The sequence below is a fragment of the Bombina bombina genome, chromosome 1 (genome assembly GCF_027579735.1).
Source record: "Bombina bombina isolate aBomBom1 chromosome 1, aBomBom1.pri, whole genome shotgun sequence".
NCBI lineage: Eukaryota > Metazoa > Chordata > Amphibia > Anura > Bombinatoridae > Bombina > Bombina bombina.
In genome coordinates, this window is record NC_069499.1 from 658,990,393 (window position 1) to 659,278,750 (window position 288,358).

The window sequence follows — 288,358 nt, forward strand, 5'->3', positions numbered from 1 at the left end:
TAAAACCCCAGACCCTGTTCCTGAAATGGAACTGCTATAATTACCCCTGAAAACTCCAGGTCTGAAACACACTTCAGAAAAGCCTGAGCCTTCACTGGATTTGCTGGGATGCATGAGAGAAAAAATCTTCTCACAGGAGGATTTACTCTGAATCCTATTTGGTAACCTTGAGAAACAATACTCTGAACCCATTGAATTTGGACAAAATCTGCTCAAATGTTTTGGAAGAATTTTAATTTGCCCCCCACCAGCTGAGCTGGAATGAGGGCCGCACCTTCATGCATACTTGGGGGCTGGCTTTGGTTTTTTAAATGGTCTGGATTTATTCCAACTTGAAGAAGGTTTCCAATTAAAACCAGATTCTTTAGGGGAAGGATAAGGTTTCTGTTCCTTATTTTGTCGAAAGGAACGAAAACAGTTAGAAGCTTTAGATTTACCCTTAGGTCTTTTATCCTGAGGCAAAAAAACTCCCTTCCCCCCAGTGACAGTTGAAATAATCGAATCCAACTGAGAACCAAATAACTTATTACCTTGGAAAGAAAGAGATAGTAATCTAGACTTAGATACCATGTCAGCATTCCAATATTTGAGCCACAAATCCCTTCTAGCTAAAATAGCTAAATACATAGATTTAACATCAATTTTGATGATATCAAAAATGGCATCACAGATAAAATGATTAGCATGTTGAAGCAAGCGAACAATGCTAGTCAAATCAGGATCCATTTCCTGTTGCGCTAGACTTTCCAACCAAAAAGTTGGTGCAGCTGCAACATCAGCCATAGAAATGGCATGCCTGAAAAGATAGCCAGAATATAAATAAGCTTTCCTTAGATAAGATTCAAGTTTCCTATCTAAAGGGTATTTAAAAGAAGTACTATCTTCCATAGGAATAGTAGTACGTTTAGCAAGAGTAGAAATAGCCCCATCAACTTTGGGGATCTTTTCCCAAAACTCTAATCTAACTGCTGGCAAAGGATACAATTTTTTAAACCTTGAAGAAGGAATAAAAGAAGTACCAGGCCTATTCCAATCATATCAGAAATAGCATCAGGAACTGGAAAAACCTCTGGAGTAACCACAGGAGGTTTATAAACAGAATTTAAATGTTTACTAGTTTTAATATCAAGAGGACTAGTTTTCCTTAATATCCAATGTAATCAACACCTCTTTTAACAAGGAACAAATATACTCCATTTTAAATAAATAAGTAGATTTGTCAGTGTCAATATCTGAGGAAGGATCTTCTAAATCAGATAGATCCTCATCAGAGGAGGATAATTCAGTATGTTGTCGGTCATTTGAAATTTCATCAACTTTATGAGAAGTTTTAAAAGACCATTTACGTTTATTAGAAGGCGGAATGGCAGACAAAGAATTCTGAATCGCATCACCAATAAAATATTTTATATTCACAGGTATATCATGTACATTAGATGTTGAAAGAACAACAAGCACTGTACTATTACTGATGGACACATTCTCTGCACTTAAAAGCTTATCATAACAACTATTACATACCACAGCTGGAGATATAATCTCCACAAATTTACAACAAATGCACTTAGCTTTGGTAGAACTGATATCAGGCAGCAGGGTTCCAACAGTGATTTCTGAGACAGGATCAGATTGAGACATCTTGCACATTTCAGAGAAAAAACAAAATATAAAGCAAAATTATCAATTTCCTTATATGGCAGTTTCAGGAATGGGAAAAAAATGCAAACAGAATAGCCCTCTGACATATAAAAAAAGGCAAAAGGCATATAGGAATGGGGCTTTTAAATAATGAAATTATTTGGCGCCAAGAATGACGCACAACGCAACTGAATTTTTTTTGCCGCTAACAACATCCGGAAATGACACACTCGCGTCATTGAAGACGCAACCTTGTGCAAAGAACTCGGTATCAACTAAGATGCCTGAAATTACAAATTTTTGTCATCGGACGTACCTTCGCACCAGAAACATTCTCGCGCCAAGAATGACACAATAAACTTTATTTCTCGCGCCAAGAATGACACAGTAAGCTTTAGCATTTTGAAAAAAAACTAAACCCCAGGTAAGAAAAACATTTCCTAAATATGTTTTTTCCCAAATATGAAACTGATAGTCTGCAAAAGGAAATATACATAAACCTGACTCATGGCAAATATAAGTACAATACATATATTTAGAACTTTATATTAATGCATAAAGTGCCAAACCATAGCTGAGAGTGTCTTAAGTAATGAAAACATACTTACCTAAAGACACCCATCCACATATAGCAGATAGCCAAACCAGTACTGAAACGGTCATCAGTAGAGGTAATGGAATATGAGAGTATATCGTCGATCTGAATAAGGGAAGTAGGAGATGAACCTCTATGACCGATAACAGAGAACCTATGAAATAGATCTCCCGTGAGGAAAACCATTGCATTCAATAGGTGATACTCCCTTCACATCCCTCTGACATTCACTGTACTCTGAGAGGAATCGGGCTTCAAAATGCTGAGAAGCGCATATCAACGTAGAAATCTTAGCACAAACTTACTTCCCCATCTCCATAGGAGGCAAAGTTTGTAAAACTGAATTGTGGGTGTGGTGAGGGGTGTATTTATAGGCATTTTGAGGTTTGGGAAACTTTTCCCCTCCTGGTAGGATTGTATATTCCCATACATCACTAGCTCATGGACTCTTGCCAATTACATGAAAGAAATTCTGGTGTAGTCTGTCCCTTTAAAGGGACACTGAACCCAACTTTTTTTCTTTCATGATTCAGATAGATCATATAATTTTAAGCAACTTTCTAATTTGCGTTTATTATCATTTTTTCTTCGTTCTCTTGCTATCTTTATTTGAAAAAGAAGGCATCTCAGTTTAGTAGCTAGCAATTTTTTTGGTTCAGTACCATGGACAGCACTTGTTTATTGATGCTGTCCAATCAGCAAGGACAACCCAGGTTGTTCACCAACAATGGAGCATCCAAACTTACATTCTTGCATTTCAAATAAACACACTAAGAGAATGAAGAAAGTTTGGTAATAGGAGTAAATTAGAAAGTTGCTTAAAATTGCATGCTCTATTTGAATCACAAAAGAAAAATTTTGGGTTCAGTGTCCCTTTAACCCCTTAATGACCAGAGCACTTTTCCATTTTCTGTCCGTTTGGGACCAAGGCTATTTTTACATTTCTGCGGTGTTTGTGTTTAGCTGAAATTTTCCTCTTACTCATTTACTGTACCCACACATATTATATACCGTTTTTCTCGCCATTAAATGGACTTTCTAAAAATACCATTATTTTCATCATATCTTATCATTTACTATAAAAAAAATTATAAAATATGAGGAAAATTGGAAAAAAACACACTTTTTCTAACTTTGAACCCCAAAATCTGTTACATATCTACAACCACCAAAAAACACCCATGCTAAATTGTTTCTAAATTTTGTCCTGAGTTTAGAAATACCCAATGTTTACATGTTCTTTGCTTTTTTTGTAACTTATAGGGCCATAAATACAAATAGCACTTTGCTATTTTCAAACCATTTTTTTTCAAAATTAACGCTAGTTACATTAGAACACTAATATCTTTCAGGAATCCCTGAATATCCATTGACATGTATATATTTTTTTTTAGAAGACATCCCAAATTATTGATCTAGGCCCATTTTGGTATATTTCATGCCACCATTTCACCGCCAAATGCGATCAAATACAAAAAATTGTTCACTTTTTCACAAATTTTTTCACAAACTTTCAGTTTCTCACTGAAATTATTTACATACTGCTTGTGCAATTATGGCATAAATGGTTGTAAATTCTTCTCTGGGATCCCCTTTGTTCAGAAATAGCAGACATATATGGCTTTGGCATTGCTTTTTGGTAATTAGAAGGCCGCTAAATGCCACTGCGCACCACACGTGTATTATGCCCAGCAGTGAAGGGGTTAATTAGGGAGCATGTAAGGAGCTTTTTGGGGTAATTTTAGCTTTAGTGTAGTGTAGTAGACAACCCCAAGTATTGATCTAGGCCCATTTTGGTATATTTCATGCCACCATTTCACCGCCAAATGCGATCAAATTAAAAAAAACGTAAAATTTTTCACAATTTTAGGTTTCTCACTGAAATAATTTACAAACAGCTTGTGCAATTATGGCACAAATGGTTGTAAATGCTTCTCTGGGATCCCCTTTGTTCAGAAATAGCAGACATATATGACTTTGGAGTTGCTTTTTGGTAATTAGAATGCTGCTAAATGGCGCTGCGCATCACACGTGTATTATGGCTAGCAGTGAAGGGGTTAATTAGGTAGCTTGTAGGGAGCTTGCAGGGTTAATTTTAGCTTTAGTGTAAAGATCAGCCTCCCACCTGAAACATCAGACCCCCTGATCCCTCCCAAACATCTCTCTTCCCTCCCCTACCCCACAAATGTCCCCGCCATCTTAAGTACTGGCAGAAACTCTGCCAGTACTAAAATAAAAGGTATATTTGGGCTTTTTTGTGAATTTTTTGTTAGCATATTTACATATGCTTCTGTGTAGGGATCCCCCTTAGCCCCCAACCTCACTGATCCCCCACTAAACAGCTCTCTAACCCTCCCCCTCTGACTTAATGTGCGCCATCTTGGGTACTGGCAGCTGTCTGCCAGTACCCAGTTTAGAGAAAAAAAATGCTTTTTTTAAAATAAAATATGTCCCTTTTCTGTAGTGTAGCTTTCCCCCCCCCCCCCAAGACCAACCCCCCACCCCTTCCAGATCCCTTAGATGGTAAAAGTAAAAGTTTATTTCATTTTTTTTTTACTTTTACTTTTTTACTTTTCTGTAGTGTAGCGGTTCCCACCCGCTCCCGCCCCGTGCACGCGCCCGCCCCCCACCCCCCCGTGCACGCGCGCGCGCCCGTGCGCGCCCCCGACGGTCCCGATCCCGATCCCGCCCCCCGTGACGTCACGCGCAACACCGATGGCCGCCCACCCGCCTCCCAATTCGGCTCCCACCCACCAACGATACCGGCCATCGATGTCCGGTGCAGAGAGGGCCACAGAGTGGCTCTCTCTGCATCGGATGGCCATGTATGGTTATTGCAGGATGCCTCCATATCGAGGCATCACTGCAATAACCGGAAAGCAGCTGGAAGCGAGCAGGATCGCTTCCAGCTGCTTTCCACACCGACGACGTGCAGGGTACGTCCTCAGGCGTTAACTGCCTTTTTTTTGAGGACGTACCCTGCACGTCCTCGGTCATTAAGGGGTTAAGTAATAAACTCTCTAAAGTTGTAAGCTTGGGTTTTTCAGACAAATATAAGATAAGGAAGCAAGTGTGTGTACACAAAATGATAACATAATGAGATATGATATTACCTGAAGCTCAACCCATTGTAATAGGTTGTGGTTTACAAGCACAAAACCAGCTACTTCATGTACACAAATAAATCTGAAAATGCAATTTGTCATGCATTTTATATTCTGCATCTAGTATAACAATTGAAAATACATTAATATAAAAACTATTTTACAGTGTGCTGTCTATTTAATAAGGTTTATCTTTTTATGGATAGTACTTCCTTTTAGGCTTTATGTTCAGTTTACTCAAAAAATATTATAGGGAAAGCCAATTTATTTCAAGTATATCTATTTGTCTATTAACAATAGCATAATTTGGGGGGGGGGGGGTGAGGGGTTGGTCCATTTCAATCAATAAGAATTGTCATGAGGACCTAATATAACCCATTTATCATACAATTTTCAAATATATGTGTGCCACTTTCACTGGCATAATTATAGTCTTGAAATCCACTTGCATTCTAGGCAATCAGAAAACAACTTTCTATTGGGTATTTGTGGATGGGGGGTCTAGGGAGTTGGACTTTATTCTAAAAACCTCTCTGGGCTTGTGAGATTCTTTAAGAAATATCACTAGTACTAATAAGCCCCTGTCCTTATTCTATAAAGGCTGTTTTAACCTTGGTAACAGAGTATCTCACAAAGGGGTGTTACCTGCTTTAAAGTATGTAAAGATACATTCAATCTGGAATCACAAAAACTGGCAATTTAAAATTTCTATAAAATCAGTAAATTAATTAATGAAATACAAATATGCAGCAAAACATTGCATTGCTTAATGGCATTAAAAACCATTGTGGAATTATAGTGAAAAAAATGTATTTATTAAAAATAAATCAAATTCATGCTAAAATTGTGCATGAAATAAATGAAGGTGCACAGAAGAAATATTATAAAACTACACTTCACATTAAAATAACAATATGAAATTTGTATTTATAATACAACATTCAAAGTGTATCTATTATGTCCTGCACAGCTACCAGACTAATTTCCTTGCCAGTAGTCTTCTTATCCCAACGTCAGGCGGAAAGGCAGCATGAAGGACAATACCAGAATGCTGTAAGTGACTGCAAGTAAAGAAGAAATAACATGAACAAATTCAGAATCTAAACATAAGAGTCAAGGTCAGGTAGAGGGTCAAATTAAGTCAGGCAGCAGACATGCAGAATCAGCAGGCAAGAGAATGGTCAGAGATTCAGGCAAAAGTCAAAATTCTAAGTAAACAGACATGAAAACCAGATATCGCTTGTGCACAAATTATAGTGTTGAACTCACAATCTAGTCCTTATGGTGTTACACCTAAAATAATAATCCATACTTCATAACATCATCATTCCTAGTCTCCACTTATCTGGAGACTAAGCTGGGATTTCCTCAAGGGAATGTTCAAATAGCTCGGGTTTGGTGACCTTATGATCAAGAGAATCTTTAGCAGCCTTTCCTAGTCAGAGTAATAGTCAGCTTCTGAAAAAAAGAACGGGGCCTGGAAAGGCTGTCCCCTTTTGCCAATTTACTTTGTTCAAACTTTAGAGACTTTAGCATCCCATGATAAAAATAACCAATCTATTCATGGTGTTTCAATAGGCCTACATACTGTAGTTATAAATTAACACTGTATGTGGATGATGTCCTTGTCTCCCGAACATCACCAATTACATCACTGCCAGCCTTGCTAGAAAAGTTAAATAGATTTAGTAGCCTCTCCAACTTCCATATTAATCTGCATATGCCCCACATTGTAGAAGGAGCCTGCAATGAACTGTCCCTATTATCAGTCATTTACTAAGATCTCACAAGATTAAGAAGTAACTGTGCTGCATATGCCAGATGCACACTGCCTTGCAAATCCTGGGGTATGCATCCTGATTGGCTGCTTAAAGGCCCATCAAGTCTACGCATATTACATGTTACTTTTTCCTTAGGATAGCCTTATGCATGTCCCAGGCATTTTTAAATTCCTTTACAGTCTTACGCCTAGATTTAGAGTTTTGTCGGTAAAGACCCGTGGTGCTAACGCTCCTTTTTTTTCCAGCGCACCCTTAAGACAACACTGGTATTACGAGTTGTCTGAATAGCTGCGTTAGCCTCAGAACAGGGAGCGTTGAGCATAATTTAGCTCCACTTCAACCCTCAATACCAGCGCTTCTTACAATAGCGGTAAGCTGGAAAAATGTGCTTGTGCACGATATCCCCATAGGAAACAATGGGGCTGAGCTGGCTGAAAAAAAAACTAACACCTGCAAAAAAGCAGCGTTCAGCTCATAACACAGTCCCATTGTTTCATATGGGGAAACACTTTCTAAGTCTACACCTAACACCCTAAGATAAACCCTGAGTCTAAACACCCCTAATCTTACACTTATTAACCCCTAATCTGCCGCCCCTGCTATCGCTGACACCTACATTTTATTATTAACCCCTAATCTGCCGCTCCGGACACCGCCGCCACCTAAATTATCTCTATGAACCCCTAATCTGCTGCCCCTAACATCGCCGACACCTATATTATATTTATTACCCCCTAATCTGCCCCCCCCAACGTCGCCGCCACCTACCAACACTTATTAACCCCTAATCTGCCGAACGGACCTCGCCACCACTATAATAAATGTATTAACCCCTAAACCGCCGCACTCCCGCCTCGCAAACACTATAATAAATTGTATTAACCCCTAATCTGCCCTCCCTAACATCGCCGCCACCTACCAACAATTATTAACCCCTAATCTCCCGCCCCCAACGTCGCCGCTACTATATTAAAGTTATTAACCCCTAAACCTAAGTCTAACCCTAACACCCCCCTAACTTAAATATAATTTAAATTAATTTAAATACATTTACTATAATTAAATAAATTATTCCTATTTAAAACTAAATACTTACCTATAAAATAAACCCTAATCTATCTACAATATAACTAATAGTTACATTGTAACTATTTTAGGATTTATATTTATTTTACAGGCAACTTTGTATTTATTTTAACTAGGTACAATAGCTATTAAATAGTTAATAACCTAGTTAAAATAATTACAAAATTACCTGTAAAATAAATCCTAACCTTAGTTACAAATACACCTAACACTACACTATCAAATTAATTAAATAAATTACCTACAATTAGCTAAACTAAAATACAATTAAATAAACTAATCTATAATACAAAAAAAAAAAAACACTAAATTACAGAAATTAAAAAAACTATTACATAAAGTTTAAACGAATTACACCTAATCTAAGCCCCCTAATAAAATAAAAAAGCCCCCTAAAATAATAAAATGACCTACCCTATTATAAATTACAAAGTAATCAGCTCTTTTACCAGCCCTTAAAAGGGCTTTTTGCGAGGCATTGCCTCAAAGTAATCAGCTCTTTTACCTGTAAAAAAATACAACCCCCCCAACATTAAAACCCACCCCCCACATACCCCTACTCTATCCCACCCAAACCCCCCTTAAATAAACCTAACACTAACCCCCTGAAGATCTCCCTACCTTGAGTCGTCTTCACCCAGCCGAGATGAATTCTTCATCCAAGTGGAGCAAGAAGAGGTCCTCCATCCGGTAGAAGTCTTCATCCAAGCGGGGCAAGAAGAGGTCCTCCATCTGGTAGAAGTCTTCATCCAAGCGGGGCAGAAGAGGTCTTCCATTCAATTGAAGTGTTCATCCAAGCGGCATCTTCTATCTTCATCCATCCGGAGCGGAGTGGCAGCATCCTGAAGAGCTCTGACGCGGAACATTCATCCTGGCTGACGACTGAATGACGAATTATGGTTCCTTGAAATTACGTCATCCAAGATGGCGTCCTTCGAATTCTGATTGGCTGATAGGATTCTATCAGCCAATCGGAATTAAGGTAGGAAAATTCTAATTGGCTGATTCAATCAGCCAATCAGATTGAAGTTCAATCTGATTGGCTGATCCAATCAGCCAATCAGATTAATCTTGCATTCTATTGGCTGATCGGAACAGCCAATAGAATGCGAGGAGCGGCAGATTAGGGGTTAAAAAAAATATTATATTGTTTGCGATGTGGGGGGGCCTCGGTTTAGGGGTTCATAGGTAGTTTATGGGTGTTAGTGGACTTTATAGCACAGTAGTTAAGAGCTTTATGTTCCCGCGTTAGCCCATAAAACTCTTAACTACAGACTTTTTTTTGCGGTTGGAGTCCTGTCTGTAGAGACTGTACCACTCACTTCTTCCAAGACTCGTTATACCAGCGTTAGGCAAATCCCATAGAAAAGATAGGATATGCAATTGACGTAAGGGGATCTGCGGTAGCCTGGAATCGCGGAAAGAAAGTGAGCGGTAGACGATTTCCTGCCTGACTCTAAATACCAGTGGGCATTAAAATGCAGCGTTAGGACCCCTTAACACTGCTTTTTAACCCTAACGCAGAACTCTAAATCTAGGCGTTTGTGTTTACCACCTCATTATGGATGTTTAAGGGATATTTTACAGTCAGCTTTTCACAGCTATGCTGCAGCATTTTCAAGTGATTTAACATAGAAAGTAATACAGTTTACTGGAATAGTAAATCTCACAGTATAAAAAGCCTCCGTTTGCAGCACATATTTCTCTGTCAGGTAAATAAGTTTATTGTGAACTTTGAATAAACTTTACCTGCATACAGCTTGCAAGTTAAAGAGACAGCAAACACACCAGCAATCACCTTGATATTTTTATATAAAATGTTTAGTTATGCATAATGAAACAACTTTGCAATATATTTCTATTATTTATTTTGTCTCCTTGTCATGTGATTTAGCTCTAAAATTAAGCAATTTCTCATTCTCAGAACTTGAAATGCACCCTAAATGCTAAAGATTACAAGTGGAGCACTATCGTTAGCACTAGGAGGATCATGAGGATCATTGCCCTGATATTACATTATCCTGATTGTTTTATGCAACAACCTTTTCCATGCTTCAAGAGCTGTAGTTAACAGTTTTCTGCAATAAAAAAGTTTCACAAAACACTTAAAAAAACATTACAAAGTACAGTTACACTAATATTAACACTGTCAAATAAAATTTCTTTTAAAAAAAAATATTGCACACAAAAGTTATAAAGATAGGAGATCTCGGGTGTTAGAAAAAAAAGCAGACGCAGGGATTTTACATAGAGATACATACAGATGCATTGCTAAATATGTATTTGTATGTAAACATATATATATTTATATATGAAGTTGATATCCACAGCACTCAAAGTACAAAAACATACATGATTAAGGGGTATTAACCCCGAAACGTTTCTTTTATTTCATGTCCTTGATAAAGATTTTTTGTACTTTGAGTGCTGTGGACATCAACTTCATTGTGGACAGCTTTGGGGGGAATTGGCAGTTCACCAGTCTTCACAAGCACTCATCTTTCAATAGTGCTGTTCCATCTCATTGTTTATTATATATTATATTATGTGTACATATATATTAATGTATTTATATATTTATATATGTATTGACAGACATATATACATACGTCAAAAACATAAATATATATGTACACATATAGATAGACATATAAAAGAGCATTAGAATCCTTTGCCATTAAGTAGCTGAAAACATGATAAAACATAATTATGCAATATTCATATTTAATAAAGATTTTAACTATATATATATATATATATATATATATATATATATATATATATATATATATATATATATATATATATGGGGAATGCATGCACAAGCAGAAACACAATTTAGCTTATGTGCGGTATTCGGATTAACTCAGTATTCAAGTTATTTTGTAATTTGTAATACCTGTGCAACCCTAAATGTGCAAAACCCTAAATGTGCGCTGTGTTTTCACGGTTGTGAAAAACAGGTTTGCTGCGTGCCTTTGAATCTAGTCCTTTGTTATTTTTTGTAATGTTAGCACTTTGCTATTTCCAAACCATTTTTTTTTCAAAATTAGCTATAGTTACATTGTAACACTGATATCTGTCAGGAATCCCTGAATTACCCTTTACATGTATATATCTTTTTTTAGTAGACAACCCAAAGTATTGATCTAAGCCCATTTTGGTATATTTCATGCCACCCTTTAATCGCCAAATGAGATGAAATATAAAAAAATCGTTAACTTTTTCACAAACTTTAGGTTTCTCACAGAAAATATTTACAAACAGCTTGTGCAATTATGGATGTAATAATGGTTGTAAATGCATCTCTGGGATCCCCTTTGTTAAGAAATAGCAGACATATATGGCTTTGGCATTGCTTTTTGGTAATTAGAAGGCCGCTAAATGCAGCTGCTCACCATCCCTGTATTATGCCCAGCAGTGAAGGGGTTAATTAAGTAGCTTGTAGGGTTAATTTTAGCTTTGGTGTAGAGACCAACTTCCCACCTGACACATCCCACCCACTGATCCCTCCTTGACCCCTCTTAAACAGTTCTCTTCCCTCCCCCACCTTACAATTGCCATCACCATCTTAAGTACTGGCAGAAAGTCTGCCAGTACTAAAATAAAAGGCTTTTTAAAAATTTTTTATATATATATATATATATATATATATATATATATATATATATATATATATATATATATTTATATATATATACTGTATTTATATATATTGCAGTGTTGGATCCCCCCTTAGCCCCCAACCTCCCTGATCCCCCAAACAGCTCTCTAACCCGCCTCCTTCTACCTATTTGCCGCCATCTTGGGTACTGGCAGTTTTATTTTATTTTTATTTAAAAAGCCCATTTTCATAGTGTAGCAGCCCCCCCTCAATACCCTACCCCTCCCCCTCCCAGATCCCTTTACCAACATGTATTCCCCCCTCTCCCTCCTTCCCTTACACTTTGCCGTAGTGTAGCGGTCCCAGTCTCACAGCTTACGCCCATCGCTCACGCTCCCTGCCCCAATATCCGGCCTAACTGTAACTTCCTCCAGAGATCGGCCACCCACCCGCCTCCCTGCTATCCCTCCCACGCCACCAACGATCGCCACCATCGTTTGCCGATGCAGAGAGGGCCATAGAGTGGCTCTCTTTGCATTGGTGGATAAAACAAGGGTATTGCAGGATGCCTCAAAATAGAGGCATCACTGCAATACCCTGAAAGCAGCTGGAAGCGATCACAATTGCTTCAAGCGCTTGAGACCCCTGAGGACGTGCCAGGCACATCCTTGGTCATTAACAACTGTTTTTTGTAGGACGTGCTTGGCACGTCCTTGGTCTTAAGAGGTTAATTTCACTTGTAATCTAGCCCTAAATCTGCTATAGATCTGTCCCTAAATGGCTTTGTCAGATAACAAATGTATTTTATACAAACTTTATGACACTGAGTAGCCTTATTGTTTGTGAACTAAAGACCATATAGTCTCCTCAAATTAAAGCAAATGGTGGGGGGTGTTTGTCTATTGAAAACTATATATTATACCATAAATTATATATAAAAATGTATATATATATATATATATATATATATATATATAAACATCAAAGAAAGGAAATCCAGTGAACCATCTTGAAAACAAACTTCTTCTTTATTAGACATCAGGTACAAAAAATCCACACTTCATCATAAAATAGAAATAGCTTGTGCCACCAGATTAAGCCGTAGCCGGTCTTATGCGTTTCGGCTTAGAAATGCCTTAATCATAGACCATACTGCTACATCCGGCGTTAACCCTTAAATAACCAAAGGAAAATTAATCACAAGGGTCAATAGCTGTTTCTGGGAATACAAGCTAATTGGGACATTTCAAATTGTAAACATCAAGTGAATGTTACTTGTTTAATTCTACACAGTAAATGAACATAGACCTTTAGCTGGAGTGGTCTCTCGCTAGAAACTTTATAATGGCAATGAGAGTTATACTAGAGAGAGCATCATTGAAAAATAAATAAATAGATGCCAAACATCAAGCAATTCAATTCAGGAATATCAAAGCCTTAACACTTTAACACAATAGTCCCTAGTATAACTTGGCTATTCAAAACTAAATATGTGTCACGGGGATAATATTAAACTTGTAGCACTGATAATTCCAGTAATTTGATTAGTTCTGTACTAATCTGTATAATACCCTATTATCATATTGGATGATCTTATGTTAGATTCCTTAGTATTATAAAACTAATGTTATTTTAACCCCCTGCTGACTAGATTTGATCCATGTTAAAGTGTCCTCTTTAAATAGGTATCCTTGCTATACAGTGTACCAATAACCCTATCATAAAACTAGGACCCTAATAATTGGATACACTTAGGACTGTTAATAGTGCGTTGTGTCACTTTCAATTAGAATTGCCAATGATTAATTATATCTCCTGTGGCATTGAATCCCTGCGGACGTCTGGTCCGCAGGGTGAAGATCCAAAATGCCTCCCTATGCAATAATCTGGCAGTTCTGTCTCCCCCACGTGGAGTATTTCTTATAAGTTCAATAACTTGCCACCTAAATGTTTTGACCACTTTATTATGTATTGTTATGAAGTGATGAACCAGATCAGAGACATCTATATCCTTTTCAATGTTATTCAGGTGTTCTCTGATCCGGAACCTCACCTCACGGGTCGTGCAACCCACGTACTGTTTGTTGCACTCTGTACACTCTACTACATATATAACATATGTGGTTCTACAGTTTGTGCAGTTAGAGAGAAGAAACACCCTTTGTGTGACCCTAGACTGAAAGCGATTAGTCACACTTGTATGACTGCAAGCAATACAAGCCGTGAAGTGGCACTTAAAGTGCCCTTTTACTGACAGCCAACTGCTCCCACTCGTGTTTGGTTTCTTAAGCATGCTCGGGGCTAAGATGTTGCCTATGGTTCGTCCTCTTTTTGGGACAAAATTACAGCCTTCTTCTACAAAGCATTTGAGACCTACATCACCCATTAACACTGAAAAATGCTTTTCTATGATACCACATATTTCTCTGAATTGTGGACTGAAGGTAGTAATGAAGGTGGGTCTATTTAAATCAAAAGTTCCACTTTGGTTTATACCCTTCTTCTGGAGCATACTGGATCGCTCCATTCTATTAACCTCCACATACGCCCTCTTTATTATTTTCGGGTGATAGCCTATATATATATATACTTGGACATTGCAATGATTTGTATGGTTATATCTGCTTCTTTGGCATATGTCTTATGATGCATTTATATTTATGTATTTTTGTTTGTCTTTATGTATTAGACCTAAGCATATTAGCAATTATATGTAGTGGCTCACGCAAAGAGCCAATGTTCCAATATCAAACTGCATTAACATACTCCCCGTAGACTTCAATAGAGGGAGAAAAGCGGAATTTATCACTAAACCTCCACACAACCACATAACAAAGTTCCCGGTACACTATTAAACTCTAAACTGCTACACCACAACATTGCTAATCCCTGATATACTATTAACTCCTAAATCACCACGCACCCATCACAAACTACCTGCTACACTATTAACCCTAAGCCACCACACACCCACATTACAAAGTATTCCTCTGCACTATTTACTCTTAAACTGCCACAACCCCCATTGCAAAGTACCCATTAACCTATAATGCCCATATCCAACTAAGCTCCCTTACATCCGTAACCTAACACCCCCAACATACAATTAAAAATAAGAAACAAAACTAACATTACAGAAAATAAAAAACCTAACATTACAGAATTTTTTTTTACCAAAAATAAAACCCCCAGTTATGCCTATTCTAAAACTAAGGACCCATAAAATAAGAAACCCTATTCTAACACTAAAATAAGCTATAGTTATAGCAATAAGTTATTTTGCTGCCCAAAAACAAAAAAACAAAAAAAAACCTATTCTTAAAAAAAAAAAAAAAGCCTAACACTAAACCCCAAAGATGGTACTCACCAAACTTGAAACCGGCCCTAAGCCTTTAAAAACAAACAGTTTTGGCTAGATTACGAGTTTTTGGCGGTAAAGCTTGCGGGGCTAACGAGCAGTTTCAGCTCACCGGTTAACTACAAACAACGCTGGTATTACAGGTGTTTTTAAACCCGGCGTTAGCCGTCAAAAATTGAGCGGAGAGCAAAATTTAGCTCCACATCTCACCTCAATACCAGCGCTGCTTACGGTAGCGGTGAGCTGGTAAAACGTGCTTGTGCACAATTTTCAAATAGGAATCAATGGGGCAGATTCGGCTGAAAAAACTAACACCTGCAAAAAATCAGCGTTCAGCTCCTAACGCAGCCCCATTGATTCCTATGGGGAAATAAAAGTTATGTCTACACCTAACATCCTAACATGAACCTCGAGTCTAAACACCCCTAATCTTACACTTATTAACCCCTAATCTGCCGTCCCTGACATCACCGATACCTGCTTTATATTATTAACCCCTAATCTGCCACTCCGGACACCGCCACCACCTACATTATACTTATGAACCCCTAATCTGATGCCCCCAACATCGCCGAACCCTACATTATATTTATTAACCCCTAATCTGCTGCCCGAAATGTTGCTGCAACCTAACTACATTTATTAACCCCTAATCTGCTGCCCACAACGTTGCCACCACTATGATAAATATATTAACCCCTTAACCTAAGCCTAACCCTAACACCCCCCCTAACTTAAATATAATTTAAATAAATATAAATAAAATTACTATTATTAACTAAATAATTCCTATTTAAAACTAAATACTTACCTATAAAATAAACCCTAAGATAGCTACAATATAACTAGTAGTTACATTGTAGCTATCTCAGGGTTTATTTTTATTTTACAGGCAACTTTGTATTTATTTTAATTAGGTAGAATAGTTATTAAATAGTTAGTAACTATTTAATAACTACCTAGCTAAAATAAGTACAAATTTACCTGTAAAATAAACCTAACCTAAGTTACAATTACACCTAACACTACACTATCATTAAATAAATTAACTACAATTAATTACAATTAAATTAAATAAAAAACACTAAATTACAGAAAATAATAAAATAATTAATTTTTTTTTCAAACTAATTACACCTAATCTAATCCCCCTAATAAAATAAAAAAGCCCCCCAAAATAATAAAAAATCCCTACCCTATACTAAATTACAAATATCCCTTAAAATGGCTTTTTGCGGGGCATTGCCCCAAAGTAATCAGCTCTTTTACCTATAAAAAAAAATACAATACCCCCCCAACATAAAAACCCACCACCCACACACCCAACCCTACTCTAAAACCCACCCAATCCCCCCTTAATAAAACCTAATCAGCCAATAGAATGTGAGTTCAATCCTATTGATCAGCCAATAGGATTTTTTCTACCTTAATTCCGATTGGCTGATTCTATCAGTCAATTGGAATTGAAGGGATGCCATCTTCGATGACATCACTTAAAGGTACTGTCATTTAGTGTTAGTCGTCGGAAAAAAGAGGATGCTTTGCGTTGGATGTATTGAAGATGGACCCGCTCCGCTCGGGTAAAAGAGCTGATTACTTTGGGGCAATGCCCTGCAAAAAGCCCTTTTAAGGGCTATTTGTAATTTAGTGTAGGGTAGGGCTTTTTTATTTTGGAGGGCTTTTTTATTTTATTAGGGGGATTAGATTAGGTGTAATTAGTTTAAAAAATTGTAATTATTTTATTATTTTCTGCAATTTAGTGTTTGTTTTTTTGTACTTTAGTTTATTTAATTTAATTGTAATTAATTGTAGTTAATTTAGTTAATTTATTTAATTATAGTGTAGTGTTAGGTGTAATTGTGACTTAGGTTAGGTTTTATTTTACAGGTAATTTTGTACTTATTTTAGCTAGGTAGTTATTAAATAGTTAATAACTATTTAATAACTATTGTACCTAATTAAAATAAATACAAAGCTGCCTTTAAAATAAATATAAACCCTAAGCTAGATACAAATGTAAATATTAGTTATATTGTAGCTAGCTTAGGGTTTATTTTATAGGTAAGTATTTAGTTTTAAATAGGAATAATTTAGTTAATTGTAGTAATTTTATTTAGATTATTTAAAATTTTATGTAAGTTAGGGGGCTTAGACTTAGGGTTAGACTTAGGTTTAGGTGTTAATACATTTAATATAGTTGCGGAGATGTTAGGGAAAGCAGATTAGGGGTTAATAAAATTTAACTAATGTTCGTGAGGCAGGAGTGTGGCGGTTTAGGGGTTAATATATTTATTGAAGTGGCGGCGATGTCCGGTCGAAAGACTAGGGGTTAAAAATTTATTTAAGTGTTTGCGATGTGGGGGGGGGGGCTCGTTTTAGGGGTTAATAGGGAGTTTATGGGTGTTGGTGTACTTTTTAGCATTTTAGTTAAGAGTTTTATTTTACGGCGTTAGCCCATAAAACTCTTAACTACTGACTTTTAAATGCGGTAGGAGTCTTGACAGGAGAGGGTGTACCACTCACTTTTTCCAAGACTCGTAATACCGGCGTTAGGAGAATCCCATTGAAATTACACAATTGACGTAAGTGGATTTGCGGTATGCTTGAGTCGCAGAAAAAAATGAGCGGTACACCTGTACCTGCCAGACTCATAATACCAGCGGGCGTTAAAAAGCAGCGTTGGGACCTCTCAATGCTGCTTTTTAACCCTAACGCAAAACTCGTAATCTAGCCGACAGTGTTTTAAAGAGTCAGATTACAGACTGACTGCAAGTGCAAAGCAAAATAATTAACTTTAAGCTCAACAATGCAACAAAAGGATGATATTAACTTTAAAGGGACAGTCAACACTAAAATTGTTATTGTTTATAAAGTTAGATAATGCCTTTACTACCAGTTCCCCAGCTTTGCACAACCAATTAACTTAATATACTTTATAAAATTTAAACCTCTACATTTCTGCCTGTTTCTAAGCCACTATAGCCTTTTAATAACATGCTTTTTATTTTATTTTCACAACAGGATACTGCAAGTTAATGTGGGCCAAATAGATAACAATTGTGCTCTCTCCCGTGGGTTCTGCACAACACAGCTAAATGCAAATCAATATATAATAAATAAAAAGTCATGTGATAAAGGGGCTGTCAAAAGATGCTTAGATACAAGGTAATCATAGAGGTAAAAAGTATATTAATATAACCATGGTGGCTGTGCAAAAGCTGGAATGGGTAATAAAGGGATTATCTATCTTTTTAAACAATAACAGTTTTTGAGTTGACTGCCCCTTTAGGCCATAAGCGTTAAACTACTTGTCATTACTACCTACCTACCTAGCACTAAACTAAATAAAATGTATTAACTAAGTAAAGCACAGCAGCCCACTACTAGTCTCACTCTAGTCTTGCTTTTTAATTAATGTTATATATTATATTATGCAATTATGCAGATAAATCCTTAATATTTTTACCAAAAAAAAACAACAACAAAAACCATTGGAGAATAAATACACACAGACCGATTATTCTCTAAATCCATGGCAAGCAAATGCAACATCTCTCTCCATGAATCTCGGTAACCCTCAGTGGGGAGGCGCAGTGGAACACCAACTGTTAGCTCAACTTAAAAATCCCGGTGTCACTTCCCTCCTGTCCCCTGAGAATCCAGGTTGGCTAGAAAATGTCACAGGCTTCCACTGAGAGGCTGTGTGAAACTGTCAATCTATTTGCATGCTCTTCCTGGTTTCATTTTATTGGATAATAAAGCTCCTTGCATTCTAACAGCAGTCTGGTATGGAAACAAAAATGACTAATATTCAGATAAACATTTTAGTCTTTTAGTTGACAGCCATATTAGTGCCAGATTACAAGGGGTGCACTATCATTAGCGCAAGGAGTGTGAACTCAATCACGAGATCTACGCTCAAATCCATATTACAAGTGGCAGTGTGTGTAAATTACCATCACTTCCTTTGCAAAAACTCAGGGTAATTTTTCCTCATATTTTCTATAGGCGGCATTAAGCTGCAATGTGGCTAAAACGTTTTACCCAACTTGAAAGTTCACATAAAGTGTTTGGCCAGAGGAAAAAGTCACACTAATATACACTATTAACCCCTTAACGACCACATAACCCTCCACAAAGTACCCCAGCCGTAAGCCCACATCACAGAGTACTACGCTATACTATTTACCCCTAAGCTGCCACACACCCCACATAGCAAACTGCTCCGCTACACTATTAACCTCTAAAAGGGGCAACACCTCCACATTGCAAACTGCTTTACTACGCTATTAACCCCTAAACCACCACACACCCATATTGCAGTACAGTATATATATACACAGTATATACAAATAATAAGTAATATACTTTAATCTTTCACCACTATCTATTTTAAACTTACCATTGATACATTGTTGAAATTGCATCATTAATGCATCCCTCTTAAAAATGCAGGCACAGAATGTTGTCAATGTTTTTACCTTGTAATGACCGAAACTTTGGAGACATTTCAAAACATTACTTAGGTGGTGTTTTATTGGATAGTCTCCCTTGGTGAGTTTTTACAAGCTAGTAAAATATTGAAATTATCTTCTTTTCTTGTATGCTCAAATTAATGATGTGAGGTGAGAATCACACTGGCAGAAGTCTGCACTGCTGAGAAGCAAATTGTTCCCATCTATAATCATCAGATATATTTTTTTTTTTCCTTTCTTAAAAATAGTGGTTTTGCAAAGAAATAAAAGGTATAAAAATGAAAGGAAGTGAAAAGTCCAAAAATTACATTATTCTTATATTAAGAAGAGAAAGAACAAGTCAGTTTCTTCATTGTTGCAGCATTTTTGGTCAAATGATTCATTTCTTTATTGCATCATGTATATCTCTGCTGGTTTCTTTATCACAAAAATGAGGTTTCCAGTCCTCAGTGCGTTTTGTAAAGGATAGAAACACACTATACAGCTATAACCATTTTAGAGGTTTTACAGAAAATATATATTATAATTGCACAAAAGATTTGTTTTAAAATAGCATAGCATGAGGATGCATTATAAAATAAATGCTTAACTAAATGTTATGTAAATGGGTACTGTCAATTTGTTTTATAAAAATCCTATCAAAGGAATCAAGTTAAAGGGACACTGAACCCATATTTTTTCTTTCATGATTCAGATAGAGCATGCAATTTGAAGCAACTTTCTAATTTACTCCTATTATCAATTTTTCTTTGTTGTCTTGCTATCTTTATTTGAAAAAGAAGGCATCTATTTATTTTTTTTGGTTCAGTACTATGGACAGCACTTTTTTATTGGTGGATAAATTTATCCACCAATCAGCAAGGACAACCCAGGTTGTTCACCAAAAATGGGCCGCATCTAAACTTACATTCTTGCATTTCAAATAAAGATACCAAGAGATTAAAGAAAATGTGATAATAGGAGTAAATTAGAAAGATGCTTAAAATTTCATGCTCTATCTGAATCACGAAAGAAAAAAAAAATTGGTTCAGTGTCCCTTTAAGTTAGTTTCTGCATTGTAAAAAAATTAACATGTTTTTATTGCTAGGTCAAAATAGCTTTTATTGTCAATGTAGAATGTAAACACCATTGTTTTGCTGGGACAACCTCTATGAATAACAGCAGTACAAACTAAAGAGCAGGAGAAAAAAATAATTGTGTATTCATACATAAACAAATAGATAATACCACACCACTTAAATATACAACCACAAAAATAAATAACAAATTAATAAAGTCAAAAAGTTTATAATTAATGCCTTAATTAGAAAAAAAAAGGCTACCAAAAAAAGTATCCAAAAAAGTATCTATTGATAAAATCCAAAAGGGAATCGGATACATCTGGTGATATCACATAATAACTTATACATATTATAAATATTATTAACACATCAGCTATAGGATGTATACATAAAATATAAATCGATGCATGCATTTTACTAGGTGCTTTTAGTTTTTGTATAATATCATTAATATCTATCACATTTATGTAATTTTCACCACTTTGAATGTATAACGCACCAGATGTTAACAGAGAATTAGAAATAATGAGTAGATTTATAATGGAATATTATGAGTTGATATCATAGCTACACCCCACTAATGGAATTGTTAAACAAATGAAAAATGTAAATAGTGAGATATGCTAAAGAACATTGAAGCAACTAAATAAAATCTGAGGGTATAGATGTTCAGCATACAATCATGCATAATAAATATCACACCTAAACACGTACACCTAGATTTAGAGTTTTGGTTTAGCCGTCACAAGCAGCGTTAAGGGGTCCTAACGCTGCTTTTGGCCGCCCGCTGGTATTTAGAGTCAGGCTCACTTCCCTACTGCGATTCCAGGCTACCGCAGATCCCCTTACGCCAATTGCGTATCCTATCTTTTCAATGGGATATGCCTAACGCTGGTATTTGGAGTCTTGGGAGAAGTGAGCGGTAGACAAGACTCCTAATGCCAAAAAAAGTCAGTAGTTAAGAGCTTTATGGGCTAACGCCGGTACCGACAAGACTCCTAACGCCAAAAAAAGTCAGTAGTTAAGAGCTTTATGGGCTAACGCCGGAATATAAAGCTCTTAACTACTGTGCTCTAAAGTACACTAACACCCATAAACTACCTATGTACCCCTAAACAGAGGCCCCCCCCACATCGCCGCCACTCTAATAAAAGTTTTTAACCCCTAATCTGCCGACCGGACACCGCCGCCACCTACATTATCCCTATGAACCCCTAATCTGCTGCCCTTAACATCGCCGACCCCTATATTATATTTATTAACCCCTAATCTGCCCCCCCCAATGTTGCCGCTACCTAACTACATTTATTAACCCCTAATCTGCCGACCGGACCTCGCCGCCACTATAATAAATGTATTAACCCCTAAACCGCTGCACTCCCGCCTCGCAAACACTATAATAAATAGTATTAACCCTTAATCTGCCCTCCTTAACATCGCCGCCACCTACCTACAATTATTAACCCCTAATCTCCTGCCCGCACCGTCGCCGCTACTATAATAAAGTTATTAACCCCTAAACCTAACTCTAACCCTAACACCCCCCTAACATAAATATAATTTAAATTAAATGAAATAATATTTCTAAAATTAACTAAATTAATCCTATTTAAAACTAAATACTTACCTATCAAATAAACCCTAATATAGCTACAATATAACTAATAATTACATTGTAGATATTTTAGGATTTATATATTATATTGTATTTATTTTAACTAGATACAATAGCTATTAAATAGGTAATAACTATTTAATAGCTACCTAGTTAAAATAAATCCTAACCTAAGTTACAAATACACCTAACACTACACTATCATTAAATTAATTAAATAAATTACATACAATTAGCTAAAATAAAATACAATTAAATAAACTATACTATAATACAAAAAAACACTAAATTACAAAAAATAAAAAAGAATTACAAGCAGTTTAAACTAATTACACCTAAACTAAGCCCCCTAATAAAATAAAAAAGCCCCCCAAAATAAAAAATTCCCTACCCTATTCTACAATACAAAAGTAATCAGCTCTTTTTACCAGCCCTTAAAAGGGCTTTTTGCGGGGCCTTGCCCCAAAGTAATCAGCTCTATTACCTGAAAAGAAAAATACAATACCCCCCCAACATTACAACCCACCACCCACATACCCCTACTCTAACCCTCCCAAACCCCCTTAAATAAACCTATCGCTAACCCCCTGAAGATCATCCTACCTTGAGTCGTCTTCACCCAGCCGAGCCGAATTCTTCATCCAAGGTGTTCAGCCAATCGGATTGAACTTGAATCTGATTGGCTGATTCAATCAGCCAATCAGATTTTTCTTCCTTAATTCCGATTGGCTGATAGAATCCTATCAGCCAATCGGAATTCGGTGAACGCCATCTTGGATGACGTCATTTAAAGGAACCTCATTCGTCGGGAAGTCGTCGTGCCAGAAGGATGCTTCGCGGCGGAGGAGCGAAGAAAGAAGATTGAAGATGCCGATTTGCTTGAAGACGTCGCCGATGGAAGAAGACTCTCTGCCGCTTGCTTCAAGACATCGCCCGGATGGAAGAAGACTTCACTGCCGCTTGCTGGAACACATCGCCTGGATCGGATGAGGAGTTCGGCCCGGCTGGGTGAATACAAGGTAGGGAGATCTTCAGGGGGGTAGTGTTAGGCTTATTTAAGGGGGGTTTGGGTTAGATTAGGGGTATGTGGGTGGTGGGTTGTAATGTTGGGGGGTGGTATTGTGTTTTTTTTTGCAGGCAAAAGAGCAGTTTTCTTTGGGGCATGCCCCCACAAAAGGCCCTTTTAAGGGCTGGTAAGGTAAAAGAGCTTTGAACTTTTTTTAATTTAGAATAGGGTAGGGAATTTTTTTATTTTGGGGGGCTTTATTATTTTATTAGGGGGCTTAGAATAGGTGTAATTAGCTTAAAAATCTTGTAATTTTTTTTTATTTTTTGTAATTTAGTTTAGTTTATTTAATTGTATTTTTAGATAGATATTTGTAGTTTCTTTAATTTATTGATAGTGTAGGTGTATTTGTAACTTAGGTTAGGATTTATTTTACAGGTAATTGGGTAATTATTTTAACTAGGTAGCTATTAAATAGTTAATAACTATTTAATAGCTATTATACCTAGTTAAAATAATTAACAATTTACCTGTAAAATAAATATAAACCCTAACATAGCTATAATGTAATTATTAATTATATTGTAGCTATCTTAGGGTTTATTTTATAGGTAAGTATTTTGATTTAAATAGGAATATTTTAATTAATAATATTAATATTAGATTTATTTTAATAAGAGTTTAGTTAGGATGTTAGAGTTAAATAGGGTTATTATACTTAATATATATATAATATAATAACGATATTAACTATATTAACCCTAATATAATTAGGGTTAATATAGTTAATATATATAATATAATAACTATATTAACTATATTAACCCTAATATAATTAGGGTTAATATAGTTAATATAGCTGGCGGCAGTGTAGGGGGATTAGATTAGGGGTTAATACATTTATTATAGGTGGCCGCGGTGTAGGGGGATGTAGATTGTAGGCAAAAGAGCAGTTTACTTTGTGACAAAGCCCCGCCAAAAGCCCTTTTAAGGGCTGGCAAAAGAGCTGTTACTTTGGGCCATGCCCCGCAAAAAGCCCTTTTAAGGGCTGGCAAAAGAGCTGTTACTTTGGGGCAATGCCACGCAAAAAGCCCTTTTCAGGGCTATTTGTAGGGTTAGACTTAGGTTTAGTGGTAGGAATAGTTTAGTATTTTAGGGGTTAAATAATTTAATATAGATGGCGGCGGGGTAGGGGGATTAGATTAGGGGTTAATAATTTTAAAATAGATAGCGGCGGGGTAGGGGCTCACTTTAGGGGGTAGGTAAGGTAGATGGCGGCGGTGTTAGGGGCTCACTTTAGGGGGTTATAGATTTAGTATAGCTGGCGGCGGTTTAGGGGTTAATAATTTTATTAGGTTGCGGCGGGCTCCGGGAGCGGCGGTTTAGGGGTTAATACATATTTTATTGTTAGGCTAGTGAGAGGGGATAGCGGATAGAGGGTTAGACGTGTCGGGCTATGTTAGGGGGGCGTGTTAGACGTGTCGGGCTATGTTAGGGAGGCGTGTTAGACGTGTCGGGCTATGTTAGTGAGGCGTGTTAGACAGTGCAGGTAATTTAGACTTTAGTCACGTTTTGTAGGCGCCGGCAGTTTCTAACGTGCCGCAAGTCACTGGAGACGCCAGAAATTTGTACTTGCGCAGATTTCTGGACATCGCTGGTTTATCAGACTTACGGCACGTTAGCATCTGATGGCGACATATATGGGATAGCTCGAGTTGCGAGCTGAAACTGCGGGCGACGCAGGTTCCCTCGCTTGCGCCGCAAACTACGATCTATATCGGATCAACCCCCTTATGCCTTCTTTTTCAAATAAAGATAGCAAGACAACGAATAAAAATTGATAATAGAAGAAAAATTAAAAAGTTGCTTAGATTTGCATGCTTTATCTGAAACACAAAAGAAAAAAATTGGGTTCAGTGTCCCAGTGCGTACAGGTCAATGGTAAAACAAAATTAGCAGAGAATGTTAAGCGTGGACAACATCTCTTTTGTGCACCCTATACTTTCAATGAATAGTGAGACCACTCGAAACATCAGTCATATTACAATTGAGTTGCATGTTGTGCTGGAGCAAAAAAACACTAAAAAAGAGAGACTTGAGACCTTAAATAAAGTGTTAGAGCTAGAATAATAAGAAAAATAAGTATAACAAAACACATGTTAAACATATTAAAATAAAATATAAAAAAATATATATATTATACACTCCTTTATACACGTATTAAATGGACAAGAAACTCACATTTTTTCTTTTATTTTTCAGAAAGATTTTTTTTTTAAAAGTTTCACATTTACTTTTTTTTATTCTTTGTTGAAGAGATATTTGGATAAGTAGTAGAAATGGGCAGGGGAAAAAAAAATCCTCTTGAGTGATAACTTTTGTACCCCAGCAGCTACTACAGGAGCCAGAAGAACACCAGTAGCTGCTGACAGTCTGTTTCTGATTGTTTGGGTCTCGACCTTCGGCCAGTGTTACACAAACATTATGTGTGACTGATCTACCTAAAAAAGTAGCAGTATCACTAGCATTGCTATGCTGCTACTGTGACAAAACCACCTAAAGTGTGTCTGTCCATAGCCTCCTTCAGTTCCTCCACAGATCTGAGCCTTTGAGCCCTGGCAGCTCTGTCTGCAATAAATTAATACATTAAACATTTTCTCTTCCCTTCCTCTTCCTGACAATGCTGGTTGGCTTGAAAACGTCACAGACTTCCACTGATAGGCTGAGAGAAACTGTCACTCTATTCTGCTGCTCCTTCATGGTTTGCATCCATTGGATAATGCCTGCTTGCATCATAAAAAAAAAGCATCCACTAACCGAAAATGAAAATTTAAAACGAAAATAAAGCATTTTTCTTTCCTTTTTTTTCTTAGTTTTTGGCCGTTTCATTTTTCGTTAAAGCAAAAAATAAAAATAAAATGGCATATTTTCATTGATTCTTTCAAAAATGAATGCACATTTCTAATAGGTAGCGAACACATATCTTGAAACAGGAAATAGGGCTCTTATCTAGTACTCTTCCTAATCTATAACATTGCTGTAAAACTGCTGCCATATAGTGCACACTACTGAACTTAACTTCCTGCTTTTCAACAACAGATAGTTAGAAAACAAAGAACATTTAATAATAGAAGTACATTGTAAAGTTGTATGTTCTATCTGAAGCATGAAAGAAAAAAATTGGGTTTTATGTCTTTTTAAATGTAAAATATAAGTTTATTATTGAAATACATTTCTAAAAGGAGTTTTAAAGGGATAGGAAAATCAAAATTAAACTTGCATGGTTCAGATAGAGCATGGAATTTTAACACACTTTTAAATGAACTTTTATTTTCAAATGTGTTTTGTTATTTTTATATCCCTTATTGGAAAAAAATATATGCACATATCCTACACTAGTGGGAGCTAGTTGCTGATTGGTGCCTGCACACATTTGTCTCTTGTGATTGGCTAACTAGCTATGTTCAGCTAGCTTCCAGTAGTGTAATTCTGTTCCTTCAGCAAAGGATAACAAGATAATGAAGCAAATATGCTAATTGAAGTAAATTGAAAAGTTGTTTAAAATTGTATGTTCTATCCAAATCATGAAAGACAACTTTGGAGTTTCCTGTCCCTTTAACGTGACATGGTGTTTGACAAGGTGTTGGACTGGGAAGGGCTTAAAGGTGTATAAATGTATGTGCGTATGTTTGTATGTGTGTACGTATATATGTGTATGTATGTATGTATACATATATACAGTATGTGCACACATGCATACATACAGGAAGTGCAGAATTATTAGGCAAATTAGTATTTTGACCACATCATCCTCTTTATGCATGTTGTCTTACTCCAAGCTGTATAGGCTCGAAAGCCTACTACCAATTAAGCATATTAGGTGATGTGCATCTCTGTAATGAGAAGGAGTGTGGTCTAATGACATCAACACCCTATATCAGGTGTGCATAATTATTAGGCAACTTCCTTTCCTTTGGCAAAATGGGTCAAAAGAAGGACTTGACAGGCTCAGAAAAGTCAAAAATAGTGAGATATCTTGCAGAGGGATGCAGCACTCTTAAAATTGCAAAGCTTCTGAAGCGTGATCATCGAACAATCAAGCGTTTCATTCAAAATAGTCAACAGGGTCGCAAGAAGCGTGTGGAAAAACCAAGGCGCAAAATAACTGCCCATGAACTGAGAAAAGTCAAGCGTGCAGCTGCCAAGATGCCACTTGCCACCAGTTTGGCCATATTTCAGAGCTGCAACATCACTGGAGTGCCCAAAAGCACAAGGTGTGCAATACTCAGAGACATGGCCAAGGTAAGAAAGGCTGAAAGAAGACCACCACTGAACAAGACACACAAGCTGAAACGTCAAGACTGGGCCAAGAAATATCTCAAGACTGATTTTTCTAAGGTTTTATGGACTGATGAAATGAGAGTGAGTCTTGATGGGCCAGATGGATGGGCCCGTGGCTGGATTGGTAAATGGCAGAGAGCTCCAGTCCTACTCAGACGCCAGCAAGGTGGAGGTGGAGTACTAGTTTGGGCTGGTATCATCAAAGATGAGCTTGTGGGGCCTTTTCGGGTTGAGGATGGAGTCAAGCTCAACTCCCAGTCCTACTGCCAGTTTCTGGAAGACACCTTCTTCAAGCAGTGGTACAGGAAGAAGTCTGCATCCTTCAAGAAAAACATGATTTTCATGCAGGACAATGCTCCATCACACGCATCCAAGTGCTCCACAGCGTGGCTGGCAAGAAAGGGTATAAAAGAAGAAAATCTAATGACATGGCCTCCTTGTTCACCTGATCTGAACCCCATTGAGAACCTGTGGTCCATCATCAAATGTGAGATTTACAAGGAGGGAAAACAGTACACCTCTCTGAACAGTGTCTGGGAGGCTGTGGTTGCTGCTGCACGCAATGTTGATGGTGAACAGATCAAAACACTGACAAAATCCATGGATGGCAGGCTTTTGAGTGTCCTTGCAAAGAAAGGTGGCTATATTGGTCACTGATTTGTTTTTGTTTTGTTTTTGAATGTCAGAAATGTATATTTGTGAATGTTGAGATGTTATATTGGTTTCACTGGTAAAAATAAATAATTGAAATGGGTATATATTTGTTTTTTGTTAAGTTGCCTAATAATTATGCACAGTAATAGTCACCTGCACACACAGATATCCCCCTAAAATAGCTATAACTAAAAACAAACTAAAAACTACTTCCAAAACTATTCAGCTTTGATATTAATGAGTTTTTTGGGTTCATTGAGAACATGGTTGTTGTTCAATAATAAAATTAATCCTCAAAAATACAACTTGCCTAATAATTCTGCACTCCCTGTACATACACATACATACCCATATGTACACATATATTCATGCAAAAATATACACAAATATATACACCTTTGAGCCCTTCCCAATCAAAAACCTTGTCATGTACTATATAACTAAAAAAAAATTAATATGTGTATATTTTAACAAATATTTTTTATTGAGATTTAATACAAAGCAAACAGAGTAGTATAAAACTTATTGCGCTAGATTACAAGTGGAGAGCTAAATTATTGCAATAATTATAACTAGCCATTACAAGTGGCTGGTTACTGCTACTGCAAGCTGGCGGTAGCAATTAGCGCTTATAAAATTAACCATGTTAATTTTATAAATCTGCCCCAAATGCCCCCAAAATACTGTCTAGTGTTCCCTGTAAATATATATGCATATGAGTATATACATATATATTTATGTGTTAATATGTGTATATATACATTTTAACACATAAATAAATATGTATATCAGCATATGCATATATATATATATATGTATATATATGTATATATATATATATATATATTTGATTGTTGCCATCGCTGCACGACTTATCCCCTCTGTCTCTGACGGCATCAGAACAAGGCTACCATAGGAGCCTAAGGAATTCCACTCTTTGCATTGAGGCTAACTTGTAATACCAGTGCACATTATCGTGCGCTGCCATTACAAAGTGGAGTGCTATTATCGTTTTCATGAAAGCTATATATAGCACTCCACTTGTAATGTAGCCCATTGTTTTTACAATGAATATCTAGATAAAATTGACAACAAAAAGAAAAGATAAAAGCAAAATAAATACAAAGAATCTCAGTTTTCAATGTTGTATAAGAAAATCTAAGAAAGAACCAGTACTTAATCAGTATGCCATCGATATTGTAGACCTTCTGTGATGCTCATTAGGTCACTTTCGGACCTCTTACACTCAAATAACAATCAAAATAGCAGAAGGTGCTATTAAATAAAGGAGACCACTTATGGATCTCAATGGTAAACCACAGTTTTGTAATATTATTCTAAATTATAAATTAATATCATGTAGACTTTACAGATAGAGATCAGTCTTACGTGAATAGGGAGGTTGACTTCTCTGATAAAGAACACTAAACCTATAAACCTATTACACACCTTATAAACTTCTGCTGTGTGGGCTAAACAATTAAACAAATATCAAAATGTGATATCACATTGGTGCTATTCTTTAGAAGAAAATAAATATATGCTGCATATTTATGGGGTGCCTAGATTAATATATCTGACCAGTATGGAAATTTTGTATACAAAAACCTAAACAGGTAACCTTTTATAACAAGTGCAATGAAAACTCAAAAAAGTTAACTATTTTACTCTTTAAAAAGGAGGTAAGAAACACAAGATAAATGTGGTGATTTATATGTCTAAATTAGAAAAGGAAAAACTTTTATTTTGTCTTGAAACAGTAATTACTCATGGAATAAATAAACTAATATAATTGTAATATTACAAACTACAATGGTACTCCTTGACAGAGAATATGTAAATAAATCAGATATAGCTATAGGGTAGTAGATAAAGGAGTCATTTGAGGAAGCACTTCTTTACACAAACAGTAATTGATTTATGGAATAAACTTCCTCAAGAGGTAGTAGCGACAAACACTGTGGGGGACTTTAAAAATGCCTGGGACAAGCATAAGGCGATCCTACGAACTAGATAAGTTTATACTGTTAGGTAATATCGGGCAGACTTCCTATGGCTCTGCCGTCAATATCTATGTTTCTATGTTGCTTTATATCTTAATAGGTTAGGGCAAACATAATCTATGCACTGTTCCTAGTAAGTGAGTCATGGAGGTCCATTTATCAAGCTCCAGAAACAGCAGTTATGGCCGCGAGTCTGCAGGGGGCGGTGTTGCACCAGCAGCTCTTGTGAGCTGCTGGTGCAATGCTGAATATGGAGAGCGTATTGCTCTCCGCATTCAGTGAGGTCTTGCAGACCTGATCCGCACTGTCGGATAAGGTCCGCAAGACCTTCGATACATAGGCTCCATGGTCTGCCCTTGAAAAAAAGCAAACATATAACACTAGCAAGAGGTCTTATAGGGGATTGTCAGAAAAAGGAGCAAACATTGTCTGTAATAAATGTGAAAGGTATGTTTCTAAAGCATAGAATGGTGACAGTTAAGAGAGCTATTGTATAAACACAGTTTAACAAATAATAAAACTATGCTCTAGTAGGAGAAGGCTAAACATAAATAAACATCCAGGGTTGCAAAAAGAAATGTCTATTTATGGTCAGTCTCAATGGATATAGCCCTTCCCACACCACACTGAGTAAAATAATTTTAAATGTTTACCTGTTCCTATGATACAGTAATACAACCTATGTGAGGCAGAGTTTTTAGACCAGGAATTTTCTCATGCATTATTGAATTCAGAGGATCTGAAAGATCTGTTCCCAGAGATGCCGGTTCAGGCTCAGAGCTGGAAATGAAGGTCAAAACTAGATCTGTCCTATCCTGTCTTGCTTTTGCTCCAGACCTCAGATCACGACCAGGTATGTCTGCATCTGACACCAAATGGTCAAAATGATTCAGGCAACTCCCCAGGGAGCCAGCTGCACTACTCAGGTAAGCTGCCGAGATCAGATCCCACTCTATAATCCAGATGCTGTCAGCAGCTAAAAAGGTAGTTGCAGGGCCGGTGCACGGATTTTTGCCTACACAGCTGAAGGTGTATTTTGATGCCCCCAATCCCCCACCACGACACCATAACCCCCCCCACCCGACAATGCCACATACCCCCATACCAAGTATATATATAGTATCTTTCATGAGTCAGAAAGTTCTTCCATGGGGGAAATGGTTTTCCTTCTGCAGTTCTGCTCAAATTAAATATCCTAAAACTATTTTGTGTATGAATATTTAAACAAGGCAGCCAGTAAGGGCTCTAACACCCCAACCCACCCACCCCTAGAATGTAATAGTCTTTAGAGAGATGCTTATCAAAGCACACAGATATGAAGCTTAATGCTGTGTGAGTTATCTGCTGTCTAAACTCTGCCTGTCAAGATGATATATGCAGAGTTCAACAGACGGAGCTAACACAAACAGCATAAAGCTTGCACCTATAGGGTTATACAAACTCTCAAATAAAGAAAGTTTGTAGGAGCACCAAAAAAGCGAGTTAAAAAACAAAACTTTAATGTGTACAAAAGGGTTAATTAACCCCCAGGGTAAGAGTGAAAAAAATAATATATAACAATTGAAAAATCAGAGAACAAAAAAGTCTGACCGGTTTCGGCGTCTGCCTTAACCCCTTAACGACCAAGGGCGTACGCCACACGTCCTCAAAAAAAATACACTTAATGACCGAGGACGTGTGGCGTACGTCCTTGGTCTGGAAAGCAGCTGGAAGCGATCCTGCTCGCTTCCAGCTGCTTTCCGGTTATTGCAGTGATGCCTCGATATGGAGGCATCCTGCAATAACCCCCCTTGGCCATCCGATGCAGAGAGAGCCACTCTGTGGCCCTCTCTGCACCGGACATCGATGGCCGGTATCGTTGGTGGGTGGGAGCTTACGTGGGAGGCGGGTGGGCGGCCATCGATGTTGTGTATGGGGTGGAGGGGGGCGGGATCGGGGGCGGGACCCACGGGGGCGCACACGGGGGCGCGCGCGTGCATGGGGGTTGGAGGGCGGGCACGTGCACGGGGCGGGAGCGGGTGGGAACCGCTACACTACAGAAAAACAAAGTAAAAAGTAAACAAAAAAAATAAAGTTTAAACATTAAAAATATATTCTAAGGGATTTGGAAGGGGTGGGGGGTTGGTCTTGGTGGGGGGGAAAGCTACACTACAGAAAATGGCTTTTTTTTTTAATAAAATGGCAAATTTTTTGCAAAACTGGGTACTGGCAGACAGCTGCCAGTACCCAAGATGGCGCCCATTAAGGCAGAGGGGAAGGGTTAGAGAGCTGTTAGGTGGGGGATCAGTGAGGTTGGGGTCTAAGGGGGATCATACACATCAGCATATGTAAATATGCTTTTTTTTTTTTTTTTAAATGGCCAAATACCTTTTATTTTAGTACTGGCAGAGTTTCTGCCAGTACTTAAGATGGCGGGGACAATTGTGGGGTGGGGGAGGGAAGAGAGCTGTTTGTGAGGGATCAGGGGGTCTGATGTTTCAGGTGGGAGGCTGAGCTCTAAACTAAAGATAAAATTAACCCTGCAAGCTCCCTACAAGCTACATAATTAACCCCTTCACTGCTAGCCATAATACTCGTGTGATGCGCAGCGGCATTTAGAGGCCTTCTAATTACCAAAAAGCAATGCCAAAGCCATATATGTCTGCTATTTCTGAACAAAGGGGATCCCAGAGAAGCATTTACAACCATTTGTGCCATAATTGCACAAGCTGTTTGTAAATAATTTCAGTGAGAAACCTAAAATTGAGAAAAATTTAACTTTTTTTTTAATTTGATCGCATTTGGCGGTGAAATGGTGGCATAAAATATACCAAAATTGGCCTATATCAATACTTGGGGTTGTCTACTACACTACACTAAAGCTAAAACTATCCCAAAAAGCTCCCTACATGCTCCCTAATTAACCCCTTCACTGCTGGGCATAATACACGTGTGGTGCGCAGTGGCATTTAGCGGCCTTCTAATTACCAAAAAGCAACGCCAAAGTCATATATGTCTGCTATTTCTGAACAAAGGGGATCCCAGATAAGAATTTACAACAATTTATGCCATAATTGCACAAGCTGTTTGTAAATAATTTAAGTTAGAAACCAAAAGTTTGTGAAAAAATTTGTGAAAAGTGAGCGATTTTTTGTATTTGATTGCATTTGGCGGTGAAATGGTGGCATGAAATATACCAAAATGGGCCTAGATCAATACTTTGGGTTGTCTACTAAAAAAAAATATATACATGTCAATGGATATTCAGAGATTCCTGAAAGATATAAGTGTTCTAATGTAACTAGAGCTAATTTTGAAAAGAAATGGTTTGGAAATAGCAAAGTGCTACTTGTATTTATGGCCCTATAGTTTACAAAAAAAGCAAAGAACATGTAAACATTGGGTATTTCTAAATTCAGGACAAAATTTAGAAACTATTTAGCATGGGTGTTTTTTTGTGGTTGTAGATGTGTAACAGATTTTGGGGGTCAAAGTTAGAAAAAGTGTGTTTTTTTCCATTTTTTCCTCATATTTTATAATTTTTTTTATAGTAAATTATAAGATATGATGAAAATAATGGTATCTTTAGAAAGTCCATTTAATGGCGAGAAAAACGGTATATAATATGTGTGGGTACAGTAAATGAGTAAGAGGAAAATTACAGCTAAACACAAACACCTCAAAAATGTAAAAATAGCCTTGGTCCCAAACGGACAGAAAATGGAAAAGTGCTGTGGTCATTAAGGGGTTAATCCTAGCCTGCTTAAAAACTGTTAGTAAGATTCCAGTTTAAAAACACACCTCTGTGATTCAATTGGTGGAGAAGCTCACACCTTCTCCCCATTCAACCAATGCTAATTTTCCTTAATATGACCAAGACACCTGTGCGCCCTACGATATACGCTAATGACAGTTCAAGCGGTGAAAGCTCAACCAATAAAGTATGTATTCCGAATATTTCACCTAATTGTCTTCTATGCTGTGTGTAATGTACCGTGTTGAGAGTTTCTTATGCATGACCTAAATCTCGGCCCATCGTTATCTATGAACATTTGCAGAAACAACTGAGCACTTATTTAATATATATATATATTAACAACCTTTGTTGTGTAAGTGCATCCGATCAAAGCTAATTTCATCTGGCTATTATTCTGATTGTTCTGAATATTAGGCCGAAGCTAATTGAGCCAACGCTGCTTGCGTGTACATGTATTTCAGCTGCTTTAGTCACCGCCGTCAGTGCTGTCAGAATGTTTGTTTACTATCATGACGTATTGGGCCTCTCCCCCTACCTCCACCCAATGGGCGTGTTTTCCTCTCTGAGTCTTACTACCAGATTTCGCTCTGTTGTGATATGAAAGGGGGGGTGTGTTTAACCACTTCTTCTGGCGGCTAATGTTTACACGCGCAGCTTGTACTCAACTCCCATTGGTCAGTGCTGACTGTCTGCCTACAAAATACGATGTTGCTTACATCCTGAGTAGTCCGCTCCCTCTCTATTATAACATCTACTTTATACTTTATATAAAAAAATTATTTTCAAACCCCTATTTACGCTGGGAAATCTATGGGAGAGAGGGAGTTTGGTTAAAATAAAAGTGGCATTCCATCTAAATCTCACTCATTTTAGTCAAAAGGTTTGTCCTAGTGTATATTATTAATTCTTGATACTAATTTATACTTGTTGTAGTTTTTCAAATGTACGTTAATTACTGTAGTGGGGTGCCCAGTTTGGTCGCTCCCTAAGGTTTTCCTATTTATTGTCTATTTAACTTTTGTATCAAGCCTAGTAAAGATCAACTTGTAAAAAAAGAAAGGGGGGATATTCTTTATTATCTTTTTATGTCCTTCTATAATAAAGTGTGGTATATAGCCATAAAGTGTGGAATAATAGCCAGATGAAATTAGCTTTGATCGGATGCACTTACACAACAAAGGTTGTTAATATATATATATATTAAATCAGTGCTCAGTTGTTTCTGCAAATGTTCATAGATAACGATGGGCCGAGATTTAGGTCATGCATAAGAAACTCTCAACACGGTACATTACACACAGCATTCGGAATACATACTTTATTGGTTGAGCTTTTACCGCTTGAACTGTCATTAGCGTATATCGTAGGGAGCACAGGTGTCTTGGTCATATTAAGGAAAATTAGCATTGGTTGAATGGGGAGGAGGTGTGAGCTCCTCCACCAATTGAATCACAGAGGTGTGTTTTTAAACTGGAATCTTACTAACAGTTTTTAAGCAGGCTAGGATTAAGGCAGATGCCGAAACCGGTCAGCCTTTTTTGTTCTCTGATTTTTCAATTGTTATATATTATTTTTTTCACTCTTACCCTGGGGGTTAATTAACCCTTTTGTACACAAAAAAAGTTTTGTTTTTTAACTCGCTTTTTTGGTGCTCCTACAAACTTTCTTTATTTGATATTTGCTAGCAGTGGCCACAGTGAGCACATTAAAGGGAGTTTTATTATTATAAAAACATACCCTAAACTGCGGATTGTATGGTACCACTCTGCTTGGACTACTATATTTTCAAGGGATATTTGCCAATCACCAGCAAGGGACTCAAGACATGAGGTGGCAGAGACAGCCTCTCTACTGCTAACAGCACCACAGGAAGTGGAAGAAAACAGCACACAGTGACAAGAAAGTGGTGAGTCACTTGTAATATAGATAATACTATATTGGTGATATTGGAAGTGAACTTTGCCTTCAATTTTGAAATAGTCAGGGGTGTTAGGGGACAACCCACTGACAGTACTGAACAGAAACTACAACTATTACAACATCCAAGCTGTTTGTGGTAAAGAGACTTACTTTCAAATAAAAATAAAATATATTAGGCATACATCCACAAGCTGTTCCCCTTTTACTTTGATTATACAAACTCTCATTCACATTGAAGTTGAACTAAGGTGATGTGACCAGATCAGTAAGGAGCAAACTTTTAGGAATCCTGTCTAGGGGAGGCTATCGGCTGCTACAGAAGGGTGACTGGGGGAGGGGGGGAGACAAATTACCTGCAGCTTCTTCTTGTTGTTGTTATAGTGATTAAGCTCAGTTGCCCACAACATGTTTTTCCACTCCCCTTTAGAGCCAGCTAAATTTATACCCTTACACAGGACAGGATTGAAGTAAATAGTTAACTAAACCACCATGCTGTGTTCTGAAACTACTGATATGCTTTATATACCATGCGTGCTCAGAGTCAACATTGTATATAAACCATATCTGTAGTTTCTGAACGCAGCATGGTGGTATAGTTAACTACTTACCTAAAATCAATCCTGTCCTGTGTAAGGGTGTAAATTTAGCCGGCTCTAAAGAGGATTGGGAAAACAGCCGAACTTAAGTCACTGTAACAAGAAGCAACAGACTAACTAACAAAACGAACAGTAATAAAATAAAATGTGGAGCAAATTAAGAGTTGAACATCCATCCTCTGGCTCCTACCTACCTTATGCTTCTTCCAGCCAAGACTCTGTCACAGATTGCTCATTGCCGCACTGTCTGACACATATCACGTGCAACCCTGTGCAGCGCAGCTACTAGTTCTTATGGCATCTGCGCTCTGCCTGCCCCCAGAGACCCGGCCCTTCTACCTCTTCAATTCAGAAGTACCGGTCTGGGCGTTACTCACATTTTGTGGCTCATTTTTAATCCATAATATCCCACTCAGACTTAATACACAGACAGCCTTAGTGTAAGCCCCACACCCCCACATGCACATAGCCAGATTGGAATGTGTAGGCACCGTGCAACTTAACCTATGTGAGCAGTACAGGCTGCTGCTGTATGTGAGCACCAGGCAGATCCACCTCCTGATTTCCCATTATAAGCTCCACCCTTCTGGGGTTGCCCTAAGGAAGCAAGCTCCAACCTTCTGGGGTTGCCCTAAGGAAGCTGCCTGTACTGCCTTACACAAGCCCCGGCACCGGGTAGTTGGCGACCAAGCATTCTCAAGTTCATTTTTAGCAAACTTGGCTTAGTGCACATTTGGGTTAATGTGAGTGAAAGCAAGATCAGGCTTTTGTAGTTCGCTCTATATGGAGAGAGAGAGTTAGCAGAGTCAAGCTATCTGACTTCCAAATGTTAGCAAGCCTGAGGCATTCACTTGAGTTACAACTTTTTCCTTTTAACTTGTAATATGAGCACAATAATAGGAATGATTCTAATTTACACCTAGATTAAAAGTTTTGTGCTAAACAGGGAGAAAAACTAACGTCAAAAAAGTTGAGTTATTTCACTCTCCATAGCGTTGCCATTACAAGTTACTGAAAAGCCTCCTTGTGCGTGCGATATGGTGGCATTAAGCTCCATACTGCACAAAAAACAAGGGCTGATTTAACATGCTTGTGCACCCTTTTCCCCATAGACATCAATGGGGAGAGAGTGTTAGAAAAAAACACCTGAATTGCGGAAGGAAAAATCTCCGTAATGAAACCCCATTGATGTCATGTTATTTTTATTTCACAGGTAAGTTTTTATTTATTTAAATATAGTTATATTGTAATTTTAATTTAAAGTTAGTGGGGTGTTAGGTTTAGGGGTTAATTGTTTAATTTAGTGTTTTGCGATGTGGAGGGGCGGTGGTTTATGAGTTAATAGGGTTTTTTAGTGTCAGCGATGTGGGAGGCCGGAGGTTTAGGGGTTTAATAGGTTTATTTAGTCGCAGTGATGTGGGAGGCTTGAGGTTTAGGGGTTAATAACTTTATTATAGTGTTGGCGATATCGGGGAGCGGCGGTTTAGGGGTTAATAGGTTTAATATAGTGTTTGTGATGCGAGAGAGTGGCAGTTTATGGGTTAATAGGTAGTTTATGGGTGTTAATGTACTTTTTAACAGTTTAGTTATGAGTTTTGTGAAACATTTTTGTTTTGCAAAATCCATAACTACTGGTCTCAGATGGCGGTATGGATCGTGTCAGTATAGGCCGTAACGCAAGCATTTTAGCCGGACTACACAACCTGTAATACCAGCGCTATGAAAATCCCACCAAACGTCATTTGTTTGAGTGCGGAATGGATGTTGTGTTACAGGCTAAAATGCTTGTGGTATAGCTACACGACTCGTAATATGCATTCCTGGCCATTACGCTGGAATGGCCATTTTTTCAGCTTTAAAAGCAGTACTGCAACACTTGTAATCTTTTGCATTAGTTAGAAAAACAATAATATGTATTCATGTTTTAAAAAACATTACTGAAGTCTTTATGGTTATATTATTCATTTACAATTCCTCTATGAGTCAAGAAGTATGTTTGCTTTACCTCTATTTTTAGCCAAATCCTGATCCCATTAAAAGAAGTATTTTAACAATCTTTTTTTGCTGCTGTTGTCTTGTTCCAATAGCGCTAGTTACTACTTTAACTTTATTTAAATGTAAGCTGATCTCCACCTGCTCCCCTGAAAATGCTCTCCATAGGAATTAGTTGGTGGTTGAGTTTTTATTTAAAGAAAATTCTGAACGACCCTGAGAGCAAACATTGGACAAAATAATATAAATATTTCCTTTTTTGTCTGTCTTCCGTGTTATTTTTTTTCTGTGCACATACCTAATGAGTGTTAAGGTGGAGAAAGATATAGGAATGGAGTGAAAAGAGAGTTTGAGTGTGATGTAAGATGAAATGGGGGATGAAAGGGTAATTGAGAAGGAGAGTGAAATGTGTATAGAGAATGAGAGGGATATGAAAATGTGAGAAAAAAATAGATGAGTGACTGAGTGAAGAAAAGGGATTAAGAAAGAAAGTAAGACAGTGCAATAGATTTGTAAATTACATGATGAAGAGAAGAGAGTATACAGTAAGTAGGAAGAGTAAAAGAGAGAGTTCTTTTAGAAAATATTGGAGATAGAATGAAAAATAAAAATGGTGTGTGAAAAATAGGAATATGAAAAGTTAGACAATGCCACCAAAATGTACAAATATGCACACACATAACAAATGCATACACACAAATATGACCACACACACACACACACACACACATATATATATATATATATATATATACATATATATATATATATATATATATATATATATATATATATATATATATACAGCCAAAATATGATATTCTGGAAGTATGATAGATGTTGTTTTGGTTTACCTTTGCTTGCACATTGCTTGAGGGAGTGTATTAGTGGTTTGCTGGATTACGGTCTCTGACCAATCAGGCAATTGTAGGTGTGGCTGAATCTCATTGTGATCGGAGCTGACAAGCTTAAATAGCTTAAATATCTTATTATGCTGTTATGGATATGCGCTTCTCTTTGACATAACTGCATGTATTCTGACACCTATGGGTTGATTTGCTTTATTTACTTATTTTTAAGACTTTGATTGCACGCATTGGGTATTTGTTGATATTTGGATGGTTAACTCCCATGGGGGGTGTGTGGTCTCGTAATTTGGAATGTTCCACATGTGGGCTCCTACTTTGCCAGGGATGGTCTCATGGACTGCTAATTAGGGACATATATGTTGCTTTTTGTACACTTTGTTTATAGACACATGATATACACATGATATACACTTTATACACTATTTAGATATTTTACACTTTTGTTGTTTGTTTAAGATCACATTTTTGCCAATTGGTACAGTCCTAATATGTTTGCACACGGCCTCCATTCATTGGTGGCCTCTTTGAGGGGAGGGCTTAACAGGCCTTTATTAGTTTGTTTGTTTGCAGTTTCTGTTGGTCAGAGGAAGGGACACTATCTGTCCCGAAACGTCACTAATAAATTTCATTTGAACTGTTATCTGAAGACCAGTGAGTGCTTGTTTCAATTTTGCTGATATATATATATATATATATATATATATATATATATATATACATATCTATATATAGACTTTCAACAAACCCAGAACTCTCACCAAAACTTTTATTTAAATTATAAGAATGATGCTTCAAGGCAATGACTGCTCTTTAATCAGACCAACCTAAACACAATGGACTAGATTTAACAAATGTTGGGCGGACAAGGACAGACATCTCCAAACATGTCTGCTCCGCATTGTGGCTAGCTGGTAGCAACACGCTGACCACTTTTTATCATTGCACAAGAAGCTGCTTGTCTGTAAATCACCCTGGTTGGACAAGTCAGACAAGCTGATAGTTGGTGTATAGGTTAAGACGCAGCGGTCCAAAGTCTTGTCAAAATATAAACCTTTGAACCTGTGTAAAACCAATCAAAAACATGTTTCAAAACAAATTTGCATAATGACTCTAAAGTCAGTAGCAGGTTGTCACTTAATCAGCACCAAGATTTTAAAACCACCGCCATGATTGTATAGAGTATGGATTAAATGGACCCACTCTCTTTTTTTTTTTTTTTTTTTTTTTTTTATAATTTGTTTATTGAGATAGCCAACAGTGTTATTAGTTATACAATATTATAATAGTCAAGACGCCACACAGGGCCTCATCTTAAATGAATACAAATAAAATTACAAAGAAAAAAAATCAAAAATACAAAGCAGCGAACCTGTACAGAAACATATTTTTTTTCTACTTTCACTTAATCTTGAACCTTGTAACATAAATGTTGCTATACCTGCATTTAACACTGATGACATAATTTTTTCATTGTGGCAAAAAAGAAAAAGAAAAAGAGAAGAAGGGGGAGAGAAAAAAAAAAAAAAAAAAGGAGAAGACCCCTCACACTTCCCCATGTCAACCGAAAAAGCTTTGTCCTCATTGGTATAATTACATAAACAAACTGTTATGCGTCTCTGTAGCTCCTTATCCAATCTACAGGAAAGTCACCTAATAATACTAAGTCACTAAAGCTGTCTGAACTTAGAAATGGTGTTAAAATAGCTTTTTGAATACTTTCCGAGAGTATCTTAATTATTGGTAGCCATTTCCATAGAAACTTCCTAATTTCATTTTCACCTGCTGCTTTCAAATGAAATGATTAAAAAATTATTTGCATCTGGATTTCTTTGATAAATAATGCGAAACCTGGTATTCTTCTAGCTTTCCAGTTAGCAAGTATTAAATGTCTAACAAGTATTATGATTACATTTAAGGTTTTTTTTTGCTGGGAAGTTTCACAGGTAGTATGTTCAAAAAAAAAGATAGTGTTTACATTAAAATGGACCCACTCTCATTTACAGGACCGTTAGCAGTCAATCACTCCATACTCGAGTGTCACAGACATCAATAGCTGCAAAACGACAACAATTATTACCCTTGAAACAGTGTATATATACATGTATACATGTAGGTATAATGATAACCAATGACAGTTGTATTCAGAGCATATGACATTAAAATAATATTAGACAATGAGCTAGTTTTCATAGAGGTGGTAAAGTTTGGAAACCGGTGGCAACATAAAAATTCTCTTTAGATTTTAATGGAGATAAATGTTTTTACCACCAATTTTCAAACTTTACCATTTCAATGGAAACTAGCCCAATGTTTTACAGTGATATAGTATTGAATAAAGGAGTGGTGTATACACAAGAGCTTAGTTTCCATTGCTGTTGTAAACTGTGTAAACTAGTGGTAAACTGTCTCCATTAAAGGCATTGTTTCCATTGAGGTGGTAAAGTTTAGAAACTGGTGATAACATAAAAATCCTCTATAGACTTTAATCGAGATAAATGTTTTTACTACCAGTTTCCAAATTTTACCACTTCAATGGAAACTAGGCCAAAGTTTATGAAGATGTTTTATGCTACTAGTTTACACAGTTTTGTTATGAATATTATCCTTATTATTATTATTATTATTATTATTATTATTATTATTATTATTTCAGTAGTGTACCTGCAAAGTGTATTATGTGTTTAGACACAATAAATATTATGGAACCTCTATATCATTCTGATAATGTAACTAATATTTATATAATAGCGGTTACCAACTTTGCAGGGGCAATGTGTGCAATTTAATAACACTCTGAATTATATCATTTGCAAAGGATAATATATATATAAAACCTGAATCATTTTAGTTCTGATTTGTCTATTAATTAAACTGAGACCAGATCAATAAACAAACTTATTTTATTAAAAGAATTATTAGAAATAATAAGCAATATTTGAATAAAACAAATCAATAAGCAAACATCATTACAATGATTTAATGATTATCAGGTTAAAACTAATGAAAACAATCACTAAATTATTTTATTTGCAGTAACTTGCATGTATAATAGAGAAACAGAAACTTTTGTTATATAAAATCTCAGCATAGCTGGCAAGAATCAGGTAAACTAATAATCCTGGCAAACCATAAGAAAATTATATTATTACCAGATTCCTGATTAACCCAGTGTTATTGTCGACAGATAAGACCGGGTTAACAGGAATTACCTAACACAAATATTTGTGACTATAAAAGGCAAACCAGAATTGATTAACTCACCTGATTCAATAATAAAACTTTGAATATAAATGTAAAGAGCATAAATCATATTAACAAAACTGTTTCATATAGGTTTGTTTCATACTTATCAACATTGTGGGATCCTTCACTGGGGTTCAGTGTTAAAAGACCCTCTAAGGTTACCCCTGGACCCTCTCTTGCCATTATCCTGACTTGTCTATCTGGTCAGCTTAGCCTCCCATCTCCTCTGGATAGGGTGTGGTTATCATGCATGCTCAGTGTGGCCTCTTGTGCTGTCTGCTTGTGTTCCCCTCTCCTTTTGTGGGTGTGTATTTTATGGAAAGCTCTTAACTCCACCCCCACTGATAAGGTTAGGTTTCAAATAAATGATTGGCTAATACTAATTACAGATTAATTAACATTTTTGTTAATAAGCTAAGATTTAGCAGTAAGAATATTTTTCCCTTGGAAGATGGCACTCGTCACTAAGCTATAATAGACAAATATGTATTTTGTAAATATATTCTGAAAAACAAGTCAGTATCTCTATTTGACCATTAACCAAGGTTGAACCCCACTAATGTTTATAGAAAAAGAGACTTACTGGAACCATGTATGAAAAACATGTGGATATTTATATCAATAATATAATGATAGAAATCATGCAGCTATGTCAGAGACCTTGAATATCATAGTAAGTAAACATGAATTATTTTGATAAAGTACAAAAATGTTGCAGTAAGCAATTATATACTGACAAGCAACACTAGCTAATAGCTACATATTAATAATGAAAAATAATATATATGTGTATGTGTACCTAAATCTATAAGTAAATACACATGATACATTTTACCCCTATATTATATAGCACAGACATATGTGATTAATATGCAATATAAAAATGTTGAATTTTACCAGACAACTGTTCTGACATAATCCCCCTCTCGAGATGACCTGTCACGAGTGAATAAGACAAGGTAATCTCGATAAATGTCTTGTTATCAGGTACACAGTGATTTAGTACCTGAATAGGGTAAAATTCAACTTATTAAATATTTTAACATTTATTGGTGTAGAAAAATATCAAAAGTCAGTCAAGACTTGTGTATACAGTCTATATCCCTTTAAGTGGATGCAATGCTGCATCACCAAGAAAAAAAATAAAGTGTAAAGTTTGCAATTTCTTTCTTAAGGCATCAACGTAAACCAAGTTATTGTATAGTGTGTGGTTGCTGTCAGGTTTAAACCACCAGATTGTTTCAGAACAACTTTATTTCTGTGTATGTAGCCCAGGAGAATGTGTGGAGCAACTGTATAACAAGTTATTGTGCTGGTTTTTGGTTGATTAAACATCATGTTTGTGTCTGTATTAGGCTTCCATTGCGTGGATCAGGTATTTGATAGACATCATGGATCCATGAGGAACACTTGGCACTGAATGAGGATGGCCCAGAACATGGTGATCCCTTAAATGGATTAAGCATCTGTCAGTTTAAGCTTGACTACTATAACATAAGAACTAGCACATTAAGTATATTTCTATAAAATGATGTCACATCACATCTCTACTTGCTATGAGATGTGAGACCTGAAAAAAAAAATATTAAACATGCAACATTTTGTTATTACATCATAGTAATGCTTCACTTGGATGTAGTTTTCACATATTAAGTATAATTTTGTCATATCTGTCACTCTTTTTCCAGCAAGAATAAGTTGATACCTGGAATAAAAATAAACAAATCATCCTTGATTAATAAGCAGATTTGTATCAAGTCATAGTCCTTTAGAATATTTTGTAAAATAGTAAACTAATCATTGATTATGATATCATATCCATTTGCAGTTACATAGATACATGAGTATATTAACTATACCACTTGTTTATTGTCATATTAGTTTGTAATACAGTTCCAAACGGGTGATTAGTATCAATAATCACCCCTCTAGTTATTTCTGAGCAGTGTAACTATTAAAGTATAATACTCAGAATATATGGTAAAAAACATGTAATCCATTGGTTTAATTGAGCAAGTAATATAAGCTAGTTTTAGTTTAAGACTTACCAACAGCTTCATATTTACCTTCAGTTTGATTGTCTATTTACTTTGGCCTAGTAAACAAAACATCCTAGAGTCATGTTTGACCCTGGACTAATTTAAGTTCCTAAAGATCAGGAGGATTTGTGTTATCGGCTATGCCTTAACTTTATTAGCTTCTTTTAACAGGTTTACCCTATTCTAGGGACCCTTTTCAGTTTTGCACTTTTAGACTTTTAAACCATATACACCCTATTAACCTTAGGCAGAGTATTCCTTCTAAAGAGGACTCTACAACCCTGAGGAAGCTTTAGGTACGGCATTTCAAGCCTACAATGTACCTTTCTCACCCTATTTATACCTAGGTGGGTTTTTACTGGTAAAGTACCTTTGTGCTTTTAGAGAAGCTTACCTCCTCATATACTCTTCATGGAACACCTCTGACCAAAGCCTAGTTTATCTGTCTTAAACTTACTTTCTTGCTCTGAGTATAATACAACTCTTATAAGATTCCCTTCACCTAATGGTATATTATAGGGAATTTAGTTATTTTCCAGTAGGAGTATGCTTAGCAAGATGCCTAGTTATTTAGCTATTAAGCTAGGCCTAAAGATGTATTTGGGTTTTAGGTTAATAAACTTTTTATGTGAAGGAAAAAAAATACTACTTCCCCCTCTAGGTTTGTCACCCAACTAAATTATAGAAAACCAGGTACTACCTGACGTCATCAGTTCCAGACAGGACATTTGACCTCACTGCACAACCGAGGAATGTAGATCTCTTCTAGCAGCCTGCAACTTAACGTTACCCTTAATTCAGGATAAGAAGGCTTATAAGTCTCATGAGAACACCTTTGTTCTGTTAAACAAATAGGGAAAATGTTATTTTCTGTAGTAGCAACACAGTTCCCTGCAAAAACGGTATTATTAAGAAATAAAGAATCATCCAGTCTTGTCCCTGTAAAAGAAATCAGTTTTGTTAGATCAAAACTATAATCAGATAAGTTAGCAAGTTATGTAAATTCAGTAAAATCAGATAAAATCTTACATCCTTTGTTTGCAGTCCCCTATTGCCTTAATAGGGGTGTTTATTGTAGACACTTATTATAGACCACGGCTTAGCTGTTAAGCAGCAATAAAACTTATTGCAGTTATAGTTCTAGACTGGTTAGTAACCATATAGTTATATATTTGTTAAAGTGTCACTTAAATCAATTCATTAAATAATATCTCATTTATTTATTGAACTCTGGGGGGTTATTTTAATAACAAAGAGTTCTGTAATATCAGTGAGATTCAGTTTGACAGCAGACTGCCACTGAAATAAAATGATCAGTTTTAAGTTAGATTCTGTGACAGAATATAATATAAATACTTATTTTTTTAGTTAGCAATTTATATTTATCATTCTTTATAACATAGAACACCAGTACTGCCGCTTTAAATGTAAAGTACAAATCTTTCTCTCTGCGACAAAGCCAAACACAAGAGAGAACTTTTTTTTATAAAAAAAGAAAACCAAAACATTCACAATGTTATCATTCTTCTGAAGGATAGTAATGCAAGCTCAAAGTTTCATTTGTACTTAAAGGAGAAACACTGTTTACTGCTTAAAAATATAAAATGTACACTTAAACCTGATAAATACTAATTATTTCAACAACAACAACAGACATGGAAACTAGGTGAAAGAGTTTCTATTTACTCTTAAACAGAAGAGACATAGGCTTAGTTTTCATGGTGGTTATAACGTTTGGAAACTGGTGGTATCACTTTACAGAGATAAATATTTTTACCACCAGTTTCCAAACTTTACCACTTCAATTGATGCAAGCCCATAGACAGTGACAAAATGTTAGACACTTGAATATATACACATAACATAATATTGCCTAGTTTTCATTGAGGTGGTAAAGTTTGGAAACTGGTGGTTACATAAAAATGCCTAGTTTCCATTTAGGTGGTAAAGTTTGGAAACAGGTGGTAACCAGTGTTCCCTCTAAGGCCTGTTTTGTGTGCGGCCTAGCTTTGAAATAGTTCAGTAGGTAACCACACCCTGCAACTAGCAAACACTGCACAATGCAGACTGCATGGTATGGTTCTCTTATTATCTGGTTAACTGCTGGGCCACACACAAAACTGGCCTTAGAGGGAACACTGGTGGTAACATAAAAGAATCTCCATAGGTTTTAATAAAAATAAACGTTTCTATCACCAGTTTCCACAATTTACCAACTCAATGGAAACTAGGCCAAAATCTCCTTAGACTTTAATGGAGATTAATGTTTTTATCATAAGTTTCCAAACTTGACCACCTCAATGGAAATGAGCTTTAAGTTACCAAACAATCATCCTTTAGGTAGGGAAGAGTGCCATAAGATATGTCAGTCAGGAGTACTTCAAGGGAATGCTGAATGAATATTGATGAGGCTTATAGAATGGAATTGAACACTTATGGCCAGATTACAAGTGGTGAACAAAAAATGTTTCCGCTTACTCGCTAACTGCTAGATTTGGAGTTTTGTCGGTAACGACCCGAAAAACTAACGCCGGCTTTTTTCTGGCCGCACCATAAAAATAACTCTGGTATTGAGAGTCCACATAAAGGCTGCGTTAGGCTCCAAAAAAGGAGTGTAGAGCATTTTTAACGCAGCTTCAACTCTCGATACCAGAGTTGCTTACGGACGCGTCCAGCCTCAAAAACGTGCTTGTGCACGATTCCCCCATAGGAAACAATGGGGCTGTTTGAGCTGAAAAAAAACCAAACACCTGCAAAAAAGCCGCGTTCAGCTCCTAACGCAGCCCCATTGTTTGATATGCGGTAACCCTTCCTACATCTGCACTTAACACTCTAACATGTACCCCGAGTCTAAACACCCCTAACCTTACACTTATTAACCCCTAATCTGCTGCCCCCGCTATCGCTGACCCCTGCATATTATTATTAACCCCTAATCTGCCACTCCGTAAACCGCCGCTACTTACATTATCCCTATGTACCCCTAATCTGCTGCCCTAACTTCGCCGACCCCTATATTATATTTATTAACTCCTAATCTGCCCCCCACAGCGTCGCCTCCACCTGCCTACACTTATTAACCCCTAATCTGCCGACCGGACCTGAGCGCTACTATAATAAAGTTATTAACCCCTAATCCGCCTCACTAACCCTATCATAAATAGTATTAACCCCTAATCTGCCCTCCCTAACATCGCCGACACCTAACTTCAATTATTAACCCCTAATCTGCCGACCGAATCTCGCCACTATTCTAATAAATGTATTAACCCCTAAAGCTAAGTCTAACCCTAATACTAACACCCCCCTAAGTTAAATATAATTTAAATCTAACGAAATTAATTAACTCTTATTAAATAAATTATTCCTATGTAAAGCTAAATACTTACCTGTAAAATAAATCCTAATATAGCTACAATATAAATTATAATTATATTATAGCTATTTTAGGATTAATATTTATTTTACAAACATCAGAAAAATATTACAACAATTTTAAACTAATTTCACCTACTCTAAGCCCCCTAATAAAATAACAAAGCCCCCCAAAATAAAAAAATGCCCTACCCTATTCTAAATTACTAAAGTTCAAAGCTCTTTTACCTTACCAGCCCTGAACAGAGCCCTTTGCGGGGCATGCCCCAAGAAGTTCAGCTCTTTTGCCTGTTAAAAAAAACATACAATACCCCCCCCCCAACATTACAACCCACCACCCACATACCCCTAATCTAACCCAAACCCCCCTTAAATAAACCTAACACTAAGCCCCTGAAGATCTTCCTACCTTATCTTCACCATACCAGGTTCACCGATCCGTCCTGAAGAGCTCCTCCGATGTCCTGATCCAAGCCCAAGCGGGGGGCTGAAGAGGTCCATGATCCGGCTGAAGTCTTCATCCAAGCGGGTCAGAAGAGGTCTTCCATCCGATTGAAGTCTTCATCCAAGTGGCATCCATCCGGAGCGAAGCGGCAGCATCCTGAAGACCTCCACCGCGGAACATCCATCCTGGCCAACGACTAAACGACGAATGACGGTTCCTTTAAATGACGTCATCCAAGATGGCGTCCCTCGAATTCCGATTGGCTGATAGGATTCTATCAGCCAATCGGAATTAAGGTAGGAATATTCTGATTGGCTGATGGAATCAGCCAATCAGAATCAAGTTCAATCCGATTGGCTGATCCAATCAGCCAATCAGATTTAGCCTGCATTCTATTGGCTGATCGGAACAGTCAATCGAATGCGAGCTCAATCTGATTGGCTGATCGGATCAGCCAATCGGATTGAACTTGATTCTGATTGGCTGATTCCATCAGCCAATCAGAATATTCCTACCTTAATTCCGATTGGCTGATAGAATCCTATCAGCCAATAGGAATTCGAGGGACGCCATCTTGGATGACGTCATTTAAAAGAACCGTCATTCGTCGTTCAGTCGTCGGCCAGGATGGATGTTCCGCGGTGGAGGTCTTCAGGATGCTGCCGCTTCGCTCCAGATGGATGCCGCTTGGATGAAGACTTCAATCGGATGGAAGACCTCTTCTGCCCCACTTGGATGAAGACTTCAGCCGGATCATGGACCTCTTCAGCCCCCCGCTTGGGCTTGGATCAGGACATCGGAGGAGCTCTTCAGGACGGATCGGTGAACCTGGTATGGTGAAGACAAGGTAGGAAGATCTTCAGGGGCTTAGTGTTAGGTTTATTTAAGGCGGGTTTGGGTTAGATTAGGGGTATGTGGGTGGTGGGTTGTAATGTTGGGGGGGGGTATTGTATGTTTTTTTTTACATGCAAAAGAGCTGTATTTCTTGGGGCATGCCCCGCAAAGGGCCCTGTTCAGGGCTGGTAAGGTAAAAGAGCTTTGAACTTTAGTAATTTAGAATAGGGTAGGGCATTTTTTTATTTTGGGGGGCTTTGTTATTTTATTAGGGGGCTTAGAGTAGGTGTAATTAGTTTAAAATTGTTGTAATATTTTTCTTATGTTTGTAAATATTTTTTTATTTTTTGTACTTTAGCTAGTTTATTTAATTGTATTTATTTGTAGCAATTGTATTTAATTAATTTATTGATAGTGTAGTGTTAGGTTAATTGTAGGTAATTGTAGGTAGTTTATTTAATTAATTTATTGATAGTCTAGTGTTAGGTTTATTTGTAACTTAGGTTAGGATTTCTTTTACAGGTAAATTTGTAATTATTTTAACTATTTTAGCTATTAAATAGTTCTTAACTATTTAATAACTATTGTACCTGGTTAAAATAAATACAAAGTTACCTGTAAAATAAATATAAATCCTAAAATAGCTATAATATAATTATAATTTATATTGTAGCTATATTAGGATTTATTTTACAGGTAAGTATTTAGCTTTAAATAGGAATAATTTATTTAATAAGAGTTAATTAATTTTGTTAGATTTAAATTATATTTAACTTAGGGGGGTGTTAGTATTAGGGTTAGAATTAGGTTTAGGGGTTAATACATTTATTAGAATAGCGGCGAGATTCGGTCGGCAGATTAGGGGTTAATAATTGAAGTTAGGTGTCGGCGATGTTAGGGAGGGCAGATTAGGGGTTAATACTATTTATGATAGGGTTAGTGAGGCGGATTAGGGGTTAATAACTTTATTATAGTAGCGCTCAGGTCCGGTCGGCAGATTAGGGGTTAATAAGTGTAGGCAGGTGGAGGCGACGTTGAGGGGGGCAGATTAGGGGTTAATAAATATAATATAGGGGTCGGCGGTGTTAGGGGCAGCAGATTAGGGGTACATAAGGATAACGTAGGTGGCGGCGCATTGCGGTCGGCAGATTAGGGGATAATAAGTGTAGGCAGGTGGAGGCGACGTTGAGGGGGGCAGATTAGGGGTTAATAAATATAATACAGGGGTCGGTGGTGTTAGGGGCAGCAGATTAGGGGTACATAAGGATAACGTAGGTGGCGGTCGGCAGATTAGGGGTTAAATTTTTTTTTCGAGTGTCGGTGATGTGGGGAGACCTCGGTTTAGGGGTACATAGGTAGTTTATGGGTGTTAGTGTACTTTAGAGCACAGTAGTTAAGAGCTTTATAAACCGGCGTTAGCCCAGAAAGCTCTTAACTACTGACTTTTTTCCTGCGGCTGGAGTTTTGTCGTTAGATGTCTAACGCTCACTTCAGAAATGACTCTAAATACCGGAGTTATAAAAATCCCATTGAAAAGATAGGATACGCAATTTCCGTAAGGGGATCTGCGGTATGGAAAAGTTGCAGCTGAAAAGTGAGCGTTAGATCCTATTTTGAGTGACTCCAAATACCGGCGGTAGCCTAAAACCAGCGTTAGGAGCCTCTAACGCTGGTTTTCACGGCTACCGCCAAACTCCAAATCTAGGCCTAACTGCGCTCAAAGTAAAAAATTAGAATGGCTGCATTAGCACTGTTATTACAAGATGAAAGTAGGATAGTGCAAGAGCAAAAGACACAAGCGCACTAAGTACGGTTGCCACCTCTGCCATGTTTTCCTGGACACATATTAGTTACACATGCTGCAGGGTGTGCAGAGGGAAACATGAATTGCACTCCTGGACAACACACTAATAGTGATCCTAGACAGCACTATTCATGTTCCCCTCTGCATACCCTGCAGCATGTGTAACTCATAAGTGTCCAGGAAAACATGGCCGAGGTGGTAACCCTAGCACTAAGACTCAGGACTTTGAATATCTCTACCACGCTTACTCCTTCTATCCATAGACATCTAAGGGGTGCTTTAAAAAAACAACTATTAGTAATCACTTGCTAACTAGCCTGCACACTGTACTAGATCAACTGATCTAAAGCCGAAGGTACATTAGGAATTCTACATATCTAAAATAAATAGTTATATCTAGATACACATACATATATTTATTTATTTATTTATTTATATATATATATATATATATATATATATATATATATATTTATATTTATATATATATTTAAAAATAAAAAGAACCACATAGTACTATAAAGTATTTCTATAAAAACACATTGAAACATATAAACATAAAAATTATATTGCATGTCACAAGGCATATAAGTGGGAAGGTCTCAAAAGTGTATTTATATGTGTATATGTGTATATATGTGTTTATATGTATATATATGTACAGTATGTATGCGTGTAAGTGTTTACATACATATTTACACCTATAAACATATAACTACACATGTATACACACATATACAAATATATAGACATGTATACATACAAACACACAAATTTAGACATTGGAGCCCTTTCCAAATAACTTTCCATATACCATATCCAATTTTACTAATTTAAAACCTTTTTAATCATCATGAAAATATTTTTTATAAAAGTGTATATATGACTGTAATACTTTATTTTGATATGTTTTTGATGTGTTTTGTAAAAAAATATTTAAACCTTTATACTTTACCTCAGGTCTCAAGTTTCATTAAATGTTCTAGCTCAGTTTCGACCTTTGCTAGAGCGCAAATGATAACTTTTCATTTGTAACACTAGTGCTATTTAGCATGGTCATTATCTCCATTGAAACTCTAGGTTGCGCTAGAGCAATGTAGGCCTCAATAATCCCTTGCTGGAAAATGTGATTTACCATGGACTTATAATATCAAGTTGTGGCTAATGTTTCAAATCAGGAGAGACATGCATCCTAAGCTCTTGGCTCCAAGTAATCCTTCAGTAGGTCATAGAGAGCAAAGATGCATGGCTGGGTTAGCCTATTTTTACTATTTTTTTTTTATTTTGATTGAATTCTGAAATAGAACAGTATATGTTTGCCCCTTGCCGTTATGGGACTATCATTTGCCTCCATCCATCTCTCACCTTTATTCAATGAAATTACCCTTCTCATAACATGGCTAATCCCTTGCTGTCACTCCACATGCCTGGTCCCCACTCACTTTTGATCTCAGTACCAAAGCCCCAATGTGGGTCTTCATTATTCTTTCTCCCAGTGGAGGCTCATCCATGTAAGCAGCATGGGCTGTGTCCCACCATTTTAAATGTTCCCCAAAAATAAAAAAATGTTTGCCACTCTCTTACTTGTTATCATAATCTTTATGCTTTTGATTCACAAATAAATTGTTAATATTTTTAGGTAAATAAATACTTAATTTTCTCTCCATTTGTCTCCTATTATTAATATGAGGAGCATCAGCAGAACCAGATGAGCAAACGCATGTGCAAGGTAAGCATGCTAGGTCTCGCAAACAAAGTGAGCATACACAGGTGTCAGGTACGTTTTCTTGGTTTCTGGAACAAGTTAACCTTATGCAGGTATGTATGCTTAGCTTTCAGGAAATAGGAAAGCAAGGTAGATAAGGCATTAACTCAGCCTATATATATATATATAACATAGGACCACACTCACTAGATTAAACAATTAACACATTCTTTTATTAAGGTGGTGTTTCAGGGATAGGCTCCCCTTCCTGAAAGTCTGATTATGGGGAGCTGATCCCCAAAATGTCATCTTAATAAAAGCATGTGTTAGTTGTTTAACACATTCACTAACGGGAATATCAGAGAAAAACTTGCCCGGATTTTTAGCATTTTGCTATCACTGCATTTAAACAGAAATAGAGTCTTGTTTTTTTCTATTTACTTGTCTAAACTAAAAAAATAAATAAAAGTAGACAACACAAGGTATTGATCTAGGCCCATTTCGGTATATTTCATGCCATCATTTCACCGCCAAATGTGATCATGTTAAAATAATTGTAATTGGTAATTAGAAGACTGCTAACTGGAGCTGCACACCACACTTCTAATATTCCCGGCAGTGAATAGGGTAATTAGGTAGTTTGTAATGTTAATTTTAGCTTTAGTGTAGCGATTAACCTCCCATTTGACACCTCCCTCCGCCTGATCCCTACCTGATCCCTCCAAAACAGCCCCCTTCCCTCCCTCACCCCCACTGGTCACCCCCATCTCAGGTATTAGCAATCTGCCAATTTGAAAATTGAAGGCTTTTTAAATATCTATCTATATATATATATATATATATATATATATATATATATATATATATATATATATATATATTTTGCATTGTAGAATCCCTCCATCCTCCCTGATCCCTCCCAACAGCTCTATAACCCTCCCCCCTCTAACAATGTCTGCCAGTATCTTAAAAATAGCTAAATATGCGTGGGGGGGTATTATAATTTTTTTGGTAGTGTAGTGTCCCCTTCCCTCCCTCTACCTTTATATTTTATTTTCTGCAGTATAGGGACCCCCACTCCCTCCCCCCATCACTGCTGGGCCTTCCACACGCCTCCTGGATTCCCTTCTACACCTCCTGCCTGCACTAGCAGATGATTGTTACAGATGGTGACACACACATCCTTTGTAATTATTTGGCATCTGCCTTCAAATGGAAGCGGAGTACCGATCGTGCCTTGGTTACATATGTGGTGAGTTTTACTGTTGGGGGGTTGTTTATATATTTTTTTTTTACAGGTAAAAAAGCTGATTTCTTTAGGGCAATGCCCCACAAAAGGCCCTTTTAAGGGCCATTGGCAGTTTAGTGTAGGCTAGTTTGTTTGTTTTTTGGGGGGGGGGCTTTTTTTATTTTGATAGGGCTATTAGATTAAGTGTAATTAGTTTAAATATTTGATAATTTCTTTTTTATTTTGTGAAATTTAGTGTTTATTATATTTTGTAATTTAGATAAATGTTTTTTTTTTTTTAAATTTAATTTATTTTTAGTGTAATGGTAGGTTTTAGTGTAAGACAGGTTAGGTTTTATTTTACAGGTAAGTTTGTATTTATTTTATCTAGATAGTTAGTAAATAGTTAATAACTATTTACTAACTAGTCTACCTAGTTAAAATAAATACAAACTTACCTGTGAAATAAAAATAAAACCTAAGCCAGATACAATGTAACTATTCTTTATATTGTAGCTATCTTAGGTTTTATTTTACAGGTAAGTATTTATTTAGTTTTAAATTGGAATAATTTAGGTATTAATTGTAATTTTTATTTGGAATTATTTTAATTATGTTAAAGTTAGTGGGTGTTAGGGTTATGGTTACGTTAGGGGTAGACTTAGGGTTAGGTTTAGGGGTTAATAACTTTAGTATAGTGGCAGTGACATTGGGGGCAGCAGATTAGGGTTTAATAAGTATAGTTAGCTGGCGGTGATTTTGGGGGTAGCAGATTAGGGGTTAATAACAGTAATGTAGGTTGCGGCGATGTTAGGGACAGCAGATTAGGGGTTAATAAGTGTATGTAGGCGGCGATGACATTGGGGGCAGCAGATTAGGGGTTTATAACATTTAACTAGTGTTTGTGATGCAGGAGTACGGCGGTTTAGGGGTTAATATGTTTATTATAGTGGCGGCGATGTCCGGAGCTGCAGATTAGGGTTTAAAAATGTTATTTTAGTGTTTGCGATACGGGAGGGCCTCGGTTTAGTGGTTAATAGGTAGTTTATGGTTGTTAGTGTACTTTGTAACACTTTAGTTCTGAGTTTTATGGTACAGATTTGTAACGTAAAACTCATAACTACTGACTTTCAGGTGGCGGTACAGATCTTGTAGTTATAGGCTGTACCGCTCACTTTTTGGCAAACTCGTAATACCGGCTCTGTCAAAGTCCCATTGAAAAAGGACTTTTTAAAAAGTGCAATAGTTACGTTGCGTGACGGCCAAAAAAGTGTGCAGTACAGCTATACCTACAAGACTCGTAATAGCAGCGGTAGTGAAAAAGCAGCGCTATGAAGCTTTTTCACTCATAACGCAAAACTCGTAATCTAGCCGTTAATATTTTTTAATTTAGATAATTGTGGTTCATTAAAGGGGTGTTAGGTTAGGGGGCTTAGTAATTTAATTAGTTATTTGCGTTGTGTGGGTTTAGCGGATTAGGGGTAAATAGTTTTATTGGGTTTATTGCATTGTGGGTTAATGGTGGATTAGGGGTTAATAGTTTTATTAGGTTTATTGCATTGTGGGTTAATGTCAGATTAGGGGTTAATAGTTTTATTAGGTTTAGTGCGATGTGGGTTAATAGTGGATTAGGGGTTAATATATCTATTAGGTTTATTGTGATGTGGGTTATTTTACTGTTGGTGGTGTTTGTAATTTTTATAACAGGTAAAAGAGCTGATATCTTTGGGGCAATGCCTCGCAAAAGGCCCTTTTAAGGGTCATTGGCAGTTTAGTGTAGGCTAGGTTTTTTTTAATATTGGGTGTGTTTTTTATTTTGATAGGGCTATTAGATTAGGAATAATTTGTTTTTATTTTTGATATTTTTGTTTTTTATTTTGTGTAATTTAGTGTTTATTTTTTATGTAATTTAGATAATTGTATTTTATTAATTTAATTTATTTTATTTTATTGTAATGTTAATTTTTAGTGTAAGGCAGGTAAGGTTTTATTTTACAGGTAACTTTGTATTTATTTTAACTAGGTAGTTAGTAAATAGTTAATAACTATTTACTAACTAGTCTACCTAGTTTAAAAAAATACAAACTTACCTGTGAAATAAAAGCAAAACCTAAGCTAGCTACAATATAACTATTAGTTATATTGTAGCTAGCTTAGGCCTAGATTTGGAGTTTGGCGGTAGCCGTGAAAACCAGCATTAGAGGCTCCTAACGCTGGTTTTAGGCTACCTCCGGTATTTGGAGTCACTCAAAAAAGGGTCTAACGCTCACTTTTCAGCCGCGATTTTTCCATACCGCAGATCCCCTTACGTCATTTGCGTATCCTATCTTTTCAATGGAATCTTTCTAACTCTGGTATTTAGAGTCGTGGCTGAAGTGAGCGTTAGAAATCTAACGACAAAACTCCAGCCGCAGAAAAAGTCAGTAGTTAAGAGCTTTCTGGGCTAACGCCGGTTCATAAATCTCTTAACTACTGTACTCTAAAGTACACTAACACCCATAAACTACCTATGTACCCCTAAACCGAGGCCCCCCCCACATCGCCGCCACTCGATTTAATTTTTTTAACCCATAATCTGCCGACCGCCACCTACGTTATCCTTATGTACCCCTAATCTGCTGCCCTAACATCGCCGACCCCTATATTATATTTATTAACCCCTAATCTGCCCCCCTCAACGTCGCCTCCACCTGCCTACACTTATTAACCCCTAACCTGCCGAGCGGACCTGAGCGCTACTATAATAAAGTTATTAACCCCTAATCCGCCTCACTAACCCTATAATAAATAGTATTAACCCCTAATCTGCCCTCCCTAACATCGCCGACACCTAACTTCAATTATTAACCCCTAATCTGCCGACTGGAGCTCACCGCTATTCTAATAAATGTATTAACCCCTAAAGCTAAGTCTAACCCTAACACTAACACCCCCCTAAATTAAATATAATTTTAATCTAACGAAATTAATTAACTCTTATTAAATAAATTATTTCTATTTAAAGCTAAATACTTACCTGTAAAATAAACCCTAATATAGCTACAATATAAATTATATTTATATTATAGCTATTTTAGGATTAATATTTATTTTACAGGTAACTTTGTATTTATTTTAACCAGGTACAATAGCTATTAAATAGTTAAGAACTATTTAATAGCTAAAATAGTTAAAATAATTACAAATTTTCCTGTAAAATAAATCCTAACCTAAGTTACAATTAAACCTAACACTACACTATCAATAAATTAATTAAATACAATACCTACAAATAACTACAATGAAATAAACTAACTAAAGTACAAAAAATAAAAAAGAACTAAGTTACAAAAAATAAAAAAAATATTTACAAACATAAGAAAAATTTTACAACAATTTTAAACTAATTACACTTACTCTAAGCCCCCTAATAAAATAACAAAGCCCCCCCCAAAAAATGCCCTACCCTATTCTAGATTACTAAAGTTCAAAGCTCTTTTACCTTACCAGCCCTGAACAGGGCCCTTTGCGGGGCATGCCCCAAGAAGTTCAGCTCTTTTGCCTGTAAAAAAAATATATACAATACCCCCCCCCCAACATTACAACCCACCACCCACATACCCCTAATCTAACCCAAACCCCCCTTAAATAAACCTAACACTAAGCCCCTGAGGAACTCCCTACCTTGAGTCGTCTTCACCCAGCCGAGCCAAATTCTTCATCCAAGCTGAGCAAGAAGAGGTCCTCCATCCGGTAGAAGTCTTCATCCAAGCGGGGCAGAAGAGGTCTTCCATCCGATTGAAGTCTTCATCCAAGCGGGATCTTCTATCGTCATCCATCCGGAGCGGAGCAGCAGGATCCTGAAGACCTCCGACGCGGAACATCCATCCTGGCCGACGACTGAACGACGAATGACGGTTCCTTTAAATGACGTCATCCAAGATGGCGTCCCTCGAATTCCGATTGGCTGATAGGATTCTATCAGCCAATCGGAATTAAGGTAGGAATATTCTGATTGGCTGATGGAATCAGCCAATCAGAATCAAGTTCCATCCGATTGGCTGATCCAATCATATATATTCCACGTGTATATACTACATCTGTTTCTCTCTGACCCCCTCTCCCCCCCCTCTGTCTGTCTCTTTCCCCCTCTGTTTGTCTCTCTCCCCCCTCTGTCTGTCTCTCTCACTCCCCTCTGTCTGTCTCTCTCCCCTCTGTCTGTCTCTCTCCCCCTCTGTTTGTCTCTCTCCCCCCTCTGTCTCTCTCACTCCCCTCTGTCTGTCTCTCTCCCCTCTGTCTGTCTCTCTCCCCCTCTGTCTGTCTCTCTCCCTCCCCTCCCCTCTCCCTCTCTCTCTCTTTCTCCCTCCCCTCTCCCTCTCTCTCTCTGTCTCTCTCCCCTCTCTGTCTCTCTCCCCTTTCTGTCTCTCTCTCCCCTCTCTGTCTCTCTCTCCCCCTCTCTGCCTCTCTCTCCCCTTCTCTGTCTCTCTCTTTCTCTCCCCCTCTGTCTCTCTTTCTCCCCCTCTCTGTCTCTCTCTCTCCCCCTCTCTGTCTCTCTCTACCCCCTCTCTGTCTCCCTCTCTACCCCCTTTATGTCTCTCTCTACCCCCTCTCTGTCTCTCTCTACCCCCTCTTTGTCTCTCTACCCCTTTTCTGTCTCTCTACCCCCGCTCTATCTCTCTCTCCCCTCTGTCTCTCTCTCCCCTCTGTGTGTCTCTGTCCCTCTCTCTGTCTCTCTCTCTCTCTCTCTCTCTCTCTCTCTCTCTCTCTCTCTCTCTCTCTCTCTCTCTCTCTCTCTCTCTCTCTCTCTCTCTCTCTCTCTCTCTCTCTCTCTCTTCTCCCCCTCTCTGTTTCTCCCCCCCCCTCTCTCTCTTCTCCCCTTCTTTCTCTCTCTCTTCTCCCCTTCTTTCTCTCTCTCTTCTCCCCCTCTCTCTCTCTCTCTCTCTCTCTCTCTCTCTCTCTTCTCCCCTCTCTCTCTCTCTCTCTCTCTCTCTCTCTCTCTTTCTCTCCCTCTCTCTGTCTCTCGTCTCCCCATGTCTCTCTCTTCTTCCCCTCTCTGTCTCTCTCTCCCCACTCTCTCTCTCTTTCTCTTTTTCTTTCTCTCTCTCTCTTTCTCTCTCTCTTTGTTTCTCTCTCATACATTAATACAGCAAGGCTTTGAAAACCCTGACCAAAACTATGTATACAAATATTTATTTACTCCACATGATTAATCATTATGTTAAAGGGGCATTGTACACTAGATGTTCCTTTGCATAAATATTTTGAAGATTAAATAAATTTAAATAGCATTGTGCTGATTTTCAGACTCCTAACCAAGCCCAAATGTTTTAGATGTATTCTGATGTACACAGACTTCAGACTGCTTCTGTTCGTATAATGGGTCTTTTCATATGCAGGGGATGGCGGAGTTTTTTTGGTGGGGGAGCGCAAGTAGCTGGTCTTACCTAGGGCGCAAAATAGTCTAGCACCGGCCCTGTTAACAAGCTGGTGTATATGTGTAGTGACCAATCAAATATATAAAATTTCAGTGAGTTCGCTGGTGCATGGGTAAATTGGTCGGGGGATACAATTTAAAATCTGGTCTTGGTGTTGTACCTAGCAAACACATACTTGCTAGTAAACATATTCTCCTGTGGAGTTGTGTTCAAGAGAAATTGCTCTTTGATAAATAGCAGAATGTTTGGTTTTGATGGATACTTGTTGTGTACCTAACGCTTGTTTAGTGGTTCACACATTGATTAATAATGTTCAGAGAGAGAAAAAAAATGACACATAAAACACATTTAGTTTGATCCTCTAACAACAAAATATCACATTAATATTCTTCTTTCCAGATTTCCAACTTATAATGTGTCTGCTGTATATTGAAAAGTCCTATATAAATGTGCTGCAGAGTGATAAAGAAATAGTTGTAATCTAAATTCTAACAGCAACTAAAATAGTTTATTTAAATATATTTTAGTTTATATCCATGCAATGTGAATGCCTTTTAAAAAGTGGATACATTTATCTCACATTAATGTATGACATTTGAAAAGCTGTCTGGTGACTTTTACTGTTTAGTAATGCATATTTTCATATTCACTTTTCATGCTAATTTTGAAGCAGCACTTCAAGCTTCTGGAGTTGCATAGAGTGTTTCCGACAAAAAGAAATTGCATTAAAATATTGGAATGTGAACAAGATTTACATATCTAAATGTATTTTTTGCTTTTTGTGAAGTGAATATAAAAAAAATACAATATTGTGAAAGCCTCTTTTGATTCTTACTAAAGAATACATTGATAAAATACACATTTAAATATATCAAGTATACCGTATGTCTACACATTACTTCTCACTACTTACAGTATTACCAATGCCATTCTGATATGTATTGCATTAAATGTTTAGTTTTTTTGCAATTTTTGTGTTATTTAAATAGGATTGAGAAGTACATATTTTTCCAAAACATTTCCAGATTAAGGTACCTATGCTCTAAGGATCAAATCTCAAATCTTGCCTTGATAAGGAACCAATGGAGTAAGTGAAATCTACATGCAAAACAGTAAGGTAAGACATAAAAGTTCCTATTACAGTGCATATGTAGAACAGTGTGAAAACATTGTTTGCTAGATTGGGTGCATTGCCGTCCCTATCACACCAAGTAAATAAGTCAAATACACTTAATTTTGGTTGAACAGTCTGGCCACAGCTGTCTATTAAACAATGTGATTGTATAAGTACATAAAACATATAACGGATGTAAAAATATAACATTTTTAAAAATGTAAATATATTCAACCTAAGGAGTGGTGGTCCAACTACAACCCCTTCCTCCATGTCCATGCTACAACCTCCTGCATTGGTGTGCCAAGTCATGCCCAGAAAAATAACTATTTAACACTGCTCCATAGAACCCCATGTCCATAGGAACTAAACCCAGCTTTCACACCCCTGGGGGAAGCTGCAGTCAATACCCAATTAACTAGAAAGGATTACAAAAATGCAAAAGAAGAAGGACTAACATTCCCACCACAACCTGGACTGGCATTTAAGCAAAGTCTAAAACACCCTATTAATCATATATATATATATATATATGTGTCCCAAGTAGATTCAGCACTCACTACTGTACGGCAGCTTCTGGGGTGCACTTCAAATATTGATATACAGGCATAGAAAAAAGGCACTCTCCCCAATTAATTAGTAAAACTATTTTACTAATTAATTGCGGAGAGTGCCTTTTTTCTATGTGTGTGTATATATATATATACACACCATCTAACCAGGGCACCATATCAGACAAAAAAAAAATTAAGGGAAAAAAGGGCAAAATACCAAATCAGACTTTTCCAACCTTAGGAGCTCCTTTTGTGGTAAAATCCCTAGCCTGCAAATCAAAAACTTACAGGGCAAAAAATGCTTGGAGTAATATATTATAATTTACAAAATCTTTTCCCATATAAGGCCTAGTTTTCCTTTAGGAGGTAAAGTTTGGAAACTGGTGATAAAACATTTATCTCCATTAAAGTCTATGGAAAATTTTTATGTTACAACCAGTTTCCGAACTTTACCACCTCAATGTAAACTAGGCCTTAGAACTCTTACACCAAACCAGTGAATCTTAAACTTGTCACTCATTAAAACAAATGTACAGTAAGTTCCAGAGACATAAATGCAGTTCTACATGCCCAATAAACATAAGAATGGTTAAAAATGAAAAGGACATGAAAACCCAGAATTTTTCTTTCATGGTACAGATAGAACATGCAATTTTAAACAACTTTCACATTTACTTCTATGAACAAATTTACTTCATTGTATTGCTATCCTTTGTTGAAAAAGCAGGAAGATAAGTTAAAGAGTGTGTACGTGTCTGCACTGCAGCACTATATGGCAGCACTTTTGCAACAATGTTATACAGTACTAAAAGCACTAGATGATTGACAGCACTATTTCCTGTCATGACGTGCTCCAGACATGTGCATGCTACCTATCTAGATATCTCTTCAACAAAGAATAACATGATAACAATGCAAATGTGTTAATAGAATAAATAGAATACTTTTTTTAAATGGTATTCTCTATCTAAATCATGAAAGAAAACATTTGTGTTTCAGGTCCCTTTAAAACAAAACAATATTACGCTAACAAATTAGAATGAAGGTACTAACAAACATGACTAAAATTCTACCACCAAAACAGATGATGTGAATTAATATAGTAAGAAATAAACTCAAAAGAGTATTGCACCCAATGGTGCTATTCAGGCAGGCTGGAACTTTTGCAGTGGTCCAGCTCACTGATTACACCCAGCAGTCGTGTCAGATCTGGAACATATCAGATAGTAGTCTTTTTGTCTGTAAAAGAACCAACTACCATAGCCCAATACCGTTTGGACAGGGAAAGCAAGGTATAAGGTAAATGATTGCACTTACATAATTTGAAGCACCTCTAGGTGCAGTAAGAGCAGGCTGGGGTTTAACAGCCTCCCAGCTGACTGTACTCCACAGCTTACTGGACACCCAGGAAGACAATGAGGTGATATCCAAAGAAAAATGCAGAGTAATGTTTGGATAGACTCCACCAAACACAGCAACGCATTTCTCAGCCTCTACAAGGGCTGTTTCCTCAGGCCATACAAAAATTAAATGAAATACACTTGCTATATAAATTGATCAAAAAAACTGCTGGTTGTAGACTAATACTATGTATAACTTATGTTAATTTATTCTTGTGAGGTCATTGCTGGGAGGGTATGTTTGTTTTGGTAACCATGCCAATTAATTACCTACTGATGACACATACAGGTGTATCTGGTTAATGGTTTGTTTTATTGGAGTTTGGTGGTACTAGGTCATTGTGGCGCCTCTGTTTTTCTTCCTCCAGATTGCCAAGTACCAGGATTCAACCATCCTTTGACAGAGAGCCGTCTGTTTCATATTTTATGGACTTTATGTTTAAGTTTGTCTATATTGTCTGAGTTTGTATTGTTGAGTTAACAAGAGGCACCCCCTATGGGATTTTGTGTAAGCTTGGGCACACATCTTTTTTTCCTTTTTTTCTTAAAATTCTACCTTACTATCAGCTCTCAAACTATATGATATTGGTACAAGGCCTGGTCATCCCTCTTATCAAATAAGGAACCCACCATTTTTCGTTGAATATCCACAAGGTCAAACCTCATCCTTAGAAGAAAGAATTGCAAACAATGTCCCTTTACCCATGGGGACAATGTCCCTTTACCCATGGGGACTTGTTACAAAATCTGATATTCCTCAAAGAATGTCAAACAAAGGTGACTCTTAACAAAATGACCTTATACTGTTAAAGACATATTTCCAGCAATACCCTTTACAACTTCTCAAGCATAAAGAATGAAAAATTAAAATAACTTGTCCCTCACACAATGGCCTTTTTTAAGTGTATTCCAGGACACAAAACAATTTTGAACTATTCATAACAATCTAACACAAAAAAGTCAATGCTAACAACTGACATTAAATCAAAGGAGAGACACCTTTACATTCTGTGACAAAATAAAGTTTATCAACACATCAACCAGTTATAAAAGAAGTCCATTTCAGACTTATTTTATAAATTATCTATCCTCCCACTCAGTCCTTGCTTTTGCATATGATACCCTGGTACTTGATGCAGTCAATGCTCTCAACTCTATTCCTCAATACCCAGACTCCATAGAAAATCTATTTTTTGTTTTTTGCCTGAGGAACCTGTTCTTGAAACCACTTCCCCTGCAAAGAGAATAAGCATCTGCTATATATTAATTGGCATATGCTCTGCTCTACACAATACCTTCAGTACCTCATGCCAAAAACCTGGAGATGCCAAATGACTGAGGAGGATGACACACACTTGATAGTCAAAACTACTCTCAAAAGTCTGTTCAGAACAACACAGATATGTTTATTAAACAATCTTCCCAAACAAAGAATGCCAAAAAGTTAAATTATCAAACAAACCTGAATCAATAACTGTAGTATTAGTGAATAAGCCCAACTCTTAATTTAAGACAAACATCAAAGCAGAAATATTAAAATCCCTCAAAAAGGCCAACCACACTTTTAGACTGCTATTCAGTTCCTGTTCATCCTAATAAAATGGTGAGGCTGTTTTACTTCAGCTTTAACCAAAGGCAACTACCAAAATTAATGTACCTTCTAAAATAACCTGTACTTCTCTTATGCTATAGAAATTCAAACAGCAGAACATTACAAAACATAACCCAAATGCTCAGACAAACATCAGATCCTGCCTTATTTACTGAATTTATTTTATAGAAATAGTGAAGTACAGAGGAACAGAAGCACTCAAAAAATAGAAGCATGAAACTGAACCCTGAATTGGCAGACAAAAAATATCAATACTTTACATCAAAATGACACCTTAACATAAATGTGGCTTCTGCAGTATTACACTTTGCCATCCAAGGATACTAAACTGCCTATCTAACAAAAAACAAGTCATAATAAAAAGCAGCATACTTAATTACATTATGCTCCTTCATGGAGGGTAATTCTGCAGAAATCAATCCCTCCCCAGGACACTAAGGAGCTAGTCATCCACCCAGATAAGACACTGGTCAGAAGATGCCTTATTCACATGCTTCCCAGTACAATGCAAGGACTCAGATATGGAAACTCAACTCCATAAAAATGTTATATTTGAGTTTTATATATATATATATACACCAGTACACCATGGAAGGCCAAGGATACGATTAACCGTCTCTACCCCCAGCTGGACTGTGCTATTTGTGAGTCACATTCAGGATCCAGGATCAAGTGTGGGCACAGCATAATACAATCAATTAGCCACAGCAGGTTGGAAGGTCAGGTATGAAAGATACTGCAGCGGTCATGGACCTCTATGAAGCTATGTCCACGATATCACATGTGCAAGGGTTCCTTAGGCGAGGGTGATGCCCTCAGTAGGTATTACCCTGACAAACGGTGATTGAATAAACCGGACACGTACATACTTACCACTAACTGACCAATTACTACGGATGGATGGTTCCCTTGTTTGCAAATTTTGCTTTACATGCTTTCACTGCCCTGACTGAATTACTGAATGTGCTATAAGACACTGTCCTGTTGCTGCTTTATATGCATGAACTGTTATGGCTCATAATAACGCTTTGCTGCTGGTTGCACATGAATTGTTTCATTTTGCACTATTAGTGTATCAACCCTATGCATACCAATACAGGCATACACAGTGCCCTGGCTGAATTAATGAATGTGCTATGATACACTGCCCTGTTGCTGCTTTACATGCATGAACTGTTTGGCTCATACTAATGCTTTGCTGCTGGTTGCACATAAACTGTTTCATTTTGCACTACTAGTGTATTAACTCTATGCATAACAATACATGCATACACTACTGGAAATAATTATAAGTACAGTCTTACTGGGAGATATTACAACCATTGTTATAGATGGACGGTTTCTAATAGTCTTACCAAGAGACTCTCTTTTGCATTTTTCCCATATATTGGCTTCTGGACAGATTACTGACTACAACTGAAGTACAATGACATCGATAATGCTCAACCCATAATTATTAGAGAGCTCTTGCTTTTCTACATTTTAGTATCCAATGGCCATTGTTGTTTATATATCTCTCTGATTAGATATAGACACTATTTTGCGTATTGATCTTAACAATATATATGTATTACATTTACTGTTTAATAAATTGTTTATGCACTTTTTACAAGTACTACTGTATATCTATGGGAAAATAGCCTGTCACCTGGGATACGGCTTTCAGCACAAATAGTGCCTTTAGTCTTAGATTCTATTATCAACAGTAAAGGGTTGTGCTGGCTAATGCATACTTGATTATTATCTTGTTTTTTTTTTAACTCTCTTTTTTTCTTTATATAACTACAACTATGTTATGCCTCTTTGCATTTATATATATATATATATCTCACAAAACCTAAATCTGGGGCCAGATATTTTAAATTTTGATACATTTTGATAATATTTCTATATATTTATAAATAGATATGAAATTGATATTTATAAATATATCTATCTATCTTTCTATTTATCTATCTACCTATCTATCTAGCTATATATATATATATCAGTCTGTCTGTCTGTCAAACTAAAAAACAACACAATAACAATGTTTTAACTTGGCAAGAGTTTAGAAATCAATATTTGGTGGAATAAAACTGATTTTCAACCACAGCTTTAATGAGTCTTGATATGTTTACCACCAGTCTTTCACATTGCTGTGAGTGACTTTATGCTACTGCTGGGGCACAAATTCAAGCAGATTGGCTTTGTTTGATGGCTTGTGACCCATCTATCTTCTTCTTGATCACATTCCAGAGGTTTTCAATTATGTAAAGATCTAGCGATTGGGCTGGCTATTACAGCATCTTGATCTGGTTGTCCTCCATCCACACCTTGAATGACCTGGCTGTGTGGCATGAAACATAGTTCTGCTGGAAAAAAAAAACAATACTCAAGAGTAGGGGAACTTTTTCAGAGCAGTAGGAAGCATGTTTTCTTCCAGGATAACTTTGTACATGGCTTGATTTAGGCATCCTTCACAAAGATATATACGCCCAATCAAAGCCATGCTGAAGCACCCCCAGATCATCACAGATCTTCCACCAAATTTCACAGGGGGTTCCAGACACCGTGACTTGTAGGCCTCTCCAGGTCTCCATCTAACCATTAGAGGACCAGATGTTGGTCAAAACATAAAATTGTATGGAGAAGATGACTTTAAATAGTAACTGAGAAACTGAAACTTTTGCAGTGGTCTCTTTATTTTTCTACACACATTTATATATATATATATATATATATATATATATATATATATATATATATATATATATATATATATATATATATATACATACAGGGAGTTCAGAATTATTAGGCAAATTAGTATTTTGACCACATCATCCTCTTTATGCATGTTGTCTTACTCCAAGCTGTATAGGCTCGAAAGCCTACTACCAATTAAGCATATTAGGTGATGTGCATCTCTGTAATGAGAAGGGGTGTGGTCTAATGACATCAACACCCTATATCAGGTGTGCATAATTATTAGGCAACTTCCTTTCCTTTGGCAAAATGGGTCAAAAGAAGGACTTGACAGGCTCAGAAAAGTCAAAAATAGTGAGATATCTTGCAGAGGGATGCAGCACTCTTAAAATTGCAAAGCTTCTGAAGCGTGATCATCGAACAATCAAGCGTTTCATTCAAAATAGTCAACAGGGTCGCAAGAAGCGTGTGGAAAAACCAAGGCGCAAAATAACTGCCCATGAACTGAGAAAAGTCAAGCGTGCAGCTGCCAAGATGCCACTTGCCACCAGTTTGGCCATATTTCAGAGCTGCAACATCACTGGAGTGCCCAAAAGCACAAGGTGTGCAATACTCAGAGACATGGCCAAGGTAAGAAAGGCTGAAAGACGACCACCACTGAACAAGACACACAAGCTGAAACGTCAAGACTGGGCCAAGAAATATCTCAAGACTGATTTTTCTAAGGTTTTATGGACTGATGAAATGAGAGTGAGTCTTGATGGGCCAGATGGATGGGCCCGTGGCTGGATTGGTAAAGGGCAGAGAGCTCCAGTCCGACTCAGGCGCCAGCAAGGTGGAGGTGGAGTACTGGTTTGGGCTGGTATCATCAAAGATGAGCTTGTGGGGCCTTTTCGGGTTGAGGATGGAGTCAAGCTCAACTCCCAGTCCTACTGCCAGTTTCTGGAAGACACCTTCTTCAAGCAGTGGTACAGGAAGAAGTCTGCATCCTTCAAGAAAAACATGATTTTCATGCAGGACAATGCTCCATCACACGCATCCAAGTACTCCACAGTGTGGCTGGCAAGAAAGGGTATAAAAGAAGAAAATCTAATGACATGGCCTCCTTGTTCACCTGATCTGAACCCCATTGAGAACCTGTGGTCCATCATCAAATGTGAGATTTACAAGGAGGGAAAACAGTACACCTCTCTGAACAGTGTCTGGGAGGCTGTGGTTGCTGCTGCACGCAATGTTGATGGTGAACAGATCAAAACACTGACAGAATCCATGGATGGCAGGCTTTTGAGTGTCCTTGCAAAGAAAGGTGGCTATATTGGTTACTGATTTGTTTTTGTTTTGTTTTTGAATGTCAGAAATGTATATTTGTGAATGTTGAGATGTTATATTGGTTTCACTGGTAAAAATAAATAATTGAAATGGGTATATATTTGTTTTTTGTTAATTTGCCTAATAATTATGCACAGTAATAGTCACCTGCACACACAGATATCCCCCTAAAATAGCTATTACTAAAAACAAACTAAAAACTACTTCCAAAACTATTCAGCTTTGATATTAATGAGTTTTTTGGGTTCATTGAGAACATGGTTGTTGTTCAATAATAAAATTAATCCTCAAAAATGCAACTTGCCTAATAATTCTGCACTCCCTGTATATATAATTCTACATACATGCACATATACACAATCATACCAATCATACACACACTGGGACACATCAAGAAAGATTATTCCTATGCTTTCCATGTAGAAGTTAAAGGGAAAGAATGTAGCACAAGAAAAAACCCAACAAAAAATACTTTTTGATAGGGAGACTGATTTATAGCATGGACATATATTTCATAGAGAATAGTTTAGTGAAGTTAAAATAAATGAAAACAAAAAATAATCCTGTAGAAATGCAAACATGAAACAGAGAAGCAAAACAGTAAATGATTTTGTACATATTTTATAAGGAGATTCACTTATCTGAACCTTCCTGTGCAGTATTGCACCATACTGTAAAATATATATCTATACCAATATATATATATATGAATATATACAAATATATAGATATATAGATAGATAAATAGATAGGTAGATAGATAGAAACTTGCTATTAATAAACATCAGATTACGCACAAAATAGACTACTCACAGTTATCATGCTGTCAGTTTATAAAAAAATATCCAAATCAATAAATTTTCTGTTGCCATGATCAACATTCGCTGAAACTCGATTACTCCATAATTTCATCGGAATTGTGCAAAATCAATTGTATCTAGAGGTAGATTCAACCGATTTAAGATTTATAAAACTTTGAACTTACACAATTTATTTAGGGCCAGATTACAAGTGGAGCATTATTTAACAATCGTTCTTGAGCCTAAACTGTGCTAGAAGTAAGCTTTTGTGTGTGCGTCAGGTTGAGTTCGTATTACAAGTTGAAAGTAAATTGTTTTCATTCTCGCGCTAACCTGACAAGCATAAAAAGTTGAACTTACAATATCGCACGCGCAACCTGTTCCCCCATAGAAGTCAATGGAGCAAAAAAGTGGAAAAAACTCAACTGCATATTCCAATGTTCTTCACATTGATGAATATGTTATATTTATTCATAAATACATAATTCTTTACATGTATATATATATATATAGCTGATGGGATTTCTTTGCACAAATACATATTTATACATATGTACTTATGTGTTTATATGTGTGTGTGTGTATATATATATATATATATATTTAAATTTAAATATATATATATATATATATATATATATATATATATATATATATATATATATATATATATATATATACACAGGGAGTGCAGAATTATTAGGCGAGTTGTATTTTTGAGGATTAATTTTATTATTGAACAACAACCATGTTCTCAATGAACCCAAAAAACTCATTAATATCAAAGCTGAATAGTTTTGGAAGTAGTCTTTAGTTTGTTTTTAGTTATAGCTATTTTAGGGGGATATCTGTGTGTGCAGGTGACTATTACTGTGCATAATTATCAGGCAACTTAACAAAAAACAAATATATACCCATTTCAATTTATTTTTACCAGTGAAACCAATATAACATCTCAACATTCACAAATATACATTTCTGACATTCAAAAACAAAACAAAAACAAATCAGTGACCAATATAGCCACCTTTCTTTGCAAGGACACTCAAAAGCCTGCCATCCATGGATTCTGTCAGTGTTTTGATCTGTTCACCATCAACATTGCGTGCAGCAGCAACCACAGCCTCCCAGACACTGTTCAGAGAGGTGTACTGTTTTCCCTCCTTGTAAATCTCACATTTGATGATGGACCACAGGTTCTCAATGGGGTTCAGATCAGGTGAACAAGGAGGCCATGTCATTAGAATTTCTTCTTTTATACCCTTTCTTGCCAGCCACGCTTTGGAGTATTTGGATGCGTGTGATGGAGCATTGTCCTGCATGAAAATCATGTTTTTCTTGAAGGATGCAGACTTCTTCCTGTACCACTGCTTGAAGAAGGTGTCTTCCAGAAACTGGCAGTAGGACTGGGAGTTGAGCTTGACTCCATCCTCAACCCGAAAAGACCCCACAAGCTCATCTTTGATGATACCAGCCCAAAACAGTAGTCCACCTCCACCTTGCTGGCGTCTGAGTCGGACTGGAGCTCTCTGCCCTTTACCAATCCAGCCACGGGCCCATCCATTTGGCCCATCAAGACTCACTCTCATTTCATCAGTCCATAAAACCTTAGAAAAATCAGTCTTGAGATATTTCTTGGCCCAGTCTTGACGTTTCAGCTTGTGTGTCTTTTTCAGTGGTGGTCGTCATTCAGCCTTTCTTACCTTGGCCATGTCTCTGAGTATTGCACACCTTGTGCTTTTGGGCACTCCAGTGATGTTGCAGCTCTGAAATATGGCCAAACTGGTGGCAAGTGGCATCTTGGCAGCTGCACGCTTGACTTTTCTCAGTTCATGGGCAGTTATTTTGTGCCTTGGTTTTTCCACACGCTTCTCGCGACCCTGTTGACTATTTTGAATGAAACGCTTGATTGTTTGATTATCACGCTTCAGAAGCTTTGCAATTTTAAGAGTGCTGCATCCCTCTGCAAGATATCTCACTATTTTTGACTTTTCTGAGCCTGTCAAGTCCTCCTTTTGACCCATTTTGCCAAAGGAAAGGAAGTTGCCTAATAATTATGCACACCTGATATAGGGTGTTGATGTCATTAGACCACACCCCTTCTCATTACAGAGATGCACATCACCTAATATGCTTAATTGGCTTTCGAGCCTATACAGCTTGGAGTAAGACAACATGCATAAAGAGGATGATGTGATCAAAATACTCATTTGCCTAATAATTCTGCACTCCCTGTATATATATATATATATATATATATATATATATATATATATATATATATATATATATATATATATATATATATATATATATATATATATATATATATATATATATATATATATATATATATATATATATATATACATCTTTAGACATGTATATATATATATATATATGTATCTCAATGTTAAAGCACTTTGCCTGCCTTTTCTTTTTTCTAAGACCTGAAACTTCATATGTTTGAACTCTTATAACTTTTTTGTGCAATTATTTTTTTATTAGCTTGTGTTATTATGAGTGTAACTGTTCTTGTAAAAGTATTTTTGATGTGTTTTGTAACACTTTTTTTATTTTGTGAAATAGCTAACCAGAACTTTGAGGTTGCGCTAACCTGACCCGCATTAATTTCAATTGCCCTCAAGCTATCGCGTTTACTTTCAACTTCTAACACAAGCGAAATAAACCAATGCGTATAAACACATGCCATAAACACCCTTTTCGCTCCACACCTAATTTAGCACTTAATGTTTAATTTCCCTTTAACTTCAAAACTCATTCATGTATGAACTGTCATAAAAATATTTGCAGCAAAATGGCTCAAATAAATAATGTTTTATCATTTTATTTTTAATAATACACTTTTATAATTACAATCTTTAAATCAAGATAAATACAACATATAACTTTTTAAGATGTAGTAATTAACCATTAGATATATTAAAATTTATAGTATGGAAAAAACAATGCTGTAAAATGGAGCTGAAACATAGAAAAGCGTGGAGCTAGGTAAAAGTGGATATTAAATGCATCTTGTGATTCATATTGTATCTGGTTTTTGTGTTGAACAAATGGTAAATTGAAGAATTTGCGTCAGTGATGCTTTAAAATTATCAACAGACCGCTGATCCTCATGGCTTTGAAGACTAAAGTGTATTAAGCCTTTTTTTATTTGGGGATAAATTTAAAAGGGCTAGATTAAAAGTGAAGCACTAAATTATTGCGCTCCCGCAAATGGGCAAATTTGCCTGTTTGCGGGAGCACAACAATTAACCAGTCATTACAATCTCATGGTAGCAATTAGTGCTACAAAAACTAAGCAGAGATTAGTCTCTGGTAATTTTCTAAAAGTGCCTCAAATGCCCTAAATATAGAGTGCATTGTAGTTTTTAATAATAAAAAAAATTAGCATTCATTTTAATTAAAAACAACTGCACTAGGCAGTTTTTTGGGTCTAAAGTTGGTGGGAGTGGGGTGAAAAGGGCTTTTACATTGTTGTCTATGGGAATTCTGTGTTATCATAGACCGCAATGTAAATATATATGTATACACTTATTATTTATTTACACATATTAGCACATAAATATATATGTATATAATCATATATATATTTATAAATGCTGTCCTTCACTGCACTACTTACCCCCTTCACTGTAAGTAGCCTATGGAAGCACGCTTTTGTGAGTGCAATGCTTCCTAGCAATGCGAACACAAGCTCTCACTCGTATTACGATTTACTTGTAATACCAGCGCACATTATCGTGCACTGGTATTACATAGTGGATCGCTAATATTGTCCCTACTTAATGCATAACCTACCTCTCAAATGAGGTTTGGTATTTACATATCACCTTTGGATTAATTCTTTATTTAGTTAGCTACTCATAAGGCATGAACTGCTTTATTTACCCTTGTATGAATTCCAGTAGAACATTGATTTGTCTTAAAATAATATCTTTCTAACAACTGTGCACTTTGAACCTTCTCTTTCCACATGTCAATCATAGACATGTTAGTTGACTTCCAATGTGAGGCTATAAGTTGTTTGGCCATGTTTAACAAGATATGTCCAAGGTTTCTCTTAATAGCACAGTTTATTTCATCCAACATATTAAAAAGGCAAACCTGTGGGGTTAAAGAAATATTGTAAGATAGTATACGATTTATTTCTGCTATTATTAAACTCCAGTAGGTATTTGCTGCATGGCATGACCACTAAATATGGTCCATGTTGCCTATTTCTAACTTACATCTCCAGCACTTGTCATTAGCTGCTGGGAAAATATGTTTCATTCTATTTGGAGTCAAATACCAAAGGAATAATATTTTATAGTTGGTTTCCAGTGCACATGTCGCATGAGCGGAATGCGCTATGCTTTTAAAGATTTTTTTCCCATTCCTTTTGGGATTGACCTCCTACCAATTCCCTCTCCCACCCCTTCACATAGTTATGTAGCCTGGGGGAGGTGGCTGAGAGAATGAGATTATAAGCAATGGATATAATCCCTTTTTGTGGATAATTGGAGCTGCAAATTTGTTCAAAAGTTGTCAGTGGTCTTAATAAAATTGATCTCTCTCTATGTGAGTTTATAAAATGGTTAACTTGGTGGTATCGCATCCACTGCCTAAAAAAACATTACCCACATTTTCCAATTCTATTTTAGGTTTCAATTTGCCTAAATTGGTTAGTATTGATATGGAAATATATCCCTTTAGACTATGATCATTTCCTATTGGGTATTTCAATCCTTCTATAAATTCAGGGTTTGACAAAATTAAAATTAAAGAAGAATGAAAGCTAGAGATGCTCCTAAAATTACCACACATATATTTCCAATCTGCGATTGTCTCTGAGATCGTGGAAGTTGCATTATTCTGTATTTTAGATAATAAATTAGGTAGCTAGCACACACTCCCCAATTGAGGGATGCCTGACAAGCCATGCTCAAGTCGTATCTACTCCACTCAATGATTATTTGCAGAGAGATCCCTTTTTGATATAATGATAGGTTGGGCACTCTTTATGTGCATACATGGATAATCTATTAATAAGTGGTGGTCTATTTTTCCAAATTAAATCATGAATGTTTTTTTGAAGTGTGGGCGAACCTGATATACTATGGCCGTTATATTGACAACCTTATTTTTATACTGAGAGGGAACACCATTTTAGCCAATACATTAGTCGAACATCTCAATCATAATCATATGGGTTTAACTTTTACTGCAAACATTCAAGAATTTTCAATAGAATATTTGGATCTATTATTAAGTTGGGACAACAAAGGAAATATCAAAACAGCTACACGTATCTAGATTACTCCAGTAACCACTATATTGGGTGGAAAATAAATATTCCATTTAGCCAATTTAAAAGAATTCGTAGGAATTGTTCCAACCTGGACACTTTTGACATTCAAAGTAAGATTTTATATCAACGTTTTGTAGACAAAGGTTATCCAATAGATTTATTAAATCAATGCCTATATAGAGCACGCAATTTAGATAGAGATCTCTTTTTCAACAAAATCAAGAATGGTACCACTAATCATACAGAAAGAGTTAAAACTAAAATAGAAAGGGAACCACTTTTTATTACACAATATAACAACAATCATAGTCAAATTCGGAACATACTATATAAACATTGGAACATTATCCAAAAATATCCTTTTTTAAAAAACATTGTCAGTGAGAGACCAAAAGTCGTCTACAGACGGGCACTGACTTTAAGGAACAAATTAGCACCGAGTAAAAGAGTGAAACATTGTCAATCTTATCAAAAGAATCAGACAAAAACTCAAAAAAATCTTTCTCAAAACTCACGGATCATACAAATGTGGGAAAAGAGGTTGCAATATGTGCAAGTTCACAACCCCCCAAAAATCATTTAAATCTAATACCACCGGTTTAAGTTATAAAATTTTACATTGCCTCAATTGTGAGTCTAAATATACAGTCTACCTTTTAAACTGTATCTGTGGGGCCCAATATATAGGGCGCACTATCAGAAAATTACGCACCCGTTGGGGTGAACATCACCGAAATGGTAAAAATTGCAAAAAAACGAAAATAAAACGTAGTATCCCGAATCACTGTGAGATGCTCCATGACGGTAGATCAGATATTTTTAAAATTACTCCAATTGACCATGTACCTCCATCAACAGATTATGATCGTCTAATCAAACTTAGACAGCTCGAAACCTATTGGATACAGAAGCTTAAAACACTGTATCCACTAGGTTTAAATGCCAATGTAGATTTAGCAGCTTTCACATAATACATATTTTTATTAATTGACACATAGGAACTCAATGTACACTGCTTCCATTCATTTTTACACTAGTAGTATCTTTATCACATATTCACAGCTCGTTTTATTTAACCATTTATTATTTTGTTTTTAATACAGAACATTCATTTCATTTATATATTATTTTGTCCTGACATATACACACTGACTATTTTACACATTCATAACCACTCACATTTCTTTTTCTAGACATATTACACTATATTATTAGGTTCACTATTAGACATACCTTTTATTTGTATAATTCTGAAACATCCTAGTGATGTGTCTATTAGATCTAGGTATATCCTCACATTGTTATTTCACAATCAGTCATCCACTATTTAAATCACATTGCCAACACTGCAGATTCCTTACACCTTTGCTCACATAGTTCTTGTACATGTTATCCCAGACAGCCATTCGTGTATGATGTTTGCCCTGAACACACAAGGTCCTTAGTTCGAGTCCAGTCAAGTTTTAAATTTAGTTTTTGACAATCATCAAACATATTACATTATATTATATATACCAATTTGAGATACACTTATCTCACACATATCTATTCAAACATATACATTCCCTACCTAATCATTGCCTCTTGAAATAATCCCATGAAATCGATTATACCCCTTTTTTTCAGACATATTGTATTATGTCATTAGATTTATCATAAGATACACCTTTCACTATATCTTTTTAATTTTGAAACATCTCAGTGATCTGTATATTAGATATATGTTTATCTTCACATTGTTATTTTACAATTAGATATTCACTTATTTAATTACATTAACAACACCTCTGATTCTTTACATCATTTATTCACATAGCTTTTGTACTTGTTAGCCTAGATAGCCACATGGGTATGATATATGCCCTTCATATAGAAGGTGTCCAGTTGAGTTGAAAATTATTTTTATACAAGTACCAAACATATTATATTGTATATTACTTTGAGAAATATTTTTTTCATCATATACCCACCCGATTATATATATTTAATCTTCTATTCATTGCTTTTACAAATAATTTCAGAAGAATCATTACATTAGATTCTAGATATATATTCATTTCTCCATACACCCAATCAAGTACATATATTTCATAAAATTATAAAAGTATTCCAAAAGAATTGTTATGTTATATTCTACAGACTATTAACTCCAACTAGTGACCATACTATCTTTATAACCATATAACACTTTTTACAGGTTTTTTCTTGATGTGTAGACAGCCATTTTGGTACATTAATTGCCCCACATACACTAGGTCCCGAGTTCGAATCCAGCCACACTTATATTTTTTTAGAAATATTGTTTATTTTTTTACCGGTCATTTTTCAGATAGGGTTCAAGTTTATTTATATGCCTCTTACACATATATATTTATGTCCGAAATAAGCGCAAATTAATATCTTTGATGGATACTAGGCTTTGGAATAATAACGGATTACTAGCAGATACCGTAGTTATTGATAGTATTCAGAAAACTCTGGTGTCTATTCTAACCATATCCCATATATATATAATTTGTTACATGTTATGTTACATTTTTATGAATATGATGTATATATTTTTATCATATAATTTTTCTTTTATAACCAATGTGGTCACAGTGAATGTTTGATTTACATATTGTATTGAATTAGACATATATTCAATTAGACATGTATTTAATTAGACATTTGATTTTAATTTGCCAGATAGAGATGACCTCTATAATAATTTCCGGGTCATTTAGGGTTTAAATAAGATCCACTATTACACTTGATTATGCCTGATGAAACGGTCTTCTCTAGACTGAGAAACGTGTTGCAAATAAAACACTGTTTGTCTTTTAAACCACGACCCGGCTTTTTTGTGGTATCCTTGCCTTTTGAAAAGGACACTTACTCCTGAACCTGAGCACTGACACTGTCAGCTTCCCGAAGCGGATTTCTATTGTGAGAGCAGTTTTGGAGCAAATTTTCCGGTTTCCAGAGCACATATCCGGCTGTTGGTCTCTAAGATTACCAGTGCTGCACTCCTGTCATCCATCCTGATTCCAAAGGTTTCCCGGGTGAGACCTCCAGCGCACTGACTGCTGGTTATGAATGTCAGCCTGCCTGTCAGCACCTTATTGATTTAAGGTGCCACTTCTCTTGTGGGTAGCTTATTGCACACCTATCACTCCCATTTTGTGTGATCTGGGGACATTAGTGTTGGTAATTGCCTGTTGAGTCTTGTTGCCAGAATGTTGGCAAATATTTTCAAATCAATGTTCAGTAGAGAGATTGGTCAAAAGTTAGCAGGTATGTCATTTTTTTCCCAGGTTTGGGGAGCACGGTTATATAAGCTTGCAACATTGTGTCGGGAAAGAAGCTTCCATTATCAATTTGGTGAAATAATTTTAATAAGTGCGGTGTTAGGAGGTGATTATATAGTTTGTAGTAAGAGTGAGAAAAGCAATCTGGACCTGGAACTTTATGAGATTCCTTTATAAAATGTCAGTTGATGTAGGAGTTTTTCGTCCTGGGGGTGTAATTTATGTAGATAATCTAGGTGTGATATCTCCTTAGCTATATGGTGGTACTCCTCTCTTTGTCTTTTTATTTCTCATGGCTCTAATTTTGATCAGTACTCCCCTAATGTAGATATTATGTGATTCCCAGACTGTGAGTGGAGCAATATCATTTTGGGTATTATTAGTAAAGAATTCCTTTAATTCCAGTCTCCACATAAACTCCTTCAAAGGAGCTGTAGGCCAAGCAAGTGTGCATTTAACTATAGAATGGTCTGACCATGCCGTGTGTGATATACCTGTGTCTGTTGCATATGATAAAGTTAAGTGATCTAATAGAATGTGATCAATTCTGGAGTATGTTTTATTCGGACTGGAGAAGAAGGTGTAAACTCTCCTTTTAGGGTTGGATATACTCCAAGGGTCTTGTAAGGCAAATATTTTACTAAGGTTCCAAAGAGATTTAAGAGTGTTTTTTGCAACATGTATGTTTGGGTTAGAACAGTCAAGTTTAGGGTTAATAAGCGTGTTGAAGATCAGACATCCATTGGCAGTTTAGTTTAGGCAAGGGTTTTTTTATTTTTGGGGGGGGGGCTTTTTTATTTTGATAGGGCTATTAGATTAGTTGTAATTAGTTTAAATATTTGATCATTTCTTTTTTATTTTGTGTAATTTAGTGTTTTTTTATTTTTTGTAATTTAGTTAATTGTATTTAATTAATGTAATTTATTTAATTGTAGTGTAATGTTAGGTGTTAGTGTAACTCAGGTTAGGTTTTATTTTACAGGTTAATTTGTATTTATTTTAACTAGGTAGTTAGTAAATAGTTAATAGCTATTTACTAACTAGTTAAAATAAATACAAATTTAGCTGTGAAATAAAAATTAAACCTAAGATAGCTACAATGTAACTATTAGTTATATTGTAGCTAGCTTAGGGTTTATTTTACAGGTAAGTATTTAATTTTAAATTGGAATTATTTAGTTAATGATAGTAATTTTTATTTAGATTTATATTAATTATATTAAAGTTAGGGGTGTTAGGGTTAGATTTAGGGTTAGGGTTAGGTTTAGGGGTTAATTACTTTAGTATAGTGGCGGCGGTGACATTGGGGGCGGCAGATTAGATGTTAATAATATTTAACTAGTGTTTGTGATGCAGGAGGGTGGCGGTTTAGGGGTTAATATGTTTATTATAGTGACAGCGATGTCCGGAGCTGCAGATTAGGGGTTAATATTTTTATTATAGTGTTTGTGATGTGGGAGGGCCTCTGTTTATCGGTTAATAGGTAGTTTATGGGTGTTAGTGTACTTTGTAACACTTTAGTTATGAGTTTTATGCTACAGCTTTGTAGCGCAAAACCCATAACTACTGAGTTTAGATGGCGGTACAAATCTTGTCAGTATAGGCTGTACCGCTCACTTTTTGGCCTCCCAGGCAAAACTCGTAATACCGGCGATATGGAAGTTCCATTGGAAAATGACTTTTTGAAAGGTGCAGTAGTTACGTTGCGTTACGGCCAAAAAAGTGTGCGGTACAGCTATTCTGACAAGACTCGTAATAGCAGCGGTAGTGAAAAAGCAGCGTTATGAGGCTTTTTCACTCATAAGGCAAAACTCATAATCTAGCCGAAATGTAATTAATGTTACATTGAATTTTCCTTTTTTTTTTTTTTTTTTTTTTAATATAAGCATACCATTATTGTAGATTACCACAACAAAACAATCCATACACCTGAAAAGGATACTGCATGTCGTCCATTTCTTCAGCCTGTTTGGACCCTAGAATCCATAGAAGTTTCATGTTTAAGTCTTTTACGTTGGACCGTTTGCCACTCTCTGCGCTGAGGCAAAGGTGCTGAGTGGGGGTTGGTGGGTGTGCTGTACCCTTGCCATTGGTCTGTCTCCATGGCTGGAGGTGGTATTTCTATATTTCTAATTTACGGCGGCACTCTTCAATTTCTGATGTGGAGGCACAAGTGGCTCTTATAGTCTTCCAAATAACTACTAGCTGAAATAGATGACCCCATCTGTAGTTGATGTTCCTGACTTGTAGGTGTCTCATTAGAGGTGAGAGTTCTTTTCTCCTAACCAGCATTCTAGCTGATAAGTCCTCAAAGAATTTAAGGGTAATACCATCCTTTTGTATAGGGTGCTGTTCTCTAGCCGCTGTCATTAATTGTTCCTTTATTTGATAACTGTAATCTTTATGATCACATCTCTAGGGGGTGCTGCTTCTGTTGGCTTAGGCCTCAATGCCCTGTGAGCTCTATCCATGTCCACATGTGAGGTCTCGTCTGTGTTTCTAAGGATTGAGAATAAAGATTGCAGATATTCAGGCAGGTCTGTGGCCTCTATGGCTTCTGGGATACCACATATCATAATATTATGCCTTCTGGATCTGTTCTCAAGATCCTCTAATTTGTCTTCCAATTGTCGTATGGTTTGGTCCTGATGATCCATCTGCCCATTCATTCTAGCCATATCTGTAGAGTACACCTGTAAATTATCTTCCAGATTATCCACTCTATTCCCGATCTCTGCAATGTCCTTCTTGAGATCTGAAATCTCATCTTTTATACATTGTTTCACTTGTAAGATTAGTGATGAGAAGTCTTGTTTCGATGGGATAGATGATATTACTGACTTTGGACAGATATCATAAAAACTTTCCCCATCTGATTCTGAAGTTGTAGGAGACTGTTGCAATCTGAGAGATCTCGGTGTGGCTTCTTTAGGTGGCAGCAGACTGGTGGCTTTAAAATAGTTATCCACTGATGGTGTCACAGACCCCCCCACCTTTATTTAGTTTTCCTTTCTGTGTATTTTTGCTAGGCGACATTTTGTTGGCTCTATAATTAATTTTTTGTTGGTTTCCTTTTAACGTTAGTAAGAGTTGTTATTGACTATCCTCTTGGCCAGAATCTATTGCTCCACACTTCCTCTTCAGCAAATAAACTTTAAAAGTCTTGTGTGCTATATTACAAGATTTATTTATTTATTTACATTGAGGTTGTTTTCCTGTGTTGTTTAATCTGGTCTATATTGCAGAGTGCCTCCTGGTTCCTAAGGCCCGCGCTGCAGTTTTGATATGACCAGGCAAGCCTGCCACCTCTATATAGAGAGTCTCAGAGTTGAGGCTGCAAAATACCCCAGTATTTAATGGAGTGATTGTAGTAGGATCGCTGTATTAAAAATTGCCACTTCTTGAGGTAAATAGTATTGGCAGATCTTTCCTGTTTATCCATAGGCCCCCTGGTGATGCAGAATGCTGCTAATTTAATATTTATAAGGACCATATAAGAGTCAATATAGAGTCTGTCATTGTTATGTGACTGTGTGCTGCCTCACTCCCAAATAGCTGTAAATTTTACCATAGTGAGTGTTAGAGCCTGACCCCTAAGTTAACACACAATTATATAGACAAGTGGTCCGATATAGACTGGGGCCCCTCTACCTATATGGCTACTTCTTATAGTATGTACTGAGTTAAGCACTCATCTGATTGTTGTCAGTCCAGAAGATCACCCTTTTATAGAGCGGGTTTCATGGCAGCTTTTTTGTATAATAATATGTGCGCACACAAATCCAAGATGGTGCCCACAACTTTCTAATGTCTCGTAATATGCAGCCTGCTGTATAAAACCTTTGCAAGTATGTCTTGCTGTGTTAGGAGATCTTAACGCAATCAATGTGATAATCGTTTGTGTGGTCCAAGCGGTCCGTGATGTTGCCTACACAAGTGCTATGAAGTCTCTCTCCTACTTGTTGCAGTGTATGGGGCAGTCGATCCAGGCGCTTAACTGAATGCTTACATCCACTCAGCCTCCCGGCTTGCTATCAAGTCATCTCGTTGTCTGTGTATTTAATGCATTAAACTTTAACTCTGTTGGGGGTCTTAATATGCTTTCATCTGCACTTTTATGGGCTGAAGCATCGGAGCTCACCTATAGTGCGGCCATCTCCTTCAAGCACCGGCTCCGCCCTCCATATATATACTTAGAAAGTTAATCTGTAGCATGTCTGAGATGAGATGCGGGAACACCTTTGGAAGTGGGCAGAACAAACATCTATAGCGATCACACCACCCATCTGATGTGATATGCAAACTAATACAAGACACCTACTAGTATAAACAGAGGACTCACAGTAATTGTCATGGGTCACATTGTTATCAGTTTGCACTGTTAAATTGTATTGCTGATTTATGTATATCTCTAGTAACAGCAAAACTTGACTTAGCAAGTGAGACCCTGGAAGTGGCAGGCTGGTTTCTGTTACTGTTACATTTTAGCCCCTCCAAACTCCAGTCTGTCCCTCCTAGGGGTTTAATACAGTGATGAAGCTCTAGAGGGGTGCCATGTAATTTGCTGAGCAAAAATCTTAAAAGATCTCAAAAAGTAAAGTATATTAAACCACTGGAATAAAGCTTAACACATTATTGGAGTAAAAGCAATTGGTAAGTGCAGACATGATGCTGTGTACTGAGCTAAGTGTTTTAATGACATTTTTTCCAGTCGAGTCCTTGAGAGAGAAAAAACATCAGCTGACTAAGGGTCTGATATTAAAAACCTTGCCGCTCAAGTAAGAAATCCTAAGAAGTCTTGTCGGTACAGAGAGGCCCATCAAAAAAAATTGAAACACAAATTTTTACTCGAGAAATGTTTATGTTGCTGCTGTGTAGAAATCTTTCTGTGAAAAAGTGAATCCTACATTACAATACAATTCATGATAAAAGATAGACTATATATATATATATATATATATATATATATATACAGGTATATATATATACATATATATATATATATATATATATCTGATGGAATTTTAGTTAAATATATATATATATTTATATATATTTATAACTATATATTTAGATGATTATATAGAGGTATAAATATATGTAGAATCGGATATATAGATTAAACAAGTCAGATAAATTACTGTAGAATGTTTATATATAAATAAATAAATATTAAAAAGTGTAGCTTATATATCACTGCATAATTTAAAATTTAACTTTTTAAATTTAAAATAGTACTTTATTTATAAGTGTTAAAAACTTTCTGCAGTAATTTATCTGACTTAATTAATCTAAGTAATTGCTATAGTTGGATACACCACTCCAAGAATATATATATTGTGCAGGTTAAAATTATTGTAGCTTATTAGTGTACCCTCAACAGTTTTTTCCTTATATATACAGATACATATAGGAATATCTATTTAAAATTAACAATACATAGAACATATTCCCCTATGTGACGAACATTGGAATGTGAAATATTTACAGTAAATACACACTATAACACATTATAAAATATGAATATCGCATAAATATGATTTTGCATGTTTTCAGCTACTAGACTGCAAAGGGCTCCAATCCACACGCACACACACACACACACACACACACACACACACACACACACACACACACATATATGTATATATATATATATATATATATATATATATACATACATATGTATTTATGTGTTTATATCTGTATATTTCTGTAAGTCCATATAAACACATATAAATACAAAAATGCATATGTACACACATATAAATGTATTTATATATATGTAAATATATATATATCGTATATACATACATATCTATATTTAGACATATCTTTGAGCCCTTATTCCTTTTTAATGCAATAATATTTATCAGACAAAGTAGAACTGTAATTGTTAAATGTATTTATGATTTGTTTTGTGCAACTTTTTGTCTCGCAAAACAGTTAACAAGAGCTTTAATTTTGCGGTACTCATTCTAGAGTAAACTGCGTTTGTGCTCACACGCTCACATTTGTTTTCAACTCATGATACGAGAGATATTTAACTTGCACACGAAGGGCGTAAAAACCCAATATCGCTAACACGCAAACAGTGCTCCACACAAAATCTAGCCCAAAGTGAGCGATAATTTGCTCAGTCACAATGTCCATTGAAAGTAACAGGAGCGATGTCTGCCACACTAAGCCTTCTCTGTAAATTGATTTTACCATGGACTTGTATTATCAGTATGTGAGATTTACTAGTGGTACAGTAATAGTGCCATCTGTGATAGCATCAGCACACCACTTGCAATCTGGGCCTTTGCCTTTACAGGATGTGCTACAATGATGAAGAATATTTTGATCATAAATAATTAATTGGAATTACACTCAATAAACATGTTTGCACATTAAATGTAACTAAGTAAAATAATGTATATTTAAGATTATACTTTACATTTTTTCAAAATATGTTGATTTCTCACAATATTAAAAAAATCATATAACACACATATATAATATATATATCCTATTTTAAGCAATAATCAAAATTAAGGATTGTAATATCTAAATATGAATTATTTATATTTGTATTGTGTTATTGTTAAAATGCAGTTCTTCTATTAATGTAGGCAGTATGAATAGAAATATATAAAATATGTACAGCCCCTTTAACTGGTAATATAAATTCCAAATATATGCTAAATCCTATCTGTGTAATCAAGTTTGATTTTTTTTCCCCTCGAATTTCATATACTCATAGTTTTATGTTAATTTACTATCTATTATGAAATGTAGTTTTAAATTGCAGAATTACCTTGTGTCACATTCAATTTAAAACAACATCCTGTGTGGAACCTAAAGGGACACCAAACCCAAATCCAGGTTTTGAACCAAAAATGGGCCGGCTTCTATGCTTATATTCCTGCTTTTTCAAATAAAGATAGCAAGAGAATGAAGACAAATTTATAATAGAAGTAAATTAGAAAGTTGCTTAAAATTGAGTTCTCTATCTGAATCATGAAAGAAAAAAATTGTGGGTTTTGTGTCTCCTTAAACTTGTTCAGTACAGTGTGAACTTACTCCAGACAATGTAATAATTTCATTGAGAATTGTATTTTAGACCTACATGGAAATACTAATAAAACTACTAAAACGTAGAAGCATATTCTAATCATTAAATATAAAATAAAACCTTTTTCTTTAAATATTTCTAGTTAACATCTAAGACTATAACTCTTTCTAAAACATATTCTTGAGAATTGGATTGCACCCACAGTGTCATTAATGTAATAATGTATGTATATAAGTTCAATACAAATTTAATTAAAAAGTTTAAGATGGAAAAAAGCTGTATAAACAACAAAGTTTAAAAAAGAAACAAACTAAAATGGCTTTTTCAAGTAAAGGTTATTGAATTTGAAAAGTTAAAATAAAAACACTGAAAAGCCTCTGGATTGTTTTTATTCATATAGTCCTCATGCATAATATATCTGATTTTACTGTGCTTCTAGTTAACTTGAACATTTTGGTGTAAGTGGGTTATTTTAGGATTTCATGGCTTGTAATGCCATGCACTTTGCAGAGATTAAACACATAATTGCAACTATGCATGAATTTCATAATAAAATGTAAATTTGAACATTTATTTTGCACTAGCATTAACACACTTATACCATTTGGAGCTAGGTTCTTCGTCACACAGTACTTTGTCCAGCATACTGTGTTGACATAGTGCCTACCTCCAACACAGAGGGACATGCTGCTGTCCCCACTGTCAGCTTTGCGCCCGGGAGCAGAAGGCATCTGCCTTCACATAGAAAAGCAGTGCTGATAATGCTCCTTTACTGTATTCACAATCACAATCTGTAACAATCATCTTTGGTTCAGAGTGGGAGCTTCGGCAGGAATGAAGGAAGGCGGGTGGATAGGTCCATTGGAGGAGGGAGGGGCAGGGTTTACTATGCTACAGAAAGATCATTGTGAAGGGAGAAGGAGAAATGGGGCCCTATGCTATGGAGCAAACTTGGCTGGAGGGGGGAGGGGGAACCTACACTACAGAAAATGAAGAAATTATAGGGTGCTGCTACTTTATAGAAACAAATTAAGAAAAAAAAAAAAGGTACATTTGTTACTGGCAGACAGTCTGCAGCTAAATTTTTTATTTTTTTTTTAAATAATTTTTTATTGAAGTCATAAACAGATATAACATAAAATACGTCCCAAAATAATAGCAGATAAAGAGGTATACAGCACAATTACAGAGATATTGCCAAGTCATCTAATACAGGTTGAGCCTACCTACAATACAATTGTGAAATTAAAAAGTGGTACTCATAGGTAGCTATTATCAAAATAATGCGGCAATATGTGGCTAGAGAAATGAAGGAGAAATAAGGCCAGCTTAGGCCTGGGAAATGTGTAAAAGGAACATTATGAACCAGTTCATCCAGAACTTTAGAAAGGGATTTGGACTTTCTATAATGAGACTTCAGTGTTATCTTATATAAGAATAAGGAAGATGGTCCCCACCTTGTCATATAAAATATAAATTAGATATTAGTTTAAGTAGAGTTAAGGCAAGGGGGTGGTTGGCTTTATGATTCGTTGGGGGAAGGGAATGCAGCGGGCAAGAGCCGCTCTAAATATGGTGAGGGGGAAGGTGAAAGGTGTGGGGGGGCGGAGCCAGCTAGAATGTTAAACTAGATAGCGCCTTCAGGCCTCTGAGAATAGTTTATATCGATCTAAAGGTTATAAATCAACAGTTACTATAAAGACAGTATTTCACTTCATAAGATATAAACTGCACTGATCTGAGAGCTCCTGTTGGAAATTAGGTACATAACAGGATGGAAGATGTTTAACTTCTACCTATAGTATACTATTGGGCTTATGTAGGATTGGCATAACATAACTCCCTTAATTACTAACTATATAGAATACAATGAGATAATAATATAAATATCAAATATATACAACTTGGTATTAGATTGATATCAGTCTATAATATATGTCTGAGAGTTGGGCCTCTAAAACACATAATGTGGAAAATGTCTCTGACATATCAAACTGAGTGTTAAGTCATACATAAATATATATCTGCAATACAACTGTAACTAAGTATAGCATATCCCATCAATTCCAAAGCAAAGTCATGATACATAGCAGATTATTAAAATATCAAAGTCATGTAAAAAGAAAACAAACAATATGTGCACATATCAAAGAACTTGGCTAATAATACTCATTGGCAAAAAGCAGTAACCATAACTGTCAGGATAAAGTCTATATGATAATACTGAACATCTAGTGAGAATAACATCAGATTGAGAGGTAGCGTATCTATCTTAAGGCTAACACAGAGCAGCATGCATAATGTATACGTGAGTATGTTGAAGGAAATACATATAACCACACCAACACCAGGTAGTTCAAAGGTGTACAGACAGTTGCAGGATGAAGACAATAGCTATAAAGTAAAATTAACTGTTATCAACTGTCTTATAAAAGTGAATAATATCTTATCCAGTAAGATCACATCTTAGTACCCCAGTTACTAAAACTTTGTATAACGCAATGTCAGACTATAGTTAGGTGAGCTAGCTAAGCTGTGTAGATAAAAAAAATCGCATATTTGGTATATTAGGGACCATTTATGAGACAGTATTAAAACCATACAGTCCCTATGAAGTCATGCAACCGATGAGATGGTGAAGGGTAGTAGCGGTCACTGACTAAAAGGTCCACACAATGTCTCCACCACTGTGCTTGAAAATTTACAGACAACTGTGTTAGTGTCTCTGAGTTTGCAGTGGAGGGTGCAAATATAAAGCAAGCCACCCAGGTCAAAAGGGCTCCTTTAGACAGTTCAAATGGCATGCATGTTTATATATCTAAGAAATAGTATAATGGAGTAAACTGGGGACTAATTATTTATAACGGAACTAGTAGTCTTAGATACATACTAGTAATACCATAGGGAGTTTTCCTACATGTAGGGATAGTGTAGAGTCATAAATAAAACTAGGCATTATCTATGAATACGTGTTAATGGTAAGTGAGAACTAATGTCTAGATTCATTAAAATAACAATTAATGACTTAGGAAAATTATTATCATATTATCCCAAACTCTTGTAGGGACTACTTTCTGTTAAATCATAAAGATGCTGGGTACAAACATTATGCTCAAAACCAATAGATGTGAAAAACAGGAAAATGGCCGTTAGGAGTGTCAAATAGTTATTTCAAACTTATAGTTGTCATGCAAATTGACCCTCCTGTTAGAGATTGCCATACCCATAATAACAACAACTAGAATAAAGTAAGCCATCTCATAGTCTCTAATAAAGGAGCCATGTATTTGACCAGTTCCCAGTCATGCGAGTTACACAAACCACCTAGCAGGTATTGCTGTAATCACTAGGCTGGTTGGTGGAAGTCGATATTCAGCCTATTCCTACTTTCAAGAGCAAGCGTTGATTGCAGGGTCCCAGGAGTAAACGCAGTCCTCTACATTTTTCGGCGGCCCCGGCAGTTCATTATATTTAGCATCCGCAACATGCTTGGCTCAGAGTTAGGGCTGGATACCCTCCCGGGTATTTAGTAGCCATGCAGTGTGAAGCGGGAAAAAGTTTAGTAATAATACTTATCTCCTGATATCTTGTAGCTTGCTCCGGATGGCCGGCCGCACCCCCTGGCATGCTCACCAGCAATGGGGAAGGAGAGTATTCTGAACCGCGTGGCTTTACTGAGAGATTAATGGCGCATTTAGTTGCACTCTGTGGAATAGTGTGACTTGGTATGAGCCTCTGTCCCACAAAAGGATCCTCATCATCCGATCTCTTCACAATGTTAATCTCTTCCCATGTGTCCAAGGACCTAATACACTGTGCCAAATCGTCAAACTTATTTTGCATATCCACTTCAAACTCTATCAATAGGGTCTGCACTGCCGCACAGAAATCCTCCATTCCACCACCACCGTGATAGTTAGTGGGTAAGGGTTTTACTGAAGTTTTGCAGTATTAGGAGTTGCTTGTTAACCCGGTTTCCCTGGGGAGGGAAGGCAATAAAATGCAGTAGTCTGAGCCCGCGAGTAGAGAATCTCATGGTTGGTAGTTGTTTCTAGTGTTCTGGGTGCTGGTTCATGGCTTTACCAGAGAGAATGCACTCGTAGTATGGCATCAGTATAACAACTCTGACATCAAAGGTGTTTTGAGAGCAGTTATTTAGTAATTTACCCCAAATATTAGGATTTAGTGTAAGGAGCTCCCCATACATCCATCTAGCTGCTCTGGCATTTGGCTCCGCCCCCCCATCTGCAGTTAAAATTAACCTTACAAGTTACCTGATTACCCGCTTCAGTGCTAGGGATTTCAGAAATGTGGGGCACAGCTGCATTTTGCAGCCGTCTAATTGTGAAAAATAATAGCAAAGCAATGCATGTCTGCTGTTTCTAAACTAAGGGGACCTCAGAAAAGCTTTAACAACCATTTTTCTTATGACTGCGGTAGTTGTGTGTAAAATATTTCAGTGAAAACCCAAATATTGCAAAAAAGTTAACAACTGTTTTACATGAACTTATTTGGTAGTCAAATATACCTAGATAATGAAAGTGTAAGGCTGCTTAACTGGAATGCTTTAATGGTTAAGGCAACCTGCAGGGCTTGCTAGCTAGGACAGAGTTGCAACATTGTTGCTGTTTAAGGGAGGGGTTTTACCTACCTTATATACCCAGTCTCCATTTTCTTCACCCTTTTTCCTGCTGGATCTTCTGGCTTTCCCACCCTCCCAGCCCCAAATTGCTGTACCTGTGTTGTATTGTTTGTTTGTTTGTAAGGCTGCACAATAGTTAACAGTCAAGCTTAGGGTTGATGTAGTAGCTAGTGGCATAGGCATGTGCAATCGCGCTATCCTTGTTTAATTGTAAGTCCACAGATTTAGATGGCTCCTCCAGGTTGGTGAATTGTGGTACATCTAGCATTGCCTGGATCCATACTGGGGTGGAGTACAGACAGATCGTTAGATATATATATATATTTCTTTAACCTAGCAGGTGGTGTCAGGCCCCCCACTTTAATTTTTACCAGGGCCTAACGGAGCAGGGGTTGAGCTTATGGAAGGGGCATGTTGCAGCAGGTCGGAGACTGTTGTGCCTCTCCCTAGGGGCCTGCTGGCCCCATGCTCTATTTGGGCGTCTGGCTGTCTATTGAAAGGGGCAGATCCCTTGGCAAGGGTTCTGCAGTTGCCTCAAAACATATTTGGGGCCTCACATGCTGGCGCATGGATGTTTAAGCTAGCTCTTGCGCTTAAACATCTTGCGATGTTAGTTAACTTTTCATACAGAAAAGGTTTAGTCATGCTGATATTTAAGATATAATTAATAAATGCAACCTTTCAATTATAAAAATATCTTTATTTAAGTGTATGTATATGTTATGTAGCCACCAGTTTATGCACTAGTTTATGCACTAAGTAACGAGGCAATAGTAAGTCATATGTTGAAAATCTCCTAAGTTGAAGGGATATTTATCTTTATTGAAAGTTATGTGATAACATCTCTGCATTCATCATTAAGGTGATTTACATACCCCCTTTTAAAAGTGGCATTTGACACCTAACTCAGAGAACCATGTGGGATAAAAATATCATATGAGCTATATGAAATATTCAATATTCAAAGGTGGACAAATCCAAACCAAAATGCAATCTCAGGAGTGTGCACGTGTCCGCAGAACTATATGGCAGCAGTTTTGCAACAATGTTATGCATTAGCAAGAGCACTAGATGGCAGCACTATTTCCTGTTATGTAGTGCTCCAGACACGTGCACGCTACTTACCTAGGTATCTCTTCAACAAAGAATAACAAGAGAACAAAAAACAACATTGGAAAGTTGTTGTTTTTTAAATTGTATGCTCTATTTGAATCATGGAAGAATTTTTTTTGGTTTTATGTCCCTTTAAAGATGATTTTATTGTAACCACGTTTTGGATAAAAAATTATTTATTTTTATGGGGTTTTTTTGTTTTTTGTTTTTGTTTTTAGGGTATCATTGTTTGAATGAGCAGCTAGGCACTAATGATAGCTTGCTGAACATATCCACTAAATCTATGTAAAAATGCTTTTATGTTTAGGTACAAATCAGACATAGCTCCCATGCAGCATTACTGATCTAGCGTTTACCTAGGTATGCTTTTTCAACTGAGGATAATAATTGAATGAATAAAAAACATAAATAAGGGGGGTGGAGCTAACTATCAAATGAAGTGGAAGCAAAAGTGTGGAGCTCCAATGTTCTAGCCAATAATTGTATTTATTTTGCTAATGTCTGGTCTTATTAGAAGTTAAGAACTATCGTACATGACCCTGCAGACAAGTAGCTGACTATCGGTTAGTGGAGATACTACCCAGACCGCAAGTTAATAGTTACAGTGGCATTGCAGTGCTGGAGGGTTAACACGTTTTGCAACGGAAGTCTCGATTCACTGCTGATATATTGCCTCTTATGTGTCGGGGGCTCCGCATTCGAGGTAATCATCCAGCTGTGTCAATTCTATAGAGGATCAAGGGACATTGACTGCGGCACTACTGGAGAACCGAAGATAGCAGAAGATTTAAATTTCCTCAGCAAGGGGATTGAAAGATCGTCTGCATGAACTACAGGTCCAACCAAGGTTGCTAACCCAGAACCAGGCATCCGAGGGTCGGGACTTCACTCCGAGGCTTGGTTTCATTAAAAGTCCTTAGATGTGTCCCGGAGATCAGTAATCCTAGAAGCAGAGACAATTACGGGATCATCGCAAGATGCAGGCAGTAAACGGGGGTAAGAGTATCTAATACCCCGCAAGTTATAATACTGTCAGCATCTAAAATTGAAGTTTATGCCTCTACTGTATACACACCAGAAAAAATAAGACACTATAGTTGGAATTTGTTGCACAGGGTTCTTGGATCAACTTTGGCGCAAATCACCATTTATATCTTTGAAGTGTACCTTCGGGCCTAATAGTGTTTAATATTGGCTTGAAAAATCGCCATCTTGAAATTATAAGGACTATCCGTATAACGGCAGAGAGCTGGATTATAAGTGGGGGCTGTAATACATCGTACATTATCAGAAGTTTACACATAGTTTGGCCCTGTGAAAGAGCATAGGAGCTGAGAGCACAGTAATTCAAGGGTATTATAGAAACACCTGAGTGCTCGGAGTTAAAAAATAAATTTATTGTGGGCCTAAAGCTCTCTAAAATTGTTACATCTTAACAACCCCCATTTACAGTAAGAGTTGTGGGATACAACTTTACCATTCATATAGTTAAAACCTGCAGCTCAGATGCTAGATAAGCAGGATAATTATTTACAAATCCCGTGTGCTATAGAGCTTGTTGAGGAGGAGATAGGCATAATATTACCCCTTCACTTTTCCTGTTAGACATAGTGCTAATAGGTCATATTCCAATTACCTTTGCCCGTGATCATCCTGTGAGGGCAGTTTCCCTGGGGTAGAGTATTTTAGGTGGACATAATCTCCCAGAATCCTTGGTAATAGAAACACCTCAAATTTACAAGCTCTCGGATATGAGAACCAGTCCCACGTCAAAGTGATAACACACAAAGTAAAGATGTACTAGAAACAAAGGAAGGTTGATATAAAGGATATCAAGATTCCCCAAGTATGCACTTATAGCACTCACGCCTTAAACTAAGGAGCAGAATTCCCACCAGGATTTATTAAAATATAACTTTTAATAATACAATTAAAAAACCAAATTTGTTTGGTTAATACACATACAATTAAAATACACTCCAGTACCAAGATCTCTAGGTAGATAATCACAGGATCACGTAATATTATAATTAGGCCTCTATAAATTAACCATTACTTGTGATCTCATATATAACCTGTAGTTTCCGCTGGCTAGTGTTACCATAAAGTAAATATTAACAATCGAGAGCTAATAAATAGATTCTTATTCCGGGTGAAAAGTCAACCTAAATTGAGCTCAAGTGTGTTCTATCATGCTATTGAGTATAATGTTAGATTAAATTACAGACACACACAATTTTGTGGATGTCAGTTTATTCCATCTGTGTATATATAGTATACATGCGTGGTCTTAGTTAGGTCTCTAATACTCAATGAAAATAAGTTATTCAGAGTGAAAAACTTTAATCTATTTTATTTTCAGTTTGACAAAAAATTAAATAAGTTCAGTTGTAGTTTATTGTAATATTATTATCAACTTCAGAGCATGCCCCAAATGAATACTTCTGGATTAATTCCTTTGTGGTTATAAGAGTCTGTTATTGAAAATTATTGAATCACTGTGTACAGGTATTCTCTACAATCCAAACCAATGTAGTGAGTGACATTTGTGTGATCGATGTAGCTATCTGTTGTGTGATCACTAAGTAGTCCGAAAATTAGAACGTATTATGTTCTTGTTTGATCAACATTTAAACAGACAATTCCTACGATGAAGCTATATCTATTATAGCCCCGAGTGTGCTTATAGTAGGTTACACTAGGTTGGTAACAAAGTGACAATGTAGTAATGAATGTGTATGGTATAAATGTAACGTGCCACAGTTATTCACTAGTTAGATAAACATTCATACGATGAAGCTATATCTCATTATAGCCCCGAGTGTGCATGTAGTTGGTCACGCTGAGTTTATAACAAAGTAGCGATATAGTAATGAGTGGTATAAATGTAACTTGTGCTATGGTTATTCACCAGTTAAATAAACCTTCATTCGCCATTCCGTTTGGCACACAGTCATTCAGAAACTAAGTTATTAATAAAAGTCTGGCACAACCCAGACTGTATCTTAAGTTAATGCTCCTCAGCTAATAGGCACCACAATTTTTTAATTGTATTATTAAAAGTTATATTTTAATAAATCCTGGTGGGAATTCTGCTCCTTAGTTTAAGGCGTGAGTGCTATAAGTGCATACTTGGGGAATCTTGATATCCTTTATATCAACCTTCCTTTGTGTTCATAGTTATATTTATGCACAAGCACCATTTCCTCAAAGATACTGGCAAGTTGACCTATTAACATTATTCTTAACAAATACAGTATAAGAGGGAATAGCCTAAGTAGTGCCACTGTTCAATTGGTGTGTTATAAAGATGTACTAGACCCTATATAAGAGGGGACATAAAGGGGGAGCATCCCTTCTGCTGTCTTCAGAGGAACCTTACTACACAGTGTTGCATTTTTCCAGAAGAGATAAGATTTCATAGGAAGCTTACTGTTCATTTGGGCTTTATTTGCCATTGCAAACATACAGTTTTCTAAGAATAATCAGAAAGAGATATCCCCTTTAATAACATTGATTGTCTAAAATGGCTTATTCAAATAGGAAAAAACAAAGACAAATGGAAGGTCCTAAATGCACAGTAGCAGATCATTTCAATAGCAAGTTCCAGATGGATAGCAATGGTTCAGAAGAAGATTCAAGAGATTCTCAGTTTTCTTGCATAGGTCAAGCAGAACCTGAACCCCAGTCGGCCCATAAAACGGCTGGAGGAGAGTTATCTGTAATTGAATCCTTAAAAGAATTATCAGCAAAAATAGACACTCTTTACTCTTCTCTTAAGAGTGAAATACGGAACTCTGTGGCTGAGCTTAAAAGATATCTTAATGTTCTGGGTGAAAGGACAGATACTATTGAGAAAAAACAGGAAGATCTTGCAATAGATCATGCCAATTTACTATTGTACGCTAAGACATTGGCTGAAAACATTACTGATATGGAAACCAAACTGACGGACCTAGAAGATAGGTCTCTTAAAAACAATATTAGAATAAGAGGGATCTCAGAAGAAGTGTTGGCTGCAGACTTACCTTCCTATCTTCTGTGATTATTTAAAGCATTATTAGGATCTTTCCAGGACATTGAGCCCTTAATTGACAGAGCTCACAAGGCATTGAGACCCAGATCAGCTCCTGCAGATGCCCCACGAGATATAATAATTAGATTACATTATTACACATTCAAAGAACGCATTCTGAGAGCAGCGTTCAACTCTAAAGAGCTCCCAAAGGCTTACAAGGATATACAAATTTTTCCAGATCTTTCCTCGCATACGTTGTCTAAAAGAAGATCATATATGCCAGTTACTCAAAGTTTGAGGAAAAATTGAGTCAAATACAGATGGGGGTTCCCGGTTAAGTTGTTCTCCCAACATGAAGGAAAGGCATATACCTTATCCAGCTTAGAAGCTGGATTTAAACTTCTGGAATCATTAGGCCTACTTACAGCCTCTTCTACAAATACAACCTCATCCAACGAGATGACAGGTCTGAGAGTTGCAGCTCCTGAGTGGCGGCCTGTTCCTAAAAGAGATAAGGCTAATCCCGAAAGAAGAGGATCTCCAACAGTTACAGAAAGATAGTAATTCCACAGCGAATCTGTTGTTTGTCTGGGAAAAATACCAGACAACATTGAAGTATGGACATTTCTAGCGTTTGTCTGTGATTGTTCCCAAGAGAAGAGGTTCCTCCATGATGATACAAACTGTATTGGTATTTCGGCACAATTTGCCTTAATTTGTGACCCCTTGTCTTGGACAGTAAAACACAGTTAGTTAGAATGTTATTTGGCTTGTCAGGTTATAATTAGTTATAATCTTGTTTACTCTGTTTAACGTATTTCAGTTTATCTCCCCCCCCCCCCCCCAGGTTTCTGGAAATTGTATTCAATTACAGAGACTGCAAGAAGCTCCGAAGATAAGTGGTTCACATGGGGATATGTAAATAAATTTGTTAATTAGAAGGTAGAAGTGTAACGCTCCTGGTCTTTGTAGTCAGTCTGTAGATTAAAGACATTTATTACAAAAATCCCAAGAACCTACGCTAGGGGTTAATAGAATGGGTATTTATAATTTGGACAAATCAAGGTGCTCCCCTATGTAGTTTCCCCTTATTTACTTTACTTTATTATTATAACATTTTATCAGGCAACGATCTCTCTAAGGTCTAAAACATAGAGTATTATTTCCACGAACATTTAATCTCCACAGATATTCCTATTATTTTCATTATATAATATACTTGTTATCATTGATATACCAGTATAAATAAATTGACCCAATTAAAGTGCTGGGTATATTCCTATATTCCTAGGCGGCTCGTGCTCGCTGAACTCAATGGGGGGTAGTTATCAACGTGTCTAATTTACCTGCCTTCGCCGGTTCAATACGCCCGCCTAAGCTCGCCTACCATCGCCGCCGCGGACCTGCAAAAGTTCGCCTAAATTATCAATAAATCTGTCAAAAAGCCGCGCAACAAGTATGGGGCGATGAGCAGTGGACTGTGAGAGTTATCACTCATCCGATCTCGCTGCTCTTCGGCTTTTTCACAGCTTTATTGATACCCCTGTCACTAAGCACCCACACTAACTATACTGTTCAACACCCTATACCGGCGCCCCCGGAGCCTCCCGCAACTAAATAAAGTTACTAACCCCTAAACCGCCGCTCCTAGACCCCGCCGCAACTCTTATAAATGTATTAACCCCTAAACCGCCGCTCCCGGAGCCCACCGCCACCTACATTATACCTATTAACCCCTATCCTGCCCCCCCTATACCGCCGCCCTCTATAATAAAGTTATTAACCCCTATCCTGCTGATCCCGGACCCTGCCGCAACTAAATAAATAGTTTAACCCCTAAACCGCCGCTCCCGGACCACGCCGCAACCTATATTAAACTTATTAACCCCTATCCTGCCCCCCTACACCGCCGCCACTGTAATAAATTTATTAACCCCTAAACCTAAGTCTAACACTAAACCTAACACCCCCTAACTTAAATATTAATTAAATAAATCTAAATAATATTTCTATTATTAAATAAATGAATCCTATTTAAAAATAAATACTTACCTATAAAATAAACCCTAATATAGCTACAATATAACTAATAATTATATTGTAGCTATCTTAGGATTTATTTTTATTTTACAGGCAACTTTCAATTTATTTTAACTAGGTACAATAGCTATTAAATAGTTATTAACTATTTAATAGCTACCTAGCTAAAATAAAGAGAAATTTACCTGTAAAATAAAAACTAACCTAAGTTACAATTACACCTAACACTACACTATACTTTAATAAATTATTCCTATTTAAAACTAAATACTTACCTGTAAAATAAGCCCTAAGATAGCTACAATGTAATTAATAATTACATTGTAGCTATTTTAGGATTTATATTTATTTTACAGGTAACTTTGTATTTATTGTAGCTAGTTAGAATAGTTATTAAATAGTTATTAACTATTTAATAACTACCTAGCTAAAAGAAATACAGAATTACCTGTAAAATAAATCCTAACCTAAGTTACAATTAAACCTAACACTACACTATCATTAAATTAATTAAATTAATTACCTACAAATAACTACAATTAAATACAATTACATAAACTAACTAAAGTACAAAAAATAAAAAAGCTAAGTTACAAAAAATAAAAAAAATAAGTTACAAACATTTAAAAAATATTACAACAATTTTAAGCTAATTACACCTAATCTAAGCCCCCTAATAAAATAACAAAGCCCCCCAAAATAAAAAAATACCCTACCCTATTCTAAATTTTAAAAGTTCAAAGCTCTTTTACCTTACCAGCCCTTAAAAGGGCCTTTTGTGGGGGCATGCCCCAAAGAAAACTGCTCTTTTGCCTGTAAAAGAAAAATACAACCCCCCCAGCGTTAAAACCCACCACCCACATACCCCTAATCTAACCCAAACCCCCCTTAAATAAACCTAACACTACCCCCCTGAAGATCATCCTACCTTGAGTCATCGTCACTCAGCCGAGCCACCAATGGAACCGAAGAGAAGATCCGGAGCGGTAGAAGTGATCCTCCAAGCGGCGCTGAAGAAGTCTTCCATCCGATGAAGTGATCCTCCAAGAGGCGCTGAAGAAGTCTTCCATCCGATGAAGTGATCCTCCAAGCGGCGCTGAAGAAGTCTTCCATCCGGGCAATGTCATCTTCCAAGCGGGGTCTTCAATCTTTTTTCTTCAGGATCCATCTTCATCCCGCCGACGCAGAACATCCTTCTTCCCCGACGGACTAACGATGAATGAAGGCTCCTTTAAGGGACGTCATCCAAGATGGCGTCCCTTCAATTCCGATTGGCTGATAGGATTCTATCAGCCAATCAGAATTAAGGTAGGAAAAATCTGATTGGCTGATTGAATCAGCCAATCAGATTGAAGTTCAATCCGATTGGCTGATCCAATCAGCCAATCAGATTGAGCTCGCATTCTATTGGCTGTTCCGATCAGCCAATAGAATGTGAGCTCAATCTGATTGGCTGATTCAATCAGCCAATCAGATTTTTCCTACCTTAATTCCGATTGGCTGATAGAATCCTATCAGCCGATCGGAATTGAAGGGACGCCATCTTGGATGATGTCCCTTAAAGGAGCCTTCATTTGTCGTTAGTCCGTCGGGGAAGAAGGATGTTCCGCGTTGGCGGGATGAAGATGGATCCTGAAGAAAGAAGATTGAAGACCCCGCTTGGAAGATGACATCGCTCGGATGGAAGACTTCTTCAGCGCCGCTTGGAGGATCACTTCATCGGATGGAAGACTTCTTCAGTGCCGCTTGGAGGATCACTTCATCGGATGGAAGATTTCTTCAGCGCCACTTGGATGATCACTTCTGCCGCTCCGGATCTCCTCTTCGGTTCCATCGGTGGCTCGGCTGAGTGAAGACGACTCAAGGTAGGATGATCTTCAGGGGGGTAGTGTTAGGTTTATTTAAGGGGGGTTTGGGTTAGATTAGGGGTATGTGGGTGGTGGGTTTTAACATTGGGGGGGTTGTATTTTTCTTTTACAGGCAAAAGAGCTGTTTTCTTTGGGGCATGCCCCCCAAAAGGCCCTTTTAAGGGCTGGTAAGGTAAAAGAGCTTTGAACTTTTAAAATTTAGAATAGGGTAGGGCATTTTTTTATTTTGGGGGGCTTTGTTATTTTATTAGGGGGCTTAGATTAGGTGTGATTAGCTTAAAATTATTGTAATATTTTTTAAATGTTTGTAACTTATTTTTTTATTTTTTGTAACTTAGCTTTTTTATTTTTTGTACTTTAGTTAATTTATGTCATTGTATTTAATTGTAGTTATTTGTAGCTAATTTATTTAATTAATTTAATGATATTGTAGTGTTAGGTTTAATTGTAACTTAGGTTAGGATTTATTTTACAGGTCATTTTGTATTTCTTTTAGCTAGGTAGTTATTAAATAGTTAATAACTATTTAATAACTATTCTAACTAGCTAAAATAAATACAAAGTTACCTGTAAAATAAATATAAATCCTACAATAGCTACAATGTAATTTTTAATTACATTGTAGCTATCTTAGGGCTTATTTTACAAGTAAGTATTTAGTTTTAAATAGGAATAATTTATTAAAGTATAGTGTAGTGTTAGGTGTAATTGTAACTTAGGTTAGGATTTATTTTACAGGTAAATTTCTCTTTATTTTAGCTAGGTAGCTATTAAATAGTTAATAACTATTTAATAGCTAGTGTACCTAGTTAAAATAAATTGAAAGATGCCTGTAAAATAAAAATAAATCCTAAGATAGCTTCAATGTAATTATTATTTATATTGTAGCTATATTAGGGTTTATTTTATAGGTAAGTATTTAGTTTTAAATAGGATTAATTTATTTAAAAATAGAAATATTATTTAGATGTATTTAATTAATATTTAAGTTAGGGGGTGTTAGGGTTAGTGTTAGACTTAGGTTTAGGGGTTAATAATTTTATTACAGTGGCAGCGGTGTAGTGGGGGTCAGGATAGGGGTTAATAACTTTATTATAGGTGGCGACGGTGTAGGGGGGGCAGGATAGGGGTTAATAGGTATAATGTAGGTGGCGGCGGGGTCTGGGAGCGGCGGTTTAGGGGTTAATACATATATTATAGTTGCGGCGGGGTCTGGGAGCGGCGGTTTAGGGGTTAATACATATATTATAGTTGCGGCGGGGTCAGGGAGCGGCGGTTTAGGGGTTAACATGTTTATTATAGCTTGCGGTGGGCTCGGGGAGCAGCGGTTTAGGGGGTAATAAGTTTATTAGAGTGGCGGTGGGCTCCGGGAGCGGCGGTTTAGGGAGTAATAACTTTATTTAGTTGCGGCGGTGTAGGGGGGGCAGATTAGGGGTGTTTAGACTCGGGGTACATGTTAGGGTGTTAGGTGCAGACGTTTCCCATAGGAATCAATGGGATGTCGGGCAGCAGCGAACATGAACTTTCGCTATGGTCAGACTCCCATTGATTCCTATGGGATCCGCCACCTCCAGGGCGGCGAATTGAAAACCAGGTACGCTGGGCCGGAAAAGTGCTGAGCATACCTGCTAGTTTTTTGATAACTAGCAAAAGTATTCAGATTGTGCCGCACTTGTGTGCGGAACATCTGGAGTGACGTAAGAATCGATCTGTGTCAGACTGAGTCCGGCGGATCGAAGCTTACATCACAAAATTCTACTTTTGCCGGTCTCTAGCCTTTGATAACTAAGGCGAATCAGCCTCGCCACAAATACGCTGCGGAATTCCAGCGTATTTGAGGTTGACGGCTTGATAACTACCCCCCAATATATCATTTCCAAAAATTATTCTGAGGTTTCATTTGCTTCTTTATTTAACATAAATACATTAGGAATACTATCAGTGGAATTATTGAACTTAACTTAAGAGTATTGATTAATAAGTAAACCAATTTTCCACTTCCTTTTACAGGTGCTTTGTCAAATTATAATGTGTTATAGGGTTTTTGTTTTTTTCAGCTTTTTTTTTTCAGGGAAACAATATGTCAGATCTTAGATTTATGTCACACAATATGCAGGTTTTAAATTCTCCTGCCAAAAAAAGTCTTCTTGTCAATATTCTTCCTAAGAATAAGATAGATGTGACTTTGGTGCAGGAGACCCACTGGTCGGACAGAGGAGGTAAGCAATATTCCTTCAGAAGTTTCTCAGAACTCTTCGCTACAAATTATATCACAAAGTCTAGAGGGTAGCTATCCTGATTAAAGACATGGTGGTGTTTGAACAAATCTATATTGAGCTAGACCCACAGCCTCGCTTCATAATTTTAGTCTGTAAATTAAATAATGTCGTGATGACTTTGGTTAATGTGTATGCACCTAATAGAGGTCAGATAAAATTCCTCAATAAACTTCTAATGGCAGTGTCCACCGTCAAACAGGGAGAGTTAGTGATTGGTGGGAATTTTAACTTAGTGGGAAAATCTAGGAAAGATAGAGCAGTTTGCTCACAGTCACAGGCCTTTCAGAAACTTATGTCACAGCATCAATTAATACTCTTAATACTACAGAGAGGGAATATACATTTTATTCTAATCTTCATCGATTGTTTTCAAGACTAGACACCGTATTTTCCACCTCTAGACTTATGGATGGGATCACTGGGTTCAAAATTCAATCTATAGCATGGTCAGATCATGACTCGGTTGTGGTGACACTAGGGTCTCACCATATAGGAGCAGGCTATTCATGGAGGCTAGCTGGTTGGTTAGTAAGTTCACCTCAATTTAACGTAGTGGACAAAGAGGCTATAGCTGAATTTATGCAAGTGAATGATGATGGGCAGATGTCTCTTTAAACCATGTGGGCAGCCTTTAAGGCATTTATGAGAGGACATTACATAAAACAGGCAGCTATAGTTAAAAAGAAACAGGGAGGATCCCTAGCGCAATTGACTTGCAGATTACGAACTCTGCAGAGACAACTATCGATCAAATACTCAGCTCAGATGAACTGTAATATTCAGAAGGTTAAATCTCAAATTAGGGACCTTGAATTACAAAGAGTTCAGAGAACTTTGGAAAAATGTAGACAATTATAATACTATTGTAACAATAAAGCATTCAAAACTTTAGCAAATAAATTTTGCAATAGGGCAGCACAGAGGAGGATAGCTTCTATCAGGCTAGGATTGAAGATTATTACCTCCTCTAAAGGGATTAGTGAGGCATTTGGGCACTACTACAAATCCCTTTATTATTTAGAAGCCCAGACAGACATAGTAAGTTCTCTCTGCCAAGATGTTACACAATATCTTGGTACTTTACACATACCAACATTGTCTAAAGAACAAATTGAATCTCTCAAGGAACCGATTTCAAGTGATGAAGTACAGAAAGTCATTAAACAGCTTAAATTAGGTAAAGCTCCTGGCACCGATGGGTTTATAGGATGATATTATGAGTTTTCAAAAACTTTTAATTCCCACACTGACCAGATTATTTAATGAAATTATGACCAAAGGATGAAACAAAATTATACTCAAAAATCCTGGTAAATAGATTGGCAGGGGTCATACCCAACTTGATTAATCATGACCAAGTAGGTTTTATACCAGGCAAAGAAGGTCCAGAAAATGCTAGGAGGATTCATCATATTTTTGTTGAGGCTAAAAGAAGGAAGCTGCCCCTCCTTGCCCTGTCTTTAGATGCAAAAAAGGCATTCAACATGGTGAGGTGGGACTACCTTTGGCAGTCAATGAAAACATTCCAGCTGCCGGACCAATTTGTTAAAGCAGTGGGGGCTCTATATTCTAGCCCTTCAGTGAAAGGTCAGAGGGGTTGGCTTTGCCTCAGATAGCTTTAAGATTCTAAATGGGACATGACAGGGTTGCCTTTTGTCACCGCTGCTGTTTGCTTTAACAGTGGAACCATTATCGCAAGCAATTAGACTTGATTATAGAATTAAATGCTTCAATTTAGGAATACATCAGCATAAGGTAGCCCTTTTGCTGATGATATCACTTTGTTAATTACTTCCCCTGAAGTATTGCTCCCTGCAATGTAGGAGGTATTAGCACATTTTGGTAAACTAAGTTACTACAATTTAAATTTCACCAAAACTGAAGCTTTACATATAAATATTACAGATGCAGAAATTTTGTCTCTTAAAAATAAAATAGATTTTAAATAGTCGGGAGAATATATAAAACATTTAGGTATCTTTCTTAGTCCTGATACATCAGTAGTAATATCTAAGAATTTCACAGAGAAAATGTCTGAGTTCAAGGCGCTGCTAGAGTCGTGGGAGTTCTGTGGAAGTCTCATGGATGGGTAGGATAGCAGCTGTAAAAATAATAATTGTTCAGATGCATACCACAGCAGGTCATTAGATCTATTCTTAACAAATTACAAGGTCTAATGGCATCATATATATGGAAGGGAAAAAGACCTCGTATTGCAAGAAATATTTTATAAAGATCGTTCGAGAGACAAGGTTTAACTCTCCCGAATATTATTTTCTATGGAAAATGTAGTGAGAAATTTAAAGTACCCAAGAAATTTCAGTTTGAAGTCACTAGATTTTTCAGTTTACTAAATCATTGGAAGTTTACAGGGGAAATATTAAGAGATTTGACAAAATGGAAAGTATGTTGGTTAAAAGGACTCAGATCAGAAGGTAGTTTGTCATTTTCTTACTCTCGATTTACTGAGAGTGAAAACGCTCCCAAAACATATTCACAGATAGCATGGTAAAGGGATCTAAATATTGCGGTGGACACTGAAACTTGGAATAAAGAGATGAGGTTTATCAAAGGTGTGCTCCATTGTGATACACACTGGGAATTACACTATAAAATTGTCATGATAGGGCATCTAGTTCCAACATATTTGCATAAATTATACAACCAGGTGACTCCTCTTTGTTGGAGAGAGTGTGGCCAGTTGGGCACCTGGATGCATGTATGGTGGGACTGCCCGAAGTTGAGACCTTTTTGGAGACGATGCTTTAGTCTTCTAGGTAACATGAGCTACAATATCTTTCATTTGCTGATGGTGGATCTCCTGTGCCGGACTTTCCCAAAAATGCCCCTTGCAAGAAAGATATTTCTTATATATTTTTTGACATCGACCAAATTAGCCATAGCTAGGTTATGGAAGCAGGTAATTCCTCCCACTGTACAAATAGTTTTAGATATCTTAAATTACATGAGGAAGATGGAAGAATATGTTTTCAGACTTAAAGGACCAGTCAACACTGTAGATTTGCATAATCAACAAATGCAAGATAACAAGACAATGCAATAGCACATAGTCTGAACTTCAAATGAGTAGTAGATTTTTTTTCTGACAATTTTAAAAGTTATGTCTTTTTCCACTCCCCCTGTACCATGTGACAGCCATCAGCCAATCACAAATGCATAGACGTACCATGTGACAGTGATCAGCCATTCACAAATGCATACACACTTACTCTTGCACATGCTCAGTAGGAGTTGGTGACTCAAAAAGTTTAAATATAAAAAGACTGTGCACATTTTGGTAATGGAAGTAAATTAGAAAGTTGTTTAAAATGGCATGCTCTATCTGAATAATGAAAGTTTAATTTTGATTGAGTGTCCCTTTCAAAATAGGTCTGATTTATATCAGGAAATATGGACAATGTTTTTTTTCAGGTAAAGATTGGAGTTTTAGTACTCCAAATAGATTTCCTGCTCGGCTCCCTCTTTTTTTTTTCTCTTTTTTTTTCTCTTTTTTTTCTTCTCTCTCCCCCATATCAATCTATTCACTATTTCTTTAATAAACAAATTAGTATGTGAAATGACAAAGCAATTTGAGATTACAAAGAATGTATTTATATGTGATTAATAGTAGATTGAGGCGTAGGAAGCTTAGAGTATTGAGGATAAAGTTTTAAATCTCACTAGTACAGCTGTACATATAGTCTACTCATTTATCTACATAATATATCCTTCTATTAGGTAGCAAAGCATAATATAGAGGTTTTATTTGAACAATGACTTATTAATAAAAATTGTAAGGTACCATTATACTCAACATGATATTCTCTTATATAATATGTTAACAATTTGGATTTTAGTGATCATACTGAGAATCTTTTTATAAATGTAGTAGGATGTGAAATAACATGCTATGCTTGCTTCTGATTTCATTGTACTAATACATATTGTATATTTTATGATATCTACCTTAATATAAAAAACTTTTGTTAAAAAACCCCCATAAATAAATAAAAATTAAACGTAGATTTGGGGATTTCACATGTTCTGTATTACACTGGTATTTTTAGCTATATAAATTGCACTTTAATTAGCCATGTCATAATTTAGTTTTTTAAATAGAATTATTATTACACATGCCTTTAGTGCACATATATTATTGTAAGATTCTATATATAAACTAGGTTTTTTCAAATAAAAATTTTAAACCATATTTTGGGCAAGATTACAAGTTTTCTGCGTGCAATATGGTAATTTCGCAATCAATTTCCATTGTGCAGATATTGCAAGTTTTGAAAAAAAGCTGTAGTTAACAGTTTTCCACAATGTAAAAGTTTTTGAATAATTCCAAAATACATTACAAAGTACAGTTACACTCCTATTAATACTGTCTATTAAAAATTATTTCAAAATAATATTGCACACAAAAGTTATAAGGGCTCAAAGATATGAGATCTTGGGTGTTAGAAAAAAAAAGCAGACGCAGGGATTTTACATTGACATACATACACATACATAGAGAAACATGCATTTATATGTATAGACATATGTTTAACTATGGAGATAATGAAAATATTTTACATCACAATCTTATGCACATTAAACAATATCTCATAGGGATTTTCAAAGAGAATTTCACATAAAGATCATGAGATATTTAGAAATAAATATTTATTCACATACATATCCTATTATATAAAAGGCCAAGTGTGTTTGTCCGAAGCTGTCATGCACAGTAGAGACAGCACAGGACAAACACACCTGGCCTTTGAGATCCCTACCTGATCTGCGGCAGAGGTAGTCATGGCCGGGCGTGATCGGGGGTGTGGCCAGATGTGAAGGGGGCGTGGCAGGGCGTGAAGGGTCGTGAAGGGGGCGTAGCCTGGTGTGAAGGGGGCATGGCCGGGCGCGGTCACTCGCAAGATAAAGGGAAGAAAGATAGAGAGGGAGGAGAGATAAAAAGAGAGGGGAGAGAGAGAGGGGGGCGATAGAGGGGGGAGAGAGAGAGGAGGGTGGAGAGAGAGAGGGGGGGAGACAGAGAGGGGGGAGAGAGAGAGGGGGGGGAGAGAGAGAGAGGGGGGGGAGAGAGAGAGAGAGAGGGGGGGGGGGAGAGAGAGAGGGGGATAGAGAGAGAGAGGGGGAGAGAGAGAGCAAAAGAGAGGGGGAGAGAGAGATCACAAAAGAGAGGGGGAGAGAGAGAGAGCAAAACAGAGGGGGGAGAGAGCGCAAAAGAGAGGGGGAGAGAGCGCAAAAGAGAGGGGGAGAGAGCGCAAAAGAGGGGGGAGAGAGAGAGCGCAAAAAAGAGCAGGGAGAGAGGGAGCGCAAAAGAGGGGGGAGAGAGTGCAAAAGAGAGGGGAGAGAGTGCAAAAGAGAGGGGGGAGAGAGAGCAGAAAAGAAAGGGGTGAGAGAGAGCACAAAAGAAAGGGGGGGAGAGAGAGAGCGCAAAAGAGAGGGGGAGAGAGAGAGTGCAAAAGAGAGGGGGAGAGAGAGCCCAAAAGAGAGGGGGGAGAGAGAGAGCGCAAATGAGAGGGGGAGAGAGAGAGCGAAAAAGAGAGGGGGGAGAGAGAGCAGAAGAGAGGGAGAGAGACAGCAAAAGAGAGGGGGAGAGTGCACAAAAGATAGGGGGGAGAGCGCAAAAGAGAGGGGGGAGAGAGAGCGCAAAAGAGAGGGGGGGAGAGAGAGCTCAAAAAAGTGGGGGGAGAAAGGGAGCGCAAAAGAGGGGGGGAGAGAATGAGAGAGCAAACAGAGGGGGGGGAGTGCAAAAGAGAGGGGGAGAGAGAGCGCAAAAGAGAGGGGGAGAGCGCAAAAGAGAGGGGAGAGAGAGCACAAAAGAGAGGGGGAGTGAGAGAGCGCAAAAGAGAGGGGGGAGAGAGAGCGCAAAGAGAGGGGAGAGAGTGTAAAATAGAGGGGGAGAGAGCGCAAAAGAGAGGGGGAGAGAGAGAGTGGAAAAGAGAGGGGGAGAGAGAGAGCTCAAAAGAGAGGGGGAGAGAGCGCAAAAGAGAGGGGGAGAGAGAGAGAGCAAAAGAGAGGGGGGAGGGAGAGAGAGAGAGCAAAAGAAAGGGGGAGGGAGAGAGCGCAAGGGGTGGGACCGCTGTACTGCAAAAAATGGCCCGTGTGAACAGGCTTTAGGACTAGTCTCTCTATAAATAGATATATCTGTCCAAAAATCATCACATATATAAAGAAATATTTATTTACAAATAAATAGAACATTTTCCATTATGAAAACATTCTCGCAATATGAAATATTTGCTTTTTCATGTACACTTTTCGAGGTGAATATGGCATGGACTTTGCGCAACCGATTAGGGTTTTAGTGTTTCTTTTTTCTATTTGTCTTCTCCATTGACTTCAAAGGGGGATACGTGAATGTGCACGTGTTTTGGCTTTTAAGTTATTTTGCAACTTGTAATACCTACCCAAATGCAAAAAAAACATAACGCGACTGCTGTGCGACTTGTAATCTTGCCCTTTATGTTTTATTATATTTAGAGGTTGTATAAAATGGGATATTCAAGGCAAGTATGGATTTCTGAAATGTAGTTTTAACATAAACAATAGCCTTTAGGGATACAGCTAAATGTGGTAATTATGTTAACACTACAACATTCAAAATTGAGAACACAATTTAATTTAAATAATGTTTTAAAGGGACATGAAACCCCAAGTTTTTCTTTCATGATTCAGATAGAACTTAAACTTCCAATTTACTTCTATTATCAATTTGGCCTAATACTCTTGTTATCCTATTCTCTAATGGAAGCTAGCTGAACACATCTAGTGAACCAATCACAGGAGACAAATGTGTGCAGGCACCAATCACCAGCTAGCTGCTGGTAATGTAGGATATGAACATATTATTTACAAACAACAGATATCAAGAGAACAAAGTACATTTAAAAATCTAAGTGAATTTAAAAGTATCTTAAAATGACATTCTCTTCCTGAATCATGCAAGTTTAATGTTGACATTCCTGTCCCTTTAAATTAAATGAAATTTCACAATTGCAATGTGTGTTGGTACTTTTTAAAATGAAATATAACCTTTTTAAAATATATTTCCATTATAAAAAATTGCGTATAGAAAACGTTAATAATGTTTTTCAGTGGCATATGCACATATCCTTTTAGTACCCGTGCACCAGTATTCAAACACCTTTCCTATTCAGATAACTGGTTGTGGTGTGTATTGCTTATGAACATGTAATTTGTGTCATCCAAATCAATGCTAACTTTCTGAAATGGTGTTTTGTTTGAATTTTGGTACACAGAATATGTGCGTATACCACTGAAAACAAGATTTAACTTTTACTATGAGCATATTTTATAATAAAAATATGCTAAAAAAATATTATTGCTCCCATTGTAATTTAATCATGCACATTCATATTTTTGCAATTCTATAACTTTAATATCCATAACATTATTTATTTTGAAAAAACTCACTGTATTGATAAATAATGGTCACTGTATACATATTATACTAATATGTAATTATCATTGTGTATTTCCAGTTCTTATAATGATGTTAAATATATTGATCATGCTCAAAGTCTCTATATATTCTGTATCTTAGCAATAGTTTTTAAAAATGTCAAACATTTATTAAATATGATATTGATCGTTTACCTTCATGAACCTCCATGGGCTCTGCTGTCTTTTGTTTCATTCACAAACTCAAACAACAGTTTCACTCTCTCCCTATCCACTCCCCTCTCTCCCTATCCACTCCCCTTTCTCTCACTCCTCCTCTCTTCATAGCCACTCCTCTCTCTCTTTCCCTATCCACTGCCCTCCCTGTCTCCCTCTCTCCCCTTTCTCTCTATCCACACCCTCCCTTTCTCCCCTCCTCTCTACCTATACACTCCCCTCCCTCTCTCCCCCTATATCTACTCCCACTTTCTCCCTATCCACTCCAATCCCTATATCCTCTCCTCTCTCCCTATCCACCCCCACTCTCTTCTCCTCTCTCCCTAATCACTCCCCCCCTCTAAGCCCCCCATCCACTACCCTCACCATATCCTTCTCTTTAGCTTCCCTATCTTTAACTCTAACCTAACTCTACAGTCCCTAGCTTCCCTAACTACCCTAATAAACCTAACTAGTCCATAATTATCCTAGCACCAAACTAGCTTTACTACCTAGAACCTAACTAACCTTGAAAAATGGAATTAAAAAAAGGGATTGGAGAAAATTAGAAAATAAAAAAGGGAAAAATATGAAATAAAAAAGAACATGTAAGGGAAGTGTAGTTAAAGGGTAGATGGGGAGGGGGGAAATATGTGGTTAATAAAGGGAAGGGTAGTGTGGGCTAAGACAGATGGGACTGGCTAATGAAATGAAAAAAAGTGTGAATGTTATGTGTGATTGGTATAAAAACGTGTGTTTTTATATGTGTGAGCTGTGTTTGTGTTTGTTTGCAAACTAATGTGTGTATAATAACAAATGGATGGATGTGTATGTGTGTCCCTAATTATTATGTGGCCTATAATTAGAACAAAAAAATGAAATAAAACTTTCTCTAACTCTCTCTACAAGACAACAAAATCCAAATCTCACGCCAAATCTCTCTACAAACCAGCAAACTCCAACCAGTGCAAATAACTCCCATATATTTCTCTCTAGAGGTGATCAGAGGTATAGTGTATAGTTGGGTTACCATAGAAATAAACTTGTTATGGCATGATTTTCAATTAATCCAACGTCGGTTCGGTTGGAAGCATTAATGGAACGTTATCATATGTATACATGAAAAGAGTGACTGCATGCATTGCGCAACATCTTTCGTTGAAAATCTGGTACTAAAATGGAGCTTTTAGCTGTCGGACGCTTTGGTAGCTTATGGCTCCATTTATACCTGCTCTATTGAAAAGAGACCTTAGTTGTTCATTTTTATTCTGTACTGTGTATGGAAACCTTAGTAAAAAAATATATATATAAATATATATATATATATATATAAAACATAAACAAAAACAACAACATATGTAGTTTATAGATTTAACAAAATACTTACAAATCGAAATAATATCAACTGTCAGAAAAAAGAAAGAATATAGTTTTAATTAAAATGAATGTAACTAAATTTATTTTAATGCAGTGTTATTTTGCACTTTTTGATTTTCAGCCCTGATTTCAGAACCATGAGATAGATAAATGACATTCTTTAAATCAGCATTTTGAATCAGCATTTTAAATGTGGCTGATAGATATGTTCAAGTGCTCACAGTGTTTGCTAATTAAAGGCATAAGATACTTGTAATCAGCTCTTGAGAAGTGTCAAATTCAGTAAACTATAGTCAGCCTGCTGAGCCATTTAAGCCCCAGGCATCCCATTTTGAATGTATTTCATAATACTAACACAGTACAGTCTAAATGAATCTTCTCTAAAATGGCTATAATTATAATGAGACTTAACATAATAGTGGATGCAATCAAGCAGATACAAAGAACAAAAATTATCATAAAAAATTGTGTATGACCAAGTGAATCTAAAATAAGGACACAGATCTTTAAAGTTTTACTTATAAATCAATGGATATGTTCCATTTTTACCCTGGTTATACGTACTTATATTGTAGTAAGTCATTGTCCTATTATTAAAAAATAAATAAATATATATATATAATTTAATATAAGTGCAAATTAATGATTGGATATACTGTTGCTCTATTGTACATACTTTTATTTAGAATAAGAAAATTCCTTTTTCTTAAGATTGACTCTTAATAATCCCTTTGGAGATTTTTTTTATTTTAAGGAGGCCAGACATATTTGTTTATAATTGTTCTATGTATCTATTTGGACTTCATTGCTTTGTGCAGATCTACATGTACAAAGAATGACTGTATATTGGTTTTTTTTAATAACAATCCAACTTTCAAATGATACTCTCTTAACTGTATTTTTGTTTTTTGAATGTGATAAAATACAATGAATCTGAGGAAAAAATGTGATCCTTTTTCTGGAAAAAAGAAAAGTTTTCTAAAGTTCACAATTCTGAACATTATATTGCCTTTTATGTAGCTAAAGTGATAATTTCAGGGTTAATATAGACACACAATTACTAAAAGTGCAAAAGGATTTTCTCTATTTACTAAACACAAAGGTCCAGATTGAAAGGGACATGCTAATGACAGTGCAGGACACGATAAGCAGTATCACATTTAGTATAGCAGGCATTAATATAGCACCTATTACTTTGGATGGATATAATAACCACTCTAAATAGCACTGAAATTACAAGTTGAAAGTTATGGGTTGTACTCGAGAAAAGCCCAGATAGCACTAAAAGAATTTGTGTGGCTTTAGGACAGTGTAAAGATTTAAAAAAAAAAAAAAAAAAAAAGTTTTACAAAACACAGGTAAACATATATATATATATATATATATATATATATATATATATATATATATATACATGTTTATATATATATATATTATCCTCCTATGTTAGAAAGCACTCCTATTAACATAGCTACTCTTCAGCGCTGATTCATCTCCCCAGGGTGCATACCGAGTATTCCATATAATAATTCAAAAGTAAATAGGAGCACTCACTGGGTCATAGCAAATAAAATGTATTAACGTATATGTAATGTTTCGGGGTTGCCCCATCCTCAGACAATACAAGTTAAACACATAATTAACTTACTTTTATAACCCTCCACTCTGGGATACTCTCCTTGCCACTGCCGGCAGCATTCCGGAAGTGACGTCACGTCTCCACTACCGTCACGTGTTTCGGCAGGTGTGTGTTTGTTGCCATGGTTATGGGACACCACCGGTTAGCGTGCTTTACACGTCCTATTCAATATATTAAAAACAAAATATGCAAAAGCAGAGAATACATCGTTTATATCACAGGTGACCTGTTTGAACTTAATTTTATTTCTAACTTCGTTCTGCATGTAACCATATTACATATATACTTTAATCTTAATTTAACCTAAGGTTCCCTCCCTTCCAATACTTATTTTATATGTTCATAACAGGGTCTCAGGGTGTCCCGTAACCATGGCAACAAACACACGCCTGCCAAATCACGTGACGGTAGAGGCGAGGAGAGGATCCCATGGTGTAAGGTTATAAAAGTAAGGGAATTATTTGTTTAACTTGCATTGTTTGAGGACGGGGGCAACCCCAAAATGTTACATGTATGTTAATAAGTTTAATTTGCTAATACCCAGTGAGTGCTCCCATTTACTTTTAGATTTTATATATATATATGTCATCTTTATGTAGAGCATTAATCCTTTTTTTCAGATCCTCAGAGTTCTTTGCCATGAGGTGTCATGTTGAACTTCTTGTGACCAGTATGAGAGAGTGTGAGGGCAATAACACCAAATTTAACACACCTGCTCCCCATTCACACCTGAGACCTTGTAACACTAATGAATAACATGAGACCAGAGAGGGAACATGGCTAAATGGGCCCAATTTGGACATGTCCACTTAGTAATGTACTCACTTTTGTTGCCAACGGTTTAGACATTATTTGCTGTGGAAAAATGAGGCAGGCACTACTCAGGGAGTAAAATATAATGAAAAAGTTTATTCCAAAAAGCCACCATAACAAAAGATACAGGAGGCTAGAAAATAGATAGATACTTGGAAGCACAAAGGATCCCAAGAGGTTTAAGGATAAAAAAATATCCATCATTTGAATTTGAAGATGAAGCAGATCAAGATGATTGGAATACAGCGCTCACTGAGTGCTCATTTAAACTCATTAGTATACTTATCAGAGTAAAAGAGAAAAAAAGGATGAAACTTAAAGAAACAGTTAATACTATTAATGATGAAATCAAGCCATTGCAAGCTAATCCTAAATATTTAAATTATAAAAAGAAAATGGATGAAGCATTGAAAAAATGCGATCAGGATCAAGCTACAAGAAAAGGAAATAAATTTAACAGGGATAAAGAGGACTATGAACAGAATAAAGTGTATAATTGGATGGTTATTCGCCAGCAACAGCGATCAAACAATAAAAACAAGTTAAAAACAAGTTTGGAAATAAGAAACATCCACAAATGTCAAAAGACACTTCCAAAACATGACCAAAGTCAATTCTCAAGAAGAAAGATACTAAGAGGGTTGCATTTACTGCTTCAGAGGGAGAAACCTCTGATTCAGAAGCGAATACCACAGCTAGCTCATTCTCTTCTCTTTCACCTCTTCTTCTCCCTCTTCTTCTCCTCCCTCTTCTCCACCCTCCTGTGTTTTTTTTAAAGAAACCTACACAGGACGACATGGATCTGGTGGCATGTCCCAAGACCCGGAGTGTAAAAGAAAAAGGAAGAGAAACCAAAGAAGATGGAGAAAAAAGAGGGGGAAAATTGAACAAAAAGGGACAATACTAAATATTGTAGAGCCTGATTCCTCAAGCGAATTAAGCACCTTTAACATATCTCAATATGATTTATCAAAAGAAGAACATGCTGTATTGTCAAAGGGATAAGGTTTTGCCCCTACCAATATGTTCTCTAGCTTTAATACCCTACTAGACATTAATAAATTTATTCGTAAGTTAGCTCTGAAACATTTTTTTGCTTTGACTAATAGGGATTCAGCTATGGTGATAGAGAATGAGACAGATATTGTTGAGGACATCGGATCTGACAAGGCAAATATTCAATGTACAACACATCTGCCTTTTCAAGATGCTTGTGCCATTGTCACTCTCGATGCCCTCTATATTCCTGATGAGGATCAGGAAGAGGAGGTGTCCCTAGACATATTGAAACATCCAAAGAAATCAAGGTCCTCTTTTTATCCTGTGAATGTCAGGGGTCCAATGATAAATGCCTATCAAAAAGCAGTCCAGGAAGACATATTTAAGCTTGAACAGGACTTGGAGACTAAAAAATGCAGAAATGCTGCCGCCCTTTATCTGAATCTTGCTGAACGTACAGCACGTAAACGTCTACAGGACAATAGAGATATTGTTATTAGGGAGTCAGATAAGGGCGGCAGCATTGTAGTAATGGATAAGGTCTTTTACCTCCAGGAGGCACACAGACAGCTCTCGGATTGTACAGTCTATTGCAAACTCTCAAACAATCCCACCTTACCATTTAAAAGGGAATTGACAAGATTGATTGAGGATGGCATTACTCTTGGTGTTTTTTCTACTAAAGATCTTGAAACTCTCATCCCAGATCACCCTATAATTTCTATTTTTCATCATGTACCGAAAATCCACAAGGATGCCTCCTGTCCACCTGGTAGACCTATTGTGGCTTGTATTGGATCACTTTTGGAGCCACTTGGAGAATGGATGGATAGTATCCTTCAGCCTATAGCTACTAGGCAATTAAGTTATTTAAAGGACACTTCCCATCTCCTGGCCACATTGGATACTATCAGGTGGCAGGAGGACTTTTGTTGGATTACTGCAGACATAACATCCCTTTATACTAGCATTCCTCAGCATCTCGGTATTAGAGCAGTTGATTTCTTCTTGGAGAAAGACTGTTGGCTAGAACACTCTGTTAGACTATACATAGGTGATGTTTTAAGATTTTTGCTAACACATAATTTTTTCCTATTTGACGGAGAGTTCTATCTGCAAATACGGGGAACTGCTATGGGGGCGAAATTCGCCCCCGCTTTTGCCAATATTTTTGTTGCCTGGTGGGAGCTAATGTATGTTTACTCCCCCAACAACCCCTGGTATGAGCAGATAGAGCTCTTCGTCTGGTACATAGATGATTTGCTTTTAGTAGTGCGCAGTGATAAGGATCCTAAACTTCTACATGATATGTTACTTTACACTGTACTTTACACTGTACATTGCTGATGGTTCAATCATGACCAAAACTTACAGAAAGAGTACCACTGGGAATACCATCTTACATGCTGGTTCTCAACATCCAGAACACCTGATTAAAGCTATTCCAAAGGGACAATTCATCAGACTTCGTAGGAATACGAAGTCTGATGCTATCTTTGAGGAACAGTCACTAGAGCTTAAAGAAAGGCTTGTTAAGAGAGGATATGATTCATTACTTTTGGAAAAATGCAGACAATATGTAAAAACACAAAACTATAGATCAGGTGGGGCGAAGAAACCAAGAAAAAACATCAGAAGAGTCTGTTGTTTTCTCCACAGAATATACCTCACAATTCACTAGTATAGTACATATCCTTAAAAAACATCTCCATTTGCTAATGGCTGTCCTCAAACCTCTTGTCAATAAATGTAGATTTTTTTCTAGAAAGCCTAAAACTTTAGCTAGATCATTATCTCCTAGTACAGTAACATCCAAGGACCAGCAAGGTCGACAATGCTGGCTTTCAAAAAAAGGCAATTTTAAATGTTGGGGAAGGCAATGTACCATTTGCACTAACATAGTAATTGGTAATACCTTTAAATCTACTTTTGATGACAAAACATACAATATAGAATACTTTGCTAATTGCAGGACCACTTATGTGGTATATTTACTTACTTGTAATTTATGTAGAAGTCAGTATGTAGGTAAAACATCACGGGAAGCCAGAACCAGATATGGAGAACACACCAGGGATGTTAAAATTTATTTTGTTGATTCAGCAGTGGCAAACCATTTCAATTATCATCATTTTAGCCACATAGCTGACATGTCAATACAAATTATAGACAGAGCTGTACTTCCCCCTAGAGGTGGTAATAAGAACAAGATTCTGGAAAAAAAAAAACTTTATTGGATCTTAAAATTGCACACCAGTATACCTAATGGTATGAACAAGGAGTGCGACATAAATTTCTTTATTGATAATTAATACTTTGGCTCTTTTCTGTTTTATTTTATATATGCCTATCCTAAGCAAAGAATTGCATATGTCCTTGGTTTTCAATATGCATATATTAATAACCTTTATCACTATCATTATTAAATTATTTTTTTTAATAGTTTATATCCCTCTATGTGCTCTAGTAGTTATTGGTTGTCTATTCTCTCACAGGGTTCTATTGTCCAGAGTACAATTGCCTTAAATGTATAAGTATATCTTATGTTTTACATTTACATTTTTATTGTTGGTGGGGAAAGGGTTAACTTCTATGTGTATATAAGGTTGGTCAGGCCTCTATCAACTATGCCTATGATTAAGCGCCACTAGGGGGCGCAAAACGCGTCAGGCCTCTTGTCCCTCTGTCTGTTTGTTGGTCTGTACCTTGCTGGAACTTTTCTAGCCTCCTGTATTTTTTGTTATGGTGGCTTTTTGGAATAAACTTTTTCATTATATTTTACTCCCCGAGTAGTGCCTGCCTCATTTTTCCACAGTACTCACTTTTTGGGGTTGATCTCCCCCTGGTTACGGCACTCCGATATTGCTTGCACGTCATTGGATGTTGGACGCATTCACGCTTCCTTGTGGTTCCGGTTCCGGTCTAGGATTAGCACTGCCGCACGCTGTGGTTTTGCTCTCTGCATTAATGGCTGTCTGTTGAGTTATTTTGAGGGTACAGCAAATTTACACTGTTATACAGGCTGTACACTCACTACTTTACATTGTAGCAATGTGTGATTTCTTCAGTGTTGTCACATGAAAAGATATAATAAAATATTAACAAAAATGTGAGGGGTGTACTCACTTTTGTGGGATACTGTATATATATATATATATATATACATATATATATATATATATATATATATATATATATATTTATACATTTGTGTGTGTGTGTGTGCATGTATACATGTATATATATATATATATATCTGTATCTATGCGTATTTATGTGTTTATATGTATAAATATGTATATTCACACATACATACATAACATATAAGCACATATACAGTATATATAAATTCTGTCTGTAAGTATTCAGGGCTGTTGGTTTTACATTGTCTTATGATGTATACCCAGTCCAGTCTGAGAGTGTAGCCAATTTCTGTGTTTTGTATGTGCTTAGGAAAATTACAAAGACCTGTGTGACTCTGGTTGGTTCGCAGTTTGTTTGTTTGAACTCATGCATTGTGTGACTGCTGGTTAGGGTCCCTAAAAGGGAGAGACCTTGATGTGATCCAGAGCTTTAGATAAATAGATAGATAGATAGATATAGATATTGTAACAAAATACCATCAGATATATTTAAAAATATGTATTTATTAATAAATAGAACATATTCTGCTATGCGAAGAACATTGTTCTGTGAGATATTCATATTTTAATGTCGGGTTAACGCACTTGATAATGTTCGATCAAGTTTGCACTCAAGTAGGGTGTTTTTTTTTCACTTTATTTTCTCCTTAGACTATTATGGGAAAATACGTAAACGTGCAAGCGATATTCTAACTTTGTTTTTTTGTAAACAACGGGTTAGCGCGTGAGCAAAAACAATGTACTTACAACTTTTAAAATGCGCTACCGATGCACACAAAAGGCTTACTTCTAGTGGAGTTTGTTTGAGTTTTTATAAAGAAATTGATTATCTAATTTAATGTGAAACAGAAACCATTTTCACTTTTATACGATGCTCTTTAAATCGCACGTAAACATCATTTTAAATTATGCCTGGTATACACCAAGTAAGTTCAAAATCTTTGGTGAAGTTAGAGGACTGATGTAATGTAGCAGGGCATATAGTTTACTATGGACGTTATGTATTGCGAGGAACAGCCAACTCTACGATCATTACACAGGGCGCAAATACTGCTAGACTGGAGTGAATTAGTTAAAGATTTCTCATCGGCTACTGCAAAACTGTGATCATCAGGCCCTAAATTTTTTTACTTGTGTTTTTACATTGTATCATGCAATGGTATTATTATATATATGGCTTTAGTGTCCATTTGACTGCTAGTTAAATTCTATCATTTGCTTTTATCTCAATTTTAATAATAATTTAATTGCACAGATTAGTTTTTAAGAACTTTATTATTGTGTTCAATTTCCTTATGTTGGAGATGTTTCTCAGCTAGAACTTTTTGGTAAAAACTGAGTTTACTTCTATATAGGAACCATTTAACATTTGTTAGAAATTAGAAGATTTCAATTGCATTTTCGTTATTTTCATTGCTTTACTGAAAACTAAAACGATTGAAAATGAAAAAACAATTGAAAAAAAGAAAAATGCTTCCTTTTCTTTCAAAATTTTAGTTTTTCATTTTGATGTATGCTTTTTTTATGATGCATGCAGGCATTATCCAATAACTGTAAACCAGAAAGGAGCAGCAAAATAGTTTGACAGTTCCTCTCAGCCTGTCAGCGGAAGCCTGTGACTTTTCTAGTCAAACTGCATTCTAACGGGGAGGGAAGTGAAAGGTCAATTTTAAACTTATTGCAGACTGCTCAGAGGCTCAGATATGTGTTATTTTTCACTGTATTAGCAGCATAGCAATAATAGCTGCCTTTTACCGTGTGACTGTGTACACCAGTTATACTATTTTAAATGTTTTTTACTTATTGGACTTAAATATAGTATACTATAGTATAATACACTACGTATCTAATTTGTCTAAATTACAATACAAGTATAGTATACTACTAGTTGTTATTGCACCTTTAAGTAACTTTTTAGTTTTACCATAAATGTAGTGTATAAATAAAAGAATAAATTTAAGAATGACATAGAATGATAAAATTAAAGCTAATATAGAAACTGCACTGTAGCTCAAAACAAATATTTTAGTATGAACAAAAATTATAAGTGAAATTCATCAAAAACAAACACGGGCATGAACGAAAACAAATTAAAATGAAAACTTAAAATTTGATTTCTTTATTATATTTTTTATGTATTAGAACTGTTTTGTTATTTGTTATTTTTCATTGTATAAAATATTTTGTGCACAAACTTCCTAAAGTAAAATCTAAGGGGCTTACATCTACAGTTGAATGTTCCTTTAAGCCAGTGTATTGTAGAGATATCGCCTCCATTACATATGGCGACGCCAGATTTTACGTGATTTTGGTATTACATATACGGCGTAGCATACAAGTTACGTGCGTATATTTCACCCGTTGCTTGCAATTTTTACTCCCATAAGCTAACATGGGACCGCGTCGTAAATTGGTATACAATATCCAGCGCAAGGCCTTACGTGGCAAAAATGGAGAAATCTTAAGGTAGGAAAAATCCTATTGGCTGATGCAATCAGCATTCTATTGGCTGTTCCGGATGGAAGAGGATGCTCCGCGTCGGATGTCTTCAAGATGGACCCGCTCTGCTCTGGATGGAAGAAGATAGAAGATGCCACTTGGATGAAGACTTCTGCCGGTCTGGATGTCCTCTTCGGGCCGGATCGGATGAAGACTTCTGCCCCACTGGAAGTCTACTTGTGCCCGGCTGGGTGAAGATGGCTCAAGGTAGGGAGATCTTCAAGGGGGTAGTGCTAGGTTTTTTTAAGGGGGGATTGGGTGGGTTTTAGCATAGGGTTGGGTATGTGGGTGGTGGGTTTTAATGTTGGGGGGTTGTATATCTTTTTTTATAGGTAAAAGAGCTGATTACTTTGGGCAATGCCCCGCAAAAAGCCCATTTAAGGGCTATTTGTAATTTAGTATAGGGTAGGGAATTTTATTATTTTGGGGGGCTTTTTTATTTTATTAGGGGGCTTAGATTAGGTGTAATTAGTTTAAACTTCTTGTAATTTTTTTATTTTCTGTAATTTAGTGGGGGGGGGGTTTGTACTTTAGTTTATTTAATTGTATTTACTTTTAGGTAATTGTAGTTAATTAATTTAATTTATTTAATGATAGTGTAGTGTTAGGTGTAATTGTAACTTAGGTTAGGATTTATTTTACAGGTAAATGTGTATTTATTTTAACTAGGTAGCTATTAAATAGTTAATAACTATTTAATAACTATTGTACCTAGTTAAAATAAATACAAAGTTGCCTGTAAAATAAAACTAAATCCTAAAATAGCTATAATGTAATTATTAATTATATTGTAGCTATCTTAGGGTTTATTTTACAGGTAAGTATTTAGTTTTAAATAGGAATAATGTAGTTAATAATATTAATTTTATTTAGATTTATTTAAGTAATATTTAAGTTAGGGGAGTGTTAGACTTAGGTTTAGGGGTTAATAACTTTATTATAGTGGCGGCGACGTTGGGGGCGGCAGATTAGGGGTAAATACATTTAATAGGCTATGTGGGCTATGGCGGTTTAAGGGTTAATACTTGAATACGTTTATTGCGTTGTGGGCTAAGGCTGTTTAGGGGTTAATAATTTAGTTATTACTTGCGGTGTGGGTTTGATGGCGGTTTAGGGGTTAATAGTTTAAATAGGCAGATTGCATTGTGGGGGGTTGTCGGTCTAGGGGTTAATACATTTAATATTAGTAATGAGAGGGGGGTTGCGGATATAGGGGTTTTACGTGTCGGGCTTATTTTTGGGAGGCGTGTTAGACTTTTATGGGAGATTTGTTATTTTCTTTACTTTTCTTAGGCGCCGGCAGTTTCTAAAGTGCCGTAAGTCACTGGCGACTCCAGAAATTTGTAGTTACGCTCATTTCTGGACATAGCTAGTTTATCAGACTTATGGCACTTTAACTGGCGCACTTGTGCAAGGTGCAGATGTGCAAGATGAAATTATGGGCGGCGCAGGTTCCCACGCTTGCGCCAAAACCTGCGCCGTATATGTGATCGCGCCCATGAATTTTACTATGGAATAATCATTTAAATACCAAATGTTTCTAGAAAATCAACTTTATATTGTTTTTCTTATTTTTAATTATCTAATTATTATATATATTGCCAATTCCAATGATTTCTCTAACTATGCTGTCCTTTTGAAAATGATCTTGCTAGACAATTAACTTAATAGCATACAGTATCTATCTTTTTAGAGATTCATATCAAATCAGTAAATTGATTAATTTACTATTGTAATGCAGATTTATTCAACAGTGATATAAAGACAATACCATTGAAACAAATATAATAAGACAATTAAAAAAAAAATTGAATAATAGATAAGATCTAACTAATGATAGTATTAGTGAGTGGAAAGTATTTTAAGAACACCATAAAATGTGTTTTTTTTTTTTAAACTAATATGAAAAGTTTATAGCACAGTTATTTAGGAACATTTAATTAGAACTCAAATATCTGGCAGAATTTCAGTCTGTCTATCAAGGCTTTTAAATATATTTCAGTTAATGGATAGATAAAATTACTCATGACTTCCCTTATACACATGTCTAATTAAATGTGCTTTAGAGAAGTAAAAAAAATGAAATTTATACTTAACAGGGTTGCAATAACACAATGCTTTTTATTTAAATGTAATTTGGTTTTTGAATAATCTGATTTTCAGTTACAGTAATAAAACATTGCAATGACTGAGCAAATCTTAAAGAAAAAAGTGTTAAGTTTTAAATAAGTGAAACAGGGAATACAGTTCTTATCTGCAAACTAATTAAAGGAGCATTTTAATGTTAAATTGCATGTTCTTATAATTTAAAGCATATGATTTGTGTACTATAAACAAGATTACAAATAGAGAATAATTAAAAATGTGTGATGTCTTATTTGCGATTGGCCATACTCATGATTAGTAGTTAAATAAAGCTTTTTACATGCACCTGATACTTATGTAAGTCTAGTTTACAAGTGGACCACTACTGATAGTGCAGAGTGCATCTATAGCACGGCCCTGTGCTAAGAATATTGCACAATCTGGTATTACAAGTCAATAGTAAAACAGGACCGGGATAGCATGGCTCTTAAGTGAGCCAAAGGTAAGTATAAAGCTACAGGTGAACTTTTTCACCAGTAGTTTTGGAACATTTACATTAATTTTAAAAAAATAATAATGTAAATGTTCTAAGAATATTTAGTATATTAGTGATCTGATTCCTTCTGTTTTTATCACTAACTGGAAAAAATTACATCCCTATGCATATATGCTGTATATGTCTTTTTAAACTAACAGAACATGGACAAAGTGCCTCTGTTTTATAAAGAAGCATGAGTGGGTGATTCTGTATGTACACCCCCTATCAATTACATTTTAAATTCCAGAAATGTGAGTTTTTGGGGTGTGATTGGTTCAATGGTCTGTGGGATTGAGGTAGAGTGGGGTGATATTACAGGGGCATGTCTGATCTGGTCAGGGGTGTTGTCTTTGGATTCCTTGCTACTAGTTTTGCTAAATAAGGGCCCCACTTTTATAATAGCTGTCTCCCTTGTGCAGCAATTATCTATAAACACCCCTCCATGGTCCTGATCACTTAAATCTGGGTACATTTGTGCTGTGTTGAGTGATCTGACACTGCTTCTTATGCCATCTGTCATTTCTTCTTGGTGTAGTTTATATTCATATAAACCTTCATTTGATAATGTACAGAGCACTATTCTATGGAACAAATTATCATTAATCTCTCAGAGGGAAATATAGTGTGATCTCCGAGAAGGAGCTGCACAGTCTCTATTGGTTACGGACACACAGTTAAAATGCACATATACTGCCTCTTTAGTTCATGTAAAAGTGTCCTCTCAGAGGTGTAACCACAGTCCTTATTAGTGCTGACAGAATTTACCTCAGGCAAACTTCTGTGTATACACTGTAGTGCATCACTAGCTCAGATAGTTATCTTGTTTTTACACTCCAACTGATTTCCTCAGAGACTCACCTGACTAGAGCTAGCCCTGCCCCCACTCACAGACTGACATGAGCTAGCTCAGCCCCTCTGTTATCCCCACCACATCATGAGGCATAATATGACAAACACCACAGTATATGTCTTTGTGTCATTGAACAGGGTTAGTATCAGTGTGCAGGGTGTATGCATGCATGTAGTGTATATGTATGTGTGTCATTCAGCACGGTGTGTGTCAGCATTCAGGGTGTATTGCAGCCAACAAATATTAATTGGAAGTGAGTTTCCCTTAATATTCATCCCTTAATATTCATAACAAAAATAATGTCTAAAACTAAATTTTCCTACAAGAGTGATCTCTGTCCCTGTTGCATTAAGGTGTACTGTACCTTTAAGGAGGCCTAGAAGGTCAATAAGGCCTTAATTGTAGTAGTCTATATAAGCTCTCTGTTTGCAGCATGGTGTTACTTGTGTATTGAGTTTCTGACCTCCTAATCTAGCAGTTTATTATTTGATATATTGATTTGACTTTCCCCTGACTATGCTTTTAGATTAAACCCTGCACTTGTACTGACTTGGTATTTGTTTAATGAATTTGTACTGCTTTTCCCTGTGAGGCTTTGGCCCAGACTATATGATTCCAAATTCCCCTATTCCCTTATTAACCCCTTAATGACAACTGACGTACCAGGTACGTCATGCATTAACAAGCAGTTAATGACAATGGACGTACCTGGTACGTCAGTTGTCTAAGAGAGTGCTGGAAGCGATCGCAATCGCTTCCAGCAGCTCTCAGGGTATTGCAGTGATGCCTCCATATGGAGGCATCCTGCAATACCTTTTTAGAAGACTCCGATGCAGAGAGAGCCACTCTGTGGCCCTCTCTGCACCGGTAGCGATGGTGCCGGTTCGTTGGTGGGTGGGAGTGTAACAGGGAGGCAGGTGGGCGGCCCATCGCTACCCGGCATCCGGTTCCTAGAAGTGCAATGTGCACGCCGGGTGCCTGGAGCGTGCGGGGGGCGCGCGTGCATGTGCGCACGTGCGCGCGCGCATTAGCTGGCACTGACACTGACACCAATGAGGAGGGAAGACGGGGGGGGGAAAGATTTTTAAAAAAAATAATATAAAAGTATCTGGGAGGGGGAGGGGGATAGGGGTATTGTGGGGGGCTGCTACACTACAGAAAACATAAAAAAAAGCAAAAGAACAAAAAACACTTTTGTTTTTGGGGCAAATTGGGTACTGGCAGACAGCTGCCAGTACCAAAGATGGCCGCAATTAGATAGGGGAGAGAGTTAGAGAGCTGGGGGGGGGGTCATGGAGGTTGGGGCTAAGGCAGGAGTCCATCACAGCTAAAATATTTTATTTTTTTTATAAAAAAAAAAAAAAACTCCTTTCATTTAGTACTGGCAGACTTTCTGGACATTTGTGGGGTGGGGGAGGGAAGAGAGCTGTTTGGGAGGGATCAGGGGGTGGGATGTGTCAGGTGGGAGGCTGATCTCTACCCTAAAGCTAAAATTAACCCTGCAAGCTCCCTACAACCTACCTAATTAACCCCTTCACTGCTGGGCATAATTTACGTGTGGTGCGCAGCAGCATTTAGCGGCCTTCTAATTACCAAAAAGCAATGCCAAAGCCATATAAGTCTGCTATTTCTGAACAAAGGGGATCCCAAAGAAGCTTTTACAACAATTTGTTCCATAATAGCACAAGCTGTTTGTAAATAATTTCAGTGAGAAACCTAAAATTGTGAAAAATGTAAAGTTTTTTTTATTTGCTCGCATTTGGCGGTGAAATGGTGGCATAAAATATACCAAAATGTGCCTAGATCAATACTTTGGGTTGTCTTCTAACAAAAAATATATACTTGTCAAGGGATATTCAGGTATTCCTGACAGATATCAGGGTTCCAATGTAACTAGCGCTAATTTTGAAAAAAAGTGGTTTGGAAATAGCGAAATGCTACTTGTATTTATGGCCCTATAACTTGCAAAAAAAGCTAAGAACATGTAAACATTGGGTATTTCTAAACTCAGGACAAAATTTAGAAACTATTTAGCATGGGTGTTTTTTGGTGATTGTAGATGTGTAACAGATTTTGGGGGTCAAAGTTAGAAAAAGTGTGTTTTTTTCCATTTTTTCCTCATATTTTATTATTTTTTTTTTGTAGTAAATTATAAGACATGATGAAAATAATGGTATCTTTAGAAAGTCCATTTAATGGCGAGAAAAACGGTATATAATATGTGTGGGTACAGTAAATGAGTAAGAGGAAAATTACAGCTAAACACAAACACCGCAGAAATGTAAAAATAGCCATTGTCATTAAGGGTAAGAAAATTGAAAAATGGTCCGGTCATTAAGGGGTTAAGCATAGTGACTTTCAGTTAGTTTTTGTGTTTGACCATACTCCTTATACTATTGCTGATGTTACATGAATCTCCAGTGCTTATTTACTTTGGATGTCTCTGTTATTGAGAGATCTGCATTAAAGTCACAATAAAGTGCGATTTTGTCTTCATCTGGATATTAAGACTAAACATTTAAAAAGGTGTATTTATCTATTGATATTTATATTAATGCATTTGCAGTTATATTCTAGTACTTAATTGTTCTTTTACTTGAAGGTGCTGATGAAATTACTAGAGAGAGTTCAGCAACCAAGTTTAGTCTCATTGCTCTGTTAACCTTAGCTCATGCTTGGTTACTGTATTTTATTTGCAGTGTCCCAATAAGTACTTGTAGTGAGTTGGGCCTCTCAGCAGTTGATTCCAACTTGTTATATATTGGGACAACAGTATTCCCCCTGAAGCTGGAGAAGATGTGGGCCGGCCAGGAAAACAGTGTACTGTATGTTACATAATAAACAAGCTATAAAACAAAATCAGCAGAGATGGCCCATTCTATAAAGTCCTTTACTGTGCAAGCAGTTTCTCTTGCTAAATCTTTTCAACATATGCAAACTAAGCAGTCTTATTTTTTTCAGTATTGGTGTATACAAATTGGTGTAATTAACAGATATGTTAACACAAGCAGTATATATATATATATATATATATATATATATATATATATATATATATATATAAACTAATTGTGTAGTTCATTAACAAATCTAGACAGGCCCAGAGATTTGTTTTCCCACAGAAAACCTCTGAATTACATTGTTTCCAATGCAGCAAAGGATTGGAAACAATGTAATTCAGAGGTTTTCTGTGGGAAAACAAGCCTCTGGGCCTGTCTAGATTTGTTAATGAACTACACAATGAGTTATTTTTTCTATATTTTGTGCGTAGTGGAGGATTTTAAACTCGCCTTTTATCTCCCCCTAATTTAAAATGTTGTTTTATATATATATATATATATATATATATATATATATATATGTATATATAATTTCACATCGGATGTAGCGCTCATATTTTGTAAATTGGTAGTAAATGCGATGATATGAGCACAATTTAAGTTAACGCGTATCGGGATATCACAACTTCAGAGTTCTGATAAACTGTTTAGCGAAACAAAAAAGTGTCACAAAACATGAAAAATACATTGTAAAATACAGTTACTCTCATAATAACACTATCTAATAAAATTATTCAAAAACAATATTGCACAAAAAAGTTATAAGGGTTCAAGGAGATGAGGTCTCAGGTGCTAGAAAATAAGACTGGTAAAGGACTTTTAAGGGACACTGAACCCAAAAAATGTCTTTCGTGATTCAGATAGAGCAGACAATTTTAAGCAACTTTCTAATTTACTCCTATTATCAATTTTTCTTCGTTCTCTTGCTATCTTTATTTAAAAAAAGAAGGCATCTAAGCTTTTTTCTTGGTTCAGGACTCTGGACAGCACTTTTTTTATTGGTGGATGAATTTAGCCACCAATCAGCAAGGACAACCCAGGTTGTTCACCAAAATTGGGTCGGCATCTAAACTTACATTCTTGCATTTCAAATAAAGATACCAAGAGAATAAAGAAAAATTGATAATAGAAGTAAATTAGAAAGTTGCTTAAAATTTCATGCTCTATCCGAATCATGAAAGAAAATTTTTGGGTTCAGTGTCCCTTTAACATAGAGATGCAAACATATACATGTCTAAATATGTATATGTATGTATGTATGTGTATGTATATGTGTGTATTTGCAGACATGTATACACATAAACATAAAAATACATAAAAATACATATATATAGGGGGCGGAGCTGGAACGCCGTCTAAGATGGCTGTGTCTCTCTGAAGCTCCTGATAGTGGAGACTTATAATGCATCAATCCTACACTATTATCGCTCGTTTGGGCTCAGCAAGGGAGAAGAAGGCTCAGTGACAGTGCGACTCAACTGCTGCTCCTCTTAGTTATCCGATCACTTGCGACAGACTGCCGCGGGTACTGGGGCCTACACGATGTGAGAGCATGAGCAATGGTGGACACCTGAGTCTGTAAGACAGAACGGACGACTCACAGGAAGTCGGATCACTTTGGGTAAGCGTTAGTGCAGGCCACATGCTATCATAGCAATCCGGAATAAAGCAATCGGGTTCTCCACCAGTGCTTTGTACAGTATAACCCCAGTAAAATAAGGGTGACGCCACGCACATGTTACATAAATATAAGATGGAAAGAGGATCCATTACATCTATGCAGGACATTTTAACAAAATAATATAGCCAGAACCCTGAGTCTCACAAATCAGTTACCTCACTAATTTGATACAGTGTGGATGTTTGTTGAGAACTGTGCTGCATATCTCCCTTTAATTATAAATATAATATAACCATTGCTCCTGTAACTTTACTTTCACTACAACAAGAAAGAGAGCAAATATCCCATATCTTTAATCACTCGCACACCTTGCCACAGACATGTCTACTAGGAGAGTGTCAAAATTAGACAAACAGTTTAAAGCAAACACAGGAAACGTTAACTCCTTTTTTAAAACCATGGATAAACAGAAACCTGCTGAAGATATTGCTGAAGACAATGCGGACCACATGACAGAGGCCACACAAGACACAGCCGACCTGAACCCTGCACTTTCTGACAAAGACACAGTAGTAGATAAAGAAGGTCCTGCCACTCTTAAAGCAATGGAATTATTAATAAATCAGGTGAAATCCTGTATAAAAGAAGAGTGTGCAGACCTTAAGAAGGAGTTAAATGACCTGGGTGCAAGAGTAGAAACCCTAGAGGGAGAAAGAGAAGAGATAACATCTGAAATACTGCTGATGTCCAATAAGATGCGTTTTCAGCAAAAGCAAATAGTAGATTTGGAATAAAAATTAGGTGACATCGAGAATAGGACAAGACGTAGTAATTTACGTTTAAAAGGAATTAATGCAACCATCCTAGGGCCACATCTATGCAACTATCTGGAGGGGCTATTCAGGTCACTGCTAGGGGACAACTACCCCACTCTACTCCAATTCAACTGGAAAGAGCTTATCGCTCCCTGAAACCAAAACCTACAGATGACAATCCACCCAGAGATGTGGTGCTCTGCTTCACAAAGTTCCAAGAGAAGGAATTAATTTTACAGCACGCACGTCAACAACAATCTTTCCAATATCAGGGTGCTACGGTCAAATTCTTTGCTGATCTCTCGATAAGACCTTTACAGAAAAGGAGAGAATTCAGTGTTCTCACCCAACACCTCCGTAACTTAAATATACCCTATAGATGGGGGTTTCCTGTCCAAATTCAAGTTACTAAGAATGGAAGACGATTTGACTGTGCACAGCCGGAAGACATCATCACCTTTTGTGGCAAATTAGGCATCTCCCCTCCAAACATGGGACAAGGTGAAGCTTCCTCACCACCGAGTTCAAAGAGACTCACACCACAACCGTCAGGCAACAAAGCCTGGAGTGATATAGTTAAAAATCCTCCCAACAAAAGACACCAACATCAAGTACTGCAACAAACAAATCAGGCGAGGAAATCTGTAACCACCTCCCAGCCAGGATGAACCAAAAGCCTGTTTGACGGGCTATTACTTTTGTCCTCTTTCTCATATCCCCTCTAAGGGTATGCTCATTAGCAGGTTGCTTTCAGGATGCACAGTGGGCTATTATTTGACCTACCACATCAGACTCAATATTAAATTAAGGAGAACTACTCCATACAGACAACCATTAATGGTTTCAACATAAGATAGGAAGCAGGTGATTAGTGATGTCGCGAATAGTTCGCCGGCGAATAGTTGCCGGCAAACATAGCATGTTCGCGTTCGCCGCGGCGGGCGAACATATGCAATGTTCGATCCACCCCCTATTCGTCATCATTGAGTAAACTTTGACCCTGTATCTCACAGTCTGCAGACACATTACAGCCAATAAGCAGCAGACCCTCCCTCCCAGCTCCTGGACAGCAGCCATTTTAGATTCATTCGGAAGCTGCATTGTTAGTGAGAGGAGGGACAGTGTAGCTGCTGGTGATTTAATAGGGAAATTGATAGCTAGGCTAGTGTATTCAGTGTCCACTACAGTCCTGAAGGACTCATCTGATCTCTGTTGTAAGGACAGCACCCCAAAAAGCCCTTTTTAGGGGTAGAACATCATTTGTTTTTATTTGTTTTTCCTGTGTAATCTAATTGCAGTTGCCTGCCTGCCAAGCCACTTGCCCAGTGCCACCACTCATATTTGGTGTAACAGTAGTGTAAATTTAAAAAAACAAAACAAAACTGGGGGCATGTCTAGCCAGCAGCCATGATAAGTCGCACTTCATAGCAGCTCAGGAATCTCCACCAGAATATAACTAAATATCTTCTGAATCATATTGATTTTTCTCTCAAAGCGTGCTGTATTGGTTTTATAAAGCCTAGCGGATCAGAAGCATATAAATATCACTACGTCCCGGGGCAGTTTGGAGTGCTTTGGTAAAAAAAAAAAAAAAAAGACACCGGCCTACTATTAACTTTGCGACCCCCCCCCCGTAGCCAGGGGTAAAAGAGGCCAGCCTACTGCCGACTCACAATGGAGTTACCTATTTTTGCTTTACTAAGGGAACTGGAAAACAAAATAGATAGAAGGTTTAACGATCTCCTTGATATTGCTAGTGGCTCACATAAACAAGATGGCGCCAGGCTATTAGACAACAACAGCTTAGAAATCATGGTGCCGTCAGAGAAAATGAGTACCACACAGCAGCTTCTACTGGCTCAGAGGACGAGGTCTAACTGGGCTCTGGATAGCACTGTTGTTGGTAGCGATGCAAGTGACACCACGCAATACCTTATTTACACCTCGCCCTCCGACATCAAGGCTTCAAGGAAACATATACAGATGACTGGGATCTCGATAAGTGGCAAGAAAACTCTCCCGAATACATGTTTGCAGTGTTTTCAGCTGTTGACCTCCTACGTCCCCTGCTCTAAGTTTGATTACTTTCCTTTGGTCTCTGGCTGGGGAGATGCGGCCAGCTTCTCTTGATGAGACTCGGGACATGATCACCTTATTTCTAATGTATCCATTGATGGGGGCCCATTGGACAGGGAGACTCTTTCTATGCTGTGAGTTGAGAAGGTACCTTGCTCCACAGGTGTGGGAGATTTGCCCTGCCACCTACGGAGGGCTGAGTTCACATTGTGCCTTGCAGTCTGGACACCGAGTTGGAGTGGGTTGAACTGAAAAGCACCTTTATTAATAAGAGAGACCTCTCTCTAGATACACTCAGTTATATACTATATAATACGTGCTGGTGAGCTTACATTTTATTATCTAGAAAGTTTATATATCACACATGTCCAAGTAACTATGCACCTACTGCTCTAGTAATTAGTGGACTAATTATAATTAATTATAATGATTTGTTTTGGTTAACTTGTTCCAGGTTCTGACTTTTTGTATATGCTATTAAGGTTGGTTTCGCTTGTTACTCAGTCTCCATGTGGCTATATACTGCCTCTATACACTAATTTCAAAGCAAAGCACACATACTATTTTAACTGAAACAATAAATTACAACTCAATATACAAATAGTATATGGGGGCACTTGACTTCTCTAAGACTGACCTTGGATCTTTGTACCGTGGGACCTGGTTCAGTGAACATACAAATATTTTCATATATATTATAACCAGATACAAGCCATAATTGAGATAATTTTTATTTCCTCAGATTTAATATCACACCCTTTTGATAGTCTTGGGTAAACTCTACATGTCTCCACGTATCAAATTCAGCTGTGCATACTACTCATATATACTAAAAAGATTAAAAAATTGTTTTTTATATGTCCCCATTCCTGACAATATTAGTATATAATTTTCTTGGACTCAACTATACCCTAGCTTATTATTGGATAGGGATCTTCAACCCTGAAGTTAATCCACCAATTAAAGATAGAATAAACCCATAGTACCCCTCCTCTTTAAGTAACTTATAGATAGTCTTCCCTGCTTTATCATCTCCCTTCTTTGTTGATACACCCATATAGAGGTTTCCCTATACCGACATTTTTCTTTTTTTTTTCATTAAACTCCTTTATCAACATTGCATAAAACCTGGCAGCATCTAATTCACCCAAATAGGTGAACTTCCTAGCGGTATTTACCCGCTGCACTACCATCATAATGTCATAAGTCACTGGATATAACTCCCCTCTATTAAAAATCTACCCTTTTTCTCAATTTTCATAATCTGTAGATAGATATCACCCTATAAGACGTCCTTCTTTACAAGGGAGAAAAGTTTATGTTAAAGTTTATGTTTATAGAAAACGAGGTATTAAAGTTTGTCATGTATATTACCTTATGCTTTGATAATAGAGTTAATATAGCCAACATTATTAGCTAACTATTTTATGTAATGTTGTCAGAGTCACTAAGCAGATGAGTACCTGTGAAATATGTGAATTATCTTACCCCAATAAGGGTCTACTATGGCCTATTGGGTAAGTACTTTGATCTTACTCTCAAAAATATGTATTAGTTAGTGGCAATTCATATACATGATGTTATGTAACAAATGTTGTATGTTTATAGAAAATGAGGTATCATAGTTTGTCATGCATATTACCTTATGCTTTGATAATAGAGTTAATATAGCCAACATTATTAGCTAACTATTTTATTTACTGTTATTAGAGTCACTAAGCAGATGAGTACCTGTGAAATATGTGAATTATCTTACCCCAATGTGGGTCTACTATGGCCTATTGGGTAAGTACTATGATCTTACTCTCAAAAATATGTATTAGTTAGTGGCAATTCATATACATGATGTTATGTAACAAATGTTTTATCGGGCAATACCTCAATAAAAAACTTTGATTTAAAAAAACAACTTTTTTGACTGTGGAACATCAGTCTGCTAGTGTAATCTAATTGCAGTTGCCTGCCTGCCAGTGTGTGTGCGAGGCCCACTTGCCCAGTGCCACCACTCATATCTGGTGTAACAGTAGTGTAAATTTAAAAAAAAAAAAACTTTTTTGACTGTGAAACATCAGTCTGCTAGTGTAATCTAATTGCAGTTGCCTGCCTGCCAGCATGTGTGCCAGACCCACTTGCCCAGTGCCACCACTCATATCTGGTGTAACAGTAGTGTAAATTTAAAAAAAAAACTTTTTTGACTGTGAAACATCAGTCTGCTTGTGTAATCTAATTGCAGTTGCCTGCCTGCCAGCGTGTGTGCCAGGCCCACTTGCCCAGTGCCACCACTCATATCTGCTATAACAGTGGTGTAAATTTTAAAAAAAAAAACTTTTTTGACTGTGAAACATCAGTCTGCTAGTGTAATCTAATTGCAGTTGCCTGCCTGCCAGCGTGTGTGCCAGGCTCACAGCGTATACTGTGCCCACTTGCCCAGTGGCCCCACTCATATCTGGTGTAACAGTAGTGTAAATTTAAAAAAAAAAACTTTTTTGACTGTGAAGCAGTCTACTTGTTTAATCTAATTGCAGTTGCCTGCCAGCGTGTATGCCAAGGCTCACAGCATATACTGTGCCCACTTGCCCAGTGCCACCACTCATATCTGGTGTAACAGTATTGTAAATTTAAAAACAAAAAACTTTTTGGACTGTGAAACATCAGTCTGCTTTTTTGTGTCAGGCTCACAGCGTATACTGTGCCCACTTGCCCAGTGCCACCACTCATATCTTGTTTAATAGTAGTGTAAGTGTACATTTAAAAAAAAAAAAAACTTTTTGAACTGTGAAACATCAGTCTGCTTTTTTGTGTCAGGCTCACAGCTTATACTGTGCCCACTTGCCCAGTGCCACCACTCATATCTTGTTTAATAGTAGTGTAAGTGTACATTTAAAAACAAAAAAACTTTTTGGACTGTGAAACATCAGTCTGCTTTTTTGTGTCAGGCTCACAGCGTATACTGTGCCCACTTGTCCAGTGCCACCACTCATATCTTGTTTAATAGTAGTGTAAGTGTAAATTTAAAAACAAAAAAAAAACTTTTTGGACTGTGAAACATCAGTCTGCTTTTTTGTGTCAGGCTCACAACTTATACTGGGCCCACTTGCCCAGTGCCACCACTCATATCTTGTTTAATAGTAGTGTAAGTGTACATTTAAAAAAAAAAAAACTTTTTGGACTGTGAAACATCAGCCTGCTTTTTTGTGTCAGGATCACAGCGTATACTGTGCCCACTTGCCCAGTGCCACCACTCATATCTTGTTTAATAGTAGTGTAAGTGTACATTTAAAAAAAAAAAAAAGTTTTTGGACTGTGAAACATCAGTCTGCTTTTTTGTGTCAGACTCATAGCGTATACTATGCCCACTTGCCCAGTGCCACCACTCATATTTTGTTTAATAGTAGTGTAAGTGTACATTTAAAAAAATAAAAACTTTTTGGACTGTGAAACATCAGTCTGCTTTTATGTGTCAGGCTTACAGCGTATACTGTGCCCACTTGCCCAGTGGCACCACTCATATCTTGTTTAATAGTAGTGTAAGTGTTCATTTTAAAAAAAAATGACAGGCAGAGGCAGGCCACCCCGCAGGTGCCGTTGTGGTTGTGGTGCTGTGATTCCCTTTGGCCCTAGAATAATGCCCAGTGTTCAGAGGCCACGTCCCATGAACTCGAAAAGTTTTGAGGACATAGTTGACTTATTAACACAGGACACCTAATCTTCTATAGCTTCCGCTCCGAACCTTGAGGCACCATCCTCCTCCAGCATATCTTCGGGCAGCACCTCTCAAGTTACCACTCGCCCGCCTGCCGCCACCACCAACACTAGCACCACAGCCGCTTCACTTGATCTGTCAGAGGAGTTATTTACACATCAGTTGGAAGAAATGAGTGATGTGCAACCATTATTGCCAGAGGATGTAGATAACAGGGATATGTCTCAGTCAGGCAGCATTACACACATGGACATACGGTGTGATGATGATGATGTACCTGCTGCGGGAGTTTGGTCTGTCACTGTGAAGTGGGCGTAACCCTTACACTACCTGATTGATACAACATCATACCTGATGTTTTAAAGCACATTATACCAAACAATTTAGGAATGTTAGGTGATTTATGCCCTTTATGGATTAAAACCAGACTCTGCATCAACTATGTAATTTTCCGTGGGAGTTTTGCCATGGATCCCCCTCCGGCATGCCACAGTCCAGGTGTTAGTACCCATGAAACAACTTTCCCATCACTATTGTGGCCAGAAAGAGTCCCTTTGGGTTTTAAAATTCGCCTGCCCATTGAAGTCTATGGGTTCGCCCGGTTCGCCGGTTCGCAAACTTTTGCGGGAGTTCGCGTTCGCAGTTAACGAACCCAAATTTTTAGGTTCACGACATCACTACAGATGATGTTACATTGACAATTTCAGGCCTTGTGGACTCTTTAACTCATATATCACCACCCCTTAGAGTATCTGACATTTCACATATAAGAAGTGAGACTAACAAACATAAGGTCTAGTAGTCCTTTGTCCTGATATTTTATCTATATATGAAGGTACCTTGTCTAACAACTTATGTTTTACTTTTCAGGTTCATAGGATGTTTACTCTGCAGTTACTTAACTGGACATAAACCTTTATAGATAGTCTTTACAGTTTTTATATGTTTTTTGGTAACATGAGTCCATATTCGATTTGGACTTCCTCTTTCATTTTATTAGTTGTTGGTAAGATGATTTGTTTTGTTTTTTCTTTTTTAGACTTTATAACTTTATAATCTTATAAGTTATATATGATATATTTTGTTATATATGTTGCAACACAAGATATCAAAACATAACATGGGGTCACTTAAACATGTAATGTAGGTGTTCCCCACTTTTCTTCTTTGTTCTTCCTTCCAACCCCTAACTCGTTGTGATATATTGGCATTATACCATGTTATAAAACTGTTTAGATTCTGTTTATGGCTGCTACATAGCGTACATTGTTATATAAACAATTTGAATCCACCCTTCCTGATCCATTATAAACTCACAAAGCCTTATCATTCCACTACATGACCCTCTCATACTTCCCCTCTAATTACAGACATTAACAATTTTCTCTACAGTTACCTTATCTAACCCACCTTACTCAACCCACCTTCCACTTCACTCATCCCCTACTCACATCCTTTTAATTACAAGGTATTCTCTCTACGATCACCACCACATCATTTGTCTAGGCCATGACTACCTCTGACACTTTTACCAGTAGAAAGCAGACTAACTCTAACAACCTTAAAATTGCAACCCAGAACGTTAAAGGATTTTTATCACCACAGAAGCATTCCATAGCCCTACATGACTTCCACAAGAAACATCTCGATATAGTATTTGTCCAAGAGACAAATTTTAGGAAAAAACATGAACCCAAACTTCCCACTTTTTACTTTGACAAACATTTCACTAGCTCCAACACCACTAAGAAGAACGGGGTTAGTATACTTCTCAAAAAAGGACTACCTTTTGAACTATTACACCATAGCCAAGATGATGAGGGCAGATTTATTCTTCTAATAGGGCTCTGCTATGGCAAACCCATCACCTTATTAAATTTATATGCCCCAAACAGACCCAACCCATCATTTTTTAGGAAGGTGATGACTTTACTATTGGACAATGCAAAGGGCCCATCTTTATAGCGGATGATTTCAATTTTCCCTTGGATCCCCCCCCTTAGAGAGGAGAAATAATAAAACAAACCACACAACATCACAAACAAATCAACAATTGTTATTATACTCTCCTGCATACATTAAAAACAGCAGAAACTGAACATAAACAAAACCCAACTTTGAGCGAACTAATACAAAAAGTCACTCAAGCTAGAGAAGATCTTAACCAACATCTTATTAAAAATGCACATCGCCGTGCGCTTGCCCTAAATGCTAGATTTTTTTGGGGAAAAAAATAAGGCAGGGAAGCTAATGGCCAGATCGCTAAGAAGGAAAACATATAAAGCATTTATTAAAACAATCCAAAGCAAAGATAGTCAACAAACCCACATTAACTCTGAAATAGCCAATACATTCTCAGATTATTACAGTAAACTCTATAATTTAAATGCTAATAACCCATCGGCCGAGAAACTTACAAATATCGAAAACTACCTTTCGTAGATAAATCTCCCCTACATAGATGAAGCTAGTAAAAAGGACTTAAATTCCCCATTCACATTGCCTGAAGTACAAGAAGTAATTCTACAACTAACACCAGGGAAAGCACCAGGACCAGATGGTTTCACCACTAAATTTTACAAATTAATGGCACCTTACAACGATACACACCTCCTGTCACTATACAATTCCATGAATGATATAACCCCCTTTTCTAGTCAGATGCTAGGACACAACATTACTGTTATTCCCAAAGCGGGTAAAGATCCAGATTGTGTTGAAAATTATAGGCCAATATCACTTTTAAACATTGATTTAAAAATGTATGCCAAACTGTTAGTGATCAGGCTCAAGAGATACCTCCCATTCTTAGTCAAGGAAAATCAGGTGGGCTTCCTTCCTACCCGAGAGGCTAAAGACAACACCACTAGACTTCTTCAAATTATCCACCATACCTCGACAAACAACATGCCACTCACCCTGTTATCAACAGATGCTGAGAAAGCATTTGACAGGGTGGATTGGCAATTCATATGGTCTGTTCTTTTAAAATTTGGGATCCCCCAGCAGTTCATAAACAAGATATTAGCCATATATTCTCGCCCTAATGCAAAAGTAATAGTTAATAACACATTTTCAGACACCTTTCAAATCACAAATGGCACATGACAAGGCTGCCCCTATCACCCCTGTTATTTGCATTGTCAGTAGAGGTGCTCACAGCCAAAGTAAGATCAACCAAAGAAGTTGAAGGGATAAAGATAGGGACATGCGATACCAAATGCCTATTATTTGCAGATGACATCTTTTTCACCCTTGCCAACCCCAAGACATCACTCCCAGCACTTACAGATATTCTGACTGAATATAAATCACTTTCAAATTTCTCCATCAATATGGGTAAGTCAGTCATCATTACTCTGAGAAACTCCACTGATGACACACAATTTATTAAAACACAAACTCCATACATCTCGGCTAAACAGTTTACATATCTAGGACTAGTGATTAAACCCACCATCAAAGAGATTATTGAAACCAACTACTCAAATCTAAAACAAAAGATAGATATAGACCTCAACTCCTGGCACCGTGCCGGTCATCTGTCCTGGATGGGAAGGGTCAATGCTATACAAATGTCAATACTCCCTAAAATTCTGTATGTTATGCAGACACTAATATTAACCCCCATCAATAACCTATATTGTTAATTTGCAGAAAACATTAAATAGGTTCATCTGTTCCTTCTCCAAACCGAGAATCCAGAACCATACTACCTATATGTCTAGAGATCTAGGAGGCTTGGGAGTCCCGAATATTCTGAATTACTACATAGCAATACACTTGACACGTAAAATATGTTGGAACCAAACCAAAGACCCCAAAGTTTGGGTCACTCTAGATGAGCAAACACTCCAAAATGTCAAGATAAGAGATATCTGTTGGATACCACACAAACTTAGACCAAACCTTATCACACCCAATCCCCTCATTGAGGAGACCTTACTTATTTGGGATAAAACTATCACTTCAAACAATAGGATTTCCACTCCAAACTCCCCTCTTACGCCTATATTACACAACAGTATATTTTCTGATCTGAATCCAGGTAAACTATTTAACACTGCAGAGACGTCTGCACGTATTCCCATCTGCTCTTTAATAAGAGCAGGCCATATTAAAACTTTCCAGTAGATAAAAGATGAAATAGGCCCTCCATTACACACCTGGTTCTTATATTTTCAGGTCAGACACTTTCTTAACAACCACCCAGATAAGAATCAGTTTAACAGACCCCTAACTCCTTTTGAAACAATCGTTTAACTAGAGATGGTGAGGGAAAAAATGGGTTTGTTTTGTCAAGATTCAGGGGTTAAATCAAACTTATAATATTACTTGTAGTCCCTGAATTCCAGAACCTCAAGCAGTGATATACATCAGAATGTACAAAAATGGATACAAAAAGACTTGCAACCCAAAGAAAAAGACTGCAGGTTACTGGACTGGTATGAATACTTGAAGCCACTTGTGAATTAGGTCAGAGAGAAAAATAGGTCAATATATTGATCAAATCACACAAACATACCCATTTATACAAAATAACTTTATTGGAGAAAAAATAAAAGTCCAACTGGACTCATACTCATGCACACACACACATACAATTAAAACTAGGTGGAACTCAGATAAAAATAATTTTCTATAAAAGAGCACTCAGATAAATTGTAATTTGTTGCTGCCAAGGAGTATCACTAATATGTTAAATTTTACAAATAATTCATCCCTGGGAGTACACAAATAATTATAGACCGTAAGGAAATATGTCTCATAAATGTACTGGTCTTTTCCAAGAGCACCACCTCAGGGTGGGGAATAAGCAAAACACTATATAGTTTTTTTGTTGAGACAAATTATAAGCTACTGTCAAGGTGGTATTTGACCCCTGTCCGACTCCATAAGATTTATCCAGTTGTCTCGCCTAGATGTTGGAGGAAATGTGGAGGTCATGGTACATTAACCCATCTATGGTGGGATTGCCCATATATAAAACCATTCTGGAGTCAAATTGAAGAAAAAATAAATAGCATAATAAATGTAAATATAACTCTCTATTCCCAGATGATATTGCTTAATAATTTACCGCAGCTACATTGCCAATACAAGACGGGATTGTTCCAGATATTGATTAACAGTGCTAAGAGGCTTATCCCTCATTTGTGGAAATCATCTTAGATCCCTAATATAAATCAATTGTTGAAAGAAATAAAACATGTCATAGCACTAGAAGAAATGTACCATAATTACTACAACAAAACAAACCATTTCGATAACATCCTCTTTCTATGGAACCAATATGTATTTCCAATACCCTCCTCTCAAATAAATAATTAAATGTTGGTGATAGTCCTGAGCTATCGAGAATTTCCTTGATCCCTGTAACCTGCCCCTTCACCCCACTTCCCTCTATCTCTTTATCCACCCTGACATTCATATAAGTTGATCAGACGTTTAATATACATTTTTTTTGCATCGTTAGGTCATGACCAAAGATTACAATGTCTTTTTCTATGCATGTACCTTTCAATATTGTATATTTCCAATGTTTTATTATTGGCTTTGTACTAGTTTCAAACTAATAAAAAATATGGAATTTAAAAAAAAAATACACACATATATATATATATATATATATATTTATATATATATATATATAAGTAAATATATATATTGTACCAAAATATACAGGGAGTGCAGAATTATTAGGCAAATGAGTATTTTGACCACATCATCCTCTTTATGCATGTTGTCTTACTCCAAGCTATATAGGCTCGAAAGCCTACTACCAATTAAGCATATTAGGTGATGTGCATCTCTGTAATGAGAAGGGGTGTGGTCTAATGACATCAACACCCTATATCAGGTGTGCATAATTATTAGGCAACTTCCTTTCCTTTGGCAAAATGGGTCAAAAGAAGGACTTGACAGGCTCAGAAAAGTCAAAAATAGTGAGATATCTTGCAGAGGGATGCAGCACTCTTAAAATTGCAAAGCTTCTGAAGCTGATCATCGAACAATCAAGCGTTTCATTCAAAATAGTCAACAGGGTCGCAAGAAGCGTGTGGAAAAACCAAGGCGCAAAATAACTGCCCATGAAATGAGAAAAGTCAAGCGTGCAGCTGCCAAGATGCCACTTGCCACCAGTTTGGCCATATTTCAGAGCTGCAACATCACTGGAGTGCCCAAAAGCACAAGGTGTGCAATACTCAGAGACATGGCCAAGGTAAGAAAGGCTGAAAGACGACCACCACTGAACAAGACACACAAGCTGAAACGTCAAGACTGGGCCAAGAAATATCTCAAGACTGATTTTTCTAAGGTTTTATGGACTGATGAAATGAGAGTGAATCTTGATGGGCCAGATGGATGGGCCCGTGGCTGGATTGGTAAAGGGCAGAGAGCTCCAGTCCGACTCAGACGCCAGCAAGGTGGAGGTGGAGTACTGGTTTGGGCTGGTATCATCAAAGATGAGCTTGTGGGGCCTTTTCGGGTTGAGGATGGAGTCAAGCTCAACTCCCAGTCCTACTGCCAGTTTCTGGAAGACACCTTCTTCAAGCAGTGGTACAGGAAAGTCTGCATCCTTCAAGAAAAACATTAATTTCATGCAGGACAATTCTCCATCACACGCGTCCAAGTACTCCACAGCGTGGCTGGCAAGAAAGGGTATAAAAGAAGAAAATCTAATGACATGACCTCCTTGTTCACCTGATCTGAACCCCATTGACAACCTGTGGTCCATCATCAAATGTGAGATTTACAAGGAGGGAAAACAGTACACCTCTCTGAACAGTGTCTGGGAGGCTGTGGTTGCTGCTGCACGCAATGTTGATGGTGAACAGATCAAAACACTGACAGAATCCATGGATGGCAGGCTTTTAAGTGTCCTTGCAAAGAAAGGTGGCTATATTGGTCACTGATTTGTTTTTGTTTTGTTTTTGAATGTCAGAAATGTATATTTGTGAATGTTGAGATGTTATATTGGTTTCACTGGTAAAAATAAATAATTGAAATGGGTATATATTTGTTTTTTGTTAAGTTGCCTAATAATTATGCACAGTAATAGTCACCTGCACACACAGATATCCCCCTAAAATAGCTATAACTAAAAACAAACTAAAAACTACTTCCAAAACTATTCAGCTTTGATATTAATGAGTTTTTTGGGTTCATTGAGAACATGGTTGTTGTTCAATAGTAAAATTAATCCTCAAAAATACAACTTTCCTAATAATTCTGCACTCCCTGTAATTCGATATATGTAGAGATATGTATTTATGAATAAATAGAAAATATGCTGCTATGTGAAGAACATTGAAATGTGAAATATTAATATTTTCATGACAGGTTTGCCCGTGAGTAGGTATTAGGTTTTTTCCACTTTTTTGCTATATTGACTCCTATGGGGGTATACATTAACACGGTCATGATTGTAACTGGATTTTTGCATGAGTGAAAGCCCAATGCATGCAAAAAGCTTACTTCTAGCGGAGTTAGCTCGGTAGAGATAAATACAGCTCCACTCGTAATCTGGTCCATAGTTTGAGTTTATATAAAGAAATTGATTAATTTAATGCGAAACAGAAACCATTTTACTTTTATATTACGCACTTTAAATAATACATAAACATTATTTTAATTGATGCCTTGTATATGCCAAGTAAATAAAAAATATTTGGTGTTAAGTTAGAGGAATGATCTAATGTTGCAAGGCATATAGTTTACTATGGATGGTGTCCTGCGTATTAAATCTATTGCGAGGAACAGCCCACTCTACGATCATTACAAAGTGTGTGAATATTTTTAGACTGGCGTCAAGTAATTAAATATTTTTCATCGGCTACCATGAAACTGTGATTATCAGGCCCTAAAAAGCTTACCTCTAGTGTAGTTAGCAAGTGCGGGAGCATTACATACCACTCCACTCATAATGCTGCTTTAAGTTTGGAGAGAGACAACTGAAGGTTCATAATAGCTAAAAATTGTCCTCAAACTTCTTATAATGTAAACCATTTTTTCATGGCAGTAAATATCCCTATAAGTGCTTGGCGGATTATGAGTTGAGAGGGAAGAACGCAAGCTTTTTTTCACATTTCTTTAGGCAGTCACCTGCTTAGGGTCCATCTTGACCAAGGTCTCCCTAGCAGTCCCACACTCAGAGAGCACATTTAACTTACTCTCATCTTATAGCATAGCACATTAAGTAGCATAAGTCTCACCAGGGCACTCTCAAGGTGTAATGCCATGAAGCACTGTTATACAGCCGTACATTCTGTTGTCCAAAAAGAGATCAACACAGGCAGTTATCAGTAGAAATAATTTCACAATATTGAAGCCATTCCAACATAGTCTTCCTTGTACCCAGGTTAGTGCACTTGACTGTGATATATGCAAAACAGTTAGCTGAGGGACAAAGTACTTCAAACTAATCTCACTTTGAGTTTCTCCCTCCCATGTTAACTTTTTAATTTCAGTTGTTTCTCAAGGAAAGGAGGTGTTCTCGTGTGAATAGCTGGTGCAGCAATTGATATAGCTTGCACATTAGAGTCTTGTGGCGTATGAGAAAAAACATCAGATCCGGAAGTGGTTCATTTAGGTCTTTTGTACATACCTCCCCATCACTCTACTGTATTGTGGGACATCTATCTGGTAGGTATTTTACCATTGTCTGTGCTAATAGTAAGGATGGCACCTCACCACTAAATAAGGCATACTCTAATTTATTGAAGTGTAGTTGCAACAGATGCTTGTTTTAGAAGTACAGATGAATATATGGTCTAGATTAATTTAACCAATATTCAGTGCTATAGTATAGTCCATCAATAGTGGACATGACAAAAAGAGGAAATATTTATATGTATTTAATAGACATATATGTGATATCTTGAAAAGCAAAATGAGATCTGTAGGAAACAAAAAAACATAATTCACAATTGCAACATCTAGAAATGGTATTTAGAAATCATCGCCTAGATTACGAGTCTTACGTTAGCCTTAAAAAGCAGCATTGAGGGGTCCCAACGCTGCTTTTTAACTCCCGCTGGTATTACGAGTCAGGCAGGTACAGGTGTACCGCTCACTTTTTTCCCGCTATTTTAGCATACCGCAAATCCCCTTACATCAATTGCGTATCCTATCTTTTTAAAGGGATTACAATCGCTGGAAAGAGTGAGCGGTAGACCCTCTCCTGGCAAGACTCCTACCACATTTTAAAGTCAGTAGTTAAGAGTTTTATGGGCTAACGCCGGAACATAAAGCTCTTAACTAAAGTGCTAAAAAATACACTAACACCCATAAACTACCTATTAACCCCTAAACTGAGGCCCCCCCACATCGCAAACACTATAATAAAATTATTTAACTACTAATCTGCCGACCGGACATCGCCGCCACTGTAATAAATATATTAACCCCTAGACCGCCATACTCCCACCTCGCAAACACTAGTTTAAATTTTATTAACCCCTTATCTGCCGTCCCTAACATCTCTGACACCTACCTACATTTATTAACCCCTAATCTGCCGCCCACAACGTATCCGCTACTATATTAAATGTATTAACCCCTAAACCTAAATCTAACACTAACCCTAACACCCCCCTAACTTAAATATAATTTAAATAAATCTAAATAAATTTACTATTATTAAATAAATTATTCCTATTTAAAACTAAATACCTATAAAATAAACCCTAAGATAGCTACAATATAACTAATAGTTACATTTGTATCTATCTCAGGATGTAATTTTATTTTACAGGCAAGTTTGTATTTATTTACTATTTAATAAATACCTAGTTAAAATAAGTACAAATTTAGCTGTAAAATAAACCCTAACCTAAGTTACAATTACACCTAACACTAAACTATCATTAAATTAATTACCTAAGCTACCTACAATTAATTACAATTAAATAAAATAAACTAAATTACGAAAAAAAAACCCACTAAATTACAGAAGATAAAAAAGAAATTACAAATTTTTAAACTAATTAAACCTAATCTAATCCCTTAATAAAATAAAAAAGCCCCCCAAAATAAAAAAAATTCCCTACCCTATACTAAATTACAAATAACTATTAAAAGGGCTTTTTGCAGGGCATTGCCTAAAAGTTATTAGCTCTTTTACCTGTAAAAAAAAATACAATACCCCCCCAACATTAAAACCCACCACCCACACACCCAACCCTACTCTAAAACCCACCCAATCCCCCCTTAATAAAACCTAACACTACCCCCCTTGATGATCACCCTACCTTGAGCCGTCTTCATCCAGCCCGGACACAAGTGGACCTCCAGACGGGCAGAAGTCTTCATCCAATCCGGCCAGAAGAGGACATCCAGACCGGCAGAAATCTTCATCCAGACGGCATCTTCTATCTTCTTCCATCCGGAGCGGAGCGGGTCCATCTTGAAGACATCCGACGTGCAGCATCCTCTTCCATCCGACGGTGACTGAAGAATGAAGGTTCCTTTAAGTGACGTCATCCAAGATGGCGTCCCTTCAATTCCGATTGGCTGATAGAATCCTATTAGCCAATCGAAATTAAGGTAGGAAAAATCCTATTGGCTGATGCAATCAGCCAATAGGATTGAAGTTCAATTCTATTGGCTGATCCAATCAGCCAATAGGATTGAGCTCGAATTCTATTGGCTGATTGGAACAGCCAATAGAATGCAAGATCAATCCTATTGGCTGATTGCATCAGTCAATAGGATTTTTCCTACCTTAATTCCGATTGGCTGATAGGATTCTATCAGCCAATTGGAATTGAAGGGACGCCATCTTGGATGACGTCACTTAAAGGAACCTTCATTCTTCAGTCGCTGTCGGATGGAAGAGGATACTCCGCGTCGGATGTCTTCAAGATGGACCCGCTCCGCTCCGGATGGAAGAAGATAGAAGATGCCGCTTGGATGAAGACTTCTGCCCATCTGGTGGGCCACTTCTGCCCGGCTTTGATGAAGACTTCTGCCCGTCTGGAGGACCACTTTGCCCGGCTTCGTTGAGGACTTCAGCCCGGTTGGGTGAAGACGTCTCAAGGTAGGGTGATCTTCAAGGGGTTAGTGTTAGGTTTTATTAAGGGGGGGATTGGGTGGGTTTTAGAGTAGGGTTGGGTGTGTGGGTGGTGGATTGTAATGTTGGGGGGGTAGTGTATTTTTTTTACAGGTAAAAGAGCTGATTACTTTGGGGCAATGCCCCGCAAAAGGCCCTTTTAAGGGCTATTTGTAATTTAGTGTAGGGTAGGGAATTTTATTATTTTGGGGGGCTTTTTTATTTTATTAGGGGGATTTGATTAGGTGTAATTAGTTTTAAAACATTGTAATTCTGTTTTGATTTTCTATAATTTAGTGTTTGTTGTTTTGTACTTTAGTTTATTTAATTTAATTGTATTTAATTGTAGTTAATTGTAAGTAATTTATGTAATTAATTTAATGATAGTGTAGTGTTAGTTGTAATTGTAATTTAGGTTAGGATTTATTTTACAGGTAAATTTGTACTTATTTTAACTAGGAAGTTATTAAACAGTTAATAACTATTTAATAACTATTCTACCTAGTTAAAATAAATACAAAGTTGACTGTAAAATAAATATAAATCCTAAGCTAGCTACAATGTAACTATTAGTTATATTGTTGCTAGCTTATGGTTTATTTTATAGGTAAGTATTTAGTTTTAAATAGGAATAATTTATTTAATAGTAGTAAATTTATTTAGATGTATTTAAATTATATTTAAGTTAGGGGGTGTTAGGGTTAGGGTTAGACTTAGGTTTAGGGGTTAATAAATTTATTATAGTGGCGGGTACGTTAGTGGCAGCAGATTAGGGGTTAATAAATTTAATATAGTTGCAGTGACATTGGGGGAAGCAGATTAAGTGTTAATAAATATAATGTAGGGTTCGGCGATGTTGGGGGCAGCAGATTAGGGGTTCATAAGTATAATGTAGGTGGCAGCGGTGTCCAGAGCGGCAGATTAGGGGTTAATAATATAATGTAGGTGGTGACGATGTCTGGGACGGCAGATTAGGAGTTAATAAGTGTAAGATTAGGGGTGTTTAGACTCGGGGTTCATGTTAGGGTGTTAGGTGCAGACATAACTTTTATTTCCCCATAGGAATCAATGGGGCTGCGTTAGAAGCTGAATGCTGCTTTTTTACAGGTGTTAGTTTTTTTTCAGCCAGTTCAGCCCCATTGTTTCCTATGGGGAAATCGTGCACAAGCACGTTTAGCCATCTTACCGCTACCGTAAGCAGTGCTGGTATTACAGTGAGATGTGGAGCTAAATTTTGCTCAACGCTCACTTTTCTGAGGCTAACGCCGGCTTGAAGATAACCTGTAATACCAGTGTTGTCTTAAGTGAGCAGTGGGAAAAAAAGGCTCGTTAGCACCGCACAGCCTTATCGACAAAAACTCGTAATCTAGCCGCATGTTTCTAAAATATTTTATTTTATTTCATATTTGCATGTTGTTGATTGTAAGTTATATTAGTTATTATTTATTATTATTATACTTTATTTATGAAGCACCAACATATTCCACAGCGCCGTCCATGGATACAATTCATTTAAATAAAACAATGATATAAAACTTGTTAGAGACAGGACAACATTTACAAATACATACAGGAGGAATTGAGGGCCCTATTCCCGTGGAAAACTACAATATAGTATTAGTTTTAACATATTTAGGGCTAGATTACAAGTGGAGTGGTAACGTTAACTCAAGCGCGATATTGCATTATCCTGATTGCATTAACATATGCACATATTACAAGTTGAAAGTATATGTAATCACTAGAACAAAAAGTTGCACTAAAAACAAAACAAACATTAAAATTAAGTTTCATGTCCTACACTATCCACCCAAACACTATTAACCCCTAATCCACCATAACCCCACCGCAAACTACCCCACACTATTAACCACTAATCTACTATATCCCCCATTGTAAACTACCCTGTTAGACTATTAACCCCTGAATGACCATAACCCCCAACACTATTAACCCCCAAACCACCACAACCCCCCACAATAAACCCACTGCACTTTTAAGCCCTGAACTGCCTTTACCCCCACCACAATAACCCCTACACTAAATAACCCCCTAAAAGCTAACCCCAAGACCCATAACCTAAATCCCCCTACTAAATTTCTTCTTATAGCTGGTTGAGTGTTGATGTTACATCATTATATTCTAGAATCCCACATGATAAAGGTTTATTAGTTACTTTTTGGACTTGGAGGGTAATTTGTCAGAGTCTAAGAAACAATATATCTTAAGAGTCACTAAGTTTCTCGTACAACACAATTACTTCCTGTTTGACGGTACTTTTTAGATGTGTTATGGGTATGCGAGCATGTTTCCCCCATTGTAATAGACATAGGTTGGTGGGTAAAAACCAATATAAATTAAGTATACACTTATACAAGAGATATATTGATGATCTTCTCGTTGTATGGGGTTCCTTTGTACAACAGGCTTTATTATTTTTGACTTACTTAACTCAGGAGATTTTAGCCTGAAATTTACATTTAACTGGAAATGCCAGGCTATTACGTATTTGGATTTGACAATTTTAGGTTACCCTCTGACAGAGAATGTTGAGACTATATTATATCGTAAACCTATTACCTGTAATGCCTTATTACACGCATCTAGTAACCACCCACCATATGTTATGAAAGGGTATGCCAAAAGCCAATTTATACGGACTAAAATAAATTGTTAACTTGAGAGAGATTATGTGAGAGAGAGTAATGAGTAACGACTGTTAGATATGGGAAATTCTATCTTTGGTTAATAAGGCCCTCAGTGAGGTAAGGCCTATCCCTATAGAATTACTGCTTCTTAATAAGGGTGGGGCTCCCAAGCTATCAGCTAAAATTAACCACCAGACTGGCAAACCCATTACACAATACTTAAATCAATATACACAAATATGTAATGTCATCCGTAAGTAGCTGAGCAAAAGGATGAAGCAGAGCACCGGTGTTAAAATATCAAATTATTTATTTCCAAAAAACCTTTATTGAAATAAATCAATCGGAAACAGTAGTGGAAGGTTGGCACAAATGGGAGTCAGCTAGTCCAGCTGACATGTTCATTGGGACATTTGCATTGTTTGCTTGAACAGCAGCTGTGTTATTATTGTTTTTATTAGCACTATATATACAGAGGGGAGATTCTAAGTACCAATACTGTATGGCAATGAAGTCTTGAAGAATGTAGAAGGTGAAGGTTGCCAATTTATTTACCAGAAAAACCAAACAATAGACAACATGGTGTCACCTTCGATGTTGGCACGCAGTACAGGGAGTTCATGACTCGGACATACAGATGTGGTTGTACATGTTGTAATGCTTGTGATTTCATACCAATATCTCAAACCGTTTCCTCCCTGGTCATGGAGTATCTTTAAACACAAAGGGTTGCATTAATTGTACAACAAGGTTTGTTATTTCATACAAAAAAGAAAAGGAGTAGCGCTCAGTTGCAAAAATAAAAAGTCAAAATGTATTAACCCACATTAAAAACAGCAAGCACATGCTGTACAGGTCTCATAGGGAGAGAATGATGCGTTAGTGTAGAAATCTTACGCGTTTAAGCATATTCCCTTATTCATAGATCCTAATTGCACACTACCCCTGCTTGCATTAAAAAGTAAGCAAACAAAGCCTATTGGCTGTTACAAATTAAGGTGAAAAACGCACCTACTAACTCAGTCACCTATTAACATATTGATATCATTTGATTACACAGCTGTTATATAATTCACAAAGCAGATAATGATAGGAGATAATATGAAATATATATATATATATATATATATATATATATATAGTGACAGAAAGCAAGGCCTGGTTATAAATGGAAGATATTTAAGACCAAGCATTGTACATGCTATTTCTCCTTTCAGTTAAAACCCCAGGGAGAAAGAGTGTGTATTTGATTATGCAGTTGATAAACTGTGTTCTGGGTCCCTGGGGTTTGGGATAATTGGAGAGAGAGTGGGCCATTATCCCAGACAGCTGTGAAGCTTTCCAGCAGTTAATCACAGGTGTGGCTAATTAGAAGTTGTGAGGGTTTAAATAGCAGTCTCACTTAGGCCTTGAGAGAGAGTTACACAGCTACAGAAGCTGGTGTGTGTGTTTGTTACACTGTGTAAAAGACTTTTGTTCCTGTGAACTGTAAAAGGACATTATTTTTACAAAGCACTTGTGGAATGCTGTGAAGTGCAGGGACACATTTAAAAGTACTTAACTTTGCTGCAGAGGAAGGATTTCCCTCTTTTGAAAATGAACTGCCTGTTTGTTATTGCTGTGAAAAATAAAGCCTTTTAAACTACAGTGACTGTCCTGTGCTGCATTTGTGCCCTAGAAGACCGTGGTTAAAAGTGTTTCATGTTACACTTGGTGGAGAATACGGGCAACCACATTGTATGTCTGTGGGCATAATAATCTGCAAGCAACATGGAGGAAGTCATTAAAGCTTTGATCCATTCTAATGCTATACAGCAGGAGACTAACAGAAAAGCTGCTGAAAATAGTGCAGCACTGCAACAGTTGGTCTTGGCCCAGTCAGAGAGTGCTATACTGCTGGCTAAATCACAGAAGGAGAACACTGATTTGTTGAAACAACAAATGGCTGCTGTGCAAGCTGAGACATTCAGGAAGACCCGGGAGGAGCAGCAAAGTGCTACACAGACTCTGCAACGAGAGGTTCAAGCCATATCAGAAAGACTGAACTCTGAATATGTTGGTGGCAGCCAAGGTTCCAGAGTAATAAGGGCTAGTCATTATCTTCAAAAAATGACAGCAGCTGATGATGTTGAGGCATATCTTTTGGCATTTGAACGCACAGCAGAAAGAGAAAAATGGCAGACAGTTGAGTGGGCGAGTATACTTGCGCCATTTCTTAGTGGTGAACCTCAGAAGGCCTACTCTGATTTAGAGCCAGCACAAGCCAGTGACTATGAGAAATTGAAAGCAGAAATCCTTTACACGCCTGGGGGTGACTTCGGCAGTCCGTGCACAAAGATTCCATTCCTGGATGTTTTCATCTCATAATGCTGCAAGATCCCAGATGTTCGACCTTATACACCTTGCCAGGAAGTGGCTGCAACCAGAGGTTAATTCGGCTACCAAAATAGTGGAACTACTGGTGATGGACCGGTTTCAGCGTGGATTACCTGCTTCCCTGCGGCGGTGGGTTAATCAAGGTGATCCTCAAACAGCGGATCAGTTGATTGTATTGGTCGAAAGATTTATAGCTTCAGGAGAAGTTTTGCAACAATCTTCAATGGATCAGCCCCACAATCCCAAGTCCCAGAGCTCTACAAGAACTGGTAAGACTGTTCAGGGGATAAAGGGGATAAGAGAGCAGCAGGTGTATAGGCAAAACACCAGAGACATTTCCCCAGGAATTAAGGAAACATTTAAATATAACCAACCTGTAAGATGTTTTAAATGTAATGAGGTAGGGCATATTGCTAGAGACTGTGATAAAGATGAATTTATGGACTGTAATGTTGCACATTCACTATTGTCTAATAGCAACAGCTCTGTTAATAATGATTCCCATTGGTGTACTGTGACGGTTAATGGTAAAGTGTCTAGGGCTTTGCTTGATTCAGAAAGTATGGTCACACTAGTGGCTAAATCTTTAGTACCAGATGCAGTATTAGATTATGGGGAAAAAATGGGAATTATCTGTGTTCATGGAGATAAACGGGAATATCCTACAGCTGAGGTGGAGATTGAGACTCAGTGTGGTAAATTAAAATATTGTGTTGGTGTAGTACCAAATTTAGCCCATGAGGTGGTGATAGGGAGATATTTTTCAAAATTTCTGGAGTTATGGGAATCTCCAGAAATATGTCAAACTTCTGATATTTATGTATTTCCTTTCTCTGAAACTGATTTTGAAGGGGGTTCCATTGAAAAGGAGAAAAATAAGATTTATTGCCCTATGCCTGTATTAGTAGGTGATCAACCTTCTCAGAGTAATGAAGTACCAAGTACTAGCTCGGAAAATATTGATGATTTGAGAGATCTGGCTGGTGGCCCTGGTAAGTTTAAAAAAGCCCAATGGGAGGATCCAACATTGGTAGAGGCAAGAAATAATATCAGGGTTATAAATGATGTTAATTACAAAGTAAGTCAGCCAGGGAGAAGGAAACCTGAGCAAATATATCATATAAATCTGTTAAAACCTTGGAAAGATAGGGAAGTTTTAGTTACCTTAAAACCTACAGAACTCCCTGTCACTGAACCAGAGGTAAATATATCGGAAACCCTATCTGTACATCAGAAGCGAGAGGTCAAGGATTTTATTAGAATGAACAAAGAGGTATTTTCTGTGGTACCGGGAAAAACTAATTTATTAAGCATGACATAATAACAGAACCAGGGAAGAAGGTCTGCCTTAAACCCTATAGGGTCCCTGAGGCTCGTAGAAAGGCTATTAAACTGGAGGTAGAAAAAATGTTAAAGCTTGGGGTAATCGAGGAATCACAAAGTGAGTGGAACAGTCCAATCGTGCTTGTTCCAAAGCCGGATGGTTCATTAAGGTTCTGTAATGACTTTTGTAAGCTTAATTGTGTTTCCAAATTTGACACCTACCCAATGCCTAGAGTAGATGAGTTGATAGAAAGGCTAGGAAAAGCACGTTATCTCACTACAATTGATTTAGCGAAAGGGTATTGGCAGGTGCCTCTCACTAGTCAAGCAAAGGAAAAGACAGCTTTTTCAACCCCAGAGGGCTTATTTCAGTATACGGTGTTGCCATTTGGTTTACATGGGGCCCCGGCAACATTCCAGAGGATGATGGATAGAATTCTGAAACCCCATGTTCGTTATGCGGCAGCATATTTGGATGATGTTATAATTTATAGTACAGATTGGGAATCCCATCTTCCAAAAGTTCAAGCAGTACTTGATGCAATACGGTCCGCTGGGTTAACTGCCAATCCTGCAAAATGTACTGTTGGTTTACAGGAAGGTAAGTACTTGGGTTATACTATTGGTAGAGGATTAGTTAAACCTCAGACAACAAAAGTAGAGGCCATACAGAACTGGCCACAGCCTCTAAAAAAAAAACAAGTAAGAGCATTTATTGGGATAACTAGTTATTATAGAAGGTTTATCCCGAATTTCACTACAATTGCGGCACCCTTGACAGATCTCACAAAAGCAAGAGCCCCAATTATGATAAAATGGTCCCCAGAAGCAGAACAAGCTTTTAAGCATTTGAAAGATGCCCTTTGTGCCCATCCAGTTTTGGTAACCCCCAATTTCGCTAAAGATTTTATTGTACAGACAGATGCCTCTGGTGTTGGTTTAGGAGCAGTTCTCTCGCAGGAGTGTCAGGGAGAAGAGCATCCTGTCCTTTTCCTAAGCAGAAAACTTATTTCACAGGAAAAGAACTATTCTATAGTGGAGAAAGAATGCCTTGCCATTAAGTGGGCTTTAGAGACCCTTAGGTACTATCTGTTGGGAAGAAAATTTAAATTAATAACAGATCATGCTCCTCTCACATGGATGAGTCAGAATAAGGAAACAAATTCAAGGGTTACTAGGTGGTTTCTTAGCTTGCAACCCTTCAATTTTACTGTTGAGCACAGGGCTGGTCTTTTGCAGGGCAATGCTGATGGTTTGTCTCGGGTACATTCAATGATGTCCATGGTCGCTCAACCCACTGGGTGTGAGCTGGGGGGGAGGATATGTGACAGAAAGTAAGGCCTGGTTATAAATGGAAGATATTTAAGACCAAGCATTGTACATGCTATTTCTCCTTTCAGTTAAAACCCCAGGGAGAAAGAGTGTGTATTTGATTATGCAGTTGATAAACTGTGTTCTGGGTCCCTGGGGTTTGGGATAATTGGAGAGAGGGTGGGCCATTATCCCAGACAGCTGTTAAGCTGTCCAGCAGTTAATCACAGGTGTGGCTAATTAGAAGTTGTGAGGGTTTAAATAGCAGCCTCACTTAGGCCTTGAGAGAGAGTTACACAGCTACAGAAGCTGGTGTGTGTGTTTGTTACACTGTGTAAAAGACTTTTGTTCCTGTGAACTGTAAAAGGACATTATTTTTACAAAGCACTTGTGGAATGCTGTGAAGTGCTGAGACACATTTAAAAGTACTTAACTTTGCTGCAGAGGAAGGATTTCCCTCTTTTGAAAAGGAACTGCCTGTTTGTTATTGCTGTGAAAAATAAAGCCTTTAAACTACAGTGACTGTCCTGTGCTGCATTTGTGCCCTAGAAGACCGTGGTTAAAAGTGTTTCCTGTTACAATATATATATATATATATATATATATATATATATATACATAAAATGCAATATACGATATACAGTTTTATAAACTAACGGCAAGATTTAGAGTTTTGCGGCCAAAGGGGTGCATTAGCTACACGTGTTTTTTTTCCACCCGCACCTTTTAAATAATGCTGGTATTTAGAGTTCTCTGAAGGGCTGCGTTAAGCTCCAAAAAGGGAGCGTACAGGCATATTTACCGCCACTTCAACTCTCAATACCAGCGTTGCTTACGGTAGCGGCTAGTTTGAAAAACGTGCTTGTGCACGATATCCCCATAGGAAACAATGGGGCAGTTTGGGCTGAAAAAAAACCTAACACCTGCAAAATAGCAGCGTTCAGCACCTAAGGCAGCCCCATTGTTTGCTATGGGGAAACACTTTCTAAGTCTACACCTAACACTCTAACATGTACCCCGAGTCTAAACACCCCTAACCTTACACTTATTAACCCCTAATCTGCCGACCCGCTGTCGCTGACACCTGCATATTATTATTAACCCCTAATCTGCCGCTCCAGACACCGCCGCAACCGACATTATCCCTATAAACCCCTAATCTGCTGCCCACAACATCACCGACACCTATATTATATTTATTAACCCTTAATCTGCCCCCCCCCAACGTCGCCGCTACCTTACCTACACTTATTAACCCCTAATCTGCTGACCGTACCTTGCCGCCACTATAATAAATGTATTAAAACCCTAAACCGCCTCACTCCCACCTCACAAACCCTATAATAAATTTTATTAACCCCTAATCTGCCGACCGGACCTCGCCGCTACTCTAATAAATGTATTAACCCCTAAAGCTAAGTCTAAACCTAACACCCCCCTAAGTTAAATATAATTTTATTCTAACGAAATAAATTATTTCTTATTAAAAAATGAATCCTATTTAAAGCTAAATACTTACCTGTAAAATAAACCCTAATATAGCTACAATATAAATAATAATTACATTGTAGCTATTTTAGGATTTATATTTATTTTACAGGCAACTTTGTATTTATTTTAACCAGGTACAATAGCTATTAAATAGTTATTTACTATTTAATAGCTACCTAGTTAAAATAATTACAAAATTACCTGTAAAATAAATCCTAACCTAAGTTACAATTAAACCTAACACTAAACTATCAATAAATTAATTAACTAAACTACCTACAATTAAATCAACTAAACTAAATTACAAAAAAAAACCTAAATTACAAAAAATAACAAAAGATTACAAGAATTTTAAACTAATTACACCTACTCTAAGCCCCCTAAAAAAATAACAAAGCCCCCCAAAATAAAAAAATGCCCTACCCTATTCTAAAATAAATCAGCCAATCAGATTCAAGTTCAATCCGATTGGCTGATCCAATCAGCCAATCAGATTGAGCTCGCATTCTATTGGCTGTTCCGATCAGCCAATAGAATACAAGCTCAATCTGATTGGCTGATTGGATCAGCCAATCGGATTGAACTTGAATCTGATTGGCTGATTCAATCAGCCAATCAGATTTTTCCTACCTTAATTCCGATTGGCTGATAGAATCCTATCAGCCAATCGGAATTTGAGGGACGCCATCTTGGATGACGTCATTTAAAGGAACCTTCATTCGCTGTTAGGACGTCGTTAGAAGAGGATGGATCCGCACCGGCTGCTTCAAGATGGACCCGCTCCGGATGGAAGAAGATAGAAGATGCCGTCTGGATGAAGACTTCAGACCCTCTGGAGGACCTCTTCCGGCCGGACAGGATGAAGAGTTCGGACCCTCTGGAGGACCTCTTCTGGCCGGATAGGATGAAGACTTCGGACCCTCTTCTGGATGGATCGGATGGTACCCAGCTGGGTGAAGACAAGGTAGGAAGATCTTCAGGGGCTTAGTGTTAAGTTTTTTAAGGGGGGTTTGGGTGGGTTAGATTAGGGGTATGTGGGTGGTGGGTTGGGGGGGTATTGTATGTTTTTTTTACAGGCAAAAGAGCTGATTTCTTTGGGGCATGCCCCGCAAAAGCCCGTTTAAGGGCTGGTATGGTAATAGAGCTGTTAACTTTTTATTTTAGAATAGGGTAGGGCATTTTTTTATTTTGTAATTATTTTAACTAGGTAGCTATTAAATAGTAAATAACTATTTATTAGCTATTGTACCTGGTTAAAATAAATACAAAGTTGTCTGTAAAATAAATATAAATCCTAAAATAGCTACAATGTAATTATTATTTATATTGTAGCTATATTAGGGTTTATTTTACAGGTAAGTATTTAGCTTTAAATAGGATTAATTTTTTTAATAAGAAATAATTTATTTTGTTAGAATAAAATTATATTTAACTTAGGGGGGTGTTAAGGTTAGGGTTAGACTTAGCTTTAGGGGTCAATACATTTATTAGAGTAGTGGCGAGGTCCGGTCAGCAGATTAGGGGTTAATATTTGAAGTTAGGTTTCGCAGATGTTAGGGAGGGCAGATTAGGGGTTAATAAAATTTATTATAGGGTTTGCGAGGTGGGAGTGAGGCAGTTTAGGGGTTAATACATTTATTAGAGTAGAGTAGCAGCGAGGTCCGGTCGGCAGATTAGGGGTTAATAAGTGTAGGTAGGTAGTGGCGACGTTGGGGGGGGGCAGATTAGGGGTTAATAAATATTATGTAGGTGTCGGCGGTGTTAGGGGCAGCAGATTAGGGGTTTATAGAGATAATGTAGGTGGCGGCGGTGTCCGGTCGGCAGATTAGGGGTTAAAAAAAATTATTAGAGTGGCGGCGATGTGGGGGGACCTCGGTTTAGGGGTACATAGGTAGTTTATGGGTGTTAGTGTACTTTAGAGCACAGTAGTTAAGAGCTTTATAAACCAGCGTTAGCCCAGAAAGCTCTTAACTCCTGACTTTTTTCTGCGGCTGGAGTCTTGTCGGTAGAGGGTCTACTGCTCACTTCAGCCAAGACTCTAAATACCAACGTTAGGAAGATCCCATTGAAAAGATAGGATACGCAATTGGCGTAAGGGTATCTGTGGTATGGAAAAGTTGCGGCTGGAAAGTGAGCGTTAGACCCTTTCCTGACTGACTCTAAATACCAGCGAGCGGTAAAAAGCAGCGTTAGGACCCCTTAACGCTGGTTTTGACCGCTAACGCAGATCTCTAAATCTAGGCGTAAGAGTTTTAATAAACCTAAAGTTTTTATTTATCTATATTGTTGTATATATATATTTATTTAAATAGATAAACAACAATATCTAAATAGATATAAATAGATACACTTGAGATATATATTTATATTTAATTCATTCACAAAAATGTATTATATCAAATTCAGAATTAAAACCTTTTGGTATTTGTGTATCCAAAGTAAGGATCCAATATATACCTTGCTTTGACAAAATATTCATTTTGTCAAAACCTCTTCTAGGTAAATGGATTAACTCTGTAGCTGACCACTTAAAGGTCCTCACATCTTTCTTGTGAACAGCTATAAAGTGTCTTGCAGGGGGGCGGAGCCAGCTCTGATACTGAATGGTCGCATATCAGTGTAGCTCTGACTATGTCTTATAATTAAATCTAAATTCGACCGTTCAGCTTATTCTAATTTGAGCAGTTATCTTTTCTAACGATTCATGGGGCTGGAGTGAATAGTCCGGAACCTAAATGATGCTAACAAGCAAAGGCAATTCACATTGTTTTGCAGAATTCAGCATTGAGACTGCTGAAAAGCGGCCATTTTCCAACCCATGTGGCTATATGGAAGACCGACTGGGTTATAAGAACACATTATTGGATCTATTATCCACCAAACTTTTGGAGGTTGAACATGAAGTGATCTTAGCACTTACTGGGAGCGCTACCAGTCCTGAGCTCGCAACTCAGAGGAGGGAGATACAGCAGCGAGGATTAGCCCAAGATTCGCCCAGGAAATTGGAGGGAGCCGAGGCCAATGAACTCCCAGCTGCCCTGGTTGTTGAACTTGCCAATATTAGGCCTGTTGACTACTCAGAGTTTTTCACCCCTCTAGATGACACAGCTGTACGGATGGAAAACGGAGAGGAGCGGCCATATAGCAGGCATCCTAACGGCAACCAGCTATCGCAAATACCTTTCCGGTATAAACGGCCTCACCTATCAGGGGCGATTTTAGACCCGGGGTGGGTCATGATGGTGCGGGAGACTGTTACCTATGATATGCCTGTGGGTGAAGTCAGGAGATGTGATCCTGCGGCTGAGTGCAGCGCGACCGAGCAGGGTCTATTCGACACGTTTTGGCCTGTTGATGCGGCCACAGAGTCATGCCTGGTGTCATTTTTAGACGCAGATCTTCTCTCACACAGTATGGCACATGTTCGTTTTCTCTACCTACCTGGGCAAACATGGATGACCGAGAGTTGCCAATTCCCATACAGAAGAAATTTGCAGGTGTTGGGACCCTCTCTTCACGATGTCATTAAATATGGCAAGTCCGGAATTGGGTAACACAGTAACCACTGTCTGTGGGCAGTTTATAGCTAGACCTTACACTCCGGACTGGACTATGCTTTTTGATGAGACTTTTTGGACTGGCTGAAACCCTCTCCTCCTTTATTGACCCTGTAGGACTTAAAAAATTATATTCCATATGCTTACAATATAAAGTAGATTGTACTTGATTATTACTGTGTCTAGAGTAGCGTTTTTGCTATATTTTACGCCTTTCTCTATAATATGCTCTGTAATTTTTCTATTTGTTAGTTGCTTAGTTATAAAGAAGCTATACTCCTGCTGTTTCTCATACCTCAACCCATAATATGTTTAGTAACTGTATTAATTGAAGGTGGATTAGCTGCATGAACCATTGCTGGGCAGTTATTAGTTTTACAGAAAACAAGTTTAAAGCTTTCTAGATGTCACCACAGCCAATCCCATACTACCTAAGTTGCCTTACTTACAATAATGTGTTCTTCCTCACTGATATCTATATGTGTATTAAAGGTGGAAGTTTATTTGCTGCTTGATAGGTAAAGTAACTTGATGTTAATGCTATCTAGGTCTAAACACGTGATTCGCCCTGTTGTGTGACATAGGGCCCATGTCCACACGATAGGGGGGTCTGATATAGTATAGATGTCTTTTACATATTACACCGTAGTTCAAGCATGCAAGATGTAATCCAGCGTTTTTTAGGAAATATGATAGCTTGCTAGCTTGATCTACCTGCCTAAATAACGCTGCAGCACCCTTTCCTATATTATTTTTCTACATGATGTTCTATCAGTAAGGTTATAGTATAATGTTGTCTTTCAAGGTTACAGTTGAGACATGGGTCCCCTTTTCTATGATGATAGATCTAAATTACACAGGCTTTAGTTATTGTCTGTACTATTTTGATGTAATGTCTCTATCTGGCCTGATAGGTATTCCACCACTTGCTATGTCATATGTTATAGCCGTGTGTATGTATATTACCACATATCATAGTTTCAATAGCATCAATGAACCGGTGTTTCTTGCTCAGTGTATATTTGCAAATTTATCTTCACATTTATAAATTAGGCCTACTATGTATATATATATTTTCCCAAGAGCAAAACTGATAGCCCTTAATTGTTTATGCCTGAGCTCCCATCAGCTTAGTTAATTAGGTTAGTGGTTAATTTTCTTTCTTCTAGTATGTTTCTATACTACTAGGCTCCGCCCCCCCTTTTGGAGCTTATTTATTAAGCTAAGGGACACAGATCCCATCGATGACCCCCTAAAAATTACATAAGAGTCCTTCATTATAGTTATGGTTGATAAACTTTTCTATAATATATGTATATGTTTATAGTCTAGAGGACCCAAAAAGGGCCCTATATGTTGTAGATTCCATCGCACCTTTCCCTGATACCTTTTATATATTTACATCAATATAGCGGCCATTAATAACCCCTTCCCTATTTTATCTACTACTACCTCTATTATGATACATCTGAGTGACTAGGCCCATAGTGGTCCATATTTGTCCTAAGGGGATTGGGTAGCAGATAATATAAATAAAAATGAGGTCTCACTTTTATAATTCAATTTACGAGGCAGATTGTTAGTGCAAGCAATGTTACTGATATAAGTTTATTTTTTAAGAATCTCTGCTATGATCGTCTTAATAGGTGGAGACATGCTAATTATGAGCAATCACGATATTTGTTTTTGGGCTAAATAATTTCACAGTCTATATGTAGACTACTGTTTTAATATTATTTTATTTTTGTCCCTTATGGTCCTATATTCTATTGTAACATGTTTCCTGAGAATACTGAAAATTGAATTTTCAATGTATGACTTGTGTTTTGAAAACCTCAATAAAAATTGTTTAAAAAAAAAAAAAAGTGTCTTGCAAGTGCAGGACAAGGATTGTCATATTGTATATAGCCCAAGGGTTCTCTAATACGAGTTCTTATAGTTCTGGACGTCATGCCAGCATACTGTTTCTTGTGCTTTTAGCACTCAATGACATAAACTACACATGACGATGAACAGTTAACACACCCGTTGGTGCTGAACTGTTTCCCATTACTGTCTCACCACTTTTTTGGTAATCACAAGCTTTACACAGGCTTTTAACACATCTAAATGTACCATTAAATTTGAGCCAAGAGCTAGAGTGCTAGTTGTTTGGAAGCACACTGGGAGAAAACATGTTTCCTAAAGTCACATTCTTTGAGAAGACAAATTTGCATTCTTTTTCTACCCCTTCTTTAAGAACATCATCACCAAACATTAGCTATATGTACTTTTTTACAATATCACAAATCTTATAAAATTGCTTAGAATATTGCATTGTGAACAAGGGGCACTGTGATTTTAAGGTTTGTTAATTATATGGTTGAATGCACACAGTGTTTTATGCAAAATTTAGGTCTCACTACTAGACAAATAAGAAGGATTAATGAAGATTTGGATATATCCGTAGGAAAGAAACTTGCTCTGCACTGTCCAGACATTTTGTGCATCTACATAAGACAAATGTAAAAACTTTTATCTTGAAAGTTATTGAGGTGGGGGGGGGGGTAGCCTGGCTATTTCTAGATGTCATTTTTCAACTCTACTGTACCTTTAAAGTATAAAATACAAAATATATAATTGAACCACAGTTTACTACCATCTCTGTTTTCCCTTTGTATGTACCAACATTTGGTGATGATTATATCACATAGTTTCACTTTATCTCTGCATGCAAGTTAGAATATACACTTTATTAGGCACACCTGTTCAATTGATTGGTAACACAAATTGCTAATCAGCCAATCACATGGCAGCAACTCAATGCATTTAGGCATCTAGACGTGGTGAAGACGACTTGCTGAAGTTGAAACCGAGCATCAGAATGGGGAAGAAAGGGGATTTAAGTGACTTTGAACGTGGCATGGTTGTTGGTGCCAGACGGGCTGGTCTGAGTATTTCAAAAGCTGCTGATCTACTGGGATTTTCATGCACAACCATCTCTAGGGTTTATAGAGAATAGCCTGAAAAAGAGAAAATATCCAGTAAGTGGCAGTTGTGTGGATAAAAATGCCTTGTTGATGTCAGAGGTCAAAGAAGAATGGGCAGACTGGTTTGAGATGATAGAAAGTCAACAGTAACTCAAATAACTACTCGTTACAGCCAAGGTATGCAGAATACCATCTTTGAATGTACAAAACGTCAAACCTTGAAGCAGATGGGCTACAGCAGCAGAAGACTACATGGGGTGGCACTTCTGTCAGCTAAGAACAGGAAACTGAGACTACAATTCGCAAAGGCTCACCAAAATTGGACAATAGAAAATTGGAAAAACGTTGCCTGGTCTGATGAGTCTCAATTTCAGCTCTGACATTCAGAAGGTAGGGTCAGAATTTGTCGTAAACAACATAAAAGCATGGATCCATCCTGCCTTGTATCAATGGTAAGGCTGGTTGTGGTGTAATGGTGTGTGGGATATTTTCTGGCACACTTTGGGCTCCAATTGAACATTGTTTAAATGCCACGGCCTACCTGAGTATTGTTGCTGACCATGTCCATCCCTTTATGACTACAGTGTATCCACTTCTGATGGCTACTTCCAGCAGGATAATGCATTATGTCACAAAGCTCAAATAATCTTAAACAGGTTTATTGATCATGACAATGAGTTCACTGTACTCCAAAGGCCTCCACAGTCACCAGATCTCAATCCAATAGAGCACCTTTGGGATGTAATGGAATGGGAGATTTGCATCATGGATGTGCAGCTGACAAATCAGCAGCAACTGTGTGATGCTATCATGTCAATATAGACCAAAATGTCTGAGGAATGTTTCCAACACCTTGCTGAATCTATGCCATGAAGAAATAAGGCAGTTTTTAAGGAAAACGGGGGTCCAACCCTGTACTAGCAAGGTGTACCTAATATAGTGGCCGGTGAGTGTATATTAAGTAATGGACAGATATACTCTGCTAGCATTTTGTTGTGTTTATTGCTATGTATCATTTGGATGAGATTGTGACTACATTATTATAAACTTGTATATATATTTAAATTAATGAATTCGCTATATATATTTTGTAAGAAAAAAAGAGAGTCTTAGTAATCATATTTACTTTTTTATAACTGTTGTATTGCTACCAATATATCCCTCCTTGCCTATTTCCTTCTTAGTCTGAATATCTACTGAATAGTACTAATATGTATTTAGTGGGCAACAGTTAAAATGCTTTTAATTGTACAGTCAATCAGCCCCTTGTGGACCTTTTAAATGCTACATGACATTTGTGTTTTTTCATGATCTATAATTACAGCAATGTAATGCCAAAACATGTCAAATCGTGTTCTATTTCAAAGATGTAATTCATCTATGTGCATTTCAGTTCTGAATGTCCATTTAACTTATCTCAGTTTTCTGTTTTTGACAGCCATTATTGAGATTGCTCCACGTGCCATTGTGAGAAAATTTAAATCAGTTCCTTTAAGGGACTTCATCCAAGATGGCGTCCCTCGAATTCCGATTGGCTGATATGATTCTATCAGCCAATCGGAATTAAGGTAGGGAAATTCTGATTGGCTGATGGAATCAGCCAATCAGATTCAAGTTCAATCCGATTGGCTGATCCAATCAGCCATTCAGATTGAGCTCGCATTCTATTGGCTGTTCCGATCAGCCAATAGAATGCGAGCTCAATCTGATTGGCTGATTGGATCAGCCAATCGGATTGAACTTGAATCTGATTGGCTGATTCCATCAGCCAATCAAAATTTTCCTACCTTAATTCCGATCGGCTGATAGAATCATATCAGCCAATCGGAATTCGAGGGACGCCATCTTGGATGACGTCCCTTAAATGAACCGTCATTCGTCGGGAAGTCGTTGGCCAGGATGGATGTTCCGCGTAGGCGGGATAAAGATGGTTCCGGAAGAAAGAAGATTGAAGATGCCGCTTGATAGAAGACTTCAGCCCAATGATGGACCTCTTCAGCGCCCGCTTGGATCAAGACTTCAGCCCGATGATGGACCTCTTCAGCGCCCGCTTGGATCAAGACTTCAGCCCGATGATGGACCTCTTCAGCCCGATGATGGACCTCTTCAGCCCGATGATGGACTTCTTCAGCCCCCGCTTGGGCTTGGATGAAGACTTCGGAGGCTCCTCTGGACAGATCGGTGATACCCGGCGTGGTGAAGATAAGGTAGGGAGATCTTTAGGGGCTTAGTGTTAGATTTATTTAAGGGGGGTTTGGGTTAGATTAGGGGTATATGGGTGGTGGGTTGTAATGTTGGGGGGGGTATTGTATGGTTTTTTTTACAGGCAAAAGAGCTGAATTCTTTGGGGCATGCCCCGCAAAAGGCCCTTTTAAGGGCTGGTAAGGTAAAATAGCTTTTCTATTTGTATTTTGGAATAGGGTAGGGCATTTTTTTTATTTTGGGGGGCTTTGTTATTTTATTAGGGGGCTTAGAGTAGGTGTAATTAGCTTAAAATTGTTGTAATCTTTTTTTAATGTTTGTAAATTATTTTTTGTAACTTAGTTCTTTTTTATTTTTTGTACTTTAGTTAGTGTATTTAATTGTATTTTATGCAATTAATTTATTGATAGTGTAGTGATAGGTTTAATTGTAGATAATTGTAGGTATTTTATGTAATTAATTTATTGATAGTGTAGTGTTAGGTTTAATTGTAGATAATTGTAGGTATTTTATTTCATTAATTTATTTTTAGTGTAGAGTTAGGTTTAATTGTAACTTAGGTTAGGATTTATTTTACAGGTAATTTTGTAATTATTTTAACTAGGTAGCTATTAAATATTTAATAACTATTTAATAGCTATTGTACCTGGTTAAAATAAATACAAAGTTGCCTGTAAAATAAATATTAATCCTAAAATAGCTACAATATAATTATAATTTATATTGTAGCTATATTAGGGTTTATTTTACAGGTAAGTATTTAGCTTTAAATAGGAATAATTTATTTAATAAGAGTTAATTTATTTTGTTAGATAAAAATTATATTTAACTTAGGGGGGTGTTAGTGTTAGGGTTGGACTTAGCTTTAGGGGTTAATAAATTTAATAGAGTAGCGGTGAGGTCCGGTTGGCAGATTAGGGTTTATACTTGAAGTTAGGTGTCAGTGATGTTAGGGAGGGCAGATTAGGGGTTAATACTATTTATTATAGGGTTAGTGAGGCGGATTAGTGGTTAATAACTTTATTATAGTAGCGGTGAGGTCCGGTCGGCAGATTAGGGGTTAATAATTCTAGGTTTGTAGCAGCTATGTTGGGGGCGGCAGATTAGGGATTAATAAATATAATATAGGGGTCGGTGGTGTTAGGGGCAGCAGATTAGGGGTACATAGGGATAACATAGGTGGTGGCGGTGTACGGAGCGGCAGATTAGGGGTTAATAATAAAATGCAGAGGTCAGCGATAGCGGGGGCGGCAGATTAGGGGTTAATAAGTGTAAGGTTAGGGGTTTTTAGACTCGGGGTACATGTTAGGGTGTTAGGTGCAGACTTAGGATGTGTTTCCTCATAGGAAGCAATTAGGAGCTGCTGCTTTTTTGCTGGTGTTAGGTTTTTTTTCAGCTCAAACAGCCCCATTGTTTCCTATGGGGGAATTGTGCACGAGCACGTTTTTGAAGCTGGCCGCGTCCGTAAGCACCGCTGGTATTGAGAGTTGCAGTGGCGGTAAATTATGCTCTACGCTCCCTTTTTTGAGCCTAACTCAGCCCTTCTGTGAACTCTAAATACCAGCGGTATTTAAAAGGTGCGGGAGAAAAAAGCACGCGTAGCTAACGCACCCCTTTGGCCGCAGAACTTTAAATCTAAAAGTTAGTGTCTCTCGCTACCACACTCCTATTCCATACATATTATTTTTTAGAAAAAAAATAAAAATATTCTTTAACCATTCATCTCTATTATCCATCTCTATATCTTACTACTTTAACATATGATACAATTGTACTGACAGCACAATACAGATTTTCACTTAAACATCAGATTCTCATTTAACAAATACTAGTACAAACAGGTACAAATATGAGAATTATGAACTAAGCAATTCATCCAGACAAACATGTTTTGTTGAAGGACACAATTCTGAAAAAGTAGCTCAATTATTCCATAGTTGAAAAAGTCTCTTTTATAATAGAAGCTAATATTTTGATGACTAGCTATGTTGTATTAGTTATTATGTGTCATAAACTGAAAGAGTAAAAGCAGGTTTGCACAAACATGTTTCTTTTGTCAGCTACATTAAATACATAAAAAATCTATATTATGTGAAAAACATCTTGACATCTTGTCTTTTGAAAATTCTAACCTTTTTGATTGTTTCTAAAACAGATACACGCTGACAGTTTTTCTTGTGTTAAACCTATCAATATTGTTAGTGTACTTCAAAGAATGTACTACAGCATTTAGAGTATCTGGCTTTGCCATTGTATTGTATTCTAGCATTTACAATAAAAGCATTGTACACGGAGGACAAAAAGATGTGATATACAGACAGGAAGATTTACAGAAAGCCATGAATACAATGTTCTATATCTATAAATAGGCTTAAATAGATAGACGAGCTTCATATGAGACATAAAAACCACAGAGGACAGCTGTTTGACCCTTCTATATTCCTCTGCTTCCTGGGTTCAAAAGAAATTCAATAAAGTAAAACTGTGAAATATATTGTAAATTCCAAGTCCTTTTAAAGTGTGTGCTTTGTTTTAGTTAGCTGTAAATTATCTGGAGTATATCCAGACACTGAAAACTTTCAAACAAATTAAGTTCTGATATAAAGAGTAGACATAGAGAGACATAGAGAGACAATGATGATAATAATAATAATAATAATAATAATAATAATAATAATAATAGTATTAGCTGAAAATAGTGCTTTACTCCATTTTCATAATTCTAAACTAATTAGAATGACAACCTAACTTTAATTTAGATATGTTTTCTTTTAATTTGACATAATTTTCATTTTTTTTTAACTTATTTAAATACAAATAATGCTATTTTAAATGTGATATTCAAAATAAGTTTAGAATAAAAAAAATATGTTTAAATAAATATTGCCATAATTGGTACTATGTGGGTTGTAAAAAATAACATTGGTAATATAGTTACAAAATATTACAATTTTACTATCATAACCATTATGTCCCATTTCGGGATAGATTACGAGTGGGGTGCTAACATTTACACATGAGCAAAAAGGGGTTCTTTGCAGTTGATTGCGTGCATCGGGTTTTTAGCTCATATTACAAGTTGAAAGTAAACGTGATCACTTGAGCGCAAATGCAACTAATATGTTGGGTTAGCATGACCTCAGAGCTCTGGCTAATTGTTTCACTAAAAAAAAAAGCGTCACAAAACACATAACAAATACATTACAAAGTGACTATCGAGTGATTAAAAAAAACTTTTAATATGAGTGCAAAAATAGAAGTGCTATTGAGTGATCTTTATGCACAAAATTGCTAATATTTTTGCTCTGCACTTGTAATGTAACCCACTGTATTTATAGGAATTGTTATTTGAAACATTGCAAGATGTAGTTTACTTCCCTTTTCTCAAATCAGTTATCTCCTCTGTGTGCTTTTTATAGCTTGCTGTGGTGGGAAGGTTGTTGAGTTTTTAATCTGATCTTAATCAGATCACCAGCTAGGTGTGCAATTGTGACAGAAAATCTCTATTTAGATTGTTGGGAGAGTGATCAGTCAATGTAAGGGATTGGAAACGTTTTGCGATTACATACACAAATAATCAAACAATTAAAAAAAAAAATAGCTAGAATTAAGATTTTTGCACTAGTCGGGTTGCACTGGTATTACAAGTTGAAAAAAAAATGGTTTTGCTCTAGCGGTAACCCGACTGTTGCTAAAATCAGAACTTAAAATATCACATGTACATTCACGTATTCCCACATAGAAGTCAATGGAGAAAAAAGTGGAAAAAAACACCCCACTCTCACCCAAATACCATAACATATTCTCAATTGCGCTAACCCAACATGAAAATATAAATACATAAAATTACAATGTTCTTAATAAAACTGAAGTTCTATTTATTCATAATTAAATATTTCTACATACAGGGAGTGCAGAATTATTAGGCAAATGAGTATTTTGACCACATCATCCTCTTTATGCATGTTGTCTTACTCCAAGCTGTATAGGCTCGAAAGCCTACTACCAATTAAGCATATTAGGTGATGTGCATCTCTGTAATGAGAAGGGGTGTGGTCTAATGACATCAACACCCTATATCAGGTGTGCATAATTATTAGGCAACTTCCTTTACTTTGGCAAAATGGGTCAAAAGAAGGACTTGACAGGCTCAGAAAAGTCAAAAATAGTGAGATATCTTGCAGAGGGATGCAGCACTCTTAAAATTGCAAAGCTTCTGAAGCGTGATCATCGAACAATCAAGCGTTTCATTCAAAATAGTCAACAGGGTCGCAAGAAGCGCGTGGAAAAACCAAGGCGCAAAATAACTGCCCATGAACTGAGAAAAGTCAAGCGTGCAGCTGCCAAGATGCCACTTGCCACCAGTTTGGCCATATTTCAGAGCTGCAACATCACTGGAGTGCCCAAAAGCACAAGGTGTGCAATACTCAGAGACATAGCCAAGGTAAGAAAGGCTGAAAAATGACCACCACTGAACAAGACACACAAGCTGAAACGTCAAGACTGGGCCAAGAAATATCTCAAGACTGATTTTTCTAAGGTTTTATGGACTGATGAAATGAGAGTGAGTCTTGATGGGCCAGATGGATGGGCCCGTGGCTGGATTGGTAAAGGGCAGAGAGCTCCAGTCCGACTCAGACGCCAGCAAGGTGGAGGTGGAGTACTGGTTTGGGCTGGTATCATCAAAGATGAGCTTGTGGGGCCTTTTCGGGTTGAGGATGGAGTCAAGCTCAACTCTCAGTCCTACTGCCAGTTTCTGGAAGACACATTCTTCAAGCAGTGGTACAGGAAGAAGTCTGCATCCTTCAAGAAAAACATGATTTTCATGCAGGACAATGCTCCATCACACGCGTCCAAGTACTCCACAGCGTGGCTGGCAAGAAAGGGTATAAAAGAAGAAAATCTAATGACATGGCCTCCTTGTTCACCTGATCTGAACCCCATTGAGAACCTGTGGTCCATCATCAAATGTGAGATTTACAAGGAGGGAAAACAGTACACCTCTCTGAACAGTGTCTGGGAGGCTGTGGTTGCTGCTGCACGCAATGTTGATGGTGAACAGATCAAAACACTGACAGAATCCATGGATGGCAGGCTTTTGAGTGTCCTTGCAAAGAAAGGTGGCTATATTGGTCACTGGTTTGTTTTTGTTTTGTTTTTGAATGTCAGAAATGTATATTTGTGAATGTTAAGATGTTATATTGGATTTAATGGTAAAAATAAATAATTGAAATGGGTATATATTTGTTTTTTGTTAAGTTGCCTAATAATTATGCACAGTAATAGTCACCTGCACACACAGATATCCCCCTAAAATAGCTATAACTAAAAACAAACTAAAAACTACTTCCAAAACTATTCAGCTTTGATATTAATGAGTTTTTTGGGTTCATTGAGAACATGGTTGTTGTTCAATAATAAAATTAATCCTCAAAAATACAACTTGCCTAATAATTCTGCACTCCCTGTATATCTGATTTTTTTTAAACAAATATATATTTATATCTACTGTATATATATATAGATGATTATATAGCGCTGCGGAATCTGTTGGCTCTCTATAAATAACCGATAATAATAATTAGATATTGGTATAGATAAATATATATATACAGGAATAGCTATTTAAAATACTTAACATATTCTGCTATGTAAAGAAAATTGGAATGTGAAATATGTACAGTAAATACATAGTTCAAATTTTTATTAAATATTAATATTGCATAAAAATGCTTTAACATTTGTCAAAGTACAAAGTTAGAGCACCGTCAATGTCAACAAAAGTTTACATTCTTAACTGAGCTGAATTGGGTTTACTGTGCTAGATAGCAGCACTGAAAAAAAATAATATATAAAATATTTGAATTATTACAAAGAAACCCCCAAAATGATGCATTTGACAGTTTCCCACAGCTAGTGGACATTAGTTAATGTGTGCCATATAGATAACATTGTGCTCATGCCTGGGGAGTCATCACTAATTGCCTGAAATGCAAGTCTGTGAAAAGAGATAAGAAGGCAGTCTGCAGAGGCTTAGATACAAGGTAATCACAGAGGTAAAAAAATATATATTAATATAAGAGTGTTGGTTATGCAAAACTGGGGAATGGTAAATAAAGTGATTATATATGTTTTAAACAATAACATTTTTAGTGTTTACTGTCCCTTTAATCTAATACAGGCATACTAATGTATTAATGGATTTACTAAATGGGCTTCTAAGATGTTGCATTCATTTTATCTAATTTCTAGCAGTTTTTGTTTGTTATGAAAGATATAAGGGGGGATATTTATCAAGCCATCAACCTGAAATACGCTGGAATTCCGCAGCGTAATTGTGGCAAGCTTGATTTGACCTAGTTATCAAAGCCTACAGACCGGCAAAAATTGAAATCTGTGATGTAACATATGATCCTCCGGTCTCAATCCGACCTAGATCAATGCTTACGTCATTACAGATGTTCCGAATACACATTTGGTACTATTTGACACTTTTTTAAAGTTATCAAATAGTTAACTGGTACGCTCGCGGCTATTCTGGCCCAGCGTACCTGGTTTTCAATCCGCCACCCTGGAGGCCGCTGGATACCATAGGAATCAATGGGAGTTTAAAAGCAGCGAAAACTTATGTTCAATGCTGCCAGATATCCCATTGATTTCTATGGTAGAAAACCAGTTACGTTTACACCTAACACCCTGACATAAGCCTCGAGTCTAAACACCCCTAATCTGCCACCCCGACATCGCCGCCACCTACATAATATTATTAACCTCTATCCCGCCGCTACAGGACCCCACCACAACTAAATAAACGTATTAACCCCTAAACCCCTGGCCTCCCACATCACTACCACTTACTAAACCTATTAACCCCTAAACCACCAGCCCCCCACATTGGCATAAACTAAATTAAGCTATTAACCCCTTAACCTAACAACCTGCTAACTTTACATTAAAATTACAACATCCCTAGCTTATAATAAATTTAAACTTACCTGTAGAATTAAATTAAACTATATTAAACTATTAATTAACCTACCCTAACTATTATACTAAAATGAAATTAAACTATATTAAACTATTAATTAACCTACCCTAACGATTATACTAAAATTACATTAAACTACCAATTAAATTAACTATATTACATATTTAAAAACCTAACCCTACTCAAATTATTTAAATCTACAATTAAAAATTACTAAATTACAAAAAATAAACGCTAAGTTACAAAAATAAAAAACACTAAGTTACAAAAAATAAAAAACACTAAGTTACAAAAAAATAAAAAAACCACAGTATCAAAAATAAAAAAGAATTACACCTAATCTAATATCCCTATGAAATAAAAAAGCCCCCCCCCCCCAAATAAAAAAAAAACATAGCCTACAATAAACTACCAATGGCTCTTAAAAGGGTCTTTTGCGGGGCATTGCCCCAAAGAAATCAGCTCTTTTAACTGTAAACAAACACGCCCCCAACAGTAAAACCCACCACCCACACAACCAACCCCCCAAATAAAAACCCTATCTAAAAAACCTAAGCTCCCCATTGCCCTGAAAAAGGCATTTGTATGGGTATTGCCCTTAAAAGGGCAATTAGCTCTTTTACATGCCCAGATCCTACTCTAAAAATAAAACCCACCCAAAAAAAAACTTAAATAAATCTAACACTAACCCCCAACGATCCACTTACAGTTTTTGAAGTTCCGCTTGAAGGATCCATTCAGCCGGCAAGAAGTCTTCATCCGGGCGGCCTCTTTCATCTTCATCCAGACGGTGAAGTTTTCATCCATGCGGCCTCTTCTATCTTCATCCATCTGGCGAGAAGTGCGTCCATCCTGAAGACATCCGACGAGGAACTCCTCTTCAATACGGTCTGCGCTGTAAACTGGATCTTGAATGCAAGTGACGTCATCCAAGATGGGTCCCTTGCATTCTTATGGGCTGAAAGGTTCGAATCAGCCAATAGGATTTGAGCAGCTCTCATCCTATTGGCTGTAGGTTTTTTGGGTGGGTTTTATTTTTAGAGTAGGGTCTGGGCAGTAAAAGAGCTAAATGCCCTTTTAAGGGCAATGCCCATACAAATGTCCTTTTCAGGGCAATGGGGAGCATAGGTTATTTTAGCTAGTATTTTTATTTGGAGGGGTTGGTGGTGTGGGTGGTGGGTTTTACTGTTGGGGGGTGTTTGTATTTTTTTTTTTTTACAGGTAAAAGAGCTGATTTCTTTGGGGCAATGCCCCGCAAAAGGCCTTTTTAAGGGCCATTGGTAGTTTATTGTAGGCTAGGGTTTTTTAATTTGGGGGGGGGGTTATTTTGATAGGGCTATTAGATTAGATGTAATTCTTTTTTATTTTTGATACTTTGTTTTTTTATTTTTTGTAACTTAGTGTTTTTTATTTTTGGTAACAGCGTATTTTTTTTTGTAATTTAGTAAGTTTTAAATTATAGATTTAAATAATTTGAGTAGGGTTAGGTTTTTAAATATGTAATATACTTAATTTAATTGGTAGTTTGATGTAATTTTAGTATAATAGTTAGGGTAGGTTAATTAATAGTTTAAAGGGCCATTAAACCCAAAATCTTTCTTTCATTATTCAGATAGAGAATAGAAATTTAAACAACATTACAATTTACTTCCATAATTTATTTTGTTTCATTTTTTAAATATCCTTATTTGAAGAAAAAGCAATGCACATGGTGAGCCAATCACATGATGCTTCTATGTGCAGCAACCAATCAGCAGCTAGTGAGCATATCTAGATATGCTTTTCATCAAAGAATATCAAGAAAATAAAACAAATTAGATAATATAAGTAAATTAGAAAGATGTTTAAAATTGCATTCTCTTTCTAAATCATAAAAGAAAAAATGTGGGTGGCATGTCCCTTTAATATAGTTTAATTTAATTTTAGTATAATAGTTAGGGTATGTTAATTAATAGTTTAATATAGTTTAATTTATTTCTACAGGTAAGTTTAAATTTATTATAAGATAGGGATGTTGTAATTTTAATATAAAGTTAGTGGGTTGTTAGGTTAAGGGGTTAATAGCTTAATTTAGTTTATGACGATGTGGGGGGCTGGCAGTTTAGGGGTTAATAGGTTTAGCAAGTGGTAGTGATGTGGGAGGCCAGGGGTTTAGGGGTTAATACATTTATTTAGTTGCGGTGGGGTCCAGGAGCAGCGGAATAGACATTTTAGTATAGTGGCTGTTTTTAGTGACAGGGTATAAATAAAGTTGGTAAAAAGCTGAATAGCAGCAAGATCGATGACTGCTAGTTAACAACAGTCTGCAGCTCATCGCCCCGTATTTGGTGCGTGGCTTTTTGCCGGCTTTTTAAATAAATATGAAGATCGTATTCAGGAGCTCATGGCCTGCAAATCAGAGGGGGAGGAGCTCCCACCCAGAGTGGAGAGGGAAGGAGGGAGAGGCTCCCGTGTGGAGTAGCTTCCTCTACTGCTGCTGCACTGCAAGTCTCCTGGAAAGGAAAGGGCTTACTGAGGTATGGGGACTTGAGAGGAAGGGCTTCCTGAGCTAATCCAGGTAAGCTTCTGATTTTTTTTTTATTTAAAAGCAGCTAGATTGATTGGATTGAGACATTTGCAGTGCTCTAGGGATGATTGCCTGGTCTTCTCTTACGTATAGCAATGAGCAGGTTAATTTTAAGAGTAGGAGGAGTGAGACACACAACATGATTTCCCATTAGGGCACAGGCGACATAGTATCAGGATGACAAGCTGGTCATGGGCAGAGCTGTGCAACAGACTCCTACAGCCTCTTCCCTCAGTCAGCAGTTTGCTGTACAGTCAGAGAGGTCAGGTAATACACAGCCAGGCATTTATTTACACACTGCAGATGTTAAAGAAGTAACAGGACATGAGGGTTACAAACTAGGGAAAGGCAGAGAGCTTTTAAATCAAAGTGGGAACACTTTATCCTAAGCATTGCAGGACAGCCAACATAGTACAGCCTTGGTAGCTATTAAATGATCTACTATCATCTGCCGGCTGTGACCCTTCACTACTCAATTTGTTACTTTACTTTGCAGCTTGCATTGAGGTAAAACAAAGCTCATAAATCAGTTTTACTCCCCAGATCTTCAGTGAGTAGATATACACAAGTTTGTATTGAGCTTTTAACCACTTCCTTTCCAGAGCCACTATAATATAGGATTTTTACTTTTTTCTGTATAAGTAAAACTTCTTATCTGTTTTAAATATTTACATACTATAGTGCCATAAGAGTGTCAAGAGAGTGTTTTATTTAAAAGATTAATGATAGTCCTACATTTTACTAAAATGTTTGATTTATATAAAATTTCTCTGTCCTTCCCAACAATGTCCATGTCAATTTCCTGTGTGTGTCTCTGCAAAAAGTATGCATGTAGTGCTTGCTCTGCATGAGACTTGAAATGTTTGAAATTACCGTATGTGCATGGTCTAATATTTGTTCTTAGGCACCATTTGACATTTTGTTTTGTAAAGCCCCAAAAAAGTTTTTTAAAGAGAGTTTATTGTGTACTGTGCTGTAACAAGGGTGTTACAAACTCGGAATGTGTTTGTTAATCCTGTAAATGGTTAAGAAGCAAATTGGGGAGGGGGGAGTGAGCTTCTCTCCCTTAAAATGTCAGGGCTCATTTATGGTCCTAATCAAGCACTGACTTTCTTGAGCACAAGGAAAAGTAACCAGTAATCAAATTATACTTTTAATATATCTGGTCCAAAAGTAGCCTTTTATGTTTTCCTTCCTCTGGTATTCCCCTTATTCTACATATGTGCCTGGGGTGGTCCACGAGTGGCCACTATATATCTCTCACTACAGAACTTTATATTTTCAGGGGATTATATAGAATAACTAAAAGAGATAGGAAAGTCAAAATTAAACTTTTATGATTCAGATAGAGCATGTCATTTTAGGACACTTTTAATGTCACTTCTATTTTCAAATGTGCTTCATTCTCTTGGTATCCCTTGTTTAAAAAGAATACACACATATCCTACACTAGTGGGAACTAGCTGCTGATTGGTGTCTGCACACATTTGTCTCTCGTGATTTGCTGACTAGAGGTGTTCATCTAGTACAATAATGTTCTTCCAGCTACCTGAAGGCTCACCGGAAACAGAAGTTATGAAGCAGTGGTCTAAAGACTGCTGCTCCATAACTTGTCCGCCTGCTCTGAGGTGGCAGGCAGAAATCAACCTGATCGAAAACGATCAGGTTGATTGACACCCCCTGCAAGCGGCCATTGCAAATCTGCAGGGGGCAGCATTGCACCAGCAGTTCACAAGAACTGCTGGTGCAATGATACATTCTGACAGTGTATGCTGTCATCATTTATCGATGTGCAGCGGACATGATACGCTAAATCGTATCATGTCTGAACGCACATTAATACATTGACCCCTGTGTGTGTGTATCTGTGTGTGTGAGTATTTATCTATATACGTGTTAAAACAATATCAAGTTTGAGTACACTTGAATAAAGTGCAATACATTTTAGTCATGTGGTCAAGAATTATACAGGTCAAAGGGGTTAGGGGGCCCCATTAATGGTTTTGTCAGGGGCCACAACATTTCTAGTGGTGGCCCTGTTAGCGCAGCTCTCCAGCGGCCTAAAGGTAAGTATACAGCTACAGGTGAACTTTTTCATCTGTAGCTTTGGAACATTTATATTCATTTAACAAAAATGAATGTTAATGTTCTACAAAAATTCAGTATTAGTTCAATTTAAAACGAAACAAATACTTAGTGTGGCCAACACATTTTTAGGGAAACTAATTTCCCCGAATATTTATTCAGAAAGATTCGGATGAACCAATATTTTGGACACTGCACAAATCTACCAATTAATACAAATATAGGAGATAAATCTAGACCATTTTTTCACAAGTTCATTTACTATGGCATCATTAGCTATTTTCAGCCTGTTTTGTACATGTTCAAAACAATTTTTCCATTAGAAAATGTCTTTCTCTTCATACAAACAAGTCTAGGGGGTCTATTTATCAAGCTCTAATGCCCCGTGCTTCTGGCTAGCCGTCAGGCTCGCCAGAAACAAAAGTTATGAAGCAGTGGTCTAAAGACCGCTGCTCCATAACCTGTCTGTCTGCTCTGAAGTGGCGGACAGACATTACTGAAAATCAACCAGATCCAATATGATCGGATTGATTGACACCCCCTGCTGGGGGCAGTGTTGCACCAGCAGTTCACAAGAAGTTAATAAGTGAAAACGTGTTCATAAGTATCCTAATTTTGAATTATGATTGCATTGCATTATGGACTGTCCCATCATAAGTTTATAAATATTTTTCTGCCTTCCAAAAATAGAAATTATTTGCTTGTGATTGTGTTGACATTAACAAGTGTTTATTGGGAGCTGTTATTCCACTTATAATTATCAAGCAACAGATTGTGATGGACCACATAGTAATTTAAGGTTCACTAATGCCAACAATGATATGTTCTAATAAATGCATTTGATATATGAAAACCAAAAAAGACTATAGATTGTAATCTATCTTATAATAACTAAGGCTAAATTGTAGGCACTAACAACAAACATATTAAAATGGCTAGCAACTACTTTATTGACACTTGCTTTTCTGTTAATGATGAATGGCAAATTTCTCTTCAGTTTTTTCAACTCCTGCCATGATGCTTCCTCTCCCCGTGCTGTCCTCAGCTGTTTGCACTGCCTTGTGTGGAAAGAGCTAGTGCTAGATAGTGATGTCGCGAACAGTTTGCTGGGGAACAGTTCCCGGCGAACATAGCTTGTTCGCGTTCACAGCGGCGGGCGAACATATGTGTTCGATCCGCCCCCTATTTGTTATCATTGCCTAAACTTTGACCCTGTATCTCACAGTCAGCAGACACATTCCAGCCAATCAGCAGCAGACCCTCCCTCCCAGACCCTTACACCTCATGGACAGCAGCCATTTTAGATTCATTCGGAAGCTGCATTGCTGGTGAGAGGAGGGACAGTGTAGCTGCTGCTAATTTAATAGGGAAATCGATAGCTAGGCTAGTGTATTCAGTGTCCACTACAGTCCTGAAGGACTCATCTGATCTCTGCTGTAAGCATAGCACCCCAAAAAGCCCTTTTTAGGGCTACATCAGTCATTTTTTTTTTTCTTTGTAATCTAATAGCAGTTGCCTGCCTGTCACTGCCGGCCTGTGTGTCAGGCTCACAGCATATACTGTGCCTACTTGCTCAGTGCCACCACCAGTCATATCTGGTGTAACAGTAGTGTAAATTTTAAAAAAAACTTTTACATCAGTCTGCTAGTGTAATCTAATTTCAGTTGCCAGGCCAGCCTGCCACTGCCAGCCTGTGTGTCAAGCTCACAGCATATACTGTGCCTACTTGCTCAGTGCCACCACCAGTCATATCTGGTGTAACAGTAGTGTAAATTTAAAATAAAAAACTTTTACATCAGTTTGCTAGTGTAATCTAATAGCAGTTGCCTGCCTGCCACTGCCAGCCTGTGTGTCAGGCACACAGCATATACTGTGCCTACTTGCTCAGTGCCACCAATCATATCTGGTCAGTCTGCTAGTGTAATCTAATTTCAGTTGCCAGGCCAGCCTGTGTGTCAGGCTCACAGCATATACTGTGCCTACTTGCTCAGTGCCACCACCAGTCATATCTGGTGTAACAGTAGTGTAAATTAAAAAAAAAAAAACCTTTTACATCAGTTTGCTAGTGTAATCTAATAGCAGTTGCCTGCCTGCCACTGCCAGCCTGTGTGTCAGACTCACAGCATATACTGTGCCTACTTGCTCAGTGCCACCACTCATATCTGGTGTAACATTAGTGTAAATTAAAAAAAAAACAACTTTTATATCAGTCTGCTAGTGTAATCTAATTTCAGTTGCCAGGCCAGCCTGCCACTGCCAGCCTGTGTGTCAGGCTCACAGCATATACTGTGCCTACTTGCTCAGTGCCACCACTCATATCTGGTGTAACAGTAGTGTAAATTTAAAAAAAAAACAACTTTTATATCAGTCTGCTAGTGTAATCTAATTTCAGTTGCCAGGCCAGCCTGCCACTGCCAGCCTGTGTCTCAGACTCACAGCATATACTGTACCTCCTTTCTCAGTGCCGCCACCAGTCATATCTGGTGTAACAGTAGTGCAATTTAAAAAAAAACAAAAAACTTTTACATCAGTCTTCTAGTGTAATCTAATTGCAGTTGCCAGGCCAGCCTGCCACTGCCAGCGTGTGTGTCAGACTCACAGCGTATACTGTGCCCACTTGCCCAGTGCCACCACTCATATTATCTTGTTTAATAGTAGTGTAAGTGTACATTTAAAAATAAAAAAAAACTATTTTGACTGTGAAACATCAGTCTGCTTTTTTGTGTCAGGCTCACAGCGTATACTGTGCCCACTTGTCCAGTGCCACCACTCATATTATCTTGTTTTATAGTAGTGTAAGTGTACATTTTAAAAATAAAAAAACTATTTTGACTCTGAAACATCAGTCTGCTTTTTTGTGTCAGGCTCACAGCGTATACTGTGCCCACTTGCCCAGTGCCACCACTCATATTATCTTGTTTAATAGTAGTGTAAGTGTACATTTAAAAATAAAAAAACTATTTTGACTCTGAAACATCAGTCTGCTTTTTTGTGTCAGGCTCACAGCGTATAATGTGCCCACTTGTCCAGTGCCACTACTCACATTATCTTGTTTAATAGTAGTGTAAGTGTACATTTTAAAAATAAAAAACTATTTTGACTGTGAAACATAATTCTGCTTTTTTGTGTCAGGCTCACAGCGTATACTGTGCCCACTTGTCCAGTGCCACCACTCATATTATCTTGTTTAATAGTAGTGTAAGTGTACATTTTAAAAATAAAAACAATATTTTGACTGTGAAACATCAGTCTGCTTTTTTGTGTCAGGCTCACAGCGTATACTGTGCCCACTTGACCAGTGCCACCACTCATATTATCTTGTTTAATAGTAGTGTCAGTGTACATTAAAAAAAAAAAAAAAAAATTGACTGTGAAACAACAGTCTGTTTTTTGTGTCAGGCTCACAGCTTATACTGTGCCCACTCACAGTAGCTTGCACGCATAGTAGCACTAATCGAAAAAAAAATGACAGGCAGAGGCAGGCCAACCAGCAGGGGCCGTCATGGTCGTGGTTCTGTGATTCCCTTTGGCCATAGAATAATGCCCAGTGTTAGGCCACGTACCATGAACACGAAAAGTTCTGATGAAATAGTTGACTTTATAACACAGGGCACCCAATCTTCTACAGCTTCCGCTCTAACCTTGATGCACCATCCTCCTCCAGCTTAGCTTCGGGCACCTCTCAACTTACCACTCGCCCGCTTGCCACCACAACCGACACTAGCACCACAGCCGCCTCACTTGATCTGTCAGAGGAGTTATGTACACCTCAGTGTGAAGAAATGAGTGATGCGCAACCATCATTGACAGAGGATGTAGATAACTGTGATATGTCTCAGTCAGGCAGCATTACAGACATGGACGACGCACGGTGTGATAATGATGATGATGTTGTACCCGCCGTTGCTTCCGTTGTTGAGTTGTCAGATACAAGTGAAGGGGTTGATGATGACGATGCGTCCATGGATGTCACGTGGGCGCCCGGTAAAAGAGAAGAAGAACAGGGGGAAAGTTCATATGGGGAGACAGAGAGGAGCAGGAGGAGGAGAGAAGTTGGAAGCAGGGGGAGGTCATCGCAAGGAGCTAGTGGCACAGTCAGACAGCATGCATCGGCACCCGGGGTCAGCCAGTGTAACAATTCAAACATTCTTCCTTAGATTATTTCTTTAAACATGTCAAATATCACAGCGCTTCTCTATCAAGATTAAATGTGTTATCCCAAATGTCTCATAAAAACAATGACTGATGTTTATATGAATTAATTCAGGATGTTTTATTTAGTTAATAGTTAACACAGCATATGTGTCTGAGATATGCTGTAGCTAACGTCTAGCCGATTCATGTAATATAAGTTGAGCAATGGTAGATATAAACTTTCACTATTATTAAGCAAATAGATGTCAGATATATGCAATCAAATAATGTGTTTGAATTCAGAGTTTATATGGAGAAAGGTTCGCTTACCAAGCGTGGTCAAAGGATATGTAAAACGGATTATGAGAGGCCAGTGAGAGAGGTATTTGCCTTGCAGAGCTGTTCAAGCAGCAGAAGGAAGCCGGAGACAAGATCTGAAGCGTGGCGTGTGCGGAGGTGATCGGAGCGGCCGTCGGTGACGTCACCTACCTGTCAGTTGTTGCTCCGGAGCAGAGTTATGGAGTCTGAGTGAGAGATGTCCAGACGAAGTCCGGAGGTAAATGTTTCAGCTGGTGGTGCTGTCTAAATGAGTTGGAGAGAGAAGCTCAGGAATAGACTAGCAGTTAGTGAGAGAATACGTTCCTAAACAAGGAGCAGTAAGGCTAGTATTCGAAAAGGAGGCAACAAGGATTAACCCTATGGAGAGAGGAAGGTTGTTACAGAGGGCCCCCCAAAAATGAACCACTCCGAGGTTCAAGGACGAGGCCGATCCGGATTCCGACGATGAAATAGCGACACCAACCTTGGGGCAGACAGATTAACTGATGGCTCCCAAGAGTCTTCATCGGATGAGTAACCCTTCCAATGGATGAGGTATTGCAACCTACCAGAAACTTTCCTAGAGTCAAGTACTTTCTCCACTTCAAACTCACAGTCAGGGACAATAGGTACCTGTGGACTAGTTCTCAAAGATGTGTTCCTGAGTTCCTTATATGGTTTGAGTAAATTGACATGAAAGGTGGGATGTATCCTGTATTTATCAGGGAGGTCCAATGTCACTGCATTAGAATTTATAATCTTTTTAATTGGAAATGGACCAATGTAGAACCTATTCAATTTCTTAGTTGGTGTACTGAGACGAAGATTTTTGGTTGATAACCATACTAGGTCTCCGATCATATAATTAGGCGAAGGACCCCTTCTGAGGTCGTAGTATACCTTCTGTCTGTCTTGGGCAATCTTAATGTTATCAGCAAGAATAGAGAAGGTTTCAGAAATGCTGTTAGTGGTGTTGTTAACAACAGGGCATTGACTGTCATGTTGTGGATTAACGTGAAAGATTGGGTGAAACCCATAATTCGCAAAGAAAGGTGTGCTCTTGATCGTGTTATGATATGCGTTGTTGTGAGCGAATTCCGCCAGCGGTAGCAGTGATGACCAATTTTCTTGGTTTTGGGTCACAAAACATCTGAGATATTCTTCCAACCACTGGTTCGTCCTCTCCGTCTGGCCATTCGTCTGGGGATGGTAGGCAGTACTTAAGCGTTGTTCGATATTCAGTGCTTTACAGAGTTCTTTCCACATACGAGAGGTAAACTGAGTACCTCTATCCGTAGTTATGGATAAAGGTAACCCATGCAATTTGATGACGTGTTCTATCAATAAAGTTGCAGTTTCCAATGATGTTGGGAGTTTGTGAAAGGGTATAAAATGTGCAAGTTTCGTGAATAAATCAACAACCACCAGAATTGTGTTATAGTTACTTGATTTAGGTAGTTCTACGATAAAATCTGCAGCTATGTGAGTCCATGGTTTGTCAGGTATAGGTAGTGAAAGTAAATAACCCACTGGCTTGTTTTTTTCAATTTTACAGGTAGTACAGATCTCACAAGATTTTACATATTTTTGAATGTCAGAAACCATGTGTGGCCACCAATAGGACCTCTTTGTTAATTCTAGAGTCCTTCCTATACCTGGGTGACCTGCGAGGTAAGACTCGTGCATGGATTTGAGAATATTCATTCTCAATGAAGGAGGTACATACAGCTTATCGTTTTTATAGTATAATCCATCAACATTTTTTGTTAATAAGTGTTTGGGTAAAGTAATATCACTTTGTTGTTTATCCTGAAAAAATGAATCCTCATTGAAAGCTATACCAAGAGTCTCCTGGAAGCAGTGTTCTAGTAATATAGTCCCATAGGGAGTTTGTTGTTTAGGTTTTTCAGGTAGTCTCGAAAGGATGTCAGCTTTCGTGTTTTTGGAAGCGGGTCTATAGGTTATGGTATATGAAAACCTTGAAAAGAAAAGACTCCACCTCACTTGTCTGGATGTTAATGTTCGGTGAGTCTTAAGATATTGGAGGTTTCTATGGTCTGTATATATTTGAATAGGAATGTCAGTACCCTCTAGGAGGTGCCTCCAATGTTCTAAAGCTGATTTCATAGCGAGCAGTTCCTTCTCCCCTATGTGGTAGTTGAGTTCTGAGGATGTTAGAACTCTTGAGTAGAACGCAATTGGGTGAATGGGTTCTTGAGGTGAAGGCCTCTGTGAGAGTATGGCTCCAATGGCATAATGAGATGCATCAACTTCTAGAATATACTGAAGATTGGATTTGGGAAAAGACAATATTGGTGCAGTTGTAAAGCAAGTCTTTAAATATTGGAATACTTCATTTGTTGAATGTGTCCATAAGAATGGAGTATTGTTTTTGGTTAAGTCAGTTAAAGGTTTTGTTATGCCTGCAAAATTTCTTATGAATTTCCGGTAAAAATTGGAAAAACCAAGAAATTTCTGAACGTCCTTTTTAGTTTTTGGAGTAGGCCAATTTTGTATGGTAGAAACCTTGTCATTTTGCATTGAAATACCTTGTGGTGTGATATGATAACCCAAAAATGTGATATCCTGAGAGTGAAAAATACATTTCTCTAATTTCACATACAATTGATGTGCTTGTAGCCTGGAGAGTACAGTTCTGACTTGTCTAACATGTTCTTCAATGTTAGATCAATAAATCAGGATATCATCCAGATATATGACCATGGAGGTGTCAAGTAAATCCCTGAAAATGTCATTTATGTATCTTTGAAACATGGCAGGGGAATTACAAAGCCCAAAGGGCATAACGGTGTATTCGTATAACCCATATCGGGTTCTGAAGGCAGTGAGCCATTCATCACCTGGTCTAATTCTTATGAGGTTGTACGCCCCCCTTAGGTCAAGTTTTGTAAATACAGTTGCACCTCTCAACCTCTCGATTAATTCGGGAATTAAGGGAAGAGGGTAGCGATTTTTTATAGTTCTCTTATTTAATTCCCTGTAGTCCACAATTGGACGTAGAGAATGGTCTTTGTTTCTAACGAAAAAGATACCTGCTCCTGCCGGAGAGGTTGAAGGTCTTATGAATCCTTTTCGGAGATTCTCATTGATGTATGTTTTTAAATGTGACAATTCAGATTCTGATAGTGGGAATATGTGCCCATATGGTATGTCAGATCCAGGAATTAAATCAATTGGGCAATCATATGGCCGGTGGGGTGGTAGTGATTCAGCCTTTTTTTTACAAAATACTAATTCAAAATCTGTATACTGTTTCGGAATTTTAGTTTCAGTGATTGTAAGTAAGGGTATATGTGGTAAACAGGTGGTCTTACAGTAGCTAGAAGTAAATTGTATGTTATTAGATTCCCAAATTATTGTTGGTTGATGTAGTTTTAACCATTGCAACCCTAATACGAGTGAGAATATGGGCGAAGACAACACATCGAATGTAATATATTCATGATGGTTGTTTTGTGATATAACCTTAATAGGTACTGTTTGGTGTGTAATAGGCCCGGATTCTAGTTGTTTACCGTCAATGAGACGCACTAATACAGGCTTTTGCTTTTTAACAAGTGGAATTTTATTCAACAATACAAGTGCAGAATCTACATAACAAGAATATGCCCCAGAATCGATTACAGCTTCAGAGCACAGGCGGTGGTGGTCCCACTGTAAAGAGACGGGAATAAGACAGTTTGTTACCTGAGTGTTAGTTAATTTCAGGGTTAACTCAGTGTCTGTTTTCTTACCCTTTTTAACTCTTTTAAGTACTGGGCAATTAGAGACATCATGATCCTTTGAAGCACAATACAGGCATAAATGATTGAGTCTACGTCTGATCTTTTCATCTGAAGTTAAAGGTCCTTTGATGGTCCCTATATCCATGGGTTCCTCTGTACCCTTTGTATTCTGCAGTGATGCTCTTGAGTCATGATATCTGATGTTGGTGTCATGGGAAAACTTTTCCTGTTTCCTCTCTCTAAGTCTGTGATCTATCTTTATACTTAGCTGCATTAAAGCTTCTAAGTCATCTGGTAAATCTAATCTGGCAAATTCGTCTTTAATAGGTTCTGATAAACCCAATCTAAATTGACTCTTTAAGGAAACCTGGTTCCATCCGGAGTCTAATTGCCAGATTTTAAACTCTGAGATATAATCCTCGACAGCCCTTTTATTCTGTTTTAAACCTCTGAGTTTATGTTCAGCAGTACTCTGTCTGTGTGGATCTTCATAAAGGGAGGATAAAGAGCTAAGAAAATTATCCAAAGAATTAATTATTGGATTATTTTGTTCATAGAGTGAATCTGCCCAGACACGGGGTTCGCCTCTTAAATAAGATATCATTGTTAAAACCTTAATTTTATCATTAGTAAAGGTTTTAGGTTTTAAAGTGAAAAATAATGTGCAAGCATTGATAAATTGTCTGAATTGTTTCCTGTCTCCACTAAATTTGTCTGGTGGACTAACAGGTGGTTCTGGGGGGGAATCAGTGTGTTGGGGTGCTGGAGTTAGGCCTTCTTTGATGATATTTTTAAGAGTCTGATTTTCTACCTGTAGATCTCTAAGGCCCTGATTTAGCTGATCTACCTTTTGGCCTAAAGTAACCACATAGTTTGAGAGTTCCACAGGATCCATCAGACTTTATCTTGTTTTTTAAGGCTTGGTATTCTGCAACAATTCAAACATTCTTCCTTAGATTATTTCTTTAAACATGTCAAATATCACAGCGCTTCTCTATCAAGATTAAATGTGTTATCCCAAATGTCTCATAAAAACAATGACTGATGTTTATATGAATTAATTCAGGATGTTTTATTTAGTTAATAGTTAACACAGCATATGTGTCTGAGATATGCTGTAGCTAACGTCTAGCCGATTCATGTAATATAAGTTGAGCAATGGTAGATATAAACTTTCACTATTATTAAGCAAATAGATGTCAGATATATGCAATCAAATAATGTGTTTGAATTCAGAGTTTATATGGAGAAAGGTTCACTTACCAAGCGTGGTCAAAGGATATGTAAAACGGATTATGAGAGGCCAGTGAGAGAGGTATTTGCCTTGCAGAGCTGTTCAAGCAGCGGAAGGAAGCCGGAGACAAGATCTGAAGCGTGGCGTGTGCGGAGGTGATCGGAGCGGCCGTCGGTGAAGTCACCCGCCTGTCAGTTGTTGCTCCGGAGCAGAGTTATGGAGTCTGAGTGAGAGATGTCCAGACGAAGTCCGGAGGTAAATGTTTCAGCTGGTGGTGCTGCCTAAATGAGTTGGAGAGAGAAGCTCAGGAATAGACTAGCAGTTAGTGAGAGAATACGTTCCTAAACAAGGAGCAGTAAGGCTAGTAACCAGGAGAGATCCTTAATACCAAGCAAAGGTATTAGGAAAGGGCGTTCCTTATAAAGGATAAGTGATTCGAAAAGGAGGCAACAAGGATTAACCCTATGGAGAGAGGAAGGTTGTTACAGCCAGACAGCACGCCAATCAACGCATGCTGTTGCCACCACCAGAATGCCGTCATTGCAGAGCTCAGCAGTGTGGCATTTTTTTATGTGTCTGCCTCTGACAACAGCAATGCCATTTGCAACCTGTGCCAAAAGCAACTGAGTCGTGGGAAGTCCAACACCCACCTAGGTACAACTGCTTTGCGAAGGTCCATGATCTCACATCACAAACGCCTATGGGATGAACACATGAGGACAAGCAGCACACAAACTCAAAGCCGCCATCCTCCTCCTGGTCCAGCATCTTTAGCCACGTCAACCACTGCTGTGCTCCTTGCCCCCTCTCAACCATCCGCCAATCCGTCTCTCTTCCGGAGCAGTTCCTGCTCATCTGCCCACAGTCAGGTGTCTGTCAAGGACATCTTTGAGCGTAAGACCAAGTCACCCCCTTGCCCGGCGTCTGACAGCTGGCTTGTCTGAACTCTTAGCCCGCCAGCTTTTACCATACAAGCTGGTGGAGTCTGAGGCGTTAAAAAAATTTGTAGCTATTGGGACACCGCAGTGGAAGGTACCCGGCCGAAATTTCTTGACACAAAAGGCAATCTCCAACCTGTACTCGATTGTGCGAAAGGAAGTAATGGCATGTCTGGCACACAGTGTTGGGGCAAGGGTCCATCTGACCACTGATAGCTGGTCTGCAAAGCATGGTCAGGGCAGGTATATCACCTACACTGCGCATTGGGTAAACCTGCTGACGGCTGCCAAGAATTGAATGCATGGCTCTGCAGAGGAGTTGGTGACACCGCCACGACTTGCAGGCAGGCCTGCTGCCACCTCCTCTACTCCTCCTACTCCATCCTCTTCCATAACCTCCTCAGCTGAGTCCTCTTCTGCTGCTGTGTCTTGCTCCACATCAACGGCACCCCCCAGCTCCCCAGTTACTATTCCACATCCCGGATATGGCAGTGTCATGCCGTCTTGGGGTTGACTTGCCTGAAAGCAGAGAGTCACACCGCAGCAGCACTCCTGTCCGCCCTGAACACACAGGTGGATCAGTGGCTGAATCCGCACCAACTGGAGATCGGCAAAGTGGTTTCTGACAACTGAAGTAATTTGGTGGAGGCATTGAAATTGGGCAAGTTTACACATGTGCCGTGCATGGCACATGTGTGTAATCTGATTGTACAACGCTTTGTGCATAAGTACCCAGGCTTACAGGACATCCTGAAGCAGGCCAGGAAGGTGTGTGGCCATTTCAGGCGTTCCTACATGGCCATGGCGCACTTGTCAGATATCCAGCGGCGAAACAACCTGCCAGTGAGGCGCTTGATTTGCGACAGCCCGACACGTTGGAATTCAACACTCCTAATGTTCGACCGCCTGCTCCAACAAGAAAAAGCCGTTAATGAGTATTTGTATGACCGGGGTGCTAGGACAGCCTCTGGGGAGCTGGGAATTTTTTTTGCCACGTTACTGGACGCTCATGCGCAATGCCTGTAGGCTCATGCGTCCTTTTGAGGAGGTGACATGCGGACCTTTTTAACTCCTATGCATCGCCACAGCCCTTCGGGATCCAGGCTCAGAGAACGACTCAACCGATCCAGCCTCAGAGAACGACTCAACCGACAGTCAACCGAATACTGGATAACTTGCGTGCCTTATCCACCAACAACTAGGGTTCAAGCCGCAATGTTTTAGGGCACTTTCTAACTGTCAAACAAACATCAATTTTTCTGGCCGCTGCTACAGCAGCGGCTGCAACAATACCTAATTTTTCAGGCATGTGTACATGCCTAATTTTTCTGGCCTCTGGTGCTGCACTGTGGCTTCAAAACCCAAACAAAAAAAAGGCACATAACAGGGATTAAACTGCTAAGAATAGTACTACTTAACACACCACTCATATCTGGTAGCACAGTAGATTGCACGCGCAGTGCCCCAAATTTGAAGTAGGAGGACCGACCAAGCATCTTTTTCCATCTCCTGGTTCCTAAAATCCATGCCATATACACATCCCCTGATAGGAGACACCGCAGTGGAAGGTACACAGCCGAAATTTCTTTGCGCAAAAGGCAATCCCCAACCTTTACTCGATTGTGCAAAAGGAAGTAACCTTACCATGGGTCCCAGACCGCACGTCTTGTAATTCTCTCTCTGGGAAATTATCTATCTATCAAATTTATCTATTTATCTATCAAATCTATCTATCTATCTATTTATCTATCTATCTATCTATCGTATCTATCATCAAATGTATCTATTGCATCTATTGATCTATCTATCTAATCTACATATCTATCTATCTATCTATCTATCTCGTGGCCGGACCAACCAAGCATCTTTTTCCATCTCCCGGTTCCTAAAATCATCTCCAGGTTCCTAAAATCGATGCCATATACACGTCCCCTGATAGGGCACATAACAGGGATTAAACTGATAAGAATAGTACTAGTTTACACACCACTCCTATCTGGTGGCACAATAGATTGCACACGCAGTGCCCCAAATTGAAACTTGGAAGTAGGAGGACCGACCAAGCATCTCATCTCTCTGTGATTCCTGTTCTTGTAGGACAGTTAATGGGTCAGTCATGTTGCACAGCTCCTCAATGTGACAAATCTTCCTGGTTAGCTCGTCGTTCTCTTTTTTCCCAGCTTCTGGATCAGATCAGAGATTGTGAGTAAAACCTGCTCCTGCTGCCGGGTGATCTCACTCAGGACTCGCTTCTCTAGGTCTTCCAGCTGTTTCCTGATGTCCCTAATCAGGGCAGTGAGTCTCTCTGTTACACTAGCTGCTTTCTCTTGCACCCCTCTCCTCTGCTTCTGCAGACTCTGGACTCTTTTCTCAGTCTCCTCTCTCTTTGTGGTCAGTTTCTGCAGAACATTTCTCAGTTTCTTTTTCTTCTTCTCAGAAGCCTCATTCAGCAGCTCGACCTGGTGTCCCCTGTGCTCTCCGGCCAGGGAGCAGGACACACAGATACAGGCAGCATCCTCAGTGCAGTAATATAATAGGAGCATCTTGTGGGTGGAGCATTTTCTGTTACCCCTGGAAGTGATTGCATGCACAGTGACATCAGTGTGGACAAGGAACGGGACATGGCTAGCTTGGTATCCAACCTTGTGCAAATGGGGAGTTTGCAGTTGTGCAAATGGATTGTTTGTGGTTGTTTGCGGTGCGTTAAACTGGGAGTTTGGTCTCTCACTGTGAAGCGGGCATAACCCTTAGACTACCTGAATGATACAACATCATACCTGATGTTTTAAAGCACGTTATTCCAAAAAAATTTAGGAATTTTAGGTGATTTATGCCCTTTATGGCTTAAAACCAGACTCTGCATCAACTATATAATTTTCCATGGGAATTTTGCCATGGATCCCCCTCCGGCATGCCACAGTCCAGGTGTTAGTCCCCTTGAAACAACTTCTCCATCACTTTTGTGGCCAGAAAGAGTCTCTGTGGGTTTTAAAATTTGCCTGCCTATTGAAGTCAATGGCGGTTCGACCGGTTCGCCCGTTCGCAAACTTTTGCGGAAGTTTGTGTTCGCTGTTCGCGAACGCAAAATTTTAGGTTTGCAACATCACTAGTGCTAGATTTAAATATGCAATAGCACCAAACAGGGGGGCATAACATCACAGGCAGCGCCCATATAGGGGTAGATTACAAGTGAAGCGCTAATTTAACTTGTGCCAGTAAATGAACAAATTTGCCCATTTTTGGGTGCAGGTTAAATAACCAGCCATTACAAGTGGCTGGTTAATGCTACTGTGAGCTTGTGGTAGCACTTGATTAAGCAGAGGTCAGACTGGTTAATTAAATAAATGTCCCCCAATAGCCCACAAAATAAAGTGTACTGTTAAATTTGTTTAATAAAAAATATGGCAATCTTTATTTATTTTTTTAAATAATTGTATGAAGCAATTATAAGGAATTAACGTTGCATGGGGACTGTGTTTAACTGTAAATATATATGTAAATGCTTATATACATATATATTTATGTGTTAGAATTTGTATATACACACACATAAACACATACTATGCTGCCCAAAGCTGCATGATTTACCCTCTTCACTGCGCTATATTCTGTGCCATGTCTATCGGCATCAAAACGAGACTCCCATTGGCGCCTATGGAAGCGCGCTCTCATGAGAGCAAAGATTCCATGCAATGCAGAAGCGACCATTGAACTTAGCTTCAAATACACAAATATCGCGCTTGTGAAAGCACAATTTTGCGATCCACTCGTAATCTGGCCCATAATGTATTGCATTTCTTCTGAAAAGTGTTAGGTGTGTCTTTACCCAGAGTTGCTCCTTTCCATGTCTAGGTAACTGTCAAGTCTTGTACTGTTTACAAATTACTTACCTGCTATATCCTGACTAAATGTCTGAAAAATCCTACTTCCAAGTTGATTACCTGAGTCAATTTGACTATGAGCCAGTTGTAATTCTGTCTCCAAATGTCTGTCCTGTTTAAGATATTGGGCTACATTTATCAAGCTACAGATGCAGTTATGGATCTCCTTCACTATTGTTTCGTATCCTCTTCCACAGCTCTGAGCTAGCAGTTTAAAATCAACCTGCACTAGTCCAACTGGAGTGATTCACAGCCCCTGCTCTCATGTAACTGGCTGCCCATGCAATGATAAATGCGGGAATCTAATTGGGGACCTGTCTACCCCTACAATAGTAAATGTGTGTATTGTATTGTCCAGCTTGCACTTTGCTGATCTGGTCTGTCATGAATAAAAATCTGTGCAATTATGCTTCCAAGTTAATGATCTGGTTTGTCCTAAGAGCTGGTCCTCTCCTGCATCCAAGTTCCTAATCTAGCCCATTTGAGACTCTGAGACCTACCTTTTCTAGACTGCAAGATTGCCAAGCCTATTTCTGCTTCCAAGTTTAACATCTGGTCAATTCCAGTATGCCAAATTGCCCATTCCAGTTCTGCTTTTTTGGCCTGACTTTTCCTGGCTCTGATTCTGTTCCAGCCTTGGCAATAATTCTTGAACTTTCCAAGCAACAAAAAGGCAAAACTGTTTTAACAGTTTTGTGAAAGAAAGATGGAAACACTGCACTAAGATTCCATGCAATAAAGGAAAAACTTACTTTGTTGAATTGAAAAAATAAAAGAAGATCTGTTCTGTCTATAATCACCAGCTTGCTAGTGTGAGCTATTTATATGTACATCCTATTTGAATGTATTAATTTTCTTTATATAAAACATGAAGTCCACATTTATTTTGTTTTCTCTCCAATAATTTTTTACATTATTTGCTTGTGAATTTGATCCTTGCAGACTATGTGAACCTTAAAGCTTTAGAAAATGCTTGATGTCCTCAAAAGACAACTGGTGCTTAGCAGAAGTGAATTTTGTGAAGTGGATAGAGCTTTCTGCTTCATGACTGCAATGCCCAGTCTCCTGCTGAATCTTAGAAGTCCTAAAATACATTTTCTATAATTATCTAGTAGAGCAAAATCCTCTTCATAAGAGAAAGAAAAAAATCTGTAGCAAAGAATATAAGAAAATAAAAAAGGAACAATACTCTTTTTGTTTAAAGAGCCAAAGATCAAGACAATGACAATAATTCTGACAATCGTAAAGTGTCAAAAATTATACAATTAAAAAAAAAAAAAAAAACATTAAAGGGACAATAAAAACATTGATATTATAAAATGATTAGTTATGCATAGTAAAACAACTGCAATATAATTATATTATTTATTTTGCACCACTTTCATTTAATTTAGCTCTGATAATTGTGTATTTCCTAATTCTCAGAACTAAAAATGTCCACTGCAGACTTCTCAAAGCTAACCCTGCTACATATATTTTCACAATTGACTTCAGCAGATAACAACTTGGCTTGGCTTCTCCAAATAAGGCAAGTTGTAAGTGGAGTTTGACTACTGAAAAACATTTTGATCAAACAACAGAAATGTCTTAAAATTACAAGGGCCTAGATTATAAGCGGAGCACAAAATTGTGATTTTGAGTGTGAGAAATTAGCACTCCACTCGTAAAACCAGTACAAACAAATGTGTGCTGGTATTAGAGGTTAAGTGCAATGCAACATAACCTCGCCTTCACATTGCATGGAAGCTTTGCCCTCACGAGAGCATGTTTCCATAGGCTCCGATGGGAGCCTCGCTCTGATGCTGATAGACATGGCACAGAAACTAGCACAGCACAGGGGGTAAGTCACGCAGCATTGGACAGCAAATTTTAAATATAAATATATATGTATATAAGCATATACATATTTATAGAGAAAACACGGTCCCCATAGACCGCAATGTAAAGGCACTTTTCAGTGTCGTTTTATTTCTAAAACCTCACATCCGCTCACTTTGACTCCTTATAACTGCTTTGTGCAGCTATTTAATACAAATACAAGATGCTCATATTTTTAACCTCTGTTTAATGAAGTCTAGTGCAAAGTGCTAGCACTAGCTTGTGGTAGCATTAACCAGATACTCGTAATGACTGGTTATTTAACATGCGCCCATAAACGGATGCAGGTTAAATTAGTGCCCCACTTGTAATCTAGCCCAAGGTATTTAGTGTGATTAAATATGATTAAAGTGAAGGTAAACGTTGATGAATGAAAGCCTGGTTTTTAAAAATGCTATTAAAAACAGGGGCACATTCACTCATCAAGGTGAAAAGAAGAAAGGGAAGTTTTTAAACCAAACGGCTGCTTTCTAAACTTTAATAAATGAAAGTGCCCCTGTTTTTTACAGCATTTTTAAAAACCGGGCTTTCATTCATCAACGTTTACCTTCACTTTAACTACAGTATTACATTATTAGTTTACTGTAAGCTGTCTAGCATTTTTTTTTATTGTTTTATTTTAGGTTAAAATGTTTAAATTAAGGAAACAGGAACAAACATTTATACATACATACACATATTACAATTCAAAGTTTTGCTATTTTGCATCATGTGATCTGCAGAAAGTGGCCTCCAGTTGGCACATAAATCTCCCAAAATTATTACAAAATTTTACTCTAACTTTAACTTGATCTAATAATAGGAGTAGTGTTTGGGTAGTCTAACACACATTCACCTAGATTACGAGTTTTGTGCTAAAAAGGGTTAAAAATAACGGAAAAAAACTGCGTTATTGCACTCTCCATATCGCTGCCATTACGAGTTACTGAAAAACCTCCTTGTGCTGTGCGTTATGGTGCGTTAAGCTCCATACCACACAAAAGCCAAGGGCTGAGTTTACGTGCTCTTGCATGCTTTCCCCCCATAGACATCAATGGGGAGAAAGTGTTAGAAAAAAAACACCTGCGATTGTGGAATGGAGATCACTGTGACGCAACCCCATTGATGTCTATGGGGGAAAGAAAGTTATGTTTAAATATAACACTCTAACATAAACCACAAGTCTAAACACCCCTAATCCGCCGCCCCAACATCGGCGACAGTAAATAAAATTAGATTTTATGGGGGCAGTAAAAGAGCTGAATGCCCTTTTGGGTGGTGGGTTTTACTGTTGGGGGAGTCTGTATTTTTTTCTAGGTAAAAGAGCTGTTTAACTTAGGGCAATGTCCTACAAAAGGCCCTTTTAAGGGCTATTGGTAGTTATTGTAGGTTAGGGGGTGCTTTTATTTGGGGGGGGGGGCTTTTTTATTTTTATAGGGCTATTAGATTAGGTGTAATTTTTTTATTTTTGATAATTTTGTTCATTATTTTTTTCAATCATACCGCTAGATTTAGAGTTCTGCGGCCAAAGGGGTGCGTTAGCTACGCGTGCTTTTTTTCTCCAGCACCTTTTAAATACCGCTGGTATTTAGAGTTCACAGAAGGGCTGCGTTACGCTCCAAAAAGGGAGCATAGAGCATAATTTACCGCCACTTCAACTCTCAATGCTTACGGACGCGGCCAGCTTCAAAAACGTGCTTGTGCACGATTCCCCATAGGAAACAATGGGGCCGTTTGAGCTGAAAAAAAACCTAACACCTGCAAAAAAGCAGCGTTCAGCTCATAACGCAGCCCCATTGTTTCCTATGGGGAAACACTTCCTAAGTCTGCACCTAACACCCTAACATGTTCCCCAAGTCTAAACACCCCTAACCTTACACTTATTGACCAGTAATCTGCCGCCCCCGCTATCACTGACTCCTGCATATTTTTTAACCCCTAATCTGCCGCTCCGTACACCGCCGCCACCTACGTTATCCCTTTGTACCCCTAATCTGCTGCCCCTAACACCGCCGACCCCTATATTATATTTATTAACCCCTAATCTGCCGCCCCCAACGTCGCCGCCACCTACCTACACTTATTAACCCCTAATCTGCCGACCGGACCTCACCGCTACTATAATAAAGTTATTAACCCCTAATTATTATTATTATTATTATTCTTTATTTATAAAGCGCCAACAGATTCCGCAGCGCTGTCCATGGGTACAAAGATAAAAGTACAGTACAATACAATATAGAAGACACCAAAGTTTAACAAAACAAATACAGGGGGAATTGAGGGCCCTGTTCCCGTGGGAACTTACAATCTAGATGGTAGGAGGGTGAGAAACAGGAGGTGGGGACTGCAAAGGTGAGAATGATGTTAGTGTGGAGTTAGATGGGGCAGCAGTTAGAATTCATTTTTTACTGATTTAGAGATAGGCTTCCATGAACAGAAAGGTCTTTAGGGAGCATTTAAAGGAGGAAAGGTTAGGGGAAAGTCTAACAGCTCTGGGAAGTGCATTCCAGATGGTTGGTGCTGCACGAGAGAAGTCCTGTAGCCTGGCATGAGAGGAGGTGATGTTAGAAGATGCAAGGAGCAGGTCATTGTTGGATCTTAGGGGGCGGGCTGGAGTATATTTCTTGATGAGTGAGGACAGGTCGGGGGGGGGCTACGTTGGTAAGGGCTTTGTAGGTCAGGATGAGAATTTTGAATTTAATTCTGCTGTGGATGGGTAGCCAGTGAAGGGACTCGCAGAGAGGTGCAGCAGATACAGAGCGTCGGGAGAGGTGGATTAGCCTAGCAGAGGCATTTAGGATGGATTGAAGAGGGGAGAGGCGGGAGAGAGGGAGGCCAGTTAGTAGGTTATTACAGTAGTCAAGTCGGGAGATTACCAGGGAGTGGATTCGCTGTTTAGTAGTTTCAGCACTCAGAAATGGACGGATTTTGGAGATATTGCATAGATGGTTGCGACAGGAGGAAGAGAGCAATTGGATGTGGGGAATGAAGGACAGATTGGAGTCAAGTGTAACTCCTAGGACACGGACTTGGGGTGATGGGGAGATAGTGGTATCACCAACAGTGATTGAAAAGTTAGGAACCGGGGTAGAATTAGAGGGGGGGATTAGAAAGAGCTCAGTCTTGGACATATTAATTTTTTGGGGGTGAGAGGCCATCCAAGAAGAAATGCCAGATAAGCAGACACCGATGTGAGCAAGGACAGAAGGAGAGAGTGAAGGGGCGGATAGGTAGATCTGGGTATCATCAGCATAGAGGTGGTAGTTGAAGCCATAGCTACTGATAGGTTTTCCCAGTGAGGATGTATAAATAGAGTGAGTATGTATAAATCTGCCTCACTAACCCTATAATAAATAGTATTAACCCCTAATCTGCCCTCCCTAACATTACCGACACCTAACTTCAAGTATTAACCCCTAATCTGCTGACCGGACCTCACCTCTACTCTATTAAATTTATTAACCCTAAAGCTAAGTCTAACCCTAACACTAACACCCCCCTAAGTTAAATATAATTTTTATCTAACGAAATAAATTAATTCTTATTAAATAAATTAATCGTAATTAAAGCTAAATACTTACCTGTAAAATAAACCCTAATATAGCTACATTATAAATTATGATTATATTATAGCTATTTTAGGATTAATATTTATTTTACAGGCAACTTTATATTTATTTTAACCAGGTACAATAGCTATTAAATAGTAAATAACTATTTAATAGCTACCTAGTTAAAATAATTACAAAATTACCTGTAAAATAAATCCTAACCGAAGTTACAATTAAAATTAACAATAAACTATCAATAAATAAATTAGCTACAAATACCTACAAATAAATACAATTAAATAAACTAACTAAAGTACAAAAAATAAAAAAAGAACTAAGTTACAAAAAATAAAAAAATAATTTACAAACATTAGAAAAAGATTACAACAATTTGAAGCTAATTACACCTACTCTAAGCCGCCAAATAAAATAACAAAGCCCCCCAAAATAAAAAAATGCCCTACCCTATTCTAAAATACAAATAGCAAAGCTCTTTTACCTTACCAGCCCTTAAAAGGGCATTTTGCGGGGCATGCCCCAAAGAATTCAGCTCTTTTGCCTGCGAAAAAGAAAATACAATACCCCCCCCAACATTACAACCCACCACCCACATACCCCTAATCTAACCCAAACCCCCCTTAAATAAACCTAACACTAATCCCCTGAAGATCTCCCTACCTTATCTTCACCACGCCGGGTATCACCGATCCGTCCAGAGGAGCCTCCGAAGTCTTCATCCAAGCCCAAGCGGGGGCTGAAGAAGTCCATCATCGGGATGAAGAGGTCTATCATCGGGCTGAAGTCTTGATCCAAGCGGGCGCTGAAGAGGTCCAGCATCGGGCTGAAGTCTTCTATCAAGCGGCATCTTCAATCTTCTTTCTTCTGGATTCATCTTCATCCCGCCGATGCGGAACATCCATCCTGCCCGATGACTTCCCGACGAATGACGGTTCCTTTAAAGGACGTCATCCAAGATGGCATCCCTCGAATTCCGATTGGCTGATAGGATTCTATCAGCCAATCGGAATTAAGGTAGGAAAATTCTGATTGGCTGATGGAATCAGCCAATCAGATTCAAGTTCAATCCGATTGGCTGATCCAATCAGCCAATCCGATTGAGCTTGCATTCTATTGGCTGATCAGAACAGCCAATAGAATGCAAGCTCAATCTGATTGGCTGATTGGATCAGCCAATCGGATTGAACTTGAACCTGATTGGCTGATTCCATCAGCCAATCAGAATTTTCCTACCTTAATTCCTATTGGCTGATAGAATCCTATCAGCCAATCGGAATTCGAGGGATGCCATCTTGGATGACGGCCCTTAAAGGAATCGTCATTCGTCGGGAAGTCGTCGGGCAGGATGGATGTTCCGCGTTAGCGGGATGAAGATGGATCCGGAAGAAAGAAGATTGAAGATGCCGCTTGATAGAAGACTTCAGCCCGATGATGGACCTCTTCAGCACCCGCTTGGATCAAGACTTCAGCCCGATGATGGACCTCTTCATCCAGATGATGGACCTCTTCAGCCCGATGATGGACTTCTTCAGCCCCCGCTTGGGCTTAGATAAAGACTTCGGAGCCTCCTCTGGACGGATCGGAGATACCTGGCGTGGTAAAGATAAGGTAGGGAGATCTTCAGGGGCTTAGTGTTAGGTTTATTTAAGGGGGGTTTGGGTTAGATTAGGGGTATGTGGGTGGTGGGTTGTAATGTTGGGGGGGTATTGTATGTTTTTTTTTTACAGGCAAAAGAGCTGAATTCTTTGGGGCATGCCCCGCAAAAGGCCCTTTTAAGGGCTGGTAAGGTAAAAGAGCTTTTCTATTTGTATTTTAGAATAGGGTAGGGCATTTTTTATTTTGGGGGCTTTGTTATTTTATTAGGGGGCTTAGAGTAGGTGTAATTAGCTTAAAATTGTTGTAATCTTTTTCTAATGTTTGTAAAAAAATTTTTTATTTTTTTTAACTTAGTTCTTTTTATATTTTTTGTACTTTAGTTAGTTTTAATTGCATTTATTTGTAGGTAATTAATTTTTTGATAGTGTAGTGTTAGGTTTAATTGTAGATAATTGTAGGTTTTTTATTTCATTAATTTATTGATAGTGTAGTGTTAGGTTTAATTGTAACTTAGGTTAGGATTTATTTTGCAGGTAATTTTGTAATTATTTTAACTAGGTAGCTATTAAATAGTTATTAACTATTTAATAGCTATTGTACCTGGTTAAAATAAATACAAAGTTGCCTGTAAAATAAATATTAATCCTAAAATAGCTATAATATAATTATAATTTTTTTTTTTTTTTAAATCTTTTTATTAAGGCAAACAAACAGATACAGCAATCAAAAAAAAAAAAAAAATGAAGGGTAACATCTCCAGAACAATAATACAGGACACTAGTCCAGTACAGCTATATATCACACAGTAAAGTGTAAATTATGGCAAAGTATCACCCTTCATCAATGCCTCTTTTTATAATAATTAAGTACTCTAGTGTCCTCAATATAATAGAGATCCACTCATGGGACCTGGCAACTGAATCAAACTGAAGACATCTTCCAGGAATTCAGAGAGTCCTCATCATATGCTGGAAAAATCATCAAGCAATAAGCTTATCCTAAGCTTGTGTAAGTAACTTATCATGTAGTAGAGGCAAACTTGGGGTTAAAGATACATTCACAACCAATAACAGTGCAAAAGGGGCATCATAGTTTCTCTGCAAGTTGAGAACAGTAATTGACCAAAATAGACCTCTGGTGCCACTACAAGCATAATTTAACATTTACATTGAATTTTTATAAAAACATGGACATCAGTTAACCTATTATTTTTGATAATCATCAGAAAACCCGAATATGAGAAACTAAGAAGAATTTCCTAAATTAAGCCTCAAAGAGCCTTTTCTTATGATTGCAGGGGAAAACTTAGCAATGACTCTTCGGACTAAGCAGAGACTGCTCAACTCTGCCAAAAGGGGTGGGGAGGAGAAAGTAGTCATCCCTACCGCACCAGAGTGGCGGGGGGGGGGGGGAAAGATAGGCCAGCAACAGTATACCCCATTATTACTGCTGAACACTGCAACCAACAATTGAAAAGGCTCCGGTATTACCAAAAGAGTAACAAAGGAGTTTTCCAGGTGCTCACATGATGAGCGGTATTCTATATGCATTGCATGTTGATAGTTATAAAAGAAGTGTATAATTAAAACATAGCTTTATGATTAGAAAACTAAATGACAGTACTAACTTATTATCTGGTATAGTGCACTATAGCGTGGGTAATGTCTTCTGAATTTACTATCAGGGGCTTAAGATTGGGGCAGCAGCAATATATCAATCTACTGTTTAGAACAGATTAAGCAATACCAGCTCCCACACTCAAATTCCTGCCCTTCTAGGTTTAGTCACCGGCGGTTGTATTTACTATTTAGAAAAAGAATGACTCAGTCTAATACACTCATACATAAAGAGAGCTGGCTACACTCTCTATAGGCTATTTGGTAAGGAAGCTGAGTGCAGAAAACACACTGTGCATTCACGTAACAAGGATAGCAGTTAACAGTGCTACATCTCTGAGTTGCATTTATAAGGTAGAAATCCAGTCAACCACACGAGACCAACACACACACCAATATGTACCCTATAAGATCATTTGTACATTCATGCATCGCCAGGGGCTAGCTAAGGAGAAAGGGACACTCAGGCATCTGTTCTCAACACCAAATCACTCCTGTCAGTAAAAAATGCTCAAGCTTCAACAGATTCTTGTGAGAAGCAACATATGAATGAGAAATAAATAGCTTCCTATAGCAAGTAACTTAACAAGGGTAGGAACAATTAGCAGTATGGTGGAGTATAGTGCAGAGCATATATAACCGCCCCCGTATGTTTAGATAGCAATTACATCTATTGCCAATATGTCCCCATTAGTTCTACACCTAGTAGTACAGCAGGAGGGTACAGGTACAAATCCACACATTTTTAAACCTTGGTCTTCATGGATGCAGGTTCCTCGGTTATAGCTATAATAAAGTCAATTGAGAGTCCAGTAAGGTATCTTGGCTATGTGGACTTCTGCTAATGCAGGCCCGTCGCTGTGAATAGGTCACCACGTTCACCCAATGCCGGACCGGGGGCCACAAGAGGAGTGGCAGCTCATTTTTGCGACCTGATATATGAGCAGAATACGCCAGCTTTCCTCCCAACCCTGCCAAGACAAGTGCACAGTGCCCCACTCTAGTACTGAGTTCTGTTGTGTACTCACACGGACCTGAGAGTGTGCCGACATCAGATAACATTGCGGTACTTGCCTCCTCATATGATCCACCCTGCGATTCTCAGTTGCGCCTGTATACTCAGCTGGCGGGGGCAAATATATCCCATACGAAAGGATCTCTGTCCTGGGGATTGTGTCCGATGCTGGCAATAAAGAAGGGCTCCCTTGGGATGCTGTGGATGCTTTAGCATTCTGCTGTTCCTGTACTCCCTTATGATTCCCCTCAGACTCATTACCACATATACGTGTCGATCGGATCGTGCAGAGTAAGGCGTCCAGCCTCTCACATAGCCTCTTCGTATGATCTTCCAACAGTTCTTTTACCGCATTAAAGGTTATTTGTGCCCTCATATTAGTAAGTGCTGTAACACACAGTAGGCAATATATTACAACAGAAGCTCAGGATTTAAATATAGTTTCAGCGGTCGTTCTTGCTGGATGTTTTAACAATCCAAAATGGCGCCTCAGTGTGTGGCGATCAGCTCCGGTGCAACTGCTCAGCTCAGCATAAATCATTCAGTTACCTAGACGGTTGCAGCATGCCCGGGGTTCCTTCCTGCAGAATCACCCTTCCATGTAGTTATTTTTTCGGTTTCTTAATGTGAAAAGGGTTTTCTTGGATACTATTTGCGCAGAGCTCCCTGATAATGCGACCATCTCTGTTGCTGGCCAGCTCCGCCCCATATAATTATAATTTACATTGTAGCTATATTAGGGTTTATTTTACAGGTAAGTATTTAGCTTTAATTAGGATTAATTTATTTAATAAGAGTTAATTTATTTCATTAGATAAAAATTATATTTAACTTAGGGGGGTGTTAGTGTTAGGGTTAGACTTAGCTTTAGGGGTTAATAAATTTAATAGAGTAGCGGTGAGGTCCGGTCGGCAGATTAGGGGTTAATACTTGAAGTTAGGTGCCGGTGATGTTATGGAGGGCAGATTAGAGGTTAATACTATTTATTATAGGGTTAGTGAGGCGGATTAGGGGTTAATAACTTTATTATAGTAGCGGTGAGGTCCGGTCGGCAGATTAGAGGTTAATACTTAAAGTTAGGTGTCGGTGATGTTAGGGAGGGCAGATTAGGGGTTAATACTATTTATTATAGGGTTAGTGAGGCAGAATAGGGGTTAATAACTTTATTATAGTAGCGGTGAGGTCCGGTCGGCAGATTAGGGGTTAATAATTGTAGGTAGGTGGCGGCGACGTTGGGGGGGGCAGATTAGGGGCTAATAAATATAATATAGGGGTCGGCAATGTTAGGGGCAGCAGATTAGGGGTACATAGGGATAACGTAGGTTGCGGCGGTGTGCGGTCGGCAGATTAGGGGTTAAAAAAAATTAATAGAGTGGCGGCGATGTGGGGGGGCCTCGGTTTAGGGGTACATAGGTAGTTTATGGGTGTTAGTGTACTTTAGAGCACAGTAGTTAAGAGCTTTATGAACCGGCGTTAGCCCAGAAAGCTCTTAACTCCTGGCTTTTTGCTGCGGCTGGAGTCTTGTCGTTAGATTTCTAACGCTCACTTCTGCCAAGACTCTAAATACCAGCTTTAGGAAGATCCCATTGAAAAGATAGGATACGCAAATGGCGTAGGGGGATCTGCGGTATGGAAAAGTCGCGGCTGCAAAGTGAGCGTTAGACCCTTTCATGACTGACTCTAAATACCAGCGGGCGGCCAAAACCAGCGTTAGGAGCTAACGCAGAACTCTTTTATTTTTTTTGTAGTGTTAGATTTTTTTATTTTTCATTTATTTTATTTAATTATAATAGTTATGTTAGTTTAATTTATAGTTTAATCATAGTTTTTTTTATTTCACAAGTAAGTTTGTATTTATTTAAAGATAGTTATATTGTAATTTTAATTGAAAGTTAGTGGGTTTATGGGTTAATAGTTTAATTTAGTGTTTTGCAATGTGGGGGGGCGATGGTTTAGGGGTAATAGGTTTCATTTATTAGTTATGATTTGGGGGCTGGCGGTTTAGGGGTTAATAGGATTAGTTTATAAATTACGATGTGGGGGGTTGGAGGTTTAGGGGTTAATTTAGTGTCGGTAACGTCAGGGGCAGCAAATTATGGGTTAATATGTTTATTTAATAGTTGCGATGCGGGAGGGCGGCAGTTTAGGGGTTAAAAGGTAGTTTATGGTTGTTAGTGTACTTTGTAACATTTTAGTTATGAGTTTTGTGAAACATTTTTGCTTCACAAAATCCATAACTACTAGTCTCAGATGGCGGAATGGATCGTGTCGGTATAGGCTGTAACACAAGCGTTATTAGCATTTTTACACAACCTGTAATACGGCGCTATGGACAATCCTGCACTCAAACGTCATTTTTGTGAGTGCGGATTGGACGTTGCATTACGGGCTAAAATGCTTGCTGTATAGTAATACCGCCATGACTCGTAATATGCCTTCACAGCTATTCCATGTTCAATGGCCAATTTTTCAGCGGTATAGCCGTACCGCAAAAATCATAATCTAGCCGGTTTTTTTTATATGCAGGTACTGACCAGTAGGAATAAAATACTGAGCTATTGGCCAACAAGAACACAGCAGCAAGAAAATACCTGCTAAAACACAGCATACAATTGATAATCAAAAAGAAAACAGAGACAGCCAATGACTAATGGGGACATAGTATACAGATATTGGCCATCAAGTACACAACAGTAGGTAATGGCCATAAATAGCAGACAACAATAAACCGATGGGTAATAACCATCACTAACATAGGATGAAGGTATTGGCTTGTAGTAACACAGAGAAGACACAGGTTAGGACATTATTAAAAGTATTTGTGATTTTAATATACTACTTACAAAACTGATGTGCATATGGAAACAATGTTTTGGACTTATTAGATTAGTTTATGCAGTAGATTGGTTCAGCCAAATATTGACAACATTATATGTTTTTTTAATGGATATTCATTAACCTCTTATTTCCTATGGGGAATCTTCAAAGCAACAGAGGAGCAGCTGGACAGCAGCTTAAAATTAAAAGTTTTGGTTAACTTTCTTCTTTGTATATATAAATATGTTAGTGATATTTAAGATGGAGTTTAATTCATCAGTTATAATAAAGATGTGCTTTAACTTACTTTTTAATGTAGCGTTGAAATTCAAATACCCCATGCTCCGGCCTCGCACTTCAAAAGTAAGGTTTTGTGAGCTAACGGTTTGAACTGCTCTCCAATCGGCACTCTAGCCATACGGCACTTACACAAATTGGAGATTGAGGTGGGCAGCTGTAGTGCAGGATATTTGAATTTCATTGCTACATTAAAAATTAAGTTAAAGGGACAGTCTACACCAGAATTTTTATTGTTTTTAAAGATAGATAATCCCTTTATTACCCATTCCCCAGTTTTGCATAACCAACACAGTTATATTAATATACTTTTTACCTCTGAGGTTATCTTGTATCTAAGCCTCTGCAAACTGCCCCTTTATTTCAGTTCTTTTGATAGACTTGCAGTTTAGACAATCAATGCCTGCTCCCAGATAACTTCACGTGCACGAGCACAGTGTTATCTATATGAAACACATGAACTAACACCCTCTAGTGGTGAAAAATTGTTAAAATGCATTCTGAAAAGGGGTGGCCTTCAAGGTCTAAGAAATTAACATATGAACCTCCTAGGTTAAGCTTTCAACTAAGAATACCAAGAGAACAAAGCAAAATTGGTGATAAAAGTAAATTGGAATATTGTTTAACATTACATGCTCTATCTGAATCATGAAAGTTTATTTTGGCCTAGACTGTCCCTTTAAAGCATATCTTCATTACATCTCTTGAATTAAACTCCATCTAAAATATCGCTAACCCTCTGGATCAGTTTATACATAGAGCAAAATTTAACATCACTTTAAAAGGACATGCTATCCAGAGCCTGGGAAGTAATTCAGCATATCTGTAAAAAGCTGACTAGAAAATATCACCAGAACACCGTTATGTAAAAAAATAAAAATATTTTAACTCATATTTTCCTTAGTAGGCATATTCTATTCTAAGGGGACTTTAAGCATCCAATCAGGATCCTTGCCCAAGACTTGCAAGGGAGCCTACATTAGTGATGTCGCAAACTTAACATTTTCCGTTCGCAAACGGCGGACTCGAACTTCCGCAACTGTTTGCGAACGGGCGAACTGGGTGAACTGCCATTGACTTCAATAGGCAGGCGAATTTTAAAACCCACATGGACTCTTTCTGGCCACAATAGTAATGGAAAAGTTGTTTCAAGGGGACTAACACCTGGACTGTGGCATGCCGGAGGGGGATCCATGGCAAAACTCCCACGGAAAATTACATGGTTGATGCAGAGTCTGGTTTTAATCCATAAAGGGCATAAATCACCTAACATTCCTAAATTGTTTGGAATAACGTGCTTTAAAACATCAGGTATGATGTTGTATCAATCAGGTAGTGTAAGGGTTACGCCCGCTTCACAGTGACAGACCAAACTCCCCGTTTAATGCACCGCAAACAACCGCAAACAGTCCATTTGCCCAACCACAAGATAGATAGATTTGATAGATACATAGATACATAGATTAGATAGATCAATAGATGCAATATACATTTGATAGATACGATAGATAGATAGATAGATAGATAGATAGATAGATAGGTTTGATAGATAAATAGATAGATTTGATAGATATATAATTTCCCAGACAAAGTATTACAAGACGTGTGGCCTGGGACCCATGGTAAGGTTCCCAGAGGCAGTTGCGGCGCCAGGGGATGTGTATATGGCATGGATTTTAGGAACCGGGAGATGGAAAAAGATGCTTTGGTCGGTCCTCCTACTTCAAATTTGGGGCACTGCGCGTGCAATCTACTGTGGCACCAGATATGAGTGGTGTGTTAAGTAGTACTATTCTGATCAGTTTAATACCTGTTACTCCCCCTATCGGGGGAGGTGTATATGGCATGGATTTTAGGAACCGGGAGATGGAAAAAGATGCTTGGTCGGTCCTCCTACTTCAAATTTGGAGCACTGCGCGTGCAATCGTGGCCGGACTTTTAGCCGACGGACATTTGTCCGATGGACATTTGTCTGACGGACATTTGGCCGAAACACAAGTGGCTGTCACAAAACAGTCCGGCCACGAGATAGATAGATTTGATAGATAGATACATAGATTACATAGATCAATAGATGCAATATACATTTGATAGATACGATTGATAGTTAGATAAATTTGATAAATAAATAGTTAGATTTGATAGATATATAATTTCCCAGACAGAGAATTACAAGACGTGCGGTCTGGGACTCATGGTAAGGTTACTTCCTTTTGCACAATCGAGTACAGGTTGGGGATTGCCTTTTGTGCAAAGAAATTTCGGCCGGAAACCTTCCACTGCGGTGTCCCTATCAGGGGATGTGTATATGGCATGGATTTTAGGAACCGGGAGATGGAAAAAGATGCTTGGTCGGTCCTCCTACTTCAAATTTGGGGCACTGCGCGTGCAATCTAATGTGCCACCAGATAGGAGTGGTGTGTTAAGTAGTACTATTCCTATCAGTTTAATACTGTTAAGTGTCTTTTTTTTTGTTTTGTTTTTGAAGCCACAGTGCAGCACCGGAGGCCAGAAAAATTTGGCATGTACACATGCCTGAAAAATTAGGTATTGTTGCAGCCGCTGCTGTAGCAGCGGCCAGAAAAATTGATGTTTGTTTCCCAGGCAGAAAGTGCCCTAAAACATTGCGGCTTGAACCCTAGTTGGTGGCGGATAAGTCATGCAAGTCATCCGGCATTTGAAGATAAAATACAGCAGCGTGTGGACCATTTTTAGCCCAAGGCAGCTCATCTCATCAGGCCTTTTTTACTCGAATGTATCGCCCAATGTCAGTCCCTTCTGGATCCATCCCTCATTCATCTTAATAAAGGTGAGGTAATCTAGACTTTTTTGACCTAGTGACAATACCTCCTGCTGCACTGAAGGTCCTTTCTGACAGGACACTTGAAGCGGGGCAGGCCAGAAGTTCTATTGCAAATTGGGATAGCTCAGGCCACAGGTCAAGCTTGCACACCCAGAAGTCAAGGGGTTCATCGCTCCTCAGAGTGTCGAGATCTGCAGTTAAAGCGAGGTAGTCTGCTACCTGTCAGTTGAGTTGTTCTCTGAGGGTGGACCCCGAAGGGCTGTGGTGATGCATAGGAGTTAAAAAGCTCTGCATGTCCTCCATCAACAACACGTCTGTAAAGCATCCTGTCCTTGCCGGCGTGGTCGTGGGAGTCGGAGAATTACTTTCAGCTCTTCCCCTGTTAGATTAACGTTGTGCTCTGACATCACCCTTATACGCTGTGTAAAGCATACTTTTTAATTTATTTTGGAAATGCTGGATCCTTTCCGACTTTTTGTAATTCGGTAACATTTCTGGCTTTTTATGCTTATACCGGGGGTCTATTAGCGTGGACACCCATTACAGGTCGTTCTCCTTCACCTTTTTTATAAGAGGGTCCCTCAACAGGCACGACAGCATGAAAGACCCCATTTGCACAAGGTTGGATGCCGAGCTAATCATGTCACGTTCCTCGTCCTCAGTGATGTCACTGAAGGTATCTTCTTCCCCTCAGCCACGTACAACACCACGGGTACCATATAGGTGACAATGAGCACCCTGGGATGCCTGTTGTGGTTGGTCTTCCTCCTCAAAGCTACATTCCTCCTCTGACTCCTCTTCCTCACAATCCTCTTCCAGTGTTGCTGCAGGTCCAGCAAGCGATGCTGATAAGGCTGTTTCTGGTGGTGATGGTGACTACAACTCTTCCTCTTCACACTCATCTACGGCTTGATCCAGCACTCTTTGCAGGGCACACTCCAGGAAGAAAACAAATGGTATGATGTCGCTGATGGTGCCTTCGGTGTGACTGAATAGGTTTGTCACCTCCTCAAAAGGACGCATGAGCCTACAGGCATTGAACATGAGCGCCCAGTAATGTGGCAAAAAAATTCCCAGCTCCGCAGAGGCTGTCCTAGCACCCCGGTCATACAAATACTCGTTAACGGCTTTTTCTTTTTGGAGTAGGCGGTGGAACATTAGGATTGTTGAATTCCAACGTGTCGGGCTGTCGCAAATCAGGGTGGACAGGAGTGCTGGTCTGGTGTGACTCTCTGCTTTCAGGCAAGTCAACCCCAATACGGCGTGACACTGCCGTATCCGGGATGTGGAATGTACCTGCGGAGCTGGGGGGGTGCCGTTGATGTGGAGCAAGACGCAGCAGCAGAAGAGGACTCAGCCGAGGAGGTTATGGATGAGGATGGAGTAGGAGGAGTAGAGGAGTTGGCAGCAGGCCTGCCTGCAAGTCATGGCGGTGTCACCAACTCCTCCTCTGCAGAGCCATGCATTCCATGCTTGGCAGCCGTCAGCAGGTTTACCCAATGTGCAGTGTAGGTGATATACCTGCCCTGACCATGCTTTGCAGACCAGCTATCAGTGGTCATATGGACCCTTGCCCCAACACTGTGTGCCAGACATGCCATTACTTCCTTTCGCACAATCGAGTACAGGTTGGGGATTGCCTTTTGTGAAAAGAAATTTCGGCCGGGTACCTTCCACTGCAGTGTCCCAATAGCTACAAATTTTTTGAATGCCTCAGACTCCACCAGCTTGTATGGTAAAAGCTGGCGGGCTAAGAGTTCAGACAAGCCAGCTGTCAGACGCCGGGCAAGGGGGTGACTTTGTGACATTGGCTTCTAATGCTCAAACATGTCCTTGACAGACACCTTACTGTGGGCAGATGAGCAGGAACTGCTCTGGAAGAGAGACGGAGTGGCGGATGGTTGAGAGGGGCAAGGAGGACAGCAGTGGTGGATGTGGCTGAAGATGCTGGACCAGGAGGAGGATGGCGGCTTTGAGTTTGTGTGCTGCTTCTACTCATGTGTTGATCCCATAGGCGTGATGTGTGATCATGTGCCTTTGCAAAGCAGTTGTACCTAGGTGGGTGTTGCACTTCCCACGACTCTGTTTCTTTTGGCACAGGTTGCAAATGGCATCGCTGTTGTCAGAGGCAGACACACAAAAAAAATGCCACACTGCTGAGCTCTGCAATGACGGCATTCTGGTGGTGGCAACAGCATGCGTTGATTGGCATGCTGTCTGGCTGACCCCGGGTGCCGATGCATGCTGTCTGACTGTGCCACTAGCTCTTGCGACGACCTCCCCCTGCTTCCAACTCGTCTCCTCCTCCTCCTCTCTGTCTCCCCATCTGAACTTTCCCCCTGTTCTTCTTTTCTTCTAGCAGGCACCCACGTGACACAGCAGTGGGTACAACATCATCATCATCACACCGTACGTCCATGTCTGTAATGCTGCCTGACTGAGACATATCACTGTTATCTACATCCTCAGTCAATGATGGTTGCGCATCACTCATTTCTTCCAACTGATGTGTAAAAAAACTCCTCTGACAGATCAAGTGAAGCAGCTGTGGTGCTAGTGTTGGTGGTGGTGGCAGGCGGGCGAGTGGTGGTAACTTGAGAGGTGCCCGAAGATAAGCTGGAGGAGGATGGTGCGTCAAGGTTCGGAGCGGAAGCTATAGAAGATTGGGTGTCCTGTGTTAAAAAGTTAACTATGTCCTCCTCAGAACGTTTTGAGTTCATGGGACGTGGCCTCTGAACACTGGGCATTATTCTATGGCCAAAGGGAATCACAGCACCACGACCACGACGGCACCTGCGGAGTGGCCTGCCTCTGCCTGTCATTTTTTTTAAAATGTACACTTACACTACTATTAAACAAGATATGAGTGGTGGCACTGGGCAAGTGGGCACAGTATATGCTGTGAGCCTGACACAAAAAAGCAGACTGATGTTTCACAGTCCAAAAAGTTTTTATTTTTTTAAATGTACACTTACACTACTATTAAACAAGATATGAGTGGTGCCACTGGGCAAGTGGGCACAGTATAAGCTGTGAGCCTGGCACACACACTGGTAGGCAGGCAACTGCAATTAGATTACACAAGCCGACTGATGTTTCACAGTCAAAAAGGTTTTTTTTTTTTTAATTATTTACACAACTGTTACACCAGATATGAGTGGTGGAACTGGGAAAGTAGGCCTGGCTGGCACACATGCTAGCAGGCAGGAAACTGCAATTAGATTACACTAGCAGACTGATGTTTCACAGTCAAAAAAGTTTTTTTTTTTTAATTATTTACACTACTGTTACACCAGATATGAGTGGTGGCACTGGGCAAGTGGGCCTGGCACACACGCTAGCAGGCAGGCAACTGCAATTAGATTACACTAGCAGACTGATGTTTCACAGTCCAAAATGTTTTTTTTAAAAAATTTACACTACTGTTACAACAGATATGAGTGGTGGCACTAGTTGGCAAGTGGGCCTGGCACACACACTGGCAGGCAGGCAACTGCAATTAGATTACACTAGCAGACTGATGTTTCACAGTCAAAAACGTTTTTTTTTTTAATTTACACTACTGTTACAACAGATATGAGTGGTGGCACTAGTTGGCAAGTGGGCCTGGCACACACGCTGGCAGGCAGGCAACTGCAATTAGATTACACTAGCAGACTGATGTTTCACAGTCAAAAAAGTTTTTTTTTTTTAAATTTACACTACTGTTACAACAGATATGAGTGGTGGCACTTAGCAAGTGGGCCTGGCACACACGCTGGCAGGCAGGCAACTGCAATTAGATTACACTAGCAGACTGATGTTTCACAGTCAAAAAAGTTTTTTTTTTTACAAAATTTACACTACTGTTACAACAGATATGAGTGGTGGCACTAGTTGGCAAGTGGGCCTGGCACACACGCTGGCAGGCAGGCAACTGCAATTAAATTACACTAGCAGACTGATGTTTCACAGTCAAAAAAGTTTTTTTTTTAAATTTACACTACTGTTACAACAGATATGAGTGGTGGCACTAGTTGGCAAGTGGACCTGGCACACACGCTGGCAGGCAGGCAACTGCAATTAGATTACACTAGCAGACTGATGTTTCACAGTCCAATTTTTTTTTTTTTTTTAACAATTTACACTACTGTTACAACAGATATGAGTGGTGGCACTTAGCAAGTGGGCCTGGCACAGACACTGGCAGGCAAGCAACTGCAATTAGATTACACTAGCAGACTGATGTTTCACAGTCAAAAAAGTTTTTTTTTAAAAAATTTACACTACTGTTACAACAGATATGAGTGGTGGCACTTAGCAAGTGGGCCTGGCACACACGCTGGCAGGCAAGCAACTGCAATTAGATTACACTAGCAGACTGATGTTTCACAGTCAAAAAAGTTTTTTTTTAAAAAAATTACACTACTGTTACAACAGATATGAGTGGTGGCACTTAGCAAGTGGGCCTGGCACACACGCTGGCAGGCAGGCAACTGCTATTAGATTACACTAGCAGACTGATGTTTCACAGTCAAAAAAGTTTTTTTTTTACAAAATTTACACTACTGTTACAACAGATATGAGTGGTGGCACTAGTTGGCAATTGGGCCTGGCACATACGCTGGCAGGCAGGCAACTGCAATTAGATTACACTAGCAGACTGATGTTTCACAGTCAATTTTTTTTTTTTTAAATTTACACTACTGTTACAACAGATATGAGTGGTGGCACTGGTTGGCAAGTGGGCCTGGCACACACACTGGCAGGCAGGCAACTGCAATTAGATTACACTAGCAGACTGATGTTTCACAGTCAATTTTTTTTTTTTTTAAATTTACACTACTGTTACAACAGATATGAGTGGTGGCACTGCAGGCAGGCAACTGCAATTAGATTACACTAGCAGACCGATGTTTCACAGTCAAAAAATTTTTTTTTTTAAAAATTTACACTACTGTTACAACAGATATGAGTGGTGGCACTAGTTGGCAAGTGGGCCTGGCACACACGCTGGCAGGCAGGCAACTGCTATTAGATTACAGTAGCAGATTGATGTTTCACAGTCAAAAATTGTTTTTTTTTTTTAAATTTACACTACTGTTACAACATATATGAGTGGTGGCACTGCAGGCAGGCAACTGCAATTAGATTACACTAGCAGACTGATGTTTTGCAGTCAAAATTACACAGGCAAAAAAAAAGACATGTTCTAGCCCTAAAAATGGCTTTTTGGGGTGCTGTCCTTGCAGCAGAGATCAGATGAGTCCTTCAGGACTGTAGTGGACACTGAATACACTAGCCTAGCTATCAATTTCCCTATATCCCTCCTCTCACTAAGAATGCAGGATCAGAATGAATCTAAAATGGCTGCTGTCCAGGAGCTGGGAGGGTCTGGGAGGGAGTGTCTGCTGCTGATTGGCTGAAATGTGTCTGCAGACTGTGAGATACAGGGTCAAAGTTTACTCAATGATGACGAATAGGGGGCGGATCGAACATCGCATATGTTCGCTTGCCGTGGCAAACGCGAACAAGCTATGTTTGCCGGGAACTGTTCGCCGGCGAACTATTCGCAACATCACTAGCCTACATCTGACATGTGCAGCACGGTCACTTTCCCACTCTCCTCAGTTTAAGAAAGCTTACTAAGAAACCTCACAAGATTATTGTTAAATCCTACTAGATCACAGTAAAGCAAAGTGTGAACTGAGTACTAATTAGGCTGTTTGGCTTTTTTTCACCAAGCAGAGAGAACCAAAATAACACCTGTAATGAACTACCAACTTGCTTCTGTCTTGAAACATATTTACCTTTAAATTGTCACAAGAACTTTTGGTGTTAAAGTAACTTGTACTATTCTCAAGCTCCATTGAAGTAAGAGCTGAGAGGCAATACTGAGTCAACAAATTCTAGCAGGTAACAAATGCTTCTCATTATTTAGATTGATCTGTCGTATCATTGGTGACTTTGAACATTAATTTATAGTAAAAAATATGGTGAATATATTATTTTGTTTGAAGGGTTGCACCATTCTAAGTTACCTATTTAATTACCCATCCTCTTTGAAGGTCACATTTTCAATTAGCTTAATTATAAATGGTCAATGGATGTTATTTTGTGTAGTGGGAAACTTGTGTAATACCATCACATAATAAAATATTCTTTAGAGATGTTCCTTTCTTTGTTGATTTTGCTTATCATTAATTTTCTAAAATGTCTTTCATACTCTATGTGGCATCACTTGCTAAGCTAAATTAGTTCCTAAAATAAACTGCTAGTTTATTTTTGAATGCAAAGATATTAAAAGAGAGGAGCTGTTCCACCTTTCAGAAAAAAATGTTCATTAATTTAAAAACCAGATTGTTGTAGCAATCAGTAAGAAAGACATGATTTAATGAAGCATAGCTTTTTGTACTTTGCTTGTGTCACTTTTTAATGCCAAAAGAAGCATCATTGGCTGAATTTAGCAATTTCTGGGCATGTTAATGTGAAGAAAATATTCTTTGGAAAGAAACTGTATAAATTTCCATCCCATTTCAAGACTTCACATTAACATCAAAGCTTAATAGTGCAAAGCTTGGTAACTAACTAACAAAGAAAATGAAATGCATTATGTGCGCATATAGATTAAAGTAAAATTTAGTTTGAAATGATTTTCATGACTTTGATATGGCTTTTTTTAATGTTATCTCGAAAAGCATGCCTTCTATCTCTCTCTGCAAAAAATAAATAAATATATAGCTATTTTTAGTTTCTAACTTTTTTGCAAATTGTGTTTTGTTTTTTTTCTGTATGCACTTGTCACTGTCACTGTGCCAGTCCTAAATTGTTATGGATGTGGATTTATGTTTAGTCTGAAATGATCTGTGGAATAATACAAGAAAGTAACATAAATTAGCTGTTTAGTGGCTTTTATAGTAAGAGGTACACTTAGGGGCCTAGTTATGAAAGGCCTATCGGACAGGATCCGACATTGCAGATCATGTCCGACAGACCTCGCTGAATGCGGAGAGTGTATTGCATTTCTTGTGAACTGCTGGTGCAATGCCGCTCACTGCAGGCCGCTAGCAGGGGAGTGTCAATCAACCAGATCGTATTCGATCGGGTTGAATTGCGGCAATGTCTGTCTGCCTGCTCAGAGCAGGCAGACAGGTTATGGAGCAGCGGTCTTTAGACCGCTGCTTTATAACTGGTGTTTCTGGCGAGCCTGAAGGCTTGCTAGAAACACAGGGCTTCAAGCTCCATACAGAGCTTAATAGATATGCCCCTTAATGTATATAAATATGGGCCATATCAAGTGCATCAAAATAATAAGTATTGACCTAAAACCATTAGAAATGTCACCACTAGGTTCAGTAACGTGTTGTTTAAATACATTGGGCCAGAATACAAGTTGCGCATTATGATTTTTCTGTACGCGATATGGTCTTTCGCTATCAATTTCCATTGCGCAGGTATTACAATTCTTGAAAAATCACGATTGCGGGCCTGCATTCACCTTTTTACCCAAAATTCCTTTCCACGCTCAAAGTGCTGTAGTTAATGGATTTTCGTAACATAAAAGTTTTACAAAACACTTCAAAAATAAAAAAAAATGTAATAAAAATTATTTAAAAAAAAATTTGCACACAAAGGTTATAAGGGATCAAAGATATGAGATCTCGGGTGTTATAAAAGAAAAGCAGATGCAGGGATTTTACATTGACATACATACACATACATAGAGAAACAATGATTTATAAGTATACAGATTTGTTAGAGATAATGAAAAGATTTCACATTACAATCTTATGCACATTAAACAATATCTCAGAGGGATTTTTAAAGAGCTAATCGCATATAGATCTCGAGATATCTAGACAAATATATATATATATATATATATATATTTGTATACATATCTCGCTATAAATAAATATATCAGTCCAAAAATCATCACATATATAGAGAAATATTTATTTATAAATTAATAGAACATATTCCGTTACAAAAAAACATTTTCACAATATGAAATATTCGCATTTTCATGTACACTTTTTGAGGAGAATACGTCATGGGCTGTGCGCAACAGATTAGGGTTTTATTGAGCTTTTTTTTTCATTATTTGTCTTTTCCATTAACTTCTATGGGGAATACTTAAACACCCATGTGGTTTGGCTGTTTGGATTACTCGGCATCACTCATGCGCAAAATAAGTTATTTTGCAACTTGTAATAGCTGCGCAACCCCAAATGCGACAAAGCGATAATGCACTGGGAGTTTTAGCAACTGATTTGAAATGCGACTTGTAATCTTGCCCACTAAAAGTGAATTTTTTTTTGCATTTAAAAGATTATTTAAAATGTTTACTTTTCATAAATTAATGTTCCTTTCCTGAATACAAGTTTTATACTGATTTTTAGGAGTTCTGTACAAATATGTTAGTGTAAGTTTCATCTATTCTTGTTATAGTCAGGTTGAAGGAGGCTAAAAATAATAAACACTGCATTGCAGAGAAAGGAAGAAACCTGTTAATAGGTAAATGTGTTATTTTATTTTTTCTGGTGTTAGTTTTCAATGGTGGGTGTTGCTATTTTGTGGGTTATTTAGATGTTATTGATCCCATAGATTTTAGATAGATCATAAAGGCAAGAGGGTATTTTAATTGGTTATCGTAGGTGATGAGGGGTCTTTGATGCTGGGGGCATTCTACTTATGGAGGTCTTATTTGCTTGGGGGGTTGTGTTTTAGGGTTTTTATGGAGGTTTTTTTGGAGGGTTTCTTATGTATTAGGTTAGTGAGTGAGGGAGTTTGATGAGATGTGTGAGGATTGTGGTATAGGATTAAAGGAATAGTAAACACATTGTAATTGCAAACATGTCTGTTGAGTTGCTATAGAATTACATACCAGCTAAGTCTAAATGTTTTTAAAACAAATTATCATCCCTTTATGGCAACTGTTTTTCAGCCAAACTCCACCCATCATTTACCTTACTTGGTGGGTGTGTATGTGTGTATGTATGTGTTTGTGTGTATGTGCATGTCTGTTTGTGTGTGTATGTGTGTATGTGTTTGTGTGAATGCGTGTGTGTGTGTATGTGTGTTTGTGTGTTTCTGTGTGTATGTGTGAATGTGTGTGTGTATGTGTGTATGTGTGTTTGTGTGTTCGTGTGTGTATGTGTGTATGTGTTTGTGTGTTTGTGTGTGTATGTGTGTATGTGTTTGTGTGTTCGTGTGTGTATGTGTGTATGTGTTTGTGTGTTTGTGTGTGTATGTGTGTATGTGTGAAAGTGTGTGTGTGTGTTTGTGTGTTTCTGTGTGTATGTGTGAATGTGTGTGTGTGTGTGTATGTGTGTTTGTGTGTGTATGTGTGAAAGTGTGTGTGTGTATGTGTATGTGTGTTTGTGTGTTTCTGTGTGTATGTGTGAATGTGTGTGTGTATTTGTGTTTGTGTATGAATGCATGTGTGTAAAGACAATTTGGACAAATAACAAATACAAATATATTACTACACATGGGTTCTGAAAGAAAAACTTTACAGTGCTTATATTTTAAACAATTGCATCTTGAAAACTAAACAGACTAATGTGCTTTCTGGTCAAAGGCAGATGCAATTACATGAATTGGTTTATTCTTTTTCCAGGATTCCCTTTCATAAATTTTCAAAACGTGCAGTTTTTAACTGGACTAATTAATTAGAAATATCAGTTATATTTGTTTATAAAATTAGGAGTTTAAATCATCTGGATAAAATACAATTCACCATGTTATATTCTGTTTATAGATTAAATGCACATGTTCTCAATAAAAAAGGTTAGTTCTAAGTATTTCAAATGTACAAAAAATTTAATTAATGGGGTTCTATCCTCAATGAAATTCCCAAACTCCAAATCAAATTTCAAAACATATTTTCACGTTGCTGCTGAGTATTTTTACTGTTTTCATGGAAGCAGAACATTTATATTTATATTTTTCATTAAGGGTCTGATGATAAAAGATTCTCCTGCTTTGGGCCTGATAACATAAACCTCTATGCTAAGAAGAGATTATATAAAATGATCCTCCAATACTGCAAGATCCCTAGTGAGATTGTAAAAAGGCAGATTTTGCTCAAAGGGGTGTTCCCTGCATTTCTGTATATGAAATAAAGACAAGCCCAGTGCAATATAGTAATACATGAGAGCTCTTCTGCATTTACACTTTGTGCTTTGTACTTCAGATTGGATCCTTTCAATATTATCACATTTAAGATTTGCACTTTCTATTTTCTATTTTAATATATTTAGATTAAGATTTCTATCCAGCATTTATTTTACTAATTCTGATTATGTTTTTTTTTTTTAATTCTTAACACTTCAGATTAAGTTTTATCACATTTAAATTTTGCACTTTCTGTTTTGTATTTTATTTTGTACACAGCAGTGCATTTAGGATTGTGAGTTTACAAATTCTGATTATGCTTTGACAGTTTCTGTTAAGCTTTAACAAATTAGGATCATACTTTGTTTATTTATGTGTATCATTTACAAACTACATTGCAATTTGTATTTCTTCTTTTTAAAATAGAATTGAAAAACTGACCATTTCAGTTTCCCAGAGAGCTTCCTTACTTTATATGGGACTAATAATCAAAGATTCTCTAGTTTAGAGAGAAATTATAGTCCAGAATTCAAAGGGGTTGAACTCACTGAATGCTAAAAGAAAAAGGGCGTAGAGATTAGATCCGAATAGTAAATAAACAAAACAAAAACTACCAGTAGCAGTGTTTGCAGTAAAGCAATGGAAATCATTGATGACTAGATATTTTATAGCAAGCTATATTTAAAGAAGAGGGTAAAACAGCAACCAGATTATATAAACTAACTCCAGTAAACTACAAACAGGGTTACTGGAACAGAAGGTCCTGCTATTGTTGCACAATCTGACTACATCTTAGTCCTGTAAAGAGCAAATTGGATAAAAGAAACAAGAAGTACTGATATCAGATGCATAAACTTAGTCCAGAAAAATGGCAAAAAAGATAGCTGTAATAAAGTTAGGAGAAAAGTGTTACAGATTGCCATAAATAAGTTCATCAATAAAAGCAGTGTAATACACAGGTATTCAGACAGAAAGAAATTAAACTGTAGTATTATCTAATAGGCGCTGTCCAGGAAGAAAAGCATATCCAGGTACCCATGTAATACACAGGAATAAAGGTATAGACAGAATTGTGATCCAAATGCTAGAGAAGCCACAGTAGATGTTCATACTTAGAAGTCAGCAGAAAAGTTAAGTACACCCAGACATTAGATGATCCTAGGGTAGTAACAACAATGTTTTTATTATAGATAGATAGATAGATAGATAGATAGATAGAGATATATAGAGATAGATAGATAGATAGATAGATAGAGAAATAGATAGATAGAGATGATAGATAGATAGATAGATAGATAGATAGATAGATAGATAGATAGATAGATAGATGATAGAGAGAGAAAGAGATAGATAGAGATGATAGATAGATAGATAGATAGATGATAGATATATAAATAGATAGATAGATAGATAGATAGATAGATAGTATATAGACACACATGTATATAACTTTGTATTACATAAACTTTCACTGTAAAGAGATATCTTGCCTTACTCTGACATGGGTAACTAAAACTTTAAAATTCCTAAAATGTAAAATTTATTTAAACAAAGAGAAAAAAAAATGAGATTTAAATAATGACAAGAATGATATTATTGATATGTTATAAGTCTTGTCAAAATAAATCATATATGTTAAACAATTTGTATTTTTTCACACCATCCAGGCTTTTAATTGTGTAAATGAAATATTCACAGAGTTAAGACACTGCAATGGTTAAGACACTGTAATGTATTAACCAGCAGAAAGTGGATTGTTTTTTTTATGATTTTACAACTAAATACTGACTACATTACTATATTTTATACAGTAATTTACTTTTGCTTTTACCACAAAAAGTAACCTGATGTGTATTCCAGAGCAAAAATTCTTCATAATGAAAACTGATACCCCTAATGTCTGGGAATATGTTGCAGTGACATTTCAAAAGGTTGAGATAACTCAGAACAGGCAATAGTGAGATAAGTAACTGGGCTTTATACAGCCTCAGGAAATGAATGCAGAATACACACTGTGTACTCACCTTGGTACGATAATAATATTACTTCTAAATATAGCTTGGCAAACATATACATTGTATAAATATAAACAATTCAAGAAAATAAACTGTATGCAATTGGATTTGAGGAGTGTTTAATAAAAACTAGAGTTGGCACTAGAAAGACAAATGAGTGAGATGACAATATTTAAAGTTCAAGAAAAGTATATGCCAGGCGCTCTATGAAGATCAATCACATAACACATTTGAATTCAGATGCTAAATAGAAATTAGTAGGGAAGAAACTTAAATGCCAATTATGGGCTAAAGCTGTAGACTGGAGATGCATGTGTGGATAATAATATAGTTAAAACCATTTAGGGTCAGATTACAAATGGAGCGGTATTTAATGCTCATTCTCGCGTGCTAACTCCGCTAGAAGTAAGCTTTTTGAGCGGGTTGGGTAGTGATCTTATTACAAGTTGAAAGTAAACTGTTTTTTACACGAGAGCTAACCTGTTGGGTGCAAAAAGCCGAACTTAGGATATCACACGCACGTTAACGTATTCCCCCATAGAAGTCAATGGAGCAAAAAATTTGGAAAAATACCTAACACCCTCCTTGCATGCTAACCCAATCGCATATTCTCAAGCGCGCTAACTTTACATAAGATTATTAATCTTTCCCTTTCCAATGTATTTTCGCATAGCAGAATATGATTTATTTATTCTTAAATACATATTTCTAAGTGTATCTGATGGTAGTTTGGTACAATATATAGCTATAGCTATAAATAAATGATTACATTTAGATATATACAGATAAATATAGGAATATCTATTAAAAATGCATAGAACATATTCTGCTATATGCAGAACAATTTAATATGAAATATTTACAGTAAATACACACTTTAACACTTTATTAAATATGAATATTGCATAAATATAGTTTTCATGTTTTGATTTACTTAAATGGATACTAAATCCAACTTTTTTCGTTCATGATTCAAATAGAGCATGCAATTTTAAGCAACTTTATAATTTAATCCTATTATATATATTTTTTTTCGTTTTGTTGCAAATTTTATTTGAAAAAGAAGGCATCTAAGCTAAGGAGCCAGACAATTTTTGGTTCAGACACTGGGCAGCACTTGTTTATTGGTGGGTGCATTTAGCCACCAATCAGCAAGCACAAACCAGGTTGTGAACCAAAAATGGTCCGGCTTCTAAACTTACATTATTGCTTTTCAAATAAAGATAGCAAGATAATGGAGCATAATTTGCATACCTCTAGCTCATTGCACATTTTATCAACTTTGTCTGCCATTATGTTAAGTTAGTTTAAGAAGCTCTTGTCCATTTATCTGTCTATTTGTTTATGGTTTTATTTCACCCCTTGAATGTCTCAGTCTTATCTCTGTAATATTTTGTTTTTTGATGTCTTTTTTTGGTTTCTGCATGATTGACCCTTAGCTTTAAAATGTCCATAAATGTACCCTCCCACTCATTTAACACACTTTTGCTCTCTCCTTCATCTTGATTTCAAACACATCCTTTCTCAGAACTCAGAGAAAATACACAGACTTTTACACTCAACTGCTTCAATTGCCCTCTAACTTACTACAGGTAGCCTTCTGGAAAAGCTCCTCGTTTTCCCCCCTTCTTCCAAAATCTCCACCCCCAATATCTATATAACTGTTGACAACTCCATCATTACCCCTACTCCGCATGCCCGATGTCTCGGGGTCACATTTGACTCAGATCTTTCCTTCACTCCTCACATTCAGTCCTTGGCTAAAGCCTGCCGCTTCCACCTTAAAAACATCTCTAAAATTAGACACTTCCTTACACAAGACGCAACTAAGATTTTAATCCACTCTCTCATTCTTTCCCGCCTTCACTCGGCTCATGACCTCCTACTCTCCTCCTCTCTTGTCACCTCATCACACTCCCGTTTACAAGACTTCTCCAGACTGGCTCCCATCTTGTGGAACTCTCTGCCTCGCTCCACAAGACTCTCTTCTATTTTTAAAAGCTTCAAGTGCTCCCTAAAGACTCTACTGTTCAGGGATGCATACAACCTACACAAACCTTTCCTAATACCAGCTCCATTGCTATCCCCTGAAACCCCTTAGCATGTAAGCCTAAAAGCCCAGCTGTTTGTAGATCACCTTCTTAAGAGCTGACTACAACAGTGCAATTCTTGGAAGGGCCCTCTACCCATTTGATCCCTATAATTGTTTTGTTGTATTCCCCCTTTGCTTATAGCGCTGCGGAATCTGTTGGCGCTCTACAAATAACCGATAATAATAATAATAATAATAGAGACATTTTGATAATAGGAATAAATTAGAAAGTTGCTTAAAATTGCATGCTCTATCTGAATCATGAAAGAAAAAAATTGGGTTCAGTGTCCCTTTAACTGCAAATGGCTCCAATGCACACACACATATATATATACATAAATACATATGCACACATATATAAACATTTTTATATATATATATATATATATATATATATATATATATATACATATATATATGTATATATATATATATATATATATACTGTATATACATATTTAGACATGCATATGTATGTATCTCTATGTTAAAGCCATTTGCTTGCCTTTTTTAAACACGTGCCCTTATAACTACTTTCTGCCATTTTTAAAAAATAATTTTTATCAGACAGAGTTATTATGAGTGTAACTGTACTTTTTAATGTTTTTTGATATGTTTTGTGACACTTTTTTGTTCTGCAAAACAGTTAACTAGAGCTCTGTGGATGTTCTATCCCTACACGCATTGAGGCCTATTTATCAAGCCGTCAACCGCAAATATTCTGGAATTCCGCAGCGTAATTGTGGCAAGCCTGATTCGCCTTATTTATCAAAGCCTACAGACCGGCAAAAGTTGAAATTTGTGACATAAAATACGATCCGCCAGTCTCAGTCCGACACAGATCGATGCTTACGTCATACAAATTCGGCACTATCTGACTACTTTTGCTATTTATCAAATATCTAACAGGTTTCATGGATATAGGTACTTATTGCAACAACACACAAGGTATCCAAATATTTGAGATGCCCTAATCACACAGAGATTAGGCTATACACTCAAAATATCCCCCCACTATTTAAGACTTGTTCTCCCCTCCATCCAGCATATCAAGATTATTTGATTCTATTCCAACTAATTCTCATTTCCCTATTCATCCTTCTTAAAGTAAGACCATATTGAGCACTTGAGTCTTACCATTCAGAGTTATATTCATATAGATAGATATAATATTAATTTTCTCAACTTTTTCCAAGTCTACCAGGAAGTTAGATTACATTCCTACACTCAGAGAGTATACAACACCAACCTCCAGCAAAAAGAAACCAAATTGAAATTTCGTACTAAGCATTGGCACCATTTGTGCCCACTTCCTGTATTTACTAATAGACCTCAACATCCCATCACACACAGATGAAGGCAACTCTATCTGTGAGACTTCCAGAACATAGCTATCATGTGGACACAGACCCCATGGATCCTTATTACTTCCAACATATGTAGATGCATGCTTCAGTTAGAGTCAATTTCGGTCCCACGAGGCGACTATATCAACTCGTATATTCCTTAGGCCAGTAGGAGGACCTTTGAATCCACTATATCTGAATATTATTCAAATGCCATTTCGAGTTAAACTTCAAATGCTATTTGAATATTATCTAGATATTATTTTGGATTAAGTATATCCAGCTAAAACCGGTTGACAGCAACCTGTGGATAAGTATATCCAATATGACTAAACAAAAAGTATGACATACATAACGAACGGTATATGACATCAACCAACCTGTCTTATCAAAGCCCCTCTAAGGAACTAAAATATGATCAGCAGCAGAAGGCTGATCCCAAACCCCGGACCGATTACGCCTCAGTTATCAGGTTTAGCTGTCTGGTTTAGAGACCATGTATCGATCTCAAACCAGCTCTTCTATGTCCTTTTGACCAACAACAGGCTATTATAAATAAAGTAGACACCGGACCGTATTAGGAATAGTTTATTTAGATGTAGATGGAGGTCACTTACCCTGAGCTAATAATTAATGACGCTACAGCCGTCATATACAACGATCAGCTGTATTTGTTATGTTCACAGATCGCACACAGACAACCAATCATAAGTCAGCTCTCCCCTGTCCCTTTAGCCAATCATAGGCTTTTGCAAATAAAGCTGATAACGGACCATATTGAAAATAGTTTATTCAGATTTCTTTAGAGACTCGAGATACATGCACATCTTTAACATACTATTTCCAACACCTTCCAAAAGATATATAAGAGTAACATATAAACACGGAAAGTGAAGGACACAGCAACTTCTGGTTTATCGCATCCGGCTTGTGAACTCAGCTCGGCACATGTAGTGATCAGCTGTAGTTTGTTTACTAGCCATGTGCTAATGACGAATCACATCTTTAACTCTTCCAAACCTCTGAGCCAATCACAGGCTTTTGACTGAATAAGCCGATACTGGACCGGAAAATAAATAAGAGACTAAGCTACCTCTTTGATATCCTTTCATATACACCAGAAATATATTACACTTACAGATATTATTTTATTCACAAATACATGTTTTAACATAGATTTATAAATTAACAATTTTACCACTTCTGTTTTTTTTATTTCTGGTTTCACAAGACACCCTAATTAAACTAAATCTTAAAGGGTATATAAAGCTGCCAGTAACCACACAACACCAGTCTTGATAAAGGCCCACTGATTGGGCCGAAACGCGTTGACAAGTAGCTGGTAAGCTCTTTTCCAATCTTCTAATATTAGCTTGGATATTTGTACATGTTATTTTATTTTTATAGGACAGTTTAACAAGCAAGTTTAAAAGGAACCTTGAGGATTTAACAGGACCACCGTCACAGCATTCTCACCATTAGGAAGCAAGAATGTTAAATTTCGGCACTTCTCACCACCAGGATACAAGTTTGTTTTTTTATTTATTGTGACCTTTTTCAGTTTTTATTGTGACTTGTTTCACTTTTTTCACTTTTTTCAGTTTGGATCACATTTTTCATATATTTTTATATTTTTTTAATTTTTTTTTTTTAGAAATTTTCTATTTGGATTGTGACTCTCACCAAGTTTGGACTATTTCAGTTTTTCAGTTTTTTAGTTTTTCAGTCGTTCACACTAAATTCTTTATTATTTACACTACAACATTTTTTGCACGTGCATTATCCTTTCCCTAGCGGGGTTTCACATATTTATTGACTTATCTTATTTGGCACACAACCATCACTACAAGGTTGCACAAATACATGGTGCACAACGCCCACACCTGAACACTATACATTGTTCCTCAACGTCCATTACTATATTGCACCAATCTGCACAACATTTGCCGCATCTTTTATCAACCCAAACTCCTTATCAGATGGTCTAGGACCACTGATTTTAGCCAATTTATTTCATTTTATTGATTTTATAGTTCTAATTATATTGTTATGTGGATCCACAATTGTATTATTTGTAATAAATAATTTATCTGTTACACTTCACCTTGCCTATTTGGCACTCTAAACATATTCACATTCTTAGTTCACTCCATTGGCTGGCTAGGCAACCTCTGTTCAGAGCTATAGGTGACTATTTCAGGTGCTTTATCCAACCATTAACACTGACATTCCGGATCATCTGGACCCCACAAGAAAAAAATAGATGCCAAACTCTATAAACTTGTGTCTATACTGTGCAGCAGCAGACCACATTGTTTGCCCATTCCTTTTAAAACAAAAAGCTGGTAAGAAGGCAAACAATTTCCAATCTTTTTATGCTAAAACTAAACCGTCCTCATACATCATGCTTCCCTTGTCTTTGCAATGGGATCAATGCAGAATCAACAGTGAAGCCATCATTGACTCAGGGGCTTGTAGTATTTCTCCTATCTACCCTCTACATCAACCTCTTTTTCATTGGGATAACCTTTCCCTCTCATTTCCCTCACAGTATTGTGCTAATTCTTGTTTCCCTACAACCAATATTTTGGCTTTAACCACTCCTTCTATTCCCACTGACTACCTTGACTTTGCGGATGTGTTTATTAAAAAAGAAGCAGAATGTCTTCCCCTACACAGACCATATGATTGCCCCATTGACCTCATCGTTGGAGTTTCATTCCATTTGGTCATATTTATCCCTTGTCCAAGCCTGAACTTGACTACTTAAAAAATTACATTACAGATAATTTGAAGAAAGGGTTTATTAGACCCTAATCTTCCCCTGCAGGTGCAGGTATCTTTTTTGTAAAAAACAAGGATGGGTCTCTCCACCCTATTATTGGTTATAGGGAATTGAAAAAGCATACAAAAAAGAATAGATACCCATTGCCACTCATTCCTGAGTTGATTGAGAGGTTACGATGTTGCCAAATATTTTACTAAACTTGATTTAAGAGGTGCCTATAACCTTGTTAGAATAAGGTCCAGGGACGAGTGGCTGACTGCATTTAGGACTTGGTATGGTCTTTATGAGTATACAGTCATGCCATTCAGACTGTGCAATGTGCCGGCAACATTCCAGAACTTTATCAATGACATATTCAGGGACATACTTGACACCTTTTTAGTTGTTTACTTAGATGACATACTAATTTTTTCCAACAATAAAACATACCACGTAAAACATGTTAGGGTTGTTCTCTCTAGATTAAGAAAATTTACAAAATTTTAAAAGTGTACCTTTAGTACCACACATGTCTCATTTCTATGTTATTGTATCAATCAAAACTAAATCAGAATGGAAAATGAAAAAGTTCAAGCTATAACTAACTGGCCAAGACCCAAAGGCAAACAAGAAGTCCAGCGCTTCCTAGGCTTTGCTAATTTTTACAGAAGATGTATATGCAATTTTGCAGATATAACAAAACCACTCACCAATTTGACCAAGAACCTTACTAATTTCTCTTGGAACTTCTCTTGTCAACAAGCCTTTGACCAACTTAAAACATGTTTTGGGGGGGCAGAGTTAGTCACTGAAGAAGCAGGACATGTTCCAATGAAGCTCCTGACTCTATTCACTTTAAAATAGATATTTTCCTTAAAAACTATCACCAAGCGTGTTTAATATAAATTTCAGAAGGAACAACAGGAACCACAGGGCTGAGGAATAGTCGGAGAAGTAATAGTTTGAAGGGGGTTTTATACTTTCGCCAAGGAATAACCACGCATCATTGCATGTCACAGACTGGAGAGTCAGTTGATAACGTGGCTTATATGCAGCAGAAAACCTCTCAGCGAACACTGATTCTCCTAAATACAACGCTTAACATAATCACCCTCACGGATAACCCCTCAAAAGGATCACTAAACTACATTGGAGCTACATCCTACTCAAAATGCGATGATCCTACACTTATTGCAGCAACTAGAAGCTAAGCTAGACATCCACTTCCTTACGCTGAAGAAGGAACTGGTCTCAATGAGGACTATCGCAGGAGGGGAATGTGGACCCTACACTATGCAGCCTCTGCTTGTAGACATTCTGTCTGCCACCCCCTCCTCCTTTCAACCACAGGGTCTCGAGTTTGACAATAGCTTCACCCACTTACACAGCGACGCTCACCAATTTACCAGTCTAGAAAGGGTTGCCTGGTCTGAAAGGAATACACCTATCTTCACACTAATGCCGGACCCTAATACTAACAGTAGTGAGCAGCCCGCAGAGTCAGAAGAAACAGCCGATTCCTTAGATAGAGGTAACTGCGGAAGGACCTCCGCCATTTCACCAGCCATTGGAAGATGGGTCCTAGCACCTGGGATGCGACCGCGAGTGAACTCCACTTCAGGAGCTAATCCTTACATGACGCAGAAAGCACCCACCTTACCTCTGACAACGGCCGCTGATCTCAACACCCCTGCATATCTCCCAGAGACTGCACTGTTACTTAACTCCTCAGGCCAAGGAACTTACGCAGAGTTTTCGATCACCACGCTAGCCACAGGGGAGCCATATGAGGGCGGCTTGATGCCGATACAGTACCGGTGTCACTTGAGCCTCCTGATAGTTGCACACTACATCAGACCTTCCACTGTCTTGAGAAGACTGATACAACTACTTGTCAGGAGGATTAGAGTTCCAGGAGCTATCCGGATTGTGTTCTGCTGCAGGCTGGGTATCGGGTAAAATCTCCGGCATCATCCCAACGCTCAAAAGCAACTCTATGACTGTGACTTTCTCCCTTCCCTTTTTCTTTTTTTCTTTCTCCTTTCTGCAAGTTATACAACCCTGTCTTAAACAGTTAGATAATCTTGTTATTCTACTTTTAGGCTTGTCTCTAATTGTCTATTTAGACATCGCAGGGTGTTATAAAGCCTATTAGGTAGGATTTGTCACACATAATATATAGTTGGTTAAATAAGAGCTAATTGAGATGTCAACCTTGCTATTTCATAACCCAACTACATGATGAAGAATGGTGTAAAGGTTGCCAATTATGCAGTGAGAATAACTGTTATAATATGTAAATAGGGCTGTTTTGGCTGCACATGGTTATGTATAAAGTATATTTGTATAACTGATTATTACTCTGACAATATCCTATGGTAAGTGCACATATGTGGTCCAATATAGTTATTAGCAATTTGAATGTGTGCCTCACTGTGGCTACAACTGTATACTAAATGCCCTCATATAGTATAGCTCCTAGTTCCTATCCTGCGCATAGTCAATTCACCCTAGATTTAGCTTATCCTCCTTTACCTTAGAGGCACCCTATTTTATTTTTACTTGGAACTAATCTATCCTTGATAGGGATACAAAAGAGTAAGAATCTTGCCAATATATACCATAATTTGCCTTACCTAATGATTACATGCTCCTGCAGTTAATAGCACATATTACAGGGTCTGTAACTCTAGGCAGAAGATAGTTATTTACCATTCATCTAAATGATCCAGTCCCTGCTTTCAGTTAATATTGTTTTAAGCCTCAGATACTTACTTCCCGCTACCCTTACTAAGCTTACACATACGCCATTTCCACTTATTGAACATTACCCCTCTCTTTATTTTGCAACTACATAAGTCAGGCATAGGTTAAACATTGACTACGTACATTGTACACCTTAGAGGTTATGCCCTCGTGGTCAATTTTTGTGTTTCCTTTCTTTTCAGTGGCTGGTAGTATTCTAATGTTATAACTGAGGTTGAATCTCCCTAATTCATTTATGTACCCTTTAAAATCCTCGATTACAGAAGCTACAATCCCTTGTGCCCTCCTCAGGCCTGTTCGATACTGAGGTCGGAAAAAGGTCTCATTCATATACACATTTACCGTTTGTTATGTATACTGTAATGGCCTCATTTTCTAGCTTAACAGTTCATCATAGTTTTTATTTTTTATCAGAATTCTATTGTGTTTGATTCTCCTGTGTTATGGTCTAATGTTCCTGCACTTGCTGAAATTGTTTATATGCTAGTTTTATATGTATCCGTATATGGTGTCTCATCACTCCAACTATGACATAACTTCACTTAGGGAGTACATAGAATGTTCTGCTCTCCCCAGCTTCCAATGATATATATACCCTCGCCCCATAGATACACATAGCACATAAGATGCCTCTCATAGTTCCCTATCTTAGCCATTGCTTTGTACATACATGGCATACATAGATTTATAAACAAATCCATACTGCAGCCTTACCAAAGTAGGCTCTGCCCCCCTGCTTTCTCCTCCCCCTTCCATCCCCCCTCCCACAACTCGAGTGGCTCTTGCCCACTGTAATCCCTCTTCCTTCCAGTGCTCTACGACCTACTTATGGTCATTCTAAATGCTAACTCCCCACATCATCGCAGAAATTCTAACTTTATTCATCCTAGAGATGTGGAGACCAGATTACCATTATTAAAATATAAAATGAAGTTTCATTTCAGTCCGCCCAAGCATATATCTGACACCTCCCTAGACACAACATAGGTTTCTACATGTTAAGGCTGGCCTTATTGTATTATTATGGTTATGTTTATTTCTGTGAGCCCTAATAATGTATGACTTAACTTGATATATAGTTCAGTTACTCCTCTACTAGCCTAACAGATATAATGGGTGTCACAATTTTTGTGTTGTACTCTAATGTTAATTTTATGATTGGGCAAATGTTGCATTTTGTATTCTTTGTGCTTTTTGAAACTTCAATAAAAATCTTTTAAAAAAAAACAAACAAAAAAACAAAACATGTTTTAGTACATCCCCCATTTTGCAAATAACAGATACTTCTTACCACTTTGTTCTCGAAGTCGATGCATCAGAACATGCTATTGGTTCTGTCCTTTCACAAAGAAAGACTCTAAAAGATCCTCTACATCCTATATCATATTACTCCAGAGTTTTGACCCAACCGGAACTGAATTATCCTGTTGGGGAAAAATAATTATTAGCTGCTATTAAATGTTCTTTTGACCAATGGAGACACTTACTTGAAGGCTCTGTTCACCCTATTACCATCTTTACAGATCACAAAAATTTACAGTATTTACAAACAAACCGCACCTTATCAGTTCGTCAACTTAGATGGAGTCTGTATTTCTCCAGGTTTTCATACACCATCACCTACCACCCAGGCACAAAGAATACTAAGGCTGACACCCTATCTAGGTTATATAAAAAACCCACAGTTGACACACAACCCACCACAGTAATACCTAAATATTGCATTTTAGGACTGGTTTCTGATGTTCTCCAAGACTTGAAACTTAGTCAACAAAGTGACAAAACAAAATCTCAACATATTCTCCAACCAGACAAAGATGGCATCCTCCACTATGGTACTAATATATACATTCTGCCTAACCTCTGCAATTCAGTTATGAAAGCCACACATGATTCCCCATTAGCTGGATACATGGGCACTCAAAAGACCCTGGACCTCCTCCGCAGAACTTATTGGTGGCCCTCCATGAACTCTTCTGTAAAAGAATACATCACTTCATGCATAACCTGTGCCACCATTAAACACTCTCACCAAAGACCAGTAGGGTTATTACAACCCATAACAGTTCGTGACGGACCTTGGACAATGGTCTCCATGGACTTTATTGTTGACCTACCCAAGTCACAGGGAAACACTGGCATTTTCGTAGTGGTTGATCTATGGAGTCCATGGATAGATTTATTTCACTCAATAAAGGCTCCTCTCCTAATATGCTGCCTAAACAAAGAGACAGGAAAGGGAATAATAAAATCCCGGACACTGCCTCTAACACAACACAAGATAGAGGGGCGGCTAACTTTTTACCAAATGATATGTCAGATTTTGCCGCAGAAATTATTAAAATGATGACCCCACAGTTAGATGCAGTCAAGCATGAAATCAAAAAGGAAATATCCAGCCTGACTATCGAAGTTAGACAGTTTGCAGAAAGGCTAGAGGAGGTGGAGACTAGAGTGCCTGATTTAGAAGACAGATTTAATCTTCAAGACCCTAATTAAAAAGCCCACGGCAATGCTATTGCATTACTTCAGTCTAAGATTGAGGATGTCGAGGACCGTTCAAGACGAAATAAAGGTCATTGGTCTTCCTGAATCAGTGGAATTTCAAGATATTGGGGGGTAGTTATCAAGCTGTCTACTTTTCTGGCTTCGCCGGCCCAATACGCCCGCCTAAGCTCGCCTACCTTCGCCGCCGCGGACCTTGAATACGTTCGCCTAAGTTATCAAATAAAGCTGTCAAAAAGCCGCGGGGCGATGAGCAGCGGACTGTGACAGTTATCACTCATCCGATCTCGCTGCCCTTCGGCTTTTTCCCAGCTTTATTGCTAGCCTGTCACTAAGCACTCACACTAAACTGCACTGTTCTACCCCCTATACCGGCGCCCCCGGAGCCCCCCGCAACTAAATAAAGTTACTAACCCGCACCTAGACCCGCTCCTAGACCCTGCCGCAACTCTTATAAATGTATTAACCCCTAAACCGCCGCTCCCGGACACTGCTGCCACCTACAGTATACCTAGTAACCCCTATCCTGCCCCCCCTACACCGTCGCCCTCTATTATAAAATTATTAACCCCAATCCTGCTGATCCCGCACCTCTCTGCAACGAAATAAATAGTTTAACCCCTAAACCGCCACTCCATGAACCCGCCGCAACCTATATTAAACCTATTAACCCCTATCCTGCCCCTCCTACACCGTCGCCACCTATAATACATTTATTAACCCCTATCCTGCCCCCCACTACGCCGCCGCCACTGTAATAAAATTATTAACCCCTAAACCTAACCCTAACCCTAACGCCCCCCTAACTTAAATATTAATTAAATAAATCTAAATAAATTAACTCTTATTAACTAAATGAATCCTATTTAAAACTAAATACTTACCTTTAAAATAAACCCTAATATAGCTACAATACAAATAAGAATTATATTCTAGCTATCTTAGGATTTATATTTATTTGACAGGTAACTTTCAATTTATTTTAACTAGGTACAATAGCTATTAAATAGTTATTAACAATTTAATAGCTTACCTAGCTAAAATAAAGAGAAATGTACCTGTGAAATAAATCCGGAGCGGAAGAAGTTAATCCTCCAAGCGGCGCTGAAGAAATCTTCCATCCGATGAAGTCATCATCCAGGCGGCGCTGAAGAAGTCTTTGATCCGGCCGATGTCATCTTCCAAGAGGCGCTGAAGAGGTCTTCTATCCGGGCGAAGTCATCTTCCAAGACGGGTCTTGAATCTTCCTTCCGCCGACGCGGAACCACCTTCTTCACCGACGGACTACGACGAATGACGGCTCCTTTAAGGGACGTCATCCAAGATGGCGTCCCCTCAATTCCGATTGGCTGATAGGATTCTATCAGCCAATCGGAATAAAGGTAGGAAAATCTGATTGGCTGATGGAATCAGCCAATCAGATTCAAGTTCAATCCGATTGGCTGATCCAATCAGCCAATCAGATTGAGCTCGCATTCTATTGGCTGTTCCGATCAGCCAATAGAATGCGAGCTCAATCTGATTGGCTGATTCCATCAGCCAATCAGATTTTTCCTACCTTAATTCCGATTGGCTGATCTTATTTATATTGTAGCTATATTAGGGTTTATTTTAAAGGTAAGTATTTAGTTTTAAATAGGATTCATTTAGTTAATAAGAGTTAATTTATTTAGATTTATTTAATTAATATTTAAGTTAGGGGGGCGTTAGGGTTAGGGTTAGGTTTAGGGGTTAATAATTTTATTACAGTGGCGGCGGCGTAGTGGGGGGCAGGATAGGGGTTAATAAATTTATTATAGGTGGCGACGGTGTAGGGGGGCAGGATAGGGGTTAATACATTTAATATAGGTTGCGGCGGGTTCAGGGAGCGGCGGTTTAGGGGTTAATACATTTATTATATTTGCGGTGGGCTCCGGGAGCGGCGGTTTAGGGGGTAATAACTTTATTTAGTTGCGGCGGTGTAGGGGGGGTCAGATTAGCGGTGTTTAGACTCGGGGTACATGTTAGGGTGTTAGGTGCAGACAGTTCCCATAGAAATCAATGGGATGTCTGTCAGCAGCGAACTTGTACTTTCGCTATGGTCAGACTCCCATTGATTCCTATGGGATCCGCCACCTCCAGGCTGGCGCTTTGAAAACCAGGTATGCTGGGCCGTAAAAGTGCCGAGCGTACCTGCTAGTTTTTTGATAACTAGCAAAAGTAGTGAGAATGTGCCGCACTTGTGTGCGGAACATCTGGAGTGACGTAAGAATCGATCTGTGTCGGACTGAGTCCGGCGGATCGAAGTTTACGTCACAAAATTCTACTTTTGCCGGTCTCGAGCCTTTGATAACTAAGGCGAATCAGCCTCGCCACAAATACGCTGCGGAATTCCAGCGTATTTGAGGTTGACGGCTTGATAACTAGGCCCCATAATGTCCTTTGTCTCGGTCACTCTACCTCCGGCACTCCTGATACGGCTTCCTTCTACCCATTCCAGATAGAGAGAGTACACATAATAGGTCACATAAGGGGGAATATCGATAATGTCCAGTCAAGACCTATTATTTTCAAATTTGTGAATTTCCAAGATAAAATGAGGTATCTTAAACACTACAGGGAATTCAATCCCTTTGTAACTAGCATTCATAAAGTCATGATCCTCCAAGACTTTTCATCCGAAACGTTGAGTAAGAGAAGGGAGATTTCGCCTTTTTATGGCAAGCTTATGAGGGCTAATTTCAATATTAGATTGATCTATCCTGCTAAATTAATAGTGATCAGAGAAGGAATTTCTCATACGCTAAATAATATTGTGGAAGCTGAATCTTTTTGTAAGAAGGTTGGCCTATCCTAAACATTAGGTAATGGGTACATTCTCAATCATCTTTGTTTCAATGATTGGATATGGAATGGAGCTGTCCTCCACTCTCTCCCTCTCTGCCACCCATGCCATCCTTTTCTCTGACTCACTCTCATAGTGTGGGCTGATGCCAGAGCCTCTTAATTTCATATCATGGAACGTAGGTGGCATAACCTTCCCAATCCAAAGGAAATATATAATTAAGCATTTGGGTAAGTTGAAACCTGATATTGTCCTGTTACAGGAAATTTATCTTAAAACTGCAGAAGTACCCAAGCTTAAAACTAACTGGGTGGGGGAGGTCTTTGCCGCCCCACAAGATTCTAGGAAAAAGTGGGTAGCTATTCTTTTTTTAAAAAAAATTAGAATACAAAATTAAGGCCACTCAACTGGATCCTGAAGGACGCTACCAAATCTTAGAGATAGCTCTTAAGAAATCTTGTTTTATCTTATGTAATCTATATGGCCTAAAAAATGTGGATAGGGATTTTTGGAGCAATATGGTACTCAAAATGCATAAATATATTGGGCAAAACCTCATAGTAGTGGGAGACCATAATCTCATAGCAGAACCTATCCTAAACAGGTTAAACGAAAAAATACCAATTAACAGAGATAGGAAGACCCATATTTTACAGAAATATTGTTTTCAGTTAGGGCTGTTAGACATCTGGCAAGTTCAGAATCCAGACTTACGATCATATACCTTTATGTCTAAAGCCCACCAATCCCTATCCAGGATTGATATGTTTCTTATTTCAGAAACCTTAATAGGTCTCAACTGGGAAGCTGGGATTAACAATATCGTAATCTCAGACCACGCTACTATATCATTGGTGCTAAATTCCGACTTGCTTCATCCACATAATAACAACATTTATTTCCCCAAACACTTGGCTAATAATATTAATTTACAAAATTGGTTGAGAGGTAAATGGGAGGAATTTTATAAATGTAACTCTGCATATCTAGAGAAAACGGAGGTGTTCTGGGGGGCAGCTAAGGTGGTGCTGAGGGAAGAAATTAAGGCCTATATGTGCCAGCTTAAAAAAATATCCAGGCAAATCAAAATACAGTTATCTAATCAACTAAAAAATTCCTATAAAGCGTATGTTGATAGCCCCTCTACCCCACGTTGGATTATGTATGTGAACGCAAAGACGGCATGTGATATTTTTCTCAAACAAAAAAAGCTCAAGAGGATTGCAGAATGAAAGCTATATATGGGGGTCATATGGGTAGGTCCGCCAAGTTCCTCACCAGAATTACCAGGTCAAGTTCTAAAAATACTATCTCGGCTATTAAAAATGGTACCGGTAGATTTACCAACCAATCCGATATTGAAAAGTTTTTATTTTTATTTTTTTATGACCTGTACAAGTGTAAGGGATTTGATCCAACTAAGAAAAAAGAATTCTAGGAAAGGATCAGATTACCTAAACTCTCCTCTGAAATTATGTCTGGAATTAATATGCCTATATCTGAGGTCAAAATTTTAGATAGTATTAAGCCGCTGGTCCAGACTCTCTCCCCACAGAATTTAATAGAATCCTGCAATTACAAATTACTCCCACTCTAAATAAACTATTTAACCTATATTTTTCAGACAATACTAAATGCTCTCCCTATTTTTCTGCTGCAAATATTTCGCTAATCCTTAAAAAGAATTAGGACCCTGAATTCCCAGCCTCATATAGGCCTATTTTGGTGCTGAATGCCGATTATAAACTTTTAATATCTATAGCAGCAAATCGGCTTAAACCTCATCTTGGAGATATAATCCATGAGAACCAACCTGTTTTTTTGCCCAGGAGGAATCCCGTGAGGAATATGAGGAAGTTTATGTTAGTTCTTGATTTTTTTTTAAATAAATTTAAATCTTCTAGGCGGAGAGATTTGGCTGACTTGGCTATATTGACAGTCGATGCAGAAAAAGCCTTCGACCGTATCTGTTGGGATCATCTTTTTAGCTCTATGGAGCAATTTGGTCTGGTAGGCTATTTTAATATTTTTATTCAATTAAGCTATTCTTCTCCTATATCCGCGATAATTATTAATAATTGCAATTCTCAAAGGTTTGCGCTTCATAGGGGCACCCAACAGGGGTGCATGCTCTCTCCATTACTTTTCAATATCTCATTAGAACCCCTGGCGATACTCCTTCACCAAGAACTTGAAGGAATTTGATTAGGCGGCCAGAAGTTGGTGCTGTTACTTTATGCTGATGAACTTTTGTTATTTCTAAGTAATATTAAGATAAGTTTACCATTATTATGTAATATCATTCATATGTTTGGTCTGATTTCAGGTTATAAAATTAACCTTTTAAAATTAGAACTTCTTTGGCTGCACAAGGAACAGGGCAATAGAACTAAATATCCATTTACTGAGACTACTCAGATTACTTATCTGGGGATAAGATTGAGTATCAACCCGCATGAGTGGTACAGCTTAAACTATCCTCAATGTCTTAATAACTACAAAAAAAAAATTAGAGGACTGGTCTAATCTTCCTATATCACTTACATTGCGTGCCACATTAATCAAAACTATATTCTTCCCTAAATTACTTTATTTAATTCAAAATATTCCGATCTTCATTCATAAATCTGATATTCTCAGGTATAATAAATCCTGCACCAGCTTCCCGTGGAAAGGGGCCAAAGCTCAGATAGCTATACACCGTCTTATGAACTCGAAGCTCTCTGCAGGGCTGGCGCTGCCTAATATCCAATTCTATAATTTTTTCTTCCTCTTTAAAATAGTTCTAGATCGTATTACTGAAAAAAAACAGGTTACTTGGCTTGCATGCAAATCTAATCTTGCTGCTCCATTCCATTCGAACGCACTACTACATTGTCCAATAACATCATTACCTTCAACTGTCTTTTCTTTGTTGACTTTTAAAAATGTAATATTGGCATGGCAGACGTTCTGCTCTAAGATAGACTGTTCCCCTTATGCTTTGAAGTTACCCCAGGCCTATTTAATCCTGTGTTTAAGCAGTGGGCTATTAAAGGTTTAAAGTGGATCAACCAAATTTTAAGGCCAGATTCTTCTCCAGAAACATTCCATGTCTTAGCTAATAAATTCGGACTTTCAAAGCATGATTTCTATGCCTATCTACAACTAAGACATTTTATTTCTGAATTCAAACAAAACTACAGCACAGATTGGTCCTTAGGTTAATTACATAGCAGAATTATAGGATATCAGGCCGGCATATATTTTATATTTCCTTTTTATGGCCTACTAAACCAATGTCCCTCAAATGAGCAAACCAATGATATAGTAGTGAAATGGACTAAATACTTTCCTAGAATTAATGTTCAGAATATAACAGACAGTTTCAAAATAACTAAGCAAGCCTGGACTATGACATCATGGAGGGAGTCACAGATAAAGATAAGCCTGCAGATGTATCTTACCCCAGATATTTTATCCAGGTGGTATAATACAAATATTCTATGTTCAAGATGTAGGGCAACGCATGCTGACCTCTTACATTGTTTTTCGGGATGACCAAAAGTTATGCAGTTTTGGAAGAAAGTGACATATTGGATGAATTCAGTTCTATTGTTGGACTTTTACATTAAACCAGTTGAGATTTTTTTCCTTGCTAAATTTCAAGGAGCCTCTAAAAACTGTAAGCTTATTAACACAATAATATTAATAGGCCATAATTTTTTCTTAAGGCTGTAGAAAGCACATTTTGCTCCTAAATTTTCAGAACTTAAAAACGCTCTGATTACTCAATGTACGATTGAACAATATAATTTATTGAATGCTTCAGATGCCCAATTGACTTTACTTTTTAAAAAATGGAAAGCGTTTATCTTATCGCTTCAGGAGCCGGCGCAAAGGGTGTTAGTTAAACCTTTGATTAAATCCCCCTATGTTTAATTGAATATATGTGATGGGCATCTTCCCAACAGTTGGTTGGGCTCAGGGATTGAGTGAGAGAGGGAGGATTTCCCCTCCTTTTTTTTTGTTGTCTGTTTTGTTCTATTTCTGTTTTTTGTTTTCTGAATCTATAAAATTCCTCCATTGGAGTTAGATGATTTTTTGTTATAGCATGTATCATTTTTTGTTCCTTCCTGGTGTATTCTAGATTATGATTTGCTTAATATATATTATAAAATCCCTTGATTGGAGATAGATGATCTCCTGGTATGGCAGGTAATATTCAATTTTTTTCTGTTGTGATATTTTATGTCCTGCGTGACACCATGCCATGTTTACGACTATGATGTATTTGCCTCCTGTTTTGGTTATAAATAAAAAAAATATATTGGTCAAAATCTCATAGTAGCGGGAGACCATAATCTCATAGCAGAACCTATCCTAAACAGGTTAAACAAATAAATACCAATTAACAGAGATAGGAAGACCCATATTTTACAGAAATATTGTTTTCAGTTAGGGCTGTTAGACATCTGGCAAGTTCAGAATCCAGACTTACGATCATATACCTGTATGTCTAAAGCCCACCAATCCCTATCCAGGACTGATATGTTTCTTATTTTAGAAACCCTAATAGGTCTCAACTGGGAAGCTGGGATTAACAATATTGTAATCTCAGACCACGCTACTATATCATTGGTGCTAAATTCCGACCTGCTTCATCCACATAATAACAACATTTATTTCCCCAAACACTTGTTTAATAATATTAATTTCCAAAATTGGTTGAGAGGTAAATGGGAGGAATTTTATAAATGTAACTCTGCATATCTAGAGAAAACGGAGGTGTTCTGGGGGGCAGCTAAGGTGGTGCTGCGGGAAGAAATTAAGGCCTATATGTGCCAGCTTAAAAAAATATCCAGGCAAATCGAAATACAGTTATCTAATCAACTAAAAAATTCCTATAAAGCGTATGTTGATAGCCCCTCTACCCCACGTTGGATTACATATGCGAACGCAAAGACGGCATGTGATATTTTTCTCAAACAAAAAAAGCTCAAGAGGATTGCTGAATGAAAGCTATATATGGGGGTCATATATACTCGTATTGGGGTAGAGCATAACATTGGTTTAATGAATTAGTGCTCTACCCCAATATGAGTTATGTTCAAGTGCTTTTATGCTGCAAGAAGCGGATTTTGACTATATTAGCCTTGATCCATACACCATAATTATTAACATGAAATACATTGGGTCCATATTAATGCCTTAGTGCACCATTTGGCATAGTACTCACGAGGGCTTAGTGGTCATAGAGTCGTTCTATACCTCCAATTTATTAACTGTTCACCTGTGAGACAGTACTAGATAGTCCTTGTTACTGTGAATTATTGGAGTTTTTTGCTTTGTATGTTTTCTATCAACTAGTAGCTATCAGCCATCAATGTGTGATTAATTAACACCACAGTTTTTGTGGCAACTCTATTACTTACGCACATTTACCCCAGTCCTTTACCATTCTAGAGTTTACATCAGGTAGTAGTTTCCATATTTCAGGGTGTATACAGAATTGTTTCGGCAAGTATATATAAGCCAAACAATATACATTAATTACCCTTATGAGTTCATAACCACTACCCGCACTACGCTGTACTTATAGCGTATATTATTAGAAAGGCACGCTTAGTCCAACCCCTCTAGACGTAGTTTTAATTGTGTGTTGTTTGTGTGTGAGAATTTTTAAACAATATAATAAAAGTTAATTTTTAATTTAGTTCTCCTTCCTCTATCTTGCCCACCAAGACCACAGTATTGACAATTGATTTCTGTGACTTGTAATATCACCTAAGGGTGATTTATATATATCTTTTCAGACTTTTGAGTGCTAAAAGTGTATACTTGCTGTGCTGAGTTCTCATCTCCCCACAACTTTCTTCAATCACAGTTTCTAATATACACAGCACCTATCCTGGAACTTGGATTATTTATACCCAAGTATCCTATTATTGGATATAAGTCTATAAGTACTTGAAAAGTAGTGCCATTGGAATCTCTTTCTCTGTCTCTCCCCACAGAATTTTATAGAATCCTGCAATTACAAATTACTCCCACTCTAAATAAACTATTTAACCTATATTTTTCAGACAATACTAAATGCTCTCCCTATTTTGCTGCTGCAAATATTTCGCTAATCCTTAAAAAGAATTAGGACCCTGAATTCCCAGCCTCATATAGGCCTATTTTGGTGCTGAATGCCGATTATAAACTTTTAATATCTATAGCAGCAAATCGGCTTAAACCTCATCTTGGAGATATAATCCATGAGAACCAACCTGTTTTTTTTCCCAGGAGGAATCCCGTGAGGAATATGAGGAAGTTTATGTTAGTTCTTGATTTTTTTTGGAATAAATTTAAATCTTCTAGGTGGAGAGATTTGGCTGACTTGGCTATATTGACAGTCGATGCAGAAAAAGCCTTTGACCGTATCTGTTGGGATCATCTTTTTAGCTCTATGGAGCAATTTGGTCTGGTAGGCTATTTTAATATTTTTATTCAATTAAGCTATTATTATTATTATTATACTTTATTTATTAAGCGCCAACATATTCCGCAGGGCTTTCCATGGATACAATTTATTTAAAAAAAACAATACAAGACTTGTAAGATACAGGACAAAATATACAAACACATACAGGAGGGATTGAGGGCCCTATTCCCGTGGGAACTTACAATCTAGAAGGGTAGGAGGTTTGGAAGCTATATATAACTATATATAGGTATAGGAGAAGCTATTCTTCTCCTATATCCGCGATAATTATTAATAATTGCATTTCTCAAAGGTTTGCGCTTCATAGGGGCACCCGACAGGGATGCATGCTCTCTCCATTACTTTTCAATATCTCATTAGAACCCCTGGCGATACTCCTTCGCCAAGAACTTGAAGGAATTTGATTAGGCGGCCAGAAGTTGGTGCTGTTACTTTATGCTGATGAACTTTTGTTATTTCTAAGTAATATTAAGATAAGTTTACCATTATTATGTAATATCATTCATATGTTTGGTCTGATTTCAGGTTATAAAATTAACCGTTTAAAATCAGAACTTCTTTGGCTGCACAAGGAACAGGGCAATAGAACTAAATATCCATTTACTGAGACTACTCAGATTACTTATCTGGGGATAAGATTGAGTATCAACCCGCATGAGTGGTACAGCTTAAACTACCCTCAATGTCTTAATAACTACAAAAAAAAAATTAGAGGACTGGTCTAATCTTCCTATATCGCTTACATTGCGTGCCACATTGATCAAAACTATATTCTTCCCTAAATTACTTTATTTAATTCAAAATATTCCGATCTTCATTCATAAATCTGATATTCTCAGGTATAATAAATCCTGCACCAGCTTCCTGTGGAAAGGGGCCAAAGCTCAGATAGCTATACACCGTCTTATGAACTCGAAGCTCTCTGCAGGGCTGGCGCTGCCTAATATCCAATTCTATAATTTTTTCTTCCTCTTTAAAATAGCTCTAGATCGTATTACTGAAAAAGAACAGGTCACTTTGCTTGCATGCAAATCTAATCTTGCTGCTCCATTCCATTCGAACGCACTACTACATTGTCCAATAACATCATTACCTTCAACTGTCTTTTCTTTGTTGACTTTTAAAAATGTAATATTGGCATGGCAGAAGTTCTGCTCTAAGATAGACTGTTCCCCTTATGCTTTGAAGTTACCCCAGGCCTATTTAATCCTGTGTTTAAGCAGTGGGCTATTAAAGGTTTAAAGTGGATCAACCAAATTTTAAGGCCAGATTCTTCTCCAGAAACATTCCATGTCTTAGCTAATAAATTCGGACTTTCAAAGCATGATTTCTATGCCTATCTACAATTAAGACATTTTATTTCTGAATTCAAACAAAACTACAGCACAGATTGGTCCTTAGGTTAATTACATAGCAGAATTATAGGATATCAGGCCGGCATATATTTTATATTTCCTTTTTATGGCCTACTAAACCAATGTCCCTCAAATGAGCAAACCAATGATATAGTTGTGAAATGGACTAAATACTTTCCTAGAATTAATGTTCAGAATATAACAGACAGTTTCAAAATAACTAAGCAAGCCTGGACTATGACATCATGGAGGGAGTCACAGATAAAGATAATCCTGCAGATGTATCTTACCCCAGATATTTTATCCAGTGGTATAATACAAATATTCTATGTTCAAGATGTAGGGCAACGCATGCTGACCTCTTACATTGTTTTTGGGGATGACCAAAAGTTATGCAGTTTTGGAAGAAAGTGACATATTGGATGAATTCAGTTCTATTGTTGGACTTTTACATTAAACCAGTTGAGATTTTTTTCCTTGCTAAATTTCAAGGAGCCTCTAAAAACTTTAAGCTTATTAACACAATAATATTAATAGGCCGTAATTTTATTTTAAGGCTGTGGAAAGCACATTTTGCTCCTAAATTTTCAGAACTTAAAAACGCTCTGATTACTCAATGTACGATTGAACAATATAATTTATTGAATGCTTCAGATGCCCAATTGACTTTACTTTTTAAAAAATAGAAAGAGTTTATCTTATCACTTCAGGAGCCGGCGCAAAGGGTGTTAGTTAAACCTTTGATTAAATCCCCTTATGTTTAATTGAATATATGTGCTGGGCATCTTCCCAACAGTTGGTTGGGCTCAGGGATTGAGTGAGAGAGGGAGGCTTTCCCCTCCTTTTTTTGTTGTTGTCTGTTTTGTTCTATTTCTGTTTTTTGTTTTCTGAATCTATAAAATTCCTCCATTGGAGTTAGATGATTTTTTGTTATAGCATGTATCATTTTTTGTTCCTTTCTGGTGTATTCTAGATTATGATTTGCTTAATATCTATTATAAAATCCCTTGATTGGAGATAGATGATCTCCTGGTATGGCAGGTAATATTTATTTTTTTCTGTTGTATTCTGTTGTATTCTAGATTGTGATATTTTGGGTCCTGCGTGACACCATGCCATGTTTACGACTATGATGTATTTGCCACCTGTTTTGGTTATAAATAAAAAAAAAAAAAAAGAAAGACTCTAAAAGATCCACTACATCCTATATCATATTACTCCAGATTTTTGACTCAACCGGAACTGAATTACCCCATTGAGGAAAAAGGATTATTAGCCATTAAGTGTTCTTTCGACTAAAGGAAACACTTACTTGAAGGCTCTGTTCACCCTATTACCATCTTTACAGATCACAAACATTTACAGTATTTACAAACAAACTGCACCTTATCAGCTCGTCAACTTAGATGGAGTCTGTATTTCACCAGGTTTTCATACACCATCACCTACCGCCCAGGCACAAAGAATACTAAGGTTGATACACTATATAGGTTATATAAAAAACCCACAGTTGACACATGACCCACCACAGTAATACCTAAATCTTGCGTTTTGGGACTGGTGTCTGATGTTCTCCAAGAGTTGAAACTTAGTCAACAAATTGACAAAACGAAACCTCAACATATTCTCCAACCAGACAAAGATGGCATCCTCCACTATGGTACTAATATATACATCCCGCCTAACCTCCGCAATTCAGTTATGAAAGCCACACATGATTCCCCGTTAGCTGGACACATGGGCACTCAAAATACCCTGGACCTCCTCCGCAGATCTTATTGGTGGCCCTCCATGAACTCTTCTGTAAAAGAATACATCACTTCATGCGTAACCTGTGCCACCACTAAACGCTCTCACCAAAGACCAGTAGGGTTATTACACCCCATACCAGTTCCTGACCGACCTTGGACAATGGTCTTCATGGACTTTATTGTTGACGTACCCAAGTCACAGGGATATACTGGCATTTTCGTAGTGGTTGATCTATTCTCGAAAAACGGACCATTTTATTCCTACTAAATCGCTTTCATTTGCTCAGGAGACAGCTGAACTTTTCATCAAATAAATACTCAGACTTTATGGCCTTCCAACCGCTGTATTAAGTGACAGGGGTAGTCAGTTCACTTCTAAGATCTGGGCTCATCTTTGTAAATCTCTCAGAATCCAACAATTACTTACAACTTCCTATCACTCTCAAACAAATGGGCAATGTGAAGGACTAATCAGTGGATGAGATGTTACTGCTCCAATAAACAAGACTCCTGGGTTACTTTCCATTGTTATGCTGAATTTGCATACAATAACACATTCTTCCACTGGGTTATCTCCTTTCTACATTAACCTTGGAATTCACCCTAAATTCCAATCACTTACCACGTCAAATACTCCTGGTCTGGAAGTAAACAACTTGATTGGGTCCATCAAGCAAATTTTGATATCATTGCTAGTAATATCAAACATGCACAATGTAATGAATGCACATATATGTTCTTAAATGAATACATCTAAAAAACCTATAGTCAATATTCCATAAAAATTATTAGAAATGGATGACATAAGTTTGTCCCATATGCAGGAGTTTGTTAAGTTTCAGACTTGTAAACTTAACTATTCTCCTAATGAGTAGTTTTTCATATGTGAAGCTCAGGAAGTAAAACAGTTAATAGTGATCCAATATTATATTGATTAATTTTGTAACAAATCAGTGCTTCATATAGTCTGCTATTTGACATGTCAAGGAAAAATAAATGCAAGATCTTACCGGTCTAAAAAATAACAACCACAGTTCACAGGGAAGCTTGGTAATGATTCCTCTTGGAGGCTCAGGAGGCACACACTGGAAACAGTGAGAGCAGTCTGTAGAGCTGGAGCAAACCGTTTAAGCGCACTGTGAGAGAATTCAGCTGGGAGGGGAGGTGTGTCAGTCTGAACACGCTGACCCAACACAGGATAGTGGTGACGTCACTGGAGTGTGGAGAAACTAGTTGAACCAGAACAATGCAGTATAAGTAATAGAAGAAACAACTCTGTAATATTCCAAGATAAGGAAATAAGGCAGACTAAGAATGCTCAAAGGTTGATGTAGAGCATAAAAAGTAACCCCAGGGAATATAAGGAATGTAAACAGTAGCACAGTCTTATGGAGGAGTAAGAATGCAGGGAGGGCTAGATAAGGCAGTCAAAACTTCAATACCAAGCGTGATATAGAAGTTCCTGTCAGAATTTATAGGCTAGTTGAAAAAAACACACCTCTTAAAGGTAAAGATCCATAATATGTTACAAAGCTCCACCTTTAAGGAACCGCTCCACGGTTCGAGGCCTGAGGCGTTCAGGATGTCTTCTATGAAAAATGGAAGCCAACCTGGGTGCAGAAAGGTTGGTGGAGGGTTCCCACGAATCATCCTCAGATGAGTATCCTTTCCACCGTACCAAATATTGGAGATGGTTAGAGATCTTTCTAGAATCCAGAATCTTTTCAACCCTTAAATTCAACATCAGGGGCAATAGGAATCAACGGGGTAGAAGGGTTTTGTGAGTTCCGAAGAGCTTTGTATGGCTTTAAAAGAGCCACATGGAATGCTGGGTGAATCTTGTACTGAGGGGGAATATCTAAGGTGACAGTATTCTCATTGATGACCTTAAGTATAGGAAATGGTCCAATGTAGAATTTGTTGAGTTTTCTACAGGGTACTGACAATCTAAGGTTTTTCGTTGACAACCATACTAAATCACCAGGTGAATAGGAGGGAGATGGTTTACATTTTAGATTTTAATATAGTTTTTGTCTGAGTTGTGAGTTCTTGATATTATCTGAAAGTAAGGCAAAAGTTTCTGACATAGTAATAATAAGATCATTCACAATTGGACAATTACTTTGTATGTCAGGATATAAGTGGAAAGTGGGGTGATATCCATAGTTGGCAAAGAAAGGCGTAGTTTTTGTAGTTGAGTGATGAGTATTGTTGTAAAAAAATTCAGCCAAGGGCAATTGGGATGCCCAGTTGTCTTGATGTTGGTTAGTATAACAACGGAGGTACTCCTCTAGCCACTGGTTAGTGCGCTCTGTTTGTCCATTGGTCTGGGGATGAAATGTGGTTGATAGTTTACAATCAATTTTCAGGATCTGGCACAGTTGCTCCATACTCGGAAGTAAATTGAGTTCCCCTATCAGTTGTTATACTAGTCGGAATTCCGTGTACTTTGATGATATTAGATATAAGTAATTTGACTGTTTCCATACTAGTTGGTAACTTATGATAGGGGATAAAATGTGACATTTTGGTAAATAGGTCTACGACGACCATTATAGTATTGTTTCTTTCAGATATTGGGAGTTCAACAATTAAATAAATTGCAATGTCTTTCCAAGGCATATCGGGTATTGGAAGTGACATTAAGTATCCAGGGGGTTGTTTCCTATCCACTTTGGATGTGGTACAAACTTCACAACTTTCAAGATGTAGTTTGACATCAGTAATCATGTTAGGCCACCAGTAGAATCTGGTGAGGAGTTGCATAGTGCAATTAATTCCAGGGTGTCCTGCTAGTTCTGAATCATTGACTGTTTCTAAAACAGAATCGCTAAGAGAAGGGGGTATATAGATTTTATTATGATGACAGTATAAACCATCCTGTTTTCTTTCAAAATCATAGTTAATTTTTGTGTGCTCTAGGTTTTGTTCTTTCCTAAGTTTGTCAGGTGAGGTGACAATAGCACCAAAAACTAAAGATGGGGGTATCAATGAACCTTGGCATGGGTCATGTGAGGTTCTTGATGGTAATCAAGATAATATATCTGCTTTAATATTTTTGGATGCAGGTCTATATGTAATAGCATAATTAAACAAGGAAAAGAACAAGCTCCATCTTAGTTGTCTGGAAGTGAGAGTTCTGTTAGACTTTAAATACTGAAGGTTTCTGTGTAAATATAATTATAGGATCTTTGGTACCTTCAAGTAAGTGTCTCCAGTTTTCCAGATCTTTTTAAATTACCAGTATTTCTTTTTCTCCAACATGATAGTTTATCTCAGATGGGGAGAATACTTTTGAATAAAATGCTACTGAATGTATGAGATTAGTTGTAGGGGATTTTTGTGAGAGGACAGCACCTAAAGCATAGTCTGACGCATCGACTTCTAGGATATATTGTATAGTGGGATCAGGAAATGACAATATGGGAGTTGTGGTGAAGGCGGTTTTGAAAAACTGAAAAGCTTCATTTGCTCTTTTATTCCAATTAAAAGTGATATCAGATTTTGTGAGATTAATGAGGGGCTTTGCTATATCAGAAAAGTTTTTAATACATTTTCTGTAAAAGTTAGCAAACCCTAGGAATTTTTGTACCTTTTTTTTAGTTGTTGGGATTGGCCACTCTGTTATAGCTTTAATTTTATTTTCTTCCATATATATATCCCTTCAGGGGTTATATGGTATCCCAAAAATGTGATAGAAGTGTTAAGGAATATACACTTTTCTGGTTTTACATAAAGTTGGTGTATCTGTAATCTAGAAAGAACTGTCCTGACATGTTTGATGTGTTCAGTACGTGTTTTGGAATAGATTAAGATGTCATCTAGGTATATTAGTACAAATATATCCAATAAATCATGAACAAATTTCATTGATAAATCTTTGGAAAGTGGCAGGGGCATTGCAAAGCCCAAAGGGCATTACCGTGTATTCGAACAACCCATAACGGGTTTTAAATGCCGTCAACCACTCGTCTCCTGAATGCACTCGGATCAAGTTGTAAGCACCCCTTAAATCAAGTTTTGTATAGATATTTGCACCTTGGAGCCTTTCTATGAGTTCAGGGATTAGTGGAAGTGGGTATCTGTCCTTGATGTTTCTTTTATTTAATTCACGGTAATCCACTATAGGTCACAATGTCTGATCCTTGTTGGTGACAAAAAACATACCTGCACCAGCAGGTAAAGTGGAGGGCCATATGAAACCTTCATGGAGGTTTTCGTTAATATACTCTTTCAATTTCTCTAATTCAGGTTGAGAAATAGGGAATATGTGACCATGTGGAATATCTGATCCAGGTTTTAAATCAATTGGACAATCATAATCCCTGTGTGGAGGTAGAGTTTCTGCCTCTTTCTTACTGAAGACTGAAAGACTGAAGACTGAAAAATCAGAGTATTCTGTGGGTATTTGGTTCTCAGTGATATTAAGTGTTGAAAGGGAAGGAATACAAGTATTTGTACAGTATGGTGATGTAAATTTAAGTGTGTTGTCTTTCCAATTAATCTCTGGTTGGTGTTGACGTAACCAATGTAACTAATGGAAAAATAGGGAATGTAATAATGGCAAATGAGATAAATTCCTGATGATTATGTGGCAAATTAATTAGAACAGGGACAGTTTGATGGGTAACTGGCAATGCTTCCAAACTTTTACAATCAATAAGTCTGACAGAAACTGGAGTTTGCTTTTGAACAATAGGTATTTTATTTTTCTTTACAACTCAAATATCTATATACTGTAACTGGCATAAGCTCCTGAATCCAGAACAGCCTTGAGATTAAGTCGCTGGTTTCCCCACTGTAAAGAAACAGGCATTAAAAAATAGGTAGGTTTTTTTAATTGATATATTAAGACAATCTATCGGGTGTGTAGTCCTACCTATCTTTTGCCTTTTGAGAAAGGGGCATTCTGTAACAGGATGTTCTTTTGAAGCACAGTATAGGTAGAATCCATTTTCTTTCCTACAGTGTTTTTCTTCTATGGTCAGAGGTCCTCTTATAAATCCTATTTCCTTGGATTCTTCATTTGATTTATTAAGTGAAATATTAGACTTTGAGATGGTAACTTTCCCTGGAATATCTGAGTAGCCTCTCTCTTGTTTCCTCTCTCTAAGGCGTCTGTCAATTTTAATAACTAAAGTAATTAGAACCTCAAGCGTACCAGGTAAATCCAGGTAAATCCTTGTCCTTTATGGATTCAGATAATCCAAGTCTAAATTGATTTTTTAAAGAGACCTCGTTCCATTCGTTATCTCTTTGCCAAATTTTAAACTCTGAAATATAGTCCTCAACAGGTCTTTTGTTCTGTTTTAAGTTTCTTAATTTTGTTTCTGCTGTCATTTGCTTATGTGGGCCTTCATAAAGTGTTGCCATGGTTTTAAAAAAAATCTTCAAATTAACTCAGGATAGGGTCATTTGTTTCACAAAGGCTATCAGCCCAGGCACAGGGCTCACCCCTTAAATAAGAGATAATAGTGAGAACTTTAGTTTTATCATTGGGAAATGTTTTAGGTGTTAAACTAGTAAATAGTTTGCAAGAATTGTAAAATTGTCTGAATGTTTTCCTGTCACCTACAAACTTATCTGGAGGGCTGACAGGTGGTTCAGAAATACTATCTAAGGTGATACTTAGAGCACTTAGTCCCTCTTTAATGATATTCTTTAAGGTGAGATTTTCTACTTGTAAGTCTCTCAAACCTTGGCTCAGCTGGTCTACTTTATGTGATAATTCCATCACATGATTAGTTATATCAGCTTGATTCATGCTGTTGAGATATTAGTTTCCTTTTTTAAGGCTTGGTATTCTGTAATGAATGCACATATATGTTCTTAAATTAATAAATCTATAGAATCCTATAGTCAATATTTCATAAGAATTATTAGAAATGAATGACATAAGTTTGTCCCATATGCAGGAGTTCGTTAAGTTTCTGACATGTAAACTTAACTATTCTCCTAATGAGTAGAATGTGAAGTATGTGAAGCTCAGGAAGTAAAACAGTTAATAGTGATCCAATATTATATTGATTAATTTTGTAACAAATCAGAGCTTCATATAGTCTGCTATTTGACATGTCAAGGATAAATAAAGGCAAAATCTTAGTTTTATTTTTTTTCATAGTGTTAGGTTATTTTAATCTTGTAATTTAGTTTTTTTTATTTGTAGTTTATTTTATTTTATTAAAATAGTTATATTTATTTATAGTTTAATCTTATTTTTTTATTTCACAGGTAAGTTTTTATTTATTTTAATAGCTTTATCTAGTGTTGGCTATGTGGGTGGGCGGTGGATTAAGGGTTAATAAATTTAATATAGTATTTGTGATGCGGCAGGGTGGCGGTTTAGGGGTTAATAGATAATTTATGGGTGTTAGTGTACTTTGTAACATTTTAGTTATGAGTTTTGTGAAATATTTTTGTTTCGCAAAACCCATAACTACTGGTCTCAGATCGCGGGATGGATCAGGGCAGTTTAAGCTATAACGCAATAATTTTAGCCGGACCGCACAACCTGTAATACGGCGCTATGGAAATCCTGCACTCAAAAGATATTTTTTTGAGTGCGAAATGGATCATTGCGTTACAGGCTAAAATACTTGCATTATAGCTATACCGCAGCAAATTGAAATACAGGAGACCTGCCAATCCCCACGCAATGGACAATTTTTCAGCAGTATAGCCGTACCGCACCATACTACTTAACTTGTAATCTGGGTCTTAGTATGTTAGCTGTTTTGATGAAGTAAAAATTCACTCTACTTGATTTACATAGCTCAGAAACATTATTTTAGGCAATGGTTCTCTTTTTTAAATGTCTGCATTTGATAAATCTATATACACATGTACATTTTAACTGTAAGCTGTTATGTTCATGGATGTAAATATAATAACATTCTTTCCTGGAAATAACCATCTCAGCATAAATATGATTTCAAGATGAACTACTACAGTGCTTGGATTAGTTCAATTTGTGTTTTTATGATATAACACCTCAACCAGATGGCAAGTTGGATTTCAGACACACACTGGGATTATCTGATGCAAAAATGTTACCAACCGGTCTCTTATATTTGACTGAATATTGAGTACATCAAAATTACACAATTTGTCTTGTTTTTATTCAACAAATGATTTTTTTTTCTGGACACCTACTGCTTCTGAAACAGTTAAACTTAAAGATATTTGTGAGAGAAGTTGAAAACATTGCAATAGAGAAGATAAACTTGCAAACACAGCCATATTAATCATGGTATACCACAAAATGAAATGCATGACAGATTAATCAATCTTCAGAAAGCATGGGATTCATTATATCCTAGACTGTTTTTGTTTCAATAAACAGCCCAATTCATAATATTTGCATTTAATTTCACCATTACCATATTTTCAAATATTTAAGACAAAATCTAGGAAAACACAATGCTATATAAAGTAATTAATCTATAAATGATATACCATTTTATCTCTTAAAGGAAATACTGAATTTATTTTACATTAAAAAATCTTATTTTTTTAATGGGTTCTGTAGTAATGCTATTGTATTTTTGTAGCATTATATATATATATATATATATATATATATATATATATATATATATATATATATATATAAATATATATATATATATATATATATATATATATATATATATATATATAATTGCAGAACTATTCTTCCCTTTTCTTTCTACATCAAAGGGCTCAGCGGGTAAATTATCCTTGTAAAATTTTACATGGCAATATTTGACTTTGATGTTTAAAGTATAGAATGCCTAAGGCCATCATTCTTCCCTTGATTTATTTACTATCATTAAAATAAATTTAATTCCGCATTAAATTAGAATATTAATTGTTATTGTGCATAAGATTGTTTCCATAACACAATAGGTGCTTTATGCATGTAATTTTCTTGACAACCCAAGCACTGAGCTTATACAATTTCCCTATTATTTGGTATTAAAATAACTTTCACCATGTAATTTCTATATATAGGCATAGAAATAAGCAAAGATTAGCCTTAGTAGAATATAAAGTTGTTTTGTTTTAAATTATATTATTTTCTTTAACATTAAAGAAATATGTGTATATTTTTATTCCCTATAAATTTATGGGTGCTGCCATTTTGTAACCTAGGTTTGCCTATACTTAAAAAGTCTGTATCTCCTCTGCTAAGGCTAGTTAGTTATAAATGAGTTGCTAAAGTAACAAACACTGTATTTAGTGTCCGTTTAATTCATTTTTGTATATTGTGAAGTCAAATACCTTGGTACTATACAATGTATTTGTATAGATATATCTAATCTCCACAAGATATACATAATTTGTCTAAACTTTTCTAAAATGATTACTAAGTTGTAACCCTTAAGTAACTTAAATAATGTTGGTTTGTACTATTGGAAGGAATACTAGAAAACTGGTGGTCCAACAAGTTTAAATGCACATATAGATGACATATATGGAATACGTAATAATCAGAAGAACAAAAAGAAAGCTCAGTTATATACCAAACTTACGTTGTTGATATTTCTGTCTCAATGATAATTAATGAGAGTTATCATAACCTTCTGAGACATACTTTAAGGAAACTAATATGCTATTTCTTCACACCTGAAGAACTTATTTTCATTTGTGAAATTGAGGTTTTAGTTGTTAAATACAAATCTTTGAGAGAAGTGTGAACCAATGGATGGATAATTTGTTTCTAATGTATAATGAATTCAAAACTATTTATGATTGGAATTTTAAAATAGTTTCCATTTAGATGACAGCTTGTAACACTGTTGTTACAACTCTTTCTCACATTCAGCTAGATTGCGAGTTTTTAATGCTGAAAATATGGCATTTTCAGAGTTAAAACAGCAACGCAGCAATTACAAGTCTTGTCGGTATAACTGTACAGCAAGCCTTTTAGCCTGTACCTTTAACGCAATGTCAGTCCCACACACATAAAAATTACATTTTTTCATGGGATTTCCATAACGCTGCCATTACGAATTTTACAGTGAGGCTTAAAACAACAAGATCCGTAACGCCATCTAAAAGCAGTAGTTATGAGTTTTACGCTACAAATCTGTTACATAAAACTCATAACTAAACTGCTACAAAGTACAATAACACCCATAAACTACCTATTAAAGGGATACTGAACCCAAATATTTTCTTTCATGATTCAGATAGAGCATGCAATTTTAAGCGACTTTCTATTTAACTCCTATTATCAATTTTATTTCATTCTCTTGCTATCTTTATTTGAAAAAGAAAGTCCAGTACCATGGACAGCACTTGTTTATTAGTGGATGAATTTATCCATCAATCAGTAAGAAAAAAACAGGTTGTTCATCAAAAATGGGCCAGCATCTAAACTTACATTCTTGCTTTTCAAATAAAAATACCAAGAGAATGAAAAACATTTGATAATAGGAGTAAATTAGAAAGTTGCTTAAAATTGCATGCTCTATCTGAATCACAAAAGAAAACATTTGGGTTCAGTGTCCTTTTAACCCCTAAACTGAGGCCCTCCCACATCGCAAACACTATATTAAATGTATTAACCCCTAATCTGCCCCTTTCCGATATCGCAGCCACTTAAAAAATATATTAACCCCTATTCCGCCCCTCCCCGACATCAGCACCAAAAAATATATTAACCCCTAAACCGCCATCCTCCCACATCGCAAACACTATTTAAATATAATTAACTCCTAATCTGCCATCTGCCTACATCGCCCCCACTATACTTAAGTTATTAAGCCCTACAATGCCGCCACTATAATAAACCTATTAACCCCTAAACCGCAAGCCCCCCACAATGAAATATACTAAAGTAAACTATTGACCCCCCCTAAACCGAAAGCCCACACATCGCAATAAAAAAAAATAAACTAGTAACCCCTAAACCTAACGCCCCCCTAACTTTAGATTAAAATTACAATTTCCCTAACAAATTAAATTAAATTAAAACTTGCCTGTCAAATAAAAAAAAACTAAGTTTAAACTAACAATTAAACTAAAATAATTATTTAACTAAGTACCAATTAAAGAAAACTAAACTACACTTTAAAAAAATCCTAGCACTGCTCTTAAAATACAAAGTATCTAAATACAAAAAATAAAAAAGACTAAATTACAAAAAAATAACAAACACTAAATTACGAAAAATAACCAACAAAATTATAGAAATTAAAAAAGAATTAAAAATAATCTAAAAGCCCTATCAAAATAAAAAAGCCCACCAAAAATAAAAAACCCAGTCTACAATAAACTATCAATAGCCCTTAAAAGGGACTTTTGTAGGACATTGCCCTAAGTTAAACAGAGTTTACCTGTAAAAAAAAAATACAACCCTCACCACCCAACCAACCCCCCAAAATAAAAAATCTAACTCTAAAAAAAACCTAAGCTACCCATTGCCCTGAAAAGGGCATTTGGATGGGCATTTATTTCTTTTACAAGCCCAAAACCTAAACTAAAAAAAAAAACACCCAAAAATCCTTAAAAAAACCTATCACTAACCCCCGATGATTCACTTACAGTTTTTGAAGTCCCGCTTGAACGATATTCATCCAAGTGGCGAGAAGTCTTCATCCAGACGGTCTCTTCAATCTTCATCCAGGCGGTATCGTCTATCTTGATCCCGGCGGCGTGGAGCGGGTCCATCTTGAAGACATCCAGCGTGGAGCATCCTCTTCATACGGTCAACGCCATACACTGAATCTTCAATACAAAAATTAGAGCTGCTAAAATCGTATTGGCTATTCAAATCAAATTTTAGCAGCTCTAATTCCTATTGACTGATTCAAATTTAGGGCTTGGGCAGCAAAAGAGATAAATGCCCTTTTAAGGGCAATGCCCATACAAATTTCCTTTTCAGGGCAATGGGTAGATTAGGTTTTAGTTTCTTTTTATTTTGTGGGTTTGGGGGGTGGGGGTGTTTGTTTTCTGTTAGGGGGTATTTGTTTTCTTTTGTAGCAAAAGAGCTGTTAACTTTAGGGCAATGTCCTACAAAAGGCCCTTTTAAGGGCCCCCAAAAGACCCTTTTAAGGGCCCTTGGTAGCTTATTCTAGATTAGTCTTTTTTATTTTGGGTTTTTTTTTTTTTTAAAGGGTATTAGAATAGGAATATATTTTATTTTATTTTTGGATAATTTCGTTGTTTTCTTGTAATGGTAGTTTTTTAATTTTTGTGATTTTAGTGTTTTTTATTTTTTTTGTAATTTTAGGTTTTAGTGTAAGGTAGCTTAGGATTTATTTCACAGGTAAGTTTGTATTTAATTTAACCAGGTAGTTAGTAAATAGTTAATAACTATTTACTAACTAGTCTACCTAGTTGAAATAAATACAAATTTACCTGTGAAATAAAAGTAAAACCTAAGCTAGCTACAATATAACTATTATTATTATTATTATTATTATTATTATTATTATTATTAGTAGTAGTAGTAGTAGTAGTAGTAGTAGTATTATATTGTAGCTAGCTTAGGTTTTATTTCACAGTTAAGTATGTAATTAGTTTTAAATAGCTATTATTTAGTTAATAATTGTAACTTTAATTTAGCTCTATTGTAATTATGTTAAATTTTAGGAGTCTTAGGGTTAGGTTTAGGGTTAAGGTTACGTTAGGGTTAGGGTTACGGTTAGGTTTAGGGGTAGGTGTAGGGGTTAATAGTTTAATTTAGATTTTTGCGATGTGGGGGGCTGGCCGTTTAGGGGTTAATATTTTTATTTAGTGGTAGTGATGTGGGAGGTCAGATCTTTAGGGGTTAATAGCTTTATTTAGTTGTGGCGATTATGGGGAGGGGTGAATAGGGGTTAATAGATGTATTATAGTGTGGGCAATGTTGGGGTGCAGGGGAACAGGAGTTAATAACTTTAGTATAGTGGAGGCGATATCGGGAGCCGCAGATTTGGGGTTAATAGTTTTATTTAGGTGGCGGCGATATCAGGGTTGTCAGATTAGGGGTTAATAACATTATATAGGTGCCGGCGATGTCGGTGGGTGACAGATTAGGGGTGTTTAGACTCTGGGTTTATGTTAGGATGTTAGGTTTTAACGTTAGTTTTTTTCCCCATCAACATCAACAGGGCTGCCTTACGGAGCTTTTCTTTCCATGATCGCAGGAGTTAGACTTTTTTAAGACACATTCTCCCCATTGATGTCTATGGGGAAAGTGTGCACGAGCACATCAAAACTGCACTTGTTTTTTGTATGGTATGGAGCTTAAAAGCACCATATAGCACGCACAAGCCGTGTTTTGAAAAACTTGTAATGGCTGCGCTATAGGGGGTTAAAAACACAACTTTTCTTGTGTTTGTTAATTTCCCTATAGCGCACATAACATGTAATCTAGCTTTATCTAGTATTTATATATATTGTACACATAAAATAGTATTGTTTTATGTCTTTACTATGGATTAGAAAGAGTTTCACCTGTGATTTTGATCAGTGTCTGTTTTTGTTTTTTTCCAAATGCTTTGAGACATCATGTCTCCTTGAAATAGAAATGTAAGACATAAATAAAATATATAAAAAAATAATAATAAAAAATATTTAAATATGGATGATAAATGTTTCCAAGGAAGTAATTGCAACGTTGAGTTAAACTGCCAAGAAAACAAAGTATTAAAAAATAAAGGCAATCCATCATTCTAAAGCATAAAAAAACTAAATTTAATAAACACTTTGTAATTAAAAAATGAGCATTTTTTGTAACACTAATCTTATATAACTAGTTTAGCAAAAGCTGCATTGTAGTTTGCCAAGATAAAGGTTTTCTGTCAAATATTAGTCACTTCCTAAAGGCATAATAATCTGATGCCAAAAGTTTAAGATGCTTTCAGTTAAAAATGTACATTCCACTTATACAGCCTTATTCTGTACTTATTTCCCTGAATCATCTTTTTAAGTTGCCTATTAGTAAAAGTGATTATGTGGCACAAGGAAGAAAAAAGTGATCGTTGGTTAAAATTCTTGAATTAAAAGGAAAAGTTCACACTTCTTAATTGATTGGGGAAAAAAGTCTTACATCAAGAGTCAAAAACAAAATTGTAACTGGCTGCAAACTGCTTGAAATTACACTTTTTTAGTGTTTCAAAACACTTAGAGGAAGAATATATATATATATATATATATATATATATACTGTATATATACTGTATATATACAGTATATATATATATATATATATATATATATATATATATATATACTGTATAACATTAACTTGTATCATGTTCAGCTACAAGATATGTATTCCACCTACATTGACATAACCTTTTTAAAATTAGACTTAAATTTAAATCACTTTGGTCATTCCATATAAAAGCCTTTTTTTGAAAAGTACTCTTCATTTTGTAAACATAAAGATAGATGTACACCTACAGAATCCTTTTCTATGACCCTCACTCTTCTATGTGCCAAATATAAAGAATGTGAGCTTATTGCAAGTCTATATTATTATGTAGAGATAAATTCAAGGATCTTCAAATAGTCTGATATGGGCATGACTCTGAAGATGCAGGCATTTTAATGGACAGTCTACTCAATAATTGTTATTGTTTAAAAAGATAGATAATCCCTTTATTACTCATTCCCCAGTTTTGCATAACCAATTATGATATGTTTTACCTCTGTAATTACCTTGCATCTAAGCCTCTGCAGATTGCCCTCTCATTTCAGTTCTTTTGACAGGCTTCCATTTTAGCCAATAAGTGCTGGCTCATAAATAATTCCACGCAAGTGAGCACAATGTTATCTAGATGGTCCACATGGACTAGCCCTATCTAGCTGTGAAAAAACTGTCAAAATTCACTGAGATAAGAGGCAACCTTCAAGAGCTTAGAAATTAGCATATGATCCTACCTAGATTTAGCTTTCAACAAAAAATGCCAAGAGAACAAAGCAAATTTGATAATAAAAGTAAACTGGAAAGTTAGTTAAAATTGCATGCTCATTCTGAATCATGAAAGTTTAATTTTGACTAGACTGTCCCTTTAAGCATTGCTAAACTATAGTGTATTTGTAAATTCAACTTTATTTATGCAACTTACTGTGTCTTTATTTTAAATATCATTCTATTGCCCAATTGCTCAACAAGATAGCATCATAATTTTGTAAAAAAAAAATATTGTGCAAAAACTATCCAGATTAAAAATGTTCGCTGTTGATGCATATACCTAAAAGCAGGAAGGGCATATCAGGTACCATGAGATAAATCAGACGTGTTGGTCAGACAAATCAGATGTTAAATGAGGGTTAGATATTGGGTTAAAATTAGAGTAGTATGTTATGAATAGGTGATCCCCATTCATCCTGTTCATATAGCATGCAAAACCACTGGGAGCTTTTTTGAGAATTATATTGTAATATTTGTGTCACAGCCAGAACCCTTAATGGCTAGATAAATAGTTCTAGAATTTGTGGCCTAGATTTAGAGTTCGGCGGTAAAAGGGCTGTTAACGCTCCGCGGGCTTTTTTCTGGCCGCACCATAAATTTAACTCTGGTATCGAGAGTTAAAACAAATGCTGCGTTAGGCTCCAAAAAAGGAGCGTAGGGCATTTTTACCGCAAATGCAACTCTCGATACCAGAGTTGCTTACGGACGCGGCCGGCATCAAAAACGTGCTCGTGCACGATTCCCCCATAGGAAACAATGGGACTGTTTGAGCTGAAAAAAAACCTAACACCTGCAAAAAAGCAGCGTTCAGCTCCTAACGCAGCCCCATTGTTTCCTATGGGGAAACACTTCCTACGTCTGCACCTAACACTCTAACATGTACCCCGAGTCTAAACACCCCTAACCTTACACTTATTAACCCCTAATCTGCCACTCCCGCTATCGCTGACCCCTGCATATTATTATTAACCCCTAATCTTCCGCTCCGTAAACCGCCGCAACCTACGTTATCCCTATGTACCCCTAATCTGCTGCCCTAACATCGCCGACCCCTATATTATATTTATTAACCCCTAATCTGCCCCCCACAACGTCGCCGACACCTGCCTACACTTATTAACCCCTAATCTGCCGAGCGGACCGCACCGCTACTATAATAAAGTTATTAACCCCTAATCCGCCTCACTAACCCTATAATAAATAGTATTAACCCCTAATCTGCCCTCCCTAACATCGCCGACACCTAACTTCAATTATTAACCCCTAATCTGATGACCGGAGCTCACCGCTATTCTAATAAATGTATTAACCCCTAAAGCTAAGTCTAACCCTAACACTAACACCCCCCTAACTTAAATATAATTTACATCTAACGAAATAAATTAACTCTTATTAAATAAATTATTCCTATTTAAAGCTAAATACTTACCTGTAAAATAAATGCTAATATAGCTACAATATAAATTATAATTATATTATAGCTATTTTAGGATTAATATTTATTTTACAGGCAACTTTGTAATTATTTTAACCAGGTACAATAGCTATTAAATAGTTAAGAACCATTTAATAGTTACCTAGTTAAAATAATAACAAATTTACCTGTAAAATAAATCCTAACCTAAGATATAATTAAACCTAACACTACCCTATCAATAAATTAATTAAATAAACTACCTACAATTACCTACAATTAACCTAACACTACACTATCAATAAATTAATTAAACACAATTCCTACAAATAAATACAATTAAATAAACTAGCTAAAGTACAAAAAATAAAAATGAACTAAGTTACAAAAAATAAAAAAATATTTACAAACATAAGAAAAATATTACAACAATTTTAAACTAATTACACCTACTCTAAGCCCCCTAATAAAATAACAAAGCCCCCCAAAATAAAAAAATGCCCTACCCTATTCTAAATTAAAAAAGTTACAAGCTCTTTTACCTTACCAGCCCTGAACAGGGCCCTTTGCGGGGCATGCCCCAAGAATTTCAGCTCTTTTGCCTGTAAAAAAAAACATACCATACCCCCCCCCCAACATTACAACCCACCACCCACATACCCCTAATCTAACCCAAACCCCCCTTAAAGAAACCTAACACTAAGCCCCTGAAGATCTTCCTACCTTGTCTTCACCATCCAGGTATCAGCCAATCAGATTGAGCTCGCATTCTATTGGCTGATCGGAACAGCCAATAGAATGCGAGCTCAATCTGATTGGCTGATTGGATCAGCCAATCGGATTGAACTTGATTCTGATTGGCTGATTCCATCAGCCAATCAGAATATTCCTACCTTAATTCCGATTGGCTGATAGAATCCTATCAGCCAATCGGAATTCGAGGGACGCCATCTTGGATGACGTCCCTTAAAGGAACCGTCATTCTGCAGTTGGACGTCGCCGGAAGAAGATGGGTCCGCGGTGGAGGTCTTCAGGATGGAGCCGGTCGTCATCGGATGAAGATAGAAGATGCCGCTTGGATCAAGATGGTTGCCGGTCCGGATCGCCTCTTCTTCCCGGATAGGATGAAGACTTTGGAGCCTCTTCTGGACCTCTTCAGCACCGGATTATGGATCGCCAACCCCCGCTTGGGTTGGATGAAGATCTTGGAACCAGGACGGATCGGTGATACCTGGATGGTGAAGACAAGGTAGGAAGATCTTCAGGGGATTAGTGTTAGGTTTATTTAAGGGGGGTTTGGGTTAGATTAGGGGTATGTGGGTGGTGGGTTGTAATGTTGGGGGGGGGGGTATTGTATGTTTTTTTTTACAGGCAAAAGAGCTGAACTTCTTGGGGCATGCCCCGCAAAGGGCCCTGTTCAGGGCTGGTAAGGTAAAAGAGCTTGTAACTTTTTTAATTTAGAATAGGGTAGGGAATTTATTATTTTGGGGGGCTTTGTTATTTTATTAGGGGGCTTAGAGTAGGTGTAATTAGTTTAAAATTGTTGTAATATTTTTCTTATGTTTGTAAATATTTTTTTATTTTCTGTAACTTAGTTCTTTTTTATTTTTTGTACTTTAGCTAGTTTATTTAATTGTATTTATTTGTAGCAATTGTGTTTATTTAATTTATTGATAGTGTAGTGTTAGGTTAATTGTAGGTAATTGTAGGTAGTTTATTTAATTATTTTATTGATAGGGTAGTGTTAGGTTTAATTATATCTTAGGTTAGGATTTATTTTACAGGTAAATTTGTTATTATTTTAACTAGGTAACTATTAAATAGTTCTTAACTATTTAATAGCTATTGTACCTAGTTAAAATAAATACAAAGTTACCTGTAAAATAAATATTAATCCTAAAATAGCTATAATATAATTATAATTTATATTGTAGCTATATTAGGGTTTATTTTACAGGTAAGTATTTAGCTTTAAATAGGATTAATTTATTTAATAAGAGTTAATTTATTTCGTTAGATTAAAATTATATTTAAGTTAGGGGGGTGTTAGTGTTAGGGTTAGACTTAGCTTTAGGGGTTAATACATTTATTAGAATAGCGGTGAGCTCCGGTCGTCAGATTAGGGGTTAATAATTGAAGGTAGGTGTCGGCGATGTTAGGGAGGGCAGATTAGGGGTTAATACTATTTATGATAGGGTTAGTGAGGCAGATTCGGGGTTAATAACTTTATTATAGTAGCGCTCAGGTCCGCTCGGCAGATTAGGGGTTAATAAGTGTAGGTAGGTGTCGGCGACGTTGAGGGGGGCAGATTAGGGGTTAATAAATATAATATAGGGGTCGGCGGTGTTAGGGGCAGCAGATTAGGGGTACATAGGGATAACGTAGGTGGCGGCGCTTTGCGGTCGGAAGATTAGGGGTTAATTATTGTAAGTAGCTGGCGGCGATGTTGTGGGGGGCAGATTAGGGGTTAATAAATGTAATATAGGGGTCGGCGGGGTTAGGGGCAGCAGATTAGGGGTACATAAGTATAACGTAGGTGGCGGTCGGAAGATTAGGGGTTAAAATTTTTAATCGAGTGGCGGCGATGTGGGGGGAGCTCGGTTTAGGGGTACATAGGTAGTTTATGGGTGTTAGTGTACTTTAGGGTACAGTAGTTAAGAGCTTTATAAACCGGCGTTAGCCAGAAAGCTCTTAACTCCTGCTTTTTTCAGGCGGCTGGAATCTTGTCGTTAGAGCTCTAACGCTCACTGCAGAAACGACTCTAAATACCGGCGTTAGAAAGATCCCATTGAAAAGATAGGATACGCAAATGGCGTAGGGGGATCTGCGGTATGGAAAAGTCGCGGCTGCAAAGTGAGCGTTAGACCCTTTAATCACTGACTCCAAATACCAGCGGGCGGCCAAAACCAGCGTTAGGAGCCTCTAACGCTGGTTTTGACGGCTACCGCCGAACTCTAAATCTAGGCCTGTATTTCTAAAATAGTGCTAAAATTTGCCTTTATAAAATTATTTGAGGACCCTCAGAGTACTATTGAGATTTCTTTGATCATTTCATCAGGGCAGAGAGCTTTAGATCATCTGGTCCTTTATTTATTCAACAAATCGTGTCTTAACACTTACCATTCCCATTACTACCATATACCAGATAATAATTTAAACACAGTCGAAAAGCAGCACAATATCAGTGTACACCAGCATAACTGTTTTTGATAAGAAGTTTAACTTTTATTGGTAATTGAAACAAAAGTGGCAGCATTAATTGAAAATAAAATTTTGATTTTTGCACAATTCAATATTGCTGCCACACCACGTAGCCAATGCACTTGTATTACACAACTGTAAATCTAAGTCACAACATAAGTTCATACAGCATATTTCACAGCTGCAACATAAGGGGTTTGCAAATAAAATATATTTGTGATATTTTTGCTTGAACCAAGATGACTTCCAGACCATGTGACATACAGTATAGCCTACATATTACACACACAGTAGTGCCATGCCCCTTTAAACTGTCATCTTGAAATCAAACATTTATTAACACTTCATAAACGTTATGAAATTGAAAATGTACATGGTGGGCTGTATTATGCGGAAAATAAAAGACATATACAAATCTTGAGCGGTAGAGAAAAATTCTTCCGAATCTTTCTGAATGAATATCAGGGGAAGTTAGTTTCCCTGAATATTCGTCTGCTGCAATATTTGGTATTCATTTAGTTTTAAACACAATAAATACTAAATATCTGTGGAACAATTACATTCATTGTCATTAAACACATGTAAATATTCTTTTGCTACAGTTTAAAAAGTTCACCTGTTACGTTAAAGGTACACTCAGGTTATATAAAATTTTCATGATTTAGATTCAGCATGCAATTTTTTAACCATTTATTTATATCCAACAATGAGAACAAGTTCCATGAAAACAAAAAGTCACAATCCTACAGATCATAAACGAAAAACAGCGGGAAGAAAATAATAATTGTCAAACCAAAATTGCATATTACCCATCATATATTTAAACGGTTAAACCAAAGCCATCTGTCTATCTTCTCATTACTCAATGTTGGGATATTTTATTTATATTTAAAAAGAAAATTAATAAAAAAAAAAAAAAAAAAAAGGGGGAGGGGGAGGGGGCGGGAGGGGGAAGGGGGGGAAGAAGGGAAGGAAATGGGGGAAGAAAATCCCGGTTCTCTCGAAGCTCCTCTAACTCACCAAATACCCAATAATATTAACTCCAAATTCTTTAATGGAGAAATTAAATAATCGATTTCTCTCTCAGGGAAAATCTTAATAAATGGTGCCCATTTATCAAAAAAATTCTTTACATCAAGTTCATTATCTATATTAGTATTTTTCTGCTCTAAGACACATTGTTTCTTTAGATGATCCCTGATTTCAGCAATAGTTGGTACCGACCTCAGTTTCCATTTCTTGCAAACCAGATACCTGGTGGCTAAGATAGATAGGTTCACTAATTTCTCATTAGGCTGTCGCCCTTCTTCAGTTTTTAGACAAAATATAATCTGGAACAATGAAAGAGCTATTCGCTCAATTTTAAGTTTATTCTTAAAACAGTATTCCAGCTTGCTCCATACATTTCTCAATCTAGGGCACTGCCAGAACATATGAATTATATCAGCAGCAAAATAAGAACATTTAGGGCATTTATTAAATTGGTGATTTCGGACTCTAAGGCCTCTCTCCGGGGTGAAATATGCCATATGCAAAAGTTTCAAATGAGCATCTCGCCAATTGGAGGAAAATGTCGTTTTTATTACTTTGTTCACTGAAAATTGAATAGTTTTTGAATCAATGTTACTGTGCGGGATTAAAGTGCCCCAGGACCCGGACAACTTCTCCAATATAGGGGTGGCCATATTAAGGTTCAATGTGTAATAACACGGGGCAATGGACATAGAAGAATTTTTGGTTATTGTTAACCAGGTTTCTAAGCTTCCCAAGGTCCAGTTCCTTCCAATCTTGTGTATAAGCTCTGCAATATAGTGTCTTATCTGTAAGTATGCGTAAAAATCTTTGTTTAACAAATTAAATTCAATCCGCAGCTCCTCAAAAGATTTAACACATTTTCTCTCCGGGTTAATAAAGTAAATAACTCTATCCAACCCCTTGTTATTCCATCTATTAAAAATAACTGAGTCCAGACCTGGTTGAAAATTCGGATTTCCAGTTAGGGGAAGATATTTTGATGCCATAGGGCATATAGAAAGAGATTTAGATATTTTAAACCAAGCTTTAAGCGGGTTTAAAATGAATTTAAATTCCTTTATACTTATGGGGAGATCTTTAGGATCCGTATGTGCCAGAGCCATTGGAGAATATGGATCACATATATTAAGTTCAAGGTCATTGTTTAAGACATAGTTCTTGGTAGAAAACCAATCCGCTATTATGCGGGCCAAGAAACAGAGATTATAAATCTTAAATTTGGCAGTGCCAATCCTCCCAATTCTCTTGGCACTGTTAATTTAGAGAGGGCTATTTTGGCCCTTTTCCCATGCCTTATAAATTGCCCAATTGATGAATTCATTGAACGTATGTCTTTCTCAAATAAGATTAATGGGAGATTCTGTAAAATATAGAGTAATTCTTGGAGAAGAATCATTTTAAATAGGGCTGATCGACCAGATATTGAAAGTGGTAAATTTTGCCAGGCCTTAAGCCTTTCTTTGATAAATCCTAACATTGGGGTTATGTTCATCTTATAAAGATCTTTTAAATTAATTGGTATTTTAATTCCCAAATATTTAAATGAACCCGATACCACTCTAAAAGGTAAGTCTGTCTTGCTGGTCTTATTTTTCCTGAGCCAAATTAGTTCCGATTTTATCGCATTTACTTTGTATCCTGAGAATACCCCAAAATGGTCAGTAATCTGGGATAATTGGGATATTTTGTGCTGTATTAGATATATATATAAGTAGGTCATCCGCATATAATCCAACTTTCATTTCATAACTCCTGACTTTTATGCCCTCCAATGAGCTCCTGATCCTAATTGCTAAGGGTTCTATAGCCAAGTCAAAAAGGAGCGGGGAGAGAGGACAGCCCTGACGAGTGCCTCTCTTTAATGCAATTGTGGGGAGATATCATTGTTAATAATCAGACTTGTGACTATAAAGGTTCTCCACAAATTTAGGGAAATTACCTTCAATCCCAAACCTTGCTAATGAAAAATTTAGATGTTTATGAACTACTAAGTCAAAAGCTTTTTCCGCGTCAATTGACAGCATGGCCAGGTCCGGGGAGTCCTCTCCCCCCACCCCGTGTACAGACTTTCCCTGAACATATTCCATAGTCACAAGTAATTCCCTAATCTTTGCTGACAAATTACGATTATTAAGAAAACCAGCTTGGTCCGGATGGATTACTGCAGATATGATGGACTGAAGTCTAGTTTCTAACATGGAGGAGAGGATTTTATAATCTGAGTTTAACAATGCAATTGGTCTATAAGATTCTTTGCATGTAGGGTCCTTCCCCTCTTTTAAAATCAGAGTGGCAAGAGAGGACGCGAAAGAAGACTTAGACTGTTTGTAATGAATAAAGATATCATTATAAAGATTAGCTAAGTAAGAAACTATCTCTGATGATAAGATTTTATAAAATTCATTGGGCAATCCAGCCGGTCCAGCTGCCTTGTTCAAAGAAAGTTTAGTGATTATTTTTTCAATTTCTTCCCGTGTAATGGGAGCATTAAGTCTAGCAACCTCTTCAGAGGTAACCATAGGGAAGATGATTTTACTATAGAATTCGGTCGCTTTGTCTATGTCAGGGGTGTCCAAACTTTGCTCTCCAGAGGTTTTGGAACTACATTTCCCATGATGCTCAGTTAGATAAAATGCTGGCTGACATCATCGGAAATGTAGTTCCAAAACCTCTAGAGAGCAAAGTTTGGACACCCCTGGTCTATGTCAAACTCCGTATTAGTATAAAGTTGTTGATAGTATTGGTGAAACGTATTTGTAATTTCATCAGATTTAGAAAGGTATTTCCCATTATATTGGATTTTGTCAATATTGGATTTTTTATTCTCGCTTTTAATTAATTTAGATAACATTTTACCAGACTTATTACCAAATTTATGCAATTTAGCTTGCAACCTAAGCTCACTATATGTTTCCTGAGTTAAATAAAAGGTATCTCTTGCAGCTTTAGTTCGTATGTACCTTGCCCAGTTTAGGGGAGTTCTTTCTAGTAAATAGGTATTATAGGCGTTAATCAAAGAATTATAGACTTCCTTTTCTCTTGCTTTTTTTTTTTTCTTAATTTGAATAATGGAATATGCGGTAATTTCCCCTCTAAGAACTGCTTTAGCAGTTTCCCAGAAAATGTGTGTACGATCCACATAGTTAATGTTAAATTGCGCGTATTCTTTGAATTTATTCCTGAGCCACTGTTTAAACTTCAGATCAGTAAAAAGATAAGGAAAAAAGAATCGCAAGGTTTTTGGTCTAGATTGTGCCAGATTAAATTCAAGAGAAACGGGCCCATGGTCCGACAAGAAAATTGGCATTATCTCAGATTTAATCATTGTGGAACTCAAATGATCACTAATCAAAAATAGATCAATCCTGGATAAGGTTTTATGAGCCTTGGATAGGCAAGTAAAATCTTGGGTGTCAGGGTTCTGGTATCTCCAAATATCTCGCAAGGAGAGATTCTGTTTAATCTTTTTAATCAATTTAAAATCAAGGTTATCCTTCTTCTGTTTCAGAAGCTTAGTGTCTTTTCTGAGTCTATCTATAGGACATTGGGGGGCCATATTAAAGCCCCCCCCCCCCAGAATTAGGTGGCCTTCCGCACAGGAAAGGAGTTTTATTCGGGCCATAATCATTACAAATTGTATATTTTGCCTGACCTATTTTCATTTTAACTGCAACATATCTCCCCCCGGGGTCGGCCTCAGAGTGTAAAATCTCTGCTTGAATTTTTTTGCCTATAAGTAGTGCAACTCCCCTTTTCTTCCCTAGACTCGGTGCTGCATATACTTCTTTTACCCAGGATGATTTTAATTTTAATGACTCCTCTAAGTTTAAATGAGTTTCCTGTATTAGACCAATATCTGTCTGGGCTTTCCGCAGATGTAATAAAATTGCTTTACGTTTAATTGGGGAGGAGATTCCCCCTACATTCCAGGATACAATTTTAAAATTATCAGGTTTATACGTCATGTTTCTCTAGGTATGGAGGGGGATAAATAGAATTGGGGAGATGAGAGGGAGGAGAGAACCGGGCGGGGAAGAGAAAAAAAAAAAAAAAAAGGGGGAAAAAATGAGAGGGAAGGGGGGGGAATCCAATTCCCCGTATTTATAGTTGCCTTCACCATAATCTGCCTATCAAAACTGCTACGTTGTAGGCTATATTTGTGTATCTAGGGTCTTAAAAAGATTTTCCGCAATTTGAAGATCTTCAATAATATGTGTTGTCCCCTTTATTACCACTTTCAATTTTGAGGGATAGATAAGGGCCGCCCTACACCCTTGTTGAATAAATTTAGAACAAATCGGGGCCAACTCTCTTCTCTTTAAGGCTGTATCTGCCGCGAAATCCTGAAAAATCAAAATTCTACTATCCTCTAATGTAACTAGTTGATTCTTCCGAAAATACTGCAGTATAAGATCTTTATCTTTGTAGTTAAGTAATCTTGCAATTATAGGTCGAGGTCTACTGCTATTATTACTGTCAGAGCTTGGAGGACCTAATCTGTGGGTTCTTTCAACTATAATCGATGGATGTGTAGAAAGGATTTTTAGAGCTTTAATAAGTGTGTCAGTTATAAAGGTATCAAGGTTTTCAAATTTTTTATTTTCAGGGAGACCAATTATTCTTATGTTATTCCGTCTAGAACGGTTTTCGAGTTCCTCTACCCTGTCCATCAATTTTCGTATTGTCTTAACTGAGGTCTCAGTTTTAGTGCTATGTATAGTTGCTTGGTCTTCTAGGTCTGAGACCCTCTGTTCTATTTCTTGCAATCTACTTGAGAACTGCCTCACTTCTTGAGTTAAAGAGGAAATATCTAGCTTAATTTCAGTTTTAAGTAATTCAAATTTAGGGGCAAGTGCCTCCGTAATATTAGTCACCAATGTCTGCATATTAAGATTTTCTGGTATTGCTGTCACATTAATGGGGTTTATTTGTTCAATGACAGGGTCCAACGCACTCTTAAGTTTCCTGTCTCTGTGCCTTCCTGTCATATTTGGGGAAGGAATTTTAGGGGAGTTAGAAAGGAATTTATCCATGTACCACGTGGGTGTGAGTGAAAATTAGGTGCCACACAAAAAAAAAAAAAAAAAAAAAAAGGGGAGAGGGAGAAGGGAGTGAATTGTGGGTGATGAATTGGTTGTGAGGAGAAGTGGTGTTGTGACAGTGGGGTGAGAGTGAGGAAGTGGGGGGAGTATCTAGGGGCTCCAAGAAGGCCCGTTTGAGTGAATAAGAGAGTTAATTAGACTATAATATGTGTGAGGCAAAAAAATAAAAATAAATTATTTATTATGTTTTTATAGTGAACAGTGGAGAAAAAGCATATGGTGGTAACAAGGAGTATTTCTCTCCAAATCCCCTGGATCCAAGCCTCGCTTTTTTTTTTTTCTAGTGTTTAATTTACAATGATATTAATCCTCTATTAGAATTAACCACCAGCCCTAGTTTAACCAGGGCTGGCAGTTATTCTTTCGAGGGAGAAGGTGTCCAAACAATTTTAAAAACCTATCCTTCGAACCATAGAGTTTAGGAATTCCTACTCTTAGGGCTTTAGGAAGGGAACTATACTTCTTAGCAATTTAAATAAGATTTCAGGTATATCTTGTTTTCAGTCTGAGTTTGTATTCAGGGTACAGTGGTATGAGGAAAAGAAAAAGAGAAGAAGAAAAAGAAGAAGGAAAGGAGAGAGAGAAAAAAGGGGGGGGGAGAGCCTTAATGTAAAATAGAATGCCAAGATACAGCGCTACACTACCCCCAAAAGAGGGTTGTGTTGCTAAAGATGGTGTCCACAACTATAGAGATATATATTATATAAAAATATATATATATTATATAAAATGTTAAAACGTTAAAAAAGTTATGGGTATTAAATGCAATTTTAGAAATTTTATAAAATTAACAGTCGTTTTATTAACATAAAATTACAATTAAAATTGGTTTCCAAACTAATGGAATGTCCCATACAATGTTCAAGAAGTACTGTCCCATGCAAAATCCAATTAGTACCATACCATAAGTACCATACAAAAATGTCCAAAAAAATTGTGTCCACAATAAGTGTCCCAAAAATATAATAAGTAGAGTGTCCAAAGCTGAGTGTCTAAAAATTAGTGTAAAAATCAAAAATTGTGGAAAAAATGTATAAAAAAGAGATATAAAATTATATAAAAATAATAATAGAAAATATATAAAAAATTTAAAATATGAAAAAATATATAAAATATAAAAATATATGAGTTGTGATCAGCAACCCATACAAGAAAAAAAAAAAAAATATATATATATATATATATATATATATATATATATATTTCAAATAAAGTAGGCACTCTCCGTTTTTCTTCACAAATTTTTACTGTGTTTTAAGTGACGTTTCGTGGTTTCACCCCCGTCTTCAGACTTACAGACAATGTGATCAAAAACACCTTATTAATACCCAAACTCTCCACCATTTGCATAATTAATCAATCAATTAAAAATACTTAGTAATTAACAATCTAACATACTATACCACCTCGTGCATGTCCGGCTTACAGCGGTGTATACCAGGCGCCATGTATACGTCATCTGAGAAGTGACGCCGCACGTAGTTAGGTATCACCTTTGGAAGCCGCCAACCACCTACCGCCGCCAACCCTAGCGTAACATCGTCATTCCAGATGCCGCTTGTTGCTAGGATACGTATATACAGTGATCGTGTGCTAACTCGGTGAATCTATTGAAAATGAAAAGAGAAAAACAATACAATACATTAAAAACAACTTACAGCATGTAGTGTAACACTATATCTCCACTCTAATTCTATCATCTATGTGACTATTGCTATCATGCATCGCTATTACTTAGTATAATGTTTCTGGACATCTCCTTATTGTTCTATATTCTTATCTAAAGGGCACAAGTATCTAACTTTGGTCAATAGACATAAGAATTCTTAATAGGAGAACACAAGTGATTACAAACTAGTTTATTTAGAAATTTATCAGCTATAGAAAAGTATTCTTAGTTTTAGAAAAAACATTGTTAGTTTTAGAAAACACATTATTAGTTTTAGAAAAAACACTGTTAGTTTTAGAAAAAACATTGTTAGTTTAGAAAAAACATTTTCAGTTTAGAAAGAACATTTTCTGTTTAGAAAAAACATTATTAGTTTAGAAAAAACATTGCCAGTCAACTTTCACATTCAGGCCTTTTGGTGTTAAAGTTTCCAATTCATATATCCATCTGCTCTCCCTTTGTAGCAAGATTGTGTCCCTGTCCCCTCCTCTCCTAGGAACTGGGACATGATCTATTAATGTATACCGGAGATCCGAAACATTATGTCCACTCTGTAGGAAGTGGCAAGCCACCGGTAGGTCAGACTTTTGATTCTTTAAAGCTGCCCTTATTGAGCTTCTATGGTTGGCCATTCTGACTCGTAAGTCATCAACCGTCTTACCTACATAGAATAAACTACACGGGCAATGTAATAAATAGACCACATGTGTTGTGGTACATGTCATTCTGTATTTATGGAGAAATTTCTTCCTATTTCTAGGATGGTGGAAGAACTGCCCTGTTATCAATCCATTACATGTAGTGCATCCACTGCATCTAAAACATCCTGGCTTTACCTCTTCCAACCACGTTCTTGCGATGCATGATAGCAATAGTCATATAGATGATAGAATTAGAGTGGAGATATAGAGTGGAGATATAGTGTTACACTACATGCTGTAAGTTGTTTTTAATGTATTGTATTGTTTTTCTCTTTTCATTTTCAATAGATTCACAGAGTTAGCACACGATCACTGTATATACGTATCCTAGCAACAAGCGGCGTCTGGAATGACGATGTTACGCTAGGGTTGGCGGCGGTAGGTGGTTGGCGGCTTCCAAAGGTGATACCTAACTATGTGCAGCGTCACTTCTCAGATGACGTATACATGGGGCCTGGTATACACCACTGTAAGCCAGACATGCACGAGGTGGTATAGTATGTTAGATTGTTAAGTACTAAGTATTTTGAATTGATTGATTAATTATGCAAATGGTGGAGAGTTTGGGTATTAATAAGTTGTTTTTGATCACATTGTCTGTAAGTCTGAAGACGGGGGTGAAACCCCGAAACGTCACTTAAAACACAGTAAAAATTTTTGAAGAAAAACGGAGAGTGCCTACTTTATTTGAAATATTTTGTGTCTTGTTGAGCACCCCGGACCCCGGACTGAGTTGTGAGTGCTAAACTTAAAGAAATTATATATATATATATATATATATATATATATATATATATATATATATATATATATATATATATATGATAGTGAGTTGATGTAGTGAAGGTGTACACCTAAAAATGTGTCCTAAAAAATAGACAAAAAAAGGTTATGAAAGTCTTGCCTACTTTATTTGAAATATTTTGTGTCTTGTTGAGCACCCCGGACTGAGTTGTGAGTGCTAAACTTAAAGAAATTATATATATATATATATATATATATATATATATATGATAGTGAGTTGATGTAGTGAAGGTGTACACCTAAAAATGTGTCCTAAAAAATAGACAAAAAAAGGTTATGAAAGTCTTGCAAATTAGTGAAACCTTATAGTGAAATAGTCAAATAATTGTCTAATAATGTTCAAATAAAGGAGAAAAAGGTAATCAGCTGCACTGGCGGTTGTAATATAAAAATCCAAAATTTATTAATTCAGTTTAAAAACAAGGTACAAGCAGGCTAGGCAGACAGAACATCCTAACATGTTTCGTGCCAAACACGGCACTTAATCATAGGACAGGTGTTCAAGGTATGGCCCCTTCCTTTTAAAGGGGCCATATCCAATAGTATGCTAAGTACAATTTAAAAAGACAGTACTTGGAAAACCTATGCACTAGAAGGGAAACAGGGGGAGACAGATGCTGTTGCCAAATGGGGAAGTAAAAAAGGACATCATATGAATCACCCCATAATGTAGTGCAACAATTAATAAGTAAATACATAAATGAATTACAATTAATAATGCTAGTATATTATGTCTAAGGGCAATAAGACTGCTATTACTCTGATTTAAGCCTAAGGTTCTCTTAGAGCAACATAAATGATGATAATGTAATAGAGTAAATGCACAATAGGGCTTGCTATAGCATGTATATTGACTATGGTGCTTTAAGTATATACATTTGAATAAATGAATAATAAAAGAAAATAGATGATCAATGAGTTATTATTAAATTAAAGGCCTGTCATTATCTATTTCTGATTGGGATACAAAAATATACAGATATATACAACAATAACTCCTTGGTGATACCCCAAAACATTAAACATACCGGTACCATTCATTTAGAGTAAGTATTATGTGCTCCCAACATGAAACATTATATATCATAATAGATAAGACCAAAACAGAAACAGAAATGAGAAAAGTCACTTATTCAAAGTAATAAGACATATCACACTCTCTATTTAAACCTGAGGGAGTTACAGTTTTGAGTTTATGTATCCAGTATAACTCACGTTTCTGTAATAATTTACATTTATTCCCCCCTCTAATTGGAGCTTCTATTTTGTCTATCACCATAGCAGTTAACAGTGCCTCATGAGTGAAGTGTATTTGATTAAAGTGTCTCGCCACAGCGGAATCCTTATTATAATTCTTGGTGTCATTAATGTGCTCCCTGACCCTAGATCTGAGTTCCCTCGTCGTTTGTCCGACGTATTGAAGGGAGCAAAGATTACATTCAAGTAGGTAAACAATGAATTCACTTCTGCAGTTGGCATAAAAATTGACCATGAAATTTTCCCTGGTTACAGAGCTGGAGAAGCTATTACTTTGTTTAATGACACCACAAGTAATGCAGAACCTTGCTCCACACTTAAAAGTGCCTTTTTTCTTTAACCAGTTGGCTGCTTGTTTTCTATTACTGGTAACCATACTAGGAGCCAGTTTGGTAGCTAGGGTAGGGGGCTTTTTAGAGACAAATTTACAAGACTCAGAGATATTACACAGAAGTTCATCACTATTCAAAATGTGGAGATTGTTTTTCAAAATCTTACAGATATCATTAAATTGTTTAGAATATTCTGTAGAAAATACCACAGAGTCTCTGTTAAATTTGCTCTTCTCCTTTTTATGACCAATAACTTCTGATTGTTTTTTTATCTCTGATATTATCAAATGATTTCTGTAGCTCTTTTTCTGAATAGTCCCTCATTTTGAGCCTATTGGTGAGATCCACTGACTGTGTATGAAAGTTACTGTCGGAGTTGGTATTCCTCCTCATACGAATATATTGAGCTCTTGGAATGGAGCGAATAAGATGAGGTGGATGACATGACTTAGCATGGAGTATGGTATTCCCTGCTGTGGGCTTGCGGAAAGTATCAGTAAGTATAGTACCACTCTCAGCATCCCCAGTTAATGTTAAATCCAAGAAGCATATTTTATATGGATCTATTTGTCCCGTGAATCTAAGATTCAACTGATTATCATTAAGATAGTGTAAAAAATTGTTGAAATCTAGTGGGTCTTGTACTATAAAGATCAAGTCATCGATAAATCTCATGTATTTAATTATTGAATCTGCGAAAGGATTCAGAGTAGTGTAAAGATACATGTCCTCCCACCATGCAACAAATAAGTTGGCAAACGAGGGGGCAAACTTGGCCCCCATCGCCGTGCCACATACCTGTAAATAAATGCCATCAAACATGAAAAAATTATGCTTCAATAAAAACTCCACAGTTTCACAGAAAAAAATAATAAATTCAACAGAATATTGTGTCCTGGAGGTTAAGACATATTGTAATGCCCTTATCCCCAAAGCATGAGGTATGCTTGAGTATAATGCTGTAGCATCAACAACTACCCAGCTAAAACCTTTGCACCACCTAGTATTTTCAAGATAGCTAATGAGGTGTGTTGAATCCCTCAAATAGCTATTCAAATCCTGAACAAGGGGCTGCAAGATTGAGTCCACCCATTCAGACAATGGCTCAAACATTGAGCCAATCCCCGAAATGATGGGTCTCCCCGGGGGACGTTGAATATCTTTATGTGTTTTAGGCACATGGTGAAATATAGGGGTGATAGGGTGTGTGGGAATCAATGACTCAGCTTGTTCCTCTGAAAGGATATTTAAGGCAATGCCTTGTTCAATTAAATGGCGTAGCTTAGATTTGAATACAGTAGTGGGATTACTCTCTAATCTTCTATACGTATTGGCATCAGCCAATTGGCGTTCAGCTTCCTCAATGTAGTAGTCCTTGTCAAGGACCACTACATTGCCACCCTTATCTGACGCCCTGATGACTATGTTTTCATTTGTTTGTAATTTTTGAAGGGCTAATTTTTCACCTTTTGTCAGATTAGAATGTACTGTGTGTTGACTAGCAGTGGTTTCTAATTCTAATAGTTCTTTCTGTACCTTTTTCTGAAAAAGATTGATTGCATGACCCCTAGCAAAAGTAGGATACAATTTGGATGGCTTCTTACTTGGCGATGGAATCTCACAATCTTTTGGACCAAACGAGTCCTCATTTTGCTTCAATTGGTTTAGTGTTATGAAATCACCAAATCCGAAGTCAGCCCCTCTATCAGTCTCAATGTTAGTGTTAACAATTATGTCAGTATTGCTACCTTCAGCATAAATGGCATTATCCCCATTATTTTCCTGTAGCTTAAAAAACCTTTTCAAGGTGATTTTTCTGACAAATTTATTAACATCTATCATGGTTTTAAATGCAGAAAAAGTGTTGGTAGGGGCAAAGCCCAGTCCTTTACTAAGAAGTGACCTTTCTTCGACAGTAAGTTCAACTTTAGACAAATTTAAGACTGAGAGTCCTGATTCTGTTTCTGTTTCCTCGTTAGTTTTCTTTTTTCTTCTGCCACCCCTCCGGATGCGTTTCCTAAAGGGACTGCAGGTTCTATTGTATCCCCTGAGTGAACCACTGGAGTCTCGTCTTCATCTGTGTCACTATCGCTTAATACCTGTAACGACAGAAGGGAGCAGGAGGAATGGGGAACAGAGGAAGAAAAGGAAGAAATAGTAGAAGAAGATGCTTTTGTGGCCACTGCTGGTAACGAAGCTCCGCTGCTGTCAGATGCATAGGAATCTTGGTCTGATGTTTCTGGTGATGAAAAGGCAACCTTCCTTTTGTGTTTGTGTTTAAGAATGGGCTTCAGGGTCTTCTCTTTATCCTCATCCGTCGAGGACTTATTTCCTCCTCTACTACGGTGTGCCCCTCGCCTTGGTTTATTCTGAAACCTAGACCAATTATAGACTTTGTTGTTTTGATAGTCCTCTAGGTCTCTGTTAAATTTCTTGCCTTTTCTTTCAGCCAAAATTGCATCTGTCTTCTCAATTTTAGATTTGAGATTATTTTTAAAATCTCTATATTTTGGATCCGATTTTTTCAGTTTTACCTCCACTTTGAGACTGTCAATTTTTGCTTTAACTTTCTCACGCTTGCTTGCTTTGCTCCTTATTATGATATCCATAAGGGTCATAGAACAGACTGTCAATGCCTCATTCCACTCATTTTGAAGGCCCTTATCCTCTAAGTCAAAAGAGGGGTACTTCTTTATTCTAAGACCCCTTGGGATTCTTTTGGCTTTAATGTAGTGATCAAATGAGGCCACATCCCACATCAATCTGAGGTCTGTGAGTAATGATCTTTCTAATTGTACAAATTGTCCTTTAAGGTCACTATTGGCCCCAATTTGCTGATTTGAGATGTTGAATATGGTATCAAAATAGCTCTGACAATGTTCCATATCGAAAATGGATTTATGCAAGCTTGCTCCCTCTTTATCCATGTTTTTAACTTTTATGGTATATTCACCTTCGATAGTGCATAGGAATATTAAAAACAAACTATTATTCTGCTTTAGCCTGGTACCTGAATTAACCGCTAAGTACCCCTCACAGTATATTTGGCTGCACACCTGTAAGTCCCTGTATTCAGGAAAATGTGACCAAATAATGTTACACCCGTTATTACAATAGTAGTAATTATACACCGGGAAGCCTTCAAATGAAATGCACAGGTAATAGTCCCTTCTTTCAAATCAGAAACAGTGATGAATGGAAGACGTTGTTATAAGTCTCCTCCCCAGAAGCAGAAAAAGTAAAGCTGCTGTTGATCACGAATGAATCACTCTGTTACATATGTGGACATAAATTACTTTACTTTAGCGTGCAGTAGATCAGAGAAGGAAACGTAAGTCACTTACTGAAAGTATCCGTTAATGCTGGCTGAGCTGTGCAGAGAGAAACTCCTCGACAACATCCATAGACAACTGCCGCTCCAGTCCGTTGCTGGCTGTAGACGCCACCGGAAGTCACAGGGGGAATGCAATTGGTGTGAAGCCGGACATGCACGAGGTGGTATAGTATGTTAGATTGTTAAGTACTAAGTATTTTGAATTGATTGATTAATTATGCAAATGGTGGAGAGTTTGGGTATTAATAAGTTGTTTTTGATCACATTGTCTGTAAGTCTGAAGACGGGGGTGAAACCCCGAAACGTCACTTAAAACACAGTAAAATTTTTTGAAGAAAAACGGAGAGTGCCTACTTTATTTGAAATATTTTGTGTCTTGTTGAGCACCCCGGACTGAGTTGTGAGTGCTAAACTTAAAGAAATTGTATATATATATATATATATATATATATATATATATATATATATATATATATATATATATATATATATATGATAGTGAGTTGATGTAGTGAAGGTGTACACCTAAAAATGTGTCCTAAAAAATAGACAAAAAAAGGTTATGAAAGTCTTGCAAATTAGTGAAACCTTATAGTGAAATAGTCAAATAATTGTCTAATAATGTTCAAATAAACAATATAAGGGTTGTGAATGGCTCCAAAGAATATAATCCAAATTAATCCAAATGTGAATGCATAAAGTGCTGGGTTGATGTTCCTCTTCTCAAAGGGTTATCAAATGTATTGGGATATCCTCCTGTACCTAAAAAAGTGTACAGAAAATGGACATAGTGCAATAAAATCACCATAAAAAAAGCAATATAAGTATTCTACTCACCAGATATATTCTGAGCTGCAATACCAGTATATAGCCAACGCGTTTCGGTCCTCAGGGGGGGGGAGCCTTAATTGTATTGTGCACCCTTATAGTATAACTAATGATATTTCTTTAAAGCCTTCAGCCTTTTAAAGTATATGCCTAGTGAGGTTTCGCCTTTCTCCAGTGTATGTGACAAGGAAATCAGTATGAGATCCTTTCCTTCTCTCTAAATGAGTTATCAGCTTTCAGACCTAGTAAAAATTCCTGTTACTATAACCCATTGTTCTGTTTTTAAGGGCGACAGCAAGATAGAGAAAAATGAAATATTTCCCTTTCTTTCTCCCTCTCCTCTCCACTAGTTATAACAAACTGTGTTTATAAAGCAGTCAATTAAGCTGCTGGTTTTTCAGTTTTAAACAGAAGCACAAAGGGTAAAAGGAGAGGAGGAATAAAGTGCAAATATAATTCAAGCTTCCTACATTTTGTTGAGAAAAAAGGGAGGACAATTTGATACCCCTGAATTTAACCAAAAATATTAAGAGAAAGATGTGTCAGAAGTGAAAGGGGGCAGAGTATGATTTCCTCGAACTAGTTGAGTATCTGCAGCTTTTAAGTTTTAATTCACATCCCTAGTCCAAATGACAACTGCACTCACTTATATTCCCCCAATATGACTTTTAGTTACTAATTCTGTATTTTTCTGACTGACCAGATAAAGTATAAATACAACAAAAAAGAGAAAAACATCCAGGCTAGATACCCATGGACATGTACTCTGAAATGTTATACTTAGTTTTTTTCTTTTTTTATATTTAGGCCCAGGACCTTGAAAACAGAGAGAAGTCAAAGGTCTAGTGGCTCATACAGTGTAATAGTGTTTTTTCAACTTCCACCTTTCTCCTATAACCCAACAGAGCTATAATTTTAAACCGTCCAGACAGTATTAATCTTAAAGTGGAACTTATAGTATATAATTCCGAGGCTGATTCTGCCAACCCTTTCATCTATAAGTTCCAATAGTTAGCCTTGAGAGTCCATAGTAGTTAGATGTTATAGCCCAGATAGAAAAAGGGAATAGTTCTGCAGATATTTCCTTGTATGAAGTCAAAGAACTCAGGATTATAAAGTCAGTACACCACATCTGCAACAGTGTCTAGTTACTTATTGGCAATTCTGTGGCTATTTCATCAGAGAAGACAAAAATTAAACATATTAATCCCGGCAAAAGAAAAAAAAAAAAAAAAAAAAAAAAAAGAGAGTCCTAAGAGAGGGTGCTGCAACTTGTAATTCCACTACTTCAAAGTGATTGTCCCGTTCTATGATTTTGCTATTAATATTAGAGTGGAAAAGACAGGTGACTTGTTTAGCCTCTCAGTCTTATATCAAACAGTTGTGTCCTGTTATTTATGAATGTCCCAGACCGTATCCCTTTGAAGCCTGCCACCCCTTGCCCTTGTGATGGCAGTCCATTGTACCCATTTGAATAAATTGGCTGCCCCCTTCTTGGGACCTCTTCCAAAATTGCAGACTGTAGGTATCATAGGATGCCGCTAAGGGCCCCAAATCAAAAAGACTCACCCCTCTTGACGCTATCTGACCGCCACTCACCGTCCGTAACACCGGCCTCGAGTTCTCCAGGGAACAGCTCAGCCCGAAAGGACACCTCCTTCGGCACTCTCCGTTACACAGCCTCAGACAGGGTTCGCATGCTCAACTCCCCTCACGCAGCACCGGTGGGAGGGGAGAGCGCGACGACGTGGCACCAACAAGAAAGACCCACAAGGCACCACCGGGTCTCCGATCCGAAGCAGAACCCGGCTCCCCCCCCGCGCAGCACCGGGGGGACGCCAAGCGAGAGCAGCAGGTAAAAGTAGTATGCTGTGTTGTGGTTTTTTAGTGTTTTGATCTGGCGGGGCGGCAGATGCAAGGAGGGGGAAAACGGCTTGATCAGTAGGTTGGGAGGTTACTGGCAGAATAGGCTTAAACCAGTGGGATGACAGACCACTGGGTAAGGTTCCAGAGTAGTTCTTCTTTACTAGCCAGGTAAGCAGCCCCAAAACTTGAGGCAGGGCGCAAAGGAAACAGCCGCCAGTGTCTAAGGGTCTGGAGTAACGAGCTGAGCAGCACCTGTGCAGCACCTGTGCAGCTCCTCCTCCACCTGAACCTCCATCTTCAGCATGCAATTTTAAACAACTTTCCAATTTATTTCCATTAAAAAAAAATGTGCACAGACTTTTATATTTACACTTTTTGAGTCACCAGCTCCTACTGAGCATGTGCAAGAACTCACAGACTATACATATGCATTTGTGATTGGCTGATTGCTATCACATGTTACAGGGGAGTGGAAATATACATAACTTTGAAATGTGTTAGAAAAAAATCTACTACTAATTTAAAATTTAGAGTAAATGCTATTGTATTATCTTGTTATCTTACATTTGTTGACTATGCAAATCTACTGTGTTTACTGGTCCTTTCAATAAACTTACCTCTAGCATGGTGGAAAACCATGCTAATTATGACCCTTCTTATAGAACCCCCAAGCAAGTCCCAGAGCATGAGCTAAAGGACCTTCTACTTTAAAACAGGCTCTGTGATCTGCCATGCTAAGTCTCCTATTAGAGAGGCCTGGGGCTCTAAGAAGAAGTATTTAACACCTTCGGGCAGTTAAAAGCAAAAGAAAAAGGTTTTCTTTAGATTTAGTTGGTACATTTGTTTGGATATTTGTTTCACGAAAAAGAAACAAATATTTGATTTTTTTTTACTTCTAACATATACTACACAGTATGGCAGCCATTTTGTTTTGTATGCAAAGTTTAAAAAAAAAAAAAAACTAGAAAAATATTTTTCTCAAAAACTGCTTATGAGACATTTTGTTTGTAGTGTTATGTCATGACCAAGATTCAGATTTGGTTAAGAGAAGTCAATTGGTTATTTGGTTTGGTGACCATACTAAATTGTTCAAAAATGACTAACAATAAGAATACAACTTTAACTGCTTGAAGAAAATTCTTAACATTTTCTATTTTTTTTAGCAACTATGGTGGACACTAATGATCATGGTTTAAGCAACAGATTTTTGACAATATTCAAAATTATTTTATTTTTGCACCTGCTTATGTTATAGATGTAAACATGCTGAGCGAATTTACGTTATGGTCAAGGTTTGTGTTTATTCAACAGAAGGGGATCAGTCACATTGTGCAGCAGCCATTTTGAAAATATTCCTTAACAATTTATTTCCACTTTATCTACTTTTCTAATCTTAAAGGGACACTGAACCCAAATTGTTTCTTTCATGATTCAGATAGAGCATGCAATTTTAAGCAACTTTATAATTTACTTCTATTATAAATTTTAATTCGTTCTCTTGCTATCTTTATTTGAAAAAGAAGGCATCTCAGCTAAGGAGCCAGCAAATGTTTGCTTCAGGACCATGGACAGCACTTGTTTATTGGTGCTGACCAATCAGCAAGGACAACCCAGGTTGTTCACCAAAAATGGGCCGGCATCTAAACTTACATTCTTGCTTTTCAAATAAACATACCAAGAGAATGAATAAAATTTGATAATAGGAGTAAATTAGAAAGTTGCTTAAAAATGCATGCTCTATGTGAATCACGAAAGAAAATTTTTGAGTACAGTGTCCCTTTAACTAAACCCTCATTGAAAATGTTTTAACATTTCTATTGAAAATCTCTCCTAAAAAAGCTACAATGCCAGTCATCTTGTTCCATTATTTCCATTAATTTATAGTCTACTTTAATCAACATAGTCATAACCTTTCATATCTAATATATTTTTTACTTTAACCTTTTTCTTCCGAGAACTATGTAATATTTTCACACACGATAACCTGTTTGTAACGTGTTTGAAGTTGCCTATCATTGGTCAAGATTTAGATTTATGGTAATTTGTGAACTTTTTGAAATACAACCCCTTTAATTTGTGCTTAATAACACCAGCATCTAAGTTGAAGCAAATTTTTAACTTGCTATCCTCAGAGCTCTGGTTAACTGTTTTGCTGTGTCACAAAACACGTAAAAAGTACATTACAAAGTACAGTTACACACATAATAACACTATCTAATAAAAAATATTTTTAAAAAAGTATTGCACAAAAAAAAGCTATAAGGGCTTTTAATGTTTTAGGTCTTAGAAAACAAAAGCAGACAAATGGCTTTAACATAGAGATACAAGAATACACATGTCAATTATTTTTATGTATGTATATATGTGTGTTATTATGTGTGTACATATGTATTTATATGTGTATATACCATTGTCACGTTGATTGGAGTAACCGTGTAAGTTCAGTGATTTACATAGAAAAATAACAAGAGTATTGCTTTGAGAAGTGATACTTTTTTAATGGACTAACTATACATTTATAAGTAGACAAGCTTTGCAGTATTGCTTCAGACTTGAGAGGAATGTATTCTTCTGGAAGCTTGTCTACTTATACATGTATAGTTGGTCTAATAAAAAAGTATCATTGATCAATGCAATACTCTTGTTATTTTAGTATGTGTTTATATATCTATCTATCTATACTGTATATATATATATATATATATATATATATATATATATATAGAGAGAGAGAGAGAGAGAGAGAGAGAGAGAGAGAGAGAGAGAGAGAGAGCAGTGTAGTAAGAATTCACTCACAGGGTTTTACAAATAACTAGAGGGTACATGTTCCATTACACACATAGGGGTCTATTTATCAAAGTGTCAACTAAAAATATGCTGGAATTCCACATCATAATTGTCACAAGATTGATCCTCGTAGTTATCAAAGCGTCAACATCGACAAATGTTGAAATTTGTGTCGTAACATACGATCCCGCAATCTCAATCCGAGGCAAATTGATGCAAGTTGAAAACCTGTGGTATTTGAGCAGAATTATATTCATTCTCACTCCTAATCGACACAATTTGAAGCTCTCATGAAGTTATAAAAAATTCTACAGTTACGCGCACATCTTTTCTGACTCAGTGTACCTAGTTTTCAATCTGCCACCCTTCAGGTTGCGGATGCCATAAAACTCAATGGGAGTTGGAAAACACAGAAAGCTTATGTTCGATGCTGCAAGAGAATGAAGTATATTACATAATACAAGTAAGTTAGAAACTTTATTACATTTGTATACCCTTTCTAAATCTAACAATATTATTGATACACATTTGGTGCACTAGTAGATATAGTGATACAAATGAAAAATACATTACTACTTATGGATTATGTTACATTTTTTTCTCTCATTACAAAGCAAGCGGGCAATATTTCTCAAAATGTATTTGAAAATCTTTGCCCCAAACTTGTCACACTAATAGATATAGAGATAAAAATAAAATACAAAACATATAAACATATAGCTAACTTCATTTTTTTTTTAATATTTATTTGCAATATGTTTAATGTTTTCGAGACGCAAAGACAAATGTTACCAACACAAAGTTATTAAATAGCATTCCTTTTCTGTCATATTTTGCAATGGTGATACTCTACATTATTCTTCAATTCACTCTGCAAATATTTTAAAATGAAGGGTAGGAAGAAAATGAAAACAGTGGCATGCAAAATACATTGCAATGACTTTAAAATGGCATTCTACTTCACACAAAGGATAGCAAGAGAATGATAACAGTGGCATGCCAAATACATTGAAATTACATTAAAATGGCATTCTACTTCACACAAAGGATAGCAAGAGAATGAAACAGTGGCATGCAAAATACATTGAAATTACTTTAAAATGGCATTCTACATTGTGCAGCTTCCCCAGCTGTAATAAATGCAGGTGTATTGCTTGTGCAATTCACTAAATTACTAATGCACAACACATGAGTATTTAGCTATGGATGAAATAAGAACTCTGATTTTCTGTATTTGGATGGCAGCGTCGAGGAGGCTTCAATGGTCAGTGATTATTTTTTTTTAGGCATAACATATTACCACAGTTTTCATTCTCTTGCTATCCTTTGTGGGATTGAGAATGCCATTTTAATGTCATTGCAATGTATTTTGAATGCCACTGTTTTCCTTTGTGCATGCAAAATACATTGAAATGACTTTAAAATGGCATTCTCAATCCCACAAAGGATAGCAAGAGATTTCAAATGGTTGCACAAATAATTGCATTCCCTAATGTTCTGCATTTCATTCTCTTTCTAAGTCATGTTTGGCTAGGCTGACCATATTTCCTTGAGACAAAAACGGGACATTGAGATGTCAAAAACGGGACGGGGTTAATATTCTTTATTCATAGTAAAAAAAAGTAAGATTTTAACAAAAGTTAACTTTTATGACATGAATATAAACTACTGAGCCAACATTTATCCTTCAGTTACAGAAGAACTCATACAAAATGTTTTAGGTAGAAATAGAGCTATAACATCTAAATACCAATCCACAGTGTTTTCACAATGTTCCCATGATATAAATTGGGAATGTGACATGTGTATATTTTTTAATCACATGCCCTTAACTCAATGTTTCCAAAATTGAAATTATCCTCTATGTTGTCAAGGCAAATTTCCCCGTATTAACTGATTTTAAATGGTAAAAGTGTAGCCTCTGAACAGGCATTTGGTTTAAAGATCTGGATTAGTAATTGTAGATTTTTTTTAGCTGAGTTGCCCAAAATCATTGTTACATGGTGGAAGAACTGAGAAAAATGTGGAAATAGTTACTTGATAATAACCATTATTTATAACGTCTGTACAACCAGCACTGCAACAGCATAATAATAAGCATAATTAATGACAATTCAATGGATTGACAGGCACAGACACTGGTCTTACCTTGGAAGTGCACAATTCTTGCAGAACTTAGACAATTTATCTACTTGATCACTATATTTGTATGTTCGCACTGTGACACAAGAAGATGGCAAGAATTATCTCTCTGGTGATGGTCAGCCACTAATTCGGATGATGGCAGAGGCAGATGATCATCACATCAGATGATGACAGATCTAGTCCGACGCCTGTCCTTACTAGGCACTAGCTAGTAGTTCTAACTTCCCTCTCATGACTAGTCTCTCTCCTCAGCTCAGTCTGACAGCTCACGACTGAGTACTGACTAGCTGTCACTTGCTTTCAATGATCACGCCCCTAATTTTGAGCATGGGCAGCATAGACGCTGTGCTGTGGATCATGTGGGCACGGCCACCCAACCCTAACCCTGCAGTTAAAAAAAAAAACTGCCCTCCCCGCCGGCGGGGAGCTTAAAAATGTTTAGTAAGTGGTGTGTGTGCTAAAAAATTACACTTGCGCTGGCCGCACGGTCTGATAACCCTCAAAACGGGACAAAATGAATATTATTAATGAAACGACGGGACAGGGGAAAAAACATAAAATAACGGTACTGTCCCTTTCAAAACGGGACGTATGGTCAGCCTATGTTTGGCAATGTTAATACACCCCATTATTCCTCTATTCAATTGTCAAATATTTTCCAACTAAGATTAGCAAGAAAATCAAAATGGTTACATACTAATTACATGGAAAATACATTTAAAATGGCATTCTCAATCCCACAAAGGATAGCAAGAGATTTGAAATGGTTGCACACTAATTGCATTTCATAATGTTCTACATTGCATTCTGTTTCTAAGTTATGTTTGTCAATGTTAATACACCACATTGTTCTTTATTATGGTATTCCAAAACACCATATTCACTGACCTTTTAAGCCTCCACAACGCTGCCATCCAAACACAGAAAATCTGAGTTATGATTACAATCATATCTTAATACTCATGTGTTGTGCATAAGAAATTTAGTTAATTACACAAACAATAAACCTGCATTTATTACAGCTGGTGAACTCATCTGGATGATCTAATTCTATACATATTAATTTATAAACAACATTGTGCTCATCACATGACACAATAATACAGAAATTCTGTCAATCGTCATGTGGTGCATAAATTATTCAATCACTTTGCTCGTCAAATGATGCAATAATACTTTAATTCTGTCAATCGTCATGTGTGATGCATAAATTATGTAATCAATTACTGCAATCATTCACAGCTGTAGAACTTGACATTATAAAAAGGGCTTTCAATCCCTTAATTTCATTATTATTTTGACAATGGACATACTCAACACATTACAGTTTGTCATGTTTTTAAGGAGATGCAGGGAAAGACAGGGGCTGATGGCTGCCATTGTGCGACAACAAAGATGCCAGGGGGTGCCGAGGGTGTTCCTGCCTAGGGTTGGTCTCCGTGCCCTCAGTGATCAAGAGATGATCCATTGATTTCGACTCACTAGGGCTTCCATTAAGTGGCTCTATGTCAAAATCAAGGACTCTCTTGACCCACTCACTGCAAGAACTCTGGCAATCCCTGGGATGGTAAAATTACTATCGGTCCTCTATTTTTTGGCAACTGGATCATTCCAGGCTGTGGCAGGTCTAGGCATAGGTATGAAACAGGCAACCTTCTCATGTCATCTGAAGGTTGTCCTGAATGCCTTGCACCAATGCCTAGTCCATCATGTCCACTTTCCCAATACACTTGAGGAGTGCTATGCTGTCAAGCTCCAGTTTTATCAGCTTGCTGGGTTGCCAAGAGTATTGGGGGCCATAGATTGGACGCGTATATTTGTGCAGTCTCTAAGGGGTACAGAGGAGCCATACTGGGACAGGAAGCATAACCACTCGCTGAATATCCAGGTCATCTGTGATGCCAGGTTGAGGATAATGAGCATACGCTCTGGACTCCCTGGCTCCAACCACGATTCCTTAGTCCTCCGGAATTCTGCCATCTGCCATTGACTCCAGGAGGGACAAATTCCAGAGGGAATCCTCATAGGTAAATATCTCTTATATACTCAAACATATGTATATTATATAGTTTAGTCATTCTGATTACTAATATCAATGCTCTATTTCTTTTACGCAGGTGATTCTGGATATTTGTGTCTTCCGTGGATGTTCACACCCATCCACAACCCCATAACGGAGTGGAAGAGGTGTGCTACAATGAGGCACACATCGCCACCCGATCGGTGATTGAGCGCACCTTTGGCTATTGAAGAGCTGTTTCTGCTGTTTGGACATCTCTGGTGGGGTTCTTTAGTATGCCCCCTGAAAAGTCTCCTTGGTTTTCCTTTATGCTGTATGTTGCACAACATTGCCTTACAATCCATGATATAGATCTGGAGATTTTTGATGTCCCCGAGTACGGTGAACATTTACCTCATTTAGAGGACAAAGATGATATGCAGACTATGTACAGGCGGTTTTTGGGCAAAAATGTTGTCAGTACTGACAGTGCAACATACATTATTTTTATTTATTCATTATTATTATTATTCTTTATTTATAAAGCGCCAACAGATTCCACAGCGCTGCCCATGGGTACAAGGATAACAGTACAGTGGAGAAACAATACGATAAGACACAAAATTTTACAGACAAACACAGGGGGAATTGAGTGCCCTGTTCCCGTGGGAACTTACAATCTAGATGGGTAGGAGGATTGGAAACAGGAGGTGGGGACTGCAGAGGTGAGAATGATATTAGTGAGGAGATAGAGGGCAACTGTTAGTTAATTGGTTAGTTTGTTAATAAGTCAGGTGATAAGCCCTGAACAGAAAGGTCTTTAGGGAACGTTTAAAGCAGGAGAGGTTAGGGGCAAGTCTGACATCTCGAGGAAGTGCGTTCCAGAGGGTTGGTGCCGCACAAGAGAAGTCCTGTAGTCTAGAATGATAGGAGGTGATGGTAGAGGACGCAAGAAGCAGGTCGTTGTTGGATCTTAGGGGACGGGCAGGAGTATATTTGTTGATGAGTGAGGACAGGTAGGGTGGGGCAGCATTGGTGAGGGCTTTGTAGGTCAGGGTGAGAATTTTGAATTTAACTCTGTTGTGAATGGGGAGCCAGTGAAGGGACTCACAGAGAGGCGCAGCAGAAACAGAGCATCGAGAGAGGTGGATTAGTCTGGCAGATGCATTTAGGATGGATTGGAGGGGAGAGAGGCGGGAGAGAGGGAGGCCAGTTAGTAAGTTGTTACAGTAGTCAAGTCGGTAAATTACCAGGGAGTGGATGAGCTGTTTGGTAGTTTCAGCACTCAGAAATGGGCGAATTTTGGAGATATTGCGTAGGTGGTTGCGGCAGGATGAAGAGAGCAGTTGGATGTGGGGAATGAAGGACAGATTTGAGTCAAGCGTGACTCCGAGGCAGCGGACTTGGGGTGATGGGGAGATAGTGGTACCACCAACAGTGATAGAAAAATTAGAGACTGGAGTGGAGCTAGAGGGGGGAATTAGAAGTAGTTCAGTCTTGGACATATTTATTTTTAGGTGGGGAGAGGCCATCCGGGAGGAAATGCCAGATAAGCAGTCACTGATGTGAGAGTTGACAGAAGGAGAGAGTGCAGGGGTGGAAAGGTAGATCTGGGTCTCATCAGCATAGAGGTGATAGCTGAAGCCATAGCTGTTGATAAGTTTACCCAGTGAAGAAGTGTAAATAGAGAAGAGTAGAGGACCCAGGATAGAGCCTTTAGGTACTCCAACAGACAGGGGCAATAGAGAGGAGGAGTCACCAGCAAAAGAGACTGAGAAGGATCTGTTAGAGAGATAAGAGTGAATCCAGGAGAGGGCAGTGTCACAGAGACCAAGAGAACTGAGAGACTGTAGGAGAAGGGGATGGTCAACAGTGTCAAAGGCAGCAGATAGGTCAAGTAAGATGAGTATAGAGTAGTAGCCTTTGTTTTTAGCAGAAAGGAGATCGTTAGTAACCTTGGTGAGGGCAGTTTCAGTTGAGTGTTGGGGACGGAAGCCAGATTGCAGGGGGTCGAGCACTGAGTTGGAGGACAGGAAGTGGGTTAGGCGATTGAAAACTAGTTTTTCACTGGGTTTTAGAAGCTAGTGGGAGCAGTGATATGGGGCAGTGGTTTGCAGGGGAGTTAGGGTCGAGGGAGGGTTTTTTGGAGGATGGGGGTGACCTTCGCATGTTTGAAGGAGGTAGGGAATGAGCCGGTAGAAAGGGATAGGTTAAATATGTGAGTAAGAGCCGGAGCGAGGGTGGTAGACAGAGGAGTGATTAGATGTGAATGAATAGGGTCAAGTGGGCAGGTAGTGAGGTGTGAGGAAGACAAAAGGGAAGCCACTTCACTCTCAGTGGTTGGGAGGAGGGTGCAGAGAGTGGCAGAGGGGGTGATTGGGAGCTGAGTTTGGAGATTGCAAGTTTGTGTTGGGATGTTTCCTCGGATTGCAAGTGTTTTATTGAGAAAATAGTCAGCGAGGTCTTGAGCACTGAATGCAGATGAGGGTGGTGGTGCAGGTGGGTAGAGGAGAGAGTTGAAAATAGAGAAGAGTCTTTTAGGGTTTGGGTAGTGAGTGGATATAAGAGAGGAGAAGTAGGTTTGCTTAGCTAAGTGAAGGGCAGAGGTGTAAGATTAGAGAATGAACTTATAGTGCATGAAATCATGTTCAGAGCAGGATTTCCTCCAGACACACTAAGCATTGCGGGAGCATTTTTGTAGGTGACGCGTTTGTTGGGAGTGCCAGGATTGGAGCTGATGGCGTGGGGCTTTGCGAGGTTGGGGTGGAGCGAGAGTGTCAAGTGCAGCAGAGAGAGTATTGTTATAGTGGGTTATAGCGAGGTCAAGGCAGGATATCGTGGAAGTGTGGGGGAGGCGTAGTTGAATAAGATTGGAGAGTTGGGAAGCGTCCACAGTGTGCAGATTTCTACTGGTGCGGGGGCGAGAGGGGGAAGTAGGTTTAGTATCTATATTAGGATTAAAGGTGAGCAGATGGTGGTCTGATATGGGAAATGGGCGACATGCAACATTAGAGAGAGAGCAGAGATAGGAGAATACCAGATCAATTGAGTGTCCAGTGCGGTGGGTAGGGAATAGGGTGGATTGTGAGAGGCCGAAGGAGTTAGTGAGTGAGAGAAGTTTAGAGGCAGCAGGGGCAGATGGGTTGTCAATGGGGATGTTGAAGTCCCCTAAGATTAGAGCAGGTGTATTTGTGGAGAGAAAGTAAGGAAGCCAGGCAGCAAAGTTGTCAAGGAATTGGGAAGTTGGTCCAGGGGGGCGATAGATAACTGCCACTCTGAGAGAGAGGGGAGAACAGGCGAATGCAGTGGACTTCAAAGGAAGAAAAGGAGAGAGATGGAAATGGGGATAGGTACTGATAGGAGCAGGAGGGGGAGAGTAAGATGCCAACACCGCCACCGTGTCTCTCACCTGGCCTAGGTGTGTGGCTAAAGTGAAGACCACCATGTGTGAGAGCAGCAATGGAAGCAGTGTCAGAGGAAGATAGCCAGGTTTCAGTAATAGCTAAGAGGTTCAAAGCCTTGGAAACAAACAGGTCGTGAACAGTTGTAAGCTTGTTACAGACGGAGCGAGCATTCCAGAGGGCACAAGAAAAGGGAGGGGTTAGGCGCTGTGTGTTAATTGAGATGAGATTGTTGGTATTGCTTGACCTAGGATTTTTGCAGTGGGAGATGGAGAGAGAGTGTAAAAGTGTGGCGATTGTTGCAGGGCCAGGGTTAGGAGAGACATCACCAGCAGCAAGCAGTAATAGCAGTGAGAGAGAAAGAAGGTGAGAGTGAGATTTTTAGTAGCGGGAATGATTAGACACAGGAGAGTTAGAGGGGGAAGTGTTTCTAAGGAAACAAAGAAGTTCATGAGAGGACAGCATAGGGGATGAGAGAAGGGAGAGTGGAGATATGGATAGTGTGGGGATTGTTGTTATGGGGACATGCAGTTATTTTTAGGAGAAGGGAATACAGAGAGAGCAGAAAAGGCATAGAGAGCATTGTGTAGAAGTATAGATATTAAGTTTACCTGTTAGTTGGTCTGCAGTTTCAACCTCCAGTTTCTAACTCCAGTGTGCTAACTCTTGCTACTTGTAACAGAGAGCCTCGGCCCAAAATGAGCCTTAAGCCTTCTCCATATGTAGGAGTGAGAAGTGATGAAATGATTCTAGGCAGCTGTTACAGGCAGTTTTAGCTAGCAGGAATTACACACTTGCAAATTAGAGAGGGGGTGGGATGAAAGGCTGAATAAGTTTAGACAATATAAGATAAAATGATTACAGGTAGACAAAATGGAGACAGAGGAAATGGTTACCAGAGGAGTCTAGCAGAAATTAAAGGGGCGTTTAAAAGCAGTCAGGCAGTAGCAGGAAGACATACCAGAGGAGTCTAGCAGAAATTAAAGGGGCATTTAAAAGCAGTCAGTTAGGCAGAAGCAGGAAGACATACCAGAGGAGTCTAGCAGAAATTACAGGGGCGTTTAAAAGCAGTCAGTTAGGCAGAAGCAGGAAGACATACCAGAGGAGTCTAGCAGAAATTAAAGGGGCGTTTAAAAGCAGTCAGTTAGGCAGAAGCAGGAAGACATACCAGAGGAGTCTAGTAGAAATTAAAGGGGCATTTAAAAGCAGTGAGGCAGAAGCAGGAAGACATACCAGAGGAGTCTAGCAGAAATTAAAGGGGCATTTAAAAGCAGTCAGTTAGGCAGAAGCAGGAAGACATACCAGAAGAGTCTAGCAGAAATTAAAGGGGCGTTTAAAAGCAGTCAGTTAGGCAGAAGCAGGAAGACATACCAGAGGAGTCTAGCAGAAATTACAGGGGCGTTTAAAAGCAGTCAGTTAGGCAGAAGCAGGAAGACATACCAGAGGAGTCTAGCAGAAATTAAAGGGGCGTTTAAAAGCAGTCAGTTAGGCAGAAGCAGGAAGACATACCAGAGGAGTCTAGCAGAAATTAAAGGGGCGTTTAAAAGCAGTCAGTTAGGCAGAAGCAGGAAGACATACCAGAGGAGTCTAGCAGAAATTAAAGGGGCGTTTAAAAGCAGTCAGTTAAGCAGAAGCAGGAAGACATACCAGAGGAGTCTAGCAGAAATTAAAGGGGTGTTTAAAAGCAGTCAGTTAGGCAGAAGCAGGAAGACATACCAGAGGAGTCTAGCAGAAATTAAAGGGGCATTTAAAAGCAGTCAGTTAGGCAGAAGCAGGAAGACATACCTGTAGAGAGATGAGATTAAATAGGATTAGAATCGTGAATATTGGTCCAGTGTGCTAACTCTTGCTACTTGTAACAGAGAGCTACTTAGAACCAGAGAGCCTCGGCCCAAAATGAGCCTTAAGCCTTCTCCATATGTAGGAGCTAAATTATTAATTTACAATATATTTTTTAATCCAAAAGATTATATATTTTGATTATGTCTCTGCAATAATTGTCATTTAAATATCTATAAAATGATATTGTATATCACTGTCTTGTGATTGATTGAAAGTGGTTAATTGTGTTGATCTTGTAATTGTTCAATGTAAAGTTTTTGAAAAACAGATCTTTAAAAAAAAATATCTTCAAAAAAATGTTTTGGTGTACAGTTGACTTTGTTTTTCTTTTTAAAGTTATAGCAATGCCATTTTTACCTCTGTGATTACCTCCTATCTAGGCTTTTGCAAACTTCCCTCTCATTTCAGTTCTTTAGACAGACTTGCAGTTTAGCCAATCACTGTTAACTTCAGGGTATCTTAATGTTCATGAGCTTATTGTTATCTATATGAAACACATTAACTAATGCCCTCTAGTGGTCTAAATGATTTCAGAACAGAGACAGTCTTCAAGGTCTAATAAATTAGCATATCAACCTCCTAGGTTTAGCTTTCTACTAAGAATAAAAAATGAACAAATCCCAATTGGTGATAAAAGTAAATGTGAAAGTTTTTTAAAATTAAATTCACTATTTGAATCTGGAAATATTTGTTTGGTACTTCACTTTCCTTTTAAACAACTTAACATTTCACCCATAACAAAAACTTTTATTCATTTTATTGCTATCATTTGTTGAAGGAGCAGCTATGCACTACAGGTTTAGAAATGAATACCTGTGTTTAGCCAATGTGTATGTGTGTGTTTGTGTGTGTATATATATATATATATATATATATACACACACATGTATATATATATATATATATATATATATATATATATATATATATAAAACTATTAATACACAGAGAAAGTCCTTCACTCATTTGCAATCTCTTATCTAAGATTTTTTTTAAAAATAGAATATTTATTCACCTGCCCACCCTTCACAGTTTGTTGGATTGAGAGCTCACATTGTGTGGCAGCTTAAGGGGGACACATGTTTTGGAAGGGACCTTGACGAGGTACC

General features: G+C 37.5%; 1 long non-coding RNA gene across 1 annotated transcript; it reads right to left on the reverse strand.

Moving 5' to 3' along the window:
* Positions 1–42,544: 42,544 nt before the first annotated feature.
* LOC128645838 (uncharacterized) lies at positions 42,545–240,759 on the reverse strand. Its single transcript, XR_008400148.1, has 4 exons — positions 240,652–240,759; positions 226,029–226,161; positions 45,417–45,556; positions 42,545–44,382 (listed from the first exon to the last, which is right to left on the reverse strand). It is a non-coding gene; the product is annotated as an uncharacterized LOC128645838 (long non-coding RNA).
* Between the last annotated feature and the right edge of the window lie 47,599 nt (positions 240,760–288,358).